Source organism: Bactrocera oleae, chromosome 3 (assembly GCF_042242935.1).
Source record: "Bactrocera oleae isolate idBacOlea1 chromosome 3, idBacOlea1, whole genome shotgun sequence".
Taxonomy (NCBI): domain Eukaryota; kingdom Metazoa; phylum Arthropoda; class Insecta; order Diptera; family Tephritidae; genus Bactrocera; species Bactrocera oleae.
In genome coordinates this window covers 70,276,381-70,480,966 of record NC_091537.1, presented here as the reverse complement: position 1 = coordinate 70,480,966, position 204,586 = coordinate 70,276,381, and the positions used below count along the sequence as shown (strand labels likewise).

Sequence of the window (204,586 nt, the reverse complement as noted above, 5' to 3'; positions counted from 1 at the left end):
CAACTACTTCGTTAATCATTCGCAAAAGCAACCGGCTTTTTATATCAAATAGTTCTTTAGTATAAAATGGTAATTTTTTATACCCTGAACTTTTTATACTCTCGCAACCTGTTGCTACAGAGTATAATAGTTTTGTTCACCTAACGGTTGTTTGTATCACCTAAAACTAATCGAGTTAGATATAGGGTTATATATATATAAATGATCAGGATGAAGAGACGAGTTGAAATCCGGGTGACTGTCTGTCCATCCGTCCGTCTGTCCGTCCGTGAAAGCTGTAACTTGAGTAAAAATTGGGATATCTTTATGAAACTTGGTAGACATGTTTCTTGGTACCGTGAGACGGTTGGTATTGCAGATGGGCGTAATCGGACCACCGCCACGCCCACAAAACGCCATTAATCAAAAACAAATAAATTGTACTAACTAAGCTCCGCAATAAGATACGAGACTGTTATTTGGTACACATAATCACATTAGGGAGGGGCACCTGCAGTTAACATTTTCCCTCTAATAGGTTTAATGTGCATATCTCCGAAACTGCTAATGCTATAATAACAAAATTCACTGGAAGCAAATGCTTTTAGCACTTCTATTGACAGTGTAAAAATAGTTGAAATCGGCTGGCAACTCCGCCCACTCCACATATAACGGTACTGTTAAAAACTACTAAAAGCGCGATAAATCAAGCACTAAACACGCCAGAGACATTAAATTTTATCTCTGGGATGGTATGAGATGACTTTATAGGAACCGCGTTCAAAATTAGACAGTGGGCGTGGCACAGCCCACTTTTAGGTGAAAGCCCATATCTTGGGATCTGCTTAACCGATTTCGGTGCATAACGTTTTTTTCATATTTCTATGTTATAGTGCGAAAATGGGCGAAATAGGACTACAACCACGCCTATTTTCCATACAACACCATTTTCAATTCCATCTGATTCTTTCCATTTCCACTATGCAAATCAAGCGAAAATGATTGTACCGGGGTAATAATGCGTTTAAAGTATGCCAACTTGTGACAAAAAATTGTAGAAGTCGAACCAAAACTGTTCAAGCCCCTAGGTACTAAATATGTGGACTCCAGTGCCTATAGTTGACCTTCTACCGAAAATATCAGCCAATCCACAAAGAAATCTCAAACGAGTATACCATTTGACTTTGCAAGAGTATAAAATGTTCGGTTACATCCGAACTTAGCCCTTCCTTACTTGTTATACAATAATTTTGCCACGAAGTTTGTAACAGCCACAAGAAGTTGTTCAGATCGGTTAACGTTTTTTATTGATTTTTTCTAAAATTGCATTAAATAATCTTCTTGCAAATTTTGTGTTTCTTATATACTTTTTTATTTATTTTCTTATTATCGTATTGTGAAATTAAGTGAACTATGTATGTTTATATGTTTGTAGGTATGTAGTACGTATGCTTACATAACATTAATGCAGGTTCTAGTATGTATAGTATGCAATATTTTATTTAAGTTTTTATTTTAAGTTTCATTAATTTATATCTGTTTGAATTTGCTTGTAACTGTTGTTGTTGTTTTAGTAGTTGAGAAATTCCTTTAAGATTCAGTAACAAGAAGTTAGTAAAGATATGTAGCGTATGTTTGTATGTATATTTTTTGAGTATTTAAATACATAACTGTTATACATATATAAACGTAGTTTGGGGGTGAAAAAGTTTTCAAATAATTTATGTAAATAACTGTATGTAAATATATATTTGTTCTAATGTTATGTATGCCGTTGTGTGAGTTAGCTTATATACGCGTGTATATACTGCTGTCATGTGGTCTTTGGGCGTATAGTTATGTATGTATGTATGCGTATAATTTTTATTAAATTCAAATATCAACTCTGAACCTCGAACTTTTTTCAATATTTTTTGTTTTTCAAATATAATACAATAAATTTTGAGAGTATTTATTTGCCTTTTATTTATTTATATATTTATATAAGTATTTTATGTATGCATGTATGTTTTTATGTGTGTATTTAACTATAAGTATGTAATTAAATATAACTTTAATTTATTTATCATTTGCTTTGCTTCATCTTCTTAGGTTTCAATCCATTGCTTTCCAAGACCACACTAGTACGAGTATTGTAGTATACAATTGTGAATAATTATTCGTATATATGTATGTATGTAGGTATGGCTTTAGTTATGATTGTAGGGATTTTGGTTTTTATACCGTTGTGCAAGATGCTCATTAGCTCCACTGTAAGGAAAAATATTGCCAAAGCATATTTAAGTAAAAGCAAAAAAAATTTGTAAGTTTAGGAATATAACTGGAAATAGGTAATGAATATTAAGGCAGTCTCGAAACGCTATTTTCAAAGTCGGTGAGAAAAAATTTTTTTCTGACTTGTAAGTCTATATACATATATCCTTTTAAAGAACCCCCAGCGACGGTCAAAGCACTATAGCACAGATCTTGTCGTTCCTGTAGCGTCCATATAACTGAATGAGGCACCGGTTTGTATCCGATGGCATTCCTCAAACCTATTTTAAAAATGTTGTACACCACTACAAAGGGACCGGCTAACGATCCAAAGAACATATAAAGAGCGTAACTACGAAATAGTTACACTATGTATGCAAATACATAAGACTGAATGATGGCAACGGCTGATTCTAGAACTAGCAGAGCAATTTGACCTATTAATAAAAAGGATACAATTATATAAGAGAGTGAGGGGCAGCATCCAGCTTAGAAGTATAGCGACATAAGAAGAGTGGAAGTTCCCATATTATACCTATACTTGTATATATGTCCGTCAAGTTATTTTAACGAACCCAAAGTTTCATAATATATGCTTTCGACGTCTTTTGGCTACCTTCAATAAGAGGGAGTGCATTGCTAACTCGTTTCTTGGGAAGAAAAGGACGTCTGCAAAAGTTCACACCGATATCTCAAAGACTGAGGGTCTAGTTTGCGTATATACAGACAAGCGGGCATGGATAATTGGCTCAAATCGTGAGGCTGATCATTTACATATAACGTACCCTGTTCACAGTATAAAAATTCGTTGGAGCATAAGCATAAAGGAGAGAGCTTGCTTTAATGTAGACAAAACTAATTAGTTTTCGGATCTATTTGTGAGTCAGTTGAATAAAAGAGGACGAAATAAGCAAAGGCTACTACTACTACTACTTCAATGTTACGACTTAGATCTAGTATTCATTATTGAACCATCTTAATCTTCGTTACCTCCCTTCAGAATAAATATTTTCACTTTTAGTGCTCAGTTTTCGAAGTCGGAAACGAAGTTTTTTCGACCGGACATCGAAGCTTGGTAATACTGAACTTGTGCCCAAATTTGATTTTAAACTCATATATTTCTTCAAAGTAAACTGTTTCCAGTTATATACCGTTTACTATGGCAATTTACCACCCACTTACATATATCTCGTAAGCTCTTCAATATCCACCAGCATGGAGTCTTGTGAGACATGTAGATCATCCCGTTCCATTAGATTATGCACTAGTGACTCATTCAGCTCTTCAATATGTGTATGCAGACTATTGACGAGTATTTGGAGTTGCGCTATATTCATATCGGTTAGCATTTGTCGTGAGACACGACGTTTATCGGCGGTCATTTGCACGCCCACTTTGCGCAGCGAAACACGAATGATATCGGTAATCGGTGACACGCGGCGATTTTGTCGCTCAATCTATAAAGAAAGTGACTCTCAATGCATAATGTAATTAAAATTAAACTAGACTCCAACTTACCTCCATTTGCATGTGGGCCATCTCTTTAGCTTGCGCCAAAGCCATGCGCGCTTCAATCTGCAGTTTGGCTTGCTTGGTGAAGAAGTCACACTCCAAATCTTCACTGCTGAATGCAGACAATGGCGTTTGGAAACTCTGTTGTTTACTTTGTGAGCGTTGCATTTGTTGTTGTGTTTGATATTTGTTGGCCGCAGCTGTGGAGCTGAGTGACGAAATCGAGGCGTGTCCACTACCAGCATATGGGTAAGTGGGTTTTTCGGCCAAGGATATATTAAGTGCACTCAAATTATCCACTTGTCTAGCTTTGGATAACTTCGGGCACGTCTCTGAGTCTGAGCTGTGGCTTTCTGTGTCCGACGAGGGATCATTTAAGCGACCCAACTGTGCGTCTGTAATGTAATTTAATATTTTTTGGTTAATAAAAAGTGTTACAGTAATTTGTGGAATCTCTTTACTTGCTAATCTTGACTGTATGCCCGTCTTCCAAGCATTTCGTTCCTTTGATTCCTGATTGGGTTCCTCCGAACCCATGGCCAAACGTCGACGTATTTCTTCTCGATCACTGCGACGCTGCAAGAGAAATTAAATTAAGATTAGTTCGATCCAATAAACGACAACAAAGTTAAAAATACTCTTGAATTTTAAGCAGAAGTTTGGATTATTTTATTTTCCTGAATAAATTAAGATATATCAATCTTCCCCCAGTATTATTCTTTTATGGCACTTAAAATTCCGGTCCGTAGAACGTTGGAATGAATATAGCATTCAAAAGAGAACTGCATGATACCAAAGTAACCACATCATTTTTGTACGAAGTGATTGAAATAAAAGCCGTTATATTTTTCGAAAGTTCTTGACCCGCCATTAATCGGCGTTCATTGCGATTAGGTAGACCAGACCATATTGGAATCGGGCGAAACAACAGTGTTTTTTGGGTTTTCTCTCAACGAAATTATTGTTGTACCACCTTATAGTGGTAAAAAGACATCGAATTTATCATAGTAAAAATAGGAATCGACCAAGTATAATCTAAAAATCTCGTATATTAAATTTTATACGAATGCCGGTCCTTTATAGACAGGACATTTCGCACTAGTACCTTAAACTTGCTCTGATATCATTATGTTTACTTTTAACCTTTATTCAATTGCTCAAATTGCATTAATTATATGGAAAATTAAAGGGTTGAACTTAATATTACCACGTGCTGGTGTTCACGAGGTCAAAGTATTTAAGAATCTGTCACTCTTGACCTAGATTGTGCCGACGATGAACGATCGGAATAAAGTGCTTGTATGGAAAACTTTTACATTTGACGAGATTTCTTCAAAAAATTTGGCACGGATTATTATCCAAGGCATTGCTACAATATTCGAAAAAAAATTCCAGATCGGACGACTCTAGCATATATCTGCTATATGAGCTAAACGATCGAACTCAAAACCTTGTATGGTAAACTTTTTTTATTTGACAATGTATCTTCACGAAATTTGCCATAGATTGTAGTCCAAGACATCGCACCAATCTCCAAACATATTGTTCAGATCGAATAATATAGCAAATGTTAAGGTTTTTTTTTTTGTAAATAAAATTCAAGGATTTCATGTATTCTCCCTGTCCAGATTTTGTGTTTTAAGTTAGTTTAGTTTTAAGTAAGAATTCTTATTCTCAATATCTACAAAAAAGAACAAATAGCAGGGCAGAAAAAAATAAGAGAATATACTAAAATCTTTCCGAGAATATGAAAGCAAGTTGCATTTCTTTAAATATACTATGAGCTTAGCTACGAAAATTGTTTTGTTGTTATGTAGCGATTCGGGGTTTCATCAAACAACTAATTTTTCAAATAGCGGCAACTAATGGAAGCACAGCAATCAGATGTTTTTTGTTTACAAACAGGTGGAAAAATTTAAATTTGTAATTTCAACTCCCAAGTTATAAAGAATATATTTTAAAATATTTCACTACACTTTCATATTTATGTTTTCTCACTTCACTTTTGCATAATTTTTTCTAACTTCTTATGTCATAGAAGTCACAAAAATTCAGCAATTTCGAAAAATCTACACAATTCTTTCGCTCAACCTACACTATAGCGCTTGCATTCAGCTACATTTGGATCGGTTACACGGCCAAATTTATCCAACACATCGAATAGAAATTCTGGCTCAATGTGCGTGGTAAGCTGTGACAATTCTATGAATTTTGTGGCCGTTGTTGTTGTGGGTCTGTAAACGCGCGGAAACATCCATGCGGCGCCATCAACCACATCACTGTCAGTTTGTGCACATTTGTGATATTTTTTAAAACCGTTAAATTTGCACTTAAGACCAAAAATTATTTTTTCCAACATTTTTGCAAAAATTAAAAGAACAAACACGAATTAATTAAAAGAAAACATAAAAATAAGGAGCTTTCAATAATATTTTGCTTGCAAGGATCTTTCTGGTGTTCACGCACACATTTGTTCGAATACTGATTTATTCATTTACTTGTACACATGCCGATGCCGCAAAGACCCCCTGCCAAAAAATAGGTACTTACACACGCATACATACATATGTACATATGTACCTGGTGTTGCACTCATATATGTAACTAAGTAAGTGTATGTGTCTAGGCAGAAGAAGGCTCTTCTGAAATCTACCCTGATCTTATGCAGACGGTACACATACATACATACAAAAACAATATAAAGATATATAGACGAGTATGTATGCAGGTAGGTCGCCTCCAGGGGTGCGCCTGGAACAGATGTTATTCTTTGTTACAATATTTGAATCAAGATCGCGCAGCGATTGCCTTCGTTTCATTAAGTTTCTTGACGCTAACAGTAAAAAGGAAGCACTCGATGTTCTCAAGATGTTCTAGTGTATATATACATATGTACAGACATATATATACGCTTGGATATGCATCTGTTATCGAGGGTAGTTAAGTAGTTTAAACTAGGGATTTATTCAAATATACATATTTATGTATATATATAAGGTTATAATATGCATACAAATATATGTATGTATGTATGTTATGTAACGGTAATTAAAAATAAATTTTTTACGGTTGTTTCGAAACTAAAAGAGAGACTTAATTTTGATCGGTCAGTTTGTATGGAAGCTATATGCTGTAGTGGTCCGATATCGGCGATTCCGTCAAATGAGCAGCTTCTTGGGTAAAAAAGGACTTGTGCAAAGTTTTAGATCGATATCTCAAAAATTGAAAGACGAATTGACGTATATACAGACAGACGGACATAACTAAATTATCTCAGCTCGTCACCCTGATAATTTATATATACATTTTATAGGCTTTCCGACGTTTCCTTCTGGGTAATACACATTTTTGGCCAAATTAAGAGCATAAAAAAGTTATGAAGTTCAGAGAAAGCTGTTCCCAAATTGTAGGAATACAGTAAAAGTCTGACTCATTCCGAGAGGTTTTTTTTGTTTTCTGTTTTTTTTTTTTTGTATAAAAAAACATAAACATTAGATCACCAGTCGTCGAAATTATGATAATCATATCCTTATTCATACGAGATTAGACTAAAAGAATGGAAGAAAGAAAGATACCCTCGCCTCATTATGACTTAGTGGAAGTTTCCTTGAGGCCTTTCGGTCTAAAACGTTGAGTTCAGTTAGAAAGCTAATATCCATGCAAGCTCAGCGAACACTCGAAAACCGGCATTACTTGTGCAAACGCAAATTTTTTCTGACCTAGGAATAGTGGAAATTCTCTGGAAATTCTTCTTGCGCTCAGTAAAACACACCCTCCTTTAGTAATAAGAATTGTAAATGGCTAATGTTCGATTGGTAGCTATGCCGTAAGGTTATAGATTTTGCCTAATCTTCACCGTCGAAATTGTCTGAAAGATGGTGAGAAGGAATTGTTACCCTTCTTGGTAAAGATTTTAGTGCCTTGGGTTTAATTTTTCCAGACAAATAGCTGGTACCGAAATTTGCTATTTCAGCAAATCAGCGGGTAAAAAACTTGTCATTGTAGGGCAGAAATTTGTTTCAAAAGGTTATGGCCGCCTTGGAAATCTACACCAATTTCCAGAAAATATATTTTTCAGACGGTTTAATGTAACTAGAGCACCGCTTAGTTAACTACATCTAATCAACGTACAAAATATAATTATTATAAAATATAAAATAATAAAAACGTATAAAATTTCATAAAATTTTTAACCAATTTTCAAAATTAATAAATCATCATTGTGTAATTATTTTGTGATAATTATAAATTAAGAGGAAATCTCAAAACAGTCTATTTTGTATCTGACACCTGATATCAAATTTGTGTACGTGTTTTGAGTATATGGACAAGTTTTCCTCTTTACCTTGATGAAATGTACATAATTACGTACATGCGGTAGTAAATAAATATAAATTTTCTTATGTACATACATACGCTTACTACTACTGCTTTTCTACACACAAACATACAGACTTGTTCGGTTAGTAGCAGAGTTTTCGTTCAGCTTGACTTCCCAATTCAATGTCGGCTTAACCCAAAAACGACAAACATACTTCTGTTCATTCATATACATATACATAACATAAATATGTACATCTGATTTGCCGAACGAAAGTTGCAAATATTTCACCGTTGCGAATTGAAACGGAAATTACAAAAATATATTCAGTTGTCTTTTTCTTCAAAATTGCTAAGAAAATAGCTCTAAAAGTGGCATCAAAAAAAAACCAAATGTTACCGTTATCAGCTACTTACTACTAGCTTTACTATTGAAAATGAATGTGAGGTAAAAAACGAGAGCTTTTGTTGTTGTGTAGCGTTGTACTCTAATAACCTTATTTCAGATTTTTTTATTTGTATAGGGTATCCAGGGTTTAATATGCTGTATCGATCGAAAATTTTGTACACGACATTTGCTCTCCATTAAGCAACGGTTCCATCTCCGAAAAAATTGTTCAGATCGAGTCACTATAGCATATATCTGTTATACCTACAAACTAACCGATTAAAATCAAGTTCATTAAGGAATCTATTGTGCTTGTGAAGGGTATTATAGCTTTTGGTTTTTATATCCTGAACAGGGTATATTAAGTTTGCCACGATGTTTGTAACACCAATAAGGAAACGTCGGAGGTTCTATGAAATATTGTATATACATAAATGATAAGCATGATGAGCTTAGTTGATTTAGCCATGTCCGTCTGTCTGGCTTTATGTCCGTTCTCCATCTGTATATGCGCGAAATAGTCTCTCAGTTTTTGAGATATCGATCTTAAATTTAGCTTTTGACCGTTTTCAACCAAGAAGCTGCTCAATAGACGGAATGTCCGACATCGGACCTCTATAGCATATAGCTACCATACATACTGAAAAATCGGAATCAAGTACTTGTATGGAAAACTTTTTCATTTGACGAGATATCTTCATGAAATTTGGAACGCATCATTATCTAAGGCAATAACGGAATCTCCGAAGAAATTGATGATATTACATCCAAGTAATTGCAATTACATTCGCAAATTTACATTGCCTTCGATTTGACCACACTTTGAAGATGGCAACCGTTCTTACAACTAAGTAAATAACTTTAATTAATAGCTTTTTTCCATCATCTTGTTTCTGTCTTGCTTCTGTCATTATCTGTAAAATATTAAATAAGTTTACACTTAAGTTTATTACACAAATACCGAGAACATTTCTTTTACATTTGGGTTTTTATTCTTATCTTTAGTAATAGTTCAAAGCTTTGTAAAGATCGCTAATGTCGGTCGATTACGAACTTTCTATCCCTGTAAGCCATATGAACACTGGCGACGGACCAAGAGGATAATTAGCTCTATTAAAAACTATTATTATTGTCAAGCGATAAATATATTTTTATATTTCTTGGTTGTTTGCTGGGAATACGAAAGTATAGCTATATGTATATAGTGATACTACGGTAAACTAAAAAACTATTAAAAATGCTACAGTAGTCACAATGAAGTGAGCAATCGCCGAAATAAGCCCGGGACTTGCGGCTAGATACGAGGCAATAGTTTTCCATCATGACAAACCTCGGCCTGGAAAGCTTTGTATCATCCGCCTTATAGCCCAGGCCTTGCCCCTTCTAACTAATATTTGTTTCCGTCGATGGTTCACTGGAATACGGTTCATATCAGAACAGGGTATTAAAAATTGGCTTGATTTATTCTTGGTCATCAAGCTGGTAAAACCTACAAATTTCCAAAAATATGGGAAAATATTATAGCTTCAGATAGGCAATACTTTGAACAATACTATTGTACATGTTTTTCTAAAAGAAAAGTTCAAATTAAAAAAAAGCGGAAGCGAATATACATAGTTGTAGACCCAATATGTATGAAACCTTATATCTATCTCGATTAATTTTAGGTGTTTAAAACACACTTCAAGTGAATCAAACTAATTATATATATACATACATATGTACATAAATGATTAGCGTAACAAGCTGAGTTGATTTAGTCATATCCGTATGTTTATATATACGCGAGATATATACAGTTTTTAAGATATCGATTAGAAATTTTCCAAACGTGCTTTTCTCCCAAAGAAGCTGCTCGGACCGTCGATATCACACCACTATAGCATATATTTACACAGCTGATTACAAACTGAACGAACTTTCTTGTATGAAAAACTTTGTGGTTTGACGAGATATCTTCACGAACTTTGGGGTGGATTATTTTCCAGGCCAACGCTACTATATCTGAAGAAACTTTTCAGATTGGAATACTATAGTATATAGCTGCGATGCAAACTGAACGAAAGTAAGGTTTTTTCTTATAATTATTTATTTCATAAATCTGTAAAATTCACGGAAAATATCAAATAATTTTTCCATTATTTACTTTGTGCAGTATTTTGTAACTTTTTGTTTTAAAGCATATTGTTTTTGCTTTCGTAATTAATTTCAATTTTATTTTCCACCTCTTCTTTGTTATATTTTTGTATTTTGAATTTTGTTTTGCATTCACTACCTTCTCAGACCAATTATCCGCCGCTGTGTTATTTACAATGGATGTGAACAATTCAACGGTGTCGACACTTTCGTTTTCGTCATAACACAGGGTGTACAAATCGAACACAAAACGCGAATCCTTTTTATAGTGGCGCCGCTTTTGTGGCACTGGTAGTGAGCTAAAATCATTATCGCCATCGAAATCCATGACTGAGCAGCGTGGTCAACAAGGTTTCCGCGCAGTAAATGAATGCCTTAATAAAATATTATTTTTTCACTTTCAATTGCGCGTTAAAAAAAACAGTTATTTCGCTTGCTTTTCACACAACGGAAGAGTTGACTTTTACTTATTTAACTTGTTTTTAATAAAATGCGCTAAAACACTTGTTTCAAAATAATTTTTTTTCCACATATTTGTTGTTTTTGTTTTTCTCTTTGTTTGCATATATTATTCTTATTTTATTTTAAACTTCTTTCCACAGTTAGGCTAGAGCGCCGTTATGATTCACGCCAACAACGTAGTCGAACTGTCTAAGACGCTTCGACGTTGGAGCATACAGAGCACGCGGTTAAAGCGACCGACCCACTAAGCCGACGTCTTGTACCCAAAGTTAACACTGTCGTGGGGTTGCGAAAGTTAAGCTGCCATGCCACAAGCATGCGCCAAACCACAATACACCAGCTGAATAGCTAGAGAGCAACTGTTGCAGCAGTAATAAATTTAGCAGAAGCAACACGGCACTCGAAACAATAACAACAAAGAGCCATAAACCGATTCAGTCAACGTAGTAGCTGAAGCAATAATTTTTGCTTAACTTTATGTGTGTGTGTATTAAATTTGGAGTCAGCGGTGGCAGTGAATCGTTGCGAATGGTTTAGTTGATCGTCTAACTAACTGAGCGCCAGTTTGCCCACTTTGCTGACTAACGACCTTCAGAGTTAAGGCCACATAAGCGGCATTGATTGATTTCTATAAGTACAAGACTATTTTTTATGCCCGCAAAGCTTAATACCAAACGGGTTCCGAAAGTTCTAAGTGAAAGAATGCCAGAATTTGTAACAGAACAATAAGGAGGCCTCCACTGTATAAGAAAAGTTTTGTTCTACTTGATTTTTGAAATAAGAAAGAGCTTTTGCTCTGGTAATGTAGTTTTTACTACGCCAAACTCACTTTGATGGCTATAACGCCAATTAAGAAGGAACAAACCTAATGATTGGAATATACATCCCTCCAAAGTACGAGTGATATCTGGTTTTCTCTTTGAAAATATCAACTTCTTTGATATTTGCTTTCTAGCTAATAATGTATTGTCTTATGGTATATGGTGAATATTTGCGTCGTAAGCAACCTCGAGATCTACTCTGTAAGGCAGTGGGAAAGTAAAATGAGATACGATTACCGCCTATAACTAATTTGTCCGAATGTGAATTTGTACTATTTCAAATGATGTTTACGAATTTCCTAGGGTTTGAGCCTTTCTAAAAACGTGGTTGTAATCAGCGGATGTTCAGCTAAAAGATTATCTGGTGGAATCAGAAGAACCTAGATCTTTCCCTGCAAGGTTTTCTGAAAGTAGAAATTCATATCAGTAGGCTGGAATTCAGAATCTGGACAGAGTCTACCGAACTGCACCGTACAATAGACAGCACATATCATTAAAAAAATCTTAAATCTAAATGGCCCTTAACCTTATTAATTTAAAGAAAAAAAAATCATGCAGTTCTCTTAACAAAGTCGTAAACTAACTTAACTAATATAAATTTTTCTAAGGTCTGCCCTTCATAAATTTAGGATAACACTTTTTCTCCTGCTTATCAAAACATTTCCGAGCCGCAACATACTGGGTTAGGTTAGGTTAGATTAAATGGGCAATCCTAATAGGGATCTCACTTAGACAGCTTGTGGTACTCTTATAAATCGAGAAAGCTCTTTGAACCGATCACAAATTGATTGCGGCGGCTAATGTCGCCGAAGATATGATGGCCGAGATAGATGGATCTACGAAAAAGTGTCTGGATGTTTCCATATAACCTTCCTCCATACAACTTTGACAATTTGCGTCCGATTGCATTTTTAGCCTTACATCATGAATACCTATTGGACAATGTCCAGTAAGAATTCCTACGATTTCGACAAGATAAACTTTGCTAAGGGCAAGCAGTGCGGTAGATCTGCTACGTTCACTCTAGGTCAGAAGGATTTCGCAGTCGCACACTGGTCGTCGACCAACGCCTGCTAAGCGCAAGCAGGGTCTATGGGTGCTAGAGCACAAGATGACAACGGAGATCCAACTCGTTTGAAGTGAGCGGATTATGGGTGGCCCCTCTTGCTAGCTCATCGGTTTTGCAGTTTCCAGCTATTTCGCTATGACCAGGCATCCAAACGAGTCTGATGATGAAGCAGCTTCATACTATACTTCATACTATACCACTCACCTTTTTCTCAATCTCTTTAGCCAGTTTAAGATGCTGCTGCAAGGTTTCCATATCAAAATCTCCACCAATTTTATAAGCATCAAATAAATCTGTAAATAAATGACAGTTTATGACTTTAATACTTCGCATGATAGCACTTCGCTCTAAGAGCTCTATTACCCAAAGCACTTGGTGAAGCCAAATCAGTGCTTGCGCACTTGCCACCATGATTTTTCACCGAATTCTTTAAATATTCCGCCCAGGCGGACATTTTCGTATAGCGGCTGTTGCTCAAAATTAGCTCCTTGTTGCTAATCAATTGTTGATATTGATGCATTTCGGCTTCCTCGCGACGGCGATTCGCATTTTCTTCGCTATTTCTCGAGCTACCACCCATATTGGTGCGCTTCGAACTGAAAAAACGACTGGTGAAACCCGTTTTCGAGTGATTACGTCCAATCTTGCTGCCACCTGACGCTTTAGTGGGTTTTTCTGGTTTCTCATGACTTTGTCCCGCCGATTTGCGCGTGTTGCGTACGTTTTGCTGACAACGCTTGTACTCAATGGCTACGGGCGGTAGCTGACGCTCATCATAAGATGCTTTTTGGTATTTGGGTCGCATTTGTGCGCTACTTGTATTGCTAACGGTACTTACATCCGTAACATCATCTCGCTCTCTTGGGCTACCGCATTCCCTTTCTTTGGCGTGGCATGCATTTATTTCTTCCGAATCACCGCAACGTCCATACGACCAGTCGACCGCATTATTGTCCTCCATAAAGTCCATTGTTGGATCTTGTTCTCCACTCTTGCTAGCAGTTTCTAATTTCGCTTCAGCTTCGGTGGTTTCATCTTCCTTATTTTGTTGTAATGCCGTAACATATTTATCGGAGTCAATAAGATCTTTTGCGCTCGAGAGCATCGCATCTGATACCTAGAAGAATGTAGAGTTTTTAGGGGTTTGTTTATTATTATGATAGGTGGTTAAGAAAGAGAAAACGAGAAGAGAGAAAGCTGCACTGGCCGGCTCTGAAGCGAATTAGTCAGTCGATATCTCTGAAATAACGACCAGCAAATAGCAGTAGAAGCTTTTATGGGCTGTCGTTTGAAATATCTCAGCGAGAACGTGGTTAAAATTAACTCTTTAGAGTTATCAGTAAAATAGGATTTTGAGTAAAATACTGATATAGGAACAAATTTTCCTGTCAAGTCAAAGGAATCTAAAATAATTAGGGGACGTTTTTTATACAAAATTATTAGTGTTTGTAGTCATATTTTAAAGCGTGTTCCCTTATATTTCCAAATTTTCATTTGTTATAAAGTTTAAATACAATATATTGGAAAATCTACAACAGATTTCCTGTCAATTTTCTAATATCCATTACTTATAAGGGAATTGAAAAAAGTCTATAGAAAAGCTCTCAGCCCAATTAATACTTCTAGAAATCTTAACGTTCATTACCTTTTCAATCGGTTTTGGCTGTCCGACCTCATTATCGTCTTCGTTGGCTTCATCATTGGTTTCGACCAAGCGCCTGTAGCCGCTGACCAGTAGGCCAAATTCTCTTTCCACCTCCTGCTCGAAATTCCCAATTATATCCACTGGTGTTATGCCAAAGCTCACACCGTCATCTTTACCGATATCATTAGAACGCACTGGCGTTGTGGCATTACTACGGCGCTCACTGGATACGTACGTTTGTCCATCTTTTCTTTTCAATTCTCGTTTTTCCACCGCATTGTCGAGGCGCGCAATTTGGTTAAAATCTTCAAAAGCCGAAGGCGTTTCGGTGCGTTTACGCAGTGGTTGTGGGCTCACACCGCGCAACAAGTCCGGGCGATTCTCCTTTTTCGAAAGCTGTTCTACACGTAAACTAGAATTCTTCAATAAAATGTCTGGCGTGGTGCCATACACCTGCTGTCTCTCATCGGATATTTGTGCGACTAATCGACACTTCTGATCACAACGAAACGCAAAATGATCCGCAGAGTTTATAATATAGGCATCAGAGTAATTATCGGGTACATTTAAAGTGAGCAACTGTCGTAAGTTGTCGTGCAATTCATTTGCAATCAATGCGCCCAATTTGCTGTGTTGCTCTTGTTGATGCTGTTGTTGCTTCTGGAGCTCCGCGCTGGTCGTTTTGTGTGTGATGGTGCTATTGCTGTTAGCATCAGTGTAAGCTGTTAGATTGGGTTGTAGCTGTTGTTGTTGCCGCTGCCATTGCTGTTGTGCAATGTCGGTAGACAGCTGACTCTCGACTTGCGCTCTTTTATGGCTGCTGTTGCTATTGTTGCTGCTGTTGCTATTGTTATTGTAGATATTCAGTTTGGTATTTAATTCTGCTTGTTGTTCCTCGCTGGGCAGCTCTTCACAACTGTCGGCGCTCAATTCCATTTCACACTCGGACATGTCACTGTCATACGAATCGGATGGTGTGCAACCGATGAAATGTTCGGAGAGTGTGTGCGCTAAATGTTGAAATCCAGGATAATTTGGATTGATTATACCACGCGGAAAGTAGGAGCGTTGTGGTGTGCTCAAAGACACGCTCGATGAAGTTGGTGATGTTAGATATTCATCTAAAATTGTAAAATGGAACAAATGGAAAATCATTATTTTACACAAAATTGTATAGTGGGTCCTATGGAAGGCTTAACTACTATACATACATGTATACATAATCATTTCATGAACATTGTTCAGTGAGGCATTTGGCATTGTATTCTATCAGTGATCAAATGGGCAGGACTATGCAATAATGCCTCATAGGTCCCAGTTAGCTAGCGCAAAATTTGATACATTCGCCAGCTTTACCAATAAACGAAAACTAAGTATTGTAAGTTTGAAGTATCAAAATTGCCCACATTCATATATGAACCATTTTTTTTTTAGTAAAAATGTTGAGCCAAATTCATAAAAAAATCCTTGAAGTTACTGTGGTCGACATCGGCCAGATTTTAAAATTTAATTCGCTCAGTTTAAAACCTTTGACCGAGTAATTAAACTATGCAGTAAGTACGTCGTATCAGATCTATAAACAAAACAAAGCAAGGCTTCAACAAAATTTTCCTAAAATCACATGAATTCGAACATTTATATTTGGAATTCTGTTACAGAAGTTGACGTGGCTGAGGAGTTTCGAATCAGATGTTACAAAATACCAAAATTCACCATAAACAATGAATAAGTAAGCTCCCGAAGTGTACTCGTACACTCAGACAACAAATGAGTTAAAATGGATTAGAATAGGAATTGGAGACAGCAAGGTCGGTATGGGCTGATTCATTTAGGTAAAAATTTGTAAGTTAATGTTGCCCGACAGCGACATAAAATCATCACCAAATAGTATTGTAAGAGACCTTGGTCGGATATATGTATGTAGAAATATAATACCTATTTTTTAATATATATTACAACCATACCTAATTCATCGTTATGCTGTTGGACGTCTGATTTATGGTCGCGATCATTACACAAATCCAGCATAGATTCATCATTATAATAATTTTCCGAATCCTGCACATTTCCGGCGAAACACTTCCCTGTCGACGCTATTGGCCTTACTTGTTGCTGATGATTTGAATTTGGTTCATTAACGGTAACGCTTAAACCCTTTTTCATCTCGTTGCTACAATCGATGTGGCAATCGCTTTGACTCACATCCGTTTCAACGCCAGTGCTGTAATTATCACACTGCTTCTCCACAGGGTTCGTAACGGTCTTTGATTTGCCGAATTTTGTTGTACGCTGAAACAAAAATACAGTTTTCAAAATATATAAAATATTTAATTAAAACGGTATATCGATAACTAACATTGACTTTTTCGTAATCATCCAAAGCGATTGCGGCACGATTCACATACACCTCCTGGAATCCCTTATAGGCACTATTGCTATTACCACCGTAATTCTCTAGATAATTTTGTGTTTGTAGATTCGTTTGTTGGTAGTACTCTTCGTATCTGCTGCCGACCAATGCCGGATTGGTATGCGTATATTCATATGGCACTGCCAAGGACGAGCTCAGTGCACGTTGCACAAACTCATCGGCCGAAGAGGTATACGCTGAGGTGTCATTAAACGGAGCACTGGGTAAGTAATCGAAGAAACCAGAAGACGTGGCATTCACTTCATTCACCGGCCAGTTGATATTCTTATTTAACTCTTTACGTTCCGGTTGTAGAGGGCGTAAGGACTCCTCCGGCGATGTGGTTGTTTTTAGTTGTTGTTGTTGTTGTGGTGCTGTTGGATTGTTAGTATTGTGCGTAAATTGTGCAGCATTTCCAGCTGTTAACGTGATGTCGGGAACTCGCATAACGCTCGTGATCTGCGGAAATTTATTTTTTAAGTAGCTAAAATTAGATCAGGCAGGAATTTAGAATTACTTGTATTAGCAAGGAGGTTGTTTCAATATTAATTTAATAATTGTGATTATTTATTCATGTATATTTAAATCTATTTATTTATTTTTAAAATTATTTGATTTTAAATTTTTTTTGTGTGTTTTTATTACTTTGAGACTTCTTCCAAGCGGAAGTCTGTGCTATAACTCGGTGTGTAGAGATAAACCTCCAACGCAACTATCGCAATAAAAGTTTTGTTATACAACGATAGTCGTGCCGCCTGACGCGATCTCTGCCTATGAGGTCAAATCGCTACTAGTGCAGGAGTGTATAGGACGGCTGAACAGCCGCAACCAAGTGCACCTTATTTGGGTGCTAGGGAGAGACATTGGCAACAACTTCAAGGCATGCCAGGTTGCAAATGGGGGGTTACGACCCCAGAAAGTGTAAAAATGTAATCAATCTCCCGAGAAACAAATTCCGGCTCCTTGTCGTGTTCTACATTGGCCATTGCAGGCTTAAAAAGCATCTATACCAAATGGGCTCAGCCTCTTGTGCAAACTACCGGTTCTGTGACATGGAGCTGGAAACCCTAGAACACCTGCCAATAGACTGCACAGCAGTCTGCAGACGCAGAATTAGGGCCCTTGGATTCATGTTTCCAAATAGGGATCACATCGCTTCATTAGCAACTAACAGTATATTGGAGTTTATCAATGTGCTGGGGCTAAGTGAGTCGTTGTGACTTAGGGAAGGGCACAATAGACCATATGCAAGGATGACATAATGCGAGACTCTCTCATGTTCCCGAATTGTTCTTTTTTTCTCTTTCCCTGATTATTAAGGTTAGGGAATTTTAAACAGCCGATATCAAAAAAGGGGGGATGCCAGAAATAAATCCGCAAAAAATAGCTAACAAAAGCAGTGTGAAACGAAATTTTAAGGAACGTGCAGCTAAAGTTTTTTTGCTAATTTAATTTAAAACGTTAATCATAAAACCATGATATTTTATTATGACTTGTATTGTTTCTTTGTTAAAATTTTTTTTTTTTATATATAATTTTTTTATGTTATATGATGTTTTAAAAATATTTTAATATGAATGCACGTATTTAGGGATATATATGCGTTATGTCGGCCTACTCGGGAACCAAGCACTTAAAAATAATAACGAAATGCAAAATACCCAAAAGTTATTTTTAAAATACCCAATCTAAAATCTAATTATTAATCCAAAATTTGGTAAATAAAATATGTTTACTCCAGATTGTAACTTTATTCATTTAAAATTATTATATTTAAGCAACACTTGAATTAGTTTACATACATACACCTATTTCTGATTCAAATACTCACCAAAAATTTACTTTTGTGTCATAATGGTATGACAAAGAATGATAAATTTGTATATGCACGAATAAGGTACGCGCCTATATGTAAGTAATATGTATGTACATTAGGGTAGAGCGAAAATAAATTTTTTTTTGTTTAGCCTGGGGGTAAAATCTGTATTTTTTTTAACATCTAGAGGCGGTGCACTCAGTGTTAAAGTAAATTTGTGAGTTAAAATTTTTATTTCGTAAAAAAAATTTGGTAAGTGTTCTAGAAGCTGTGGAGAGTCCTGTTACTGGCCAATTAAAATTTATCAACTTCAAAAAAAATAAAGGGCTTCGCCTCTAGATTTAAAAAAAATTTTTTTTTGTCACAAATTTTTCCTTTTTTCTATAAGATTTTACCCTCAGGTTAAGCAAAAAAAAACAAAAAAAATTCGATCCACCCTAATGTACTTGTGTACAAGCAAATTTTTATCCAGCATTATTTTTTCCTAAAGGACTCGCAAAGAAACACCTTATACTTGTATATATAATATAATAAACAACCAGTTTTAAAAATGAATAACTTCATTGATTTAATTTTTCGCAGAAAGTAATTTGAGACCTCAAGTAATTCACTTAGACATATATATGTATGTACATATTTAACTGCAACTGAAAGTCCATGTATTCAAATCGATTTTACAAACGAAAACCTACTAGTGGTCAACAGCACTCAACGTTAAAAATGAAAGAAAATTTCTTGTAAACTAACTTACAATATTATATATCTGATGTTTATAATACATACTCGTACATATACTGCGGTTAAAATCTTATTTTCAACAAACTTTCAAAAAAATCAATGCTGTTGCAAAGATAATAATTAAGTTTAATTAAATTCATAATTATATGTAACTTACTTTCGGTTATTTACAAAAATATTATATTTAGCAAACACTTCAAATAATTTTACAATATTTTCCTCAAAAAATCAATAAATTATAGTTTTGATTCACTATCCTTGCTGTATGTAAAGTTGGCAATCTTTTCAGCGAGACATACCGTTTTTTGTATAACAACGAGCGTTTTTATTTGTTGCCGCACACAAATTATTTTATGCAAGCTTTATTTCCATATTATTTGAATATCACATGCTGCACGTTAAATTTTGCAATCGAATTTATTATATATTTTTACAACTCACACCCTTTGTGAATAATTGATTTTTACTTTCGATTTCGATCGGCGCACTAAATGACAACCAGACCAACTACCGCTCCGGACTATGATGTTTAGCTATTTGCAATTGGTTGAAGTCACTGGTTGGGCTTTAAATCCTCAATTTCTCTATGCGCATGTGCATCACAGTGACATTTGTGACAAGTGTGCAAATCGCATGCAGATGTTTGTCTCAAGGGAAAAGTCCTTGTATAATTGTCAGTATTGTCCTAAAATTCAACTAAATGTTGTTGAAATAAAAAATTAATTGATTTTAGTTACAGCGTTTATTAACCAGAATTTTAATTATATACTAAATATAAATATTTTCACTAAATTAACTGTCACTATTAACTAGTTGGAAAATATTCTTTTTCGAAAGCCAAAAAGTCTTCCTCTGTGAAAATTGATTTCAGCACTTTAGGTTTCTTTGCTGTCTTTATTGTTTTGCCTTTGTTGTTTCGCTTTATAATCTGCAATGTCATTAATGAAAAACCAATTACACTAATTATTAATGACTTCTCACCTTATTAGCATCATTGGGCGTTATTGTATTTTGTGATAGCGCCAATAAGCGCTTCAGGTTTATATTTGTTTTATTTTTGTCGGGCAGCAACTCCTTGCGCACATCTTCTATATTCTTTTTCTCCTTAGTTATATACTCTAAAGTGTGATGTTGCTGATTGTTTGTATGCTTCCTGTTGGATTTGCTTAGGTGAGCATTCTTTGCAACAGTTTTTGCTGTTTTCTGTTTACCTGCAAAATGTTTTATAGCTTATTGTAGTCAGTTTTGATTAGCAAGTCAAAGTCGACGGTGAAGTCGTGATAAGTTTAATCTAGAAATCATAACACGCCTTTGTCTTATTACACACATTTTTCATTATTAGATGGTGTTTCATCTAGTATATCCAAACTTTGTTTTAATAATTTAAGCGACATTTCTTATAATAATTTTGTTTTGATATATTTCTATTGCTGCTTGCAAGCAATTTGATTTGTTTACATTTATTTTGATTCGCAACCTGTCTCAACAGGGCTGCTTCAAACACGTGTGCATTTTTCAACAATTTAATAGTCCACCACGAACAGGGATGAGTTTTCTTAAAAATTTCGTTTATATTAAGCCAATTATATGCCAATTCCTCATGATCGCCGCCTATCTCTTACCATATATATTCTAGGGTATATAATTATTTCTAATAAATTATTTGGAACTATTAATATAACGGTGACAAGATTTTTGAATATCACTTGATTACAAAATGTGAAATATTGTGTGAATTAGATTTGTTAAATAATTTGGAATTAAAAATTGTATTTATAAATTTAATAGTAAAAATTTTAAATTTAATTTGTATATCAGAAATGTGAATTATTGAATGAATTAAATATGTTAAAAAATTTGGGATTAAAAATTAAAATGGTATTGTTTCATTTAATAGTAAAAATTGAAAGTATATTTTTTAACCGGAAAATAAGAATTTTAAATTGATTAAATATAAATGTTTACCGATTTGTGCTTTAGAATATTGAAGATCTACTTAAACAATTTCTTAATTCTTAACCAATTTCTTTTTTAAATTTTTAAGTAAGTAAAAATTGTAATTCAAATCTTGATTAAATTATTTTATTTCATGCATTATTTGCAGCCCTAATAGATATTTAATCAACATACATAAGATAGCTTCAAAATAATATACACATTTCATTTTATATTGGTTAAGACTTGAATAAAATACGTCAAAATATACATTGATGTTATAGCCATTCAAATAAAATTATGTACAGAAATATTTATAAATATGAGGCAACTCTTTTGCAGGTAAAAATGAATCAAGCATATACCAACCGAACGAAGGAAAACTCGAAAATAAACGAAATACTTAACGAAATGAACTCGAGCAAACTGAACGAAGTGAACAAATACGCCGCCATTTTCTCTTGTGCATTTCTATGTCAATAGTTTACTAATATCAAAATTTTTGGTGGGGTTTTGTTGGGGCAAATTGCACAATTTTCCCATAGAATTATACAATTTTTAATTCGAATCGTGTAAAAAGTGTAGTGTGATATCAGAAAAATGTTCGTACGCTATTTGGATTATGTAATGACGCATCGAAGAGGCCAATAAAGCCATTGAATAAGAATCGTGCGTGCGAGCGAACCGAGCTGTGGCCAACGGCAACAGCAGCATCAACATTCGTCCAAAACGCAACCTGAAGCTGCATCAGCTCATTATTATATTTCAGAAAGTGAATATTTGAAAAAAGTATAGTGGCGATTTAATATTGAGGTCTCTACCTCACATTGCGCAGCCTATGCTGCCTAATTAAAGAGTATCAAGAACCCCTGTAAGTCCCCATGCTAGAACATACCCCTTACACCGTGTAAAAGTTGTTTGTGTTTCTGTGTGAACGTTCAAAGACCGAGGAAGTTTCCTCGAACTTTACTCTTGCGAACTAAGCTCGTTCATACCTGTTCAACGATAATATATAGGGGTTAAAGAAGAGACCAGAAATCAACTACTACGAAGACAATAGGAAAGAAAACCAACAAAGGAGTTGAAACGTGAGTATATGTGATTTTTGGTGTGAAATATTTAAGGTGGCTGTCCCTAGTAGTTCAATAACAACTCTCGTAAATTTTTAATGAGTTATAAAATGCACTTAAAGGAGGTGAAACCTACGGAGGTTTTATAGGCCACGTATCCTTTTATGTGTGCCAATTGTGCTTTAAATATCAATAATGTTGAAAGAACTTTATGTAAATTTTTTGAATAAATTATATTTAGAGTAAAATAAAACCACTCTTATTCAACGGTATACATATTAAAAAATGTATTGAATTATGTATTGAGATTGAAAATGTTTGAGAAGTTTGATCATACAATTGAATGAATTTGCCTTATTAAAATAATGCATTTTGGTTTCATAATGTAGAAAAATAATTAGATTTAAAAGTTTAAGACTTAAAATATTTGAACTATACAAAAGGGAACATGCCGTTACCACAATATTAATGTATATTGTAATACTAATGATAAATATGTTTGCAGGTAGTCGTTTTTATAAATTACTTGTTACAAAGAAGTACACATACAACGCGCATTTTAAATCCACAATGGCAACCAGTGACGATGAACCCATGCACCTTTATGAGGTGTTTCAAAATTGTTTTAATAAAATAGCAAACAAACAACCAAGCACTGGTGGACCTGAACGAAATGGCGGCTATCAATCACCCTACGGCGGTCTGGGCATGGAAAATGGCATGTACCCTAATGACGACTTCAATCCTATGCATGACACTCCAGGAGGCAGTAATCGATTCGGTGATGGCGGAGCTGGAGTAAATCAGTATTTTGACACAAATCTCGGAAATGGTGGTGGTGGTGTTCCGCCTGGTGCTAGTGGCGGTCCCGGTGGAGGCTGGTACTCGTCAACCGTAGGTGGCTATGGAAATCAAAACTCATATCAAAATAATGGACCGCTGGATCCTCATCACTTAACACCACAACAACACCATAATCCTGAGGCACAACATCATGGTATGACTGGTGGCAGTAGTATGGGTGGCGGGCTACCTATTGATAGTGTGGGAATGCACAGTCCAGTGCCTACATCGCTACCGCCAATGAGTTCATTTCGTAGTGGTAACAATAATATGCAACAAATCAGTGGTCCTGCGGCGCACTCGCCAGCGACGCTTTACAATTCGCCACAACACAATACTTTAGCGACGGTAAACGCTCATGGCCATCATCCGCTTTCCCATCACAGCCAACAACACAGTCCAGCAGTACAGTCTGATGCCTTTGGTGTAGGCGTTGGTGTTAGCGGTATGGGCTTAGGACCGAAGGGCCCATCTGCAACTGCGGGAAATTCGACTGCCTCTTTGCGACAGCACATGTATATGACTGCTGCGGCTGCGGCCGCTGCCGATCAAAGTATAAGCAGTTTTAGTTCAAATCCTTCAACGCCAGTAAACTCCCCACCGCCTTTGACGCAAAGTGGTTTAACACAATCACTGCTGGATAAATCAGTTGTTGGCAGCACAGGTGGTGGGGCACCATGGGGAGCGGTTCTCAATAATACTGGAGGTAGTGTAAACTCGGTTGGAGGTGGCATGGGTGTTGGTGTTGGCGGTAGTTATGGTACAGACGTTGGCCCATCCGGTTTGCATACAATGGCAGCTGTCTTCCAGGGTGCGCGAATGGAGGAACGTCTTGATGACGCGCTCAATGTGTTACGCAATCATTGTGAGCCTGAATTGTTGAGCGGTGTAGGGGCAGCTCTTTCTGCCATGGACAACATGGATGGCTTATCTAGTTTTGTGCCAACTTCTCCGCCATCTCATATGGTTGGCGGCGTTGGCAGTACAAGTGGCGTTTCAAATCTACATTCACCACATGATGTTCTAGCAGGCAATGGTCCGACACTTGATTCGGTCGGTAGTGGTCTAAATGGTAGTCAATCGACAGTACCACAAATCAAAATGGAAAGAACAACCACGGCAACATCAAGTGCAACTGGTACCACATCGAAGTCGTCTAAGAAACGGAAAGAAGCGGCAGCAGCCGCAGCTGCAACATCTGCAATGTCAGCAGCAACGGCCAACTCTGGTGCAGGTGCCTCGACATCATCAATGAGCGGTGCCATGGGCGGTATTGTGGACGGACCCGATAGCAAACCAACCAGCTCAATGGAGGCTACACACAACAATCAGCAAGGAGCGTCAGGGAAGGGCTCAAAACGACCACGTCGGTACTGCTCATCCGCCGAGGATGATGACGACGTAGAACCTGCCGTTAAAGCGATGCGCGAAAAGGAACGCCGCCAAGCGAACAACGCGCGAGAACGGATACGTATACGTGACATTAACGAAGCATTAAAAGAACTGGGACGAATGTGTATGACACACCTGAAATCGGACAAACCGCAGACAAAACTCGGAATACTAAATATGGCCGTGGAAGTGATAATGACACTGGAACAGCAAGTACGCGAACGTAATCTGAATCCGAAAGCGGCGTGTTTGAAGCGTCGGGAAGAGGAAAAAGCCGAAGATGGTCCAAAACTTGCTGCGCAACATCATATGTTACCACAACCACCCGGCGGTGGTGTATACGGACAACCGCCAATGCCACAGGTGTCTGTTCCACCAGGCGCCGGCCTGCCCGTACCGCCACCACAAGGCAGTGGTGTGCAATTGCCACCACATCTACAACAACACAATCAACAACAACATCCACAACAATAGCAGGCGGCAGCAGCAGCGGCAATAGCAGCAGCTACGGCACTTATGACTGAACCTCCCACTTCCCAATTACCTTACAGTACCCAACAGCAGCAGCAACAGGAGGCCATCAATAATAGCTCCAACACAGCGAACGCTATCGATTTGGAGCAACAAATATTGAGTAACCTTTTTCGGCGCAGGCATCCGCCGCCACCACATCTACAACAACACAGTGGCAACAATGCGCATGCGCAATTGCAACCCCAACATGCACAGCACCAGCAGCTGTAGGCAGGCAGGCAGACAAACAAAGCAGGCAGTCTCTGTGTTGCCAATTTGCAATTTTGCCCCGGTGAATAACAATAGTGATGTTCGGTTGTTCTACGTTGGTAGTGGTGGTACGTTAACACAAACAATGCACCACGTCCCTAACACACACCACACTCATACTACGGAAGCACAAATGCACGCACATAGCAGCGTCACAATTGTAAATAATTGATAATTGAGTAAGAAATAGTATATACATATACACTATATGTATGTAGTATACTTTTAGTTTTTACTGCTAATTCTATGCGTTATTCTTGTTTAATTAACAAAAGAAACGCACATTTTTTTACCTACTCTTTCTTTTAGTTAGTGCTGATTTCTTTTACCGATTTATGTTTAATCTTACGCATACAGTGTTGATTTGTTTAGAATTTTATCAATAATCTATTTTATTTCAAACTTTTATTTTTTTTTTTTTTCATTTTCTACTTGTCGTACAACAACAAATTATGTACACTTGTACATACGACAGCCATATTTTTCTATACCTTTTATAACTTAAGTAGTATAATGATAAGTAGATTTGGTATCGCTTCGTTTGTCGTTTGTTTGTTAACTGTAATTGTGCATAGTTTTTATTCGCCATCATAAATCAATTCATCCCCATAAATATTTTTTATACAGCTATTTAGTATGTTGTTGCTTTAGGTCAAAAAAAATTATTTTTAGTAGCGCAAAAATGAAAGAGACAGAGTTCTATTCCCACACTCCACACTCCACACTTTAAATATTATTCGTATAAGCAGTAAAGTTTTTTAATTACACTAAAATGTAAAAAAAGGCTAAACGCTCGGTGAAGTTAACAGTAATGTTAAAAGCTATAGCCACTTTTCTTCCCATGTTCGTTTTTTTTTCTTAAGTTTGTATGTGGAAGTTTTAACGCAAAACAAACAAATGTTAATAACAGCAGACTGTTTACTACGGCAATATACTTAGACTGAGCTTATTTATTAAAAATTCAAAGTCTAATTTTTAATTCAAGTTGATTTAAAAAAATGTTAATTTGAAAGTTTAATTGCGAATTTTGTAATTCAAACATTTTGCATTAAAAATTAAATTTTCAATTTTTAATTCAGAAAATTAAATTTTTTAAAAATATTTCTTCATTTAATAATAAAATTTGAAAATTGAAAGTTTAATTCTTAATTTCAAGCATCTTGCATTAAAATTTTAGAAAATATTTTTAATTTAAAAACTGTATAAACGAAATTAAAATTATTTTTCAAAATTAAAGCTGTAATGAATAGGGATACAAAAAGAACGATCACATATTTCTAACTGAATCATTATAATTAAGAACAATTATATATAAATACATAAATAAGACAAAAAGTGTTAAACTAGTTGAAGTCTTATCAAAAAGAAGCTTTCCTTTTTAAAATATAACCGAGATTTACACAAGCGCGAAAAAATTTAAATTCTAAAGTAACTTTTTTTAAATTTTTAATTATAAACTTTGCATAACAATTTAATTTTATTTTTATCAAATCGGTATTAGGAACAAAAAAAATTTTTTTTAGTCCGGTTTTTTGGTATTAATTTTTTTGGAAAAGTTAAAAAAAATGTTAATCTCAAGTTTATAATTAAAAAGTAAAGAAAAATAAATTAAGAATCAATCCGGCATTTGAGATTAGTATTAAAAAAATTATTTTATATCTATAATTTCAGAATTACAAAAACTAACTGTTTTGAATATAATTCATGCAAACGTTTTATTTTATTTTTTTATTTTATTTATTGATTTTTTTTTTTTAGATTTATTTCTTTAATTTTTAAATATATTGACTTATTTTTTTTTTAATATATTTTCCTTTATTTATTTATTTTTAATATATTTTTCATTATTTATTTATTTTTATTATTTTTTTATTTTTATTTATGTATTTATTTTTATTTATTTATTTATTTTTATTTATTTATTTATTTTTATTTATTTATTAGCGCAATTCTTTTCAAGCAAAATACAAACAGAAGCTCATTTTAAGTATATTTGCGTCACTGCTATTGTTTTTTTTTATTTAAATAAGTCTTTAAAATTCTTTTTAGCTCAATTAATCAATATAAAGTAATGCATATAGTTTATAGGGGATTACACGCCCGTCTGACAATCAAATACATTCTGCCATAGAAAAGTTTAATGACAAATTGTCGTTTTTTAAGAGTATTAAGCACTAATATGTTTCGTTTGTGGAACATTAGAGGCGTTGTGGATTGAATTGTAGCATAAAACTCCAGCAGCAGCTAAAAAATTAGGTTATATCATATGTCATGCTGATATTTTATTATTTTTGATATAAAATAAAAGTTCTGTCTGTCCAACTCTTCATATTATAGCGTAACTTTAACTGTTAGACCAAAATTAAATTATTAAATTTCTTTTTTTATTGTGAACGTATGAAATTTCAGCAAAACCATTTTGAATTGCAGTATATATGTATGTAAATAATTGTCACTAGACTGTTAGAACTAAAAAACAAATATAGTTCATAACCTACACATTTGTGAAAGTGAGTAGTAATGCTGCCTTGGCGGTCACCGAGCGGTGTGTTGCATTATACATATATATATACCATATATATATAACAAAAGTACTAGAACTGTTTTGTAATATAATAAACAAGTAAAGTGAAATAAAATCGAGTGAATGAAGCGAGGCAGTCGTGAATATGGGCTAAAATAAATTAAAGTAAATATAAAAACAAAACAAAACACACACAAATTGAAGTTACATATATACATACATAGAATAATAATACTTAATTATTAGCTGCATATAAACATAGGTACATTAATGTATATGTAATAATTATTATGACTATATATACATATTATATATATATATAAATAATAAATACAAATATATAAAATGGTTTAAACTTAATGATATAGAATTTAAGACCGCACAAAAAAAAACGTTATGCAAGTTAAGAATGTTGATAACAAAACAGAAAAAGAACGGTATGATAAGAAGTTCAAGAGTAACGCTAAGAGATTTTTGGGTAGCTATTGCAGTTAAAAAGAGCGCGCAGGTTAGTTTAAAGTATTTAATAAAATTATAGTGAACCAGCAGCAAGTGCTTTTTGAAATGCCAAAACGTGAAGTGCTTGCCGCGACGAAGTGCAAAGTTTGGTTAGCGCATGCGCACAATTAAATGCGTAAAAGTGCATACGTGTTGTGGCAAAAACACACAAACAGTTATTTTTTAATGCCACATGTGTGTAACGCTGCACTCCCGTGACTGTGGATCCAACTTCGCCGCAGCAACACACTTGCGCATTCCATTAAATAATGCTCGAAATTTGTTGTACTGTATTTTGTGACTGCTATTTGCTGTATAAATTATTGCCAAATGCCAAAGTTTGCATTTTCAACACAAAGTGCCAATAGTTTTGCTCAAACATCCCTAATACGCATTCGTATTTTGATGACGATATGAATTTTAATTTTATTTTATTTAGAGAAAATCACAAAATACTCGCATACAACAAATTTTGTTTGTTATTTAAGGAAAAACAAAAAAAAAAAAACAAACGTTCTAAAAATATTGCAAGCCATGCTCGCAGCTCAAAACAAGTTGGCCAAATTTAATTGTAAAGAAATATTATATAAATTTATAAGCAATTGTTGTAGCAAACAAACAAACTGGTGGCCCTTTATTGTCAGAATTAAAAAAAATGTATATTGGAATTTTTATTTTCTTGTTTTAAATTAAATAACCGCAGGGCGAGAAACTGCAGTTATTTTATAATACAGCATGTGTGTAAAAATATCATTGGCTGGTTTACCGTTTTCTGGTTATGCAATAGTTCTTAACTAAATGTATTAATTTTTTTTAAATTTTATTACTATTTTCCACTCAAGCGCACTTTATTATTTGCGAAAATATTATTTGTGTAAAATTTGTTTACTTGCAACGAAGCCTGTTGATGATTAGGTGGCAGCAACAATATGTTGCAATGCAAAATTTTGGAATAAAAAAAATATTTTGACATTTCAGAAAAAATAAATAAACTAAAAAATAACGAAAATTATTAAAAAATTAAATTAAAAAATTTAGAAAATAAATAAAAAAATAATAATAAAAAAATAAATAAAGTATAAAAATACAAAAAAATATAAAAAAAAGTATACAGTAAAATTGTAACAATAAGACTAAATAAAAAAAATTATAAAATAAAATATAAAAATTGATGTGGAAATACAAAAAAAAATTTACGCAAAAAAAAACAAAAAGATAAAATATAAAAAATTATAATAATGAAAATATAAGATAGAATATAATAAATAATAATTAAAACAACATAAAATTAAAAATAATAGTTAATAAAGAAAAATAAGTATCGAAATTTTAGATTAAAAAAGATATTTTGACATTTTCGAAACAAATAAATAAATATATTAATAAAAATAAAAAGAATAAATAAAAATTAAATTAAAAAAATTATAAAATACAATATAAAAATGGTTATAAAAGTATTAAAAAATTGGATAAAAAATATAATAATATAAAATAAAATATAAAAATACAAATATAAAATTAAGAAAAAATTAATATAAAAAATAATAATAATAAATAACGAAAAATAAGCGTTGAAATTTTAAATCAAAGAACTATTTTGACATTTTAGAAAAAATTAAATAAAATATAAAATAATAATGAAAAACATTAACAAAAATTAAATAAAAGAAATAAAAGTTAAAATAATACAAAAAAAATGTATAATAATATAAAATAAAGAAAAATAAGTGTCGAAATTTTAGAACAAACATACTACATATTCGGACAGTTTAGAATTTATAACAAAAATTAAATTAAAAAATTTCATAAAATCAAATATAAAAAGTAATAATAATTAAATTAAATAAAAAATAAAAATTTAAAATCATTACAACTAAAAAATTAAAATTTAAAATAGTATTGCAACCCTGTGCTGCTGCCTCTTCCACGCGTCTTTGTTTGTATGCAATTATACCGTTAAAATTACCGACCTGTCCGCCCGCGCCAACAATTGACATTACCAAGTAGTGAAAGAAACAACACTTATGCCATTACATAATGTTATTTAAATATAGATAAAAATAAAATAAAATTCAAGTTAAGTTGCTTAGTTACAATCGCATGTAAGTTAATATTTTATACAAACAAACGCGCACACTTAGTTAATTTTTTGTTATATTAATTATGATTTATTCTAAGAAGGTTTTTTGTACATTTTTGAAAGCATTGCAAGAAAATTTCATCAAGAAGTAATTACTTAATCAATAAAAATAAGTTTTTTTTAGAAGAAAAAAAAGCCACAACATAATTCTTTGTGAGACCTTATAAAACATGCATACATACAAATATAAAATATAATAAAAATGTAGTATTTTAATTATATACATCCAGTTAGCTGTTTTACCTACATACATACATACAAGTACATATATTATGTTTATATGCTCAAAGTTTATTACTTAGCTATGATAGAGTTTATTTTATTTTATTATTTTTTATATTTTTACATTTGATTTGTATTTTCGTGGATATTGTAAAGGGCCACGCGTCGATGCGTTATCACGTGAGTGTGCAAGCGAGAGCGAAACGAAAAGCGAGAGAGAGAGAGAGAGAGAGATAAAGGAAAAATAATGTATATGTATAGCAAACGAAAATGGTTGAAGAACTAAGGAAATTATATGTATTAATACTATTAAAATGGTAAAATATATCACATGTGTATATTATATGTACTTAATTTTTCAATGTTGTTGTTGGTTTTATTTGTTTTCATGCAACGAAGAGCTGCGGGCTTTCGATTGAGCGCAGTGGAAACCTATTGTTGTTGTGGCGAACGTTGCTACGTTCTGGTAATGTAGAACTACTGTGATCCAAGTATAAGATGAGGTGAATATCGTGGTGAGGTGCACTATGAATTTCTTCCGCCGAACCAAAATGTCAACAAAAAACATTATTTAAGTGTTATGTTATGTTTAATAACTATTGGTTTCTTTATCACGATAATGCGCCATTCTCATACTTTCTCTACTGTTCTTCGCAACTTTTTTTTTCTATTGCCTAAAACTCGACTCATATTCGACTTTTGGCTATTCAAAAAAACTCCAATGGCCAATGCGGATGTGTGTTCCAGAAATGAAATTTCGACTAGAGCAATATTTATGAGTTCGAGAAACCGCGACATCTCAGAATTTCTTGACACTACGCATCTGCTCAGTAATAGCAAATATATAGATATAGATTTCAGAGCATTCATACTTTCCAAAAAGTACGACCTACATCAGATGTCTAACTATTACTGAAGGATAAACAACTCATGTGGACTCGTGAAATTCAAGTAATTCAAAACCTTGTAGTTTATTCTTACGGAAACGGAAATTTATTGGTGGACCTTCCAACTTTCATAATCAGTAATTCTAAACCAAGTCTCTCTTTCTATAATTTATAACGTAACGAAATATTTTACTGTCATACGCACTCAAAAGTCTGAGCTTTAGTGCGGCCAAATATGAGGTTTAAATTTTAAAATATCCGACGCTATCAAAGACCAAGAATACTCTCAAAACTTTTCCTATATTTGAATAGAGTCCTTACCGTAAGATATTGTTGTTGTAGGGACTTAATTGTGTAGAGGCGATACATCTTTGGTCAGATTTAAATACGGATCCGTTCAGGTAGTCGCTGTTCCGACTGTTGTGATAACGCTTGCGATGGATGTCCATGTTATATAGAGATTTTTATTACATACTCGTAATTTATTCTAAAATTAAAAGTATTCAATTACTTTTTTAGAAATCATAATGACCGAAATATGTTGTATTTCCAAATAATACTTCATACAAATGTGCGAAAAGTTCATATAAAAATCCTATCAAATACATGGAAACCTAGCACTTGACAGCACACTTAATCTCGAAGAACTTGTGTGACTTTGGCGAAGAACTTTTTCTTCTCTGGAAAATCTGTATTCAAAATTTGTACCACCTCGAGTAGATTATCATTTATTTCCATTTGCTTTTGCACCAGTTGATTTAATGAGGTCTCAGAACGTATCTTTGGGGCAGACGTTCCCAAGCCCAAGCGCCGATACGATTTCGCGCGATTCTGTTTGCGCACGATGCGTTCTAAATTGTAATGTTTCAACAAAAGGCTTTCGTCAATCTTCTGACGTAGTTCCTCATCAAACGCCTTCTCGCGTTCAATGTCCTCATACAAACGTGCTAGATCGGCACGTATACGTTCGTTATCACGTGTGACCTTCACGAGTTGTTCATCGCTAATAACACTAATCTCATTTTGAATTTTCTTCAACCGATTACGTAAGTCGATAACTTTTTGTTGTGATGAAATGCCAGTCTTTATGCGCTGTGCTTTTACCTCGGCGAGCTTCTTTGCCGAAGCGGCTATGTAGATATGTTCACGATGTGCCACACCGTGTTGCAAATCTTGTGCGAGCTTCTCTTGCGCACGTGCCAAATGCTGAAAGCGTATCTTCATGCGATGTATCTCCGACTTCATATTGCCGATTTCACTAGTTAGACTCGTTTCATCTTTGCGCCAACGTAGCGTCTCTTCGATAAGTTTATATTTGGTCTCCCACGACAATGACTCGCGATGTTTGTCCAGTACCAAGTCTTTATAATGATCGATTTCGTCTTGCAGTTCATCAATTTCGGCCTCCATATTTAAAACATTCATTTCGTGATCCTGAAAGCGTTTTGAAAATGCATCAGTATAACTTTTTCAGTATATCTTTAAGGGACTTACCTTCAACTTGAGTACTAGTTCATTGTGCTCCATTTGGCATTCGTTCTCCTCGTTGTCGTGCTGTTGGCGCGCATTACACATTTTCTTATTTAAGAGTTCCAATTTGGTTAAGTAGATTTGTATATCGTGCTCGAGTTCTCGTGTGGCCTCTTCCTGCTTTTCAAGATCTACATCGATTTTCAGCGATTTCTGCTTAATTATACTGAACTCTGAAATAAACAATAAAAATCGCATAAAAGTTTTTGTGGAAGCGATTAAATAAGTAAGGAAATATTTTTCAATGAAACGATCAGGTAGCTTTCTGTATTCTCCCGTAGTCATTTAGTAGAAAAACAGATCTTCTCTATACCTGTGATGGACTTGGACGATGCCAGCCGAGTTTGGTAGAGTTCAAAAGAGAGAGAGAGAGTGAGATATAATGATCCTCGGAGTAAACAGTCCATTTTGGAACCGTCGGTATAGATTCAGATAGTATAATCCTCCCATTCTCACCTGGAAGTAACTATTGAAATCCAACCTTGGGAGAATACAATCTGATTTATTTAGCTGGTTCAGGATTTCGCTATGTCCATAACTCTTCTAAGTTTTTGTGTCGGATTTTGGAAAAAATTTATGCGCATGTTAATAATATTGATGTGTAATGTTTCAGCTAAGCTGATCCTCGTGGTCTGGTTGAAATATTTTGATTAGGGCACAGAACTACCGACGGCCAGATTTACAATATAAGTACCCCTCAAGCACAATATCCAAGTGTTTAGTTACTTTTTAAATCCTTTGTCTTAGCGCAGCATAAATCTTTCAATATTTTGGCTTCATCCTATCAGTACTTACGTTTTTGGGTGACCTGTATTTCGGTAAGTTGATTATTTCGCTTTTCCGATAGATTAACATAGTGATTCTGCATCATAACCCAAAATTGCTGGAGCTCTCGAATCTGCTGTTCGGTAGCTAATATGCCTCGCTCTAATAATTTGATCTGCAATCAAAGATACTTACACAATCAACTTTTTTTAAAAATAATTTAGCCATTTAAGTACCTTCTTTGTTTGCACACTGTAGGCCGCTTCCTCGCCCATGCGATTTATTTCTTCCAAGCGACTTGATAAGCGATCAATCTTTTTCATTTTGATATCGATTTGTGTTTCCAGCGCATGCATCTCGGCTACAATCAGTTCGGCATTGTGATCCACGCTATGTAATTTCTTTTCTAATTCTTCATGCTCTTGATTCAATTTCACTAATATTCCCCGGTAACGCTCCGTATCCAGCAATGTGTCTGAGAGTTGGCTTTGAACTAAAGCCAAGTTTAGTTCGGTACCCCTGCGTGTTTCCTGTGCTTCGCGTAAAAGTTTCAAGCGATACTGACTAGCTTTGTCGGTGATTAATTGGTCTTGCGCCAATTTTAGCATGTTCTCTTCGATTTCATATTTCTTGGCATATAGTTTATCGCTCTTCCATTGCATTCTGCGTAATTCGGTTTCCAAACTGGTGCCCTCACGATTTGCTTCAATTAAATCCTTTTCGTTTTGTTTCAACCAAAGCGGCAGTTCGTCGAGCTTCACTTGCAGTCCGAGTAGTGTCTCCGCTTGTTTTTGACCTGGTAGCGGACAACAGTGGTGGTTCAATTGTAGATAAATATCTTTTTCAATTCCGTTCATACTCACATTCACGTTTTAGATTTCCACAATCGGCCAGGAGTCGCGATTTGAAAGATTCCAATTTTTCGTTTTGTTTTGCCTCTTTCGTTATCTGCTTTTTAATGGACTCAATACTCATCGTGTTTAGTGTAATAGATTCTTTCTCTTTGCTGAAAAAAGAAAGTACTACGTTACATATTGCTTTAAAGTTCATTTTTACTTCTTTGGAACTGTAGTGTAAGCAGAAAAAGTAGTGATTCGTTTCTTAGGTGCCTGAAGTTATTAAGGTGAGGCCTTAGAAATGTGCGGCTATAAATACTAGAACTACGAAGATTTACCATATACCTATTTCGAATAGGTCCATCGCTCTCTGAAAATTATAAGCGTAAGAACAAAATAATCTATAATATTATTCTATACACAAATTTAATAAAAATCATGACATTATCGTAAAATATTAAATAGAAATAAGAGGAAATGGTATAAAAAAATGATGCAACCGGTCATTTTGACCGGATCGTAGTTCTAGTGTTAAGGAGTAGTTTGTCAGCCGTATCCCAACATTAAACCAAGTAGTTTACGACACAAAAAATGTTCGAAACTAAGAAATTTGCGTCAATTTGGCCGTCTTGTTTTGATGTGTTTAGTCCCCAGATTTAAATTGTTTATCTCGAGGTACATGTTTTTATTTTAATCAAGTACTAGCTCATCAGAAGTTGTATTGTCCAAGCTATTGAAACATACCAATGAGTTTCATATTGCATTAGTAAGCAAAACTAAAGACACAAAACTTTTTGAAGTTTGCGATAAGAGCAAGTATATATGAGAAATATTGCGTACTCTTTCTATTCGAACTATGCTATATTTGCAGATATCTTTCAGATAGATGGGCATAAAAACGGTGTTTTAGCGAATTTTTGACGTGAAAACTGCAGAAAAAATCCAAGTATAGTAGAAGTAAGAAAAAACTTTAATTTCGGTTAAATCGAAGCTATAATATCCTTCGCAATACAAAAGATTTCATACAAGGACAAAATTTTGATCCTTCATTTCGTATGCCAGCTATGTGCTATAGCGGTCCGATCTTTCTTCGGAGATTGTATCGTTGTCTCAAACAATAATACCAACCAAATGTGAATAGATCTCGTCACATAAAAAAGTAAAGAAAATCGACTTAGCTTGGCATGCGGATCATTTATTTATATGTACATACTTTATAGGGTATTCGACGTTTTCTTCTGGGTTTTAAAATCTTCGTGGCAAACTTAATATACCCTGTTCAGTGTATAAGAAGTACTCTCTCGAAATCAATTTATAATGCTTCCCTAAAGTACAAAGCATTTTGGTAAATAACGTTAATTAAACCCTTTTAAGGTTAACTATTTATTTATCTGAATATACTTGTACTTCAGATAAAAGTTTATTTATTCAAATTTAGCAGGTTTTGGGCACTAAAAATTTGTTTATGGCCATGCATTTGTTAATATTATATTTCCGTTAAAGTATGAAAGTGTGAAATAATGAAGAAAAATATTAGCTTTTCAAAGGTTTTTACGGAGGTATTGATTACTAGTCGGTGTGTAGCGTAGTTAGGACTCGACAAACTTGGAAATTTTTACAGATTTTTAGTCAATTTCAAATGTTTCTGATCTTTAGAGATCTCTATTTTGCGAAAGATATTAAAACATTCGAAGCAGTTCGGCAAAATATCGAATAAGATTCAAATTCCAAAGTGTTACTACATCATTAACAACAATAGGTCTAAACAGGGAATCCGAAGATCTGGAGCCTTCTCATAATTATATACTTTAAATGTATGTGCGTTTATAACTCACCCCATCGATTGTTGCGCTTGATAGAGTATCTTATCACGATGCTGTATCGCTACAATAACCTCACTCCAGGCTTGTGTTAAGCGTTTGTGCTCAGTTTGCAGCACCTCCAAGTCGGTATTGGCATCATTAATGCTCATTTTAAGCACATCGGTTATGTCGCGCATATCTTGCAACTCACTGCGCACTAATTCGACTTCATGCTCCTTTCGCTTGACCTCTACATCCAGATGATAAAAGAGCATATCTGATTTCTTCTTGTCCTCGGACAGTTGCTTTTGCAACTGTGTATCACGATTCACAATACGTTTAGCATTCTTCACTTCATCTTTCACCTCATCGGCCCAGTTGCGTATATGCCCCTCCAACGTGTTCATATTCTCTAATTCGACCATACGTTTGTTGTATTTTTGCTTTTGCTCCTTTTTCGTTTGCAAACGCTGTTCGTACTCCTCTTTGAGTTGAGTCACCGCACCCTCCATTTCCACACGTTTTTGCATATTCGTTTGTATCTGCTGTACATAATCTTCCAACTGTTCATTTTGCCGGTTAATACCCTGTTGCAGATCATAGAGCTTTGCGCCTTGCTCTTCGCGTGCCGCCTCCTTCAGCTTCAACTGATATTTGATCTCGGCGATTTCATTCTTTAACTGTTCCTTTGTGCGCAAAAGGTAGTCTTTCAAGTTTGCTTGGAATTTCTGCAAGAGTGGGTGGTCCGGTGGCAAAAGTGCTAAGCGTACTGGCTCCGGTTCGGTCGGTTTAGGCGGCTCTGATAGGCGTGCAAAGTCACACTCGGAGTGTGTATCATTTACGCGCTCCTGTTCGTACTCCGAACGCGGCTCGGGCCTGGAATCGACACCCGATACCGACTGTGCTGCATTTACGGTTTGATTTTCATCACTCATATTGGCGATTGGTTCGATTTTTCTTTCGGTGTAGATTTATATAAAATATTTGTATTTATTTTTTAAGTGTTAATAATTCACACAAATTGTAAGCGTTTTGAAAAATATATTTTCTCGTTCGTTTCTATAAAGCGATTGATATTTCAGTTTGTTGCTTTGGAGGTTCAATTTAAAGTATTTTCATTTTATAAACAGCACCCAGTACGAGTTGCTCGTTGCCATAGAGCTCGAAGTCGACGAGTTGAGTGTTCTTCGTAGGCAGAGGTTTGAGCATGTTTCGATTTGCTCGTGTGTTTACACCAATTTTATTTTGTTGCATGGTTGCAAGTGTAGGTACGATCTCTGTGAAGTTTTCATGTTATGTTCCTTAAATATCACTGCATTAATTGAGGTAACCAGAAGCTAGTAGTTCGATATCGGCGATTTTGACAAAAAAAAAATAGCTTATTGGTGAGAGCAAAAACTTTAAGAGCGATATCGCAAAAGCTGAGGGACTAGTTCGCGTATATGCAGATGGACAGACGGGCTAAATCGACGCAGCTCGTCACGCCGATCATTTAATTTTATGCTTTATAGGGTCTCCGACGTTTCTTTTGGGTGATACAAACTTTCGTATAGGAAAAGTATAAGCAAATAAGACCCAGATCTAACATATTAAAAGAACTTAAAACAAAGAAATGAAATGAACTGCTAACTGTTTCGACATTTTAATTTTTACATCACCGGTATGTAATCTTTTCTTGGAGTGTATTCCGAGCACTTCCGTGTTAAGCTTTATTTATATGAAGATTGTGTTTAGGTAGTACAATTTATGAAAAGTCCATTCCATATTATATATGTTATTATTATTTCGGCAATGAGTTGTAAATTTCGGTGTCTTTAACATAGCGGCAACTTATTTGTGAATTCTAATTTTTATACAATCCATTCGATAAGTTTCTGCTTCAGAATTTTAAAGCTCGTAATACTACTAGAGTGCCCTGTTCTATCACATTGTTGAAAACATACGGCCGTTGTATGGATGAACTGAACTTTTGCTTAAAAACTCGTGGCACAAGCTAACTGTAGACTTAGTTTGAACAAATATACATATGTATCTTGACATAAACCCTCATTGACTTCACTTAAGTATCAACTTTGGACGCATAAATCAATTTAAAAAACATTTTATTTGAAAACTTCGTAAACTCGGAAGAGGCTCTTGTGCTTTAAATACTTGTATATAATATAAATCTGTAAAATACAAAGAGGAATACAATGATTTTGTTGTATATTATAGTAAAAATTTTTATTTTGCCCTTTTTCGTTTATAAAACTTCAAATATGAATGCATTCATTTGTAAAGTCTTCGATTTTAATCTATTTAACATTTATTAATTTACATAATTCCTAACTACAGATGATTTTATGCTTTAGCACTACATAGTTCTGTATATAATATAAATAAATATATGTACAATAACTATTCATACATATATACAAACATGCATACATATATATGTATGTATTATATATAAATGCAACTAGTCAGCTATAACGGACTTTATTTGGTATACTCAATCATTATCGCCACAAAGTTCCCTTATTTTTATGCGTTCATCTTCGAATACGTAATATTTAAAATCATTATCATTTTCTGGATAAAATTCATGCGCTAAATCTTCGATCTCCGAATGGCAGACGGCTTCATTGAAGGCACCTAAGCTGTGTAAAATTTTCACCATAGTATAACGCTTTTCACGCACTTCATGTCGCTCTTTGTCATATCGATGCAGATAGGATAAAGGCATCTCCGCCGATATGGGTACCCTCGATATGGCCAACTGATCGGTTGTCTGTAATTCTACTTCCAAATTTGCGCGCTTTGTCATACCCAAAATCCAAGCGACCACATAGAAACAGGCGGCGTTCGCGGGGAACGCACGTATTATAGTTGAGTTGAGACCGCGGAAGAAGAAATGTAGTCCATCTTTATGATAATTCCTGACCGCACAATCCCAAGCGCCTTTGTAGACGGGTGCTGAACTCATACCATCTGCTTGCAACAGCGTCTTAATTACATCCGTAGGGTAGGATACGAGCCATGAAGCAATACCGGCTAACCCGCCGGCAGTTAGAGCGTGTGGAATGCTCGGTTTTTCTTTTAACGACATGAACCATTCGTAGCTTACAAAGTAGGCGGCAAAACCTTGAGAAGAGAAGGTAGTTGTTAATAACTATGGATGATAGCAATTATACTATTATATTATTTTAAATTTTATCTCGACGAACTGTCTATCGCGCTTGCATCACGGCGTTGAATAAAGTTAATATTAAATCATCTACGATTTCCTCACGCTATTTCTTATATCTGAAGAAACTTTAGGACTTCTGAATTCTTTATCTAAGCTCGGTGCTAAACTTACGCCTTAAAATCTCATTTCATCGTTGAGTCAATCTGGTTTTAGATCTGGAAGTATTTACTGTAAACTCGTCTTAAGGATTGCCTTATAAAAGCCATGGAATATTCCACATGCTAACCATTTTTAGCTGGTTCAGTCTTGGTAATAGCTACCATGGTTAGAATTTCAAGTGATTTGCCAAAGAAGAAAAGTGAGTACATTACATCTTTGTTTACCGATTTCTCAGTTGCTTTGCTTATTTTTGAACACATATTAACTATAAACTAGGAAATAACTCTTTTGCTATCTCTTTTAGATGGCCAACTAAGTCATCTGGACGATCTTAGCATATTCACTCTTCGTAAAGTCCAGAATGGTTTGGAAGGGATGTCAGATAAGAATTTAAGAAATATTTATGATGCAATTAAAATTTCGTTCGAAGTTGGCTTCAAGGTTGCAGATGTAGAACTGTTTTCTTCGTTGCAGGCTTCCAAACGTTCCAGTGCACCCCGGTTCGGTCTATGAGTTTGCTTATATTGCATCTAGGTCTATTTACAACTGTCTTAGCTTTGTTCTTATCGTAGCTGCGGTATTATATTTTGAAAAATGCTGCCGATAAATCGCATGAAAATCAAGATCAGTTTCGATGACGTGAAATCCAGAGTCATGGAAACTGTAAGTTTTGTATTATCATACTTCGGCTAAATCTCATTGGTTGTCCTACAGGCTTAACGCTTATTTCCTATGCTTTGTGGAGGTATGTCCTCATAGTCCGGAAATATTATATTACCCCCTCTTCGGATTATTTAGACTCACAATTCTCTCGTTATCATGTTACTTTGAACACACAGAATCAATTTAACAACAAAATGGAACCATTAGGATTACCCACTATCGAATGAAGATAACCTTACCTTCGTTGAAGAAGAGTAGTTTTTATCAGCACTACTCAATCTACGCAGTATTAGTTCGAATAATATATTTCCACTTAAAAATACAATTTACCCACCTGGTACATCTCTGAGCGCTGTCATTCCCAAACCCCGAAATCCTCCTTTAAACCCGTCTGTTTGTATTATATGTCTTATACATTGAATAGGACTTTTAAATTGAGGAGCTTTTGGATCCATATGTTGTAATTGCATACGCGTCTTAGCCAATTCCATTGGTGAACACACTATACTCTGCGCAAAACCCGAAACGCAACCAGCTATGAAATGTGAGTATAATGAATTTGAGTCCACCATTTGTCGCTGTACATTGCCATATACACCAAATACAATTGCATTAACAACACTTATACCCATCAGTGGGCTGGACATGCCGCGGTATAAACTTTTAACGCCATCCGTATGAATTAGCGATGATATGCAATGAAAGGTGCCACGATATATAGGGTTCCTAACATCTTGCATCTGTAGATGAACTTTGACTGTATCGAATGGATGACCGACTAAAACACCTGCACAGCCTGGAAATTATAATTGAAGGAGAAAATATGTAGTGAAAAGAAAAAACACTTTCTCAGCCCTGAATTGTTGTTAAATCGTACTGGGCCAGTCTACCAGAGCTTATCTCTCTCAGTAACTCTTAGTTTTTAATTATTATATTGACTTAACTATTGCATCGTTTGGACCATCAGTAGGCAATACTAATATGGTTACACATGGAAAAGAGGATAGGAGTTTTCTATTGATCCCGAAGAAACCGTCCGGAACATGTTTCAAATATAGATATCTAACGAAGGGGTCCAGCTTGCAACTTTTTCGGTAAAACATTGTAAAAGGGAAAGAAACTGCATTAAGTTCTCAGATTAAAGTGTTAATTGAAAGAGTATTGGTACTAAAATACTTATAAAGTCCTAAGAAATAATTCGCTGAGGACTTTTTCACGCGAAACTTCCGATTTTGTTTAGATTAGGTTTTGCATCAAGATCCTAATGGTGAGGAAACTGGAGCAGTTCAATTTGTGACTTCTAGATTTTAGACCGATCTGATCATATCAATATATATGGTCAAGATAGATCGACCGTTTTAGTTGGTTCAGTCTTGGAATTGGATACTATGCTAGAATTTAAAGTGATCTACGCAAGTGGAAAAGTGAGTACATTATATCTTTAGATTGATGGATTTAGTGATTTGAGTACAGTCTTGCCCACTTTTAAACACATGCCTACTAAAAACCAATAGCTCACTTTCTATCCCATTTAGATGGGGAATTAAGTCATCTGGACTTTCATAGCGTATTCACTAATCTTAGAGCCCCCAATGTTTCCGGAAGGATGTCAAATAGGAATTTGAAGCCAAGTCTCATTGCAACGTGTCAGTTTCTGGTAAAGATAGTAAACATTTCCATTATATTGGCTTCAAGGTCTCAGATGTAGAGCTGCTTGCCTGTGTTGCAGGCTTCCAAGAGTTCCATGGTAAGAAAACTTTCAATTTGTGCAACAAGAATCTTTGGATCTTTTGTCAATGGTATAAATTATTTAATAAATTTGCTATCAAAAGAGATCGGTATCTGTTTGAATTAAAATGATAATACTATTTCACTTATTGTGTATTTTATACATCGATCAATTCGTAATGATCAATTTGTAGGTTGCAAAAATCACCATAATTAAGAATTGGATGGTTATCATGATGGGATTCAGCCGATATTTTCATATTATTATTATTATTTTTTTATTGATTTATTGTAGTTAATTGGTTAATTCGGACCAATTGGTAGATCTCCTTTTTGATGTTGAATTTAATATTATTGTGTACTTACCACCGAGGCAACCTGCCACAAAATCGAACGCCATGATCACTATATGCGCTCTGTTTACCGGAACTAAATTCTGTAAGTGGGCACTGTCTGGAGGAGCCTGTAATGTTGATTAATATGTGTATGGAGATGATAAGTAAACATTTTTAAGTATATATTTACATATATAAATATATATAATATATATCTAGAATATTATTCGTAATTATATATTCATGGCTTAATAATTGTCTCAAACCCTTAAATGATAAATTATAAAAAAGTAAAGATTTTATGTAGCATAATGATACCATTTTTAAAGAAGACCATTAACTTAGGTAGTCAAGAACTCAATTCATTTTTTTGATTATTTCACCAAATAAACGTCTTTCTCCCCTCATTGAAGACACTTACAGAGTTGCATGTCGGGCAATTAGTTAATTGCACTATTGTATTGTTAATCAAGAGCACTTAGGGTTTGAATTGTTGAATTATCTTTTAATTTTTCGGGGTGTTTGGACATGTTTTGGAACAAAAATTGTTTACCATCAGTCGACTCGCTTTAACTAAAACTACTTAGATGTGTATCTGCTCAAAGTCGACCAGTTTAGAAATATAATATTAAACAACAGTGATTTTGATAAACTTGTAATATTTTTTCAACCAAATATTTACTTTTATATGTATAAATGCAACATAATTTTATTTTTGAGATTTTTTATGATAAATATTAAACATATTTACACAGTTTCGACACAAATACAGCGATTTAAAATAGCAAACGGAGGTAATCAGTATATCTGGTAAAATATTTGATTATATTTAAATTTTTGTACAGATAATCAGACTAAGGCCATTTTCAAACCAAAAGCAAAACAAGTAGGGAAGCGCCATGTTCGGGTGTAACCTAACATTTCATACTCTTGCAACTTGCAAGGCTCAAAGTCGGCTAAATACAGGTTTTGGTAATGTTGTAATCGACAACATATTAACTTATTTTGAAAAGTTATAAAGGTCAATTTTATAAATATAAGCATTTACATTTATAAATATATAAATATAAATATTCACATATATGGAGTAAAGTCAGCCGGCCGTTTCGAAATCGTGAATATCAGTTATATGGAGGCCAAAGCTCGCCGAATTTTATCCATTTTAAGCACACACTGTCATTAGAGAAATACGCTTTCTCAATTTCATTAAAATAACTCCCACATTGGCCGATATATGTGGTATAAAATCAACTGAAAGTTCGAAAATCCGTGTACCATGTTAGGCATATAGAGGCTAAGACAAGTATTGACCCATTCAACCCATTTTTGACAAAAGGTTTTATTATTAACAAAGAAACATTTTCGCCGAATTCCAGAAATATCTTTCTTAGATTGACCGAGATTTTCTACTAAAAGTCAACCATTCGGTATGTGGGTTTGAACAGTTATAGTTCGATTTTGATGATTTTTAGACCCGCGATGGCATACCTCAAAGGCACTATTTGTGCAAAGTTGTATCCGAATATAGTCATTAGTGCTTTATTTGTGTACTGGAAAGAGAAATAATCAGATGGAATTTAAAGATGTTATGTATATAAGAAGTGGTCGTGGTTGTAGTTCCATTTCGCCCATTTTTTCACAGGAATATACGAATGTCATGGTAATGCAACCCACCAGTTTGGTTAATATCGGTGGAGCAGGTCCCGAGATATGTGTCTTCAGCTAAATGTGGGCAGTGCCACGCCAATCGATGCATTTAATTATTGATTTATCGCGTTTTAGCAGTTTTTAACAAAACCGTTATATGGTTAGAGCCCGGGATTATAATCCGATTTCATCGTTTTTATACTGTCGATAGGGATGCTTAAGGAATTCGTCCTAATTTGGTTATTGTAGCTTAAGTGGTTTAGGATATATGTAAAAAAAGTTTAGCCCAAAGGTGGTACTTGCTAATGCGATCTCTCGTGCTACAGTTACAATTCAATATATTGGTTTAGTGTTTAGTTATATCACTTTATATGTTTTCGTTTAATGGCGTTTTATGGGCTACGAACTTTTCGAACTCGTCCTAATTTTTTTTATCACTCAAGTTACAGCTTGCACAGACAGACAGACAGTCTGACTCGGATTTCAATTCGTCTTGTCATCCTGATCATTTATACAAGTATATATATGTATATAACCCTTTATCTGACTCGATTATTTTTAGGTTACAAACAACCGTTAGGTGAACAAAATTATTATACTCTGTTTCAACATGTTGCAAGGGTATAAAAAGCAACCTCAAGGCTATTCTTTTGAACAAACAAGGTCATTAATTATTTGATCTTGATTTATATTGTCTTCTATCAACGAAGACGGCAGAAATGATAAGCAATTTTGTATGAGTCTAAAAAGTTTTAAATGCGTCAAATTTAATTTTTGAATAAAGAGATGTTTTTTGAAAAAATTAAATTGGTTATATATATGAAGATATATAAATATGTACAAATATATATAACAATTTCTAAAATTTCCATTTAACAACAGACGCTACATAAACGAAAACGCTTGGCGTTATCAGCGTTAGAGATTTTTCAACTCGCCAGCAATTTTAAAACTATTTAGGGTGGGAAACTACTTGGTGTTATAACAAAATTTTAATCCACTTCAACCGTATAAATACGACGATTTCTATTCGCTACTTGAGCACTCTCTATGTTTGAGCTCTCTTCTCTTTTCAAAAAATTCTCATGTGAAAGCCAGAAAGCATTGCATTTAATATGAGAGAGTATTTGATTAAGTGTTTTAGACTAGTTGTTTGTTCGATTCACTATGTTCCAAGTTGTGATATATTGAAGCTAGCTAATATGAATTACTTTCAAATCTGCAGTAGTGTTTCATATGAATCTACGAACTGTTAGTAAAGTACTCCTACGTGCACACGTGAGCAGATTTAAACACGTGACGAACTTTCGAAAATTGTGTAAATACCCTTAATATTTCGATTGAATCTTTCGGCTGGTGGCGGAAATGCCAATTTTCAAATAAAAACATGCTAGACTATGAAATTATTTGTTATTTGCTTAGTAAAACATTGTTGTTATCACGCAACGTGAGGTCAAAATGCCTGATAACGCATTTTTTCATATATTTCGCTCGTGATCGGTTGATTCAAATTTGGTTGTGGTATTTCTGTTTTTTATAAAAATTTAAATTTATTTTTGAATATAAAATATTTTAACAATTATATTTTTGAACATATAATTTCTAAATATTTTAAAGTTAAACATTGTTTTTTATTGGAAAAATAAAAAAATTAAGTTTCGCTTGAAACAATATTCAAGAAAATATTTATTTTTCATATATAATTTTGTTCATCTTTTAATAGCATACTTTTTTTCGAAAGGCACGGTTTTAAAATATTTATAATTTTTTTTATCTATCACAAACTATTTTTCTGAGAAGCAATGTTGTTAGTATTATATATTTTTCATGTATATTGTTTTTTTTTATTTGTATTATAAAAAAAATATTTTTTCTTATAGTCTATAATGCTTAGATTTTTTATTGAATTTTTTAAATTTTTTATTAAGGACTTTAATTTTTTACCTTTTAATTTTTAAATTTTTTATAACATTTTGTTTTGTTAATATATGTTTGTTTTATTGAAAAAATTTAGAATAAACTTCTTAATATAAATTTTTTTCATTTTTATTTAACTTGTATTATAAAAAATTAAATTTTTTAAGTCTTATTAAAAATTTTATTTTAAATTTAAAATGCTTTCTGTTTTTTTTTTGAATTTTCTATTAAACTTTGTTGTAAATATAGTTTTTTTTTATTAAAAAAAAATTTAGAACGTCATTCCAACATGTTATTTTTTAACACCATGACCCTTTTTTATTGTCTATCATATTTTCACACACTTAAACTAATACATATGCAGCAGCTATAATTTTTACCTTTCAATTTTCACAATTACTTTTAGTTATTTTTATTAAAAAATATTGTTACGCATTCATTAAATTTTTCCCAAAGTTAAAGTAGTTATTTGTTTTATGTTTTTTGTTAGCTTGCTTTATATTATTATTATCAATTATTTATTATTTACTAATATTTTTCATTATTTGCGCATAACTATTTGCACAATTTCCATTTTATCACAGTTGAAATAATTTGCGTTATTCCCATGTGTACACAAACCGTTATTGTCATAATAGAATTACTAAAAATTAAACCTTTCGTCGTCAAAGCTGGATTTCGAATGTTTTCATTAGACGAAAAACGCAAAAATCGCTCTATTTGTAGAAAGCCGAACTAAAAGTTTATTATCATCTAATTGTTTTCCGTATAAAACTGATAGTTCGTAAGATTTGATTAGACTATATGCATTTATTGCTGTTAAATTCATTTAGGAATCAATAGTTTCATTTTCTTGCAAGACACAACCGCAGCGGCTTGGGAGAGATAAACGATTATGAGACCAAATTTGGACTCGTGCAATGCTCGCTATATATAGGCGCCTCTCCAAAACTAGAGATAATATATATTTACAATTTAAATAAGTAAACGCTTAGTATATGAAAGTAGCGCTGAAAGCGAACTCAAGCTTTAGGCGTATTTAAAAGCCTGCGCGCTAATCGCTAAGCCCAACCACGCCAATCGAAGATGCGCACAATTCAATTAGAAGGAAAGAACTCGCTCTCGCAGTTTGACGGTGTTACTGATAAGCACTGAGGAATACAGGAAAAACTCACAGAGAAATATGAAACGCGCAAAAATAGAAATTAGTATTCCGTTATGATATGCCTATATTTTGTTGAAGCGTTCATAATTTAAGTACGGTTCGAATTTTGAGGTTATCAGTGGGTAAGCATTTGTATAATATATTTCCATATATGTATAGATATATGGTATTTTGTGTGGCAGCTATTGGAGCGCACGCAAAAGTTTTTATCTACAGGATTGGTTTTAAGAGATTTTTACTTTCTATGCCTACAGCTCAAGGATTATATTATATAATATGAGCGTTACATTAGCTTTAAGATGATGACTATATAAGTGAAACTATAGAGCAGAGTGTTGTGTTTTTACTACTTTTACTTTTATTTTATTTTATTCTTACCGAAATATTCTTAAACAGTAAAAATTTTTTAGATTGAACGAAAACTTAAATTTTTTAAATATTTTCTTTTAACTTCTTACAGTGTAGGCATTTTCATCAACGACCGCTTCACTTGATCGACTTATGATTGTTGGTAGTATGAGTGTATATGTATATGTTAGGCAGACGGCGGTAGTATCAATGATAGTGGAAAATTACAAAATGTTGACGGATGTAAGTGTTTGACGCGGCGTTCCATGGTCCATAGCAATGCAGAACAGCAAATCAGATCAGTAAGGAGTAACTCAGTCTTTAAAGGGATCAATAGCTTTTCGTTTAAAGAAAATGTATAAACAAGATTTGTTTGTCTACCTATCTGAGGTTGCGCTTGCAAAATAAATATTAAAGATCATTAATAAACACAAATAATTATATACTTGTACGTGGTATGTACACGATTAATATACCTCGCTGACCATCGTCGTCGTGTTGGTGGTAGCTCCCACCCAAAAAACTCCAATTTTATTCACAGCGGAATCGCCGGTACCTGCAAAACCGATGATAGGGATATAGGGATGCCCAACTTATTTCAGTGTGAGATAGTTTTTTTATAACATTTTCATTGTTTTACAATTTTTGTTAGTGATCATGAACAACTGCAACAAATCTCTCCGTTCACATATTGTTTTGGAAGAATTTCAATCTGCCCATCCCTTTTTTTCCAATTGCAAAACGACAAAACCTCCTTAGAACTCAACTCAACGGTCAAAGTTCATGTTTACGCTCTCACTTCCAATGGCATTAGAGTTGGGCATCTTTTTATCCCTGCCGATGAGCTTGCTAGGCACGGCACCCTTACCCTAATTTTATCCGATTGGAAGCGTGTTGGTTTTTCAATGCCCTCTTGCATTTTATTGCTGAACCTTTGGACTTTCAGTGAGCTCTTCCAGATTTCAGTGTGAATCACAAGAGGTCCTCTGAATTCTTGCTCTTAGCAAGGTCACTCTAGCCGCATTTGTAGGTGTTCTTACTGGACCCTGGTCCTACACTACAACCGAAGTTAAAGGAAATACTATATATGACTGGATCCTGTCCAATAGATTCACACGCGGTGCGGCTAAATATTTTGTCGAACGCTCTTTGAGAAATCTGTATGGAGTAAGACGAAGTGGAATCATCTTGTCAGTGACAAGCTGTCACTTTCTCGGCAAACCCATCGATGTGGGATTAATATTACCTGCCTTAACAAATTTGTGGTAAGCTTCGTCCATTTGTAGGAGTTGGTGGGTAACACAAAGGACAAATATGTGCCCATGTGAGATTCATTGTTTAGGATGAATGTCCTTTCTACCTAATCTTATCTATCCTATCAATGTGATTTTTGCTTTTTAGGGTAAGTTATTCGATATTGAGCTTCAAATAGTTTGTTTAAGATTCTTGTTGGTAAGGCTAATATCGATCTCACCCCAAACCACAGCTCTTCAATTCAAAATAAAGGTACCTTTATCAATTTACTATGGTTTGGCATTATATCATGGAAAGAAGTTTACAAATCGTTTAACTTTATTACGAAAATTCACATTCTGTAAAGACTGTGTTTCGCGCGCTTCGCTCAACTTATGGTCAACATAATCGGCCTACTGGGCGTACCATTCGCAACACCATCACCCATCTTGAGACCCAGCATTCATTGTTGGATAATATTCGACCGAATAGACCACGTCCAGCACATAGTGAAGAAAATATAGCAACCGTAGCTGATAGTGTACACGAAGACCTTGGAGAATTGATTCAGCGCTGTCCGCAGCAACTCGGACTGACGTATGTATTGACTTGGCGCATTTTACATCAAGATCTTAAATTGAAATCAATGGATTTATTGAGAGAACACTTTGATGTGCAGATAATTTCACGTTTTCGGCCGGTCGATTGGCCACATGGGCCGGTCGATTGTGCACCGTTAGACCTTTTCCTGGGGAGATATGTAAAGTCTAAAGCCTATGCGGGCAATCCCGATTCAGGTCTTGGAGCAAAACATCACACGTGTCATTCGCCAATTACCAGTCGAAATGTTCGAATGAGTCATCCAAAATTGGACTCAATGGATGGACCATCTGAGACGTAGCACGGCCAACATTTGAAAGAGATAATCTTCAAAAAATAAATGCCAAAGAATGTACTTTCGAATGATGATAAACATTCCCTATTAAATTTGAATTTTCTGTAATTTTTTCTTTAAAAAAGTAGGGAACCTCGAAATAGATCACCCTATATGAGCTTTGTTTGTGTAACTGTTTATCTTTTCAGAATGCATCCGATATTCAGGCTTCCAACTCCAAATACAAAGTAAAAAGAGTTGTTTTATATGGCTGGTGTTTAGAGTTTAGACCCACACAGGTCGATGAATGTATGTACTACAACATTAGTATACCTCAGTTATATAGTTAAAGTTAGTTTTGTCATAGCTTGGTTGTCGATAAACAGATTTGAAATACATAATTTAAAATAGCTCCGTTATTTCACGTAACTAAAAAAGGTCGTTTTTGTTGTGAAAAGAAAATGGTTTAAAGAAAATAAAATGAATATTTCGCCCTTCTCTATGTCGAAGATTTGCCATAGTAGTGCTGGTGACTTGACTATCCCTACTAAATGAAAGGGGACTTTTAAGTTTTAAATGTTCTGGTTTATAGGATTCCAAATTGATCAAAGAGTTCGTAGTTATATAAACATGTAGTTATGTAAACATGTGGTCAAAGTAATTTGGAGAGTTGCTGCTGAAATAAGTAATGAAAATAGATATAGTTGATCTTATGAAATGAGCTTGGTTTTCGGAGAAATCAACGATTTTATATTAAGTGTTTTATAGTCGTAAACACTTTATTGAATTGATTCGCTACGTTTCGAATCGTATTAAGAAATCGGTCTGTCAATTGACTACCTTCATCAAGTTATTTGACTAAGCTCAAGAACCTCAAATCAGTGGTCTCTTCAGTCTTTCATTCCGAAATTGTTGAATTTCAGAAGGTGCCAAGTGGGTTTCTGTTCTAACCAGCAAGTCCATTAACCTTCTAGTGCAATACTAAGTCTCACTGCCTTAGGTTATGCCTGGAGACTATAACTAGGCTCTCAATCTCGGAAATTATTATCTGTGTACTCAGTCTTATAAGAATATTACGAAAAGCAAAAGCAGATAAGTTGGACTGCTCGGAGGCAGCCGGAAAACAGTTACCCTAAGCTGAGCCAGATCATCCAGCCTCCTCAAAGGTTGTTTGAAGCAGTGTATCCTAAAAGAACACCTCAGGTTTTGGATCACTAGCAACTTAAGCCAAAACGTGTTTACTTTTGGGAAAAAGGGAACTTAGTGACATTGTAGGTGTCATCACAGGCCAGCGTTCAGCCGGTTGAGACGAGATATATTCCACGGCTCCCAATGCTCCAACTTAAGAGACATTCGACAGCTTTTTGGTTTTATCAAATCTATTGAGTTCCTGGATAAGGTTTAAACAATGGTCCTGCGCCTCCCTTTTTCGACCAACCATTTACGTAAAATGCAAAATCTAGAATTAACACACCTGTCATTGTAGACCGAAACATGCTTTCGTGAAACCCACTATGAAGATTTTATAATAGAAATACTAAAAGTTGCTAAAAGCGTATAATCAAAATTGTTAAGCGCATTTCACTTTAGTGTTTCGTTAGTATAAATGAAGATCTGCCATTGTTTGCTGTTATTGCTGATAACCTTTGTGGCTAAAATTTGCAAAGTTTCTCTGGTGACAAAACGACAGCATTTGAAAATATAGTGGCATATGTGCCCACATACATAGGTATATGTCTATATGGTTACAAACGCATGTGAAGATCGTGAGAAATCGACGCGTAGAATGTCTACAATTCATTGTAATGTTATCGCTGCAAAACTTTTAAAGCTTCATAAGGCTTGAAAGGTATTAGCTGTCTCCGATTCGCCAAGCGACGAAGAAGATTGCGAATCGAACAAACTAGAATTGAACCAGGATTTTTTGACAAGAGAACAGCGCACAAAGATAGCGAGCCGAGAAATGTCGAATCGAAAAGACTGCTATTGTTATCATTCGCCTAAACAATCCTGCTTTCTGTTACAGGGTTAAAAACAAAAACAAATATAAACACCGAAAGTAATAGTAAATTTTTTTTAGAACCGGCTAAAATAAATTTATCTGGTTATTGTTTTTCTTTTATACAAACGGATGTCAAATTAGGTTAGGCTTGATGAAATAATTTGAAAGGGAGTTCGATAACCTCTGGTAGATAGCTGCGCTAAGTTATAGGATGTTGCGGGGACCTTACTCTGTTGACGTTATTTCAAAGAACTGTAAAGGCTTCGGATTAGTCCTTATTAGCAGAAAAGAATTTGTCGGTGTTGGTGGAACAATAAATACAATAGTAGCAGAATATGGGGCTTACAGTTGCTAATATGTAATGTTCTGTGTATTAACTGCGCCAATTTTCAGATTGTTTACGCAAACCCCGAGTGTGGAATATTTCGATACTTCTTAAATTCTTACAAAATATGAACAAATATATAAATAAATGTTAGCTATATTTACTTAAAATCAAATTTCCAAATAATATCTTGCCAATAATCTTAATGACCCCACAGATATGGAAGATTTTATGAGCCTAACTTTTATTTACGAAAGTTCTGTTCTATCAAAACAAGTGAAAGCGCGTACGTAAGAGTATTTAAAGTGCTAATGCGTATTAATAAGTTCATTCCCACTGATATACATACATATTTAGCGATACACTATATATGTCTGGTTTTTATAGCACTAAAAAAATATATATATAAAAAAGGAGGTTTGTTTCGCAACACATGTATGCTATGTATATGATCATATTTTTTTTTTATACAAGTATTACTTGTATAACGGGTATTTTTTAAGACGTGTGGTTTTCAGTGAGGCAATACTTTTTCAGAATTGGGTTTTTTTTGACAGATGTTACTTAAATAAAGTCACACATTATTTGGCATTTCATAATTAAAGGACTTACTCCGGAACAACGTTTGCAAATCGTGCGGTTCGGTTCGCGAGACTCATCGCCTGCTGCATGCAATATTTGGGCGACATAATCGCTGTGGATAACTTAAGCAACTGTGGATCGGTTTTGTACCACGTTTATTTCAGTGAATAATGGGCATCCTCAGAGACGCCATACAGTGCGCACCGAAGCTTACTTTTCGTTGAAAAGGTACGTTAATAAACAAAATTGTAGCAATTGGAGTGTGATAATGCACAGGCCATTGTTGAGACGCCGTTACATCCTCAAAAAGTCACTGTTTGATGTGCCATATGACCCGGGCATCATGTTGCAGTCAATGGTGAACGCTATAGAGTCATAATTAATGCTTTTCTCGTGTCTGAATTGGAGGATATTGATGTGGTCGATCTTTGGTTTCAACAAGACAGCGCTACATGCCAATACAGCCAACGAAACAATCAATTTATTTAAGGAAACTTTTGGTGAGCGCATTATCTCGCGTCGTGATTATGTGAAGTCGTGTGCGTGAACAGTGAACAAAACACCCTTTATTAAACATTATATTTACACTATTTAATAGTTTCACTTCTGTTTTTATCTGCGCAGTAAAGCAGCGGGGGAGTTGAGATCGGAGACAATACCATTTGAGAATGGAATTCTCAGAGGCTCAGTGTCCTGCAACCAATTTTTGCAAAAAATTTACTACAATCATCCCCGGACTCCGGTTTTGTCTCTACGGTCCTGATGAGAATATTTGTATGCCGACTTAAGTTAGGTTAGATTAAACTCAACAGCTGATCATTAAGATAGAAATCACACTTGTACTGCTAAAGACTGTCCTTTGTGAAACCAAAACAACACAACACGATAAAGCACCTTGAAACCACTACAAATCTGTTTAGGCGTTTTCTTTATATTCCTGCTAGTTCACTTGGAGATGCGAAATGCGAGGTGTCCTTAATCTCAAACAGGCGGTGTAGTCTAGGTTCTAAGGTTTTTTAACGTTACTGCGTGAACAGCGGTAAACGGATCTTGCTGAAGGCGAAGAGCTCACTAAATCTCATACGATTTCCTCAGGAAAAATGGATATTGCGACTGCGCCAGCATCCACCCATGAAGCACTAAAACGCATGAAAACCATATGTTCCTATTCTACTTAATGGCTAGAACTCACGTTCTTTGGTAAAACTACAACAAACCATACAAATATGATAAAAGTCTTAAAAGTAGCAGCCAAGAGTTTGAAAATTAAAAAAAAAAGTTCTTTAAATTCAGTATTCAAATAGAAAAAAGCGCCTAAAATTAAAGAGCATGTGCAAATGACTATAATGGTAGATAAATTTATCTGTTCTGTTTAGTATTTAAGACACTTATTTTAGCTTTTTTTCGATTAAATGTGCCTAAAATTATGCTTCAAAATCGCTGCTTCAAGCACGATGTGTTTTTAAATACCCTGCTGGAAAAATTTTAGAGTTAAAACCAAATAATATATTGTAGAAATCGAAGACAAAAATTTCCTATGTTACTCAAAGTAATTAAATTTTAGGTCTTCTTAGTATTACCCTGTCTCAAGATATTTGAAATAGCGTTATTTCCTACGAGTCGAAATTTATATACTTTTACTAATAATATTATATATACTGTTTAAGTATTAATCACCTTATTTAAACAATTTTGTCATTAGGTCTGTAAACTTTCTTCATACACCCTGTGCTTAATCGGGATTTAAATGTGATTTACTTCTTTATGTTTTTGGAATACCTACAGTGGCGAGCAGAATTGAGTGCATGTTTACAAAACTGACTTTCATCACCCATAAAAACATAACCACATAAGCAAATCCAAAATTTTTTTTTGGTTTTTTTTATTATTATTTTTATTTAGTTCGTCATAAGTTCTAGTAAAGAAACAAAAACAAATTAAAAAAGTTGTAATAGTTTAAAAGAAAATACGAAAGAATCTCGCATAAACGCAATTTTACACGTTTAAAAAAAATTGAATAACTAAATAGATTTCAATATTTTGTCCATAGACCCTTATTGGAAATGACTTCTTTTACGCGGTCTGGCATGCTCTCTACCAAATTTTCAATAATATCTTTCGGAATTCGACTCCATTCTGCTGTTACACGATCCCAAAGGTTGCTCATGTTTGTTGGAGCTGCTTCGTACTACCCGATCCGTCTTTTCACTATTGACCAAAGATTTTCAATCGGATTGAGGTCGGAATTTTGTGCTGGCCACTCCATCAATTTAAAATGTTGTTTTCCAATCCATTCCTTTACAAGTTATAATGTGTGCTTCGGATCCCCATCGTGTTGGAAAAAAAATTCTTGTTCTGAATAAGCACATTTCTCAATAAAATTGGGAAGATTGGTTTGCAGAATTTGAAGATAGTCCTTAGATAGTCCAGTTTGTTTTACATGGTGTCTTTGTATACGTTCTCCGGGTATACGCCAGCAGTATTGCTTTCCGTCTGACTGAAAACGGTTAAATTTGGACTTATCAGACCAGACAACACGTTTCCAATCATCAATGGTCCAATTTTGATGCTGCCTTACAAATTTTAAACGCGCTTTAATATTCTTATCGGACCATGAAGGTTTGGTTTTTTTCACAATTGAAATATATCCGATGTCTCACAGAGCTCTTCTAGCAGTCCATTCACTAACTTTTTTGTTAATGATAATGATGATCACTTCGGACGTCATTAGTTGAGCATCTGAGTCCTTCAATAATTTTTTGCGACCTACGACTTGCGGTTTGGGAGTCAGATTTCGCCTCTTTTGAACTGCGATCACCGCCGATTGGCTAATGAAAAGCCTCTTGGAAATTTACCTCACAACATTATTTTCCATTTCTCATTTTTTTTCAAAATATCGACAAATTATTTTTAGCATAAGAACAAATATAACGGTGAATCTGGCTGATTTATGCTGAGAAGAGAAGAGAGAAAGCGAAAATACTTGGAAGCCATAACACGCGCAAAATTGAGTTTATGCGAGTTTCTTTCGTTTTTTTCATTAGTCATTGTTTCTGAACTGTTACGAATTAAATAATAAAAATAAAACAAAAAAACATTTTGGATTTGCTTGTGTAGTTATATTTTTATGGGTGATGAAAGTCAGTTTTGTAAACATGCACTCAATTCTGCTCGCCACTGTTTGTCTGTATCCCAAACATCTTCTTCATTGAAACTTTGCTGAAAAATTAACTTTCTGTGATCGTCTACAGAGCTCTGTTTTGCTTTTTTATTCCCAAAGACTTAAAGTTTATACACGATTGAGTTTGATATATACAACCAAGAGGCTAAAAAGTTCATAACCTTTAAAAAAATCACATTTTTTAGGCAAATTCCCTTATATATTACATTATATTTGTAATCGTTGGCGATGCACCGTTTATTAATATATTTTAACTCTTCGAAATAATTTTTCCAATACGTTTGGTCTTTTGTTTCAAAATAAGCCTCAGTCTCGGCAATTGCTTTCCATCGAGCATTCGTTTGAGGATTGGAATAAAAAAAATCGTCGGGATCAGATACGGAGAATAAGATGGATGTGAAAACAAATCGAAGTTTAACCAATTTGATTTGTGACACGGTGAATCGATGGATTGTGGACTCACCGATTTTGCACAAAGCTTTGGTATGCCCTAATATTTATGAATAATGTGTCTGACAACTCCATCTAATACATTTAGAGTATCATCTTTTTTGAACAACTTCATTTTACGTTCATCAACACCGAATCCATCTAAAAAAGTGCTTCATTAACACGAACTACCATTTTAACCAGTTTTTACCCAATACCATAGATACTATCTAAATTTTCCTTGCACTGTTGAATGCATTGGGGGTTTTAAAAGTTTTGGACTTCACCAATGGCGCTCAAAGAAGTTATCCATTGCTCAAATATATTACAACACTGTTACTTTTCGTAAATAAGGATCATCGAACTTTTGAAAAATAGCTGGAGTTCTTCAGTCGAAACCTGGCCCGTTCTGGCTCCTTCCACAAGTTCACGAATTTAAAAACAAACTTTAAGCCAATACATTGTTTTAGAATGAATTCAACCTACATTTATGGATTAAAACTACAGCTAAACCCACATATGAACATATGTTGTTATATATTTCTCTGCAGAGGAAAAACTGCTCTCCAACTATAATTTTATATATCCCGCAGAAATTTGTTAAAACTCACCTGTTTCAGGTTGTATATTTTACAAAGCGATGGATTTGTCCCCATTTCAAAGGATTACTCAATTTTTCACCGTCTTATAATTGAACAGCACAATTTTTTTTATGAAATACTGAAAATGAAAAATAATATTGTTTATATGTAAAAAGAAAAAACAATGAAATGTAGAAACAAATGAAAATACATGAACGTCTTAGGTAAAATAAAGGGGCAGAGTTGGAAAACGAAAAAATAAATTTAGCTTAGGTGTGGATATAATAAAAATGTATAAAAGAATACACAAGATTTTGCTATGTGATAATTAAAAATAATATATTGAAAAAAATTTATCTGATAGGGAAATAATAAGAAATAAATATAGTATAATGTACCACAAAATTCATTAATATTTTCTTATTTTGTTAGGATGTTTAATGCATTTGAATTATAGTCAAATTATTCTTGTACGAAATTTAACGAACTATAATTAGGTCTAATATGATTTTGTGCCATATCGATTCGTTCAAAAGCTATGTGAGTTCAAAATCTAACCTTAAATCGTTGAGGACGATTTTAAACATTTTTTATTTCAGAAATGCTATGCAATTGAACGTTTTTGGATACATTAAAATCGAGTTCCTTTAAAGATTTTTCATTTTTTCTTCCTTATTGGTTTTCAGCGACTAGGAAATTGGTTTTATTTTGTAAATTAAAGTATTTCAACTTTTTCTTTTAAATCGACTTTTAAGGGTATAAAGATATAGAAAATATTTAAAATATTTTTTTTTTATAAATTAAGTCCGAAAATCCCTGTACAATATTTATTGAAGTAATATTTTTTAATTCTTTACCAAAAAATTATTTAAAAATCGCTTAATCCAGCGACAAAACAGTCAAAAAAATGTGGTAACCCAAAAAATATTTGTTTAAATACAATATGTTAGCTCGCTGACCGCTAGTCTAAAAGCTTAGTTGTGCGAGACCGTTCAGTCGAGTAGCTTGCGCATCTTCAGTAGTACTTCAAGCGGTATTGGCGTCTTCTTCTTCGGTAATTTGCAAAAGCTTCGGCAAACAAAACAATTGACGATGCGTAACTTTATTTGGAGTTTAGTAATTATATTGCTGTGTACGGAGGCATATTCACTGCCCCAACAACAACAAAATCATCATCAACAACAACACCCGATACAGCAACCACAAGCAAATTATAACAACAGTTCCGGGGAACTACATTTCTTTATTCAAAGTGTTTTAACATTGGAGCCGAAATGTGAGCTTGGCTATGTTGTCGTTAACCATCGTTGCCACAAACAAGCTTAGCTTCAGTGAAGATCAATATTTTGACTCTTGTTTTATTTTTATAATGTAATAAACAACCGTTACGTTAATCAATATAGAAAAGAAAATCAAAATAGGGTCTGAAATTACTAAATGAAATTCAATAAATTGGAGTGCGAGTAATTTTATCACCTGACGGGCTCAAGCCGAGTGCAATGTTTTCAAAGTGAACGTAACTATTTAAGTAACTGTTTAAGGGCGCTATAATTGTATTAGCATTTATAAATATGTATGAAAACAGCAATAACATAGTTTTTTTTCATCCAAATTCATTTAGACATATTTATTTAAAAATGTTTTCTGAATAATGAACGAACGTCTTTTGTAATAAAGTTAATGATTGAACTAATAATAATACTATGTTAAATAAATGTAAAAATTTTGTTTTATTTTTATATCAGCTTAAATTAGCAGTTCTAAACGGATGCGATTTCGTACTTAGCCTTAAAGTATGATGTCACCCCGGTCGGAAGGGGAATTTGCTTACGGACATTCTCGTAGACGATTAGGACTTGTAATTTTCTTTTGAATGTGTGAGGACTTAAGATAAAAAGCAATATCGGTCAGTGATGTGGTTCTTGTTTTTGGCTGGGCAACCATTCGAGGAAAACCGTAAAAAAAAATGGTATAACGACTTTAAACGTGCTCCCATGACAAAAGTTCATTGACAGACCGCCGACTGCAGGTGCAAGTGGTAACGGTTTTCTTGAATCGTGAGAGCTCTACTTCTGGAGGAATTTGGTTACAGATTTTTAAGGTGTTTTTTTTTAATTATTCTCTTTAGCCATAGTGGCCGCGTTTCCTCATTTTCCTACACATCTAGTCATATAATTATGTATAGTTAAGTTTCTTTTTGTGTAACTATGTACTATAAATTGTATTTGATACTCTGCTTTGTAGTCATATATTGAAGGCTTCATATGTCGAATTATATGAGCTTTTTTTCTGTTAGCCGTCACTAACTCCGGTCCTCAGCCTCTTCGCCATTATAACTATGACTTTACTATCTTGTATCTATTATGGATATTTAATCAATACCTTTTTGAATTGGATTAATTAGTGACCTAACTGTTAATAACATTTTTCTGAATATGATTCTTTATTGTATCAGTGAGTTATATCAAAAGCAGTTAAACCAAAACAAGTAAGGAAGGGCAGAACTTAAGTTTCCACCTATCCAATATTGAACGTTCACATAATTTTCCTGAGATATCTCACATATTGACCAATATATACGGTAAAAAGTCTACCGGAAGTTCGAAAATCTGTATATTAGGTATATGAGCGCCAGCAGAAGTATTGACCCGAACATTAATGTTTATTATAAATGCTTCGCATTCAACATACAATATTATTTAATATTAATTTTCTTTTTCAATATATAGATGATTGTTTCATTTGAAAGTGAATTTCCTATCTATACTCATATGAAGTATTATCTTTTGGTATATTTATTTTCAATACAATGCGTTAATAAACAGTAACCATAAATTTTAAAATAACGATGAAATGAAGTGCTCTTTCTCTTTCTTTTCTTAAAATTTCACACCTATTAATTTCCTTGTATTTTGAACTTTAAAATAATTTAGGAAGTCGAAGACAAAAACATGGAATGGTAAGTAATACAATGAATATGCCCCAGAACACAGCAGTATAATCACTAAACTCCAAATTATGTTAAGCATCTTTAATTGTTATTATGTGCTTTAAGCTTTTACAGTTAATGGAAGGAGAAGACGATGACAGCGCTTGGAACTACTGAAGATGAACAAGCAACTCGGCTAAACGGCCGTTCACAACTCAGCTTTTGAATAAGTGGTCAGTGAGTCAACACATTTAAACAAATATATTGTGGGTTACCATATTTCAATATATTTATACTCTCGCAACCAAAATTAAACTCTCGTTAATAGTATGTCTTTTTTGTCAAAAATGGGTTGAATTGGATAAATACTTTCTTAAATATAAAATTTTGCCAACACCTAAAGTAATCTCCCGGACTTTGATCCTTGCAAGTTGCAAGAGTATAAAATGTTCGGTTCCACCCGAACTTAGAACTTTCTTATTTTATTATTTGTTTTTGCGGTTGATTATTAAACAGTTTTTTGAGGGAATAAAAAGAGATGAGATTTATTACTGTCGTTACTCTGCAGTAGTTTTAAGGAAAAATTTGTATTTTCTAAAAAATATAAATTTTAAATAAATTGTAAATCGCTTTAACGAAAAAAGAATTGCTGTTTAATACTTCAATTAGACAATCAGTAAATTTTTTACCATTGAAAGCGACTAAGAAAACAAATATAAAGAAGTTGTATTTGTGACATTTGTTTCAAAAATCAGTGCCAATGCCAAGACAAATACAATTTTATGGTAACCCTGTAAATAAGATACTGGTCAAACCGCTTGATATCTGCAAAAAGAATATAAATTAAACACAAGTATTATAAATTTCTATAAATAATTGTGCTAGTCCTAAGTGACTACTAAGGTGACCGATTATGTTGTAGCTTTTGTAGCTTCTTGACGACAGAGATGGAATTTTTCATAAGAATATTTGAGAGTGTGTTTGCCTACCTTATTAAATATGCTTAAATATTTAGAGATTTATACTTAACTTTCGTTTACTTAACATCTGGAAAAAGAAAAGTTTTTTCGGGCGTGACAATGGGCTGATTCCGACCATAAGCAATATCAACCTCTTCAGACTGTCAAGGAATCTAACTTGTAAATATAATGATAATAGTTAAAATTTTACTCAAAAACTCGGCCCACTTGGCCAGTTAATATAAATATGTATAATATATATGCCTAGATTCATCTTCATTAGTTTTGTGAAATAATAGTGGATTATTAAACATAAAGCCTAAATCAGAGGTTCTCGACCAGTAGTTTAGTGCTGTGCAGACTATCCTTAAAGTAATATGTATAGTTATATCAAGGTGAGCTCGCTGACAATGAGCTCACAGCTAGTCATGACCTCACTAGCAATAGCCTCAAACTACTTTCATATTAAACTTGTTTGGGTGTCTCGGCACAAGAGAATCGTCGGATGAGCATGCCAGAAAAAGCACCCTTACCTGAATACCAGAATAAAGATTGGAACGAGCAAGGGTTCCCTTGTCCGGATGCATGAATAACGCCGGATCTATGGTTCTTTTTGCCTTTACGACTTTTTATTTTTTAATTTATATTGTCGTTGTTGTTGAGTAACATCATAAATTACACTTATTGGACACTTCCGATTTAGAGAGCATATTCTAATGATTCTCCTGTATTTTACTAGAGAATTTTATTTTAGATCCAAACTCACCTTTAATTTTATACGAAGCTGAAAATTTCCAACAACTTACTAAGTTTTGCTATTTTAAAATATTGGATCGAATGTGTAATTTACAAATAATTATTATTTTCCAAACCCATGAAAGAGAAAATTATTTTTTATACTTATAATTATTCTGAATATTCGCTGGAAGCTTGTTTTTTGTTTAAACCTTAATTAGTAAAACGTAAGGAAGAGTGTTACGTAACACCTGTGTGTTCTTGTAATTAAAAGCAAACGTTATTTTAACGACTCGAAAATGCTGATATTAAAAGCTAATTAAGGCCCCCTTAGCTCTTTGTGTGATCTCATCTGACAATTGTTATTAATTATACCCTGAACAGGGTATATTAAGTTTGCCACGAAGTTTGTAACACCCAGAAGGAAACGTCGGAGACCCTATAAAATATATACATAAATGATCAGCATGATGAGCTGAGTTGATTTAGCCATGTCCGTCTGTCTGTCTGTCTGTCTGTCCGTCTGTCCGTCTGTCCGTCTGTATGTATATATACAAACTAGTCCCTCAGTTTTTATGCTATCGATATGGAATTTTGCACCTGTCCTTTTCTAATTAAGAAGCTGCTCATTTGTCGGAACGGCCGATATCAGACCACTATAGCATATAGCTGCCATACAAACTGAACAATCGGAATGAAGTGCTTGTATGGAAAACTCTTTCATTTGACGAGGTATCTTCACGAAATTTGGCATGTATTATTATTTAAAGCATTAATCTAATCTCCGAAAAAATTGTATAGATCGGATGACTATAGCATATGGCTGCCATATATATGCTGGCATATTAACTGAACGATCGGAGTAAAGTGCTTGCATGGAAAATTTTTTTATTTGACGAGGTATCTTCACGAAATTAGACACGAGTTATTGCTTAAGGCAACAAATTATTCTCCACAGAAATTGGTCAGATCAGATCACTATATCATATAGCTGTCATACAAATTGAACGTTCGGAATCAAGTTCTTGTAGGGGGCCTTTGTATTGGTGAAGGGTATTATAGCTTCGGCGCAACCGAAGTAAACGTTTTTTCTTGTTTTTGTTGTAAATATTTAAATATTTTTTATATTAGCAGGTTTTTGTTTACATTTATCATTTAACGGGTGTAATTATGTCTCTTTAAGTAAAAGTCCCGAAGAAAAACACGCAGCTTTTCACTCACACAGTCCCGAAAGGACTGCAGGACGGTTCTTGGCCTAATTACAGGTGGATGAGCATTAGTAACGACAATACATGCAAAAAGTGCAGGGAAGTATGGGAGAAAAGCTGGAATACCTGCTATACTTCTGTTTAGCCTTAGGTAGAACTCGTCTTAGATATTTAGGAGCTTCGCAGTTCAAGGGGCTGGATGAAGGATCAACATTAGATATCAAGTCGCTCTTAAAGTTCGCTTAAGCGTTAACTTCCTTAATGACGAATACTTCAGCTCTAATTAAACTGAACCTCCATCCGGCATTACTAAAGACCAGTAGGTCTTTGTAAAAAAAAATGTATGAATTTTTTGTTCAATAACTCGTGTGGTAACCTGATGGTTTGGTAGTCGTATATTACTATATATTCTTAGGTATACAGTTTCGTAGATAAAATGAATTCGACCATACATAAATATATGTATGTATGTACTTCAACTGTAAGAATTATCGTATAGCGCAAATGACCATTCCTAAGACAGTTGCTTCTACCTAACCGGAATAGGCCCGGTTTTTAGCCATCCAAGGGCTGGCAGAATTTCGCAAGTAACCATGAAGTTAATGATCGCCATAAACAATAACTATAAATTATTTGCAGTCAACACAAAATATTTTTACAATTTGAATTTTTCGTTCCTTCCGAAATTGGGTTAGGTTACGTTAGCCGTAGTTCATGAAATATTGTTACCCTTCAGCAGGCCAGCGTTTGACGCGAATTTCAATAGGTTCTGGGGCTTCACTATCGCTACTTCTTCCAGTGTCTCACACCGTGCAGCTCCCGATTGCCTGAAACGTTGCCTTACTAATGCGGGAAAAGTGCACCAGAGATGATCCATTGTTTTCCTGTTGCCTTGCTTTTGAAATTTCTGCAGCCATCTTGATCTCTCAGCCCAATTCTGCGGGCGTGTGCCGTCACCAGACTGTGACCAGTGAGTATTTCAATCATGTTCCTACAGTTCCTTCTGAGAGGAGTGATTAGGAACTATTTGTATTTTTCGTCTACCGCTTTACACATGATTTTTGCAGTTTTGCGTCCCGGTAGTTCATTCTATAGCGTTTTGACTTTTCTTGTCATGCTCCTGTCCAGATCGTCGTAAAGACAATGCATGGGTTACCAAGGGTCGGTCATGTTTTCGAATGATAGCTATACACCACTGTGGGCAATCCCGTCCACTATCTCATTGTTATCGATGCCTTTGTGATCTGGCACCTAGTTGAACTGAAGTCGCTTGTTTTTGACTACACTCTCCATTGCTGCCCTGCTTCCTAAGGCACTTAGGATTGGAGGCTAGTTGCGCGACTTTCCTAATAGCAAATACCTCTGCTTGAAATATACTGCAGTGATACGGCAGCTTAAAATGCTGCCTTATTTCGGAATTTAAAATTATTATTATTTGTGTTTTTGTAATCAATCAATACTTATAATATATGGTTTAGTAGTCAACAAGAAAAAAATGCAACACATACTTTTGTAAAAATTCTTTTACTGCTAATCTGGTCACGCTAGTATCTGCTTCTATTCTAATCTTCCGGTTCCTAAAGCGTTGTTTCACTTCCATTTATTTCTATTAAAAGTTTATGAAAACTAGCAATGCCTTAAAGCTTATATTTTGCAATGTTACAATCAAATGTAAAATAACTGCAAAAATACTCAATAGTACTTACGCATCAAAAGCTTTCTTTAAGCACATAATTCGAAAGCAAGATTTATATAAAAGTATAAAAACTCAAAGCATTATTTTCATTTAATTCATGTATAAACAATTCGAACTTAACCAAAATCGTCGCAGATGGATGAATACCGTTCACTGGTTCATTTTAGTGATGAATGACCCAAAGCGCCTTGAAACAAATTGTGGATGTTAAGAGAGAGTCGGCGTTGTATTGCGCAGACGCCGAATGAAAAATGTGTCACAAAAATCATGGAAATGTTTTCTAACATGGTCTTGCACAGGAATTTGTAAATTTATATTTATGCATTTGTGTTTATAAATAAATGATAAGTATGTATGTATGAATTTGTTAATTGTATTTGAAATGATTATTTACAAATAATTGTACATACAGGAGTCCATATGTGAACTTAATGCACACTTAATTATATTATTTATGAGATCAGTATACATTTTTTTTGAACGTAGCTGTAAAATAAAAAAAGTACACAAAAATAAAAAAATTAACGGAATTTAACAAAAGTATTAAAATCGTGATAAAATTTCAATTTAGAACTGCATAGAGACATTCAGGAGTTAAGCTAGTGTAGAAGCCTTTGAAAATGTTAAAGAGTGAGAAATGACAAAAATGAAAGTAAAAACAAGAAAAAACGTTAACTTGGTTTATAACGAAGGTATAATACCCTTCACAGGTGTATTTTTTAATAGGATAAAAGGGTATAAAAAGATCTTTATTAGCATTTCACTGAGAAGATAGTTCGCGTACATACAAACGGACAGACAGACGGACATGGCTACATCGACACGCTGATCATTTATGTATGTATATACTTTAAAGGGTCTCCGACGTTTCCAGTTGGGTGTTACAAACATTGTGGCAAACTTAATATACCCTTTTTTAGGCGATCTGATGTCGGGAGTTGGAAGATGGGAAGGTTGAATTTTTGAATGTTGAGAACATATCTCGATTTCCGGCAAAACTACAAGTCCTATGAGAAAAAAATATATGGCAAAGTTATAGATAATACAAAGATCTACTTAGGTTTGAATCACTTAGGGAAGCTGGTAGCAATTTAGTATTAAGTCACAATTACTTACATGTTGGACCAATGCGCTCAAAATTTTACTGTTAACTAATACGTTTAATCCGCAGATGCTTGATTTCATAGATATAAATATAAGGAATAAATACTGGTCCAAAGTGATCTGAGATTTCATATTTCCTTACTGCCCACAATACTCTTCAAACAGAAAGAAACAACTATTAATTCATATGCTGAACTCTCATGGCACTTAAGCATAACAATCCGTAAATTAACAGATTTGATTCCAAAAGTGGCTGCTAAAGCTTCCTTTATCAGTCGCACCAGTCTCCATTGATGGATTGTGATATTATCTGTGGAATTGAGATTGTTGCATATCTATTTTTGAAACAGCAATTTTGAAATAGCAACATATGTACACATTAAGTGACTTATATTTTCCATAAATTTTTGGTGGAACTTTTGCTCCTATTTCTGGTGTCAGAAGACAAATCCCGAGTTGTGAAATCGTCGCTGATTTCCTTATAAATTTTAAAATAAATTTTGTTGTATTAGAACAATATCTTAAATTTTGTCAATAACAGCAGTGGGGTAACCAAATAACGCTGAACGCAAAAGATCTATCCCCAGAACTTAAGAGGTTTCTCTTTATTTAGGGACGATGAGAACATGGAATGAAATCCTACAAATGGATGGAAGTCCTACAAAATAAACTAGTGCCCCCAGTTTTTGAGATATCGATCTGAAATTTTGCTCATGTTTTTTTTTCCAGGAGCTGCTGATTTGTCGGAACCGCCGATATCGGACCACTGTAGCATATAGCTGCCATACAAACTGAACGATTGGAATCAAGTGCTTGTAAAAAAAACTTTAGTATTTTTAGAGATATCTGCGCAAAATTGGGTACGTATTATTGTTCAAGGAAACGGTGCAATTTTCGAAGACATTGTTCAAATCGGACCCCTATAGCATACAGCTAGTTGCGGTGCAACCGAAGTTAATGTTTTTTCGTGTTCTTATATGCAGATTCACCGAAATAACTGTACGCTACATGACTGACTACAATAGTTCCAATTTTGACATTATTCTAGTTTACAACAGAAATATTCTAACTGAATTTTTCATCGTATCGTTCTTACAGGGTAACTATATAACATATGTATAGAAAATATAGTTTGTTTTTGTGTGGTTAATGGGTAATGCGGTCTAAAGTAAACAAAATAAACATGCGCATGTGATATGGCAAATTCACTAAACTGTCATATTCAAATATACAGGCACACATACATACTTATTCAATAAAAAATATTAATTTGCTTCTCCGATTGATCAAAAAGTATATTCAAAACTTTATTACTTTAATTGCTTATGGCAGAGGTATACATACATACATATGTATGTAGATATATATAATGTACTTTCCGTATTAGGTTAGCACTTTAAGGAAAAGCAGCTAATAACAAATTATTTAAAAATGATTCCAGTTGATAATTAGCAGATGGAATTTAAAGTGCTGTTATTTGGGTAGTAGGCGTGGTTGTAATCCGATTTCGCCCATTTGCATACTATAACAGAGGAATATGAGAAGAATGTTATGTACCGAATTTGGTTGAAATCGGTTAAGCAGATCCCAAGATCTGGGGTTTCACCTAAAAGTGGGCGGTGCCAGGCCCTGACTAATTTTGAACACGGTTCCTATAAAATTATCTCATACCATCCTATAGATAAAATTTAATGTCTCTGGCGTGTTTAGCGCTTGATTTATCGCGCTTTTAAGTTGTCACCCGATAGAGGTGCTAAAAACATTTGTTTCCCATTGAATTTTGTTATTATAGCTTTAGCGGCTTAGGAGATATGCACATTAAACCTATTAGGGTGCGGGACCACGCCCACTTTTTAAAACACTTTTAAACTGCAGATGCCCCTCCCTAATGTGATCCTGTGTACCAAATAACAGTCTTGTATCTTATTGTGGCGCTTAGTTATGACAATTTATTTATTTTTGATAAATTGCGTTTTGTGGGCGGGGCCGTGGTCCGATTACGCCCATCTGCAATACCAACCTCCTACGGTACCAAGAAACATGTGTACCAAGTCGCATAAAGATATCTCAACTTTTACTCAAGTTACAGCTTGGAGACGGACGGATGGACGGACATACAGTCACCCGGATTTCAACTCGTCTCTTCATCCTGATCATTTATATATACATAGTCCTATATCTAACTCGATGAGTTTTAGGTGATAGAAACAACCGTTAGGTGAACAAAACTATTATACTCTGTAGCAATATGTTGCGAGAGTATAAAAACGTTAACTTCGGACAAACCGAAGCTAGAGTACCCTTTACATATAAAAAAGCTTCCTTGCAAGAACTTGATTTTGATCGGTCAGTTTGTATGGCAGCTATATGCTATAGTAGTCCGATATCAGCGATAACGACAAATGAGCAGTTTCTTGAAGAAAAAACAGCGTTAGCAAAATTTCAGATACGCTGATATACTTTATACGGTCTCCGACGTCTCCTTCGGGTTCCCCCTGCGGGTAGGGGTAAGAATTTACGCGTAGTAAGGCATGTATGTTGTAAAAGGCGACTAGAAGCCAAATGCTCTATGACTGTTATTTTATTTTGCCCAGAAATATCAGCATAGTTAATGATGTCAGAAATAGTGCTATAATACTCAGCTTGAACTGATATTATAGACTTTAAATGAGCTTCCAAATAAAAAGACATTTGAAGTTCAAGCGACAAATGTCACCAGTCATTGAGTAAGGTGGGGCTCAACTGGCAGTAGCTTCGGCTACACAGTCTTACCGGAGACTCAATGCTGGTACCACGGGGAGCAGAATGATCTTGGACTTCGGTTCAATCTGCTCATTGGGTTCGGCCCTTTGGGGAGTATCGTGGTGGCTGTGGTTTAAACTTAAATGCTGGAAGAACTGAATTTCAGTTCGAAAAAAGAAGTTGCACAAGCAACTGGGTTCCGTATCCGAAAACGGAAGAGGTTTTAGGTCGGCCTCGAATCTTACCAAGATGGTTGGTGTGGCCTACACACTGGCCACTGGTAACCAAATTAATACTTGCAAAAAGCTCGTATTATTTGGGGCGCCTATCAACGCATTGTTTTGATACGTTGTGCTTTGAAGCACCGTGAGTATGGCCTTCGACGGCAGGTACTCACGTAAAACTCAGCGGACGTTGTCTCCTTTGGATTGTCATAAACATCGTTGTAAACTTAATATACTTTGCTCAGGGTAAAATAAAATTTTATCGAAAAACCTGTGAAAGTAAAGTCAGAATGTTTCATATCGTTATTTGTATATATGTTATAGTTCTCTCAAAACTTGGTACAAAACAAAATTTACTCTTAGTGCTTCTTCTAAGCTTTACTATAATATCCAACAATATTTCTTTCTCTTTCCTACCGACAGATTGTTATATTTCAATATTATAAATCAGTTGCCATAGTATTTCATCTTTTTCAGAGAGCCGAGTGCAGTAATTCTCTTTAGTAGTACTCATATTTCATTAGACTGCCCATAGTACATAAGCGTCGTGTGAAAATTTCTTTCGTAATAAACCGCTGCTAATCCTTCCATTTAGCAGTTTGTATTCTATGCTGATCTTCTGAGCTTGAGTCCTATAAAGAAAATTAAGATATATTATTTTACTGCATTCAAATCCTTAATTTTATCGCATGTTATCGATAGTGCAGCTTGGTAAGTCTATTGAAACGAATGAATGAAGAACACTTTCAATAATCGTTCCAGAATTTTTCCTTACAAATTAATTTTTGGTCTCAATGCCTTTAGTATAGTACTCGTTTCCAGCTTATTAAATCATTCCGATTTGTGAAATCATTCTTTGCTGGTTTCGGAACGAAATAATTGTTGTCAAACTTATTAGCGATCGTTCGGTTATCCAGTGTTGGTAAAACTTTGTCATTAGGCAAGTGCCACAAGATATAACGGTTGTTGAAAGACATATTGAACAGCTAATATTCTTTTACTAAGAGTTTTCTCTTTTCGCTCTGTTTGTTATCAGAGTATTAAACTGTTGCTCTTCTAACATTGACAGTAATTCATTATTATTATTTATATTTAATCATATAGCTAACCCAGTTATTTATCATTAAAAATAATATTACTTAAATTAATTTTTATACTCTATGATAAGATAAAATGTTTGAACAAAATTTTTGCGAAAACTCATCAGCACCCCGTAGGAAAACTTGCACAACTAAAACAGTAGTATTTCCGAATTTTATATTTCAAACACTTAAGCGTGTCTGTATCGTCAGATTTTGCAATTCGGATAAAAAAAATAAAAAAAGGAAGTTTTCACTCCTTTTTTAAAAGTCACTTCCTTTTTTAAAAATTTGTCGGAAAATGTGCATCAATTAAGTTATTTTTCATTTGATATGTGAAGTAAAATGAGTAAAAAGTTGTAAAGTCTGACAATTTATGGTAAATATGTTTGTAAATGGATTGAAGGATTCACATCAATTTATTAATTTTCTTTTGTTTTTGTGTCAAAAACGAAATTAACCTCAAGCGTTGAGCTAAAAATTATATGCTAAAGTACCAACATTTGAGATAAAACTTAAAAAAGCCTTAATATATTATATAATAACTAGGGAATCTTTATCTGGATTTTGATTGGTTAACTTGTATGGCAGCTATATGCTATAGTTGGCCGATATCGCCGGTTCCCACAAATAAACAGCTTCTTGGGGAGGAAATGATGTGTGTTAATTTTCAGAACGCTATCTCTAAAACTAAGTCACAAGTTCGCGTTCATACAGACACACGGACATAGCTAAATCAACTTAGCTCGTCATGCTGATCATTTCTATATGTATGTACCACATTTACTTCCTAGGTCCACAATGGGTGTTACAAACTTTATTGCAAATATAATATGTATGCTCTATTCAGGGCAATGGACAGAATAGAAATAATTAAAATTTAGTTTCAAGTGATTTTGCCGAATATTGTATACTATTTTACCACATTTTTCCTGCAGGGCATCAACGTTTGTGGTTTGTGTACATACGTACATACATATGTACATGCTCAACAGCGTATTGAAACGTTTCCAATTAGTTTTCGCTTGCGCTTTTCAGTTATGCAAACGTATATATATATATATATATATATACTTTTGTAGATATGTATGTAAATATTTAGTATATGTTAAAAATAAACTCAATCACATTTGGTTCACTTATTCATCCAATTGGGTTCTACAAATAACACAGTGTAAATAATTGCGGATAGCAAAAGAATTCAGTTTGTGACGAGAGATTGTGCCGCCAAGTCATTGTCAGCAAAATTTTTCTTACTTCGCGTTCAACGATATTGAAATTAACACATACGCACACATATACATACACACAAACATATACATACGTACACAACGTAAGCAAAACATAACGTGTTGCCAATTAGCGGTGAAAAGTTAAGCAATGATTTTCATAGTGCGTGAAAAAGTTTAAAATTCGTGTGGAAAAATTAAAATTGAAAAGCAGAATATAATTAAAAGCTATGAACGCCATGGGTATTTCAACAGATCCCACGCTACTCGATGTAGAATTGCCAGCCACGCTTATTGAATCGCCCTCAGTGTCGACATTCCTGCCCGAGGAGGAGGCATCCACCTGTCCGCTATTGTCCACTACAAATGGCACATCAACGCCGGTTACATTCTCACATCCGCTAACACCCTGTATTGACAATGACAGCACAGCTTCGGCCAACTTGTGTAATGATGAGGATGCGGATGCCAAGGTCGAGACAAGTTCATCGTCGGGCAGCAGCTCCGGCATTGGCATGGATGCGCCGGATACGGCGGCCACAACGCTATTCCACAAAACACACGCCTACCAACATTTGCAAGTCAACAATGGCGGCGCAGTGCAGGTGAGGCTTCCAAAATCAGACAACAAAATATGGCCAAAAATACATATATATAAGTACATATGTGTGCATGTGAAACAATTAGTGGGTGAAAGTTGTTCAAGAAGCTCTATTGAGGGGCATGTAATCATCTACTTCACATCTGTGTTGTGTTTGGTTGGTGTGAGTGGGTGTGTGTGCAAGGCAACGTACGGGTGATAATGTCAAATTGCTTCGACAGCACGTTGAGGCAAAAAATATTGCTGCAAAAAACGTACGTGCCTACCTTAGCACAGGCAGATAACCGCACGTAAACGTCATTGAAACTGTTTATGCGTCAAGTGCACCATTTTACTATGCTTTTATTTATATCTATTTATATTAATTTTTATTATTTCCTTTTATTAATAATATCATAATATTTTTTGTTAAAAAATTTTGACAGCAGTGAAATTTGTGCTATTCTCTAGCAAAATATTGGGACAAAATCCACGAATGCAATCCACATACATCGTAATTGGCAGGAGCAATGAATTTTCTGTTTCTTGTGTGTGTGTGTGTATTTACAGTTGTTTGCAGCATATTGTATATACATTCATACATATATAAATGCTGCTTTGTACGTGCTTCCATATGCACATCTAGTATCATATCGATAACAGGACCCCCGCTATACGTGAGTCTTTGTTTGTGTTCGCTTCACCGTTAACAGGTGCTTGAATCAATCATCAACAGCATCGATTGAATAAAATTTGGTGCATGATTCATGCTGACCGAATGGAATAATAGAAAACATTCATATTTTATTCTACATCTTTAAGGTCCAATAAATAATTGGTGCATTAAATTCAAAGTTTTAGTTAGCATAGTTAGAAGGATCGGATGAAGCTCAAACAAAATAAAACGCTAACTTCGGCTGCAGCGAAACTATAATACCCTTCACAGGTTCAAGTTTTCTCAAAAGAACTTGATTTTTATCGGTCAGTTTGTGTGACAGCTGTATACTTTATTGGTCCGATCTGAACATATCTTTCGGATACTGTATTGTTAGCTTGGAGAATAATTGAAGCCAAAGATGAAGATATCTTGTCAAATAAAAACAGAACTAGTTCGCGTATATACAGACTGACATGGCTAAATCGGCTCAGCTCGTCATGCTGATCAATTATACCATATACGTACGAGTATGTATGTATATATTTTTTAGGGTTTCCAACGTTTCCTTTGGGGTGTTACAAACTTCGTGGCAAACGTTACATACCCTGAGGCTTGTAAAAATTTCCATCAGAGTAAATTTTATCGACTTTTTTTTTGATAATTTTTTCACTTTCAATTTATTTACGCGTCATTACATCTTTCGTGATTTATATAATATCTTGTACTGAGGTGACTAACCCGGCATGAAGTAAATCCCAAGTTAGTCATTGTAAACGATGCTACGGACCTTTGATCACTCATTTAGAAGCTTAAGTGAGCTATCGTGCTGGGTTTCTATGCGAAAGCTAACTTCTCATTATCCCTTGATCAAAGAATGGTGTTAATTGAGAAGTGATAAATGCACCTATGAGGCATAATAAAAAACGTATTTTTATGTTCGCTTTCATAAGCAATTTATCCGTCAAACGTAGCTATGTTAAATGATTTTACACTGTGACGGTAATTAAACCAAATGTTAGAAATCATGAATTCTTCTTTTACGTGTGTTTGTTATGGAAAATTTACCGTTATCGGTGATTCATATTTATTCGATACCTCTATATTCCGCTCTAGTTTTCCTAAGGTTATTCATAAGCTGACTTCTGCTTTTTTTAAATCCATGTAAAAATATAAATGCAATGAGAATATGTGCCATATGTATATACATATGTTTGTAAGTTTATATATATTCAAATATTTACAGTAAATGTCATGAGAAGCAATGTTGCACGCCGGTAAGCAAGACTATGTGACCACGTGACTCCACAATTATTATCGTGCATCCACTTTATATGTCATAATCACACGCACGCAACTTGGGTTTCAACCCAATAATATAATATTTATACTCTTGCAACATGTTGCTACAAGGTATAATAGTTTTGTTCACTTAAAAGTAATCGAGTTAGATATAGGGTTATATATGTACTTGTATGTATTGTATATAACTGATAAGGATGACGAGACGAGTTGAAATCCGGATGTCTCTCTGTCCGTAACTTGAGTAAAAATTATGATATCTTGATGAATCTTTGTACACATGTTTCTTGGCTAAAAGTAAGGACGAGTTTATAGATGAGCGTAATTAGACAAGTGCCACGCCCACAAAACGCCATTAATCGAAAACGTATAAAGGGCCATAACTGAGTCGTAAATTAAGATACAGAACTCAAATTTGGCACATCGAATCACATTAAGGAGGGGCACCAGTGGTTTGAAACTACTTAAAAAGTAGGCGTGGCTCCGCCCCTACTAAGTTTAATGTATATATTTTCCAAACCATTCTAGTTATATCGCGCAAATTTGCACAGGACAAATCATTTCGACAATTCTTACGACAGTATGAAAACAGGTGAAATCGGATTATAACCACGCCCGTATAACGGTTTTGTTAAAAGCTACTAAAAGTGTGATAAGTCAATAACTAAATCCGTCAGAGACATTAAGCTTTACATCCAGGATCAAGAATGTTTAATTGGAGCCGCTGTTAAAATTGGACGATGGGCGTGGCCCCGCCCACTTTTAGGGAAAATCAATTATGATTGGTGATGGTATGTGAGGTACCTTAATGACACCCAAGGAGCATTTCTTTTAGTATGGGGCATGTAGTATTCTCAAAAATAGACGAAATGGGGTCAAAACTACCCCCAACTCCTATATAATACTTATAATAGTTTCCGTTCTCTTAAAAAGTTTTATGCCGAATACGTCGTTCAGTGTGTGAGTTATATATTTAAAAACTTTCTTGAAAATACGTTCTCAAGTATATCTGAGAAATTTCCAAATTTATACAATCAGCTCTTCCCTTCCTCTGCCCCCAATATACCCCATGTATTGATTTTCGTCTTTCCACCAAACCGTTCAGGTTGGTCAAAATGTGACATTTTAATGAAATTAAATGGAAAAGTTTTCTAAAAAAATATGTGATTTAGCGTGAATTAGAATGGAATTGGTCTATACCTTAGTCTAAATCTCATATCTCTAATATAATAAATTCCGATCCTCTGGTTGACGTTTTCCACAACAACTAAATATTTCTATATTGAATTTAGCATCTTCGTTGATAACACATACATATATCTTAGTGGAAGATGTCTTTAATACAATTTTAGCTGACACGATCCTAAAGATAGCAATAAAATAAAGTCTAAGTTAAGGGCCTTCAATATAAGTTAAGAAGATAGCAAACTTGATTGTTAGTTATTCACGATTTCTTTGAATAAGAAATGTTGAATTCTTTCGCAACATTTTTATACCCTAACAGGGTATATTATGTCGATCTAGTCGATTTAGCCATGTCCGTCGGTAGTCCGCACTAGTTCTTTTCTCACTAAGAAGTGTATTTTTGAAAGGTATTATAGCGTCGGTGCAACCGAACTTAACGTTTTTACTTGTTTAATATAATATATAATTCCACCAGCACCTTGAATTTTTGCAACAGTATAAAATGTTCGGTTACACCCGAAATTAGCCCTTCCTCACTTGTTTGCTATTATTTTATTTACTTATTTATAAATACATACATATATATTAACATACATAAAATTGCAGTAGACGTTAATATTAACCATCGTCAGCTTTCAGTTCGGGGTTGAGAGTGACGATACAAAACTCAAAGTGAAATGTTTGCACTTTAAATTGTAGAGTGAAATTGAAATGTGCAAATTATTTAAACAATTAAGTATCGAAACTGTAAATAAATGCCAGTTAGATTACGCATTGGCATGTTTAGTATTTTTGCACAAACGCTTTATTAACTGTAAAACAAATTAGGAGCCTATTAAACCATAATTGAGACTCGGAAATTTGTTACCTGTTGTTGCTCACGGATGGCGAGGGACTCGTTTTTGCTTAATTTCGTTTTTATTGCATTTTTACAACGATTTTGGCAAAAAGTAAACACATCATTGCTTTAGGCGAAAAATAATATGAGGTAGGCACTCATCCTGGTTATGTATCAATTGAAGCTATTCTTCAATATCAAAACGCTGCTCTCAGCTGCACCGAAGCTATAATACCCTTCACAGGTGCATTTTTTATAGCCAACAGGAAGTTTGAAATTATTTTATATGGTTTTATTCAGTTTTGTCTGACTTAACTTAAACTTAATAAAAAGTTACCTCATAGATTGGTCAATATACAATATAAGGTAAAAAGTCAAGCCAATGTTTGAAAATCCGAATATTGGGTATATGGAGATTAGGGAAGGTATTGCCCAGATTTCATTCATATTATGCAACAGGATACACTGTCATTAGAAAGAGATAATTTTTTTGAATTTCATTAAGACACTTAGTTAGTGCGTTATAAAGTCAACCGGAAATTCGAAAATATTCATATGTATCAGGTGTATAGGAGTTAAGAGAAGAAAGATTTAAGCTATAGACCTCACAGATTGACCGATATATTTGGTAAAAATCAACCGTATGCACTAGGGTCCACATATTTGGTGTCTGGGTCCCTAAACGCTATAATGCGATTTCGAAAATATTCGGACGTAAGATGGAATACCTTGAGGGCACTATTTATGCAAAGCTTTATTATGATAACTTCATTGATATATAATATATATGTACTGTAAAGTGAAAAAATCAGAAGGAATTTAAAATTTTATGTATGGGAACTAGGAGTGGTCAAAATTGATAGTACAACTTGTAGTCCTGAGATATGGGTTTTCACTTAAAGGTGTGCGGTGCCATGCCCCTTGTCCATTCTAATCATTTATTTATATATATATATTAGGTCTACCGAAATGTTCTGTCCGTTTATTTTATCAAATTTATTTTTACAGCCTATTAACTTTATTGAATAATTTAATTGCCATTATTATTAATGATCTCTTGCCAGCGGGAGGGCAATTTTCGGAATTTGTCATCTTTTGATTCGAAAAATTGAATCAGTGCTTGTTTGACATCTTCTTCATTTTTGAATTTATTGTCAAAAAAATTTGTAAGGACAAAAACAAGTGAGAAGTAATCAGAGGGTGCTATGTCCGGGGAATATAGTGGGTGCGATAGAATTTTCCAGCCTAATTCTTCAATTTTTTGCCGAGTCAATTTTTGACAGTGGCGTAAATGAACTTTATCGTCGCCATGGGTATACTATTTATAAAATTGCGGGAGACGTAATATTTCTCATGAATATTTAAACATAAAACTATTTTTTGCTTCCACTCGACCCGAAGTACTAAAAGGTTTTGCTAAAGTCCGGAAATGAACTTTGGCGAATTTCGATATGGATAATGAATAACTAGTTGTTATCGTATCTTAATAATTTTCAAAGATGATATAACATATCAAAAGACGTTACAAATCTTGTGTACGATATTCTTGCCCAAGTTCAGAAATTTTTGGAAAGAATTAATGATTAGTAAAGTGAAATGAATGGTTGCTCATCGAATGAGGGTTCATAGCATTTTAAGTATCAGTGCTATGGAAGTAATTTATATCGATGATCAAATTCTCGAACAATTTAGCTCATTCAAAAAATGTCACTTAAAAATTGTATTGGTATGGACGTGAGTCGGATCTAAATGCCAAAAATTGTATCGAGTTAAGGTTTCCTGGCTTATTATTAGACATTTATATATAAATAATTTAATCTTTCGACATGTTTTACAAATAATATAATCAATTTCTGCCCCCACTAGGATTCAAATGGCACAAACGGTACACTTTCAAAGGACACACCTTCGTTCGTTTCATGGAATTGGCCGCTGATCCGTAAATGCACATTCTTCGTCTTCATGTCTAGCTTATTAGCTATGTGTGCCATAGTGGTGGCTATGATTGTTACCCTGCCAAAGACCTGCAATCCAAAGTGAGTAGTACTAAAAAAATATTTGTTGAACAATTTCTTGAATTTTGCATTTACGTATATTTTTTCCAACACACAGAACAGCTTGGTATCGCGGCAGCGTCTTCTATGAGATATTTCCCGCCAGTTTCCAAGACTCAAACGATGACGGGATTGGTGATTTGCGCGGCATTGTGCAGCGTGCTGACTACCTGGCCTCACTTGGCGTTGCTGCTGTGCGTCTAAATTCGATATTCCCCTCAACTCACTACCCCGATGACTTTACGCATCCAACATCGCTGCATGAGGTGGCCAAGGTCTTGGGTACAGCACAAGACTTACAACTGTTGGCAGTAACACTACACGAGCGTAACATTTCCCTGTTGCTTGATCTGCCGATTAGCGGTTTTATTAAAAGATTGGATGAAGCCACAACGACGAAGCCTGCAATAGTTGTGGCTCTTTCAACAACACAATCAAATAATGAAACCGAAAGTACTTACAGTGGAAAAACAGCAAATGTGGCTACCAAAACTATACCACAACTACCGATCTCTTCGGCTGGAAATGTGGTCAGCGATGCCATACTGAAATGGTTGCATCTGGGTGTGGATGGTTTCTATTTGAAAGGTTTAGAAAATTTTGTCGATGACGATCGTCTGCTAGCTAATTTGCATGAGTGGAAGCAGCTTGTCGGTCCTGATCGCATACTTATCGCTAATGAGGCACTAATACAAGAGTTGCATCCCACGCTGAGTCCATTGGCACTACAACACATCGATTTAGTCGACGTGCACTTGGACGTTTCGAACGGCACAAGATATTTAGAGCATCATATCAATAGACTACTTAATGGTCCACTCGCACCCGTCGAGGAGGGGCCATGGCTGCATTGGTCCATTGGTGGCGTCGATCAACAACGCTTTACACGCTACGGCCAAAGTAAGAATATTACTTTGGCTGCGACTGTTATGCAACTCATGCTACCGGGCACACCCAATATTTTCTACGGCGATGAAATCGCATTGGAAGCCATCACCGATCCACAAAATGAGCATAACGAGACTAAACATTTACACCATCTCGCCACTATGGAATGGTTGAATAGCACGAGGCAGTTTACGAATCGTGAGACTTTGCCTTGGCTTCCACAGACGGCGCAATTTAGTCATGAAAATTTCCAAATAGTCACGAAAATGATCGAATTACGTTATCGTTCACCGTCGTTGTATAAGAATGCCATTTGCAAACCAGAGAAGACCCTATCCAACACAGAAATACGTTGCAGCAACGATGATATTATTGTGGTGGAGCGTGTCTATCCCCGTCGAAACTCATTTGTATCGGTTTCGAATTTCGGTCAGAAGCGTGTCTCCATGGATATGACAGCCATGTATTTTAGTGGCGTAAAAATGCTGGAGCAAGAACAGAGCGAGAAGATTTACTTTTCCAACTTCGAGATCGGCCCGTGGGAAACAATTGTTGTTAAACTAGATAAATAAGTGTGCAGACTTGGTGAAGCGCTTGAGAGTTGCGGTTTAACTGCTTAATGTTAATAACAAAGTACCGTTTGTTTATATATTTTTATAGATATAGTGGCCAAAAACTTGCTCATAAAGCGGTAAATAAATATGTGAGCTTTAAGATTGAAGGAAACACGTTTATGTTCTTAATTAAACGCTGAGTAAGTATAAAGGTATTTATTTTGTTTTCAGGATAGCGTTATGTTCTAGTTGCACTCTGTAGTTCTCTTTTAGCGAGATGACTTTGTTATAACGATTTTCGCCAACAAACTACTACCTATAGGAAACGAAAAGCAGAGGGTTATTCAGAAATTCCAATAGCCTTGCATCTAAAGCAGGGTGAACCCCTTACCTATTCAGCTTTGAACTTGAAATACTAAACAAAATCGTTGCATATAAGACAACCACAAGGACGCTAACTATTTATTTTCTTGCTTCTTCCTCAAATTGACTCTTCTTTATTATGGTTTCACTCTTACATCAGTTTCTTATGCTGAAATTTAAACTGAAGAGCCGTAATCGAAGTTACAACGGTCAGGTCCTCAACTCTAAAAACCACTCCAAAGGATTGTTAACAGGATTTTAAATCGGAGACATTTATTTAAGGAAAACATTCGAAATAGTTAATGATACGAACTAGAATATGAAATGAGCTCGTTATTTCTCATCATCATCAGACTTTTGAAACTATTCTATTTGAGAAACTTCACTAGAGTGAAAGGTGTTCAGTGAGAGGCGAAATATACTCATTTGACGTCTAACATTGAGAGTATCATTTGTTTGGCACATCCTACGACCCCCACTTCATTTCAATTTTTTTATTGCTGTTATTGTATCGATATTAACATTCTCTAAATAGGTGTGGAAAGTTCTGTTGGGTTTATCAACTTTGACTCTGCTCATATCCGGATCCGTTCCGATTACATGGACTCTGATCCATTCATTAACTGTAAATTTGGCAAAGGTCCAAGCATTTAGTTCAGCCATAAGTTATGTTACAAGTTCAGGTCGGTATTGACGACGCTGCTAGAGCCAAAGACTTTTTGAGACTCTCTAAATTTTTGTGAGGTATTTGACAAGTCCTATTTTCAGCCTCTGACCATAAAATGTAGTTCAATAGGTTAAAATCTTTACTTCCAGAGGGTCAATCAGTTGCAGCTAATGAAACTAGGCTTTTAATCCACTGCTAGATGGTTTTTGCCTTGTGTGTTGGAGCAGAATCTTGCTGAAAGATCCTATGCTTCCATCGAAGATAGTATTACTTAACTGCTTTACCAAGCCTTCTAAAACATCCGGCTGGTACACTTTTTTCCAGTTTTAATCCCTTTTTCACAGAACTGAAGAGGTGTAAGGCCTTACAGGAGACTGTCCAATAAGCCATTACAGCAGCTGGATGGTAACTATGTTGAACAAATTTTGCGTGGATTCTCTTCTTTTTCTGCCTCTGCATCTCTGCAGTTATAGTAATAATCTTTATAACTCACCATAAATTACTTAAGTGACCCAAAAAAGAAACAGTAAGACTTTTTTCATAAATACATGCATGCATATAAATTTATTTGTATGGGTATTTTGGCAAAATTTCCATCTTTTCTAATCGAATTCGTAAACTTAAATTAAATATCTACTGATTTCGGTAAGTCTTAAGTATTTATAATGGTTGATCACACAAAACTTAGTCTAGTATTTAGCCTCCTTTACTTATTCTCCATATATAATAAAACTTTTCGTTAATATTTAAACCTTGATTTGGCTTGAATTTTACTTAGAAGTATTCGTCTGTATGGTAAGTATGCGTGTTTATAGTTTAAAGCGGTCAAAGTTCGCAAAGCAGCCGCCACGAGAACTGCCACACTGAAGCTCACGTGCAGTCTAAACCACCCCGTCAGCCTTGAAAGTACCTGCGTTGCGCACTGTGACGATATTATATACTAATATCATTAATAATTATTTCAAAATTAACACACACATGCTGAAAAATCGTTAAGGTTCAGTAATAAATAACTTGAAATGCTTAAGTGTACGTTTTCTTCCGTTGCTCTCTTCGTCACCCGCTCTATACTAGTCTCTACTAATTCAATATTAAAATCGCTTAATTATTTTATATCGTTAATGAATTCATACAATTTCGCTTTCACATACACATTTACTCATCATCATCTTCATCACCATCATCCTCGTCGTCATCAATGTCGTCCTCATCGATTTCCTCGTCTTCCTCATTATCATTTTCATCAGTGCTATCGTTTCGTTTCAAATTTTTCACACCACTTTTGGTTGGCGCCCTTTTCTGTGGCGGCTTTTTGGCGCCTGTTTTGGTTTTCGATGCGGCCGCTTCGCCGTAGTCCAACTCATCTTCATCTTCGGTGTCCAATTCATCGTCATCTTCTTCGTTATCGTCATTATCGAGTGCACCATCATCATCACTTTCGTCGCCATCATTGCCTTTTCGTTTATTCAACTTTTGTTGTTCGTTATTTTTCGTTTGTTCTTTGACTAATTTGCTAAGCTCAGCGGTGTCCATAATTTTAACACGCCGATTATTCGGATCCAGACATTTTACTTTGATGCTTACAAAGTCAGACAAGCGTTTGTCATCCCAGCTTGAATACTATGAAACAAAAGTGAAATTTTATGATTTTAAAGTTTCAGAAATAATCTTAATAAAGACATAATTAGACACAAACAAAACTAAATCAGTAAATTAACATATATTCTATAGACAAATAAGATTATAAATCTGGAGTATTCCAGCAACGAGGCCGGCTTCAGAGTTTTCTTACCCAAGCGTTCCTTTGTCCACCCTAAGTATTCAAAAACAAGCAACTCTGTATACACCTGCCAGCTTTTCCTGAAGATATGGTCTATCTACTTATTTACTTTTAAGAAATATATCTGAATTTTCTAAAGCACTGTTTTCTTTCGAGATAATGATACCTTGAGACTTATGAAGTATCTATGGACCATGGCTCACAATGCAGAACTTTCAAATTGTAGCAGAGAATACGATGACATTCAATTAAGAAGATACAATTTAAAGAGATTCGACATCGGTTACGAAGTAATAAATAGAAGTGGGAAATTAAAGAACATAATGCAAAAAATACTGACAGAGCTGTGTCTTATTTAATAAATACCAAAAGTAAACAAATTAGGGTAAGGCAAAGTCCTAAAATTACGAACATAAGATCAACTTTCCATCGGATCAAATTTGATCCGCATTGAAAAATATACTTCATTCAATTCACGTATTTGAATATAAATCTTTATTACCGCCTTCAAAATAGGTTCCTAAGTCAACACAAGCATGCCAACGCTTAATTCAATTTTCCATACAATTGTTTTAAGTTTCGACAGGGGATGAGTGCCTTCAGCGAATTTTGTTTTTTTCGGTTTCGACTCAGTTTTGGAGCGTCATTCGCTAGATTGTTGGATAGTTCAAACGCCATACTCAGAAACCCACGTCCAAGCAAAATGTATTGAGACCCGATGATTTGAAAGCACTTTTTCTTTATCTTTTTTGATGTAATCGTCATTAACAGAGGTGGATGGACGACTCGTGGGACGAAATTACTTTTGTTCGTGTTAAAGTAGACTTTCCAACACACTTCTGCAACATTTTAAAGTTTCCGTAGCCGTGATCTCATTGATCTCAACTCTCACACAATTTGCTAATTTGACCATATGGTATATTTTTTAAACTGATATTCCTACTTTTTAAATGTCATCTAACACTTATATACTATTTTTTAATCAAAACAAGGAAAAACGTAAACTTCGGTTGCACCGAAGCTATAATACCCTTCACAAATACAAAGGTTCCTTACAAGAACTTAATTCTGATCGTTCAATTTGTATGGCTGCTATATGATATAGTTATCTGATCTTAACAATTTCTTCAAATATTACATTGTTGCCTTAGACAATAATCCATGCCTAACTTTGTGAATTAATTTAAATTGTGGAGATATCTCGTCAAATGAAAGACGTTTCCATGCAAGCACTTTACTCCGATCGTTTAGTTAATATAACAGTATGCTATAGTGATCCGATCTAAACAATTTCTTTGTAGATTATATTGTTGCTTTAGGAAATAACTCATGCCAAATTTCGTGAATATATTATATTATGTCAAATAAAAAAGTTTCCCATACAAGCACTTGATTCCGATTGTTCAGTTGGTATGGCAGCTATATGCTATAGTGGTGCGATTCAGCTTCTTAGTGAGGAAAAGACGGCTGCAAAATTTTAGATCGATAGCTTAAGAGACTAGTTCGTATTTTTACAGACAGGCGGACATGTCTAAATCAACTCAGCTCATCATGCTAATCATATATGTATATATTTTATAGGGACTCCGACGTTTACTTCTGGGTGTTAAAAACTTCGTCGCAAATTTAATATACCACGGTATAACAAGAAACATTTTAAAATTAAAAAAAGAGTATATAAAGTCTTGTCTTATTTACAATCTCTTGGGAGTTGTAGCGTTTCCTTGCACATTGGTTTATGACAAATTTTGTGAAGAGATCTCCTTAAATAAAAAAGTTTTCCATATAAGGACATGATTTGGTCGTTCAGTTTGTATGGAACCTAGATAGCGTACAGTGGTCCGATATCGGTTTCGACAAACAAGTAGAACGTGTGCAAGATTTCGAATTGATAACTCAAAAACTGAGAGACTAGTTCGCAAATATAGAGATGGATGGACAGAAGGGAGGGAAGGAAAAAAATTATTGGGTTCTGAATCCGTAATATACTCGCAATATACAAGTTCAACCAGTGCCATACGAATTTTAGCTCTTGGAAGGTTGTTACGACATTTGAAAGCAGTGGCTTTAGCAAATATTTCCCGCAATTCTATCATATCAAACCTTTAAAAATAGTATGGAAGAAGTACTAATCTTCAGTAGAAAGAACTTTGTGCCCATTAAAACAGTTTTCTGAGTTAAACACCGTTAATTAAAAAGTAGAAATATCTCTACTCTTTTGCCACGCTAGTCTTGAAATGCATGTCTAGTTTTGGGCTCCAAGTAATTCCAAGATATATACGGACCCCTGTGATATGCTTGAGTACGATCTCAGCATCCACTTAACATAAAAATACATTTTTTTTTAATATTCTTCCATAATAAACTTCCTTAATTCTTATTTAGCTTAAATTTAGCATAGAAACCTTTTTCATTTACTCACCACTGAGCTGGATGTGAAGAGCAGCTCCTCCGGTGCAGTCTTAACACGTATATATTTCTGCAACAAGTTATTATCATCCTTTCGCCACAGGCATAAACGATTATTTTTGGAATAATCCTCATTCAAATCCCGTTTGTAAAGTAGCAACTCAAGCGAATGTTGTGGAACTGCTGCTGAAGAGCCTGCTGTTGCACCAGGCGTTGCGGATGTGCTAGTTTTATCCGTAAATTGCTTTTTGGGTGGCAAATTATTAGTTGCTGCTGCTGCAACACCACCACCACCACCACCCTTCTTTGTAGTTGCCGGCACATGTGCTGTACCGGTCGTTGCTTGCGCCTCATAATCCTCATAATCGTCCAACTCATCATCACTCAACTCCTCATTCAACACAGCATCTTCATCCTCATCGATATCATCATCATTGTCATCATCATCATCATCATCATCGCTTTCTTCGTATGCAGCGCTGGGTGCTTTTCGTTTAGCCACCACTGTTTGCTGCTTACCACCACCCACATTCGTAGCGCCTTTACGCTTTCGACCACGTTTGGCATTGCCCCCACCGCTGATGCTGCTAGTACCACCGCTGCCCGCTGCTGCGCCAGCCAAACGATTTTGCTTTTGCTTTTTGCCATTTTTATTGGCCGATGATGAGGCGGCCGGACGCCAATCCTCCTCGGAGTCATCATCATCCTCGCTGTAATCCTCTTCGGAGTCCTCGAAAGTGGTGGTCACTAATTCTGTGCGACTACGCATTTTCTGGTTGCTCTAGTTGAGTTACAGAACTTATGGAAAAGATGCTTGATTTTTTTCCTTTTGCTGGTTGATAGCAGATACTGTTAGTATTGGAAATGTATCAAGAAGTGTGGGCGTTGTGCAGAATTCGCAAATTTTCGATTGAATTCAATTAGTGTCTACCGTAATGTTATGCTTACGTTAATGCAAATTTCCACTTTTCGCTTTATTAGGCTTAAGATTATTATATTACTCACAATTCACAAATATGTTCTTAAAAATTTTTAATTGCAAAATAATCCGTTTTCTTTTCGTTTCGTCTACGATTTATCGCATCAACACTTCGGCTCGCCGTGAGATTCGTATTTATGTTTTTTTTCTATGCAGTTCCTTTTCCTGCCAAACTCTCTTAGTTGTGCTCAGTGACTGAGTCTTTTCTACATACCGTTATGCAGGAATTTTATATATTTCTATCGCTATTTGTCATGTCCTTTCTCCACAAGAAACAAAAGATCCAAATGGCTTTTGTACTATGCAACTAAAAATTGGCATATGTATGCATGTATGTATATGGAAATTCTTTGACTACATGCAAATGTTGCAAGAAACACAATTCTCGGCGCTCATAGCATCCTTATAAACGTATATCTTTTTAAGGGATGAAATACATACATATGTAAGTACAAAATGTCAGTCTGAAAGTAGACCATTTCTTCGACAGAAAGTTTTGTGGTCAAAAGCTTTACATTTGGGAACTTAAAAAGCTCTCTGTTTACACTACACACCATAAAAAGCTTATCAACCAAATATTTTCTTCTCTTCTTCTTTACATAAACTTTCAGTTTCTTCCTATCGGAAGTATTAATCAAGGAATGAGTGTGTAGCAACATTTTTTTACATACTGTATATATTTCTAACTGTATTGCTGATTTTCAAGAGTTTTGAAGTTTCATTTACAAAAGCTTTCCGTTCTATTGAACTTTTCTCCATATACGTACACCTTTATTGAAAGCTTTAATATGTGGCTGTTCTGTATAATTCTTTGACCTCCATGAAATTAGTTAATATAAAATAATTATTTTCAAATAATCCCACAAAAGAAGTGGGGGTGAAATCTGAAGATTTGGGTGACGGATCACTGGTTTAACAAATAAGGAAACGCTAAGTTCGAGTATAACCGAACATTTTATACTCACGCAATGAAAATACCTTCAGGTTTACGCAAAATTTTATATTAAACAAGAAAAAACGTTAACTTCGGCTTCACCGAAGGGGTATTTCTAATAAAAGGGTATAAAAGATCATTATCTTGATTTTGATCGGTGAGTTTGAATGATAGCTATCATTCAATAGTGGTCCGATCAGAACAACATGTTCAGAGATGAGTTAGATAATTTCGTAACGATAATTTGTCAAATTAAAAAAGTGATACCGAAGAGGCTAAATTATGGTAAATATGTTGAGTTAATGTGAAAAATGTCAACCAAAGGATCGGAATTAATAATATTAGAGATATAAGGTTCGTACGAAGATCTAAACCAAGTCCATTCATATTCTGCGCTAAACCACATAAGCATGTTCACCTAATTGCGAACAACCTAAACGGTTTAAAGACAGGAGGAATGTCGGAAATCACTATATAGACAATATTGGGGGAAGACAGACTTTTGACAGGTATGGGTAATTCGTAAACCAAGGTCACATATTTTCTGCATTAAGCTATAGTATATCCAATATTATACGTTCAGTAAATTTTGTTAAGATATCATATTTACTAACCGATATAAACGGTATAAAGCCTACCATTGGAAAAACACATTCACTTAATTTTGTTTAGATAACACACATATTGGCCAATATATAAGGTATAAAGTTAACCGGAAGTTCAAAATTTTTTATATTAGGTATATGGGAAAGACTTAAGCTAAGATAATTTTGACCCATTTTAATTGATTTTTGACATATAGCATACTATTATCAGAAAAGGATTATCTCTGAATTTCAATAACATATCTCACAGATTGACCGACATTTTCAGTAAAAAGTTAACAACAGGCACTATGGGCTTGAACAGTTATGGTCTAAATTTTCCCGAATTCATTAATTTTTACACTGTGGGAGGGGATAACAAAAACATTTGTTCTCAGCAAATTTGGTTGATTAGCCTTTATAAAAATATGGTATAAAACTCTTGGTCGGATCCCAGATCGATAGTGGCTCGGCAAAACCTCCGGGAGCTTGATTGAAAGGATCTTATTCATTGACCTTATAGAAAGTTGTTAAGAATGCTGATAGTAAAAAATTAATTTGAAGAAATCCATCCATCAATTGATTCAGCTTGATGTCTCTTGATCCATACCAAAAGTTTTTGGCATTAGAATTGATGGGAGTTTTTATTATCACAGCGACGGACATCAGCCGAAACCTAACACAACCTAAGCAATATCGATTAATATATAATATAATTTTACCAGTGTTAGAACATTAACAAAATTTTTGATATTAGCTTACTTTATAATGTAAATGAGTTTTCATCACTTCGTCCATTTAATATTAAAAAGAATGACTCAAAATCTTTTCTCGCTGAAATTGTTGCCCCATAACACCTTGTAAAATTGGTCCTATTTTTATACCCTGAACTGCGTTTATAAAACATCCCACGATTTATCCGTCTGTATATTCACGAACCTTAATTTGTGAGATATCGATCTGAAATTTACTCCCCAAGAAGCTGCTCATTTGTCGGAACCGCCGATATTGGACAACTGTAGCATATAGCTGCCATACAAACAGAACGATCGGAAGCAAGTGCTTGTATGGAAGGCTTTCTAATTTGGCGAGATATCTTCAAGAAGTTTGGCATGGATTATTGTCTAAGGCAGTGGTGAAATCTTCATGGAAACCGCTGGCATACAAACTGAGCGATCAAAATCAAGTTTTTGAAAGGAGGCTTTTGTATTTTTGAAGGGAATTATGGCTTAAGAACAAAAGAACACAAAAAAAACAATAATTCCAACCAACTCATTCGCCATTTCCATTATTAAGCTTAACAAAGTAAACCGATTCATTATAATTAGTAAACAACTTGATTTAAAGAAATAGTAAATAAATAAACATCCACTGACAACTCTCACTCATACATTTTTAGAAGGTTAGAAAATGTTGCACTTTATTCTGGTCAGAAGGCAACATTCTGAGAAAAGAATTAACGAACCTTAAAAAAATATTCAGCAAAGAACCTTCAATTTTGGCCAGCCGAGCGTAGGGCAGAATAAATGTAACATTTTTGTGAGAAAAGCAAACGCTATAACGTTCGGCGAAAATATAATGAAAAAAATTTCTAAGAGTAATCTCCCCAGTAATCAATTCTCAAAATGATCTGCAAGACTGATGATGTAAAAGTCTTTATGGTAACAAAGATAAATAAATTCAGTTCAGAGATGAGCGTCTCGCATAACTGTTGACATTTTGAATTGAATAATTTGTAGCTAGAAGCTAAGTCTATCATAACTACACACATGCGCTGTTGATATCAACGGACTTTGGATATAAATTATACATGTGCGATCTATTATCATATACATACATATGTATATAGTACACAAGTAAATAGATGACAGCAGCGATTGCAAGTGCAATGTCACCTGTCAGTGAGGCGCTCACGTAATAACTTTTACTATCATCAGAGCACAGTTGGCTGACTTTTCAGATTAACTAAGATTACAATTTTGTGCGCTTGTAAATATGTATGTACGCACGTAATATATGCATATATACAATGTCAATATGTTGGCTTGGTTGATTTGATTCTTTGAAGGTTTGGTGCTCGCGCCATGTTTAAGCCGGTCGCTTAATATCAGCAGAGAAATTAAAACGTTTAGTATGCCAAACACACAGGCGCATAGTCAGTCTGAGCCGGGTGGACCCTCGCGCCGTCAACGACAATTACAATGTAAAAGCCAAAAAGTTGTACAAGCGAGGGCACGCACGCAGTTGTGTGAGTGTAGGTGTGATTGTTGGCTACTGCTGACCGCAGGTCTCAACTGAAAGCTTTCTTATGTTGTTAATGCTTTGTTTTTGGTTTTTTTTTTCTTTGCGTATAATTTTCTCTGGTTCATTGTTGGCTACATTCAGCTTGTTGTTGGTGGGCAAGGCCAAAGCTGAAGAAAGCATAACAATAGTGCACTGATATACATAGGCACGGTGCAAAGTAAGGCAAGTACGCAAACGCAGCTAACTCAGAAAGCGCATGCGCGTACCAACGAAGCGGCGCTCTTCACTTTAGCATGCCTAAGAACAGTGGTAGCCAATAGTATGCGTGCCTTTCCACTATCTTAAAGTATTTTTTTTTTTTTGTAAATAAACCGATTTTCTTCTAAATTTTTGTTGAAAATGTAATCAATATCAATCTATCAATTAAATTTAGTTCAATTTTATTATGAAGGTGCCTAAAAAAATGATTTCGACATAACCTCATTAAACCTTTATAGTTATATTCAAATTTTGTAATACCTCGTGTACCCGTGATTACATTTAACTGACATATTCAAACAAATGGCAACCTCAAAGAATATTAAAATTTTCAGGTTTCAAAATCTTTCACATGTTTTTAAGTTACTTAAAAAAATTTTTATGAAGGGTGTTTTTTTTAGAAATCTGGTGTTCAGGAAGAAATAAATCGCATATAATTTAATGTCGTGGCCAAGCATTTAGCTTTATTATAAAGTTAAGGGTTTGCCATTATGTTTTAAAAATGGTTTCATACAAGTGAACGTTGAATAAACTTTAGCTGAGAGACCGAATTTTCGACCACTTTTTGCAGCAATTAGGACTGTATGCCAGCAATAACGCGCTGCATATTATCTTTCAAGGCGTCAATCGTCTCGAGCTTATCTACCTAGACAAGTGACTAATCTCGCAAAAAATATCCAGTGGTCCCCTACAGCCCCACGACGCGAGATAATGCGCTCACCAAAAATTCCCTCAAATAAATTGTTTGTTTAGTTGGCTGTGTGACATAGCACTCCACATTGACTGTTACATTATGGCCGGTTTCATTTTTGAAGAAATATGGACCAATTATTCCCTCTGCCCATAGAGCGCACTAAACAGTGACGTTTTGAGGATGTAACCTCGTGTGCATCTCAACAAGGACTTGTTGAGTATCATCCCCTCAAATGCGGAAATTTGGTTTAGAAACAAACTCATTTAACCCAAAAGTAAGTTTCATCGCTGAACAAACGCACGAGTTGGATTTTGTATTCGGGTCTTCTTCGATACTCTGCTCTACAGCAGCAAAAGCGTTATCGGTGCCCACTTTACGGCGTCTCTGAGGATGAGTATTATTCACTGGAGTAAAGCAAAGCCGATCTTTTAATACGGGGCAATTATGTCGACCGAATATTGGACGCAGCTCGCGATGCGTTCACCGGACTGAACCATCAGTTTGGTAATAAAATTGCACGATCTGCAAACGTTGTTCCGGAATAAGTCTGTTCAAAAGAGGTATTGCCTCACTGATAACACCATGTCTAAAAAAACACCCTTTACATAAAACGAGTACTTTCACGCCCACAGAACGCAATTTAACGAAAATTTATTAAGTGCTAATCACTAAACTAAGTAATTAAACTGTAATTTGGCACAATAGTTCATAGTAGCAAGAGGCACTTGTGAGCTAAAAATAATACAAAAAAATTACCATCCTGCCAAGTTGCAAGAGTTTGAATTGTTCGGTTACACCCGAACTTAGCACTTCCTTACTTGTTCTTATTTTATTTGTAGTCCATATGTAGAAAAGGAGAACTATTTAATGTTCTCCATAGTCAGGTGTCGTACTATGGTATGTATGCCCACAGCTACTATGATGGTTATCATTATCGATTTTTATTATCGGTTTTCACTAAATTGTTCATCTTTAGTATATTAACTGTATTTCAACTATTTTTCAACTACCAATTCTAGTCCTGGAATACGTTGTAATTTCTCAACTCTTTGAACTGCGCCATTACATTGACTTTATCTAATTTAATGTCCACCATCATCGCATCGGCCGAAGTAACTTTTGATAGCTGTTTTACTTGGAAGTTTCAATATTAAGTTAAAATTTAAATTTAATTCTGAAATCAAAAACATTTTTATATGGTTAAATCTTGCACACACAGAGTTGTCTTGCATTCCCCAAACCTTCACATTTTTTAGCAGCGAGCAGAGCTCAAACTTATTCCGATCGTTCAGCTTGTATGACAGTTACATACATGACATATGCTATAGTGATCCGATCTGAACAATTTCTTTGGATATTCCATTATTGCCTTTGATAAAAGTTCTTTCCAAAAACCTTATTCCGCTCCTTCAGTTTTTATGGCACCTATATGCTACAATATATTGCTTTAGATAACGATCCGTTCCAAATTTCGCGGAGATATCTCGTCATGAAAAAGTATTCTATACAAGAACTTGATTCCAATTGTTCAGTTTGGCAGCTATAAGCATTAGTGGTCCGATGCTAAATTTAAGATCGATATCTCAAGAACTAAGAGACTAGTTCGCTTATATATAGACGAACGGTGGGACAGACAAACGGACATGGCTAAATCAACTCAGCTTATCTTGCTGATCATTTATGTATATATTTTAAAGATTTTCCGACCTTTCCTTCTGGGTGTTACAAACTTCGTGGCAAACTTAATATACCCGGTTCAGGGTATAAAAATCGAAATGGATGAGCTCTTAAGTGCATTTATATAGTAATATTTCTTTTTATCATTCGCCCTCAACTCTCTACTTTGCCACCTACGTACAAGTATTTCATTGTTAAAATGTCTCTCATATTTAGATCACTGCCATTTAAAAATCTTTATCGCAAGCACTTTCTGACTTCTCGCAATTAAAACGCTTTAAATTCATATACACCCATTAAGTGACATAAATTTCACACATACTGTATACGCGGCTACACTTTGTTAAACGAAGAAGTGCTAAAATGGAATGTAAATGGAAGTATGGAGAAATTTCAAAAGCGACACAACAATAGCAACGGCAGCAACAGCGGCTACACGCTGCTGCTGCGGTGCAAAAAATATTCAGTTTGTTTTGCTACATCCATCCATACAGACGGGAAGCACGGTGCGCTTGCGCAAAATCGATCAAAAGTAAAATTTTGTTAACATAAAGTCGTAAAGTGGTTCTTACACAGCGCTACACTTATTATAACGGTATCAAGAACAGTTGCATAAGCAGAAATAGCAAAGACTAAAATTAATTAACCGCATAAAATCAATCAATCAATCAGTTACGATTTTACTACTGTCTACACACAAAATATGGCTAAATTGTTGCATCACTTTGTTGTGGTTCTACTGCTCAGCATCAGCGCTGTCTCTTTGGTCTGGGGTCGTGCGACTAAGCTGGCAGATAATAGCAAACAATTGTTGGTTTTCGGCAGCGGCAAGGAGACGAGTCCGCCAAATTTTGTGCGCTTGGTCGTGATGCGTCTCATTTATGGACTCGCCTCAACAATGGGTCTGGAGGAGCGACTGGAAGATGCCTTTAATGGCGCTTTTGTGCCGCCCAATGCTGATGGTGGTCTCTTCAGTTTCGGCGGTTACGATGACGATGATGATGGTGGCGCGTTGGGTGCACTCTTCGATGACATCTAAAGCGCACCGAGTCAACGAAGTAACGGTGCATGTGCCGAGTATGCCGTGTAATAATTGAACTTTCGAATCGCGTTTCGTTGGCGTACATACAAACATATTTACATATGCGCATGTGTGTGTGTATGTTGGGAAAAGTGTGCACGAAAAGAAAGATAGAGTAACCAAAAATATTAAATTAATTTATTTTAATTTAATTTAAATTATTTATTTTATATAAATGTACAATAGTTGTTTAATGAATAGTCTGTAAGTAAAAAAGACACGTTAGGAATTTTTTTTCACACACTAGTGTGAACAAATTCTAGTTATGAAAAAGTGTTACGAAATTGACGAAAAAACCAATAAAAATACATACATACATACATACATATTATTGAACCAAACGTGTCATACATTCTGCAAACTCAAATATTGAAAAACTTTCTACTCTGCATGTGCGCACAAATGTATTTATGTATATACATATACATGTATGTATGTATGTATTTATATACGTACAAATTTTGGTTTGTGACGAATCGAAAATTAAATATTAATAAGCAATTAACTGTTGCACGCACAGCACACATGCATACAAACATTTAGCTTCCAGTAGAAACTAAGTTTAAAGAAGTCCACTAGGTGGCGCTATAGACGAAATATTATTAATAAATATATATTTAGATATACATACTATATAATTACATCGTAAGCGTGCGCTAGACGATATTACTTGTATCATAGTTTTGGTCATTTAATTAAAGCCGTTAAAATTATTTGCATGCTGCAAGAAAAACTTAAATTTTTAGAAGACCAACATTTTAACGGGTAGTTGCAACGAGTGTTACAGATATCCACAGCGAACGAATATCTGTAACACCCCGAAAAGCGTTGGAGACTGTATAAAATATATACAGTAGCGAACAAAGGTCTACACACTCCACATATTTTCGTGGTTCTGAAAATAAAAAAAACTTTTTACAACAAGTAAGCAATATATAGTTCGGATATAACTCGTATACTCACGCAAGGATGAAAGCCCGGAAAATTTCTTTTCGAATTTTAATAATATATCTGATATTTTGATCGATATTTTTGGTAAAAAATTCGCATTAGGGACTGGCGTCCTCATTTCGGTAACTGGAGGCTTGAATAGTGTTGGTCCGACTTGGACGTGGAAAGTTTTATCCGGTTACATTGATTGGTTAATAATTTGTATACTAGAAAGTGAAAGAAACAGATCGAATTAAAAATTTTTTTATATAGGAAGTAGGCATGGTTTTTGTCTGATTTCGCCCATTTTCGCACTTTAATGTAGGAATGTCAGGATAATGCGAATTTGAAAATCGGTTAAATGGGTCCCGAGGTATAGGTTTCTACCTAAATGTGGGCGGTTACACGCCCACTTTTTACGTTTTTTTTTGTCTGGACGTTCCTATAGCCTTTGTAATCCCCTGACCAAATTCCAATTTTGTATCTTAATTAAGTGCTTAGTTATGGCTTTTTATATGTTTTCGATTAAAGCGTCTTGTGTGCGTGGCAATGGTTCAATTCCAAGTTTCATCAAGCTATCTCAATTTTTGCTCAACTTATCGCTTGTATAAACGAACGAACGGACAGATAGACAGTCACTCGGAATTAAAATCGTCTTTTCATCCTGATCATTTATATATACATAACCCTATATCTAACTCGATTAGTTTTAGGTGATACAAACAACCGTTAGGTGAACAAAACTATTATACTTTGTAGCAACATGTTGCAAGTATATACAAATTTGTTGATACATCTTTCTAAACACAAAAACTAAAAAAGTTCGTTATATAACATAAAATAACAAAATTATGGAAGAAATACTCAAAAATTGCGTTGACAAAAGTCTATATACTGTTTAAAAATAACATAATTAAGTGAGAAAACTTTACTTAATTCTAGGTATTATTGCATTTAAGGATTTAATTGGGCTCCCGTTGGCATCTATAAGCACTTGAAGCAGCCTCGGCATCGATTCTACTATATTTGGCAACTGTGCAGATGCTCCTACTATGCGTTCTTTGAGTATAATAGTGCCTTAGTTGTGTTTCGAACTTTTTTCTTTTATCGGTACCAAATATGATGAATCTCGACTCCTCTGGAAAGAAAATCTTTTTTGCGAAAAATCCATCTTCTTTACTATATGTTTTTTGGTGAATTCTAAACGAAATTTTCATTTTTTTACTAAAATAGTGTTCTAACATACTGTGGAATTCTTTATCGTTTAGAGTTCTTTGTGAACCCAATGTATATTAATACATTGTTACCCTCACTTAGTATGTGAGATATATTATCGAAATTCTGAGAAAATCCTTTTCTGATCTGTGTATCAAAATGGGTTGAATCGGGTCAATAATTCCCTTAGCCTCCAATATGTGAGTTATCCTTATGAAATTGAGTGAGTGTGTTTTTCTAATAGCAGTGTAGCTGTGGATGATGAAATCGGGGGAAAACTTGCCCCAGCCCCCATATAACTGATATCAGAATTTCTAAACATCCGATTGACTTTCACTTTGTAAATATATAGGTGATGGTTTATGAGGTACTTTAATAATATGTGGTAATGCCTAAAATAGATAGAATCGGGTCAATACTACCCCTATATCCTATATACCTAATATACGATTTTCAAGCTTCCGGTTTGCTTTATAAATTAGTATATAAATCGGTAAATATGTAAGATATAGTGGCAAATTAACTGAACGTATAATATTGAATACACTATAGTTTAATGCCGAAAATATATAAAATCGGTCTATGAATCACCCCATTTCCCGTATACTATACGTAATTTTTTTGTTATATTACATTGTAACAAATGTTTTGCCGATCGGCAGTGCTGATTTCGGTCAGTGTGTGATTTACATATTTGTAAAACTGAAGATATGTTCTAAAGTATACCTGAGCAATATCAAAGGTCAGGTCAGATCGTTCTTTGTTCCCAGTACATATATATAATATATATATATACAGTGATTTCCGACTTTCCGTTTACGTTAGTCAAAATGTATGATACTTAAATGAAAGTAAATGGACAATTTCATTCTTGTTGTTGTTAAGAAATCGATTTGAAATCTTGCACTTTACATTCTTGTATTTGTCAAGATATCTTCACGAAACTTTGCATAGATAAAGTATATGAAGATGAAGATGTACCAGTAGGAAGAAAATTGAGGCCGTAGTCCAGAAGAATTTTTATTTTCCACCTCATTATTTCTAGATGCAACTGGAGGTTAAGCGGCTTCACAATGAAGGATTCGCGTTGTTTCAATATATAATTATACCCTAAAAAAGGATATATTATGTTTGCCACCAAGTTCGTAACAACCAGAAGGAAATATTGGAGAATCTATAAGGCACATATATAAATGATCAGCGTGACGAGCTGAGTCGATTTAGCCATGTCCGCCTGTCCGCTCGCGTATGTGTATATACGCGAACTTGTCTCTCAATTTTTAAGATATAGATCTGAAATTTTGCACATGTATGTTTCTCACTAAGAAGAGAAGAAATCGGACCACTTTAGCATATATATAGCTGTCATACAAACTGAACGATCAAAATCAAGTACTGTGTAATCAAGGGGAAAACCTTTTTATTTAATATCTATCTCAGAATATTTTGTTCAGATCGGACCAAACAAAAAAAAAAAACGTTAACTTCGGTTATATCGAAGCTATAATAACCTTAAAAAAGACATAAGATTCCTTACAAAAACTTCATTCTGATTGTTCCATTTGTATGACAGCTACATGCTTCAGTTATCCGATCTGACAATTTCTTCCGACAGTGCATTATTGCTTTAGGCTATGACTCTTACCAAATTTCGTTAAAGAGTTTCCATGCAAGCAATTTATTCCGATCGTTCAGTTTGTATGGCAGCTGTATGCTATATTGATCCGATATCGGCAGTTATGATAAAGACAAATGAGTAGCTTCTTAGCGAAAAAAGAACGTGCTGAAAATTTCAGAGCGTTATCTCAGAAACTGAGCGAATAGTTCAGGTATATACAGACAGACAGACAGGGGTTAATCTACTAAAAATGTCACGCGAATCCTACCATATATAGTTACATATGGTATACCAGGTCTACCGGTATAAAGTGAGCGTAAAGTGTTGGTAGGGAACATTGCATACACATTCAATATCCTTGCAGTCATTGAAAGCTATAAAAAATATGGTCAAAATGTGTAAAAAGCAATGATCAATACTTTGCATACATTGTTTTTACTTTCCCGTTAAAAATTAGTATTTCATTTTCACAAAAACATGTTTCCTTCTGGGTTTTACAAACTTTGTGGCTTACTTAATATACCCTGTTCAGGGTATACAAATCAAGATAAAATTGCGACGTTTTAACATTAAACATACTCTTAACCATTGTAATCGTTATAGTAATGGATTTTCATGCGACTGTTAGCAAATACATTTTTCCCACAAACAGTAAAACAATTCCTATTATCTGCTTAATTTCATACATACAAGTACATATGTATGTAAATACATACTTTAATTTGTTGCAAATGTTTCTAATGAAGAAAGTCATAAGAATGCAATGAAAAGAAACGATTTGCTGGTGCTTGCTCTCTTTTCAATTGAAAGTTTTTATTAAAATACATTAAAATGTAAACGTATGTGTGGATACGTGTGTAAATTATTATTTTTCGCACTAAAGACAGATAGAACAAAGGGAACCCTAATGAAATACATATGTATGTGTGTATGTATTTCAAGTTGAGCTCAGTATTTGTGCAAAGTAAAGCGAAAAACGTGTGGAATAATTAAAAAATATATATAATAGTATATATACTCGTATACATATACATATATAAACATATATATACTCGTATATACAAATTATATTATTTGTATATGTTAGTACAAATGTTTGTGCGCCTACTTAGCCAGTTGAAAGTGTTACTTTTACTATTAGTATGTATTGTTTCTTTATTTTATAAATATTCCAAACATATCTTTTCTTTAAGTAAGTATGTCACACAAATCAATTAGTTTGTAAAAGCAAAAAAAAAAAACGATAAATATTTTAATTGTTTGTACAGCAAGTAAAAAACCATAAATACATTGGAATTTTTTCTTTCTTTTACAAATGTACTCGATGCACTAGTTAAATTGAAAGCTTTGTAGGATTGTGTGTGTTAAGCAAAGACATCTACGCTAATATTATACAAAGCTGACCAACAAACGCATACATGATGACTTTCGGCCAAGTGAGCGAGATGCAAATAATTGCGCGGCTGTGACCCGATTATCTCTAGGTTGACTTAAGAAGAAAAAAAAAAGTTCTACTTTTTTATACTCTTAACAGAGTATATTAAGTGTTTGTAGCGCCCAAAAAGAAACGTTGTAGACCCAATACAGGATATAATGGGTGTTTCATTAGACATGTGGTTTTCAATGAGACAATACTTTTTTCGGAGTTTGTCTTTTTAACTGTTGTTACTTGATTTATACTCAGTTTCTTTTGCCATTTCGTAATGAACAGACTTACGCCGGAACAATATTTGCAAAGAGTGTAAATTTCTTACCAAAATAATGGTTCGGTTCGCGCGACGTATCGCCCGCTGCGTCCAATATTCGATCAACATAATCGCTCAGCAGAGTCGGTAATTAGAACACTTATGGATTAAGTTTACTCTAGTAAAAATGTGCTTTCTCAGAGATGACGTACAGTGCCCACCGAAGACGTTATTGCTGCTGTGTAGCAGAGTATCGATTTTGCAGAAGGATCTTGAAAGAATTGAAGCCGAACGACCATCAATCACCGTCGCACGTTCGGTAAATGAGCTCAAAACGAAATGTCCACCTATTCCGATTATCACGAGAAAATTCTGTTCAGTGAGGAAACTAACTTTTTGTGAAATGGGTAGCGTACCCATAAAAAATTTAGCGCAGTCGGAGTGATGATAATGCACAAGCAATTGTTGAAATGACGTTCTAAAAAAGTCACTGTTTGGTGTGCTCTATGGGCAGAGGGAATCATTGGGCTATATTTATTCAAAAATTAAGTCGGGCATAATTTTACAAATGGGTAACGCTATATACCCCGATTAATGACTTTTTCGTGCCTGAATTAAATAATGTTGAGGTGGACGTCCTTTAGTTCCGTAGGCGCCATCTTGCCATGTCATACAGCCAACAAAACGATCAATTTATTGAAGGAAACTTTTGTTGAGGGCATTATCTCGCATCGTTGGCCTGTGGCGTGGCCTTTAAGATCGTGCGATTTAACACATGTCACAAAGGATTAACTGTAAATAAACTGGCTGACGTCATTGCGGTTGGTCTCTATATCATAAAAGAGTTGCTCCGAGAGAGGAGAGACTGGGTAACATAGGGAAAAGTACTGGCAACAACTCACAGGCATGCGCAGCTCAAAATTCGATTATACAAAATTTCGGAACATATTTAAGTTTCACCTAAATATAGCCACTATAGCATATAGGTGCCGTACAAACTGAACGATCGAAATCAAGTGCTTGTATGGAAAACTTTTTCATTTGACGAGATACATATCTTCACGAAATTAGGCAAGAATTATTGTCTAAAGCAACGGTGTAATCTTCGAAGATATGGTTCGGATCGAGTCCTTATAGCATATAGCTGCCATACAAACTGACCGATCAACGATCAAACTGACTTGATACAACTGCAGTTAACGTTTTTTCTTAAATCTTAATAATTTTGGTTAATTAAAAAAATTGTTTTCGATAATCCGATTACACAAAATTTCTCAAACTAAAATTTCGAAACTCGATGAAATGAATGTGTTGCATAGTGCTACCAACTGTTAAAATGACATAAATGTGATATTATTTAACTTTCATCCGCAATTTTTTTATATTTAGTTAACTAAAAAATCTAATTTCGAAGCATAAAGCGTCAACTCACAGTCCAAATGTGTGGTACTTGAATATTGTAATTTATGCTCGAAAACGAAAAGTTCTGTTTAAAAATTTTTCAAGCCCTTCGAAAAAAATTTAAAATTCGTAAATTCGGTACGAAAAAATTATACTAATAAAGCAAAAAATTTTTTTATAGTGTAATTTAGATTGAACAGCTTAAAAATTCAATATTTAGTGCCTAACTAAAGCTATGCTCTACACCAGTATTTCAAGCTGCATATTTCAGTACGATTTGAGATGCCACTGTCTAGGAGATATTTTAAAACATCGCTATTGATAGGCATATAAATGCAGTAATCTAACATTGCCCTGTCAGTGTAACTTAAATAGTCGCGAGCTTCTCAGCTTTCATTACAAACGCTGGTGATATGTGCTTTCTTATGTGAGTTGAATTGATTTTGCAATAAAATGTCTGTGTGTATATAAAGTGCATCAAATTTAAATATTATAAATAAAATTTAAATCGGAATGTTTTCAACTCTTGCAGCACCTTCAATAGAGTATAATTGTTATGTATTCTAACCAGTTGGTTTTAACACCATATATCGGTAACCATATCTACTTTCCATACCACTGTATTTTTCAAAACGTAAAAATTTAATATTATGTGATATAAAAACAGAAAGCAACTGCTACAAACTGGATTATGTCCGTGATAAGTGCCAAATTTACAAATATTCGGAATTTCATAAATTTTTCAATTTTAAAAATATTAAGGGTGTTTTTTTAAACATGTGGTTTGCAAGAAGAAATAAAGCGTATATAATGTAATCAACGTTATAATACAGATAAGGATTTGTCATTAAGTTTTAAAAATAATTTCGGTCAAGTAATCACCGTGGATGGCTCGAATAAATTTCTGCCGAGAGACCCAATTTTCGACCACTTTTGGCAACTAAAGTGGATGGGCACAGCTAAAATTGTTGGGCGTGATTGCGGATGAACTCATGCCACACAGAATTATTAGCGTCTTCGGTGGGCACTATACGTCATCTCTGAATATGCACATTTTTCACTAGAATAAACGTAATCCATAATTGTTCTAATTACCGACTCTGCTGGGCGATTATGTCTATATAATATTGAAGGCAGCGAACGAGGCGTCACGCTTATCGAACTATTATTTCGGTAATAAATTTGAACGATTTCCAAACATTGTTCCAGAGTAAGTCTATTCATTATGAAGTGGCAAAACCAACTGAGTATTAATCAAATAACAACTGTCAAAAAAACCAACACCGGAAAAAGTACTGTCTCATTGAAAACCACATGTTAAAAAGCAACCTTTACTAAGACTCAAGACTGACAAATTTACCGTTTTAAATTCACCCAAACATTAGTATAAACTTAGTCAAGAATGGTCAGACTTAGAAATTAAAATAAAAAAAAAAATGAATTGAATAAAATTGTGTTGCTCTTTCACCTATTATATGTCGCGATTTTCAGTGAATTTTAATATGAACAAAATCGATGACTAAACAAGTAAGGAAGGGCTAAGTTCGGATGTAACTGAATATTTCATACTCTCGCAAAGTCAAGCGGTATACTCGTTTGAAATTTCTTTAAATGTTTTGTTTGATTTGCATAGTGGAAAGTGAAAGAATCGGATGGAATTTAGAATGGTGTTATATGGGAAATAGGCATGGTTGTTATCCCATTTTCGCACTATAACATAGAAATATGAGAATAATGTTATGTACCGAATTTTGTTGAAATCGGTTAAGCAGATCCCAAGGTAATTTTGAACGCGGTTCCTATAAAGTCATCTTATACCATCTTTGAAATGAAATTTAATGCCTCTGGCGTGTTTAGTGCTTGATTTATCGCGCTTTTAGTAGTTTTTAACAGTACCGTTACATGGGGAGTGGGCGGGGTTGTCACCCGATTTAACGCCATAAATCAAAAATAAAATCGAGCACCAATGAATGTATCTTGATAAAACTTTGCATGAATAGTGCCTTTGAGTTGGGCGACCTTATTATCAAAAACTGTCTAAATCGGACTAAAACTATTCAACCCCCCATATATTGAATATGTGGACCCCAGTTCCTACAGCAAACATTTTATCGAAGATATCGGTCCTTCCGTTATATGTTATAGAAATTCAAAGAGAATCCTTTTCTAATAATAATATGCCTGTACGTCAAAAATGGGTTGTAACGGGTCAATAATACCTTTAGCTCCCATATACCTAATAAGTAAGTAAAATGATTATATAAACAAATAAGTAAGATACCTGCAAAATTTATTGGAAGTATAATATTGGATATACTATAGTTTAATGCCGAAAATGTGGGAAATTGGTTTCACAAATTACTCAAACTATCATATACTACATATATTAATATTCTTTGTTCCTGGTAAGTTGCAAGAGTATGAAAGGTTCGGATTCGTATCTGTGGGGGAACAAGTAAACTTTGATTGGATTTAAATATACGATTACACTTTTTCTATATATTGTTTGGTTTTCCTATATACCTACACACATATGACTCTTATCAGTATCACTTATGTTCAGCGAAGAACTCGTATCAAAGACTACTACAGACTACTTCGCCTACAAAAATTCATTATGCCGAAGGGACTAACGAGAGGCAGAGTGAGGTAGCGTACAATCTGAACATAAGTTCACTGGAATCGTCGTTTTTAAGTGTAAAAAAATATATTGACTGAATCTTTTAATTTATGTGATCCTCTAATTTCGCAATTAAGTAAATAATTGTTTCGTCAAATGAAGAATGGTTCATTATTATCAACATCCATAATTGTGGGATGTCTTTCCTTTCTTACTTCGACATTATAACTACCTTTCCTATTCTGTATAAGTCTTTGAACCGTACATTAATTATATTTCTGATGTCGTGCAGCAGATGATTTTTTTTTAAAGGGTGGAAGGGGTCGATCTCGTAGACGCACAGCAGTTGGTCGTCGTCTAACGCCTGCTAAGCGCACGCGAGCTCCATAGGTCCAGTGCTAGAACGTAAGATAAGACTTGTTCCCATTGTAACGAAAAAGGTCGTCTACCAACGCCAGTTAAGCGCGATCTATAGGTCCAGCACCAGAACGCAAGATGACAGCAGAGATCGAACTCGTTTCCTGCTATTCCGCTATGACCAGACACCCAAAGGAGTCTGCTTATGAAGTCGCTCTATGCTATTTCAAGTGAGGAGAGTGATTCACCCGATTCCATCATTTTCAAACTCACTTTGAATTTCATTAAAATAACTAATTTATTGATTTTTATATAAGACATATGGTATCTGGCCTAGGGGAAAGTGTTGACACGATTTTACCCGTTTATGATACAAGGGCATATTATTGCCAGAAACAAATTCTCTCCGAATATTACTATTTATCACAGATTGAACGATTTATGATAAAAAAGTTCTTTAGCTTTAGTGGTTTGTGAGATATGTACCATCCCCCACCTCCTTTTTTAAAATTTTCAAACCACAGATACCCCTCGCTGCTGCAATTGGCTTTACCAAATTGAAAGTTTTGTATCTTAATTTGTGACTTAGCTATAAAATCTATAAAAACATGTCTTCAAATAATGAAATTTGGTGGGCGTGACAATGATCCGATTCCGCCTATCTGCAATACCAACCTTCTTATGGTATCAAGGCACGTGAGTTTACCATAAAGTCAGTTCCTTGTCAAGTTTCATCAAAATATCTCAATTGTACTTAAGTTGTCGCACGAGCAGACGGAAGGACTAACAGACTGTCACTGCGAGATTAATTTTTTTTGATAATTCATATATTAAATAAATAATATTTTGGTTGAATTTTACATTACAGCTTAACAAAAGTCATGTTTATGCAGCTGACAATTATTATTGTATGCCTGCTGGGCCATTTTTTTAATCCGGTACGTACTCAAGGAATACCAGACATTGATGTATTATTAGGTCGCATATTTGACGACAATTCTACAGATCTTATGCCAGAACCAAGAGTAAATACGCAAGATAAGATTTGTGGATTCGGCATGGAATGTGTACCACGCAGCCTCTGCAATGAAAATGGAACTGTCAATAATTATGGGATACATATGATTAATCTTCGTATAGATGGTCCATGCGCCTATTTGGAAAGCTGCTGTGATGTAAGCAATAAGGTAAGTAGCTATTTCAAATATAGACACGTCTGCAGATTCACTAATTATTGAAAACTTGTGTTCCTTTACAGTTACAGGAACCTAAACCACTGGATGTGCCACAAATAAATGCTTGCGGTTATCGCAATTTTAATGGCATATCTTTCAAAATTTCAGGAGCTAAAAATAATGAGGCAGAATTCGCAGAATTTCCCTGGATGGTGGCGATTTACACAAATGTAGGAAATCAGAAGCTTTTCAAGTGTGGCGGCTCGGTTATCGCACCAAAAGTCGTTCTAACAGCGGCACATTGTCTCTGGGACAAACAGACCGCCTCGCTGATGGTCCGTGCTGGTGAATGGGATTTGGAGACCACGCTAGAACCGCTTTTGCATCAAGATGCACGAGTTGCCGAAATCATAACTCATGAGGACTTTAATCGCAACACCATATTTAACGATATCGCGTTATTAATTTTGGAAACACCTTTTACTTTGGCACCGAATGTCCAACCCATTTGTTTGCCCGAAGCCGGCACAATATTTGATAATAAGCGTTGCTTTGCCGCTGGCTGGGGTCAGAACAAGTTTGGTAAAAATGGCACGTACCAGCATATTTTGAAGAAGATCGAGCTGCCCGTTGTGCCGCGTGCTAAATGTCAAGCGCAATTGCGTACAACGCGGCTAAGTCGATTTTTTCAGCTGGACAATAGTTTCATGTGCGCTGGCGGTGAACTCGGTAAAGATACGTGCAAAGGTGATGGCGGTTCGCCATTATCATGCCCCGATCCGAATAATCCCGAACGCTATCTTCAAGCTGGCGTAGTTTCCTGGGGCATCGAATGTGGAGTGGAGAATATTCCCGGCGTGTACGCGAATGTGGTGCACTTACGCGACTGGATCATCGGCAAACTTGTGACAAAAGGAATTGACACAAAGTTTTTTACGCCATAATATTGAGGAATTATCTGCTAAACCCTACAAATACCACACATAAACTCTTACTAGATTTAAAAAACTATTAATACTATTAAAACTGAAACAGACTCTCTAGAGATCTCTTGTTTTATTTAAGTATATGTACAGTAACATACTATTTGTAAATACAAATTCGTGGTATATAATATAGTTAGAGTATCACGTCGGAAAATGGATAATAAACCCAACACTACCATTTTGTTATCTAAACCAAATGTAGTTTTTCTGGTTGGAAGCTATACTAAAACTGAGAGCAGCGGTTACTCTCTAAATCGCTAGAAATATTTTGCAATCGATAAGTTCCTACTTTACGATTGCAGGGCACCTTTTTTGCTGAACCTCCAATTTTCGTCTAATAGGTGAAATTTACTCTATTGAACCAATAAAAAATCTGAAGCCAAGGCTGTATGGAGGAAGGCGAGGTAAAATAATTTGTCCGGCTTTTGTCAGAACCTAGCAAAGTTGCTGAGATTGATATTAACCGCCGATTTGATCTCAAAAGATTTATGGTAAGCAAGTTCTTTAGCTTTAGTGGTTTGTGAGATATGTACCATCACCCACCTACTTTTTTAAAATTTTGAAACCACAGATACCCCTCCCTACTGCAATTGGCTTTACCAAATTGAAAGTTTTGTATCTTAATTTGTGACTTAGCTATAAAATCTATAAAAATATGTTTTCAAATAATGAAATATTGTGGGCGTGGCAATGACCTCTCTTAGGTGCCGCTATTAGTCGAAATCATCTAAAGTGTCATAAATAAGCACTTAATTCAGATACCAAATTTTAATTTAGTGTAGAAAATGGCGGTAACAAGGGACTCCTATTGACCGAAATTTTTTTTAAAGTGGGGGTAGCCCCGCCCCCCAAATGGTATAATGTACATAAGTATGTATTTTTTATCACTTTTTCATACGCTCTGAAAATGATTAAAATCAGATAATAACCACGCCCACTCCTCATACAACAATTATGTTGAAAACTGCCCAAAGTGCGATAACTCACTGAATAAATGCGCCAAAGCATTAAATTTCACTAAAAAGATGTTCGGATAGAGCTCTATAGGAGAAGGTGGAAAAATTTAACAATAGGAGTGGCACCACCAGCCTTTAGGTGAAATCCTATATTTCAGGAACTATTCGACCAATTTCAACCAAATTCAAACCCAGCCATTCCTATCACGCAATGTGAAATAGGCGAAATCGTACAACGATATGCATGAACTATCTATCCTGTAAAAAAAAGGACCCAACAACTATGCAGCAAAAGCGTCAACTTCCATGATGTCATTTGAATAACAAATTTACTCAAACACATCCTTAAAGAAAGTGACAACACCGTGTATGGCTAAATAATAAGTATGGTTTAAAATCCTAAAGAGCATGATTTAAAGAACGTTAAACTGAAAACAGAAAAATCAATATAGTTTGGTTAAAAAAAATACGCTTTTAAAGTACTTCAAACTAAAAAGTGAAAAATTATTCCTCATATTTATAAACTCACCGTTATAATACAATATTGACCATACTATTGACCGAAAACGTGCAAAGGGGATGGTGCCTCACCGTTAGAATGCCCCTATCCAACGTTACTATCAAGCTGGTATTGTAGCTTGGGGTATTGGTTGTGGTGAAGAAAATGTTCAGGGAGTCTACGCGAATGTGGCATATCTTCGCAATTGGATAAATATAAACCTGGCTGCACGTGGAATCGATTTCACGATTTAAGAAATTATGTCATAAATAATTTTGTTGAAACATTGCTTACATGTAAAATTGAGAAATACAAATATATACATATGTAGTATATTATATGTGCTTTCTAAAACAATAATGCTTTTTGACAATCCATTTTTAATAGAGGTTCACGTAAGCATGTTTTTTTTTATATATAAACAGGAGTGTCATCGTAAACTTTTTCTTAAGAAACCTGTAGATACATGACAGTGTCCTACCTTGTAGTGCCTATCTATTAAACATAACATATAGCAAGTAAGGAACGGCTAAGTTCGGATGTAACCGGACATTTTATACTCTCGCAAAGTCAAACGGTATACTAGTTCGAGATTTCTTTATATATTTTGTTTGATTTGCATAGTGGAAAATAAAATAATCAGATGGAATTTAAAATGGTGTTATATGGGAAATAGCCGTGGTTGTAATCCGAATTCACCCATTTGCGCACTATAACTTAGAAATCTGGGAAGAATGTTATGTACCAAATTTGATTGAAATCGGTTACGTAGATCCCAAGATCCGCGGTTCCTATAAAGTCATCAGTGTCTCTGGTGTGTTTAGTGCTTGATTTATCGTGCTTGAACAGTGCCGTTATATGGTACCATTATATGGGGAGTGGGCGGAGTTGCCACCCGATTTCATCCATTTTCACATTGTCGATTGAGGATCTAAAAGCATTTTTTCTCAGTGAATTTTGTTATTATATCTTTAGCGGCTTAGGAAATATGCAGATTTAATCTTTTAGTGGGAGGGACCACGCCCACTTTCTAAAGTGCAGATGGCCCTCCCTAATATAATCCTGTATACCAAATTATCTTATCTTGGTTGTGCTCCGATTACGCCCATCTGCAATAACAACCGTCTTACGGTACCAAGCAACATGTGTACCAAGTTTCATAAAGATATCTCAATTTGTACTTAAGTTACAGCTTGCACAGACGGATGGACGGACGGACAGACAGTCACCCGGATTTCAGCTCATCTCTTCATCCTGATCACTTATATATATATTAGGGTAAGCGAAAAAAAATTAGTTTGCAAATGAGAATTCAGAGCAATGCAATCAACGTCTTCGTGCTACTACGTTAAGGGAACGAGAGGCGCGTCAACGAGTGACCGACGCTCACAGAGTAAATGAACGACAGCGGGTGCAAAATCATCGAGCACTGGCACGAGTATCGTTTAATCGCCTTGCGTTTGAATATGACCCTGAAATAGACTATTCATCACATTCGCTAATCATAATTGGTAGTATGGATAAAGAATGTCAATATCATCAATCATGCTTTCGAATACAATAGGCAATCGGCGGGTTTATGTTGCGCATCTGGAAAAATTTACTTCCATCATTAAATCCGCCACCAGAACCTTAAAAAACGCTATAAGCTCACACATGTCAATCAAAGTTGTTTTTTGCGTAAAATCCGTAAATGTCGGGCCCCCTGGTTTTTAAACAAATGTAAAGAGTCTAAACAAAAAAGAATTTTTTCTTGTCCAAAAAAAATTGTAACTTGAAATTTACTTTAAAATTGAGTGGGCCGCCCAAAAATTTTCTTTTTTTATAATCTACAGATTTTAACCTCAGGCTAAGCAAAAAGAAAATTTTTTTTCACTCCACTCTAATATAATATATATAATAAATAACAATCTCTTAATTTCACTCCGAAATCTTCAGTCAAAACATTGTTGCAACCATACAGTCACTTATTGGTGACTCTATCATTAAAATACCGGGGCTTAACACACTTACACGACGTGTACGAGTAAGTAAACTCAATATTTCTTCAAAATCAGTGAGTTTAATGAAAAACAAGAAAAACTGTTAACTTCGGTTGCACAGAAGCTATAATACCCTTTACAACTATACATACAAGGAACGGTCAGTTTGTACAGCAGCTATATGCTATAGCAGTCCGATCTGAAAAATTTCTTCGGATATTGCATCGTTACACAATGGTCGGTCTAGTATGGAATCAGCGGCGAAAAATACTACCACTGCCTATATCAAAGTGAAACTTTTTTCTTAGTTTTATATTCTTATAATAAGTAATAAAAAATATTACCATTAATCACAGATAATATTAAAAAAAAAATATTTCATTTGAAGGCAAGATAAGGATCACAACATTTTCTTGAACTCAAATCAACACATAAAGAAAAATACACCACTCGACAGGTTACAGTCAAACAATAATTTTAAGACACTAGGTAAACATATCATATTATTATATTAAAATCACTTAGTTATACAGTCTTATTGTTCAATATTCAATATAAATTAACTTAATTTATTAATATTTAAATTTTATATTACATTTTAATATTGAAATTTAATTTTCTTAAGAAGCCCAAGATCCGTGCATTGCACAGTTCGCTTGATTTGATCGTTTTTTATCTCTCTTTATGCGTAGAACGTACTACAAACTTCGTGTGAATTCGCTATGCACTCGTATATTCTAAATTTTGCTGTAAGATCGTATAATTTCTTCTTTACTTTAGGGTAATGGATATTATTTGGATCTCTATTGTATTGTAGCGTATTCGCATCAATTTTTATTATTACCAGAAATTTTACAACTATATACCCAAAGAGGCTACTTGAAAGAACTTAAATCATTAGATCAGAAATGAGCTGAACTAACGAAAAAACAACATTTTCACGTATTTCAATACAACTGTTTATTATCGCCTTCAAAATAGGCTCCTGAGCTAATACATGCATGCCAAAGTTCAATCCAATTTTCCATGCACTGCTTGAATGGCCTTTAGTGCCATTTGTTTTATCGGTTTCGACTCATATTTAGAGCGCCATTCGCTTGATTGATAAACAGCTTGGACGTCATATTCATAAACCCACGTCTCGGCGCCAGTAACCACCAATATGTTTGATGAACTTAGGGTCCTTAGCTATGTTGTCAAGCATCTCTTTTGTGGCCTCCATTCGAAATAGTTTTTGCAAGATTCAGGCTTTGGCTTGATACTCAAAACCTGAACCAAAGTGTGTTGAGTCGATCCATAAGAGATGTTGTTATCTCTCCGATGCCAACACGACCTTACCTTAAATGCTTCGTTCCTATCAAATTCGACTCCCCTAAACGCTATTGCAACGTTCTCAACGATTCCGTCTAAATGGACCGGTCCGTGTCAAATTTGAGCTACTGTTGATCTGATCGAACTGCATTTCATGTTGTATGTATACAAGTATGTATAAATCATCATTGATAAGCGTAATACCATATAATAATATACCACAAGTATTTTGTTTAAAACCAAGGCACTATTGTATTGTCTTCTCAGTTGCTTTCAAGATTTTGTATTGTTTTCATCTTTAATTTTCGTGGAACAGTTCAAGTGAGCATTTTTTGCATTGTTTGTGTGTTCTTTTTAATTGTCGATTATAAAATTTATATGTAGTCGTAATAGAAATATAGAATATAAAATCATAAATATATCTGCGGATTTTGTGAAAAATTGGCATCCAAAATAATTTTAAAAGAGGTTCCTCAAAAATTTCTGGATATTTGAAAAGTGGTGAATAAGTCAACATAAGTGAAGTTATCCAGAAGTACTCTCTCAATTATCGTTGTCGTGCTCTAACTCAAACAATAGAAGAATCGGAATTAAAATACGGTGAAATCAGGATACGGGCAGACCTTATTAAAAGTCAATATGACGCTACTGAACGACTTAACAATTTTGTGCGATGTCTGAAATTTTTCAATTTTATGTAATAACCCGTGCTACCTTAGCTTAATCTAAGCTAAAAATTTGTTGCCAATGATCTTAAAATGGACGCATTCGTTGATGAGTAACTAAGAATAATAAGAGTTAATATTTTCTTCCTTTCGTTCCTTATAGTCTCAGTGATTCCGCGGCATATTAAAAATATCAGAAGAGACAAACATTGTTTTGATACCCAAAACCCCCTGTGGAACCGCCACTGTTCCTTTAAATGCTTGATTGTGGGAGCTCTTTGTTAGCTTACAATGATCTGCTTGCTCTCTAATTATTATTTATTCTCATCTTAGCACAACAAATGACTGCGTCAGTAAAGCTTATTGCTTTAGTAGTACTATCCTTTTGGATAGATACAACACTATGCCAAAATAATTGTTTCCCGAAATGCAACTATGGAACTGTGGCCGTCGTCTTTATTACACAAAAAGGTAATGATGTTACCTGCATACTTTTTGGTACCAGGTTTGCTTTAAACTTTTCAATAACTTTGAAATATTCAATTTAGATACGTCAACACCCAGCAATGTAGTAAAACCCGGACATATTAGCAGTTGCGGTTATCGAAATGATAATGGTTTAGTCGCAAAAAATGTTGAAACACCCCATAATGTAGCGCAATTTGGTGAGTTTCCATGGATGGTGTTAATTTCACACCCTAACGGTACATACATATGTGGAGGTTCGTTAATCGCACCAAATGTTGTACTGACAACCGCACATGACGTCATAGACAAGATACCGGAGGAGCTGTCGGTGCGTGCTGGCGAGTGGGATAGAGAATCCGATTTTGAACCGTATAGACACCAAAATGCATTGGTTAAAGAGATCATATGTCATGAAGATTTCGGGCGCAACACCTTAAATAATGACATTGCGCTATTGATTTTGGAAAACTCATTCACCTTGATGCCGAATGTGCAACCCATCTGCTTGCCGGAAATCAATACAAAGTTGGATCTAATTAATTGTGTTAGCAGCGGTTGGGGTCAATACAAGTTGCGTGGAATTGGCGCTGACCAGCAGATTTTGGAGAAGGTCAATTTATCCGTTGTGCCGGATTCTATGTGTGAAACCCAAATGCGTATAAACTGTAATGCTTTTTATTCCAAACTAAATCTACATTCGAGTTTCATATGTGCCGGTGGCGTACGAGGCAATGAAGAACGTATGAGAGGTAGCGGCTCACCATTAATATGTCCCGACTATAATGACCCCAAACGTTACTATCAAGTTGGTATTGTCGCTTGGGGTTCGGGTGGTAGTGCGCAAAATGTTCCCGGCTTGTATTCGAATGTAATGTATTTACGGAATTTTATTATTAAAAAACTTGAGGAGAAAGGAGTGAACTTATAATATTTTACACTAAAAATTTTATATTAATTTTACAAATATATATAATTCCGCAAAAAAATGTTGTCCATATTTGTTGTAATCAGCTGTTTGACCCTTTAGATCTACATTACAAACCTGTATTTTTGTACATCCAAGAAATGGTACCTGACAGCAATTGGGGAAAGACTTCTGCCCATCCTCATATTTTTGTAAGGAGGTAATTAAGGCGTTGCACAATTGATCGCGTGTAATCAATACATAAATTAACTTACGGATGGTATCAAATGGAAAGAAATTTTACTTGGCATATAAGAGGAAGCGCTTGTGAGTCCCATATCCTCATCAGAAGCCATAAGTTCCAATCACCAGATTTTCATTAAAGAAATCCGTGAAAATATAACATCTTGAATAGTGTTTGGAACGACGTTTGGAAGAAGAAGAAAGAATGTCGGAGAGCCTATAAATTAAATATATGAATGATCAGCGTGAGGAGCTGAGTAGATTTTGTAATCACCGCCTGTCTGTCCGTCCGTATAAATGCGAACTAATCCATCAGTTTTTGAGATATCGATGTAAAATTTTGAACCGCCGGTAACGAATCAAGAAATTCCGTAACGGAAATAAACCTATGTTTAAACTTTTGCTTACTTTTAGGCGTATTTTCGAATATCTCAAGCGGAACAAATCAATTGAAGAGACAGCAGGGTGATTCAAAAATAATAGTATTTAAGATACAATTTTTTTAATGGCAAATAAAAATATGAAATTTAATATAAATAAATTATTCAATATTCGGAGTCATAATATTAGTAACATTATTATTAAGCTATTGCATAGCTTTTATTGCGGGCTTTGAGCGTGGGGACTGAATCAAGAAATTCCGTAACGAAAATAAACCTAACACGCGTAATGTTTGTAAATCTGTCTACATGCAACATATGTATGTTAATATGTTCACTAATTCATTCATGCGACATGTTTATGTATGAGCATGCAGATATATAGACGCAGATTTTGCGAGGCATGGAAAAATATTTTAAAATTGCAAAATATTTTAAATCAAAAAGAACTATGTTGCCATTTTTGTCACTTTTTTTTGTGTTTGCGGGTTTGCAGGGTAGAATGTTTTCGCTTCCAGAAGGAACATCAGAAAGTTGTTCCAATTATGATTTTTAGCTTTTGCCATCGGCGCGTTCGGTAAAATTTGTATTTAAAGTGTTTTGAATAAACAAAGTAAATTTAATAATGAAGAAAATGATGAGAAAATAGTGAAATAAAATGAGTACTCTATATACATACATACATTTTAGTAAGCTATTTTATTAAGAAATTCCATAACGATCACAAAGTATATGCAAAATGTTTGCATACTTTTAGGCGTATTTTCACATATCTCAAGATGAACAAATCAATTGAAGAGCAGGGAGATTCAAAAATAATAATACTTAACATACAATTTTCTAATGGCAAATAAAAATATAGAATTTACATAATATGAGTAACATTATTATTATTTCGGTAAATAGCTACCCCACCTTCTGGAACAGCATCTCGTTTAACTTGAAGAATAAAATTGAAATTATGTATTTCAATCGGATTATCAATGGTAATAAATTTCCACTTATCTTGGCTGGCGATTTCAACATCAACTTCGCTGATTAAATATCAGAGCGGTTGACAACTTTTCTTTCGAAAAAATTTTATTTGAAAATGAATTATGATCCACAAGAACCCACAACAAAATATTTAACCACCATTTACGCAGTATTTTCCAGATATTTAGAGGATATCAAGCCTTTACGATGATATCAAGTCTCAAACTTATGTTTCTTATTTCAGTTACCATAAACCTATAATTTCAATGATTAAATTCCTGAGTAACCTACATGTACTGTAAGATAATAAAAATATTTTAAACAATATAAACTTCTCATTTATTCAATAAAAGAAAAAAATGTGTTTTATTATCGATCACCACGCTCAAAAAGTGTAACTAGAATTGATAACAAAGAAAAAAAATAGATAAATAATTACAATTGCATAAGTTGATAAAAAATGTTATGCAATAGCTTTACTGCAGCAGTCTCCGAGGGCCACGCGTATTTTTTTTATTCACGAAAACGAGTAAATGTTAGTTAGGTGGGAATACTGTGCTCATGACTCGAACGTCATATTTGAGATACTTATGTACATACATCTTATTTATACTCAGATTTGTTTTGGCACTGTTTTGATCAACGCTTACTCAAGGTCCACGCCAGCGGTTCATACACACACATACATATACATATTTTCTCTTCTTCGTATGCGTCAATGATCGGCATTGGGAATGCCCCGAGTACAGCAATATGTAGTTTGCCAAGTTTAGCTATACACATGTGCTTACATACAAATTTATACAATTTGTCAACCATTCACTAGTTGCTCTTATTTTGAGAAGTTTGAAGCAATTGTGCCGTTAGTATTTATTAAAATATGATGCTCAGTTTCTGAAAATTGATATTTACAATTAATAATGGGTTATTTATTGCGTATAAGAAGTAAAAATATACGGAATTGTGGAAATTCCAAGAAAAGCATTAAAAATCAGTGATATGTTGGGACAATTTTATGGGAAATTCATATTTTATTACTCAATATATTCACCTTTTAACTCAAATTATTCTTCAAACCGGAATAACTTTTTTTAATCAATGCATTACATTTACATACATATATTTTTTTTATTGTACAGAAAATTTTATTTTATTGGGTCGTAAATGACCCCATGCTCAGCTACGCATATGCGACACCTAATTAGAAAATTATTTATTGTGGCCTGAGTGGTTGAAGTCTATTATCGATTTAATGGACTGCTACAGTTAAGTCAGATTTCTGGGTTGTGTTTTGGGTATCTCTCGCTTGACATAACCCCATAAAAAAGTCTGGTCCAGTCGGCTCGGGTGACCTTGGGGGCCAGCGGAAAGTGGAGTTTCTTGATATTATTTTGTTTTCAAATTTTCGTTTCATTTCAGTTCTCATTCAGCATCTTTAAACAACGGTGCCCACTGACAGTTACTGTTACACCGTTTTCTTTACAGAAGTATGGACGGACGATTGTTTCTTAAACATGAACATACGGATCTCGATGGTACGGTCTTCTTGCGATACTTCCACATTCGGCAAACATGTTTACCAACCTCATAATGGTCCATCTACTCGGCTCGGAGTGCCGCCAAAATCCCGCCTGAATTCCTTTTGGACCGAAATGATGGACACAGAAAAAAGTTATTACGAATAAGGTTGTATATAGGTATGACGAGACGAGTTGAAATTCGTCCGTCCGTGCAAGCTATAACTTGAGTAAAAATTAAGTTATCTTGATCAAACTTGCTATACGTATTCCTTGGCATCGGAAAAATTTCGGTATTGTAGATAAGCGTAATTAGACCACTGGCAGATAGCGAAGATGTGGATACCAGTTCATGTAGCTGACTTTTTACGAAAAATATGAGCATTTTTTGTGAAAAAGAAATATTAATTTTGAAGGGGAAAGTAAACAAAAATTATTCAAAGTATTGACCATTGCTTTTTACACATTTTGACCACCTTTCTGGCAGTTTTTGGATACCGTGCCAATAGAAACGCTCGTCTTCACATACTTTTCGACTTCTGCCTGGCAAACGAAGTGCAGCCAATGCGTGTCCCATCGATGAAAACAAATGGTAATCGAAGAGTGCCAAGTCTGGTGAATACGGCCGATGGGGTAACAGTTTCCAGCCAATTACTTTCCAATAAATTATATAATGTGATTACATACAAAAATAGTGATGACGTGCTTACAGCTGGACGATGCGTGATGAAAAGGGAAGATGGGGGTACGTCAGCATGACAGATAGTGTAGGTTGAATGTTGCCATATCTGCTTTATAAATAACTCTTGCAGAGTTGCGATGTTCACGTCCTTTCCCCGGATATTGACTTTGAAAAACTTGTCGTTGCGTTCGACTACTGGAAATGGTCCCTCGTACGGTGGTGCATTCATTACCATGAATGGTGCATGAGCTGAGTTATTTGTTGTTGGTGACGGTGACAGTGCCTACATGCGTATGCGTAAATTTCCGACAAATTCACCTTCGGTGACGTTGTGCGTGTGATCTTCGGAAAATATCTTACCAGGTAATCGAAGAGTGTCGTAAACCATTACTGCGGGTGTCGCTTTTAAGTCATCTCTCGATCCGGAACGAAAGCCTAAGAGAATTAGTGGGAGAACTTTAACCCACTTGTCCGTCATGTGGCATTTTATCGCTGCTTTCAAGGATCTATGCCATCGCTCGATGAGCCCATTTGACGCTGAGTGATGCGTAAGTATTTTATGCCTAAAATGCTGGCAAGGTCTCGGAAGAGTGCAGATTCAGATTGTTTTCCCTGGTCCGTTGTTGCTCTTGTCGGTACTCCAAATCTCGCGATCCAATGTGTGTAGAAATTAAAAGCAATTGTTTCTGTCGTCATATCTTCGAGCGGGTATGCCTCCAACCATCGGGAATAACGATCGACTACTGTCAAGCAGTATCGATATCCCTTGCAAGGTGGTAATGGTCCGACGATATCCATGTTGACGTGGTCAAATCGTTGATACGGTAAAATTAATGTTGATAGGCGTGCTCTGTTGTATTTTGGCTCTTTGGCATGGAATGCACTGCCTGGACCATAAGCGACAATCTTTTCGGAGACCAGGCTACACGAACATCCCCGCTATCAATTTTGTGGTTTTGGAGGCACTGGTGTGTGCCATGTTGTGTATGGAGTCCAAAGCTGTTTTGCGAAACGAAGAAGTTAGGTATGGTCGGGCTTTGCTGGTGCTTACATCACAAAATATTTATATGTCTGTACCTGGAACCGTGAAAGGCTTAATTTGTAAACTGGAATTCGAATTAAGTAATTCTTTAAACTCTGAGTCAGATTTTTGAGTCTTTGCAAGTTTGACGAAGTCGATGGTGTTTGGAGTATGTATGGCGTCAATGCGTGACATTGTATCTGCTATTATGTTGTCTTTTCCGGGGATTTATCGAATGCCTGTTGTAAATTGTGCGATAAATTCAGAATGGCGCATTTGATGCGGTGATGCTTTATCTAGCTTTCGCTGCTTTTAGTTTCTCAGGTGATAAGCGTCTGAGTTTGGAGAAAACTGGTGGCCCTTTGGTGACGATGTGATATGTGACCAGGTGTTGTGGTTTATTGGTTATCGTGCAATTTTCTACCGTGATGTCTTTGAATTCTTTCAGGGAATCCTGGAACGATTTATTTTTATTAATGCATGATAAATTCAATACTACTTCATTATTAGCTGACACAGAACAATGTTTCTTACGCTTGTGATATCGTCGATGAGTTTTCGTTGTCGTAGGTTGACCGATAAGTTAAAACACGATAAAAAAATCCGATCCGATGATGGCTTGTGATACATCGGCAACTATGAAATTCCAGGGAAATTGGCGGCGTAGACCCAAATTAACATGCATGACTTTTTGACCGTAAGTTTTTATGGTGTACCTTGTTGTTGCGTCGGTGAAATTACGCTGACTTCGGCTCCCGTGTCGATGAGAAATTTCATTGCAGATACCTTATCTCGAACTATTAAGCGGCGGTTTGCGTTGTTGAGCCTGTCGTCGACCGCCATTGACGACAGACTAATAAGTTTAACTTTCTTGTGCAGGGGCTGAGAAATTTTTTAGCTTCGTGTCCAAATTTTAAAAGGTACCAGCACAAATCGCTCAAGCTGTTGTTTTGCGTACCGGAGCGTGACGGAGCACGGTTCCGGTCGACTTCTAGATCGACGATTTATGTTTGCTTTTATCGAGGCGATTTCTTTGTGATCTCAGCTAGTTGTTGCTCGATGCTGAATTGAGCGTGTGTGGCTGTGTGTTGGGCTTCAATCGCGTGTACATGTTGTGTGTCGCTAACCTCACTTATTTTATCTGCGAGCAGAGCTACTTTGTCCAGGGGTTCGTTGCTGATGGAAATTATTAGTCGCATGTTGGATGGTAATCGACTCATCCAATAGACTTAAGTATGTTGTAGTTTATTTCGCTGCCTGCTAAACTACGCGTCTCGCGCAAGAGTTGTGATGGGCGCATGTCACCAAGCTTTCGTTCTTGTAGTAGCTTCTTTACACGTTTTATCTCTGCGAATTGCGTACTTATACGATTTTTTAGTGTTGGGTACATGTCGCTGTTCGGTGGATTGAGAATAATGTCACTTATTTGTGCTAGCACGTTGCTTTCTATTGCGGCCACGACAGTGTGATACTTGGTCTTGTCGCTCGTTATCCCTGCGGCAATAAATTGTGAGACCGCTTGTGTGATCCAAAGTTCTGGCTTTGCGTGCCAGAATGGTAGAATTTTGATGGACACTTTAGCAACTTCCACGCTGCGAGATTGCAAATTTTCTGCCAACTGATTTAAATTAAAAATTAAATTATCATCTTCATTCAATATTGGTTGCAGTTCGGCGTCTTCACACTTTTTTGGTGGTCTTCCACGTTTTTCATAGCTCACATCAAAATCATTATCTCTGAACCGTTGAAATCATATTTTGCACGTTGCTTCTGATAGAACATGATCACCATATGCCTCGATAAGCATTCGGTGCGAATCTGCAATACTTTTCTGCTAATGGAAACAAAAAATTAATGCTTTCCGCAAATCATCACTTTCCGGTACAAAATTTTACATTTTTAACACAATGAAATTATATGAAAATTAACGCTGGTTCACAACAAATGTTCCCTCTAATATATTTGTAGCGCTCACTTCATTCCGGTAAAAACAGAATTCCAGAATCGGATCTTGCAAATCAGCAAAGCGCTTTGTGGTCAAAATAAATTTGCGCAGGGTTTTAATTTCTATTCCCACCAGGGATATCTAAAGGTGTGAGCCCTGAATTGTTTGAGCCTTGACCTCGCAAATGAGGAACAATCAAGGAGGAAATGTTGAGATATTTCCACCTCGTCTTCTTCTATACAGCTTCTGCAGATGGCGTTCGGTAAGATTTTCAACCTTTCCACACGAGGAGGCTGCTCACCGGAGCAGTAAATCTACCGCAACCTTAATGGCACCAGGTTAGGTTAGGTTAGGTTAGCGGGTCGATCCTAAGAAGGATCACACTTGGACAGCTTAAACGCCGGTCCGTTGTGGTACCCAAAACTCCTATGAGCCGGATCAATAGACCCTTACATGTCGACAAAGCGCTTTGTGCCTATGACAAACTTGTTGAGATGGCCAATATCTGTTTCGGCCAGATCTTCTGGACCGCCAAAAGTATGATTACCGAGATGTTTCAATCTCAACCTAGCAAAAGCCGGACAATGGAGGAGAAAGTGCCGGGATGTTTCCACTTCACCCTCCTCCATACAGCTTTGACAACTGCCATCGGGTAGTATTCTAAGCCGCACCGCATGAGTTCCCATTGGACAGTGCCCAGTGAGAACTCCTACCATGGCGGCGAGGTGAACTTTGTTCAAGGCGAGAAGATCCCGCTTTGTTCAAGGCAAGAAGAAGGCGCTCCACTCTCGGCCAGAAGGATCGCGCAGTCGCGCAGGAGCTGGTCACCGACCAGCGTCTGCTGAGCTCCTGCGAGGTCCATTGGTCCAGAGCGAGAATGCAAGACGTTAGTGGAGAACCAACTCGATCCCATTCCGATGTGAGTGGGGCAAGGGTACCCCCCCTGGCCAGCTCATCGGCCTTGCAATTCCCAGCGATTCCGCTGTGACCAGGCACCCAAACGAGCCTGATATTGAAGTAGCCTGATGCTAATTCTAGCGAGGACAGACACTCCTTGACTAGCTTTGAATGCACGGTTCGCGCACTCAGGGCTTGTATTGCCGCTCTGCTGTCGGAGTGAATGCTCACCTCTCTAAACGAAGCTACACTACGTAACAGTACTTCTACCGCCACCTTGATCGCGGCCACTTCCGCCCGAAAAACGCTACAGTGGTCCGGTAGCCTGAAGCAAAGATTGACGGAGAGCTCTTTACAGAAAACCCCCCCTCCAATTTTCCCTCCTAGCTTCGACCCATCCGTAAAAAAACTCACCGCGCCTCTTCTCCAGCGGCTTCTTCCCCTCCACATCTCCCTCGTCGGGATATGAGCAGAGAAAAAGCCGCCTCGAGAGGCCTCCGAGACGCAGTGATCCAAATTTTCAAAATTGCCGGTGAAGGAGGAGAGAATTGCGGCGTGTCCTTGTTCGGACCTCTTCACAAGCCCAGCTTCTCTGAGCCTAATAGCACACCTCGCAGCAATGCACCTACCGGCAATGTCCACGGGTGCTATATTTAATATAGCGTTGAGAGCTATCGTTGGTGTGGTAGTCTTTTTGAGCGCCTTCCACCAGACGAACACACCATAGAACAGTATTGGCTTGACTACGGTTTCGTAGAGCCAGAACACCACCTTTGGTGAGAGTCCCCACCTTTTCCCTATAGCTCCCCTGCAGCAGTATAAGGCGACCGATGCCTTCTTGACTCTCTCCTCGATGTTCGGCCTCCAAGAAAGCTTTCTATCCAGGATGAGCCCTAGGTATTTCACCTTATCAACAGGTTGAAGACGTGAACCCCCGAAGGAGGGGAGAGGCACATTTGGGATCTTATACCTCTTAGTGAATAAAACCATTTCGGTTTTACTTGGGTTGACGGCTAGGCCGCTTCTGTTTGCCCAGTTGGATACAACGTTTAGGTACCCTTCGGTGAGCTCATAGACGGTATTCAGGAATTTACCTTTAACCATAAGAACCACATCATCAGCATAGGCTATCACTCGACAGCCTTGCTCCTCGAGTTCTATAAGTAGGTCGTTTACAACCAAGATCCAGAGCAGAGGGGAGAGTACTCCTCCTTGCGGAGTTCCCCTATTTACCTTTCTGGTTGACTTAGCACTACCCCACTCCGCTATGACAGTTCTGTCGCAGAGAAGACTGAAAATGAGGTGTTTGAGGTTCGATTCCACTTCAAACTTTTCGAGGGCTTTAACCACTGCCTCTGGCCGAACGTTATTGAAGGCCCCCTCGATGTCGAGAAAGGTGCCCACTGCAAATTCCTTTTGCAATAGCGCTGTCTCCAGCCATGACACTACATCATGCAAAGCAGTGTCGACCGACCTGCCCTTGATATAGGCATGCTGCGCTCGTAACAGTTTACCCCTCGGTATTCTGCACCTGATGTACAGATCCATAAGTCTCTCCAGCGTTTTTAACAAAAACGAGGATAGGCTGATGGGTCTGAAATCTTTTGCACCGACATGAGAGCCTTTACCGGCCTTCGGAATGAACGCAACCTTAACCTGTCTCCAGGCCTTCGGGACATGGCCCAATCTAACACAGTTCGCGTAGATAGGGGCCAGCCAGCTGCATGACACCTTAACCGTTCGCTGTAGTTGCGTCGGTATGAAGCCATCAGGACCCGGGGACTTGAAGGGCTTAAAAGATTTCAGCGCCCAGGTAAGATGACGCTCATCCAGAAGGTCCAAGAAGGCTGTACAGCCTTCCTGAAGCTCCCCCAGTGGCACTTCTTCAGTAAGCCGATTTCGTGGAAAATGAGCATCTAGGAGTAACCTCAGCGACTCCATGCTACTCGTAGTCCACCCGCTATCTGCATTTCTTAGATACCCCACCGGAGTAGGATTTTTCGCAAGAATGCGTCTAAAACTTGAGGACTCGTGACAACCCTCTACACTGCGCAGAAGGCTTTCCACGAAGCCCTCTTGGCTTTCTTTAAGTCGGACTTGTAAATGGCCAATCCGGCCTTGTACAACGCCCAGTCGTCGCTAGACTTTTCTGAGTTTTCAGAGGACAGGAGCTTTCAAGAGCAGATCTGCTGACAGAGCTGAAAACCTCGACGAGCTCCTCAATCGCGTCCGCAGATAGGATCGAATCCCTGTCAGGCGCGGTTGGGAGAGCTGATCGAAGCTTCCTGCAATACAGGACCCAATTGGTATTCCTGAAGTTTCTGTAGGTTCTATGCTTCGGGCGCGAGGCGTCCAAGCTGAACCCAATATATTTATGATCAGAAAAGGAGTGGTCGTCTAGAACTCTCCATTTCGAGATCAAGGGAGCAATTTCCCTAGAGGCTAGCGTGACATCAAGGAATTCCGCCCTGCTAGCTGTCACAAAAGTAGGGCAGTTTCCCCTATTACAGATAAAAAGGTCTACATCACAAATAAAATCAAAAAGTGACTCACCTCTTGCGTTTGTGTCCGAGCTCCCCCAGACGGTGTGCCTTGAGTTGGCATCCGAGCCTATAATAACCGCGGCTCCTTTGCGTCTGGCCTCTGCCAGAGCCATCCTCAGCAAGTTCGGAGGTGGTTCCAACTCGTCGTCGTGCGGCATGTAGGCTGAGACAAGCCAAATTTCCCCAGCACTGTCCTCCAGCCTAGCGGTGACGACGTCCTCGTTGCTGAAATTAGGTAAAAGAAAAACGTTAAGTTCATTTCTGACCAACAGGCAGGCTCTGGTTCTACCTGTGCTGCTTGCCGCCAGGAGCTTATGGCTATTTGTCCTTAGTCCAGACATCCCATAGCTACTCAGCCACGGTTCCTGGATAAGGACAACGTCGGCTTCGTCCCTTCCTAGACGAAGCACTAGATCGGCGGAGGCTGCCTTTGAGTGCTGGAAGTTAATTTGGAGGATCTTCATCCTCCAAACTCCTCTCCAGCAGTGCGAGTTCCGCACCATCGTCCATATCGTCGACGCCAGCCTCCAACATAGGTGCGGGTCTGACCCGAGGCTTTTTGCCGAGGGAGGATTCCCCCTCCTGCGATCTTTGCCGCTTTATTGAGGTTTGGGGCCCGCTCGGCCCCACTTTACCGTCGCCCACGTCGCTCAGCACCTTTTTGGCCCACTCCAGTGTGCTAGCATGCTGGTCAGATTTCTGGTCAGCCTGCTTGTCACCGTAGCGCTCCAAAATCTTGGCAGCCAGTCGACGATCAGACTTCAGCTTTTTAGCTGCAGTCACTCGCTTCCCCACCGGGCCCTTAGCGCTCGCCGAGGACCCCGTGACCCCCATGAACTTAGCAGAGGTTCCTCTGCTAGTGCTGGCGATTCCGCCTCGCACTTCCGCCCTACCCCGGGTTGTCGTCGGCAGACTCCTGCCGACTTCCCCTACCTTACCGCCCCCCGTGACGGTAAGCCAGGCACCCCCTGGATTACCTTTCTCACCTTTAGCCGGGGACGATTTCGTTCCCTTCGGTGAAATTGTCCCCCCCAGGGAACCGTCCACTACAGCGGAGGTCGGTTTCGACCCGCTTCCTCCCTCGTCCTTAGTGTTTATGTTTGTGTTTGTCTGCATTTTGTTTTGTTGGGTCCCCACTCAGAGCCGCTATCCGTCTCCCGGAAAGGTAGTCGCCTTTTATGGTCCCAAGGTTGTCTCAGTTACGAGGCCAAGGCGAGGGTTGACGCACGCCCTTATGGGGCAATGCGTTCAGAGCCGACCAGCGCAAAGAAGGAGTCATCTCAACAAACACCTACCACACCAACTTAATGATGACGGGAGGGGAACGTACTCCGAGGCCTGCCATGGTTTTAACGGGACGGAGGCGACCTTGGCATTAGCCCATCAGCCATTTCTGCAGGGTATCACCCCTGCATACTCAGGTGACAGAATACCAAGACCACCAGCCCAGGGTTCAACCGAATCCATCTAATTGTCAAAGCTATGTCCAGGTCGAGCAAAGGTCAGATCAGGAGTTTCAAGGTCGTAAAGGCCGCAGGTCATTTGGCGTTACCCAGGATGCACCACGCGGAGGCGAACCCGCTCTATATCCCTCCAGCATTAGCTTAAAAAACACTGCAATAGTCAGGAAGTCTGAAACTGAAGTTGATAGAATTTTCCTGACAATAAACCCCTTCATCAACCTTCCACCCAAGCCTTGACCCATCCATAAAAAAGTTCACCGCCCCTCTACTCCAGCGACTTATATCCACCTACAACTCCCTCGTAGGTACGTGGATGGAGAAAAAGCCGCCAGCGTTTGGTTTAGTCTCTCCACCATTCAAAGACGCCATAGAACTTTATGGGCTTGACTATGGTGTCGTAAAGCCAAAAGCCTACTTTCGGTGAGAGACCCCACCTTTTACCAATGGCTCCTCTGCGGCTGTATAAGGAAATCAATGCTTTCCTTGCCCTCACCGGGGTATTAACTTCAAATTGAAACTTCCTATCTAGGACGAGCGCTAAATACTTCACTGTAACCGCAATTTGCAGGCGGATGCTTACCATCCGCGCCAGTGGTACCTTCGTGATCTTGTATCTTCTAGTAAATAAAACCATCTCAATTTTATTTGGGTTAATAGCGAGACCACTTGCGGTCAACTCGTACACGATAATCAAGAACTTGTGCCATATCGTCTGCATAGGCAATCACACTGTACCCACGATCCTCGAGTTATTCCAGCAGGTCGTTGACGACCAAGGTCCATAGTAGAGGAGAAAGAACTCCACCTTGTGGAATGCCCCTACTCACATTCCGGAAAAATGTTGTTGAAAGCTCCCTCAATATCTAGGAAGGTCCGAACAACGCTATCTTTAAACTTTATGGCTTCATCAAGCAATGGCTCGATAGAATTAGGGCAGTATCTACTGGCCTAACTTTACAATAAGTGTGTTGCGCTTCTGATAAATGGTCTAGTCTAGCAGCCTCTCCTGCGTAATCCTCCTGCAGTACTCCGAAAGGTGCCTCTCGGGATGTCTTGCTCGGAAAGTGAGCCTTAAGAAGCATCTTAAGTGTGTCTTCACTACTCAGGGCCCATTTTCCGATTTTATTCTTAAGATAACCCACGAGAATGGGGTTCTTTGCGAAGATATGCCTGAACCTAGAGGACTCATGACAGCCCTCTACTTTTTCGCTTTGTATTTTTGTATTGTATTTTCTTCTTCTTTTTCTTCGCGACGCCTCAGCCAAGGTCTTTCGCAACAATAAGGGAGGTGGCTCCATCTCATCATCATGTGACATATAAGCTGAGATTAGCCAGAATTCTCCGGCGTCGTACTCAAGATTTGTCGTCACCACATAAGCGTTGCTAAAACTCATTTCGGATCAACAAACAGCCTCTGGTTCTACCTGCATCGTTGATCGCCAGCAGCCCCCATATAACTAATATCAGGATTTTCAAACATATGATTTCAAACAGAGATCATCTTTTTCTGTTATCAATATGTAGTAATGTCAAAAATGTGTACATAAAATCGGGGCAACACTACCTCTATCTCCCAATTCCTAATATAAGATTTTCGAACTTCCGGTTGGCTTTATACCGTATATATCGGTCAATAGGTAAGATACTTAGCAAAATTAACTGAACGTATAGTATTGGATATACATTAGTTTAGTGTCGAAAATATGTGAAATTATAGTTATTATACTACATATAATGTTATTTTAACAAACCGCTGAAAATGATTGGAGTTGGTGCACACCTTGGTATAAAACTCATATCCCTAATAAGTATTTTGAATTTCGATCCTCTAGTGGACGTTTTCTTCATCAACTTAATATATAATATTAAATTTAGCCTCTTCGATTGTGTTTCTATCACGTATAAGTATCTCATTTGAAGTTGATTTTAATATAATATAACTTTCGCTGACGCGAAGTAAAATATAGTAATAAAACTAAGTGAGTTTATGACCTATAATATAGCTTAATAAAATACCAAATTTGATTGTAATCCATTTAGAATTTCATCCAGCATAGAATGTTGAATTCTGTCGCAACATCTATAAAATAAAGCTTTGCCAACACCTGAAGGTATTTAGCCGGTTTGGATTCTTGCAAGTTGCAAGGGGATAAAAGGTTTGGTTTCCGATTAGCCCTTCTTTTTTTGTGTTATTATATTTTCATATATTTTTCCAATAAGTAGTTTTATATAGGCTCTCAAAATTTTCATTCACTCTTATTATTTGCCTCATTTAAAATTCCCTTACTCAATATATATTCAGTGTATTATCAATCCTGATCAGTTGGACCTCAATAATCCAACCGTTGTACCTATGTAACCCCTTCTATTCTTGCCTTAGCTGTAATGTCTGCTTCGTAAAAACTTAATCGCTCATTTTCTATGTCAAGAATTTCCCGTTATAACACAAAAAGTACATAAATCATGAAATTAAACATCAGAAATCAGTTCAAAAATTATTCGTTTCTGTGAATTAAAGAATTAATTGAATTACAGTAAATGCGGCATTCCAGCTGAATTAATAATTTAGATCCGTTACAATTACTCTGCATAAGTCTACTAAATGGGTATCAACAATAAGCCTCAACAATTGAAAAAGTGATGCTTAAAAATAGGTTTGAAAACTGACTAAAAAAATATTACCAGCGTTACTGTACAGCCGTGGTTATAAGCAGGACATATTTATATACTTGTAATATAACACGTTATGGGATACAAAAAATAATGGACTGTGTTGGAACTGTCTTACGGTTGATTGCTTAACGAAGGCACCGGATGGAGTTCGCAGCATTACGGCACAAGACTTAGTTCAGATACAAGTTGGATAAATTCAGGCTTCTGATGGTTCTAGAGGCGTTAGAGCATATGTAGGTAGCTGCATAAAATATAATTATAAAATCAAAGAATCTGAAAACCACTGCACTAACTGTAACGAAGCGAATGCGATTTGTTTGAAATTGTAAAGGAACATCGGCATATCAAGCTACCCTCGTATTTGTAACCTCGAACTTGAATTGAAACAAGTTTCTGACAGAAATGTATGTATGTATGTAGATATTATGTGTGACTGCGATAGACTCGTCATTAGAACAGTTATCTACACTTAATTATATGCATCTACTCTCATTTGCATGCAATTAGTTACTGCAAATCCTGTTCAAGCGATATATATAGGTCTCGAGTGCAGAAAAAATGCCGGGAGTTTTGAGTTATAAAGATTTTTTTACTCCATTATTAATATGTGTTTCAATAATTTAATATTTATATATAATATCAAAATATAAATTTATAGATTTAAGCAAGAGTAGCCAATAACTACCGAATAGGTGCCATCATATCTAGTACATAAATGTATGTGTGTTTGTGTCTACGTACAAAGCTCATCTTCGCTATCGTCGGTTGGCTTCTCAACTAGAAGCCGGAGCGGGAATCACAGCTTTGTGTACAAACACCTACTTGTACATATGCATTCGTATGTGTGTATGTATGTGTGCTTGCGTGCTCATGACTGATTAAATTCATACGAAAATACAAGTTTCTGATTGATTTTCCTGTTTTGTAGCAAAGATTCTACCTATTTGCAATCAGTAAGTTTCTGTCTGTTGGCGCGTTCGTATCGGTTTTGGGCAAACGAAATAAATTTTATTTACTGGTAAAGGCAAAGTTATAGCATATTATTATTGTTATTGTCATAATCTTTGTTTGCTCTATAATTATACCCATACATTTTTTTTGCTGATATTTATTAAGAAATCGAGATTTATACGAATGCATATACAAAAATACATAGAGGGGAGATTGTGTAGACTAAGTGTGTGAGAAACAAGTTTATGATTTATATAGATAATATATGTATTTACACATATTTATGTAAAAGTAAATATATAAGCAAAAAGTTTATACATTTACTAACCGAAGTGTCTAAAAGTGTTTACGGGTGTTTTTTTTTAATGCTGTGATCAACGACAGCCAACAGTAATATGAAATTATTGCTGGAATATTACTGAAAATTAAACGGTTTTTTGTACGTAATTGTTCAACAAATTTGTTCCAAAATTTTACGATTTTTTTTTTAAATTCAATAAATTTTAATCTAATATTAATCGACTGCTACAGAATTTTTTAACTATTTAATTAAGGATGAACTTTCTACAAAATTTTAACGTTTTTTAATGGCGACAACTAGTTGTATAAATGTGCCACAGGCATTAATTTTCTCAACCAAGGTGGTACCGAGGACCTTTATAGATTCGAATTTAAAAATTTGACAAGGGGCGTTGCACTGCCCGCCGTTAATTGAAATTCTATATCTCAGGAACTTCATGATCAATTTCAACCAAATTTTCTATTATTCGTTGTGAAAATTTACGAAGTCGGATTAAAACCACGCCGACTTCCCATATAACAAGCTTTTAAATTTCATCTGATTCTTTCACTTTACAGTATCAGAATAGAACTTTACACAAATAGTGCTCTCAAGCCATTACATCTTACGCCTAAAAATTGTCGAAATCGGATTATAAAATTTCTGGGTCCTTAGACACTAAATATTTATATGTACCGCAGTGTATATGGCTAATTTTTTACCGTCAGTCAATCTGTGAGGTCTCGTATTGAAATTCGAGGAGAATATTTTTATGGTGACAAGATGCCTTTGTGCCAAAAAAATCTTAAAATCGGGTCAACACTTCTTATAGCCCCATATATTTTACATAAATGTTTTCGAACTTCCGGTTCGCATCTATCGGTTCCACTTGTATGTAAGAAATCTTAACGACTTAGCTCATCCTTACTTGTTTTTAATAGTAAAAAGTAAATATTGAATTCTTTACGGAGAGGATGAAGTGTATACTTTTTTAATCAGTTTTTGAAAAAAAAACGTTAATTAACGTTAAAACTCGGTATCGAGGATAATATACATTTTTGATACAAACTTAAATTTTATTAGGAATTCAGCCTTACCCGAATTCAGCACAACAAGGAAATGTATTTTCCAACACGCCGGGTTTGGAGACCAATTTTTGCCATAACTCTCCAAGTTTATATCTTTTCAAATATATATATGTACTTATGGGGTTCTCTTAGCTTGGAAATTACTGGAATGACTCGATGAAGGGACATCAAAACATAATCAGAGAACCAAAAGTCAAAAGAGAAAACACCAAAAAAATTTAATTGAATTGCTGCCCGAACAGTAGAATCGTTGCTAAAATCAAGCAATTGATTTCGCGTTTTCCTCAATAAAATTACTGATATAAGCAAAAATATTTTAAATACACGTTTTTGGTGGAATCATATAATATAGCAAAAACCTCTCCGACAATAAAATAGTCGATACCTATAATATTTACATATATATATTTATAAATTATCAACATAAGGAGCTGAGTCGATTAAGCCATGTGAGTCTATCCGTCTGTCTCCCTGTATATACGCGAACTAGTCTTTCAGTTTATGAAATATCGATCTGAAATTTGCACACGTCTTTGCTCCTAAAGGAGCTGCTCATTTTTTGAAACCGCCAATATCGGACCACTATAGCATATAGCTGTCATACAAACTGAACGATCGGAATCAAGTTCTTGTACGGAAAACTTTGGTATTTGACGAGATATCTTCGCAAAATTTGGCAGGGGTTATTATCTTAGGCTATAATGCAGTTTCCAAAGAAATTGTTCAGAACGGATACCTATCGCATACAGCTGCCATACAAACTAATCGATCAAAATCCAATTACTGTAAGAGATATTTTGTGTTTGTGAAACGTATTATAGCTTCGGTTAAACCAAGGTTAACGTTGTTTTTTTGTTTTAATATAACATTAATTTAATATTTATATACTCAAATTTGTGCATACACATGTATATACAAATGTACACTTATCTATCCAATAACGTCCAACTCTCTACTATTACGAAGTAACGTCATTTGTTACCTTCTCAAATACAAAACGATCTCAGCTAAACAATTTACAAATTAGTTGCACTGTAATGCACGGTGTACATACCATATAAAGGTATTGTGGAGCTATAAAAATTATTTATTATATTAAACCAAAAATCTTATGACCTGACTGTCGATGAAAAAACGATCTTACAGGCTTTAGCTGTCTCGAGATTACACTAATTACGTATTTTACAAATCACAAATACAGTACATATAATACTTATGTATGTATTTAGAATAATAATCTATATGCTCGTATATTGAGGTTGAGAGTATTTTTTCCCTACTTGTAAAAACAAAATTTCTGCAATAGAAATAACGGTATTATTTACATACAGACGAATATGATGGAAATAATAGGTTGTAAGTCAATTTTGAGGAGTCTGATAGTAATATTCACCTCTTAGAGTAGACATAAGTACTTATGTTATAAGCGATAATAAGCATATTGTTTTTAAACGCTCAAACCTGCTAATCAGTTTAGATTAATCTTAGGGTGTCTGCAGAGTGGACGCAATTTTCAATTCGAAACTATACGCGTACATTGCTGAGCAATAAGAGAAAACAGTTTTGAAGCGCTGAAATTACGAATATATTATATAAAAAAAAATTGCAGATAACGTCTTCAATCTTTATACAAATGGTGAAATTTGCCAAAATCACTTCGTTTAATATGTATGGATGCTTTCCATACCTTTTTTGTTTTATAGCACAGAGGTGGATGCAAAATATCCTTTATCTGATCTGTCTATATCTTCTCTTTTTACTTGCATGGCGCAAATAAATTTTCTAAATTTAAAAATAAAAGTACACTTGTGCGAGTATAATAGCAATGTACGAGCGGAAATCAGCGCTGAATCTCGCTTTCATTCCGCGATACCTAAAGACGGTCAGATCTGATCGAAATCAGCTTTACGCTCGGATCGGTTTTCATCGTTCACTCTGCAGGCACCCTTAAACATTTATATATTATGATATTGAATTGACCTAAATTAAATCAGAAATACATACATATATATGTATATATAGTATTATATGTAAGTATATGCCACAGACGTACAGATGCATAACGTATGCCAACGGTGCCAGTTGAGTAAGTTTGGAAAATTATAGAAACACCATCTAGTGTATTTTTGAGAAAGATAGAAACTTCTTACAACTATCTAAAGAGTTATAGGCATGATTGCGTTATAGAAGAAACGAGCTTGGACTCAACTTATACATTGCTGCACCCAATATTCGGCCTGTATTTCCGTCGTAAACGTCCTTGATAAAATAACAGGTTCGACAAAATATTTTCACAATTATTTACACTAGGGTCGCCTGTTGTCGCAATTCGACCAATAACAAATAAAATTTATTAATAGTGTTAATATTATTTACATTGTATTGAAGAATTTGAACAAAATGTGATTTTCGGAAAGGCATGATGAAATAGATGTATGTGTGTGCATCAACGACACTACACTTCCAAAAACAAAAATAATTAATTGAATTAATGACTGATAGATAAGCAATAAATATCGCCTACCAACGAACAAATTATGTTCGGAATTTGGAATAAAATGGTAATAAATTTAACTATCAAACAATGCACTTGAAATTTACCTAAAAGTTTCTAACTCACGAATATAAAATGAACGTTATCAATTCCATTTTCGTTAAAAGTTGCAACAAACCAACCGCATGCAAAGAAAACGGAAAAAAAGTCAATTACTTCCTATTTCCTTGTTGTTGTTGATATTGTTGATTCAACCAACTACATAAAATTGACCTTGGAAAAAAATTTTCAAAAAATTAACCATCACAAAATGCACTTGAATTTAATCTAAAAATTTCTAACTCACCAAAATAAAACAACTGATATCAAAGGTTATTTCCACCACAATCTGTTTTTGTTTTTCACAAACAATTGGAGTTAAAAATGTAATTGTAACAGAATTCAGTGTTGCAACACACAAACTTCAAATGCAATTAAACGTTTAAAAAAATCGCAACCACAAATCCAATCAGAACAGCGACGAAATGTAATTCTGTATACGACTGTGTTAAGTGTAACGCGCAAAGGAGAAATAACATCGACCAATGAAAACGCGCTTGTAGTTGTTGTAGTCACTAAATTTGCGCCAACGAATTTTTACCTGTGATCCCGTTAATGTACATGCAATAAAACATTGTGCACTTCTGCACGTCTTCTTTTTTCTAACGGTACAAATTTTATCCAACACAGTCAAAAAGTGATCACAAACTTTTTTTAGCGTAATTATATATGGTATATAGATTTTTTTTACAGTTGGAGTTCGTGCGATAGCCAATCATGTGTACTTCAAAATAAAATATGTTTCGTATGTTTCAGATTATTAAAAATCGAGAAATTGTGTCAACTACTTTTCAAAAGTACTACTTCCGGTTGGCTATATCTCCAACGGACGTTGACCAAACTGGTTCAACATTTTTTTTTAACTTCATATGATTTACCACAAATTTATAAAAGCCGATAATGTCAGATTAAAATTGTGCGAATAAGAATTTTTTCATCTAAACGTCATTTTTACATGGCTCGCCCCTTTAGATGTTTTAAAAGATATCTTGCACTTTCTTTAATCTTGGCAAGGTCATAAGAAATTTTCTCTTTAAAAATTAATGAAGATTTGTGAAAAGAGCAGAAGGTAAATTTTGCGTCGAAAATAAAAATGGACATGCAAAAGGTTTATAAAATTCAGCAAAATATTTCATTCATATTTTTTAGTAATTACTGAGTCTTCTAATAGTCAAGCACTATATCTTGTCGAGATATACAGAGTTACTTTGACAACGTTTCGATCACTCAAGGAGCGTCAGATCCCGAACCACCTAAGTAAGTTTAAGTTGAGGACATATTAGAACTTCCATTGAATCTTTGTATGAAAAACATTTAATATAGAACTATCTTGCTCGAAGCAAATGTTTCGAAAAAATACACAGCAAAATCTAATTTTTTTTTCGAGATCATACTTTACTTCTCATTGGAAAACACAACCCATAGTAATCGTGCTAGCAAATATGATATTATGTCGGGTTTCCAGGCTGGGTTAATTATAATTATATATAATATAAAATTATATGTTATAACGGTTCTTAATTAAGAAGATTCATTTCGATAGTTTCGAGTAATTTTCGATGAAATCGTCGACACTAAAAAATTGTCAACTTCTTTTCCTTTCTGACTAATACTTTCAGACATTAGTACAAAATGCCTTATAAATTGACGGTTCTAACCGTGTGCTTTCTAGTCCTCTGGATTAGCACAACTCACACGCAATCGGCACCAAATATTGATGATTTGTTAAATAAAATCTTCACAACAGAGCAAAGCCCCTTCCAGCCGCAACCCACAAAAACCACCGTTCTCCAACCAAAGCCTCAACCTAATCCAGCACAACCATCCGATCCAGGAAGCGGAAAATCTTGTGGCGTGAATAAAGAGTGCGTTGCGCGTTTCTTATGTGGTGAAAATGGCTCAGTTATAAGTGATGGCCAAACCCTAATCGATATCCGTTTCGATAGTGATGAAGTCTGTACTTATTTGGAAGTTTGCTGTAATACAGGCGATAGGGTATGAACTAATTGTTGACTATTTTTAATTTTTTTGAAAGATTTCTTCATGAACATTTGCCTCTATTTCAGTTAACGGAACCGAGTGTGCCTATCAAACCCGATGAGACTCACGAGGGTTGTGGTTATCGTAATCCAAGCGGTGTCGGCTTTAGAATTACTGGCGACAAAGAAGGCGAGTCACAGTTTGGTGAATTCCCTTGGATGGTCGCAATTTTGCGTGACGAGGTAATCGGTGGCGAGACCTTAAATGTTTACGAATGCGGTGGTGCCGTAATTGCGCCAAATGTCGTCTTGACCGCTACGCATTGTGTGCAAAATGTTCTGCCACACTTATTGGTAGCACGTGCAGGTGAGTGGGACACACAAACCAGACAGGAGGTGTTACCACATCAGGACGCGCGTGTCAGTGAGATCATTCGTCATGAGAACTACAACAAAGGCGCACTTTACAATGATGTAGCGCTGCTCATTTTAGCAACACCCTTTACTTGGGAGGGAAATGTACGGCCCATCTGCTTGCCTGAACCGGGTGCCAATTTCGACCATTCACGTTGCTATGCCACCGGTTGGGGCAAAGACAAGTTCGGTAAAGATGGCACATACCAGCTGATTTTAAAGAAGATCGATTTGCCTGCAGTGCCACATGATACCTGTCAAGCATATCTACGTAAAACACGTCTGGGTAAATTCTTCAATTTGGATAAAAGTTTCATGTGTGCCGGTGGCGAACGTGACAAGGATACTTGCAAAGGCGATGGTGGTTCACCGTTGGTATGCCCAGATCCAAATAATCCTAATCGCTACTATCAAGCTGGTATCGTGGCTTGGGGTATTGGTTGTGGTGAAGAAAATGTTCCAGGAGTCTACGCCAATGTGCCATACCTGCGCAATTGGATTAACGAGAAACTTGCCGCACGAGGCATAGATTTCAAATATTTTACACCTTAAAGATCTCAATTAACTTGACACATGGCACTAAATACTCTATAAAATTAAAACAATAATTTTCGAATGAAGTTGTATGATTATAATTGATATATGAGATTAAAAAATACACAAAAGAATTAGAGACAAAAATCGATCCCTTTAACTTTGGAGAGTTTTTAGCAAGACCTAAACGACTTGTTACTCAAGAGAGTTTGGGTTGGTTGAAAAGAGAGGCGCAAGACCGCCAGCCGCTCTATGATCTATTGTGTTCCCGTGTTCTAACCAAATTAAGTCTTATCCAGCAACCCTGTGGATCTGGTAAAAAAACAGATTTTTTTCCACCCCAGCATCCCAATGTCTGTTAAGTTGGAGCATTGAGAACCGTAGAATATATCCCGTCTCATCCGGCTGAAGGCTTGGCATATTTCACTTTTCCAATTTTCTGAAGATGGGATCTTAAGGGTAGGAGCCCTGTGAGGACCCTACAATATTACCAAGTTCCCTTCTGTCCACCACCAACACTACAACAAAGTAATTTTGTGGTATGCCCTGTGTTGCTAGTGTTCCAAGACTATTGGTGTTCCTCTAGGTTCCATTACTTCAAACAACCCTTGAAGGAGCTTAAGAAAAATTGTGTTTCTAGCTGCCCGAGCGGACTCACTCGCCTGCTTTTTCATATCCTTCTATTTCTCCACATATGACAGGCACCTTCATATAAAATCTTTCAATCGTGCATACATAATTTCTCGCTAGGTATATGCTGACGTTTCGGCACATCACATTAGTTACAGTCAGTCTCATTTTATGCCGATCAATAATATAATTTTAGTATAGTATCATCCAAATTACAACTAAATATGATCGCTGAGTCCAAGGTTTTCGGAGATAATTCATAATATTTTCTGTCGAAACATTTTATGGATATCGTAAAATAACAGTATTTGATAAGAGAGAAACCTTCAAGTACTCACAAAGGTATCAATGTAGCCATAAAAACGTACTAATTTCTTTTTTTGGCTCAATGGTCAAGGAGGTCATGTGATTTTTAAATAATTTGAGTTTAAATTTGTTTACCTGTTGTCTGCAGTTTTACCATTATTTTCCTTTTCGTTTTTCAATTAATGAAAAATCTTATCCACCAAAGTGGATTAATATCCTCCTCCTCCATAACTTTATTTTGAAACCATCGCATAATTTTGGTATTTTCATTTCTTTCCTGAGTGTTCCATGTCAACTCGGTTTAGATACAGCAAATTTCTAATAGACAAAATATATACCATATAATGGATACCAAGGCTCATATATTCTGTACACCATCTTCATTTTCTTGTATTTTGTACGCATTTTCCCCAAGTTTAAACGAAAAAGCCTGGATATATTAGGTCAAGTAAATTCGGTTTCGTTCAGTTTTATCTAAGAGATGGCGTTATTGTCCATAGTACTAGTGTTACGTGTCGCATCATGTCATACTACAGTTTTTCGATTGATTTACTCAGTTCGTTGTGAGCGCTCGTCAAATATGGACACCAACAAAGAGAAAATTCACTATATTTTACAATTTTTTTTCGATCAAACCGAAAAAGCAGCCAAAGCGGCTGAAAACCTTAATTTAGTTTATGGGCCCGATACTGTAAACGAACGTGTAGCACAAAAGTGATTTGCTAGGTTCCGTTCCGGTAATTTCGATGTCAAAGATGCACCACGTGTCGGAAGGTCTGTCGTCGAAAATTGCGATAAAATCATGGAAATAGTGGAAACAGACCGTCACGTGAGCACTTATTTAATTGCTGAGGATCTAAAGATAAGCCAGAAAACCGTTTGGAACCATTTTCATAACCTTGGATTCAAACAGGAGCTCGATGTTTGGGTGTCACACGAACTAACGCAAAAAACATGATGGACCGAATTTCCATCTGCAAATCGCTGCAGAATCGCAACAAAATCGACCCGTTTCTGAAGCGGATTGTGACTGGCGATGAAAAATGGGTCACTTATGACAACATCGAGCGCAAACGGTCGTGGCCAAAGCTCGGGGAAGCGGCTGTGTGTTTGGTGGGATGGGGAAGGAATCATCTACTGCGAGCTGCTCCCCTATGGCCAAACGCTCAATTCGACCCTCTACTGGCAGTACAACTGGACCGCTTGAAGGCAGCACTAATCCAGAAGAGGCCATATTTGATCAACAGAGGCCGAATTGTGTTCCATCAGGACAACGCCAGGCCACAAACGTCTTTGGTGACTCGCCAGAAGCTCCTGGAGCTCGGATGGGAGGTTCTAATGCACCCACCTTATAGTCCGGATCTGGCACCAAGTGATTACCATCTTTTCCTGTCCATGGCGAACGCGCTAAATGGTGAGAAGTTGGCCTCAAGAGAGGTCTGTGAAAATTGGCTCTCCGAGTTTTTTGGCAATAGGGACGCAGTCTTCTACGAGAGGGGTATAATGAAGTTGGCATCGAACAAAACGGCGCATATTTGACTTAAATCAAACAAATGCACACAAAGTTATCATCTTTTGAAAAATCAATAAAAAACCGAACGAACTTTTTACTTTACCTAATATTATACCTATTATGATATTCTGAGTATATTGTTGTGTGAATGTTAGCATGTAAGGCAAAAGTTTAATACGTTAATTAGATTAAATAAAGGTGTTGAGAAAACACAGATAACTCTCCGGATTCGGATCTTCCAAAATCTAATCGATATAAATATATTTATTCTCTTAATTATACTCTCGCAACATGTTGCTACAGAGTATAATAGTTTTGTTCACCTAACGGTTGTTTGTATCACCTAAAACTAATCGAATGAGATATAGCGTTATATATATTGTATCTAAATGATAAGGGTGAAGAGACGAGTTGAAATCCGGGAGACTGTTTGTCCGTCCGTCTGTGAAAGCTGTAATTTGAGTAAAATTTGAGATATCTTTATGAAACTTGCTATACATGTTTCTTGGTACCGTAAGACGGTTGCTATTGCAGATGGGCATAATCGGACCACTGTCACACCCACAAAACGTCATTAATCAAAATCCAATAAATTGCCATAACTAAGCTCCACAAAAAGATACAAGATTGTTATTTGGTATACAGGATCTCATTAGGGAGGGGCATCTGCAGGTACAAATCTTTTTTTAAGTGGGCGTGGTTCCGCCCCCTAATAGGTTAATGTGCATATCTCCTAAGCCGCTAAAGCTATAATAACTAAATTCACTGAGAACAAGTGTCTGAGATGGTATGGATCGGATAGGAACCGCGTTCAAAATTAGACAGTGGGCGTGGCACCGCCCGCTTTTAGATGAAAAACCATATCTTGGGATCTGCCAAATCTGCTTAACCGATTTCAAACAAATTCAAAACATAATATTCTTCTTATATTTCTATGTTATAGTGCGAAAATGGGCGAAATCGGATTAAAACCACGCCTATTTCCCATATAAAACCATTTTTAATTCCACCTGATTCTTTCCATTTCCACTATGCAAATCAAGCGGAAATGATTGTACCGGGGTAATAATGTACCAACTTGTGACAAAAAATTGTAGAAGTCAAACCAAAACTGTTCAATACTTAGGGGATTGAATATCTGGACTGCAGTGCTTATAGTCGACTTTTTACCGAAAATAACGGTCAATGTGTAAGATATATAATTTAAATTCATATAATAAAATAAATAAATCAACCCTCGATAATAATTTGTTTTTGTGTCAAAAATGGGTTGAATCGGATCAATACTTCCTTTAATATAAAATTTTGCCAACACCTGAATAAATTTTCCGAGTTTTGATCCTTGCACGTTGCGAGAGCATAAAATGTTCTGTTTCACCCGAACTTAGAACATCCTTCCTTGTTTGATATAAGAATTAAGGAGACAGGTCTTTGGAACAGGAGAGTTATGGACATAGTGATATTCTCAACCAGCCCAAAATAAATCAGACTATATCCTCCCTAGACTGGATTTAAGTAGTTACTTCCAGGTGAGAATACCTTGTAAACGTGAATGGGGAAGAGGTTTAGTAGGAGAAGAGGATGGTATCTCAATCTATACCGACGGGTCCAAAATGGACTGCGAAGTAGGGATGAGGGTATACTCTGAGGATTTCTGGATATCTCTCTCTCTATCCACCTACCAAACTTAGGTCGCATCTTGCAAGATAGAGTACTGGGCATAGAGAAGTCCTGTGGAATTATACGGAAAAACTACGGGAGGATACAGAAATCCACAATATACACAGATAGCCAAGTAGCAGCACTGCTACCATTGTCGTTGACAAAGATTCCATCGTTATCAAGAAATGTGGGAAGGCTTTAAGCCCACTGGTAAGTCAACTTCAATTGACCATAATTTTGGTTCCTGGTCATAGGAACATTTTCGGCAAATTCCGTTTGGAGAACAAGCGTTAAAATGGGAAAAATCATAAGACAGATAAGTAATTTCATTGTAAGTAATTGTAAAGTAATAAATCAAAGACAATTTTTTCATATAACTAGATATCTTTATTCTGTAATGTATTGCCCATTTTGATCAATGACCTTTTGCCATCTTTTAGGCAGCATCATAATCCCACGTTCATAAAACTTCTGGTTTGAATTAGCAAAAAACTGAATCAGGTACGATTTGACATCATCATCATTATTGAAATTTTTACCAATTCAAAGAGTTTTGTAAAGATCGAAAGAAAAAGTAATCCGATGGTGCAAGGACAGGACTATATGGTCAATGTGGCAAAACATCCCAACCAAGCTCCAATAATTTTTGAGTGACCAAAGATGTGTGTCATGATGGAATACAACATCTTTTCGATTTATCAATTCGGGCCGCTTTTCTTCAACTGCATTGTTTAATTTCGTTAGCTGTTCAATGTACAAGGTGCGTTCCAAAGTAAACAGTAAAAAAGTAAACTCTAGTGGCGCCATTTATATGTCGACTAGTGCGTTAGAATCTACTATCCTTTATCGACTTCTAGTAAAAATTTTATGACATTTCATCTATTGGAAGTGGAGTTATTGCGTTTTAAGTGTCAGTATGTTTTTGTCATCGGTGCGAAAATGAGCTTCGAACAAAGAGCCAATATTAAATTTTGTTTTAAAATTAGTATTTGTTCCACCTGGCCAAAACGTTAATGCGGCATTCTACCTTGGAGTTTTGAGCGTTTGTTGCACGATAATGCGTCGTCTCATCGATCGACGCTTGTGGCCGATTATTAGACCAAAAATCACATTTTAACAATCAACCACTCCCCGTATTCACCTGATATGGCACCGTGCGACTTCTACCTTTTCGGAAAAATGCATTTGCCGATGAAAGGAAAGCGTTATGCAGACGTGGAGGCCATTCAAAACTCTTGCACCGGAATACTGGCGGCCATACCGGGCAACGAGCTAAAACACTCGTTCGACATGCTTTTGGACTGTCGAAAAAGCTGTATTAAAGCAGAAGGAGACTATTTTGAATAAAATTAATTGATTTTGCCGATAAAACCATTTGTTCTCTCTTCTCTTTTAAAGTCCTGTTTACTTTAGAACAAACCTTGTAGACAACAGAATTGATCGTTCGGTTGGGTGATAAGAGTTCAAAGTAGACAATTCCTTTATAATCCCACCAAACTGATAACAAAACCTTCTTTTGATGAATACCAGCTTTTGATGTTGCTTGAGCTGGTTCACCTGGCTTGCTCCACGATCTTTTCCGCTCGATATTGTTGTAAACAAGCCATTTTTCATCGCCAGTTATCATTCGTTTTAAAAATGGATAATTTTCATTACGTTTCTTTAGCAAATCGCAGCTGTTAATGCGTTGCGTTAAATGCGTTTCTTTCAGTTCGTGAGGAGCCCATGTATCGAGTTTTTGAACATAGCCAAGTTGTTTTAAGTGATTTTCAATGCATGTATGTGATACCTGAAGCTTCTCTGCAATTTCACGTGTTGTACTGTGACGATCCGAATCGATTATTGCTTTGATTAGGTCGTAATCAACTTCAACTGGACGACCAGAGCGTTTTTCATCTTTGAGTGAAAAATTACCAGAACGAAATTTGGCAAACCAATTTTGACACTGCCATTCTTTAATGGCTTCGTCGAAATAAACAGCACATAACTTTTTGTGAGCTTGCGATGCGTTTTTCCCTTTTCCCGAAAAAAAAACAAAATATGACGAAAATATTCCTTTTGATCTTCCATTTTTAAACGAATGCCAAATGAAAACTACGCAACCGATCAAAAAACTTTTTTTACTGATTGACAGCTGTATTGCCACCTATCAAATAACAAAATGTGTTTTACTTTTGGACTACGCCAGCAAACCTAAAAATTCAACTGAATCCATCTATGAGTGAAATCTTAGTTGCCAACCCAATAGTTTGAACACAACGATGAAACGTGATATCTAGATATAAAAGTCTTACCATAGTTTATCAAAATGGCGCATCTAGCGCTACTTGATTCCAAAGGGGTCGCACTCCCACCTGCCTACAACCAAACGGTTAAAAATATTTTTCTAGTTGGTTAATTAAAAACAAGTAAGGAAGAGCTAGGTTCAGGTGTGACCGAATATTTTATACTCTCACAACGTGTAAGAATCACAACCGGGGAAATACCTTTAGGTGCTGGATAGACTTTATTTTAAAAATGATGCGAAAGAAGTTGATGGATTACAATCAAATTTGGTATTTAATTGACCTATTGTGAAGATCAGTTTAGTTTAATTACTATATTTTAATTACCGTCAGCGAAAATTAAACAAAAATTATCCTCAAATGAGATATATGTGATATAAATTCAACAGAACAGGCTTAATTTAATTTATTTAATTATTGAGTTGATGTGAAAAAACGTCGGATCGGTATTCATTATATTAGGGCTATGAGGTATAGACCAAGGTCTAGACCAATTTCATTCATATTCAACGGAAAATAAAATAAGTAAACTTGTTCACTTAGTTCCTTTAAAATATCACACATTTTGACCAACCAAAACGGTTTAAAGTCAGTTTTGACATTGCTCAGATATAGTAGAGAACACATCTTCAAGAATTCCATAGTATACTATAAATATGAATATATTAGTGTGGGTAAAAAAAAATGTTTTTTTCGCTTGGTACTTTAAAAAATAGGTTTTTAGGCACCTCTAAGAAAGTCTCTCCAAGTATGAGCTCTTAATTGTAACGGGCAGTTCTTCTGTCTTACAGTTGCCTTCTTTTTATATGGACATCAAACTATTAAGATCAAATATCTCTGAAATTGTTTAAAAAACATGTGATTAAAAATATTTTTCAGAAGCGTTGCCACTTAGTTACTATTTTTTATTTAATTACGCAAACCACTTATTTAAAACTTTAAAAGTATATTCGTTTTAGAAGAAGTTTAGCTAGTTTTTCCAATAAGTGTTGGTATGGATAATTAAAAAAAAAAAAAAAAAACGAAAATATTGCTAAAATAACATTCGGTTCTACTCGATCTTTTTCCTACCATAGTTGTGTTATAAATAATATACAAGCCATTATGTATTAATTAATATTTAATTTTATTGACTTATAAAGAAGACATTTTGTTCTTGTTTAATTATCATGCGCAATTTTTTCATTGATTGTTTAAAAACTTTTTTAAATTGTTATTGGAGACAACAGTTACTTATTTGTATACTATAATTAATTGGTGTTATTTATGCTAATAATTCTAATTTACACATTTTAAAACTAAAGCATTTACAGTATAATTATATTAGCTTAATTGCTGCATTTTGTTATTTTAATTTTTATGTTTTTTTATTTTTAGCCACTTAATAACTATTTAAGACAAAAAATTGCCTATTCTACACAAAAAAAAATTTATAAAATTTAAATAAATTTTTTGATTTTTGAAATTTTGAACTTTGTCCAATTATTTATGTGAAATATTTTGTAAAAGTTTTAATTGCAGAATGGTGTACGTTTACTTTCTTAAAATATTATAATATATATTTTTTAACAAATTTTTTTGTAATAATAAATTATTTTTTCGATTTTAGAAAATAAAAGAAATTTCTTAAAAAAATTTCAACCGAATTTTAATTATTAACTTGATTTTCAAATGAAGACTAAAATTAGTGAAAAAGAAAATGGGATCGAGTTAAATATATAGTTATGATATATTTTTTGGTTCTAAGGTAGATTTCTGATATATTCAATAGTTTTAGCCATGTTTGTTTATTTTAATGACATATGTTACACTCATATCCTATTTAAACAGCAAGTAGGTACAGAATTATTGCTAAAGATTTCATTTTAATTGATAAATTCTCTTGAAATAGCACGTTAAACATTTTTTTTTACAGTATGACAAATTTTTAAAAAACTAGTGTTTCATAAAGTTGGTAAAAAAAAACTTTCAAAACTTTCATGAAATGCAACGATTATTTTGAAAACTTTTTTTGTGTGTACAGTATGACAAATTTTTAAAAAACTAATGTTTCATAAAGTTGGTAAAAAAAAACTTTCAAAACTTTCATGAAATGTAACGATTATTTTGAAAACTTTTTTTGTGCATAATATTCGAAGTAGCTCCGGAGTGTGTTTTACAAATTTATTAAACATTTTTATTTACAACAAAAAAAAATTAAGTTTTTTTTTCGAAGAAAAAAAAATTTAAAATTTAAATTTCGAAAAACCCTCTAAATATTACCTGAGGAAAACCATTACCTAATGAAGGAATCTTGATTTTTTGATTTCAGATGATCTAGCACCAAGTTATGTGAAACAATGCAAATCTACTTTTCTCCGAGACGCTACATAATAATTCCTTTCATTGCCATAGTTTTTAATATACACATATCCACGAACATATAACAGAATATTATTCAAATGTCATATTGTTATGTACCATTGGGGTTATTTAACAAAAGTGTCTTTACAGAAGTTCCTTTTTCAATGAACTTTTTACGAAAAACTTGTTCTTGGTTAATTACCTCTTTTTTGAAAAAAATAACCATCTAAGTCTTCATATAGCATATATGTTGCGATAGCAAACAGTTTATTTTATCGAAAAGCTGAAAATTTCTGCAGGTCCTTATTTGAAAAGCTTTTAAAGAAATTTCTGAATACAATAAGGGCAAATAATTTAGAAGGACTTTAAGTAGAAAATTAATAGTTCATTTCAATTGTGAAGACGTAAGAAAGAGGCTAATGTTTTGGACCAATATTTGGATATAAGAAGATAAGTTTAAACCAAAATTTTGTGAAAGAAATTTTTCTACAAGAAAAAAGTCTATATACAAAAGTTATAGATCTTTTCAATACCTACAACATTGCCATTTAATGTTTTTCTATAACCTTCGTAGTTTTGCCGAAAATCGACATAAGCGGTTTTAAACCCTTATACCTATGTATGTAAATTCAACCACGCCTCTCCTCTTCCTCTGCACGACCTCAGATCGCCGGTAAATTATGTATTTTTCCTTTAATTTTTGTAAGTTTACCTTTGGTTTGCAATGGTTTTCAACCAACTATGGTTTTTGTTTTTTCTTTTTAAAAACTATATACCCTTACCCACAACTGCATGTTCTCGCGAATTTTGGCCTGATTTATGTTTATTGAGGTTTATGAAAATTTCTCCGAAAGTATGACAGTACCCAAGTGAATAAAAATTATATTTAAAACTTTTCCACGAGCTAAATTGATTAATGGATAGTGCCGTCAGTGTTAGGAAAATGTTCAAATTTCCAAAAATTAAAAAAAAATCCAAAAAAATTCAAAACTATCCAACAAATAATAATAAAAACTAATTAAGTTGTAAAAAAAATAGAAAATTTATATAATTATTTAATTTAATTGTCAAAAACATTACAACAATTATTTTTTTACTATTAAATACTATTATACAATTTCAGGTCGACCAATAAGCGTTTTTGTATAACTAAACGTTACAAATGTAACGTGGCATTTTAACAATTCAACCTCGTTCTTCAGCGGTTGTTGATAAAATCATCATCTCACCTACACGTACTTAAGTAAGTATATGTATATACATATATGTATCTCAATTATTCGCACATATTGAGATTTATTGCTATTTTTTGTTGTTTAATATTAATATTTTTATAATAATTCATTAGTATTATTTTTTTTTTTTTTGGATTCCCACCTTAAAACTTAATCAATGTTATTTGCATGTACACATGTAAGTATGGCTGCATGCAGGATAGCGAATTACATACAACAATTATACGTTTATTACATAATATTACAATATATATTTACGTTTACGAATACACCGTTACCCAAATTGGCTGACAATAATATTTGTTTATCTGTATATATAATACTAACTAGCAAGGCATTGTTTGATTGATTGATTGATATACATACATACATTTATAATTACTTTTTTATAAATATTTTAATTAATTGTACATACATATTTAGCTTCTATAATAACGATTTTACACAAATAATTTTATTTCCGATATACATTTGTATGATTTGTTGTATTAACACATGTATAATTTATGGAAATTTGTTTATACTAATAATGAAATTTTAGTAGCACAACTCGAAAAAGTGTTTTGATTACAGTTGATATTTCAAAATCTAACTCAAACTGTTATAAATTTAGTTTTTTTGAAATTATTTTTTATAATATAATTTAAAAAAAGAATTGTTGAAAATTTTTTTTATGAATTTATTATTAATTTAACTCAAATTATGAAGAATTAAATTTTTTGGCAATTATTTCTTTTTGAATTAATTTTAAAAAAATTTCGAAACGAGTTTTTTATGATTTTATTATTATTTATTTTAATATTTTGGAGTTTTTAAAAATTAATATTGCTTGCCAATCCATTTATTTTAAAATATTTTTTATTATTTTGCTTTTAAAATTTGTTTTGGAAATTATTTGAAATAGTTAATTTAAAAAATTTGTTTCTAAAATTATTTAAAATAAGAACTTTTTATAGCCACTTTTTTTTTTGATTTTATAATCGATTTAGGAAAAAAAATTTAATTACTTTTAATTTTATTTAAAGTTTTGTTGAACATTTTTTTTCAAATCTTTTTTTTAATTATTATTGTTTGCGTATGTGTTTTAAAATATTTTTGAGAAGTAAAGTACTTTTTTTTAAATTTATTTTTTAATTATTTGTAATAATTTTTTTTTATGTTATATAATATTTTTCGCAGCCTGCAAATAGTCCGTTCACTGCAAAAAAATTATTAAATTTGTATATCTTTTAACTGCAAAATGCTTTTTAATAATTTTAATGAAATTGCGATGACTTTTTAGGTCTTTTTATATAATTACCTAATTTTTTTTAATTATGTAGCAAATTTATGTTTTTTTAAAAGCATGCAAATGTAAATTTAAAAAAAAAATATTATTTTTTATTAATTACAAATAATTTTTTTTTTTTTTTTTTTTGATTTTACACCTACACACTTAATTTTGTGTTACACAATTTTTATTTTGTCATTACTATGTATTTTGTGTCTTATAATTTTTGAACCCTAAGCTCTAATTGCGATTTTCACAACCATTTGACTAGTATAATTATAATTACGCTACACGATAACGGTGTCATTATGATGTCATTAGAATATTTCAAAATCACAATATACATCTTTTCCTACACACCTATTAATTGAAAAGTTTTCTTTAAGGAAAACCAAAAAAACATATATAATATTTTTTACCCAATCACATGATTTTGAAACAATTTTTTTTTTTTGATAAACTTATTACAACGTTTGAATATATCGAATATTCAGTAAAACAAGTTTTAAGTTCCCAAAATTATAGAATTTTGGATTTTTTTTAACTTATTTTTTTATGATTCAATTGAAAATTTTATTCAAAACGTTTCGTATTCCAATATTTTTTACTAATCGTCTTTTGTAAAATCAAGCTTTAAGGAAAATTTCGAATAAATTTCCCAGATTAAGGATGATTTTACTGATCGTCTTTTGTAAAATCAAACTTTCGAATTTCAAATAAATATATTCAGGTTTAGGATGTCTCAGTTAGTTTAAGGTTATTATTTATTTAATGTACGCTCAAATACTGTATTTTAAGTTGTTATTTAAAATTATTTTATGTTTATATAATTGAGGTTAGGAAAACATGATTTTAAATTGCAAAAGTTGTGTGTCTGTAACTAAATGATGGTCTGAACAAAGTCTCTTTTAATGAAAGCTCTCATAAAAAATTAAGCAAGCGAGCGACCGACCACTTGGACAATATTCTTACAAATGAATCACCAGATAGTTCGACAAAGAGTTTTAAGCGTATTACAAATTTGTTAAGGCAGTTAACATTAATCCCAGCCACTTCGCTAGGTTCGCCGAAGGTATGTTTACCGATATATTTCAATCTCAGTCTAGCAAATGCCGGGCAATAGAGGTGAAAGTGATGAGATGTTTCCTCCTCGCCTTCCTCCATACATATTTGGCGAAAAGCGTCCGACAAAATATAATATTTAACCGCATCACGTGTGAAGCGTTTAGACGTTGTCCAGTCACACAAATACTGTTTGTTGACCAGCGCAATGAGAGCGCACAGGAGGGCTAAAAGCCGAGCACATACCTGGTGGTCTTCTATTAAGGTTTCTTGGCTGCCCGCAAAGTACCAGCAGATATGCTTCCACAGTTCCTCCAACAAGGCGAGCATTTACTCTGATTTTATTGAGGAAACACCTAGTATATAGTATATAGAGTATTTAGGCTCATTATTTATCACGTCAATCTAAGTACTTCGTTTTAATATTTGTATGGGTGTCAAACCATAACGGAATCGCCGTAAACTATAAATTAATAAGCATCCAACAAAGGAAAGCATCCAATTTCATCACACCGGAAATGAGTTGGAAGACCGCTGACCTCTTGTAGCTTATGTTAGCAATGATATAGGAAGGAAATTTGGATAGACACCAATGGGCAACTTTGTTCGCAGAAAGCCATGGTATTACAAGTATATTATATAAATATCACGACACTTTCTCCGTTCTAATATTTGCTAGACTGAGCTTAAAACATATTAAACATCATAGCTTCGCCGAACTAGGCGAATTGGCTGATGTCGATATTAAGGGGTTATATTACATTTTGAATTTCAAAAAATCCAGAAAATTTCTCCGAAACGGTTAGACCGGTCGACTTGAAATTTTCACACAACCTTCTTATATATACCATTCATTTTTGACAGGCAGTAATGGAAAGAACAATATACAAAAAATAAAATTGTTTGATAATAATTTTGATTTTTTAAACCATTCTGAAATGTAAATATGTAATACACTAAATAGTATCTCAGTTTATGAGATAGCAGTCTGAGATTTTGCACACGTTTTTTTTTCACCAAGAAGTTGCTCATTTGTCGGAACCGCCGATACAACTATAACATATAAGTAGCAGCCTTACAAACTGAACGATCCAAATCAAGTTCTTATATAAAGAATTGTTTAGTTGACGAGGTTTCTTCAAGTAATTTGGCAGAGATAATTATCCGCCATCACTACAATCTGCGAAGAAATTGTTTCGGTCGGACTACTATAGCATATTGCCATACAACTGGCTGATCAAACTGAAGCACCTATGAAGGGTATTATAGCTTCGAAAAATCTCTCTCACCGCCAGACACTTTTTTTCCGACGTCCTCCTAGAGATCGGCTACGGTATCAAGGAAATAAAAACTTTTTTTAAACGAATAACCAATAATTAAGTACATTGAATTCTGTAATTGTATATTTTGCTTATATAATTTATAAATAAACTGTCTTTTCAAAAAAGAAAAAAATTCGCAAAAGTCGCATTTTTTTACATCAAATGGGTATAACTCGTTAACCACCTCAACAGATTTGTGTTTGCTTACAGTGCTTCGTCGATACATGAGCATCTTTTGATCCATACTTGGAGTTTTTCTGTCAGCATAACGGACTTAACCTAACCTAACTTGGTGCGTACTCAATATAAACTACAATACAATGCTCTGTGTCGATACATAAGAAATATCGATATACTTGAATTTATCTAGTGCGAACATCAACCATGTCTTTAGCTTATTGAATTCTTAAATTTCAAGTTTTTAAAATCAGTTCACTTTGCCAGTACTTATAAATCATAATTGGGTTTAAACAAAATACTGTGTTGTTTGAAAAATTTTAATTAATTAAAAATACCTTAAGAACACTAATTCTTTAGTGGCAATTAATTTAGGTTTTATATAGCAATTTAATTTAGGAAGACTTTGAAAGTAATTTTCAGACAAATACTCAAATTAGCTGTTCATATAGTAATATACCAAACATATATGTATGTATATACAAAGGTACATGAATACAATTTTTGGAAACTTCAACTATGATAGTACGCTAAATTCACATGCAAATTATTTGTAAATTAAATTTAATTTACACACTCATAAATATATATGTACACCTAAATTCCGAAATATGCACAGCTAATATATTATATATACTTGTAGAAATATTTATAATTATAAATCGTTCAATTCATTATTGTTAAACACTTAATATGAACGTTTGAATTAAGCATAAATGATCTTAGGTACATATTCGTGTGCGTAGACACATAACCGTTATTGGTTTGTGAATACTCAGTAAGTTTTCTTATTACGTTTATATTTATTGGTTCTGCGGCATTTAACTTAAACAAATCTAATAATACTTATCTATATGAAGCTCCCAAGCATGCAATGCTGCATCTGATTCCGGTTTACAGTGATACTTCGATGTTTTCAATCTACTCCGACCGCTTTTTTTCTCAAAATTTTAACCATATATTTTTATCTGTTTTTTGTACAAATTTTCTCCGATAATTTCTTTTATCACCTCAGAAATTTATATCAATTTTAGTTTACAGTTAATGGTGACATTTATTTAACCTTTACAGTTCTTTTCGGTTCTGGAGCCTTTACTTCATTTTTTAAACAAGAAATAACTATACATGCCTTACTAAAATAAAATAATATATTATAATATACAATTGTAGAAGAAGATGAGTGCTTATACAAAAACTGCTACTGCCGGGGAACTAATAAATGAGAGTTTTGTTTCGAACTATGTGAGACTTTTTTAAACTATGCTGTCTCACAATTATTTTTTAGTCCTATTTCGAAGTAGGTTATTGAAGAGATAAGTATTACTCAATGTTTTTCCAATGATCGTGCAGTAAAAAATTAAAAAAAAAAACAACGAATTTATGTTTTAATTCAAGAGGGGGTTGTTGGGGGACAAAAGAGCGACTTGTAATTCTTAAATAGAAATGGAGAATATTCTTTATATCAATGATCATCTTAAGAGTTCCAGAATAACCAATATTTCAGCAAGCAATACTAAGCTAGATATGCTTTGAATATAACTTGGAAGCTCTTAACTTAAGTTAAAGAGATGATCCACTTACCTAGAATGTTGATAAAATCAGTTGATGTCTATTACCTAATGGAACAGCTAAAAAGATCTTCCCCAGATTTGAAATTAAGGATACTGCTCAATTTATGTACGGATACAATTCTCATCTCCTACTTCAAGAGTCTAGTTCAAGTCTATTCATTATTATTAGACCCATTGTTCTCCCGAGTGGTAACCAAATCCAGCAACTCAGTGGATTTAATAAAAACCTGACTTTTGTCCACCCCAGCTGCCCAATGTCTCTTAAGTTGCAGTATTGAGAGCCGTAAAATATATCCCGTCTCATTCAGCTGAAGGCTGGGCATTTGCAAAGATAATGTTCCAGCGCCTAATCAACTTTGCGATTGTTAATGTTCCAAGACCTGAGGTGTTCCTCTAGGGTATATTGCTTCAAACAAGGACTTGGAGGAGCTGAATAGTCTAGGGCAGCTAAGAGGAATTGCGTTCCTACCTGCCCACGAGCGGGCCACCTGCCTGTTTGCCTGTTCGTTTCCGTCTATTCCTATATGACTGAGTACCCAGATGATATTAACCGAGTTACCTACTGAGAGTCTAGTTATTGTCTGCTTGCATATCTTAACGCAGTCAGACTTAATATTGGCGCGACGGATAACCTTAATTGCCATTTGGTTGTCTGCTAAAAGGTTTTTCTTCCCCATAACTTCGGCCTTAAAGGGTCAATTGTAGTAATTTAGTTTGAAGCCACCCTCTGCGTATGTATTACTCCAGAAGAAGCTCGCTCCTATTTTACTCTTTGAATCATCGGTGAATTTGTTGATTTCGTAGTTGGAACTGTCGATCACAGAACTATTGGTCCCTTTTTTCTTTACTGGGGAATGAAAATGTTGTATTTATTTCCTCATGGAATTTCGTCCCTGTAGTCGAGTCTGGCTACAATGGCCCAAAGTCATGAGTCAACTGACGGCAAGCATTGCCTCATACTTCCACCAGAGCCTTTGTTAACATTTAGTTGGTGTCAATAAAAATTCTATGGATATTAAATATCGACTGAAAAAACAGCTATCATACGTAGCACCAAACCTGGAAGGATTTACGAGTCTAAAGCAACCAATTATGTCAAAATCATAGCTAAACTACCCGAAATGCTCGCAAAAGGAAAACAAAACGCAACAAAAAGCGGCTCAAAGTAATGTCGCTCGATGAAAAGTCCATATATATGAGATAAGGGTGATAAAAATATTTGAAAAATAAAAAAGGTTTTCATTAGGTTAACACCAACACAAAAAATGACACATCCTGTTTATAAAAAAAAAATACATAATAATTATTTTAAATGAAATTTCATAAGAAAACTCGTCTCGTTCGTACTTTGATTATAATATCGATGCATATTTGAATTTGACGTTGAGAACTATTTCTAGCACGTAATATCATAATACTAGGCCTCAAAAAATGTTTCCCCAAAATCTTTTGAACAGAACCTTTAATTTGGAAGCATATACATACGTATCTATATACTTATAAAATTAATTATACACTATATTCTAAGTATATTCTATGTATTGTATATACATATATGTACTTGTATATTTAAAACTCTCCACAGCACGTCTTTATATAATTTACTATACGACTATATAATACGGCGATTTACTTAAGTATGCATTAATGCTTTTGTATTAATATTAATATTTAACAATGCTTTAATTATACTTAATGTGAGAGTATTTTTTATATTTGTAATTAATGCAATAATCTTTTTTTACACAGAATGATATGTTAATGCAATTTGGAACAATCGATGTGCATATGTATGAGTGGATAGTACTTATCGCGCTGTGTTTTGTTTGTTTTTTTGTTTTTTGAAGTAATTAGAATGAATAAATTTGTGTTTTCCCAATATTTACAAAGAATTCCGATAGTCATATAAGTATGTATATGACGGTCGAGAACCGAACGCATCATTCATTTCGTAAACTCTTCGGTTACTTGCTGATAATTTAGGCTTAGGTATTCGTATAGTATTTGAACCTTCGATAAAAAAAAAATTAAAATTTATTAAATGATTATTCAAGAATGATAGAAACGAAATTACGCCGTCTTTCAGACTATAGAATGAGAAAAGGCAGCATAGAAAAACTGTCAAATGGCCTTTAAGTTGTAAACAAAAACGTAACCACTTCTTTAGCCTTTGACGTTACGATTGCAGTTTTGTTTTCTCATGAACCGAGGTGTGGGTCACTTACGACAACGTCAAGCAAAAACGGTTGTAGTCGACGCGGTTAGCCGACGAAAACAGCGACCGAGTTAAGATTGACAGTGTGACATCTACTATAAGCTGCTCCCCTGCAATCAAACTCTTCATTCGGAATTGTACTGTCAACAATGGGAAAGAGCCAACCGTCCAGAAGCGGTGACATTTGGCCAATAGCAAAGGAATTGTGTTCCATCGGGACAACTCTAGGCTACACATCAATAGTGACTCGCCAAAAGCTCCGTTAGCTTGGTTGGAACGTTCGTATCCATTTTATAGTTCGAACTTGACACTAAGTTATAAGGTCGGGTGTGTTCCAATGGGAAAAATAAATACAATCCTCAATTTAATACAAACATTTCAACTTCAGTTGCCTCGGCATGGTACATTTTACTGTTGATTTTTTTTTTTTATTCTTATTATATACTATATATATTTATATACTTCAGAATTTTGCGATCTGGCGATTTACAGATTTATCGTAAAGTTTAAAATTGTTGATGTAATACATACTCGAAACGTTTTGCCATACGAGCGCTATTTGTGTTGTTTACAGTAACTTAAAATATTCATCTCAGCCAAAAAAGGGTATTAAATCGCGAACGTTTTACCTCGATTATTTTTTAAACTTTCGACAGGGGTTAACTCAGCAACAGTGCATCGATGAACTTAATTAAATTTTTGGCGATGAAATTCCATTAAGGACGCAATCGACGTCGTAGATCAGTCCAAGACGAATTTCGTGAAGGTCGTCCAAAATCAGTTGTTGTACGGGAAGCTATTGATGCCAAGCGGAAACTGATATTGCAAGATCGGCATGTGACCTATCATGAGATTGAGACAATTATAGGCATTAGTGGGACCAGCGCAATGTTGCTTATTGCAACATATTGCATGAACATTTGAGTCTAAAAAAAATTTGTTCACTTTGGATCCCACACAAATTATCAATTGGTCAAGAGAAAGGTTAAAAAAATACGATAGCGGTGCTTCGAAACACGTCTACGAAATCCTGACACGTGATGAATAGTGAATTTACGCGCATGAGCCTGAAAGTTAACAGCACTCGATTCCGCTATTTTTTTGTCAGGAAAACCAACCGCCGAAGAGGAAACCCTCTTCACCACGGCAATGCGACCTCACACACATCGACTGAAACAACTTCATTTTTGAGCACTCAAAGCATCGATTTGATAAGCCATCCACCGTATAATCTTTGACTTGGCACCGAGTGACTTCTTTTTAGTACGTACGTAACGCAAAAAATAAACTTAAAAGTCAGCGTGTTTATACACTGAATACGCGGTTTAGGCGTTCCGAACGGATGTTTGGGAGATACCCTCAATCAGAGAAGCAAAAGTGCTTCGACAATTGGTTCGCAAATGCCTGCAAAAGTGTATAGATCTTAATGGAGAATATTTTGAAAAACAATAAAGCTATTTTCAATAATTAATAATTTTTTTTGTTCTCTAGTCGCTTATTTTGTACACAACCATAACATACAGTTGTCAGAAAAATAGTCGAATTGGTGCAACATAGCTGTTGCTTGGAATGCCTTTTGTTGGTTTAGCCAGTATGCCTTAGGCTCTCGTTTACACCTGAACCGAACATTTGACAAAATAACAAAATAAGACACCAACGTGTTGCTACATTCAGAGATCTATAAAGCCTTCCACCCATCGCAGAGGGCGTATAAATTTTAAATTATCAGCATATACAAGTTTTCTACATTTGCACACTAATTTAAGGCTTTATAATCCGTTTGTACGATGGTAGAGTGTAAGTAAAAAAAAAATTAATATTTTCAATAAAAATATCAATTAGAGTTTAGTCAATGCACGTTGAAAAAAAATAATTTACACATTGAATCTCTGGTAGCGCTGTTGGGTGACAAACCGGTGGCTTGCGTACACAAGAGTTTCGGTTAGAATTGTCAGTTCGGCCTCATAGAAACTTTATTAGAAGTATCTGTTAACGCTGTTAGGTAACTAGCCGGTAACGGCTTGCAGTGCGTAATTCGTGCATTTATGGTTTTTCATGGTGTTCCAAATTATTTCTGTGTTCAGTGTTTTGATTTTTTGCGTAATTAAAATTATAACTATGTATATTTTTCTTTAAAAAAATATTAAATATATGTATTTATAATTTTTAATAATTTTGTGTGTTTGTGCCGCTTTTACTCTGATTTGCTTATACATACATTAAGTTCGTTCTAATTATGCGTTGTCTCGTTGCTGTATTTGTGCATAATTATTAAGACATTTGCATGGGTATTTACCCATACGTTGATTATATTTACATTAACGTTTGTGATTTAATATGCGAGTGGCAAAAGAACACTCGCTAAAATAACAAAATTGGTGTAATTTAATTTCAGCTAGAATTAATCAATTTAAATATTCATAACGAAAAACTCCCAAAATATCAACCACAAACAAAATAGAATATATTTTTGATAGCTACGATGTTGCCAAGCTTTTTACATAACTGTAGCGAACGCGTTTCAGAGTTGTGTGTTCTTTTGTCAATGACCTTCAAAACAAAATCATTATTTATAGACATATGTATTTGTGTTAATTATATTAAGTTATTTTTAGATACTCGCGCTATTTATAATACGTATATTACTTATACGTATTTATGGTTTTTTTTTTAAATTGCATTTACCTAACTAACTGAAATACAATAGTTTTGACTTGAAATTTTTCTTTTTGCTTTGGCTACTAAGCAAGTGAGCAACCAAATTTTCAAAAAAAATTTCACCATAATTTATTTACAAATACTTCGGCTGGCAACAGTAACTTACATACATACATACTAAATGTTGACTTTTACGCTTTAATACGCTTACGTAAAGTGCAACTAGTTGGAAGATAAATGCCGCATGAATCGCAAATTTTATTTTAATATCCTTTGTTGTTGTTGTTTTTTGTAATTGTTTGTCTTTTTTATATGCCTATAATATTGTACAATATTTCAGTATTAAAACTGTTTCTTTTTTGTTTGCTTTATTTTCCTATACTTACGCTTGTATATGTGTGTAATATATTTTGTTATGCATGTATGTTTGATGTCTACTTCTTGTTGCCTTGCTGCTTTGCTTAGTTATTCTAGACCATTTTACATTTCACTTTGTATCTCTTTCTTAATGCACTTGTGCTTAATTGTAATACTTGCCTAAAATTTTCTTTTTAATTACTAAATCGCGCTTAGTTACTAGTTTTAATATCTTTTGCTTGTGTTGCAGTTTGCAAGCTGCACGATACGGTCCCTCTCTCTCCCTCTCTCTCGTTCTCTACTCAGCTGGAACTATTTTCTGATCCAGATCGGGTTTCGTATCGTCCGGATCTAAACTTAAGCAGTCGGCAAAGTAGTGCTCCATTGAGAGATAGACATGTTCCAGCACCCCAGACAGTTCGTGACCTTCGTCCGCGTATGTCTTGAAAATAATATAAAAAGCATTTTAACGATTTGACCTTTACATTATTGTTGTATTGCACTCACCTGATATCTGTACAAGATGTTGGCGTCCGTTAGCGATTTGGCCAACTGTATGCCATGTATATAGGGTGCAGTTGAATCGGCTAAGCCGTGTATTAGGAAGAATGAGTGTGATTTGATGAGACGCGCACGCTGCGTTGCATCGGCTTCGACATAGCCTTTGTAGTTCTCCGCAGGCAGACCTAATATGCGTTCTGTGAAAGCGGAATCTGTAGGTAAAATGATTTGATGAGAAAATTGCAATTAATTCAAGGTTGAAGTTAGCTTTGGATACCGTTATGGTTTAAAATAATATTTATGCTCAAATAAAAGACTTCCTGCCACCTATAGACCTCTTCGCTGAAAACTGCCATGGAAACAATGAAACTCCATCTGGTATCGCAAAGCACTAAAACTAGTATATTCGTGGCTCGTTATCTTAACAGACTAACCTAACCGAACCTAAAAGACATCATCTAAATTTTATTTCGGTTATCTGATCGTAAGAACTATCATGGGCTTATGACACATATGAATTGGTCCAAACGTTATGTGTACCTTTTTTCCTGTTTTGAATAGTTACTGAATGGTAGACACAGAGTCCTAAAATTGAATTCAAATAAGTATTAAGCAAATTATATTTAAACAAAACCATACCAGCCTGAATATCAGTCGAATGGGAAAATTTTTTTGTAGGATCCGCCATATTACATTTCCAGAGATATGCACTTTCTAACTGCTCCTTAACAGAACTCACCGTTAGAAGATTTCTAAAACAAGGACTGGCAGCTTTAAAAATTATAGCCGAAAAATATAATTTATAATATATCACGAATGGTTCGATGCACAAAGGAGATGTTGTTGGGGAAAGCTCTCTAACGTCTTTGGGTTCTAGGCTTACTCACCAAGCTCTAAAAACTTAGGGACTGCTTGTTCACACTCTTAATGGTGACAAGCTATTTCTTATTATTAGGTAAGGGTTTCAATGCCCTAACGCAATCTATTCATGGAAGACTGGTTCTAAAATAAACATTCAGCAAGTTGCTAATGTATAAATTTTTGTAATGGGCCCCTCTCTGTACCATACTTTCTTAACCGTAGCACTTTTGTGAGAAGTCCAATCCTCTGGCAATTCTTGAGCCATTTATAAAATTTCGTGAACGTATTGATATTTATATTGAGCGCGAGACATATCATCGATGCGTGGATTTCTTTCGTTTCTAATATTATGGTATCGAATAAATATATACTTGAGGGTTAGCCATTCTAACTTATATTGACGAAAATAGTTTTTCATTGTATGGTTTTTTATAATTAGCTATTAGATCGGGAACAAATTACGCAAAGCATTACTTACTATAGTAGAGCCAGTCGGCGATTGGCGATATGGCTATGCCACATTTATACACATCCTGTTGTGTACCGAGCACCATTGAAGTTACGTAACCCCCATAGCCCCAACCCCAAATACCCACACGCGTTTCATCTAAAAAACTAATTGTATCTAAAAGATATCTGCAATAAAAATAATAAATTAAGTGTTTCAAATTTCCAATAAATCGAGTGCAGGCAAACCTTAAAACAGAAATCTGATCCTGTACTTCGACGCCGCCTAAGTGTCGGTACAGTTGCTTTTTACTTTGGCCCTTCGCGCCACGAACATCTAAGCGTATATAAATGACATCGTTACGCGATGACATATAGGTACCCCAGTCTATTTGAAATTTCTCCGAAACAGACTCGGAACCTGGGCGGCCATTGCTGTCGGAAAAAAGAAAAATAGCAAGTTAAGATTGATATTTTTTCTTAAAAACTCTACGCACTTACACTTCGACCACCACAGGAAAGGCGGCATCCCTAAGCTCTTCACGCCAACTAGGCGGTAGAAGTAATTGCACTTGTGCCCGACTCCCATGTGGCAATGGTATTTCGAATGAACGCTGTGTCGGTAGCGCCAACTTTTGCAGGCGCTCCGTAAAGAACGGACGGGTGTCGTAAAGTATTTTCACCAAACTATGCGATTTCTGCATATGCACACCAGACACCGGCAGGCCGGGTCCCTGACATTCTAATATGTAAAATTCAATACCATATTGAGTTGCTATGGAAGACACTGGTGTCATGAAGGCATCGAAATGAGAACAATTCACATAGTAGTAGCGACTGCTCCAAAGCGCTTCGCCCAAATCGCAGGTAATGCACTGAGGTTCAGTTCTGAAAAATATTTGCAAAAAAAAAAATCTTACAACGCCGCATTTTACAATTACAAAGAGAACTCACTTTCTACTCTCATCGTTGACGGGATCTTTCACCATGTACAAATGACGCTGGCCGGGCTTTTTGTCTTGTGTACCCAGATAATACACGAAATGATTGACAGTGTCCCAGCAAAGAATTTTTAGTACCTGTTAAAAAAAACCATAAATAAATTTTATTATTAAAAGGATAATATTATATTTTGAAATTACTTGTCATAAGTTCTTACCTCATAGCGTCCATGTGATATAACGGCAATACGTTGTTGTGTCATTGTGACATGTTTGATGTGTGTAAAATGCTCATTACCGAATTCTTGTATACTTGCCAATATTAGAAAACTATTGCCGTCCGGCGCGAAAACAGGATGCGGAAGTATATCGAGCCACTCATCTTCGGGAGCACGCTCAGAGTGTATCTGTGGAGCAGAAAACCAGCGATAATTGCTTGATAAACTTTGTTTCCGACTTGACAGTCTGTAGTCGAACATAAATACGAGTGTGTTACGAGAGCCTCGACCACTAGTCTACAGAAGTTTTTCACAGTATAACTTGTGACTACTTGAAACTTTTTTCCTGTGTACGGTCCATAGAAAAACAGTAGATAAATTACCAAAATCTAGATTTAATTTGAATTTAGTAGCAATACTATCCAATATCGCAATATCTAAGAAATCCGTCTGAAAAACTCAATCAGTAATCCAGAAATGTTCAGGGAAAGCTCTACGACTTCCCACGCTTTCTCACAAATCACCGCTGTCGTTTTTTTTTTAATAGTCGAAACCCGTTTTAGAGCAAGCCTCGAGGATTTATAGCGTATGGACAGCAGAAGAGACTCTGTCCAGTGGGCCGTTCTTATCATAATCTTCAAATAATTTATGGTATAAATTACACAGTTACCAGTTTTTAAAAATTCTTGAAAATAACCCTGCTTTTCGTCTCTCTAACGATTGAATAATTTATGCCACTTAGCAGACTTCACTAAAACTTTTTATACTGATGAGCTCCATCAAAAGCTCAAGGTGGTTCAGAGAGGACATAATATAATGAGGGGTTTTTAGTCCTGATAGCTTCACAATGAGCCTAGGTGCCCTGTCAGACATCCTCTCTACCTACCTACCTACTTGACAGATTTCCTTATTACGCTTCGGAAAGAATCTGAAGTTTCATTAATTACCTCGACACAAGTCCAATTTGTATCCGCAAGACAAGTGGCGATTATACTATAATTTTGAGAGCGTGTGATGTAGACAACAGAAACTTGATGATTTAGTTCTGAGATCCAGCCGGCCGATGTTATATAGAATTCCCTGTAAAATGGCAGTTGGTAAATATAAATAATTTTATGAAAAATCACTTCTATACTCACTGGTCATCTAAGCTAGGAGGCGGTTTCAATATAAAATATTGTATGTCGGTCAAATTACTAGCATCTACCACCCAAAGTGTGACCTCGGGATTCGGGGAGCCGGGTATAGGATAGCGCACATTTTTGGTTTCAGGAAATGAAGTTTCCGGTGACATACTGCTACCAGCGATAATACTGCCTGACGCCAACCATGGGTATGTCATCATATTCACTTTGCTGTCATTGAAGGAGGCATACATGAAGTGTGTACCGTCTTGTGAAGCCCATATCGCTTCGGGTTTTTCGAAAATTTCCTCTATAATTTAAAAACATATTTAAGATCAGAATTTTACAGGTGTCTAGTATTTACGTATGTACTGTACTCACCCTGATAGAGCCAATCTGGTACGCCATTGTAAATATAATTTTCATACCCTGTATTTGTGATTCGGATATCCTCCTCGTCAGTGGGTGATTGTCGTAAATAAATATCGTTGTCGGCAACGATGACCAACGAGGTAGTGTTGCCTAGCCAAGCGGCATATTGTAGACGCGTACGCTGCACTTTCGGTGAATCCTTTAGTTTCACAGGCATATGGTGATCGTTTTCAACGTCGTAGATTGTATAAAATGCGGTAAATGATTTTCGAAAAATCTGAAAAAAAACAACAATTTCATTAAGAATGACTTATCTTAGAATAAAATGCCCCAACGAGGATTGTATAGCAGAATTTAAAAAATGTTCAATGTCGAAAATTTGTAACAACTCTTCCACTTGAAAAAATGGATGGGTAGGGTGTCCCAACAAGAGCTTATGTATATTATTCTCATCTCAAGTGTAGCCTACTTCGATTCGATGGTATTAGCAGGAACTCTACATTTCAAACACTCGTTTAAGGGAAGCTTCCATTATTCATTATTCAAGGTTGACTAAAAAGTGGATTTGTGCTTATGGAAAGTGTTAAAATAATCTATATATATCTATAGCTATGCTAAAGAGGCGCACTTTCAGTAGTAATATAAACTAATTTAAAGCTCCGAGAGAAATAGCAAAATTTTTCAAAGTCAGAACATAAAAAAATGTATTAAAAAATATAAATAAATATATTTTGTTGTGCCGTTTTTAGATAGGTAGGTAGAGTGGCTGTCTGATGATGCACCTAGCCCTTTAGGAAGCCCATTGTCACTCTATTGTTTCCTCTCTGAACCACCCCATTCTTCTGATGAAGTTCATGAGTACAAAAAGTTTTATCTGTGCAACCTCCGAAATATCGGCAAGAAATCCTCGACTGATAGTTGCGATTCTTTTCTTATACAAAACTTTGCAATCGAAAAGAAGATGTTTTATAGTCTCCTGTTCCTCTACCCGCTGAAAGTTCAACAATATTCATTATATGGTGTTCCTAATCTGTTAGAACTCCGCTAGAGTTCATATGTCCTTTCTTTTTAATTTCTAGTCGGCATTTCATTCATGCCACGTTTGCCTTCTTGTTGAGCAAGTTAGCTTCAAGTAGTCAGAGGCATTTCAATTCGATCTTTTCCAGAGTCTAATTGTATGGTGATGCTTCTTCTGGGTAGTTCATCTGCTTCAAAGTTACCAGAAATATTACTATGTCCTAGAACCCATTGCAGGTTTATTGTAAAATAGTATGCTAGATCCACTAAAAGATCAAGGCATTCTTTAACTAACCTTGACGAAACCTTAAGAGACTTTAATTTCAAAGCCGTTTAGCTATCAGTAAATAGTAATATCTAGTTGTGAGCACACTTCACATCAGAACAACCGGTTTTTATTAATTGCTCTGATCTCCGCTTTGAACACACTGCAGTGGTTTTGTAGACAGAAAACGATTTTGGTGCCTACAGGTTGGTTGAAAAGCTGGTTGGTCTCCCCAAGAAATAGCGCTACTAGCTCCACATTTGTTTTTTCTCTCGTTGGTACATCTGTCGTTAGAGCACATGCAAAGTTACAAGTCATTCTGTCAATTAATTGTTTGTTTACAACCCATGTGAGGTTGACGTGTCACATTATTTTGTTTATATAGAAAAAATTTTATATCGCGCAGTGATTAATCTCTTTGTTTTGAAAGGTTTAAAAGCAAAAGAAATTTATGAGCAATTGTTAGAAGTGTATAAGGAGTCCTCACCTTCAAAACGCACTATTGAATTTTGGGCTGGTGAATTTAGACGTGATCGTACTAGGCTTGAAGACGATCCATGAAAAGGACGACCAAAAACCACAACCACACCACAAATCATTGAGCAAGTTCATAATATTGTTAGTGAAGATCTAAATTTGACTAAGCCTGAAATTGGTAATGCCATAGGCATCTCAGACGAATGAGTACTTCACATTTTACATGGAGAATTACATATGAAAAAGCTGTTTGGAAAGTTAGTGCTGCGCACGTTAACAATTCAAAAAAAACTGGATCGAAAACATATTTCTCAGCATAATTTCGAACGTTTTAAGTTGAATAAAACCGATTTCTTTCGTCGTTTTATAGCTGTGGATGAGACTTGGATCTACCACCATGATCCTAACTTGAAACAAGAACGTTTACAGTGGACTGAAGCCGCTCCAAAGCAGGTGTTCAGCTCCAAAGCAGGTGAAGTCACAACGATCAGCAAAAAAAAATTGGGGCATCCGTTAATTGGGATGCAAAAGGAATTTTGTTAATGATTATCTGATAAGAAAGGTAAAACAATCAACTTTGAATAATATTGCAGCCTTTTGGATCAGCTGGATGAAAAAACTCGTGAGAAAAGACCTGGTTTGCAGGTGTTTTACCAATGAAAAAATTCATCGAATTAAAGTACGAATAGTTTGAGCATCCTCCGTATTCATCAGATTTGGCTCCCAGCGGCTACTACTTCTTCATAAACCGGAAACAATTCTTTCGTGGAAAGCGTTTTTCGTCAAATGAAGAAGCTATTACAGCCATAGACGGGTATTTTGCAGTGCTTCCGAAAAGTCATTATAAGGATGGCATAAAATTCTTGGAGGATCATTAGAATAAGTGTATTGAAGTTAAGGGAGATTATATTGAATTAAGAAATATATTGCGTACCAAAAGCCGTTTCGAGCACAGAAACTTTTCAACCAACCTGTGATTTTGCTGAAAAGACATCAACTCGATTATCTAGTTTTGGCCCAATTCTTATCCCTGCCACTTCCCACTATTCTCTTGAATGGAAGGCAATAATGGGGACCAACAGTCGGGTCTAAGTAGCCGGAACGGCCCCGGATTTTTATCCGGCCAAGGACTGTCAACTCGGCATCGTTCCGCGAAACTACTTCGGGAATGTTTTCTGCCGCTAAAACAACAACAACCGAATTTAAGTTCAATTCTATAGGGTTATGAAAATCCGTGGTATTTTCAGATATGTATTTCAATAATTATTTATCTAATAATTACCTTTTTAACATTATGTCTAAATAGAACATATCGCAGATCGTGTGAGCACTGATAGCCGCGTACATTTAACTGCCGCAGCGTGTGATTCGTAACGAGCGTGCTAACCGAATTGCTGGTCGTATCCAATATGGCCAGTCCGCCATCATCTGACTGGAAGACATACTTACGCGTCGTAACCCAAGCGGGTTGTAGACGTGTGGGCGTCAAATCGCCTTGCAGGTACTCGTCGAGTATCATGCGACGACCCGACCAATACAGCAATTCATCAACATAGCTACAAGGTGAAAAAGATTCAATATAAATTAATACATAGATAGGTATACCCGTATGCTGTGGTGAATTGTTGAAAGTGTCACTTACCCTAATAGATAAATTGCGGTTATAATTCCGGCTATTACAAAACTAATAACTAGCAGTGAAAATATGATACTACGCCAATTATGACCTTCGTCCAAATCTAAATCGTCATTCTTCTGTTTGGGATCTTGTACTTGCAGTGTTTCATCAGGTGGCAGTCGCCATGAACCGCCGCCACCACCACGATCCGATGTGACATTAGCATGCATTGCAATTTATCTCTAAGATTGGCAGGAAGCTTTCAATTCAACAGCAGTAAAATACTTGTAATTGCATTGCCAGCGGAAGTTGTAATTTCGAAGACAACGTTGTGGAAGGAAGCACCAAAGTTGAGAAGCACTTTTTACTTAGTTGATTTTTGAAAGTGATTATCTTCAATTTGTTTATCCAGCACATCATTTATATGTACATTTCTTAGTAGTTTTTGTGGACGTTGAGAGATGAGAAGGAAAGTGGAAGTTACCTAGAAAAATAAGAAAATTTACTCATAAATAATTTTAGTATTTCATATTCATAAATACAATATAATATAAATTAATTTCATTTCATTAAAGAACTTATGGCAATATTTTCAGACATCGCTAACCGACACTAGTTGCCCCAACAGAATTCCCAATATAACGTTCCCACTGCGTTGGGCTTACGTAACCGGAAAGGATCTGAATTTCGTGTCTAAATTTCAAAAGATCCGGTGTAGTAATTTTGAACTTTAGTGCACTGATTTTGAAAACGTGAGTTAAGGGGAAAACGCTTTAAAGTTTTGAACACTAAAAAAACCTTAATTTTGGCTGCACCGAACTGCTTCATACGTATATTTTTATGGTATAAAACGGTATCTATTTATACCCTTTATTCTGATTTTGATCGGGCAGCTTGAAGATATCTTGTAAAACAATAAAGTTTTCAATACAAGGACTTGAGTTCGATTGAACAGTGGCAGCTATATGCTTTAGTAGTTGGATCAATTCATTCGGTGTTTGTAGCAATGCCTTGGATAATAATCTACACTAAAATTTGTGAAGTTACCTTGACAAGTTTCTATATAAGGACTTAAGTTGGACCGGCCAGTTTGTATGGCAGCTATATGCTAAAGTTACCCGATATCTATATTAAAACATAATTATTAAGTTGAAACAAGTAAAGAAGGGCTAAGTTCGGATGTAACCGAACATTTTATACTCTCGCAAAGTCAAATGGTATACTCGTTTGAGATTTTCTATCAACTATGGGCACTTGGGTCCACATATTTAGTACTTAGGGGCTTGAACAGTTTTAGCTCGATTTATACAATTTTTGGTCACAAGGTGGCATACTTTAAACGTATTATTCACGCAAAGTTTTACCCCGATATAATCATAGTTGCTTGATATGCATAGTGGAAAGTGAAAGAATCAGATGGAATTGAAAATGGTGTTACATTGGAAATAGGCGTGGTTGTAGCCCATTTTTGCACTATAACATAGAAATATGAAAAGAACGTTACGCACCGAGTTTGGTTGAAACTGTCTAATTTTGAACACGGTTCCTATAAAGACATCTTATATCATCCCAAAGATAAAATTTAATGTCTCTGGCGTGTTTAGTGCTTGATTTATCGCGCTTTTAGTAGTTTTTAACAGTACCGTTATATGGGGAGTGGGCGGAGTTGCCACCCGATTTCATCTATTTTCACACCGTCAATAGAGGTTCTAAAAACATTTGCTTTCAGTGAATTTTGTTATTATAGCATTAGCGGTTTAGGAGATATGCACATTAAATCTATTAGGGGCGGAACCAGGCCCACTTAAAAAAAATTGTACCTGCTAATGAGATCCTGTGTACCAAATAACAGTCTTGTATCTTATTGCAGAGCTTAGTTATGGCATGTTATTTGTTTTTGATTAATGGCGTTTTTTGGGCGTGACAGTGGTCCGATTACGCCCATCTGCAATACCAACCCTCTCACGGTACCAAGAAACATGTCTACCAAGTTTCATAAAGATATCTCAATTTTTACTCAAGTTAGAGCTTGCAAGGACGGACGGACGGACAGACAGTCACCCGGATTTCAACTCGTCTCTTCATCCTGATCATTTATATATATATATAACCCTATATCTAACTCTATTAGTTTTAGGTGATACAAACAACCGTTAGGTGAACAAAACTATTATACTCTGTAGCAACAGGTTGCGAGAGTATAAAAATATGGTTTACAGCATGAAACGAACAATACTTAAACATGTGCATGGAAGTCTTCGGGTCTGGAGAGAATGTCATAATAATACTAAAATTCATGACAATTGCTTTGCTCTGCTCATGCTCCGCCCAACGTTACCGTTATGTCGAGCTTTACAATCCAACATTTCATGAGGGTCCTTTTTTGGTTTCACACGGGTATGTTCAAATGGCAAATGGTAGTTTATAGTCCTTAGTGATAAAGGGCTATGACTGACCAGTTTGAAGCCAACTGTGGGCGTGTTATGGATTTTCATAAAACGAAATCGAGGTTACCAATCGCCCGAATTGCTCTTCAAACAGTATGTGCTACAAAATTTAAAAATATTTTTATTCGTTAGTAATATTTCTGTTTATGCATTAGTAAAGACATACGCCCTACAAAATATGCATTTTTTCTGCGACCATCGCAGTTTAGTGGCTAAAGCTGCAAATTACAACTATGAATAAGGATGTTACAAATCCTGTTAGAGCCAACATCAAAAATTTTATTTTTATAGAACCCATTCCTTAGAATACAATACTAATTAGGAGATCAATAGAAGGTATGATATTCGAAATGACCCTCAAAGGCTTGTAAAAAAAAAGGGAAATTAAAGAAAGGATTACTTATGGATATATAAAACCTTTTAAGTTTTTTATGGTATGAACATGGTATATTAAGTTTGCCACGAAGTTTGTAACACCAATAAAGAAGTGTCGTAAACTGCTTAAGCTACACCTTGCGACAAGAAAACTTCCGGAAATTGTAAATATAACGAAAAATGTTTAATCTTCATCAATATTTATTTTGTCGCTTTCAAAATATGCTCCTTCTGAAGCAATACACATATGCCACCACTTTTTCCAACCATCGAAACATGCCGTATAGGCGCTGTCCGGGATCGCCTTCAGTTCCTTTTACGGCCTCAATTGAAACGAGTTCCACGGAGTGGTAACTTGAGTTTTGGAAACAAAAAATAGTCACTTGGAGAAAAATCCGGTGAATACGGTGGTTGATCGATTGTATTGAACGAGTTTTTGGTCTTAAAATCCTTCACAACTACAACTCGGTGTGGTCTTTTTGCAAAAAAATTCAACTTGGAACAAGCCGAGCATTAGCGCGTATCATGCTCAAATTATCGGTCAAAATCAAAAGAGCTGCTACACGGCCGATGTGCTATCTCTCTTACACTCGCATGACGATTTTCGAGCACGGTTTCCTTCACTTTTTTGATGTTATTGTGAATTTTTATAATTATAGTTAAGGACAGTGCTACCAACTTAACAAAAAAGGTGCTGAAAAATATTCCGCGCGGGCAGTTTAAATAACAATTTCCGGAAACTTTCTGGTCACAATGTATATGTATGTATACATATTATATAATAATCATCGTGACGAGCTCGATTGATTTAGCCATATCCATCTGACTGTATATACGCTAACTAGTCCCTTACCTTCTGTGATATCGCTTCGATACATACCTAGGAGTACTGGGCATCCCAACGCAGAAGAATATCTTGCTTCGGGGCTTCGTGAGCCTATTTACCTAACCTAACTTAACCTACATTATATTAAATATACTTAAAACTTGATCGACATAAAATCGAGCTTGGATCTCTCGGCAAAGGAATGTCATATGGATATAATATTGCTTTGAACTGAGAGTAAACTGAAAAGTCAACGAAAATGTCATTATTTGTATAAGTAGTTATTTGATGGTATTTTTATATCGTCATTTTTTGCAATGGTTCAGTGGGTCTAAATATATAAAGACTACCGTTTTAAGCAAATACGTCTTTGAAGCTTTTCTTACCGTCAACATAACAGCAGCCTACGTCTTGATAGAAATATGCATATGTATACAGGATGCAACCACTTATGTAAGTAAATAGTCTCTCATACCACTAACAACGTAGCTACATACAAACAAGTATATAATACATAACAATCTGCAGACAAGGAATCGATGTTCCCAATTCTCAGCGCTGGCCCGACAAACATACACCACAAAGCAAAACTCGTCCTTGACCAAAACAAAAGAACTCACAATGCCGTTCAATGGCTATTCATTAGAGATTTTAATCATAATTACATAATTTCTAGCCTAATAAACATTTAAGCGTATGTTACTGCTTTGCCATGATCAGGGTCGTCTGAGAGTTCACTTCATCACTTCATGACGCTACGCAAAGCCGCAGAGCGCTGAGGCGGCAATCACTACGAATACTACTAAATATGTAGTGCAGCAAACAAGCGATAAGGGCGACCTTACACAACTTGCGGCATATTAGCGCATGCCACTCATCCTCGGATTTCATTCCACTCCATACCGATGTTATGTAATGTAAGCATACCTTGAAAATATTTTTTTCTACGGTCTCACAATGGAAAAAGGTGGCAACAAATAATTTCTAATTTTTCATATAAAAATCTTAAAGTCATTGATGTGGAAATCACCAAGTCATTATGGCGTCCCACTTATGTAGGTGCAGACGAAAGAGTAAAGCAAACGATGAGGATAAATGACTGCAATCGTCATATTCGCTGGCTAAATAAATGCAAAGGTCAGCATATTTGATTGATGATGATTTGATTTTGTACTTCTCACTAATGTAGGTATGGTATGAACTTAAGAGCGCACTCAGATTCATTTATAATCATATGCAAATGTTTTTAGGGATTACGAACGCAAACTCATACCAATTCTGAGCAAAAGAAATATTAAAAGAAAGTTAATTAATTATTAATATTTTTTATGTTTACAGCTTTGCTATGCTTTTGGAATTAAAATTACTATGTCACAGCTCCAAAACCTGAAATACATTAGATAAACTATATTCTGTATGTTTTGGAGATACAAATGGAAACTTTTGATCGTAAATCTGTCAGATATGGCCACTTTCTTTATATTTCGACAAGTCACACCAAGAGCCATATTAAATTGTATATATCGGATATCCTATAAAAGATATATATATATTATATATAAATTATCAGCTTAACGAGCTGAGCCGTCCATTCTATGTCCGTCTGTCCGTCTTATTTGAAAGTTAATGTCCAAGGGATTGGACAGCGTTGTACAGATGACTAGCTACTTTGCATTCCCGCTTCCAGAACCAAGCAAGCTTGATGAGATTTCAGCTCGAAAAATATGTATATGATTAACGATAATTTTAACATGCCTTAAGTCTTTTTATAACTGAGCGACAAAAAAATACTCTGTGAAATATTTACTGAATCTTATTATATCATTTATTATAAATGACATATATGTATAAATACCAGGGTTATTCCAAATATACGTCGGCTAAATAAAATCGATGAAGATTGTTGCCAAACACAAGAAGAGCTCGCAGAATCTGTGGAGCTCACTCAAGCAGGAGCCATTTCAAAACTTTTTGTAGAATTAAGTGAAAGAAAACTACTAAAATCAAACAGGGATATACTTAAATATACCTATAAACTTATCCGAAGAGAACTTTTGTTTCCGACAGAATGTATTCTGCAATATTATATACTGGACATTATAATAATAAATTAACCAGAGTAAAGAAAACACTGAATATTTCGTTTCAGTAAGACGGTGCTAATAGGTACGGTTTGGTAACGAACTGCGAAATTCTGATAAACTCGATGACCCAACAGATCGATCCATCATTTATATAATATATACTATATAGATTCCTGACATCATAAACAACATAAACAACTGATGAATTGTTTAAGGTCGAATCATTTCTTCATGAGTCGAAAGGAAAACTATAACGGATTGCACCACTATTGTATAGATGTTGTTTTCTGCTTCCAATGGAAAAAAATCGCAAAAGAGATGCCCGACGACGTAGCTGAAGACGAGACGAGGGTTTATGAATGTCGAAACTCCCCAACAAGCTAGCGAATGACGCTTCAAAATGAACCGAAGCCGAAAAAAACAGGTCAAAGTCGGTCAAAAATCAAGGTAATGATTACCGTGGTGTGGTTCACCGTGAATTAGTTCCACAAAGTCAAACGGTTGATGAAGAAAACTGGACGTTTTGAGGAGTCTTCGTAACGCAATTCGTCGTAAACAACCGTATTTGTGGCCAGAAAGTTCATTGATTTTTCCCCACGATGTTGCGCCGTCACATTCTAGCATGATTTTGACAAAATTTTTGGCCAAACCCAAACCGAGAGTTATTGCTTAGTCAGCGTATTCGGCAGAAACTGAAACATGTTTTGTCAGTCCGGGTAAAATATGAAAGAACTCGGATCAAGGGACTAATATGTTTATACAAAGTTTTTTTTAACCCCTTTAAGCCAATTTATATCGTGAAAATAAAGTCGGCATAAATTCCTTCAGAAACACAGCGACTTCTCTTGTCGTAATAAATGTTCCTTCACGCTTTATACAGCGTAATATTTCAGTATTTCTTGTTCCAAGCCTTTCCTTGAAGAGTTTAAGCTTTTTGCGTAAAAATTAATTATTCATTTTACTATCTATTGTGAATCAAATGACCTGAGGCATCCTTTTATGCTGATACCAGGTGTTGCGAACAGCTAATTAGAACCTCAAAATACAGAATGTCATATTTATATTTCAAAAAGTATAATAACATTTATATTAAGTTTATGATCATGCAACTAATTTAAAATCAACTTCATTTAAGTTTAAAGAAATCCAAATAAAACTTTATTGCCAATAGCAACTTTCGCAATAAGCTACACGCTTACACATAATTATAATTATGTTACCTTCCCTAATTTTGGAATATTTGTTGTTGTAATTATATTTAAGCTAAGGTCACGACAATGCACCGCCCCGCTCATTATACATAAAAGCTAGCCACGCGCCATAAAAAGATTACACACATAAATCTACCATATTCCGGAAATGGAAACACAAGAAGTTTGTAAGAAGAAAAAACCAAGCATTCTTCGTTAGCGTGTGTGTGTATGTTTTTAATAAATATTGCCGAAATGTGCGCGCACGCTTTGCATGAATCACGGCAACAACCCTTGAATAATTTTAGCTTGCCAACTTTAACGGTATATAAGAGCTTAAAGAGCAACAAAGGGGTGGTGTAATGAAGCTAGCGGCGAGCAATGTGACAATAACAGCAACAAATGTGCGGTACAATGCAAAAACATAAATAAACTAAACTAAGCTAAACTAAAACACTTACTCATTCGTTTTCAAACACACCCCCACAATTATTTAAAAAAAACAGTCAAAATGTTGTGAGTGATATACAAATACGAATGTAAGTATGTGTGTATATACTCGAATGCACAGTGATTTATTGTTGGCAAAATAATATGCAAAAATTTTATCGTTTGTAAAGTCCAAAAAGAGGTACTATGCCAATTCAAATCTTTAAATAATTGTTATTTTGATAGTTTGTACAAATCCGGTGAACAACAATAATTTGCTTTTTTTAACTCAATTATGCCGAACTCTCTGCCTGAAAAAGTGTGTTTGCGCGGAGTTCATTCTTCATTACTTTAACATAAATAAAATCTCAGTCGAAAGTCATCGTATTTTGATGGAAATTTCTGGTGAACTTACTCTACCTGAACATACGTACGTAAAATTGACGAGAGAGACGAAGACAAAGATCGTCGTGAGCGGCTAAAAAAGTTTAAAAATGAGGAACTGGAAGCATTACTTGATAAAGATTGTTGCCAAACACAAAAAAACTCACAGTATCTTTGCAAGACATTCAATCAGCCATTTTAAAACGTTCAAAAGTAAGAAAATCAGAGCCATATGATTTGAAGCCAAGAGACATTGAAAGATGATGTCAGAAATGCTGCTTGAACGCCACAAAAATAGTAATTTTTGCATCGAATGGTGACTGATGATAAAATGGGGCCCATTACGACAGCTTTAAATGTAAAAACTCTGTATGTAACCTATCCAACCAGTCAAATCAACGCCAAAAGCGTTTTACGCTAAGGTTATACTATGTACTTGATGGGATCATAGGGGCGTGCTGTATTATGAGTTTCGGAAACTGGGTGAATTTATTAATGGGGAACACTACTGAAAACAACTCATCAAATTAATGCGAGCAGAACTTGCGAATAGACCTGAGGCAATAATTTTCCATCATAACAATATTCGGCCTCATGTTGCAAAACCACTAAAAAACTATTTGGAAAACGACGGCTGGGAAATTTTGTCTCACCTTCTTTATAGCTCAGACTTTGCCGCTTCTGACTAACATTTGTTTCGGTCACTGCAGAATGATCTCACTGGAATGCGGTTCACATCGCAACAGGGTATCAAAAATGGGTTGATTCATTTTTAGCCGCCAAGCCAGCGCAGGTCGTATGAATGGCAACAATTCTTTTAAACTTATCTAGCAGTGGTCGAGAAAAAGATTCTGCGCAAGATTTATAAGGCATTATAAATTAGCAACAGGGAACGTCATACAATGTCTTAGATAGATCCGAATGTAACGGACCTTCGAAAAGGCTTTGAAAGCTTTGAAAGTTTTAAACATATTACCGACTCATGGTATCAATGGAAGAAGAACTGCTCCATTAAGTGATTTTATTGTGCATTTTACTTATTTTAAAATCGAATCGAATAAATTTTAAATAGTTTCCGACATAAGTTGGATATCGCTTCTAAGGTTTTAACTTGTTTATTTGTGAAGGGTATTATAGCTTCGGTCACAGACGTTTTAACATCTGGTTAAATTTGAACCAGACTGGAAAACAGCATTTTCACCTATTTTAATAAAAATCTGTATTATCGTCGTCAAAATCGGCTCTTTTTGAACCAATACAAGCATGCCATCCCATTGATTTTTGTACGTGGTCTTTATCATTCGAATCGCCACTTCGTTACTCGTCAATTTTTGTTCCGCTCTCTTGGGAGAAAATTTACTTGTCAAAACGATAGCAAAGTAGCTGAATTCAGTGAAATGGGACTGTTTGAACACCTAATTAAAGTTTGTTAAACACCTACTACTCTATCTCTCTTTTATGCTAGTTTATTCAATTTATACCATGTGTTCTAGATCTAGTGTTCTCGCGCATACTTTCGCGACAAATAAGTGAGCGCAGAATAGGGTAAACATATTATATTTCATATTTTCTCATTTTGAAATTTTCTACTTTTTATACCATTGTTTATTCGATTTGTCACTACCTAAGGTTATGGTGGACGGTAAGCATCTACAAACACTGCCTGTGATTAAAATGCTCACCACTGTTCTAAGAAATTTTAGCAGAAAATATTGGTGGTGAAAGTCTACTCATCAAATTATTAATACTGAACAAAAATATGTTTAGCGGATATATCAGGAGAAACCTTACTATTTTTAACTAACACTTTACTACAAACTCTGCATTCAACAAATAAAATGAATTGTTCAAGTTTTTTTTAAATAATAGCTATAATAGCTTTCACTGTTCTTATGCACATAGCAGCTAGGCAGTGACAAAAATAACACCAAATCCCTACTATATGAAAAATAGGTAATTGTTTGCCAACCTTAGCATTATGCCCTTCACACTTTCTGTCTGTTTGTTTGCTTCATAATTTTCATATTGGCGCGACGTAACAGCATTCTTGCGAAATGCCCTTAAAACACCTCAAACTATGCTACGTCATGGTAGCGTCTGCGTCATAGCAAGTCTAACAAACCAGAAAAAAAGGAACCTCCGAACAAAGCAAAAACTATTTACATATGTAAAAGTGAAGGCATGTAGTTGCGCAAATAGAAAGTACTGAGCACAAATAAATATGTGGGCGGCTTTAAATGTAATATGTAGTATATGTCTATATACATATGTATCGGCATATTTGATTCACGCAATCACTCGCGTGTTTACTATACAAGTATGTGTATTCATGAGGGTATGGTGGCCGTTTCATTAGTTGAAACTGATTTATTGGCAATGAAGCAGTTTCGATTTTAAAATCATTCCATTAACACAACTGCTTAAGCTTATAAAAAAGTAAGTAGTTTAGCGATTTCACTCTAAATAGAAAATTATAAATTTATACATTTATTTACTTTTATATGGAGTAATAGTAGCAAACATGCCTCAGCAAATTTACCTCATAGATCTCATCGAATATAAGCATTGGTTTGGATACTATAGAGTAAAAGAGTTAGAAGTCTCGCTCAAGTTTTTTCATTTCCCGATACCCAAACCACGCAATCGGCAAGAACCTAACCCTCCTTTTAACCCTACCTTTATCGTGGAAAAAATAAGTTACGTATCATGATTCTAGTATATCCTGACCTCCCCTATGTACATCCATAAATACCGTTCAATTTATCATGCACTGACCATTATATAATGGCTTTTTTTTTTTTTGAGGCGCGTGGTTTTCAATGAAACAATACTTTTTTCGGAATTGGTCTTTTTCACTGCTGTTACTGTATTTATACATACTAAGTTTGTTTTGAAATTTTATAATGCACACTCCTACTCCGGAACAACGCATCCATGTATCAATTTCGCATTACATTTAATTTAGTGAATAATTCGCATTCTCAGAGACGCTGTACAGTACGCACCAAAGACGCTGTTGCTGCTGTGAAGCAGAGTATCAAAGAAGACCCGAATGAGTCCATCCGCCATCGCGCACAACTATTGGAGCTGTGTCCATCCACTTTATGGAAGATTTTTGGTTCACAGGCTTACACAACCAACTCGTGCAAAAATTGGAGCCGAACGGCTATTAAGCGCGTTGCTCGTTCGGTGAATGGGCCTAAAACGAGATGGTCACCGACCGCGGTTTTCACAAGAATATTTGTTTAGTGATGAAGCTTACTTTTGGTTGAATGGGTACGTTAATAAACAAAATTGTCACTGGACCTTTAAGCCTGGTTTCTAACTAAACTTCATTTCAAATTTACTGATTTCTTGGTTGATGAAGTAAATAATGTTACAATAAATAGCACACATAATATGAATAATCGCTAATTCCACTGAGAATTTCATTCCTAATTGATATTATATGAGTATATTGGTTATTTTTTAAGAATATCGTGAAAAGCTCAGGAAATTAAGCCGCTTATACCCAATATTTTGGATATAATTCACTCATTCGATGAAGTATTTACAAAGGACGTAACGCTTGTTGCTAGCAAGAAAACAGTCGTCCTATTGATAATCGCATTATAAGATCAGACGCCGAAATCCAAGGTATCGCGGACAGGATGTTGGACAGTACAAAAAATTAAACATGAAAATAATTGATAAAAACTAGGCAGGGCTCCTTGAAAGTGGCATCATCCTGAACAGAGTACTTTAAGTTTGCTACGAAGTTTGTAACACCCCGAAGTACAGGTTGGTTGAAAAGTTTCTGCGCTCGAAACGGCTTTTGGTACGAAATATATTTTTTTATTCAATATAATCTCCCTTAACTTCAATACACTTATTCCAAAAATGGTCCGAGAATTTTATGCAATCCTTATAATGACTTTCCGGAAGATCTGCAAAGCACTCGTGTACGGCTGACGGCTGTTCGAAAAACGCTTTCCCCGAAATAATTGTTTCAAGTTTCTGAAGAGGTAGTAGTCGCTGGGAGCCAAATCTGGTAATTCGGTGGATGCTCAAGCAATTCGTACTTTAATTCGTTGAATTTTGTCATTGCTGAAATACCTTTGTGAGCAGGTGCATTGTCTAGAATCAAACGAATTCTTTCTAACGAATTTTTTCATCCAGCTGATCCAAAAGGCTGCTTTAGGATCATGATGGTAGATCCAAGTCTCATCCACAGCTATAAAACGACGAAAGAAATCGGTTTTATTCTACTTAAAACGCTCCTCTAATACTCCACTCTGATACGTCAACTTCAAATGGCTTGTAAACAAACAATTAATTGACAGAATAACTTTGCATGTGTTCTCACGACAGATGTACCAAATTGAGAAAAAATCATTTGGCGCTAGTAGAGATATTTCTTGGTGAGACCAACCAACTTTTCAACCAACCTGCTTTTTTATGCTTTTTTCTTATTTTATAGTAATTTTGAAGAATTACTTATCTGCATGAAAATCTACTTGAAAAGTTCTATTGGAGTGAAAGAATTTTTTCATCGATAAATAAAAAACCTTTTTCAATTTAAATTCAAAATAAGTCGTTGGGTGCCTGCATTTCCTGGCGGAGAATGATTTCTTTCTGTTTTGACTTGTCAATTTCCTGAAGACAAATTAGTGTTGTTTGTTTGTTATTTGTGTCAAATTTGAAAAAAAATCTCTGGTTAATGAAAAAAGGCTAAGGTGATGATTGTTTAAGTCGTAGTCAAGTTCATACACGATTTAAAAATGGTTGTTAGGATTTAAATAACGATCAAAGTCCAGGTAGTCCAAAAGCTAGTAAACGTGATGAATTGGTGGAAAAAATCCATGGAATTATTGGTATCGATGCAAATTTTACTAAAAAAATGTTGACTGAAGAATTGAATACAAATAAAAACACTATTTGATAAATTTTACTCAACCGGTCTTAACGGTTTTGTTGCACATAAATAAAATAAAGACCAAAAAAGTGAGAGAGAGTGGGATCTTTTTGTGCATTTTCTGAGAAAACTTACTACAGTAATTTTTATATTTTTTATACCTTCAAAGTAGAGATTTCAACAAACATAAAGCCTACTGACTTTAAACAAATCTGCTATATATAATATATATTTTTTTTTTATTGAATTTTTTTAATTCAAAGTCGAAATGAGGTTTCTTAAATAAACTCAAAAAACAGTACGTTTGGGACATAATAAGGTAAGTTTACATCAAACTTTGTGAAAGAAAAAAATGTTGGTACAATATAAGAATAAAACACCTGAGAACTTGAATATTCGAATTTTTTACATAATTTTTGAGGTTATGTGAAAAAAGTGTTGATACAAATGTTGTAAATTTTTCCATTACCTACAACTTCGTCTTCTCCTGACAGATCGCCTGTAAATTATTTTTCCTTTCGTTTCCAATAGATTTCAACCAGCTACGTTTTTTTTTGCTTTTAAAAATTACCTTCCTTGATCTAATAAGTACTACATGGTTCATAAAAATTTGTAAATGTTAAAGCTGTGCGCAAACTGGGTGTGAGCTCACAATCGGCCGATTCACCGCGTCGCAAATCAAATTGGTATCGAAATTGCAAAAATCGTGGTTCAAATTGTTTACGAATTCACCGTATTCTTCGCATCTGACCCTCAGCAGCAGATTTCTTCTGCCCACAGGTCCAAGAGACTGGTCGGTGGACATAAATTTAGTGACAATGAAGAGGTAGTCGTTTAGATGGGCACTATTTTAAAGCAAAAGACCAAATATTCTACAAAAATTATATTGAAAAGTTGGAATTCGCTATGACCAGTGTATCGTCTCCTATGGCACCTAAGTATGCTGTATAAGAAAATAGAATTTTCATAGAAAAATATGTTTTTCTTTAAATAAAACACGAGCTTTTCAATCTGCCTATTATATGAAAAATCGTCTAATCTTAATTTTATGTCATTTGTTTTCATGCATTTTTGTGTACCCACTAAATTTCCAATCTGATAATTATATAGGTTTGCCATAAAATCAGTCTACTTTTGAGGTGACAACATTTAAAATTGATTTATATCTCTGCGAGTTTCACAAAATTGAATTAATGCATACATACATACAAAAACGAAATGTCTTTGGATGGCGACGATGACACTTGGCGCGATCATAACAATTTTTATGTTATCTCTTTAATATACTTGTAAATATTTCGAAAATTCTACTTAAGCACGCACACGCACATACCCACATATATATAGGTGTATTTATATATTATTATTTGTAGTAAAATTAGAAAAAATATTCATGGCATTATATATAGCATTGTAGCGGCAAAGTCAAGTTCGGCATTGAAAATTGTTTTTGTGTATTGTTTTTATATAGGCTTGCGTGCTGTTGCGAATATAATATATAAGGAATATTCGCACATATATCAATAAACATATGTTGTCGGTTGCAAATTGTCAGCAGTGTCGAATAAAAATAACACATCAAGAATATTTTCTATAATAAATTTGGCATTCAAGTGTTATTATAAGTACACATAGGTGCGTATTTGATGAATAATATAATAATAAATAAACTGTGATCGCTGGCATTGCTGTCACACGGCAATTGCAATGAAAACGACGGTTTGCGCAATCACGCATTGTGTTTAATAGAGCAAACAATAATGCACAGAAATAAAAAAAAAATGTTTTATATTTAACTCAAACTTAATCACTATAATATAATACACAGATAAATACAGATCACTTCATTTGTCATCCAATTTGGGAGAAGAAGACCTCATATATTGACAATGAAATGTAAACATCGAACTTTCAATATTATTTATATTCAATTCCGCACAGGATCTTTTCGATATAGGTAGCTAGTGGGCCGCGATGCACTTTATTTCATGACATTGACTGTCCTCCCGTGGCCCAATGACGACAACGTGGCAGCCTAGCCGAATGGGTCATCGCTCCCCACGCGATCTTTTTCTAACACTTACAATACTTATATTCGAGATATCTTTCGAATGAAATCTCCGAAATAAATAATTCAAAAAGTTATAGAAACACATTGCATTAATCTTGAGTCTGAAGTAATTAAGGATTAATTCTAAAGAACAAACAAGTAAGGAAGGGCTAAGTTCGGATGTAACCGAACATTTTATACTCTCGCAAAGTCAAATGGTATACTCGTTTGAGATTTCTTTGTGGATATTTTCGGTAGAAGGTCAACTATATGTTATTTAGTACTTAGGGGCTTGAATAGTTTTGGTTCGATTTAGACAATTTTTGGTCACAAGGTGGCATACTTTAAACGTATTACTCACGCCCAAGTTTTACCCCGATATAATCATTGTTGCTTGATATGCATAGTGGAAAGTGAAAGAATCAGATGGAATTGAAAATGGTGTTATATGGGAAATAGACCACGCCCACGTGGTCCGATTTCGCCCATTTTCGCACTATAACATATAAATATAAAAATAACGTTATGCACCCAATTTGGTTGAAATCGGTGAAGCAGATCCCAAGATATGGGTTTTCACCTAACAGTGGGCTGTGCCACGCCCACTGTCTAATTTTGAACGCGGTTCCTATAAAGTCATCTCATACCATCCCAGAGATAAAATTTAATGTCTCTGGCGTGTTTAGTGCTTGATTTATCGCGCTTTGAGTGGTTTTTAACAGTACCGTTATATGGGGAGTGGGCGGAGTTGCCACCTGATTTCAACTATTTTCACACCGTCAATAGAAGTGCTAAAAACATTTGCTTCCAGTGAATTTTGTTATTATAGCATTAGCGGTTTAGGAGATATGCACATTAAACCTATTAGAGGCGGGACCACGCCCACTTTTTAAAAAAAATTTTAACTGCAGATGCCCCTCTTTAATGTGATCCTGTGTACCAAATAACAGTCTTGTATCTTATTGCGGAGCTTAGTTATGGCAATTTATTTGTTTTTGATTAATGGCGTTTTGTGGGCGTGGCAGTGGTCCGATTACGCCCATCTGCAATACCAACCGTCTCACGGTACCAATCAACATGTCTACCAAGTTTCATAAAGATATCTCAATTTTTACTCAAGTTAGAGCTTGCACGGACGGACAGACAGACAGACGAACGGACGGACAGACAGTCACCCGGATTTCACCTCGTTTCTTCATCCTCATCATTTATATATATATATAACCCTATATCTAACTCGATTAGTTTTAGGTGATACAAACAACCATTAGGTGAACAAAACTATTACACTCTGTAGCAACAGGTTGCGAGAGTATAAAAATGTAAAGACCGACATTAAGAACATGTGAACCATGCCAGACAGCATATTTTTCGGTATGAAAACGCGCTTGAAGAGTATATTCAGTATTGTTTGAAATGCTGGAAATTTCCTTATTTACATAGCCCGTAAATCAAAAATGTGTCTTATGGAAAAAATATTACACATTTAACTAACTATTTAGTTTTATTTGAGCAGTTCCCAAATCCATTAATGTTTCTAACAAATTGCAATTTCTAAAATAAAATACTGTGCATATATAAATTTAGACTCATACGCGAATGCAATACTAAATATATTCAGTGTTTCTGCAAAGCAACCAGATACCAAGTGCGATGTCCACTTTATTTTTAATTAATGAACCTTGTGTTACTTTTATGCCAAATTATTGCTTCGTCAACGACAACAACAAATCAATTGAAATTGATCATTTATTACATTCATGATTTTGAAACAAAAAAAGGCTATATAAGGTATGAGGATGCTATTGAAATAGAATTCAATTTCTGAGCGAATTGTTTTCTGTTTTACTTAAATACTCATCGATATAAACCAATAAAGTAGATCAAAAGCTGACTTCTTAGTTATTCAAAAGATAATCCTAAAGCAAACAAAAAAGAATTTAAAAAGTGATTAAAGCTTAACTGTCGGTAGGGAAAACAGTCTTTAAGACATTAGAAAATATCCATTTCCTTCCAAAAGTAGTCAAACGATATATTGAAATCTGTCGTGATGGAAGGTATGAAATTATTATGTACAAGTATATTCAGTAACAAAAGAAACCAAGCTAGCTTACGAGTCGTATATAATTGTTTGGAATATTTTAATTGAGGTATATAATTTATGAGAAATATACTTTAATACAACAGACTCATTTCAAGACCTTACTTTTCTAACCTTCGCAATTACTATTGAATAATAAAAAGAATTTCAATAAATATGCCAAGATTAGTTTTCCAATATTTTAAAATTGGTCACTACTAAAAAGAGTAGATAAATACACTAAATAATTATTTAGTTTACGAAAATTTATTTCAAAACATTTAGCGTCCCTTCACATATTAATTAATCGATCCAATTTCTATTAATTATATCGATCTGAACCAAATGATTACGATGATGAAGCCTAAGTTCGAACCCAGCCGTACTATCAATACACTCATAATTATTATACTTTAGCAACATGTTGCAACAGAGAGTATTATAGTTCTGTTCACCTAACGGTTCTTTTTATCACCTAAAACTAATCGAGATAGATATGGAGTGTATAAACAATTGGGATGACGAGACGAGTTGAATTCCAAGTGACTGTCTGTCCGCCCGTCCGTGCGTCTGTTCGTATGTGGAAACGATAACTTGAGTACAAATTAAGATCTCTTCTTCACAAAGTACCGTTAAGCGAAAACATATAAAACGCCATAACTAAGCAATAAATTAAGATACAAAACTGTAACTTTGTACAGGGGATCACAGTATCGAGAGTCCTCTACGGCTACCAACATTTTTTAAAAGCGAGGGTTTGTCCTCGCCTTGTAAAGGCTTTTATGTACATATCTTCCAAACTGCTAGCTAATCTAACTCAACCAAACTTGCTGAGAAAAAGTCTTTTTAGCACTATAATAACCACTACCCGCATATAACGATTATGTTGAGAACTACTGAAGGTGCGATAACTTACTGAATAAATACGCCACAAGTATAAATTTCACAACCAAGAGGGTACAGAAACAATTTATGGGAGCATGTATAAAAATTTGACAATGGAAGCAGTACCGCCCTCATTTAGGTGAAATTCTACTCTAATTCTCACTAACTACTTCTTCTATTTCTACAAATTTTGGTGCATAAAGTTATTCAAATATTTCTTTTATACCCTGCGAAAATGGGCAAACTCAATGACAACCACGCCAACTTCTCATATAACAAATATTTAAATTCCTACTGATTATTTTACTTTACAGTATGAAAATCCAACATCAATGAAGTTATCAGAATAAAACTTTGCACAAATATTAAATAGGTATTTTATCTGCAGAACACGTAGAAAATATTTGATGGTAATTGTTTTCCTCCGAATCACCGAAACCAATTTGAAAAATATGTATAGCAGCTCTTCACTGCAGACTCCATTAAGTGGGCTTTGGCCTCCTTTGAAAAATGGTGTAGTGGGGTTGGCTTGAACATCAACCCCTCTAAAACTACAATCATTCCTTTCACTAGACGGAGGTTACTGCCAGGCCTCAGAAGTCTATCCCTTGACGGTAGAGTGGTGGAGATGGCCAGCACGGTTAAGTACTTGGGCCTCACGCTGGACCCTGAGGGAAATCCGGGGGGTGCTCCCCAAGGACTATCAGATGGATGTATACCATGATCGTAAGACTGATTATCACGTATGGAGCGGTATGTTGGGTTTCTAAGGCATCGCAGACTCCGGTAGGACTTAAACTGTCGAAGCTGCAAAGACTTGCCTGAATCTGCGCGTCGGGTGCAATGCATACGTGTCCGACTGCAGCACTGAAGTCATGCTAGAACAGACACCGCTACATATGGCAATCAAACAGTCAGCCAAACAGACTCTACTTCGAATGACAGCAAAGGGAGTTGGCAAAGGGAAGGTAATCTCATCCCAGCAGATGATGGCGCTAAGTGAGGAAATGCCACTGACCCTTCTTCTAAGGGACAGCATTACCAAAATAGTAAGCTTCACTATGAAGTTACCCTTGGCAGCAAGGCGGAATGGAATGATTCATCACTGGACCTGCTGCTAAGGGAAAGCACTATCAAGTGGTACACCGACGGGTCGAAAACGGCGGAGGGCGAGTTTTCCGAGCATTTTCCAAGCCGAGGTCTATGCTATAAGTCGGTGTGTAGAGATAAACCTCCAACGCAACTATCGCAATAGAAGTATTGCTATACTCAGCGATATTCAGGCGGCACTAAAAGAGATCTCTGCCTATGAGGTCAGATCACTTCTAGTGCAGAAATGTATGAAACGGCTGAACAGCCTATCAGAACACAACCGAGTCTACCTTATTTGGGTGCCCGGCCACAGGGGTATAGCCGGGAACAAACCGGCTGACGAGTTGGCCAGCTCTGCAGCCTCTACAAAAATGGTAGGACCGGAACCATTCATAGCGGTTGGTCCACATACCATTAAAGAGCTGCTCCGTAGGCAAAAAAGAGCAGGCAGGGAGAGACATTGGCAACAACTTCAAGACATGCACCATGCCAGGTTGCTAATGGGGGGTTACGACCTCAAACGGTTTAAAGCCGTAATTAATCTCCAGGAACAATTTCCGGCTGCTTGTCGCATTCTACACCGGCCATTGCAGGCTCAAGAAGCATCTCTTCAACATGGGCTTAGCCTCTTCTGCAAACTGCCGGTTCTGCGACATCGAGCCGGAAACCCCAGTATCTGCTTATGAACTGCACAACAGTCTGCAGACGCATAATCAAGGCCCTGGGATCCATGTTTCCAAACAGAGATTGTATCGCTTCACTAGCACCCAGCAGAATATTTGAGTTTATCAACATGCTGGGGCTAGATGGGCCGATATGACTTAGGGGAGGGCACAATAGACCATAGGTCGCGGTGCATACCTCAAAATTAATCTATCTATAGCGTTGTGTGAAGCGCTTAAAGATAAACTGTTGAAGCTGATTGATCTGAGTAGCCACACTTTAGACGGCTGTAACTCAAAAACTATTTTAGATCTCGATTTAAACTTTTGGTATGTTATTTTTAGAGGTATAACCTATCGAAAGGTTGAATAAATAATTTTTTGTTTAATTTTCACAACAGATGGATTTTCATTAAAATGTCTTATACTCCCATCTCTCCCATCTGCCATGTACAACGTCTTCCAATAGGGATGAACAGCTCGTGCCCGCCATGACAACATGGCGAATTTACGCGGTTGGATTTGACTCTCCATCCGTATAATATTGTATTAGCAGAAGAACTGAAACCGACAGACCATTTGAAGCGCCGTAGCTTTGCCGATTTGATGCTGGAAAATATGGAAGTTACCGGCGATTTTAATCGAAAAATCATCTTCTCAGATGAGGCCCATTTCTGTCTTAATGGCTTCCTCAACAAACAAAATTCTCACTATTGGGGCGAGTCAAATCCTCATGTCGTTCAGGAAACGCAAGTGCATACCCAAAAATTGACCGTTTGGAGCGAATTATGGTATGGCGGCCTCATCGGGCCTTATTTCTTTCAAAATGAGGCAGAAAATGACATTATCATCAAGAGCGAGCATTATAACACAATGTTGACCGACTTTTTTTCCGGAATTTGATAAAATTCACGCAGACGATCTTTATTTTCAACAAGATGTTGCGGCGGCTCATGTTTCACATCTAAACATGGAGGCATTGCGACAGTTTGGCGACTCGGTTATTTCGAGAAATGGCATAGTCGAATGACCGACAAGACAAGAATATGCCATTAGTCTTGTTAATAGACACTATATATAGGCGGTATAAAGACGATAGATATATAACGGTTTTTTGGTGTTAAACTTAAACGTGTCCAAAAACATATTCTCACCTAATTTTATTAAGATAATTCTCACATTTACGCAACACGCACAGTTTCTATTGACCTTTAGGACACTGCTCGAAATAAAGATTTCTAGAGACACTCCAAATTTTTTTGGAATACCCCACTGGTCACGTTCTCTAACTCTAATCACAACCTGTAGTGCAATGGATTCAGATCTGAACTTCCAAACGACCAATCAGCTGCGTCTATAAAACCAGTAATATTGCTTTTAAACGACTGCTGAGTGGTTTTTGTCTTGTGTGCAGCAGAATCTTGCTGGAAGATCCTATGCTCTCCATCGAAGAGAATATTGCTTATCTGCTTAACAACGCCTTCTAAAACATTCTACTGGTACACTTTATTCTCAGTTTTAACCCTTTTTTTAACAGCAGAGGGAGGTGTAACGCATTTACACGAGACTGCCCACTTAACCATCTTAGCGGCTGGATGGTGACCAATTCCGGTTCGAACCGAATGAAATAAGTGAGAACGACCCTTTCTCTTTCTGCCATCAACAATAGACGTTTGGGAAAACGATAAATAGTGCGGTAAACAAATAGTCTCAAAAATTAAGTCTTTTGAAAAACTCATAAATTTCACTTTTTTCTGCGATTTTGTCCTTGTATTGAATACCTCGTAACATAATTTATGGCAACACAAAGCATGTACTATGAGAGGGATATGGTAAGACATGGATCGATTTTACGATATAAAGTCAAGCGAAAGTTTGAAAATCATTAAATATGGTGGAAATGCTAATACTTACCGAGTTTATCAATTTTTAGCACAGGGTACATGTTTATCAATAAAAGATACTCTTAAATTCATTGAAATATATAATATAATGATCGATACATTAGATAACAGGGACCTTCCTATTTCCTATATGGGATCTAAAACAGGTATACTGCAATTTCAGAACAAAGCCGATTATTCCGCCCGCACTTAAACCCCTCCTTACTTCTTTACACATGCAATGCATATTGCATTCTCAATCCTCGAAAGTACTTTCAATACTATTACTTCATAGAAATTAATACATTCATTTAAATAAGTCATGTGTATGCCTGTATATAAATATGTATGTGCATGTGTGTGCAACTTGTAACATTTGAAGGAATTCGTATAAAAATAGTAACACCTTCATTATACTAACACAAAAGAGCGTCATATGAATGAACCATCATAAGTGCATTCAGGCATACTTTCGGTCGTAATTGCTGGTTTCGTCTTCGTTTACCAGTTTTATTTCGCACCAACACACACACCCATATAATACATACATCCATACATACAAGCGTTTGTATACAATTTAGCTACACACCTTAGTATCTAACTTATTTGCATATTTTATTGCTGTATAATATATGTATTTATGTATGCAGGTATATAGGTATGTATGTATACATTTAGGTTTGTATGTATGTAGCTGAACACAATATACTCATGGCATGGTAGCTGCTTTGAAATAATATGCTTTGCACTAATTTGCACTTTCTTCAACGATGAAAACATTTCATTTACAACAAAACTCAATGATGATGATAAGCTCAAGGCTAAATTTGAACCGAATGTATGAGCCGGAGTCCGCTGCATTGCACACCTGTTCGCAGCGCACACAACGCAAAGAAACACAGGCCACATTTACTACCATATATACACTATTAGGGTGTCCGATATTTCCCAAGATGATTTGTTTTTTTTTTTCAAACGCTCCTCTAAGTTTCGGGTTTTACTCTAAAACAAGAAAAAAGATTAACTTCGGTTACACCGATGCTATAATGCCATCCACAAATGCAAAAGATTCCTTACACGAACTTGATTTTAATCGATCAGTTTCTGTGACAGCATACGAGTATGCTATAGTGTAGCGATCATCGGAGATTGCCCAATGAAACAATTTTCCATACAAACCCTTGATTTTTATCGTTCAGATTGTATGACAGCTATATGTTATAGTGATGCCATCTGAAAAATTTCTTCGGAGTATCCACAGCTAGCTTATATAATAAGTCAAATTACGTGAATATATCTCGTCCAATACAAAAGTTTTCCACATAAGCACTTGCTTCCTTGCACCCGACAAATGAGCGGCTTCTTGGGAAGAAAAGGGCGTGTGCAAAATTTTAAATCGATATCTCAAAAACTGAAGGACTAGTTCGCGTATATACAGACGGACAGACCAATGAACATGGCTAAATCAGCTCAGCTCGTCATGCTGATCATTTACATATATATTTTATAGGGCCTCCGACGTTCACTTCTAGGTGTTACAAACTTCTTGGCCGTTATAAAAAAAAGTATTAAGACATTTTATGTAGAGCGGAAAATCAGAATATCATTTTTTCAAAGTTGTTGGCTTACATCTTGAATGTAAAATAACAAAAAGCTCCATGTTATATACATTGGAAAAGAAATATAATATACGGTTTAAATTAAAAATAAAGCTTGTTTGCGTGAGATCATTATTTTAGGGTAAAAACTAAACCTTTAGGGGACGTTTGCGAAAAAAAAATAACTTGGGAAATAACATACACTCTAATATGTATGTATATATCACAAACCCACTCGCGCCACAAGTAGCGGTTATTTATTGCGAGCCTTGGATTCACCTATCGTCCACATATGTATATGCATGTATGTAGATATGACTGTATACATGAGTGTTTGTATGTGTGCATTGATATGTGTCGGCAATGCTTCAAATGTACTTATATCCCCAGCCGCAGTCGTCCAAACGAAGTCATCCATTTATTGCATTGAGTGCAGTCATGACGCAATCGTAACGGTAATGGTTACAAAGTGCATTACATTCCGCCACATAGTCCCGCTGCCTCTATATATGTACCTTTAGCTAGCAAATCAACAAAAGTCCATCGAGTCTTCTTTTTCTTTATACCAACTCGGTTTGCGGGTCATAGAAACATAACCCAATCGTCTATGCAGACGTAAGTGTAAAAGTGATAAGTTGTGTTTGCACCCAGCGGGAAATGTGACAGTGATGGATAATATTTGCTTCGAGTTCAAGCTACAGGACGTCAACGGTGTAATCATTTAATATAAACTTTTAGACTGTGTTCTTTAACATATACATATATGTATATATGTACTCGTGGTAACTCATTAAGTCATTAATACATTTTATATGTTTGATCAAGCTTCACGAACCATTTGAAATATGTATCTTGGTGTTATCCAACCAATGGATAGAACAACATGCTTTAAGTTTATAAGAATCTTTTTCATGGTGAAAGTACACCCGAAATTTTGCCATTGCTCACCGGAGGGAGACCAGTATTAAGAAAATTGTTTGAAGTTAGAACTGGGATTGCATCCTGAACCCCTACACCGTTCCCTCAATTTTTCTTCATATGTACCCGATTTTACATTAATAGGACAGTACTGACTTGAAAATAAAAAATATTATATAACCTCAACTCTTATGGCCACTTTTCCAATCTTATTCGTTTATTTAAAGTAATTGATAACAGTTGATTTTCTTAATTTTTTTTTAACTTGCCGTCTGTATGCTTAATTAATTGGTGATACTTACATTTTTATATTACGACAATTCTTTGATCAAATGGTTGCTCATATTTTCAGAGGAATTGGACATATTGAAAAATATTTTATTAAGGTTTCTAATGCAAAGAATTCGAATCTGATAATATTTTTGCAATGCGGCAAACTATATGCTTTGCTGTTAGGCCCAAACGTCAAAACACATGTGTATAAGTTTCGAAGCTGTCAGACAACTGCTGCGACATTGTATTCAGGATTTTGGTATTTTGAAAAAAAAAAATTGGTGAAAAATGTATAACAAAATACAATAAGCAATAATTACTCTTTCATACAACATATTTGACAGCACCTTGAATGATATATTACTAATAAGAATTATTTAAAAACGAAGAGAACGAATCTCCTAATAGTCAGTTATTGAATCGCCTTAAAAAGCATCCAATGTGTTAACGTATATAACGTATATTTCCTAAAACGACTACTCTTGTATTCGCCTGATAAAGTCTCAAGTTCTGTTTAGTTACTGCGCTTTTCTACAGTTCGAAATTATTTTAGAATTTATTATTGCTGGGTTTTGTTTCGGAATTAATACATACATATGAACATATGGTTGGTTCTTGGTCATGTACACGCCATCATTATTCGCCGTAATATTGTTTGCCAATTACCCGTACGGTAACGGAACATTTTTTTGCAACAAGGATACCTTTATCACTTCGATCTGTTGATTTGTGTATCCAAAACGTTGCACGTAACGTTGGCAGCGACAATTGGAAGTACCTTTACTATACTGTTACTTAAAGAAGTAACATCGTAATCGTAAACATATTAAAAAGGTGTGATTCTTCGTTAATTATTTTTTGTACCAATGAAAATAAAACTGGCCGTATTAAGCTTAAGATAGCCGTGAGCCACGATATAAAAGGAATCAAATTTTGTGCCGTTCGCTGAAGATTTTTCCACATTTAATGATTTGTGAAGAGAGTGCAAAGGTGCACAATAAGACGAGGAAGGCAGTCAGTCATAGTGTCAAAGGCATTCTGATCACATCATAACCACTTCTTGTTTAGCCATAAGATCATTATATTTCTTAAAAGACTAACAGTCCTTGGCTTTTCGAACTTTAGTGCAAATTTTAACAATCTATGAATCATAGTAATTTGAAACAATTCGGAGGAGGCGAGGTATTAATAACATTCCATGACATAATAATAAAGAGAACCAATGCTATCACTTATCGTTCAGATAGTGGGGATTCAGATTTTGTAGTACTGATGCAATAACTTTTTATTGGCAACTGTTGCAGTTAATATAAAAAATAAAAATTCATTTAGTTTGAAGCTACCTTCTTTGTATTGACTACTACAGAAGAAGCCCGCTCCTGTTTCTATTTTACCCTTGGCACTCATGCTAGTCTTAACATGAAGTAACTCGACACCACTGTTAGTTAGGGTAGCTGTTTTTAGCCGAGTAAGGCAACGGCTTTCTTTTTCTTGATTTCTTAAGATGCGTTTATATTAAAAAAAAGAATAGCTTTTGTTCTCAAATTCAGTTCTGATATTCACAAAATGCTCATATTTATCCTCATGAATTGAAAATAAGAAATAATAAACGAATCTACTTGAATATAAATTTTGTCTTGAGTTACTCACAAGTATTTAAAATATTCGAAATCTAAAAATACTTTCTCGCAAAAATAAAAAAATGTGGATAGATATTATATTTTTATAGAGCATAATAGAAATAATACCGCTATAAACCACTGCGATTTTATTCAAACAACGAACGGTTACATGTAAATATGTATATGGTGTATATGTATGTAAAAATCGAAAATATACACAAGTATATATTTTATCGTATAATGGATTAGATTTCCTTGAGTGAATGCAGTACTTAGCCAACCTTGAATCCTTTGGCGAACCATTCATGCAAATAAACCGAGACCAAATACAGATTCATAAAGTACAGGAGAGGCGCAGTGCCAGCGAGGAAATGAAATAAGGCGCATTTATATAAATAAGTAGTAAACGAGCACCATCGCTCTGTATATTGAATATGTGGCATGCAATACAATAGATATACTCGTACATATGTGGCAGATTGTATAATGTTCAACGCTGATAGCTATTACTTAACACTTTTCGTATCATTTTGCATTTCTGCAAGCAAGCAAATAAATATGAAAATGATTTGAGGGCAACAGAGGAGAATTGTTCACTTGCTTTCGTGTGTGTGTATATATATATGTGTGGCATATAGATGATGCATGCACATGTGTAGGAGAAAGGCGATTTACGTACCCTGCAGGGAGCATACTTTTATGCCCAGCATAGCTACTATAATGTCTTATAGATGCCAAAGTAAGACGTAGACTTAAAAAAAAAATTTTTCCGAGTTTAAAAATAAATCAAAATAACACTTTTTTTCTCCCGGAAATTTATCTGTAATCGAAATAAGCTGATTCAATTGTTGGAACCGCCGGTATCAGATTAGTATAGCATATAACATATAGCTGGCATACAAACTGAACGATCAGAATCAATTCTTTGTATAGATATCTTTTTCATCTGACGAAATAACCTCAAGAAATTTGGCATGGTTTATTATCTAAGGCAATGGATCAATCTTTAGAGAAAGCGTTCAGATCGGATCACTATACCATACAGCTGTCGTACAAACTGAGCGATCGAAAATAAGTGCTTGTATGGAAAATTTTTCAGTTAGCGAGGTATATTGACCAAATTTGACATAGGTTATTGTCAGAAGCAAAACTACAATTTCCGAAGAAATTGTTCAGATCGAGTCACTATTGTATTGTATATAGCTGCAATACAAACCGTAGATATGATTTCTATTTAAAATTTCTTCAAAATTATATTAAATGTTAATTGAAAATATACATTAGTTTTTCTTACGAATATCTATATTTTATTATTTTTTTTATTAATTATTAAAATATTTGAACGATTTCCACGATTGCTTTCAACCATACAAACCGCCATGGCGTATGAGTAACTTCAGTAAGTAATACTAATTTCTGAAATTGTTGCTGAACAAGCTAATAGGAACGGCATAACAAAAATATTGTAATGATCAATTCCTACTAATATATTTATACTTATTACTTTAGCGAAGCCAAACATTTATTTTCTAAATGTTACCATGAGTTATGAGTAACCTTAGCGAATAATGAAAAATAATAATCTGGTAAATTAGCCAAGTTAATTGAAATCTAGATAATTTTATTTAATTTAATCATAAAGAATATAAGAAATATTTATTATTTGGAATATAGTTTTACTTTCACTCCCCAGAAATATATCACACAGAGCGGATTTCCAATACAAACGAAGATAAGGTGAGCAGGGCGTATGAGGAATATTTCTCTACTGAAGGGATTTCTCATTTAAAATTCTTGCAAGCATTTGACTAATTGAAAATTATATATTCTTTATTTGTGTTATGCCAATATTAATGCGAATTACATATCAACAGAAATAAATAGTATAATTGATTACATATTTATATTTACAGTATAGTACATATTTTCATTCTGGTCACCATGTCGTATGAGTAAAATAAGTTAATAATATAATAATAAATACATATCTAAAATTGTTGGGCGTAAAAATTATTTGAAACTTTAAAAAATTGTTTTAGCACACACTGCAGCCTAATTAATTACACCTACGAGTATTGCTTTGGCAAAACTCAAAGCTTATTTACTTTCACCATGTCGTTGGAGTAACATAAGTAAATCAAACAAAACTGTTGCTTGGGGAATAAGCTTTGCTTACTACAATCACGTAATTTTATTTATTTTAACCTTTTTTAAATAAAAATTATAAACCTTACAATCAAAGACAGATGTTGAAACAACATTACGTAAGTGGGCAATATCCAACTTCCCGAGAGTCCAGCATAACGGTTAAGAAAAAAATTTATGAATCATGGAGAAAGCTCTTTAAAATTTTGTTGTAGTACTTAGATATTTATTTTTTAATATAACGAACTTTATTTTAACTATACTGAAAAATTTTTTTAAGCGTTTTTTTATGACAATTAAAAATTTAATTAGGAATTGGAACTTTTTGGAACAAAAGTTATGCAGCTGAACAATTCTCAAGCTAAAAATTACTCAATTACAATCCATCAACAGTCCAAAGATAAATTTTCATTTTTGTGCAACTCATTTCATTGCTGCCCGAAAATCTAAAATTTTATAAAAAATAGAAATATATGCCGGCGGTTTTAAGCAACTTAGCTCACTCAGCAAGAAATTTGCAATGAAAAACTATAAAATATTGGTTAGAGTAAAATTAAAAATACTCAGAATTTTAAAATTAAACAAGTTGGTCCACTCAAATATAACTCTAATAACAGTCTCACAATACTAATTGATTTGAATTCGTGAAATTTAAAATTAATGTACGTGTAAACAATATGAGCTGCGTGCGATTGATGTAGATAACGGTTTTTTTTGTAGACGTGTGGTTTTCAATGAAACAATACTTTTTTCGGAGTTGGTCTTTTTGTCAGCTTGATTTATTTCCAATTTAGTTTGTAATTTCCTAATAAAATCGAAGAAGCCATACAGTGCTGAATACCGAATGAGTCTATCCGTCATCGCGCGCAACAATTGGAGATGTGTTGGCGATTTTCACAAGAAAATTTGTTCAGCAATAAAACTTACTTTTGGTTTAATGGGTACGTTACGAGGGCTGTTATATAGCTGGCTGGCCTAGGCAACACTAAGTGTTGCCAGGTGCAATCTGACATTTCCATTGGAAAGTTTGACATTTTTTAGCATAACATCACTCAGAACGTTTTGTCATTTAATCGTGAATTGTTTTATTTACAGGGAATTAAAAAATTCATCTCGGCCAAAAAATGGAATTAACTCGTGAACATTTTCGTGCGATCATTTTTCACAACTTTCAACGTGGATTATCACGACAAGGGTGCATCGATGAACTAAAATCTTTGTATGGCTATGAAGCACCATCCTATAGCACTGAGAAAAACTGGAACAACGAATTCAATCGTGGCCGATGCTCGCTCAAAGACGAATTCCGTGAAGGTCGTCCAAAAACAGCCGTTGTGCCAGAAAACATCGATGCCGTACGTGAACTGATAATGCAAGACCGTCATGTAACGTACCTTCAGATAGGGGCATGCCTATGCATTTCTCCCACTAGCAAATATTCGATATTGCATGAACACCTGGCCGAATCACGTTGGATCCCGCACAATTTGATAATCGCTCAAAAAAGGCTCGTGTGGATTGGTGTAAAGCAATGCTGAAAAAATACGATGGCGGTGCTTCAAAAGATGTTTATAAGATCGTCACAGTTGACGAATCATGGATCTATGCGTATGAGCCCGAAACAAAACAGCAATCGACCGAAAAAAAAGCCATTTTCGTTGATAAATATTCGTATTTTCATTATTAGGCCAGAAATATATATAGCAGCCCTCGTAATAAACAAAATTGCCGCATTTGAAGCGGTAATAATCCACAAGCCATTGTTGAGACGCTGTTCCATCCTCAAAAAATCACTGTTTAGTGTGATTTATGGGCAGAGGGAATAATTGGTCCATATTCTTCAAAAATGATGGCGGCCATAATGTAACAGATAATGGGAACGCTATAGAGCCATGATTAATAACTTTTTCGTACCTGAATTGGAAGATGTTGATGTGGACGACCTATGGTTCCAACAAGACGGCGTTATGTACCATAGAGCCAACAAACAAATCAATTTAAATTAAATTAAAAATCAATTAATTTTTTAAACTTTTGTTGAGTGCATTATCTCTCGTCGTGGGTCTGTGGCATGGCCTCCAAGATCGTACGTACCACTAGAATATTTTTCGTGATCAATTTGTGAAGTGATCAATTCTAGAATATGTCAACAGCGTCGCAGTAACAAATTAGCTAAAATTAGCCTAAAGTGGGTAATTCGTTAAATGCTAAGTAAAGTACTAAGTGCAAATCTAAAAGTAATTTCATTATATGCTGTCGAAATCGGTGTCAAAACATAGAATGTCGTATGCTGCGGGACTTTTCTAATATATTATTCACAAACACGCAACAAATTGATAGTTCAGTTTATTAATAACTAACTAATAATGCCAGATTTTACAAGATATTCTTGTTTCAAAGGCCATGCATGATGACACATAAATGAAAAATCATTTTAAAACTAAAGTAACTTCCCGAGTGATAGCGCCTTCTCTATTCTAAAAATTGTTCTTCCATCAACTGATTTGAATGGTAACTGATTTTTTATTAATCGAATACAGGTTCAGAGGATTCAATAATACCAAAAAATCGTAAGTAGTTTGCTAGATAATATTACCGTAAAGCTCAGTTAAAGTTTCTATACAGAAATATTTTTTCAATATTCTCTCAATCGTATAACGTTTTTAGGATCTTAAAATGTACTTTAGGGCACTACAAAATTTACGCTTATCAAAACATCCTAGACTGGTCTAAACCCTCTAGTTCATAAATAATTTTTCTATTTATCTAGGATATTCCAGAATATGTAGTGGCAGAAAATACTCCCAGAATAGTTTGAACAATGCCGCAAAAATTATAGGCTTTGACCGGATATACCTAAATCTTAGTTCGTACCGATTAAAATTATAATATAAAAAATTATAAACAGTTTATTTGAAGTGGACAAGTATAATTGCAACTGATAAATCAAAGGATACAGTAATTTTTTCCTTAGACAAATTATATATGATTCGTAATTCACATGCTTTTCAGTCAATTTTAGAAGAATGTCTTGATATTTGGTTCCAAATAGATACTCCCAGAATGGCTAAACTGTCTTTTTACGACTGTAGATATTCTAGATAAAATCTAGTATATGTCAGAAAGCTTTGATCGGCCAGTTTGTATGGCGGCTATATGCTTTAGTGGTCCGATCTGATTAATTTCTTCGAAGAATGTAGTATTGTCTTGACCAATAATCTTTGTCAATTTTCGTGAAGATTTAATATGCTATTCAGGATATAGAAAATTATTATATGTGTATGTATTCAAACAAAATATAATATAGTTAGTTTCTATGCTCATAATGCGACTTGCAGTTGTAAACTTACTTTGTTTTTTGCTAAGCGCAATCATAGAAGAATTAGGGTGTCCTCAACGTCAACGCTTTAATGTGTTGCCTTATAACAGTTTCTTTCTGCACCAGTGCTGCTCACATGCACAAATAAGTATGTATATGGATACAATTACACACACTAACGCCACTGGCCGTGTGCCGCGTGCAATGCCGTGCAATTTGATTCACGCTCAACTCGACACAATTCAACTCGTTGCGAACGTTTGCGTTGCCTTTAACCGCTTACGTGTAATTTTAATCATATTCGTTGTCACGCTTCACAGTTGAATCACCGTTACTAATTCAATGGCATACACACGCGTACCGCAACGTAAACACAACGCGCAGGTAATCGCACCGACGCTCACGCACGTTTATATATGTGTGAGTGTGCGCGCACCAACCAACAAACGAACCGTTACGAGCTGATAGCGTACTGGCCGTACGCATTCAATGTACGTGTACAACAACAACACATATGCACACGTTATTTAAATGACGACGTAAGCGTGGCGCCGACCGCAAGGCTGTCAAGTGGGGAGCGGGCGTCGGCGTGCGCCGCAACTGCTTCCACACACAAGGATACAACGCCAGTATATTGTTTATTTGTTTGCTTTGCTTGGCTTTTCTTTCTTTGCTTCTTCCTTTCGTCGGCGTTTCTTTTGTTGAGTTTTTCTTTTGTTTCCTGCACTTTTGTTTTTGCTTTAGCACTTTTCTTCGTATTATTTCTTTATTTCAATTTTTATTTTATTTAAGTTGTTGTTGTTGTTTTGTAGTATTGCGGTTCGGAAAGCAGAAAGCGCAAAAATGAAGCGCGGTGGCGACGAAGACTGCAAAGTAAAAGAAAGCGCATTGACGCATGGCAAAACACACATAAACAAATACACATGCATATACATGTAAGGACACAAACACGCCTACAAACATACACCTACATGCACACGCACTAGACAAAGGCAGCGCAGTAGGCATTTTGTTCGAGCAAACTTTATATAATATATATACAAGTATATATGTACGAGTATGCGTGATATATATAACATATCGCATGTATATATTAGGGTATCCGTTAATTACCAAGTGTTTTTTTTTTTGTTTTTTGCAAATGCTCCTTAAAGTTTCTGTTTTTGCACAAAAAAAAATTATTCAAGGTAAAAAAGCTTCTTTTTTTTAAATTTGAACCCTGCCTTACTCATATTTTTTTTCATACATAACAAGGAGTTTTTTGATATTTTACATTAAAGAAGTAAATCTTATGTAACTTTTAAAATGTGATATTCTAATACAAAGTTTTCCGCTTTACAAAAAAGATTTAAACAATTTTTTCATAAAAACATTGCTTTAAAAGTTATACTCAGCGTCATGGCGTTTGAGCAACACAGAATTTATAAGGCCCTTGTATGAATGCTCAGTAGAAAAAATGCATAACGTTAACTGCACATTTAAAGCTTCACTTCAGTTCAGGGAGCTAGAATATCTTTCACAAATAAAGGAAGTTTCCATGCCAAATTTTGTGAAGATATCTCGTCCAATGAAAAGGATTTCCCTACAAGAACTTGTTTCCGATCATTCAGTTTGTATGACAGCTATATGCTATAGTGTTCCAAAATCTTCGGTACCAACAAATGAGCAGCTTTTTGGACATAAAAGGACATGTGCAAAATTTCAGAATGATATCTTAAAAACTTCGCGTATATACAGACAAACGGACAGACAGACAGATGGACATGGCTAAATCGACTGATCTGGCCACGCTGATTTTATATATGTATATATACTTATAGGATAGGGTCTCTTACACATCTTTCTCTGTGTTACAAACTGCGTGCCACACTTAATTTACAATATTCAGGGTATTAAAATATGCTTGGGAAATAACGGTCACCCTAATACGAGTATATTTGTGTGTGTGTGCTTTTACAAGTTCACGCTCATTCAATTGTGTACGTAATAATGTGCTCGTGAGTAAGTAAGTGTTTAAACGCTATAAAATATCGGCTGCTTCCGTCTCGAACACAAAAGGAAACGCCATTTCAACCGGAAGTTAAAACGTGATTTACGTGTATGCTGGTGTGTGTATGAGCGTCCGTAGAGTAACGTCAGCGCACTTGGTGTATTTTCGGCTTGAGTTTCATTACATTTTTGCACCGTTGACTGTGACGGAGCACACAACTATGCCAGAAACAACGAGAAACAACAACAAAACCAAAAACAATAACAACAAAAACAATAATTGCACAAAACCATAATCGCTCCAACACATTCTGTTGTTTTGTATTGTTTGGTCAATTCATTTGCGGCGCTTGCCTGAAGCCTCAACTAACTACTCTATTCAAAGGCCCTCCACAAGCACACACACAGCAATAACACACCAACAACAAGCTTCGTTGTCTACAAATAGCTGTGCACTAACTCCATTTTACATACTGAACTTCGCCGCAAATTAAACGCTTTTAGCTACAATTACCCAATAAATTTAAATCAACTCGTAACACAATTAAAAGTCCCGTTGCAGTCAATCGAACAACTCAATGCCCGAAAGCCTGACCTTTTATGCTGCTTGTGCAGTAGTTGTGGCGCGGTTTCCTTCCTCTTACGGTAGTTTCCTGTTTCGCAACAATTTACGTATGTATTGCTATGGGGTGATGCATAGAGTCCGTTATAACGGTAGTTTTATTTATACTGTGGGCTTCAATGTCGTCTATGAAACATACGCTGCTTGCTACCAAGAGCTGTTGGCACAAATGACGTACTGACTAATTGTTTTCCTCGTACACTTTTGCGCTAAACGTAAGCAGCTATTTGTGCATGAATTGTACCGGGTGGTTCACATGGAATTTTCTTACGTCAAATTTTTTTTTTTACTGGATAGTAGAAGAAGTCTTTTGAGCAGGGTTGCCACATGTATGAAAAAGTTTTAATCAATTAGAAAACAGTTGTGAAATATTAAAATATGAAGTTTCAACAAGTTAGCACAAGTTAGGGGCACACCTAAGACTTTGCAAAAAAAAAGTCAAATTTTTGCTCAATATTGAGATGATATTTGGCACGGCAACATTAGATTAAAAAAAATTTTTTTTTAACTTTAATTCAATAAAACTGATAAAAAAAAATTGAATGAAAACGTATTTGAATCATTTATGAGCACATAAATATTATAAATGTGATCAGCAGTCGATAAATTCAATAAATAGTACATTATCGTTTTTGACTGAAAAAAAAGTATATACTTGTAAGATAAAAAAACCAAATCTATCTTTTGCTTGCCAAGTTGGATAATCGGATTATTAGTTCGGTAAGAAGCTGCTGTTTTTCGCAAGCCGATGGACTATTACGTTGACGTTGACCAAAGCCTATTAAACCTTATTTCCAATTCAAATAGTGCTTTTGTTTCGCTTTGCGTCAGACATTTGTTTGAATAGAAAAGTTCGATGTACGCTTTATACGGGTATGTTCACATAAAAAGTTTACGACTCGAAGGCAATTGTCACCTTTTTACGCTTTGTGGCATACCCCTTGTTTTGTGCACTTCGTTGTGTCAGTATAAACTGTCACGTAAAGCGAGGCAAGTTATATGTTAATGGGTCTTTACAGCTGCAAAACAATCGCAAGTATCGATAGCTATGGCTTAACTAGACTAACCAATAATTTTCATAAAATTGCAAAATTTCACTTAATATAGCTACATAACGATATTGTTTGGTAATTCCAGATGTGATGTCTGGTTTTGAATAACATGGTAGCTTTAAAATCACGTATGTGATTTTTATTTATCATTTTACAGTGTAAAGAAGTCTCTAACATTTGCCTCCAATTATTTTAAGCAATCAATTGAATTGTATTTATGTAATTCCAGTGATTTGCGGACCTTACCTACGCTAGAAGTCTCCTATTATAAATTACTAAATGAAATGTGTGTCTCACATCAAAAGGGCTCTTCTTCATTTTTTAAGCCAGTTTACATTTTTTCGACTTATCTACTGCAACTAAAATTACTATATTCATTTATCTACATTTGTTTTGTGAAAAATAGTTTTTTGAATGAAAATACTTTTCAGAGATATGGTCAGTGGTTGATGTAACGGTCGAGATGAAAACTTATTAATACAACAGAAAAAGTTATTTACTATAACGCTCGCTCCTCAAAAAACAATGTCAAAGTTTCAAGCATATTTCCGGTAGGAAGATGCTGCACATAAAAACTTGCCTATATGATTTTTCTTCTCTGATTTATGAATGAAACTTATACAACATTGCATATTAGAGTTGGAGTTATCCAAGTATCAATAATGGTATCAAAATCTAACTGAATACAACTAGCCTTCTTGATATTTATCAACTTTTTCTCAAAAGTGGAAAATCCACTCATATATTTCCCAAGTTCCCATATATCAAATATGAGGGGCTCCGGAATGTGGGTTAATTCTATATCAGTCAATAGAAGAACATTCATTTAATTGGATGAGCAGAGCTTGACTTAAAGCGAAAAATCGATTAAATCCGCTCAGACGTTCTCTACATTTCATATGCCTAATATTATATAATGATTTTCGTCCTCCTGGCTAACTTTTGTCCATGTATTTTAAAGAGAATATAAAATTAAGTCGCTTAACAAAAATGAGTGATTTATACAGATTCGTGCACTAATATGACAAATATACTGACTTATGTTGTACCAGCTTGGCTGAAAGGCTAGTATTGTTTTAAATAAAATCGCATTTTTATTTTCCAAAACTCGCTTTTATAAATAAAATTGTTGTGAGAAATTTGGGAGATAGTTGCTAACTATTATCCAGAATAATACACCGCTTCGCTTCAAACTCTCCGATTACTTTCCAGCGTGCATTCTTTGAAGCTCTAAGTGACAAGAAAATGTCACTGGAGGCCAAATCCGGAAAAATCGAAATTCCAAAACTAGCATCAGTCAAAATAGTATACTTCACGAACCGATTGCCCAAAAATAAGGAAATTTATGCAAAGCCAAATCACTTTCACATAGAACGTGACATGAACCTTTCAGTCTTTCTATGTTCTTGTTAATTCGATAGATTTTCTAATACTCAGCTACAACAAAACTTAGCTTTCGATCAGTAACTATACCCTGAATAGGGTACATTAGGTTTGCCATAGTTTTTGAGATACCGGCCTGAAATTTTGCACACATCCTCTTCTTCTTAATAAGATACTCGTTTGTCGGAATCCCCGATATCGGCCCAATAAAGCGTATGGTTGCTATACAAACTGAACGATCACAATAAATCTCTTGTATGGAAACCTTTTTAGTTGACGTGTTATCTCCACGAAATTGTTTAGATCGAACCACTATAGCATATAGCTGCCATACAAATTGAACGATCAAAATCAAGTTCTTGTGAGGAAAACTTTTTTAGTTTACGAGATATCTTCACGAAATTCGACAGAGATTATTGTCCAAGGCAACGCTACAATATCTGAAGAAATTTTCCATTTTGGACCACTATAGCATATAACTGCCAAACTAACTGAACGATTAAAATCAAGTTCTTGTATGGAAAGATTTTTATAAGCAAGTGTAAAATCCTTGTAGATTCGCTGCAACCGAAGTTAACGTTTTTCCCTGTTTTTATTTCCTTTAAAAATGTATTCCACACAATGCTATAAAACTCCCATAATTCAAAGTTGTTCACACTAATTAAATTGCATTTTAATTTATTTGCTTATAACGGCAATTTGGCCACATCATTGACTTGTTACTTTCTTGGCTACACCCTCGACTAGTCACGTTAACTTATAGGCAAAACTATGTAACCACTTTGGTCTGCTTTATACAACGACGTCTCGACAACTTTGATTTACTCAAATTATTATGTCCCACTGCAGTCGGATGGACGGTTGAAGGGTCAGACGGTAGGTCGGTTGATTGCTTGGTCTCGGTGCGGCTGTGCGCATCTGTGCCGTCGCAAATGCAGTTGCCAAAAAATATTCGACAATTTTACGATCTCTCAAGAAGACGAAGAAAAACACACGCACACAAGCACAAACACAGCCAAAGATGGGGGCTTTGAAAATAATTGGAAAGGATTATTTATGTGAAAATAGTATTGGCTGTTGGCGCTATGCTGCCATATATGTGTGTGCATTTGTGTGGATATGTTTGTAACTCGTGAGCGCGTACCACGCGGCAGCCGCCTGTCTGCTGCGCTACAAGGCCCAACATTTAAACCGCATGCAAGTAAGAGTTATAACGACCGCGTATTTGAGTGTGGGTGTGTGCATGTTGTGTGCGCACGTATATACCATATAGGTATGTATGTGTGTATGTAAATTTCGTATGGAAAATGTTGGCTAAAATGATTTCCTTTTTGGTGTCCACGTCAAATGCCAAATGCCTGGCCGCCAATTTCCGCTGTCGCTAACGTTATTCTACGTAGTTCTTGTCTTCATGCACTGTTTTTGTTGTTGTTATTTTTGTGTATGCCTACCACGGCTGGTGTTCCAATTGATGCTGTGTGTAAGCGTAATATTTGTGTTAAAGTGTGAGGTTATGGTTGGCTCTTTGCAAGTTTTTGACCGACTTTGTAGCGCACGCAAAGCACCACAGATTTTCGGGTCTCAATATTCTATTATATCCGCAATATTCTGTGCACATGTAAGCATTTCTTTTTTAGACTTTTGTTTTTAATTAAATGTGCTTTGTGCCGCTTTTAGCTATTTTTTCTTTTGCTGCTTTAGTTTTCTACTGCTTTTCTTTTTTTTCTTTTATTTTACTTTTTTTTTCTTTTTTTCTTCTTTCTTTTCTTTTTTCTTTTTCTTATTCTTCTCGTTGTTGCTTTTTAAATATAGGTGTTAGGCTAACTTACATTTTGTTTGAACTAAAATTTATTTTACAAAACTTTTTTAAATGTATTTTGTACATATATACTAGTATATATCTACGTATGTATATTAGCGTTATTTACAAATCAAACACCAGCTTTTGAACCGTCTCGTACGCGTTTATTCCACAGCACCAGGTTTGAGTCGACAAGTTTTCAATTTCATATCGTTTTTTGAAAATTTTCGACACTTTTTATTATATAATTATGCACGTATATAACTGCTTATATACATATACTTTTACACACGTGTAAAATATTGAAACTTTTCATAACCCCGAGCAATATTAGAAAACTCCTGCAGCTTACACACTAATGCACATAACGCTTATACAATTTTCCTCAACTTTTGCACACACACATGTGCTTTTATGTACGGTATGTGTATGTTTTTGCCTCATTATATATTTATTATAAATGCAATATTTTCTGCTAGCCAATGTCACCAAAAAGTTTGAAAAAACAAAAAAATATCACACATACACATGCACATTGCCAAAAATTTACACACTTATGCAGTTTGTGGGGGGAGGAGAAGTGGGAGACGCAACGCGTCGCGAAACAATTGCACAATTTGAATATCATACAATTACATTAAAGTGCCATTACGGCCACAAATCAACACTTATAAATTAAACACTACTTTTGCACATTTTCTTTAAGCTACGAGCAGTTTTTTTAAGTACTTTCTTTGAAGTATTTATTAGGTTAGAGTTGGTTAAGGAAGCAGTTTTGAGTGGTGCTATAACCGCAACAGCAGGATGTGTGTGCTAATGCTCGACCGAACGTACGCGATGCCACGGCTCGTATAGAATTCGAAACATTACCCAGCAACAGCCAATCCGGGACTGAAAGCTCTTATCTAATGCCAATTGCCAAAAAGCACAAACGCCGCCAAACAGCAGCAACAGCAGCCTAAGCAGCAGCAGCAGCAGCGGCAATGAGTTGTAAGTGGTGAGCGTAAGCAAAGCGCGAGAGCGAAGAGCCGTGCCCACCCACCTACCGACCGAGCAAGCGTCGGCTTGTGTGGCCAAGCGCGCAACAACAGGCCTATTTGCTTGTATGTATGCATGTGTGCATGGTAAGCACAAGAAATTCCCAGAGCAGCAGCAGCACCAGAGACTAAACGCCGCCAGCTGTCAATGGCTAATCGGGCACAGTGGGTCGAGTGTGGCAGATAAGCGTTGTTGCTGGTAATATTGTACGCAACTTTTCTATAACTTAAGAAATACATATTTCAAAACCATATAAAAATTCTTTAAACTCCTAATTTAAAATAAAATAAGAAATTATTGTAAATAAGAAGGCGAAGTGTTTCCTATCGGCCGGAAAAGTGATGGTCACTGTTTCCTGGGATTTCCAAGTCGTGATCTAAATCGACTACATACTTCTATTAAGTTAAGTTTGGTTAGATGAACCATCCGAAAAAGCATAGGTGCTTGATCTCTAAGTTCACTATTTGACCTGGATGTCTAAAAGTATGAGATCCTAGGTATTTTTGCCTTGAAGAAAGTGTTAAGATGATTCTATCTGATATTCTACTAAGAAACTTCTGCAACTGGCATCCGGCAAAATGTACCAGTCTTACCGGACATATCCCATTTGGACAGTGTTCAGTTAGAACTTCTTCAAATCACTATAATGATGAAGAATATCAATGCGAGAGATATGAAGTCTAGACATCCCTTCACTAACCTGGAGCGTACAATCAGCGAGCTCAAGGCTAATCGGATTGGATAGTCACCACTCTGAAGTAGTAGATCTACTGCTACCTAATTGGCAGTCACTTACGCTTGGAACAGGCCGCAATGGTCAGGAAGCCTGAAACTAGAGTTGATAGATAGTTACCGACAGTATACCTCTGGTTGGTGGAGAATCTCCCCGCAAACTTTTACTTTTTTAGCCACCTTAAGAGAAAGTGAATCTGACCGATATTTTAATAGTTATCCAGCTATTCCAGATGGAGATGAATTCAGCAAATAAGAAATGATTAAAATCGATCCAGGCGTCTTGAGTCCTTTATAATGTAACTAATAAGATTTACTTTCAACAAGGACATATTTTCTACATAATGTTTTCTAAATATTTTCTACAAAAATTTACAGAAAATTAATTTTATCAATTTATGTGCTTTATCTTTGCAATCCTATTTTTTAATTCTGAGCCCTACCTCCTACACTTAATAAGGACAACAATATTTAATTAATTTAACTATTTGATTGAATAAAAAAATAACAAAAGGCAACTGTAGCCCTTCAAAAATATTTTTGAATATAAATTGTATCTATTAAGTCGTAATTGTTCATTGAATACACTTATATTTTGAATTTCAACTTGTTTAAATCCCTCCACTGTGCTTTGTTAATATTTTAAGATTTCAGTTTATATATGTATAATTTATGGTAATATATTAATATAATTTATGGTAGGAAGCCTTACTGCAAGTAAAAATTATTTATATGCAATTTATTTCAGCAATTGTCCACTTTACGGTGTTAAATTGTTCTTTAAGAAGAATGTAATGAACGCGACAGAAGGCGATCAGAGAAGCAAGGTGACAATGATTGCCGAAAAGTTTTACTCAGAGAGCAAGCAGCACTCATTTTTCTCTCCAAATGTTTTAGCGCTCAGTTTTACACTCCTAAACTTTATGTTGGGAAATTTTCAGCTGTTGGACAAGTTATGTTGAAACGTTATGCTACATCTAACATGTGGGTGGTAAAAGCAAATGAAATTGTGCTACTATTAACTGCATTGACTTTGGACCATGTGCGCGCACAGCATATCACAAAAAAACCCAGAAACAAAAAGGGTATGAGCACAACATGCGAAAGAATATGAAAAAGTGAGCAACTTTTATTCTCACGCACATTAAAGCGTCGTTATCAACAAAAATGCTAAGTTGGTGAAGCACAGCACTTTGAAACCACTGCGTTGAGGGTATGGCAAATTTCGAGAGCAGGCATGCACTCATGTACATACTTAATTTTGCGAGTATGTTGCCCTTAATTTTGACAAAAACCACCAGGTGGCATACTTGTGAAGATGACTGTGTATATTTGTATGAGAACATAAATATATGTACAATATGTATTTGTATATATTGAAGAATCGGTGCACATAAAATAAAAGAAATTATTACTAAAGATTCCTCTAGCCATGGTCAAATTCCACTATTTTTGGCAAATAAAGTTTTTGAATCAAGATTGCTTTAAACAGTTAAATCTAACCTTCAAACGACCTGTGCATAAATTTCTCAGCTTTCAGATATTTGGTTCGCGAGAATTTATTTTAGGTGATGCTAGTTTCTGTATTTTGGAAAAACGTTTCCAAAAATGTGTGCGTTTGCTGAATCTAAAAAGTAGCTTGAACAGGTCTATCTGAGATCCGTGTGTGTTTTGCTAAATTCCATACGAGCCATGTAGGGGCCGAAGACGATAAATGAGCGGGATATCCAAACGAGGCTTTCATAGTCAGAACATACAAAAAGATTCACAAAAAGATTTTGTATGACCCTAAAATGCAGTTGATCGAGTTAGTTATCTCTTCAAAAATGTCAAAGAAACGTGTTAGCTATATCGTAAATGATTATTCATTCGGTACGAAAGCTACACAGTAGTAATCGCCAATAATAAAGTTATTTTGAAGCTAATATATCTTTTACAACAAAAGTGCCTTCGAAAAATTGGAAGGTACTTGAAATCTAGGTATCGCTCTCGATAGCAATTACTATGAATGTTTTAAATGTTCTCCGAATTTTATAAACTTTTTTTCCTAAAGTATTATTTCTTCACTTTGTTTCTACATGATCCAATCCATAATTAGTATGTTAGTCGATATAAGCTTGGTTAACCCAATGAACAAAATCATACGTAAAAAAGTAATACAAAACAAGCGGCAATAGAAGCGTGAGAATGGAGGAGTGGTTCTTCGTTGGAAGGACATGTTTCGCTAAAGTAGTGTCATATCAAAAAACGGGGTATTTAACATACACCTCGCCTTTCATCGTTCAATAAACTGCCATCTTATAATATAATTATAAAACCCAGTAAAGCTAACTGTTTTTGTATACAAAGTTTTGAAGAGTTATTGCAAGGCTGATAAGCTTGTCAGTTAAGGCATTTATTAGACCCTGGTAAAGAGCATTATGAAAAATACTTGTATATGATCAAATTCTGCCTTCTTTTTAACAGATGGACGTTGAACAAGGTGAGGTTGGACTGTCACATATAATTGTAGAGCTACATGGAGTCTCTGGTCCAAACATAACTGGTGTTTTTTTAAACGTGTGGTTTTCAATGAGGCAATACTGTTTTCGTATTTGGCCTTTTTGACAGCTTGATTTAGACTCAGTTTGGGTTGCCAGTTCTTAATAAACAGACTCTCATGGTTCGGTTC

The 204,586-nt window shown here is 35.3% G+C and overlaps 11 protein-coding genes and 2 long non-coding RNA genes across 18 annotated transcripts; 6 read left to right on the top strand and 7 right to left on the bottom strand.

The window, feature by feature from the left end:
- Positions 1-1,918: 1,918 nt before the first annotated feature.
- Positions 1,919-17,442, bottom strand: Schip1 (Schwannomin interacting protein 1). Its single transcript, XM_036361868.2, has 9 exons — positions 16,942-17,442; positions 16,550-16,874; positions 14,586-15,706; positions 13,304-14,057; positions 13,145-13,233; positions 4,206-4,320; positions 3,751-4,139; positions 3,415-3,689; positions 1,919-2,229 (listed from the first exon to the last, which is right to left on the bottom strand). Exons 1-9 carry the CDS (start codon positions 17,440-17,442, stop codon positions 2,169-2,171), a joined length of 3,630 nt encoding a protein of 1,209 aa, XP_036217761.2. The 3' UTR covers positions 1,919-2,168.
- Positions 17,443-20,276: 2,834 nt separating this feature from the next.
- LOC106616951 (active regulator of SIRT1) lies at positions 20,277-21,073 on the bottom strand. The gene is made up of 3 exons (XM_014233890.3): positions 20,877-21,073; positions 20,531-20,760; positions 20,277-20,477 (listed from the first exon to the last, which is right to left on the bottom strand). Exons 1-3 carry the CDS (start codon positions 20,941-20,943, stop codon positions 20,355-20,357), a joined length of 420 nt encoding a protein of 139 aa, XP_014089365.1. The 5' UTR covers positions 20,944-21,073; the 3' UTR covers positions 20,277-20,354.
- Positions 21,074-21,886: 813 nt separating this feature from the next.
- da (transcription factor daughterless) lies at positions 21,887-31,318 on the top strand. 3 transcript variants are annotated; one of them, XM_070106821.1, is made up of 3 exons: positions 21,887-22,572; positions 23,060-25,640; positions 31,113-31,318. In XM_070106821.1, exon 2 carries the CDS (start codon positions 23,125-23,127, stop codon positions 25,261-25,263), a length of 2,139 nt encoding a protein of 712 aa, XP_069962922.1. In that variant the 5' UTR covers positions 21,887-22,572; positions 23,060-23,124; the 3' UTR covers positions 25,264-25,640; positions 31,113-31,318. The 3 variants fall into 3 exon arrangements, with proteins under 3 accessions (XP_069962922.1, XP_069962921.1, XP_069962919.1); XM_070106820.1 differs by having other exon boundaries at positions 23,060-28,261; XM_070106818.1 differs by having other exon boundaries at positions 23,060-30,696.
- Positions 31,319-32,350: 1,032 nt separating this feature from the next.
- Positions 32,351-37,897, bottom strand: l(2)41Ab (lethal (2) 41Ab). Its single transcript, XM_014234718.3, has 6 exons — positions 36,810-37,897; positions 35,002-35,144; positions 34,375-34,934; positions 34,169-34,313; positions 33,338-33,546; positions 32,351-33,277 (listed from the first exon to the last, which is right to left on the bottom strand). Exons 1-6 carry the CDS (start codon positions 37,709-37,711, stop codon positions 32,477-32,479), a joined length of 2,760 nt encoding a protein of 919 aa, XP_014090193.2. The 5' UTR covers positions 37,712-37,897; the 3' UTR covers positions 32,351-32,476.
- A 1,075-nt stretch (positions 37,898-38,972) lies between these two features.
- On the bottom strand, positions 38,973-57,266 carry LOC106616751 (mitochondrial basic amino acids transporter). 2 transcript variants are annotated; one of them, XM_014233602.3, is made up of 4 exons: positions 57,145-57,266; positions 42,862-42,958; positions 41,102-41,563; positions 38,973-39,899 (listed from the first exon to the last, which is right to left on the bottom strand). In XM_014233602.3, the coding sequence occupies exons 1-4, from the start codon at positions 57,187-57,189 to the stop codon at positions 39,268-39,270; spliced, it is 1,236 nt and encodes a 411-aa protein (XP_014089077.2). In that variant the 5' UTR covers positions 57,190-57,266; the 3' UTR covers positions 38,973-39,267. The 2 variants fall into 2 exon arrangements, with proteins under 2 accessions (XP_014089077.2, XP_014089086.2); XM_014233611.3 differs by lacking the exon at positions 57,145-57,266 and adding an exon at positions 46,775-47,069.
- Positions 47,415-48,441, top strand: LOC138856284 (uncharacterized). The gene is made up of 2 exons (XR_011395448.1): positions 47,415-47,681; positions 48,020-48,441. It is a non-coding gene; the product is annotated as an uncharacterized lncRNA (long non-coding RNA).
- Positions 57,267-69,063: 11,797 nt separating the features above from the next.
- LOC138855971 (uncharacterized) lies at positions 69,064-69,783 on the bottom strand. Its single transcript, XR_011395109.1, has 2 exons — positions 69,487-69,783; positions 69,064-69,343 (listed from the first exon to the last, which is right to left on the bottom strand). It is a non-coding gene; the product is annotated as an uncharacterized lncRNA (long non-coding RNA).
- Positions 69,784-70,957: 1,174 nt separating this feature from the next.
- LOC106616693 (alpha-amylase 3) lies at positions 70,958-79,247 on the top strand. Its single transcript, XM_014233515.3, has 3 exons — positions 70,958-71,624; positions 77,446-77,615; positions 77,692-79,247. The coding sequence occupies exons 1-3, from the start codon at positions 71,250-71,252 to the stop codon at positions 79,091-79,093; spliced, it is 1,947 nt and encodes a 648-aa protein (XP_014088990.1). The 5' UTR covers positions 70,958-71,249; the 3' UTR covers positions 79,094-79,247.
- A 1,389-nt stretch (positions 79,248-80,636) lies between these two features.
- LOC106617001 (nucleolin) lies at positions 80,637-85,640 on the bottom strand. The gene is made up of 2 exons (XM_014233961.3): positions 84,308-85,640; positions 80,637-81,725 (listed from the first exon to the last, which is right to left on the bottom strand). Exons 1-2 carry the CDS (start codon positions 85,061-85,063, stop codon positions 81,261-81,263), a joined length of 1,221 nt encoding a protein of 406 aa, XP_014089436.1. The 5' UTR covers positions 85,064-85,640; the 3' UTR covers positions 80,637-81,260.
- A 6,507-nt stretch (positions 85,641-92,147) lies between these two features.
- LOC106616984 (uncharacterized) lies at positions 92,148-93,618 on the top strand. Its single transcript, XM_014233939.3, has one exon. It carries the CDS (start codon positions 92,368-92,370, stop codon positions 92,701-92,703), a length of 336 nt encoding a protein of 111 aa, XP_014089414.2. The 5' UTR covers positions 92,148-92,367; the 3' UTR covers positions 92,704-93,618.
- An 8,578-nt stretch (positions 93,619-102,196) lies between these two features.
- On the top strand, positions 102,197-133,713 carry LOC106616474 (transmembrane protease serine 9). The gene is made up of 5 exons (XM_070106535.1): positions 102,197-102,243; positions 103,440-103,758; positions 103,830-104,687; positions 132,395-132,763; positions 132,835-133,713. Exons 1-5 carry the CDS (start codon positions 102,212-102,214, stop codon positions 133,711-133,713), a joined length of 2,457 nt encoding a protein of 818 aa, XP_069962636.1. The 5' UTR covers positions 102,197-102,211.
- LOC106616782 (phenoloxidase-activating factor 2) lies at positions 109,714-112,263 on the top strand. Its single transcript, XM_014233664.3, has 3 exons — positions 109,714-109,801; positions 110,479-110,616; positions 110,694-112,263. The coding sequence occupies exons 2-3, from the start codon at positions 110,487-110,489 to the stop codon at positions 111,539-111,541; spliced, it is 978 nt and encodes a 325-aa protein (XP_014089139.2). The 5' UTR covers positions 109,714-109,801; positions 110,479-110,486; the 3' UTR covers positions 111,542-112,263.
- Positions 133,714-147,377: 13,664 nt separating the features above from the next.
- LOC106616979 (dipeptidyl peptidase 4) lies at positions 147,378-201,029 on the bottom strand. 3 transcript variants are annotated; one of them, XR_011395447.1, is made up of 15 exons: positions 199,796-201,029; positions 193,330-194,164; positions 162,167-162,626; positions 161,807-162,080; positions 158,775-159,042; positions 158,409-158,703; positions 158,217-158,349; positions 157,270-157,458; positions 157,065-157,189; positions 156,612-156,998; positions 156,360-156,545; positions 156,142-156,299; positions 154,809-155,014; positions 154,331-154,743; positions 147,378-154,260 (listed from the first exon to the last, which is right to left on the bottom strand). XR_011395447.1 is itself a non-coding variant. In XM_070106817.1 (14 exons), the coding sequence occupies exons 3-14, from the start codon at positions 162,370-162,372 to the stop codon at positions 154,600-154,602; spliced, it is 2,571 nt and encodes an 856-aa protein (XP_069962918.1). In that variant the 5' UTR covers positions 162,373-162,626; positions 193,330-194,164; positions 199,796-201,029; the 3' UTR covers positions 147,378-154,599. The 3 variants fall into 3 exon arrangements, 2 of the variants coding, with proteins under 2 accessions (XP_069962918.1, XP_014089401.1); XM_070106817.1 differs by having other exon boundaries at positions 147,378-154,743; XM_014233926.3 differs by having other exon boundaries at positions 147,378-154,743; positions 200,776-201,029.
- Between the last annotated feature and the right edge of the window lie 3,557 nt (positions 201,030-204,586).

What these genes read in the sequence shown, in the direction of transcription:
- LOC106616951 (XM_014233890.3), bottom strand. Translation starts at nt 20,943, where the DNA reads ATGTCGCTTAAATTATTAAAACAAAGTTTGGATATACTAGATGAAACA. An exon ending in ACCATCTAATAATGAAAAAT is followed by an intron (nt 20,761 to 20,876) that starts GTGTGTAATAAG and finishes AACATTTTGCAG; the next exon opens with GTAAACAGAAAACAGCAAAA. An exon ending in CGCCCAATGATGCTAATAAG is followed by an intron (nt 20,478 to 20,530) that starts GTGAGAAGTCAT and finishes ATGACATTGCAG; the next exon opens with ATTATAAAGCGAAACAACAA.
- LOC106616984 (XM_014233939.3), top strand. Translation starts at nt 92,368, where the DNA reads ATGGCTAAATTGTTGCATCACTTTGTTGTGGTTCTACTGCTCAGCATC.
- Schip1 (XM_036361868.2), bottom strand. Translation starts at nt 17,442, where the DNA reads ATGCGAGTTCCCGACATCACGTTAACAGCTGGAAATGCTGCACAATTT. An exon ending in AGCCAAAACCGATTGAAAAG is followed by an intron (nt 14,058 to 14,585) that starts GTAATGAACGTT and finishes ACATTCTTCTAG; the next exon opens with GTATCAGATGCGATGCTCTC. An exon ending in GGCTTCACCAAGTGCTTTGG is followed by an intron (nt 13,234 to 13,303) that starts GTAATAGAGCTC and finishes ATTTATTTACAG; the next exon opens with ATTTATTTGATGCTTATAAA.
- LOC106616693 (XM_014233515.3), top strand. Translation starts at nt 71,250, where the DNA reads ATGAACGCCATGGGTATTTCAACAGATCCCACGCTACTCGATGTAGAA. An exon ending in ACAATGGCGGCGCAGTGCAG is followed by an intron (nt 71,625 to 77,445) that starts GTGAGGCTTCCA and finishes TGCCCCCACTAG; the next exon opens with GATTCAAATGGCACAAACGG. An exon ending in CCAAAGACCTGCAATCCAAA is followed by an intron (nt 77,616 to 77,691) that starts GTGAGTAGTACT and finishes TCCAACACACAG; the next exon opens with AACAGCTTGGTATCGCGGCA.
- LOC106616751 (XM_014233602.3), bottom strand. Translation starts at nt 57,189, where the DNA reads ATGGGGACAAATCCATCGCTTTGTAAAATATACAACCTGAAACAG. An exon ending in TGTGGCAGGTTGCCTCGGTG is followed by an intron (nt 41,564 to 42,861) that starts GTAAGTACACAA and finishes TATAATTTCCAG; the next exon opens with GCTGTGCAGGTGTTTTAGTC. An exon ending in AGCGCTCAGAGATGTACCAG is followed by an intron (nt 39,900 to 41,101) that starts GTGGGTAAATTG and finishes TCTCTTCTCAAG; the next exon opens with GTTTTGCCGCCTACTTTGTA.
- LOC106617001 (XM_014233961.3), bottom strand. Translation starts at nt 85,063, where the DNA reads ATGCGTAGTCGCACAGAATTAGTGACCACCACTTTCGAGGACTCCGAA. An exon ending in TCTTCACATCCAGCTCAGTG is followed by an intron (nt 81,726 to 84,307) that starts GTGAGTAAATGA and finishes TTTGTTTCATAG; the next exon opens with TATTCAAGCTGGGATGACAA.
- LOC106616782 (XM_014233664.3), top strand. Translation starts at nt 110,487, where the DNA reads ATGACTGCGTCAGTAAAGCTTATTGCTTTAGTAGTACTATCCTTTTGG. An exon ending in CGTCTTTATTACACAAAAAG is followed by an intron (nt 110,617 to 110,693) that starts GTAATGATGTTA and finishes TATTCAATTTAG; the next exon opens with ATACGTCAACACCCAGCAAT.
- LOC106616979 (XM_070106817.1), bottom strand. Translation starts at nt 162,372, where the DNA reads ATGCATGCTAATGTCACATCGGATCGTGGTGGTGGCGGCGGTTCATGG. An exon ending in TATCACATGGACGCTATGAG is followed by an intron (nt 157,190 to 157,269) that starts GTAAGAACTTAT and finishes TTTTTTTAACAG; the next exon opens with GTACTAAAAATTCTTTGCTG. An exon ending in GTCAACGATGAGAGTAGAAA is followed by an intron (nt 156,999 to 157,064) that starts GTGAGTTCTCTT and finishes AATATTTTTCAG; the next exon opens with AACTGAACCTCAGTGCATTA.
- da (XM_070106821.1), top strand. Translation starts at nt 23,125, where the DNA reads ATGGCAACCAGTGACGATGAACCCATGCACCTTTATGAGGTGTTTCAA.
- LOC106616474 (XM_070106535.1), top strand. Translation starts at nt 102,212, where the DNA reads ATGCCGAAGGGACTAACGAGAGGCAGAGTGAG. An exon ending in GCTGTGATGTAAGCAATAAG is followed by an intron (nt 103,759 to 103,829) that starts GTAAGTAGCTAT and finishes GTTCCTTTACAG; the next exon opens with TTACAGGAACCTAAACCACT. An exon ending in ACACAAAGTTTTTTACGCCA is followed by an intron (nt 104,688 to 132,394) that starts TAATATTGAGGA and finishes TTCAGACATTAG; the next exon opens with TACAAAATGCCTTATAAATT.